Source organism: Leptodactylus fuscus, chromosome 5 (genome assembly GCF_031893055.1).
Source record: "Leptodactylus fuscus isolate aLepFus1 chromosome 5, aLepFus1.hap2, whole genome shotgun sequence".
Taxonomy (NCBI): Eukaryota; Metazoa; Chordata; class Amphibia; order Anura; family Leptodactylidae; genus Leptodactylus; species Leptodactylus fuscus.
In genome coordinates, this window is record NC_134269.1 from 217817239 (window position 1) to 218094695 (window position 277457).

A 277457-nucleotide genomic window follows, 5' to 3' on the forward strand; every position below is an offset into this window, starting at 1 on the left:
TGGAGAACACTTCTGCTATCTGAAGGCATAGGCTTGGGGTGATTGGATGTTCTTGGGTGGGGATTGGTCATGGTTAGAGACATTCTGCCAAGGTGTGCCACTCCCTTCCCATTTCTTAAAAGATGGAAGGCATGGATATGCACACACATAAGCATGAATATCCTTATCTTCTCTGCAGACATAGAATGGACACTTAGAATAATTTCTTCGAGTGGACCTTCGGTACACCAGATCATCTCGGCTCCAATATTGATCCCGTTCCTTTTACGTACATGAAAATTTCAAGACACCACGAGACAATGTTCGTAGTTCCTCAATATAACCTGCGGTGTATTTCAAGTGTAACATCCACCAGGAGGGTTATAGACTGAATCCCCAACTAATAGCGCTTTCTTATCAATAGTGGATCAATGACATGTGCTCATTTACTCCGAGCAGTGGGTGCTGTTTCCGCATGTCCTCAGGATTAGAGCTGTTTGTTCGGGGATTAACGCTCGTTTTAGCGGCGCTGTAGTTACAGAAGAGAAGTATCCCTGCACTGTTTTAATGATCTCCAGAGTCTTCCGTGAAGATTAATTCCGTGTTCGAAGGGATTATGGGCTTTAGATATATTGTTGTTTAGGAATCTGATGGATACAAGATACAGAAGCATTGCTGCCGTAGAGATAGGCCTGTACAAGAAGTGTAAAGATCCCGATAATGACAAAGCATGGACCTCCAGATCTCCAGAGATACCAATACTAAGCCATATGTACACAATATTAATAGGCAACAAGGCCATAATTGGGACTAATTAGACTGTTAAAATCATAAAATATGCAAAAAAAACTGAACGTGCCAAAAACTACATTCAATACAGATAAGACTGGGTTTATACTCGATCGCCATTCGGGAATTCCGTTTCCAATTTGGTTGAAAAAAATTATTTTGGGGGCGGAAAGCTGGCGGACCCCATTATAAGTCAGATAACTGCTTTTTAAGTGGATTGGGTTTCTGTTTTTCTGTCAGGTATGAACCGAACATAATAAGCAGAAGTAGGAGGACTCACCAAACAATGGTCATATAAAATGATGACCTCAAGATCAAGTCCCTCAGTGCTCCAAAAGATCCATGAAACATGAGAAAAGTTCCAGTATGTTTATATTCCGACCACACCAGATATACCTTGTTACACAATAGAACAGAGATCACATATCAGAAGGTGAAAGTTACATAATAGAACATAGATCATATATCAGAAGGTGAACGTTACACAATAGAACATAGATCACATATCAGAAGGTGAAAGTTACAGAATAGAACATAGATCACATATCAGAAGGTGAAAGTTACATAAGAGAACATAGATCACATATCAGAAGGTGAAAGTTACAGAATAGAACATAGATCACATATCAGAAGGTGAAAGTTACAGAATAGAACATAGATCACATATCAGAAGGGGAAAGTTACAGAATAGAACATAGATCACATATCAGAAGGGGAAAGTTACATAAGAGAACATAGATCACATATCAGAAGGTGAAAGTTACATAAGAGAACATAGATCACATATCAGAAGGTGAAAGTTACACAATAGAACATAGATCACATATCAGAAGGTGAAAGTTACATAAGAGAACATAGATCACATATCAGAAGGCGAAAGTTACACAATAGAACATAGATCACATATCAGAAGGTGAAAGTTACACAATAGAACATAGATCACATACCAGAAGGTGAAAGTTACAGAATAGAACATAGATCACATGTCAGAAGGTGAAAGTTACAGAATAGAACATAGATCACATATCAGAAGGGGAAAGTTACACAATAGAACATAGATCACATATCAGAAGGTGAAAGTTACATAATAGATCAGAGATCACATATCAGAAGGTGAAAGTTACATAATAGATCAGAGATCACATATCAGAAGGTGAAAGTTACACAATAGAACATAGATCACATGTCAGAAGGTGAAAGTTACACAATAGAACATAGATCACATATCAGAAGGTGAAAGTTACAGAATAGAACATAGATCACATATCAGAAGGTGAAAGTTACAGAATAGAACATAGATCACATATCAGAAGGTGAAAGTTACAGAATAGTTACATAATAGAATATTGTTCATTAAAAAGTGAATGACTTTTGGTTTTCGAAGAATTTCCCCTCGACGCCTCGGCCAAAAAGTTTTCCGTATAGAGTGAAGGAATATTACTTTATCTTATTTTTCCCTAAAGGGTGTTTATGTTTCTTTTAAGAACCTCTCGGCTGTTTTTTTTTAACCATGTTTTGCAGCACCAAGACAGCAATAGTTTTTCAGCCCACAGTTTACAGTCACGGCAATAAACTCCCGACGCCGTAGCGTCGGCCGCGTGATGAAGTTGTGCTTTGGATTTCGGGCTGTGTCAAGCGAGCGATGCAATTCCTTCATTTATGATGCTTTATTTTAAAGCTCAAGTCTTTCCCCCCTCCCCCACCGTCTCTCCTCCCATGGCCGTACTTTATTTTTATATTCTTAGAAGATATCTTGTTTTTTTTTTAAAGATTTTGGCGGAATGTAAAAACGTCTGCGGTTTGCGGCCGTAAGATATAATAGCTGTCTGAAGTCTATTATACGACTTTTAAGGATTTGAAAAATAAACTATCGGACAACGATCTGTTCTAAGTGTTCTAGAATTTCCCGATTATTTTTTTTTTTTGCGCAGGATTTATTTTGGAGAGAATCAACCTTGAACGCATTGAAAGTGGAGAAATAAGAAAGCGCGCCATATAGAATAATAAATCCATATAAAACATCACCGCTGACACCAGACGTAAAGGTTTAAGAGCTGCGCTTGTCATCCGCGGTGAAGGAACATATGCCGAGGGTGCGGGTGGGGTCAGCGAGGACGCCGCTCACCGGAGGGAACCGGGACAACTAATCCGCAGCAGCACAGGCCGGGGCTCTCGTCTAGTGGAACAGCACAACTGCGCAAGGAAAGGCCTGAACTAACTATATTATACCGTATACGACATACTATAGAGTGTCCGAGCAGCCAACAGGTCACAGGAAACAGAAACATGGGAAATATGGATTATATATGTATCAGCTATAGGAAAGGAAAACCGGAGCGCATTTATACATTACAATCTCCTATCTATCTATCTATCTATCTATCTATCTCCTATCCATCTATCTATCTATCTATCTATCTATCTATCTATCTATCTATCTCCTATCTATCTATCTATCTATCTATCATCTATCTATCTATCTATCTATCTATCTCCTATCTATCTATCTATCTATCTATCTATCTATCTATCTCCTATCTATCTATCTATCTATCTATCTATTTATCTATCTATCTATCTATCTATCTATCTATCTATCTATCTATCTCCTATCTATCTATCTATCTATCTATCTCCTATCTATCTATCTATCTATCTATCTATCTATCTCCTATCTATCTATCTATCTATCTATCTATCTATCTATCTATCTCCTATCTATCTATCTATCTATCTATCTATCTCCTATCTATCTATCTATCTATCTATCTATCTATCATCTATCTATCTATCTATCTATCTTCTATCTATCTCTTATCTATCTATCTATCTATCTATCTATCTATCTATCTATCTCCTATCTATCTATCTATCTATCTATCTCCTATCTATCTATCTATCTATCTATCTATCTATCTATCTATCTATCTCCTATCTATCTATCTATCTATCTATCTATCTATCTCCTATCTATCTATCTATCTATCTATCTATCTATCTCCTATCTATCTATCTATCTATCTATCTATCTATCTATCTCTTATCTATCTATCTATCTATCTATCTCCTATCTATCTATCTATCTATCTATCTATCTATCATCTATCTATCTATCTATCTATCTATCTCCTATCTATCTATCTATCTATCTATCTATCTATCTATCTATCTATCTCCTATCTATCTATCTATCTATCTATCTATCTATCTATCTCCTATCTATCATCTATCTATCATCTATCTATCTATCTATCTATCTATCTATCTATCTATCTATCTATCTATCTTCTATCTATCTATCTATCTATCTATCTCCTATCTATCTATCTCCTATCTATCTATCTATCTATCTATCTATCTATCATCTATCTATCTATCTATCTATCTCTTATCTATCTATCTATCTATCTATCTATCTCCTATCTATCTATCTATCTATCTATCTATCTCCTACCTATCTATCTATCTATCTATCTATCTATCTATCTCTTATCTATCTATCTATCTATCTATCTATCTCCTATCTATCTATCTATCTATCTATCTATCTATCTCTTATCTATCTATCTATCTATCTATCTTCTATCTATCTATCTATCTATCTATCTATCTATCTCCTATCTATCTATCTATCTATCTATCTATCTATCTCCTATCTATCTATCTATCTATCTATCTATCTATCTATCACCTATCTATCTATCTATCTCCTATCTATCTATCTATCTATCTATCTATCTATCTCTTATCTATCTATCTATCTATCTATCTATCTATCTATCTCCTATCTATCTATCTATCTCCTATCTATCTATCTATCTATCTATCTATCTATCTATCTCCTATCTATCTATCTCCTATCTATCTATCTATCTATCTCCTATCTATCTATCTATCTATCTATCTATCTATCTATCTCCTATCTATCTATCTATCTATCTATCTATCTATCTATCTATCTCCTATCTATCTATCTATCTATCTATCTATCTATCTCTTATCTATCTATCTATCTATCTATCTCCTATCTATCTATCTATCTCCTATCTATCTATCTATCTATCTATCTATCTATCTCCTATCTATCTATCTCCTATCTATCTATCTATCTATCTATCTATCTTCTATCTATCTATCTATCTATCTATCTATCTATCTATCTATCTATCTATCTCTTATCTATCTATCTATCTCCTATCTATCTATCTATCTATCTATCTATCTATCTATCTCCTATCTATCTATCTATCTATCTATCTATCTATCTATCTATCTCTTATCTATCTATCTATCTCCTATCTATCTATCTATCTCTTATCTATCTATCTATCTTCTATCTATCTATCTATCTATCTATCTATCTATCTATCTATCTATCTCTTATCTATCTATCTATCTCCTATCTATCTATCTATCTATCTATCTATCTCCTATCTATCTATCTATCTATCTATCTATCTATCTCCTATCTATCTATCTATCTATCTATCTATCTATCTATCTATCTCCTATCTATCTATCTATCTATCTATCTCCTATCTATCTATCTATCTATCTATCTATCTATCTATCTATCTATCTCTTATCTATCTATCTATCTCCTATCTATCTATCTATCTATCTATCTATCTATCTATCTATATCCTATCTATCTATCTATCTATCTATCTATCTATATCCTATCTATCTATCTTCTATCTATCTATCTATCTATCTATCTCCTATCTATCTATCTATCTATCTATCTATCTATCTATCTATCATCTATCTATCTATCTATCTATCTATCTATCTATCTATCTCCTATCTATCTATCTATCTATCTATCTATCTCCTATCTATCTATCTATCTATCTATCTATCTCTTATCTATCTATCTATCTATCTATCTATCTATCTATCTCCTATCTATCTATCTATCTATCTATCTATCTATCTATCTCCTATCTATCTATCTATCTATCTATCTATCTATCTATCTCCTATCTATCTATCTATCTATCTATCTATCTATCTATCTATCTATCTCTCTCTCTCCTATCTATCTATCTATCTATCTATCTATCTATCTATCTACTATTTCCTCATTGTATATACAGACACCATAACCCATTACCATATTCACTTCTCTGTATCTATTGATCCATCCATTCATCCATCTAAGTAATGGGTTATGATCCAAACGTTACAATGCTTCGTGTTTCGATCCTACAGTAGAAGTTACATTTAATGTAATGTAATGCTCATTGTGGCCGGCGACCCCCACATATTATGTGACACACCCATGTGAGTGTATAATGGGTAAACCCAAAATTTTCGGATAATTTGTAACAAACCCAGCTTGCCCGACTGCAGTGGCTACAATCTCTATGGGTCACTATTACGTTCCTGTGCAGAGTATTTGTTGGCTTTTTGCCCCTGTTCTAGAATATTCTGTAGACCCTAAACCATTGGGTTCCCCAAAACCACTTGACTTTCTACCCCAGTGACAACTCCTTCCCGCCACCGAGGCTTCTTATAGATCTCTCATCCCTTTCTATATGAAATTGTATCATTGAGGCAGCAGAACATCGCAACAATCCGGAGCCTTCAGAATATTCATTTCCTCCCATTTCCTGAACGTTTTTGAAACATTTTCTTTGTTTTTTTATTTTTTTTATTTTTTTTTGTTCCCGTCCTCCCGCCTCGAGTTTCTCATCCACTCGTTCCATCGACGCCTCCGGTCGCTGATGACAGGTTGCCGGCGAAGTACGTGCCAGAAATATTTTTAATTGTGTTTTTTTATTTGTCTTTTTCCTCTTTTGCTTCTTTTCCAAGGACACATTATAGCGTTACGGTTTTACATTCTGATCTTCTCGAGCGCGGTTAAGGGGATGACAGACATTAGCGCTTGTGAAGGGAAGAGCTTTGGGGTGAGGGTGTAAATTTCTCAAAAAAAAAAAAAAAAACCTCACCAAATGAATTAGATAAACATCGTTAAAAAACTCATCCGACTGATTTAGTTACCAAGGAAAGCTTAAATGTTTTAAGACATATATCACCACGCTTATACAGACAAGGCTTTAATGATGTTGTTGCCGGCGCCGTCGTTGCGAACGCGCTTCTTAATCTTTATTTTCTGAACTTCGGCGACCTATCAATATAAAGTATCAGAAGTGAGAAGCAAATGTGACATTCGCCACTGCCAGAAGTTCTGTTTGATGTCGATATCATCGCGGTTTGTGCTGGGGATAAGCGGGTCTTCCTAAGAAACAGGGTCATCCTTTTCATCAACTTACAGATGACACTTCTCAGATAGGGGGCGCTATTGTACCCACTAGACTTCTTTATACTTCTAAACCCTTGATCATACAGTAAAGAGTCAAGGGAAGTGTAGAGTAGGGCGCTCCGCCCAAGATTGATTTAGTTTTGGGTTTGGGTGGCCCGGGTCTCCGACGCGTTTCAGGTCAAATAAGTGGAGTATAAAAATAAAAATTATTTATACTCACATTCCCGCACCTTTTTTGAGTCTCCTTGCAGTGTCCGACGCTCTCTGAGTCTCCTCGGTGATGTCATGATGCTCAGCGAGCCCATGAGACCACTGTGGTCCATCACAGGCCTCCGCAGTGACCCCGGGCACATGGCGTCATCAAAGAGCCGAGACAGAGCACCAGATGCCTTGAGGAGTCCCATAAGAGTCTATAAAAAATTTGTTATTTTTGGGCCTCCTTGTGGTGTCCGGCACTCTTTCTCAGTCTACTTGGTGATGTCATGATGCTCAACGTGGCCATGAGACCCCTGTGGCCCATCACAGGCTTCCGCAGTGACCCTGGGCACATGACGACATAGAAAAGCCGAGACAGAACACCAGAGGCCTCGAGGAGTCCCATAAGAGTCTATAATTTTTTTTTTTTTTTTTGTCACCTCTCCTGGGCCTCCTTGTGGTGTCCGGCACTCTCTCTCAGTCTCCTCGGTGATGTCGTGATGCTCAACATGCCCATGAGACCACTGTGGCCCATCACAGGCCTCAACGGTGACCCCGGGAGCATGGCACCACAGGAGAGCACCACCAGGAGGCAGAGACAGAACACCAGGTGCCTCGAGGAGGCCCACAAGAGGTAACATAAGTAGGGTATAAATGGTTTATATTTTTGTCACCTCTCCTGGGCCTCCTTGTGGTGTCCGGCACTCTCTCAGTCTCCTCGGTGATATCATGATGCTCAACGTGCCCATAATATAGTGTTGCCTATCACAGGCCTCAACAGTTACCCCAGGCACTACAGGAGAGCACCACCAGGAGGCAGAGACAGATCACCAGATGCCTCGAGGAGGCCCACAAAAGGTAACGGAAGGATGGTATAAATTATTTTTATTTTTGGTCACCTCTCTTTGGCTTCCTTGTGCTGTCCAGCACTCTCTCTCAGTCTCCTTGGTGATGTCATGATTCTCAGCGACCCCATGAGACCACTGTGGCCCATCACAGGCCTCCACAGTGACCCTGGGCACATGGCGTCATAGAAGAGCCGAGACAGAGCACCAGATGCCTCGAGGAGGCCCACAAGAGGGTATAAATGGTTTTTATATTTGTCACCTCTCCTGGGTCTCCTTGTGGTGTCTGGCACTCTCTCAGTCTCCTCGGTGATGCCATGATGCTAAACGTGCCCATAAGACCACTGTGGCCCATTACTGGCCTCAGTAGTGACCTTGTGTACATGGCGTCATAGAAGAGCCAAGACAGAGTAACAGATGCCTCGAGGAGGCCCACAAGAGGGTATAAATGGTTTTTGTTTTAGTCACCTCTCCTGGCCCTCCTCGTGGTCCGGCACTCTCTCAGTCTCCTCGGTGATGTCATGATGCTCAACATGCCCATGAGACCACTGTGGCCCATCACTGGCCTCCGCAATGACCCCAGGCACATGGCGTCACAGGAGAGCACCACCAAGAGGTAGAGACAGAACACCAGGTGCCTCGAGGAGGCCCACAAGAGTCAGAAGAGACCCCAGAGTAAAATAATTTTAATTCCGCTTCTATCCAAACACGAGTTTCAACCAAGTTTAGCGGTGCCTGTGATAAGAGTTTGTGTGTGTGGAACAGTCTATACAATTTCATCCTATAGGGAATCTCTGGTGCTTGTGATGGTTACCCAGGAGAGAACAGACATGTAACCCCATATGGGTCACCAAGAGAGCATGTGACCCAACTGGAGAGAAGGACCCCATGAATTTCTGAATCACAAGAGTATTGCACAGCGCCATTTTGTAAAATTTGCAAATTTGTTGAAATTTTCATTAAAAAGAAACTATTGTAACGAAAAAAGAAAAGAAAGCGCAACGTTCAATTCCAGGAACCCCCCCCCCCCATAGTAAGTACTTAAGTAGCTTTATAAGAAGAGGGTCGTGTGCGAATCGAGGCCAGAGACCTTGAAACCAGCTCCGAACCCCAGAGAAATGAATTCTGTTTACTAGAAAGGTTAGTAAGAATAATTCCGTTCCGAGCATTTCCTAGAAATCTATAGATTTAGATTAGACGATCAGGCTAAAATTAACCCTTTCATTAAGGGTTATTTAAGAATAACTTTGCAAAAACATCCATAAAAAAAGAGGAATTGTAACGATGTGCATTATGTCTTACCTCGCTGTCGAGCATTGCGTTGCATTCGAGTGCCTGCTATCGATTACTTGGTATCTTGTAGAGCACATATCAACATCCAAACAAACAAGCTAGAAAAATCCGCTTCTAAGTGTTCCAATTAGAGGGGAACGAGCCACTTCAGATTGACCTGGATATGACCTGAGCTTTCCAAAAAAATTCAAGCTCAATCTGAACCCAAAACTTTTGTAGTTTGACACCCACTTCAGACTCCAGAGTATAAGGAGACCCAAGGGAGATGAATCAACACAACAAACTCTTATACTCACCTTGGATGTCACAAGAGAACCTAGAAGAAGTGAGACCTGGGCCTTGGTTTGTGCCGAATAAGATCAGCCTGGGACGAAACTTATGGACAACACCACAAATATTCATCAAAATGAATCTCACGAGTTTCACCCATCTCTAGTTCTAATATGACCATTCACTGTTGGAATGTATTGACCAAACCCAATGACTGGACTGGCCAATTGTATGGGACCTTACACTCAACAACTACCCCGAAATTCAAGATGTCCAACCATTTGTTCCCCTGAGAGTTGAGAAGTCTCCTATACACATTAGAAGATTGTTCGGTCCCTCAGAAGCTGGTCTAATAGTGATTTGTCTCCTCCTTACACATGCACGCTGAGCTCTGCAGAGATTGCACGCCATTAATACGGAGAGAGGGAAGTAAACTACTACTAGATACCTCTGCTAGTGGGTTGTCCATCTTGAGATCAAACCTGCTGGTTCTACTTTATTCCATCATCTGTCATTGTGGACAATTGGGTCACCATCATAAGATGGTTGGTTGGTCTTGTCTGGTTTGGCCAACTTCCTCTACTGTGTTTGGCCACTGGAATTATCTCTTGCCCATTGGATTTATTATGAATTTTAAAAAATTTTGAGTTTAGCAGAACTCAACAGCACAGTTTTCCACTCACGAGTTATTTCTACATTCTGGGGTTTCTTCAGGGAAGGTGGGGAAACAACAAGTTTCCTGGTGGCATCCAATGTTCTTTCCCAGGCATCTTCTGACCTTGGCCACGGTGTCATGATGCCAGTTGATGCCCAAACACACACTTCATTAGTGAACAGGGGCCGATGTCGCCCAGGATGCTGGAAGCCGCTTGAAAAGTACCGCACGACACGAGAAAACAAACAAAAACACAGTGAAAAAGTGGCAAGACCATCAATATTAAAGGAGCTATCTGGTTTCCAACATCAATGGCTTTTCCTTGGCATGGGTCATCATGGGTGGGGTTCCGACACCGGGGACTTTCATAGGTTACCAAGATTGGAGGTATTATTTACATACCGCAAGTCTTGTTGCTCACTTGTGGTGGATATCGGTACTGCAGCGCTGTCCTGTTGAAATCTATACGGCAGGGCTGCAGTACCTAAACGCAACACTACACAAAACAATACCGCAACCCAGGTGTTGGACCACCACAGATCCAAGGATAGGCCTTCAATGTTAGAAACCAGATAACCCCAGATAAATTTTGAGTCTGGCCAGCTACGTTGGGCGTTGTAGTCTTCTATCTCCGAAATATTAGATTTGCCCTTACTAGACACACAAAAGAGAAAAAAAAACATAACCTGTCTTCCCAATCCGGATATCTCCTCCAGCCACGGTTATACAGGGACATCTATTATGGAGGATCTTTTTTATCTCGCTCCCATTGGAAATCTATTAAGACGGAAAGTGTCTTTGGTAATCTGAAATCCCGGCAGTGAACCGTAAAGTCAAAACGTATCGCCTAATAAAGAAGGAGATATTAATATTTGTATGGCAGGTGCTTCCGCTCCTATCAGAATGATTAAGCGGGCGGCGTGACCATGATGACCTAGGACGGCGTCTTATAGCGCATCTATTCTCATCTGACTGCAGGGGACAAACATACGATCGCCTTTCTATCACTTGGCTGGGAATTAGGGTAAAATAGTGGGTCCTATATCATGCCGATGGCCCCCAGGGAGGCCGAGCCGCGAGGTGTAATGTCCATTTAAACAAATTAAACATGGTTGCAAATTACGCCCCCCTTTCCCCGCTGTCAAGGACTGCCCTTTTTCAGCTCCTGAAGTGACAGTAATTTAAAATTCCTTTGGCTGCCCTGACAAGATTCTCCCCGAGAAGACAAATAGCTAATGGCTTGATATGCCACTTTAAAGATATTACACAACTAAAGAGGAACTTCGGCTAATCCATCACTTTTCTGCCTAAATGAAAGAACAGGAGTGGGGGGAGGGGGGTAGCGACGCGATAATAAACACCCAAGAATACACAAGCCGAGCGTTGGAATTTTAGATTATTTTTTTGGACTGTTTCTTTGTACTTTGTTCTCTCTTTAACTCTTCGTGAGTACAGATCTATTGAAGGAGTTGCGATGGGGCTGCATCGTTATAAGACGTTGCCGTGGGCTGGGTTGGGTCACTTCAATTACGGGTTATGGATTCTAGATTATAACCTGTTTTTTATACTGACGGCCAGATTGGAGTCGGGAAGGAATTTTTTCCCCTGGCATGAGCCTCATGGGTTTTTTGCCTTCCCCTGGGTCAACACTATATGGGATTGTAGGGTTATAGGTTGGACTACGATGGACTGATGTCTTCATCCAACCTCATCTACTATGTAACCATGTAACTTGCAATGCCACACAGAATCAATACACTCAATTGTCGGAGGTCCAGGGTTCAGATATTTGGTGAGGGGGCTCCATTGCCTCTCTGAATATTGGACATCTTGATCCTATAGAGTAGACACACAGGGGTGGACATATAGACTTTTTAGAACAGTCGTTAGCAGACACTATTTTGCACCCCTATCCATGCCCCTGTCCAGACTTGCCACACTTGGGGGGCCATCATAAACTATGTTTGGATGCTGACCTCACGTCTTGGTAATGTTTAGCATCTGGGTGTAGTGTGGCGCCCCTAGATGCCAAAGTGGAGGCTACCCTGAACAACAGCGGAGATGGGAGAGTTAATATCGACATTAGCTGTTGGAATAATCCAATAGGTAATGCTCTAATGGGGGGCAATGTACCATGTGGGGGCCAGTAAAGGGGTCAAGGCACTATGTGGGGGCAATGTACCATGTGGGGGTCAGTATAAGGGTCAAGGTACTATGTGGGGGCAATGTACCATGTGGGGGCCAGTAAAGGGGTGAATGTACTATGTGGGGGCAATGTACCATGTGGGGGCCAGTGAAGGGGTGAAGGTACTATGTGGGGGCTATGTACCATGTAGGAGCCAGTAAAGAGGTCAAGGTACTATGTGGGGGCTATGTACCATGTGGGGGCCAGTAAAGGGGTCAAGGTACTAGGTGGGGGCAAGGTAATTTGTGGGGACCATAAAGGGGGCAGTGTACGATATGATGTTATAAAAGAGAACAGTTTACTGTATGGGGACCGTAAAAAGGGACCAATATATAGTGAGGAGAGCAGTAAATGGAGAAGTAAAGGGGGCATTATACTGTCGGCCAATAAAGAGGGATTTTTTTGATCTTCAAATTTTTGGGTAGTTTCAGTAAAGAAGGGAGGTGTGCCTAAGAATTCTAATGGGGGGGCTAGGCATAATTTTACTTAGATAGACAAGCCTTTCAGCTCTGATGTAGAAGGATCAATGAACAGGGCTTAACAGAAGGAGGAGGGGCTACAAGCTTGCCAGGAACATATCAAGGCCGGTCTGCTTCTATTCAATTAATATTGTATCCCCGTCCACTCTATGGCGGTGGCATCTGGGTACTGTGTAGTTGTGCCTATTACAGAACTGTTTCTGAACCTGTAGGTAGGTCATCAGTATAAAAAATTGCTTTTGGGACTGGAAAACCCCAATACACTGCAGTTCCTCCCCCTCACCATATACTTGTTTGGCATGGACCAAGCAGCCTTCTCATACCCCAGAGTGGACTCTCAAGAAATGTGAGTAAAAATAACAGTTATACCCTCCTTGCCCTCGAAGCATATGGTAGCCCCCCAAGGTCTTCTTCATCTTCTTCAGGTCTCTTCTGACCTCTGGCTGACCGTGATGTCATGACACTGGGTCGTGGCCTCAGACACACCCCATGATTGTGATTGGGCCTCAGCGATGTCTTCGAGGTGGGTGACATGAGCCAGAGGGTGGAAGAGGCCTGAAGAGGAGACCAGGTGACCACCAGACACCCAGGAGAGGTGAGGCACGGTGAGAATAACTATTTGTTATTTTAACTTTAGGGTTGAACCGATCTTGACTTTTCAGGATCGATTTTTAAATCCAATTTCCAATCATTTTTCATTCGAACCCGATCTCGATCCCAATTCCGATCTCAATGCAAGTCAATGGGATTTTTTTACTAATCGGAGATCAGATTTTAAAAACAATCCTATTCACTTTACAGCATGGAATCTAACAATTGAACACTTTAATTGTTAGAATCCACGCTGTGTAGTGATTTTTTTTAATCACTAAGTAGCCAGAGGATTTTTTTTAATCCTCTGGCTACTTAGTCCCCCCTGGTGTCCACTTACCTGCAGAGATGGCTGCTCCGGTGCTCGGTGTTCTCGTTCTTCTTTGCCTCGCTGCCCCCTGCCTCCCAGGTTAGGAGAGTGTGGTCGGGTTAGAGCTAGGAAGAAGGCGGGGCTTGTGGCTTAGTAGAGTGTGGGCGGGTACTGGGAGGGGAGACGTGACGTCTCCCCTCTAAGGACCCGCCCACACTCTCCTAAGCCACAAGCCCCGCCTTCTTCCTAGCTCTTTAACACTAACCTGGGTGGCGGGGGCAGCGAAGCAAAGAAGAACGAGAACACCGGGCACCGGAGCAGCCATCTCTGCAGGTAAGTAGCTACTAGAGATGTTAGCTAGTCTCCCATTAGAATGAATGGACGCAGCCGGCGTGCAGGGGGTTAAGGCTGTGTGCCGGCTGCTTCCATTCATTCCTATGGAATCGCAGTGGAGCCTTCACACTAAGTCAGAATGAGCGGAGCGTATACTCAGTGTGAAGGCTAACATTGCTAGCTTTCCCCACAATGCTTGGCCAGTAGCAAAGCATTGTGGGAAATAATCACCGACCTTGATCCCACCTAAAAAGATCGTGTTCGGAATTCCGATCGCGATCGTGAAATTTTCTCGATCGCCGATCGGAATCCGATCTTTTCCGAACACGATCGCACAACCCTATTTAACTTACCTTCCTTTAACCTCCACTTATTATATTCTGGGGTGCAAAATATTACAGTGTTTCATGCGTGATGAACCCCAAAATTTTTGAGACCGAAATTTTTGGAAAATTTGGTTCAATCGGAATCAGTTTGCTCATTAGTGGTGAGGCAAGAAAGGAACTGAGGAAAACAAGGTTGGGCATATTAATATCCATTGTCTGGTGCCCATACACGTAAGATTGTCGAACAGACCCGGAAAACATTTTGGCCGATATTAATCTAATATGGACGGCCAACTTTAACCCCGACTTCTCTGTAGCCTCATGGCAATCTCTGAAACATGATCCACCATATAATTCTTCGCCCCTAATATTTGTTGTCATGTCCAGTTCCATATTTCCCTCTCAGCCTCCTCCGATGACTTTTTTTTTCCCTCCGTCCTCCTCTCGACAAGCGAATATACAGTGAGAAATCAATAACAAAGGACAGGAAGCCGAGGGAGCGTATTATTTTACTAATCTGTCCTTTAATCCATCGGAGGTGAGCGAATCCAGCGGGGGCTTTCGTTCCCACACATTTCTGTCAGGGCTGTAAATCAATCAATATACAAAGATTGCTAATTAACAAGCGAGCGGCGGGAGCCCTGTATTATTAATAAATCGCTCCCTAATACGTCCCAGCATGCTCACCGCTGTCCCCGCACAAGTCCATGCAGATTTATACAGCAGAGGTGAGGGTTTAGATTACCTCCGGTCCCCGAGGGACAGGGACACGCCGTATTATCAAGTTGTCACGCCGAGAGAGGACACCATTCTTCAACCTGAGCTTAGAAAGTCAATGACGATATCAGTATACTATCAAAACAAGCTGTTCCTTGACACGGAGAGAGATTTGATGTATTGTGCGTTCAGAGGAGATGAAGACTTCAGCCAAGATGACCTAAGAGCGGGTTACGAAGCGGGAAACGCCGAGTATTTACTAAAATTAACATTGACTCTAAAACCAAAGCAGGGGATCATTCATCTAGTCAAGTGGCAGGATGGTTGGTTGCACGTTGCTCCACGTTGCAAAAACACCGGGGTTATTTTTATTGCAGATGTTGTTGCGGTTTCTTGAGCCAAAGACAAGAGCGTCTTGAGTAGAAGGGAGAAGTATAAGAAACTTCCTAGATATTTCCCATTCCTTTTGTAGCCATTGGCTTTGGCCAAAAAAAGCTCAGCAAAATCTGCAACAAAAAAGCTGAGTTTCTGCAATGCAGGGCGTTTTTTTGTCGCAGATTTGGTTGTTGTTTTTTGAGCCAAAGCGAAAGATACAAATATAAGAGGCTTCCTACATAGTCCTCTTCCTATTTGTAGCCAGTGGCTTTGGCTCAAGAAACCTCATCAAAATCTGCAACAAAAAAGCTGCAGGTTCTGCAACGTGGGGTCTAAGCCTTAAGCAAATTTTGGGGTGTTTAAATAGGTAGGTAAAAAGATTGTTGCCTTTGGTCAACCCCCCCTAGTCTGGTGAGAACACGTGTGCATCGATGTAAACCAATTTAGGCTAAGGCCCCACGTTGCGAAAACGCAGCTTTTTTTGTTGCAAATTTTGTTGCCATTTTTTAAGCCAAAGCCAGGAGTGTATTGAGCAGAAGGGAGAAGTCTAAGAACGTCCCATACAGTATCCATTCCATTTGTAGACATTCTTGGCTTTGGCTCAAACACCGTAACAAAATCTGCAACAAAAATGGCTACGTTTCTGATACGTTGGGCCTCAGCCTTATAGTAGGTTGCCAAAGGTTGTTCTTAATGGGTGGAGGGTGTTACGATTTTTTTTTAACACCAGTCTTGTAAATAGGGCACATTGGAACATAAGACTGATAGTCACCCACGCCAGGACCAAAAGGTAGAAAAGCTAAATAATTGCCCCCAGATTTCTTCCATGCGTGTTCCAAGCATCGGTCGATGTCCCGGCTCTTAGATATTGCCCACTTACCAAATGATTTATCAGAGTTATTGAGTCAATGGAAAATATTTCAATGTTGGGTATAGGAAGTTGGATGACAACTATTTTGTTCCGACAAATATTCGTGAGGTTTGTTTTGGACCAAATTTTTTGGTTATTATACCCTGGGAACCCATCAGATGTGACAAAATAACAATCAGTTATACTCACCTCTCCGGAGTACCTTGTGTATCCAGCGCTCCCCCGGAATCCTCTCCTGGGCCAATGGATGCTTCAGTTTCGGGAGCACCAAAATTGTGTTTTGTGGGAGAGTTTTGGTTTTGTGTTTAGCCTGAAACGTTTGGAAAACCAGAGACGTTTAGGAATCTAACGCTAGTGCAGAGCGGCCATCTCTCCAGGGAACACATTTCTACCCCTGTGGTCTTCGTGCCGTCCATTAATTCTTGGAAGTAGAATCTTCTCTTTCCTGCCGTCGTCTTTTAGCCACAAAGTATCCGGAATTCACATTATCGTTACTTATACTGAAAGCTGTATTGGTTATCTTGGGAGGAGTCCAGGTTTGGACTGGAGTATATAAGGCATCCATTCAGTAATGCTACGCAGATGGTTCTCTTCATACAATATGGCGATATTAAGGGTGCATACATACATAAGGGGTCATACATAGACACAATATTAAGGGTGCGCTGACTTGAGACTTTATGTCACCACTGTTGGGCCACAAGATGACTTTGATTTATCATTGTAAAGGTTTTCTAGGGTCAGTATAGTGATGGCTATCAATAGTACAGGCCTTCAGAATCAGACCAGAGTCAGCTGTTTATTGTTCCCCTGTCCATCTCCTGAACCTACCAAGTGAATGGGATGGCGCCCCCAAGACAGACTTCACTGAAGTATCAAATTACATCTATTGCACCAATAGAAGTCTATTGTCAGGAAGGGGCGGAGGAAAGTAAAAAGAGACTACAACAGCTACTAGTAAAGCTTCTATCTAACACCAAGTGCTTTAGTCACCTCCTTACTTGTGAGTAGTTCTTTATAATGTCCTATGGGGTGGTGCTAATGCTTTTTTTGATTGAAAGAGAGAATTTGGGGCATGGTCTCCTGTTTTCTATACAGTATGACATCTATGGGAGACATTATAGCATAGCAGCTGGTCTCCACCTAGAGCTATAATATGCAGGATACACCTCATATAATAGAACACAATACTGGTTTTCTCATGCACAAGCTTACTGTGAAAAGTCATTGAATAGTTGGGCAGGCTTTATTTTTCTTTCTGTAGACTTCGCATCATCTTGTCTCCCTCTTCTCGTTGAAAAACATGAAAATGGCCGACCATGCATATGATGGGGCAGGTATAGTATATATTTATTAACCAGATACTTCTTGCTACCTTATGTGCATGACCAGTTTTTGATAGTAAAGCCAGCCATGTCCATCTACCGATACCCATACACATCGTCCAACAATTGGGTGTGGAGGCGCCATGAAGCTGACACCTGTGATTGGCTGATGGCAGACTTTAGTCTTCTGAAAACACATTGGTCGTGCTGATATTTTGGACAGGGTTGAGCGATCGTGAAAGATCAGATCCCGATTGGCGATTGAGCAAATTTCACGATCGGGATCGGCTGGAAAATGATCGGAAATTGGATTTTGAAATCTCAAGATCAGTTCAACCCTGAAAGTGACTTTTTCCATGGAGAAGCATTGACTAGAGAAAGATCAGATCCCGATCGGCGATCGAGCAAATTTCATGATCGGGATCAGCTGGATCGGATTTTAAAATCGATTCTGAAATCTCAAGATTGGCTCAACCCTAATTTTCGGTCACCACCCAGCTGGCGTAGACTCACAACTAAACTGGCCCCTGATCGGACAACTTAGTTGTTAAAGGGGTTGTTTGGTTTGACCCATTGGTGGCCTATCCTTAGAACAGGCCATCGATATTAGATCTATGGGGTCGGCTATGTGGGCAGCTCCCAGTAATGTTTATGGGACCTGAGTGCTGGACCTATCCTAAGGATAGGCCATCAGTAGTAAAAACTGGATAACCCCTTCGTTGTTGATGGTGGAATGCTTCCTAGAAATGGATGACCGCACCATGGCCACAAGTCTATGGCCGGCCTCACACTGGCCAAACCTATCAAAGTTTGGACTCGAAGTTAAATATGTAAGACGATGTTGAAGGACATTTGATTTGGTAGAAGACAAAAAAAACAAACTATAGATAATAGGATAACTTATGGAACATTTCCTTCCATCGCCGTCTCTCTCCATGGGGCTGAGTAAGTTTAAAAAAAAAAAATAGAAAAAACTTGTGACTTTCTTTCAATCAGCTGCCGGAAGAATAATCAGCGGCGGAGGATCGCGCACACAAACACACATCTGTCTGATTGATTCTCATTAGCCGATGAAATGAAAAGACCTCGGGGTTACAGACCCAGGAGAGTTTCTCCTTTCAGGTAAAGAAAGGAGACGGCTCGAGATGTGAGACAAGACATTTTGTATGTAATTTACTGGTAAAGTGCTCGCTGGGTGTTTGCCGGCCCCGAATGTTGATCACTTCTTATGAAGACGCCATTGGATCTCTTAGTAAGTTTGTCTTTACAATTCCGATTTCATATAGTGGACGGATCGGCTCTACGTGTCCCAGGAGAGAGGTGACACTTGTTCCCCCTTCGTTGCCAATATAGGGGGTACAAGCCCATTTGGGTTGGGTCCAGTCAACCTTGTTAGCGAATTTTGCAGGAACTGCAGAAAATATGGGCCTGAAAGAAGGAGCAACTTTGGGTTTGGGACTTTAGAATCTTTGAAAAGCCCAATGAGTCCTCTCGAACATTATGGTGTTTTGTTTATCTGAATCTGTTCGGCTATTCCGAAGATATAAGTCCTTTTTTGTGTTGATGCTAGGGTTGAGCTGATCTTGAGATTTCAGGATCGATTTTAAAATCCGATTTCTGATCATTTTCCAGCCGATCACGATCGTGAAATTTGCTCGATTGCTGATCAGGATCTGAACTTTCCCGATCCCGATCGCTCAACCCTAATTGTATATTATATAGACAGTAGCGTTGAGCCGATCTTGAGATTTCAAAATCCGATTTCCGATCATTCTCCAGCCGATCCCGATCGTGAAATTTGCTCGATCGCCGATCGGGATCCGATCTTTCCCGATTGCTCAACCCTAGTTGATGCAAGTTAGGGTTTACTAGCCAAGTAGCCACCTATTTGGCTAGTAGACCCTAATTTGCATCAACACAATAAAGGGCTTATATCTTTGGAGTAGCCGAACAGATTTGGATAAACAAAAAATGACAGGGACCATGCCGCAAACCACAGTGTTACCTCCTGCCAGTCTAGTATACCTAAATTTCCAGTTTTAGGCCAGAGGTAGGGGATATTTTAGAACATCTCAGGTCATTGATTGGTCATATGTTGCACTAAATCCTGGTCAGCCAACACCAACGGGGATCAGCCTACACCGGAGCGGGGAGGGAATCAGAAGGTAAGTACTGATTATCTATCTGTGTCCCATTTTTAGCGAAAATTGGAAAATTCCAAGCTAAAATTAATGATGACCTGTGGATGTCAATATAAAATCTATGAGGTTAGAACACTGGGCACCCCCGCTGATCAGCTGTTCTCAATACACAGAGAATGGAGCAGTAAGCAGACAGTGCTGTTCTATGAGTAGTGGCTGACCTAAGGGATCTCATTCGCTCGCTCGCATTCAGTGAAGGGGTCACAGCAGTCACTCCTGATATGGGGATTGATCATATATCATCAAATATTGATCACATTTCCTGTAGCAATTTTTCTTGCAAATCTACAATCTTCAATGTCAGTATTTTAGCAAGATGACAAAACAGAGATCTGCAATACCCTGGTCTGGCCACTACACAGAGAACGGCGCTGTCTGCTTCCTGCTCCATTCTCTGTGTCTATTGAAAGCAGCTGATCTATGGGGTTGCCTGGTGTCAGACCCTATGTGATCCTATACTTGGGATAGGTCATCCATATTCTTAGCCTATAGAACCCCTTTAAGTTGACCACGTCAGCCATGATAACATATTGTGGAATCATAGGATGGGATTGTTTGCATGTTTGACCCTACATAGACTCCATTATGGTTAGTAGATAAGACCATGGTGTTTAATTCTTTAATCCTAATAATATTTGGATTCTTATTACAAAGTCATATATTATAGGACAAGCCTCCATTGTTCTATAGACAGAACCTTGTTCCTATGATTGACAGCTCCAGCGATCCAATGCCCTCCATGGCTTATACAAAGACCACGTCCTCCTCGCCTACCGATGCCGTACCCCAGCCTTCCTCCTCCTACACAAGCTTTAGTGTTAATGTAACAAATTACTTTTGTAAATTCCGCAAGAAAAGTTCCTTTTTGTTCTTTGTTTTCCGAGGACAGAATCTTTCGGTAACATATGAGCCTATGTCAGATCAGATGAGACTGGCCAGGAGCGATGTTACTTCATTCCCTGTCTGTACAAATCTACTCATCGCCTCTCCATGGAAAAAAAACGGATCTGAGACAATGAGATCAATGAGAACAATGGTCATATATGGGTGGTCTTGGTTCTTGACCTGAAACCTAAACCATGAGATACAATGAACCTTCCACCCAAATAACTGGAGGATTTATCAATCTTTACAACCAAATTTTGCAGAGATTCAATAGCACAAAGTCTTGATAGAAATATCCAATTGTTTAGTGTCTCCTCTACCAGCGTATGTCCCCATGGTTGCAGACTACATACAAATCTGTGTGTCGTCTGATCCACGAGCCACGTGTGCTCTGTCCCATCTGTTTTGTCATCTTGCTAAAATACTGACATTGAGGCTTGTAGATTTGCAAGAAAAATTGCTACAGGAATGTGATCAATATTTGATGATATATGATCAATCCCCATATCAGGGGTGACTGCTGTGACCCCTTCACTGAATGCCAAGCACAGAGCCATACATATCATACAGGTTGTGTTTGGTATTGTAGATCAGCCCCATTCACTTGAATGGGACTGAGCTGGTAGTGCAACATGTGACTCCTGAATGGCCATGACCTCTTCAAATAGCTGATCAGCAGGGGTCCTGGGCGTCACCATAGCACATATTAATGACATTTCTCATGAATATAAGTCCCCGATGACTACAGATTGGGTTGGCAGCTCATAGCGGTTAACAATCCTGATTTAGACAATGCTAGAAAATATTTATTAGCACTGTTGCCTTGCAGCGTTGGAGCCCAGGGTTCGATTTTGCATTGGCAATCAGGAGCATTAAGTTATTCTTTTGCACACCCCTGATTTTTTGCATGACATGCTCTCCTTCTATTGCTGCCACTCACAACTCATTACAGTATTTTTGCAGGCCTTGTACTGCACAAGCTGTCAGCGCGCGCCTTGTCCTCTCCTTGTTCAGTTCCTTACATATTATTTTCCTGACCGATAACCTTCTTCATGTCACGGCGGTCACAGGACAAAGCTCAGTGACTATTCCTTTCTATATCTTTCCCTGTAACAGTCTTGTTAGAGTTCTGCTCGGGGACGCGCATGCACCGGACCCCTGCTGAGCGCCATGGTAGATCAATACCGCCATTGTGTTTACTTCCACCTGGATACAATCCCGCTACAGGGGGAATCTCATTTTTGTTGCATATTTCTAACAGCTCAGCAATAATGAATGGAAATTGCTTACTCCAAAAAAAAAACACTACAGCTCGAAGAAAAGCGAATAAATTGCGGATGGCAAAGGTGAACGTGTTACAGTATATAGGAGGATACAAGTGAATGCAAACTCTGAACGTAGGGAGATGTTCTGGTGCAATTGGACAGGTAGGAATGATCTAAAATGTAATTGATGGATAGATAATAGATGGATACAGTAAATAGATTCCAGGGCGCCAAAGGGCAAAGGTCACTCTGAATATCGATGGGATTTACATTTCTCTTTTACTCATTGACATAACCTATTAACACTTCTATTTTTCAATGCATTCTTGCAAGGCATCAGTGCAGCATTTATTTCCATCTCTGTCTAAAACTTTTGCACAGCACTGTATCTGCCTCAATGCTAATGATTGTAATATCTCTTGCTTGCACCTCTGACGCTCGCCGCTTTCTTCCCCTGTTCTGCTGCTCCGTTTGCAGTTTCCTTGACATGGAAAATTAAAAACAAAACTCCATTAATCTGTGAAGTGTCTGATTCTGAATATATTGGCCGGCAGCCACACGTCACCGGCCCTGGCTACTGCTCCTGTTGCCACCTACTGGCTGTAGAGGTAATAGCAGAGGGCAGTGCATGGGAAACATGTGACAGCGAGGTGCACTGCAAATGTGAACAGGTCCTGACTGCAAGAAGGTGCTTTATTCCAGGAGACTGCAGTCATGTATAGCACATTATATACAGAGGGGAGGTAGAGTATAGAGCAATACCCTATACACTCTGTACATGCTGTCATTCTAAGCTCCTGATCATGAATAGAAGAGCAAAAGCCATCCCTACACAACAGCGGAGATAGTGAGTGCAAGAACTGAGAGGTACTAAGGGGGCATTATACCTTGTAGGGGGTACTAAGGGGGTATTATACCCTGTAGGAGGTACTAAGGGGGCATTATACCTTGTAGGGGGTACTAAGGGGGTATTATACCCTGTAGGAGGTACTAAGGGGGCATTATACCCTGTAGGAGCTACTAAGGGGGTATTATACCCTGTAGGAGGTACTAAGGGGGTATTATACCTTGTAGGGGGTACTAAGGGGGCATTATACCCTGTAGGAGCTACTAAGGGGGTATTATACCCTGTAGGAGGTACTAAGGGGGTATTATACCCTGTAGGAGGTACTAAGAGGACATTATACCCTGTAGGAGGTACTAAGGGGGTATTATACCTTGTAGGGGGTACTAAGGGGGTATTATACCTTGTAGGGGGTACTAAGGGGGTATTATACCTTGTAGGGGGTACTAAGGGGGTATTATACCTTGTAGGAGGTACTAAGGGGACATTATACCCTGTAGGAGGTACTAAGGGGGTATTATACCTTGTAGGGGGTACTAAGGGGGTATTATACCTTGTAGGAGGTACTAAGGGGACATTATACCCTGTAGGAGGTACTAAGGGGGTATTATACCTTGTAGGGGGTACTAAGGGGGTATTATACCTTGTAGGAGGTACTAAGGGGACATTATACCCTGTAGGAGGTACTAAGGGGGTATTATACCCTGTAGGAGGTACTAAGGGGACATTATACCCTGTAGGAGGTACTAAGGGGGCATTATACCCTGTAGGAGGTACTAAGAGGACATTATACCCTGTAGGAGGTACTAAGGGGGTATTATACCCTGTAGGAGGTACTAAGGGGACATTATACCCTGTAGGAGGTACTAAGGGGGCATTATACCCTGTAGGAGGTACTAAGGGGGTATTATACCCTGTAGGAGGTACTAAGGGGGCATTATACCCTGTAGGAGGTAGTAAGGGGGCATTTTACCCTGTAGGAGGTAGTAAGGGGGCATTATACCCTGTAGGAGGTACTAAGGGGACATTATACCCTGTAGGAGGTACTAAGGGGACATTATACCCTGTAGGAGGTACTAAGGGGGCATTATACCCTGTAGGAGGTACTAAGGGGACATTATACACTGTAGGAGGTACTAAGGGGGCATTATACCCTGTAGGAGGTACTAAGGGGACATTATACCCTGTAGGAGGTACTAAGAGGGCATTATACCCTGTAGGAGGTACTAAGGGGACATTATACCCTGTAGGAGGTACTAAGGGGGCATTATACCCTGTAGGAGGTACTAAGGGGGCATTATACCCTGTAGGAGGTACTAAGGGGGCATTATACCCTGTAGGAGGTACTAAGGGGGCATTATACCCTGTAGGAGGTACTAAGGAGACATTATACCCTGTAGGAGGTACTAAGGGGGCATTATACCCTGTAGGAGGTACTAAGGGGGCATTATACCCTGTAGGAGGTACTAAGGGGGAATTATACCCTGTAGGAGGTACTAAGGGGGCATTATACCCTGTAGGAGGTACTAAGGGGGCATAATACCCTGTAGGAGGTACTAAGGGGGCATTATACCCTGTAGGAGGTAATAAGGGGGCATTATACCCTGTAGGAGGTACTAAGGGGGCATTATACCCTGTAGGAGGTAATAAGGGGGCATTATACCCTGTAGGAGGTAATAAGGGGGCATTATACCCTGTAGGAGGTAATAAGGGGGCATTATACCCTGTAGGAGGTACTAAGGGGGCATTATACTCTGTAGGAGGTACTAAGGGGGCATTATACCCTGTAGGAGGTACTAAGGGGGCATTATACTCTGTAGGAGGTACTAAGGGGGCATTATACCCTGTAGGAGGTACTAAGGGGGCATTATACCCTGTAGGAGGTACTAAGGGGACATTATACCCTGTAGGAGGTACTAAGGGGGCATTATACCCTGTAGGAGGTACTAAGGGGGCATTATACCCTGTAGGAGGTACTAAGGGGGCATTATACCCTGTAGGAGGTACTAAGGGGGCATTATACCCTGTAGGAGGTAATAAGGGGGCATTATACCCTGTAGGAGGTAATAAGGGGGCATTATACCCTGTAGGAGGTAATAAGGGGGCATTATACCCTGTAGGAGGTACTAAGGGGGCATTATACTCTGTAGGAGGTACTAAGGGGGCATTATACCCTGTAGGAGGTACTAAGGGGGCATTATACTCTGTAGGAGGTACTAAGGGGGCATTATACCCTGTAGGAGGTACTAAGGGGGCATTATACCCTGTAGGAGGTACTAAGGGGACATTATACCCTGTAGGAGGTACTAAGGGGGCATTATACCCTGTAGGAGGTACTAAGGGGGCATTATACCCTGTAGGAGGTACTAAGGGGGCATTATACTCTGTAGGAGGTACTAAGGGGGCATTATACCCTGTAGGAGGTACTAAGGGGACATTATACTCTGTAGGAGGTACTAAGGGGACATTATACCCTGTAGGAGGTACTAAGGGGGCATTATACCCTGGAGGACATACTAAGGGGGCAGTTTTCAGTTGATGAACAATCCTAAGAATAGGTCATCAAATAAAATCTGCTGGAACACCCCATTACACACTATGGTGGTATACGAGGCTCGGAGCTCCGTATTACACAAAAATAACTTTAACCCTTTCATTACAATCATCAATGCAAACATTTGTATCCTAGTTTGAGTCCAAATACAATCAGGTCTCCTGCCTTTATCATTGCATGTCACCCAGCATCATCCGTTACTTGTCTTCCCAGCTCTATATATTATACAATATACACTATATGACATATACAGGTTACAGGGCTGCAGGGTGGCACATGACTTCAGGTAATACAACCTTCAGTGTTGCTTACCAAGCATTGTTGTAGCGTCCAGCTGCCCGATTCAGCAGGACAGCAGAAAAGGCGAATGCCACCTGCTGATTTAACTCTTTAGGAACATGATATAGATGCGACCGTCTCCTGACACGTACACAATAAAACCTTACAGGATACATAAGGACAATGGAAACCTTGGAATAGTGATTGACAGAGAGCGTATCTATAATCCTGGAGCGGGAATGTAGACTAATATCTAATGAATAAATGGGGCAGGGGGTGTTACTGCATCTCCTAAGTATGGGGTGGGAATAAAGCAGCTGTAGGAGCAGGAGCCATGAAATGTATTTTCTGCACAGCTTTAGGTTATCCGGGCACGTGGCAGATTACAAGGCGCAAGCCCAGCTATTCTATGTCACTAATGCTATATGTATGGAGAATGGGGTTTGTGAGTGACCCTGACAGTCATACGTATAGGTAACAGTCACTGGATACTGCTATATACATATACCATAGCATAGGCAACAATCATTGGATACTGCTATATACATAGACTAGACACATACTAGGAATGAAGGAACAGTCTCAATACGGTGGCTTTTTTGGAAGAGCTTGCCATTCCCTCTCCAATTCCTCCCACTTTCCAGCCCTCCGGTTTTCCGTCACAGCTTTCACTCGCCTATTAGACTCAGATGAATGGGGCTGATCATTCGAGTGTCCAGTGGCACCACTAGGAATGGCTGAGCCCCAAGGCGTCCATTTGACATGGGTCCCTCCCCCATGACCCTGACAGCCCCTACCCTCATCCCCGCACAAACTGCATTTCTGCACACACTAATATGAGCCATAAAGGACCCCTCAACACACTATTATGCCCCATGATGACCCCTTTACACAGTATTATGCCCTATTGTAGACCACCCATGAACAATGACTGGAGACCCGGGGGAGGATACAAACATAAAAAACACTGTTACTTACCTCTCCTGGGCTCCGGCGCGCTCCCGCTGATTTCGGCCATCCTCAAGGTTGGTACAAATAACGTAAGCCGGGCCATCGTCGTGAGGCATAATGATGCAGACCCGGCCCATAAAAAAAAAAACATCAAGAGCCCCCAGGCCCCCTAATGTCCTGGGCCCTGTGAGAGCCACTACCAGTAGTTACGTCACTGCGAGTGTCTCTTGCTGTGGGTTATGTGGCCAAAACAGCCGTCGAATGCGCATCTAGATCGAGTAGGAAACATATTTGTTCTTGCATCCACCAATGAACACAACAGAGGAGAGATTCAGGGCTGATTCTAAGGCGGAATGTGCCTCAAAGTGTCAAATTCTTCCTTTCAAACTTAGGTGAGGAGAAGAGAAGCAAAACGGCTACTATATGAGATGCATGTGGTTTGTTTCTTATATTTGTGCCCCCTTCCATGATGGTATAGCTACAAGTGATGAACACGTTGCCATAGTTTGTCTCGGATACATGAAGGTCCCCACTGGGGCCATCAATCCCGTACACAGCATGTAATAGATACAACATCTAATAGATAAAGCCTTTGCACTGGGGCCCCGAAGCTTGGGGGTCTTTGCAGATCCTTGTGATGTGAAGCCGGGTGCCACGTGTCATCAGAAATGGAGCGCGTGTCTAATTCAGATGACAAACGATAAAGACAAAAGATTTAATGGACAAGGAACGCGAGCTTGGCAGCCGGCACGAAATCTGCCAGCAGGATCACAGCTTGGGGCTTCACACACAAAATTATCATGGGTGTAGTGAGAATGGGCTACCACCCAAAAACATCTAACTAACAACAGTCCTGTGGTGCGGAACAGACTGTCGATGAAAGAGGCCAACGGAGCCTGACGCGTCTCGTAACAAGCGAGTAGTGGTGACCAGAGATGTACGAAAACAGGACAAGTGCCCCATCTATATGGAGGTGGGGGATTCAGGGAGATCCTGGCCAAGGCACCAAAATATTCTGTTATAGTAACTTCTGCAAGAACTGGGTGACAACCAATATGGCAGCTTTTACATCTCTAAAGGACTGGTCACCCATCTCTACCAGGGTACTGAATGATAGATGCTCCTTGTTAGGTAGTGATTAATCTATGACTGTTAGGGTTGAGCGATCTGGATCGGAAAAGATCGGATTCCGAGTAAATTTCACGATCGCGATCGGAATTCCGACCCGATCTTTTCCAGCGGGATCAAGGTTGGAGATTAATTCAAGATCAGCTCAACCCTCAAGTGACTTTTCCCACAGAGAAGCATTGACTAGGGTTGAACGATCGGGATCGGAAAAGATCGGATCCCGATCGGCGATCGAGCAAATTTCATGATCAGGATCAACTGGAAAATGATCGGAAATCGGATTTTGAAATCGATCCTGAAATCTCAAGATCGGCTCAACCCTAATGACTGTATATTTACAAGGATTTGCCATCCAAGTTTATGGGAAAGATCCAATGGACCCAATGGACACGTTACATCTCCTAGGGAGTTATCACCCATCTCTTGCAGAGTACTGAATGGTAGACCTACCTGGCTATGTAGTGATAGATCCCTTGCTGTATATCTAGTCGAATTTGTCATCAGGAAGCTGGGAAAGATGGCTGACAAACCGTACAGCCGCTCTTTAGTCTCGAACAGGGTTGTCACCCATTTCTTTCCAGATACTGAACGATATACTGTATCTACCTGGTCATGTAATGATACATCTCTAGCTGTAAGTAGACTTGTTAACCAGGAAATATGGAAAGATGGGTGACAACCAAAGGCACCCCCTATAGCTATGCCCCTGGTGACAACCTATATGGTCATTCTTATATCTCCTAGGGGGTTGTCACTCACCTCTACGAGAGCACTGAATGATGGATATAAGGTTGTCAAGACTTCTGACCGACAGATTGTATGACCTCACCTTGCTACGTATCAAGATGGATTTTCCATTTAGGAATCAGGGAAAGATGAATAACCTCAAGGACAATCCTCAGGACCACAACTATCTCCAGCTCTTGTAGCTTAGTGATCCGTTCACACCTACACCATTGTCTCCATTCTTCTGGTCTGTTGTAGGGTCAGAAGGACGGAAAAACAGCCCATCTAATGGTGGCAACAACGTATCCCGGGGAACTCTATTGGCTAGAATGGGGTTTGTCGGGTATCTGTAAAAAAAAGCCAGGCAGAAGTTATAACATATGCAGTACATACCTAAATATTATATATATTTCTATGGAAATGCTGTTCAGCGTCCCCTGCCCCCTCCGAAGTCCCGCTACATTATATTTAACGGTAAAAACAAATGCTATGGAATTTGGGCTCCTGCCAGCTGCATTGTCCACAGCTACAAACACAGGATTCATTTGCTTGCAGAACTGAATATGCGGAAAATGCTGATTCCCAGGTGGTGATGTATGTGCAAATATGTTAAATTTAGTCTGAAAACAAAAAAAATTGCCAACGCAGAAACATTAGAGGACTTGCAATAACAAAGGGGGAAAGGCACAATTGGATTTGCTGTGTTTAGTACCTGCTATTATATTGATCCAGCAGAATGGTAACGTTTATTTCATATTGTATTAACAACATACACACTGTCAAGGTAACAGGCTGACACATCCTTAAAGGGGTTAATACATGTTACTAACTATGGGCTGTATAACATTGCAGCGGAAATGTTACTTTTTTTTTAGTTAGAAATATAGATGGCCGAACTTTTCAGGATTTGCTGTTTTGGGTTCAGGTGGCTAAGGTCCAAGATTAGTTTCAGAGTAGAGTAAGTTTGGTAGAAACACACCTAAAATGGCTTAAAACATAGTGTATAACACTGTCAGGGCTCCTAGGAACCTATCTATAATACATAGTGTATGACACTGTCAGGGCTCCTAGGAACCTATCTATAATACATAGTGTATGACACAGTCAGGGCTTTTAGGAACCTATCTATAATACATGGTGTATAACACTGTCAGGGCTCCTAGGAACCTATCTATAATACATAGTGTATGACACTGTCAGGGCTCCTAGGAACCTATCTATAATATATAGTGTATGACACTGTCAGGGCTCCTAGGAACCTATCTATAATATATAGTGTATGACACTGTCAGGGCTCCTAGGAACCTATCTATAATACATAGTGTATGACACTGTCAGGGATCCTAGGAACCTATCTATACAACATAGTGTATGACACTGTCAGGGCTCCTAGGAACCTATCTATAATACATAGTGTATGACACTGTCAGGACTCCTAGGAACCTATCTATAATACATAGTGTATGACACTGTCAGGGCTCCTAGGAACCTATCTATAATACATAGTGTATGACACTGTCAGGGCTCCTAGGAACCTATCTATAATACATAGTGTATGACACTGTCAGGGATCCTAGGAACCTATCTATACAACATAGTGTATGACACTGTCAGGGCTCCTAGGAACCGATCTATAATACATAGTGTATGACACTGTCAGGGCTCCTAGGAGCCTATCTATAATACATAGTGTATGACACTGTCAGGGCTCCTAGGAACCTATCTATAATACATAGTGTATGACACTGTCAGGGCTCCTAGGAACCTATCTATAATACATAGTGTATGACACTGTCAGGGCTCCTAGGAGCCTATCTATAATACATAGTGTATGACACTGTCAGGGCTCCTAGGAACCTATCTATAATACATAGTGTATGACACTGCCAGGGCTCCTAGAAACCTATCTATAAGATATCTTATCTATCTATGGATGGAGTAAAATTGCTGCAAATCTGAATTTTGTCTCCATCCATGGTGGATACATGATGGAAATGCTCCAAATGCAGACCTGCAATGTTTTAAACAACCTGTTCTTATCAGTTTTTATGATCTTTCAATGGATGACCTCAAGGCAGATGTGAACCCAGTCTAAAGAAACCAGTAGTAGTAATAATGGATGGGGAGGAGGAGACTGTTCTGTATTGTGCCTGCCCCCTGCCACAGAGAGAAATGCCAGTTCAAGTGGTAGCAGAAAATCTGATAGGACGCCTTGTACGATTATGTATACAGCCAGAGAACAGGTTGCCTTGCAAGACCCTGCAGATCTGATGAAGACTCATCCTTAAAGGCATCCTTTAAGAAATAATTATCAGACACAATGATTATTTTGGCTATTTTAGGAGGTACGACTGGGGATACAATGTAACGTGGATAGAAGCACAAGGGCAGTGTAACATCATAGGTAGGCGACGTGACTTTAACCCTACGTCTATGTTATTTCATAAGATAATGGGACTTGTGGGGAGGGAAAGGTAACGAAGCTCATGCAATGAATGGTTGTCTGAGCAGATGTTTAGATTCATCTTTGCGGCTTCATGAATGGAAATTGGCTGCCAGTCAGATTTTTTTCCTCTCATACAATTTTCAGCCCCATTTTGCTTCTGAAGATGGGTGAGTGCTTCTCCTGCAGCTGGATCTTAAGGCAGCCACTTTAGATAATGTGAGGGTTTTATATGCTAGTGAATGGGAAAATGGTCATGAATTTGTCACAATGCTAATTATCTCAAGTCATTTGATGTTGTCATAGGCTTAGTTAAAGCCTTTCCCAAACACAAAGGAGAATGAAAATTCTTCTGTAATAACTTTATGCGAAAATCGGCTATTCTTGCATCTCAGAGTGGTCACAAATAGAAGCGGGAGATTTCCTGTCCTGACTGTAGGTATAAACACTGTGTTCTGTGGATAGGTAACATCATGGGGTGCAGGTGTAGGAGACGTCTATGCATAGAGGACTCTATAAAGATGGATTTTCAACACAACGGTAAAATATAATCTGGATGAACTCCTCAGGGGCGGGGCATCATGACTCAGCCCTGACTCATGCTGCCCCGCCCCTGAGGAGTTCATCCAGGTTATATTTTACGCTTAACTTGCCTTGTGTTGAAGGTTAGAAGTCTTTGACAGCAAAAATGTCCCAAATGGTCCTAACATTTATGAGATCCCCATCAATCACATGAACAGGGATGCCCTCATACTTCCATGTGAATTGGGCAATGGTCTTGGGGGCACAGTTCTGCTTTATTTCTCAATTGGGACTGCCAAAATGAAGTTGGGTGACAATGTAAAGAGTGAAAACGAGCTTGTGTGACCCCTGGTCCATTCAGTTGTGGAGATAAGAGACCCCCATGGCTCTTATTCCTCCATTCCGATAACTGTTGGGAGTCTCAGCAGATCCGACCCTACTATTTAGACAATACTTATCCTCTGGACAACCCTTTTAAGAAGGGCATAGACATTCATAACTTGTCAACTGTCCGTTTAGTGACCGGTGACCACCAGGAAAGGGGTCGTTTCACGTGTCCTGGTCTTAAGATGGCAGTATGGCTTATTACATTTACAGATCAGAGTTGTATTAAGGTGTGCACTCATGTATCCACCTAGGGGTAGAACCACCGTCATAGCAAGTGTAATGGCTGCTAAGGGGGCCCGTAACATTAGAGGGTCAGGCTTCCCCTCTGCTTTCTTATTATGTCCTGGGAGCAATATAATGTATGTAGGCTAATAAAGGTTCAATACATTGTGTGTGGTGAGTAATGGGGGAGCTATACTATGTGGGGGTCAGTAAAAGGGGCAGTAAACCATTTGAGCTCAGTAAAGGGAGTGTTATACCATGTGTGAGTCAGCAAAGGGGCAATATACTTTGAGGGGACAGTAAAGGGGCCATTATAGCATCTTGGGGACCAGGAAAGAAAGAGTTATACCGTGTGAGGGGGACAGTCAAAATCTTGCTATTCCTAGTTACGCTCCATGTCACGTGACCAAGACTGATGTATATCTACTGGAAGCAGAGATAGGAGAGCCTTGTAAAATAAAATTTTGCAAATATTCAGGAAGTTCACCCAACAGTTTTATTTTGGACCAACATCCTCGATCCAAACCAAAAATGCTATTATTATACTCTGGGGTCTCGTCAGATCCTAGAGGACCCAGGAGAGGTGCAAAAAATTAAAAAAAAAAACACTGATACTCCCCTATACTCACCCCTCCTGGTCTTCTTTCCTGGTTTCTAACTTTTGCGGCCTCTTCCAGTGTCTTCTCCGCTGCTTCAGACCCTAGGGTCCCTTTTGTAATGTATCTTATTAAAGAAATAAGCTTCTTTCTCCATTTATAAGCCTTGGGCACTGTTTATATAGAGGTCTACGGAGAGGGGAGGGGGATGAGGAGGCTGCTAGAAAAGACAGACTGTGCTACACTAAGTGAGATGTCTCTTCGGACACTGTTATCTTTCAAGATACGACTCTACAGGACAGAATGAAGAAATAAATCACTTAACAGCCTCCTTCTCCCCCTGCCCTCTCCATAGAGCTGAATATAGAGATTTCTATATAAATAACCCATCTGAGTGAGGATCAGGAAGAGGGGAGAAGCTTCATAGTGGTGTTGTTGTACTGAGGATAGAAGGGGCGCTGTTTTTGGAAAATGACAGCCATGTTCTTGTAATCCTGTACAGGGCGGTGGAATTGTGCTGCTCATACGGTTACGGAGTAGGATGACGGAGATGGGTCATCTCGGGTAACCGAAAACAGATCTTGTGTCTGTCATTCGGAGGTATCACAGGTCTTCGGGATTAGAGGAGTCATTATGTAATTGACATCATTTTCTCATTATGACATATCCTCCAGATTTTGTGTATAATTAGCAGACGTGAAGCTGTTTCGGGGAGAATGTAGAAGACGTAGACATGTTTAGCTCATTTACCGCTCGTTTTTGGCATTTGTTTGCACAGACTAAAGATGTGTCAAGATGTTGCTGATGTGTTCAGCGCATCCATGTTGTTAACTATTGTTTGTAATGAAATGAAGATATCGCTGCAAAGTAACAATGTAGAACGATGCGGACAGATACATGTATATTATTAGCTACATGCAGAGTGGGCCCATGTTAGGACACAAGAGTAGGCACCAAGTAGGGTTGAGCCGATCTTGAGATTTCAGGATTGATTTTAAAATCTGATTTCTGATCATTTTCAGCTGATCCCGATCGCTCAATGCTTCTCTATGGGAGAAGTCACTTTTAGGGTTGAGCCGATCTTGAGATAATCTCTGACCTCGATTCTGCTGGAAAAGATCGTGACTGGAATTCCGATCCCGATTGTGAAATTTACTCGATCGCCGATCGGAATCCGATCTTTTCCGATCCCGATCGCTCAACCCTAGCACCAAGCAAAGTCGCTAAAATTCAGAAGACAATGTGTAGCTAACACGGGCTCTGGCGCTGGTCTTCGGGCCTCTTCAATGACATCACTGAAGACCAGGGCCGAAGCACAGGAGAGGTGAGTAACACTGTTTATGATGTTCTCTCACCTTCCCTGGGTCTCTGGTCATTATATTCTGGAATCTGAAGAGACCCCCAAGTATAATTTTGGTTTGGATGTCTTTGGGTCGATCAAAACCATCAGGCAAACCTCATGAGACATAACTGGTGAGGTTCACCCAACAAACACCAAGTATCATGGTCCTACTTACCAATCCACGCTTTCTGTCGGCAATGTCCTGACACTGTTCTCCATCAGCAACGTGACATGGGATGCACAGGGCCCCCTGGAGGGCTGAAGAGAAAGCAGAGGCAGCCGTGGACAGGAGCAGGGATCGGTAAGTAAATAGGGCCCATTGCCTGCTGGAGTAACTCCAACAGGTAACAACCGGGCCCCCTTAAGGTCGCGGACCCCGAAGTAGCTGTACAAATAACTTCTCTCTTCCCTTAGTGTTTGCACCATTCTTGGGTAATTTGAGATCTCTGATACATGATTGATGTGATCCTACCACGAAGCATGGAGTTGGAGTTGGGGCCAGTTGTGGGTGGAGTCAGAGTCGGAAAAAAGTTACAGACTCCGGCTTCAAACTAAAATAATGAATTCTTTAATTATACTATACAATGATTAGTATCATAAGGAGCAGGTTTGTAGCAGGAGTTGGGATCACAATCGGACTGTGGAAAAATCGAGGAGTCAGAGTTGGGACTATGGCGCTACATGAGCTCCCGGACTTTATGGCTGTCTTGTTTGCAAGTGACAACTCAATATTAGCAATATTGCAACCAGCAGATCCTAATACAATCACCCGCCGCGAGGGGTGCTCATGAGAACGGTGGGTCATGTCCTCTGCTCAAATCAGACACTTCTCCAAATTGTGGGGCATCTACTTGAATCACAGGAAACTGAAAGGTTATTGTGCAAATTATAAAAATTCTGATAATATTCTCGGAGCTGGTTTTGGGCCTCGTGCACATGGTAGATCTAGGTGCATAGAGTGGGCCCCCCAGAAGAAGGAGTCCCTGCACAGCTGTGGGCTCTGTATGGTGTCTTTGTAGGCACCATAGTAAGGAAGTATCCGAATATCTACACAATGTAACACCCATTGGCTCATGGATGTCGGATTATATTGGATTACGCCTCTCCGACATAAAGAAATAAAAATTCAGCGGCATATAAAAGAGCGTTCTGATCCCCTAGACCACACTGAATGCCATATTGTGATTCCGAGGTCGTACCGAGCCGTAATACTGAAGCCTGACTTAAATGTCAGCTCCTCCGATGACAATATTTTGTTTGCCGACAACTTCCTTTTGTCGCCTGACACCGTGACCTGAACATATGCTCCTAATTATATTCCAACAGCTCCAGTCACATTGAGCAAGCCCCGAAGACCGTTGCTTGTTTTTGCATCATAGTCACCGCCGCAACAACCCGGGGAGGTCATCTTGTTTTCCCTCTTGTCCCTTGAGTTGTTGAGCCCTAGAGGTGACCAGATCTTCTCACCGTAAAACCCCTGAGTCATGGGCCTGAACAAAACAGGCTATTAATTGTTGTCCTAACACCTGAGCTGCTTTATTCTACAGGGGATATAATATCTGTCCTTTTATGCTATCCTTTATCTGCACAATGGAGAGAAGTGTATACTAGGAAACGGGCTTTGTGCTGCCATTGTTCGCCATCTGAAGGCCTTCTGCTTCCGATCCTCACAATACACCTTTTAACTGCTCATAAAACCAGTCCATAAATCACACGATCCGGCCGCCCTCCATCTTCTGGGTCCCCAACAGCTTTATTTTACCTTATATCACAGTCTCTTTGACCAAATTGGACGCTCCATTGTCTTTGGTAAGTAAAATGAGCAACGCGTTTTCAGCAATTTTAGTTTTTTTTTTATTCACAATGGTTACAATAAAACAGATCAGAAGTAGAAATAACAGATTCTATAGAGCTCGGGTTGGAACGTATAAAGCCGGGAGAAGCGCCAGGTCCATGTGGACCATTAGGCAATACCATTTAATCCAAGGAGGTAGGAGTGACCCAGCCCTTGTTGCCTATGGTCTTGTACTATCCATCTGCACTCCCTGCCATGTTAGTTGTCCCTTTTTGGTTCTACACTGGGTCTCTGTCTGTGGCTCGAGCCACTGAAGAAGCCAGGGCTGGGGGGAATGGTGGGGTTAGACGCCATCGCTGGGAGCACCTTGTGCCATGATATCAATGACTTTTTGATGTAGAGGAGCAGAAGAGAACTGTCCCCAATGGCAAACGTTGGAAAACAGAATTATCCATGGTGATTAGGGTTGAGCCGATCTTGAGATTGCAGGATCGCCATCATGAAATTTGCTCGTTTGCCAATCGGGATCCGATCTTTCCCGAACCTGATTGCTCAACCCTAGTTTATTTATTTTTATGGACTAGGGTTGAGACGATCTTGAGATTTCAGGATCATTTTTAAAATCCAATTTTCTATAATTTCCGACCGCGATCGTGAAATTTGCTCGATCGCCGACTGGGAACCGATCTTTCCCGATCCCAATCGCTCAACCCCAATGGTGATGCAATAGGGATGGCAGGAGCCCCAAGCCTGTATGCGGCTTTCAACACTTGTAGAGAGGCCATATAACAAGATGAGTGGGTACAGTGGACCCAGCATCTTTCCAGGCCTGCATAATGCTTTTAGTTTAGGGCACACCTAGAGGGAACACAGGAACCAAGCACCTGGTCACTTCAGGAGAAAACATTGACTTAAGGGGTCCATTGGGCCTGCATCTATACATATGGCGGTTTAGATGTCTGCAGTATTCCTCTGTTGGTGGCAGACGCCTTGCAAACCAAGAACAGTGAACTCTGAACCCTGTAACCAATTCAGGACTGATTGAGATGAAATAAAGTTAACCAAAATGTAGTTTCCTGCCCCAGACCCCGAACAATCCCTTCACTATCCTAAACTGTGTAATAGGGATGGCAGGCGCCCCAAGCCCATATCTAGACACATAAACGACAACCGGGTTGCAGATGGAATTTTCTTTTCTGAACGTTTGGTAACGTAAGACAAGTCAGGATTGTTTGCAAACTGATTATTGTAACCTTTGGGTGTCTCGCCTGTGCAAAGGGAGCCTCCTTCTCCATTATGGGACACCATTGTCTATGCTCCCTCTGTAGGCTTTGCCATTTGTGTATTGGGTACCAAGATCCTGTTGGGCACCCTTCCCATCTGGGATTTCCTCCTGGGGTCTCCTCTTGATCTACCTGCAATGAACTGTGTGACACCAAAGAAAAGTTCTTAAAGCCCCTCAAGGCTCTGCCTCCAGACTCCAGACCTGATCCTTGAACCTTAATGCAATAGAGGGGTTGCATCCAATGTTGGAGGAGTTCCGGGGCTATCCCCGTTTGTCCATTGCAAACTGTCATATAACATTATCTATATTGGATTCTCTCATCTCTACTCATTCTCAACCTAACACAAGGGAATCTTTGTTAAATTGTTCTTCATTACAAGATTGTAATTAAGTCGTCACTGTCAGATAATATAGAAGTTATCATCATTAATTACTAATTACATTCATTAACTACCACAAGCTCATCTTAAAGGGGAAGTCACCAGGGTCATACTCCATAGGGTCATTGTGCAAATTGGCAGCACTGGATTTGGTTATGTAAATGGCCCAAGCACATGTGTCTAGAGCTCAAGTCAGGGCAAAAACTTAGGGGGGTGTTTAGATTCTCAGAGACTACACTGAGCTCGTAAGAATTCTGTCCACAGTTTCCGCCCAGATTCTCCCACCTATTGTTGGAGATCGCACCAGGACATGGCAAAAATAAGCGCCCGGCTCGATCGTGCCCCGGAGTCCAGGGATCAAGACTCTCCGCAGATTGGGCCCATTGGACGGAATGCCAATGGAGTGGAATCCAAGGGTAATTCCTCTTCATTTTCCACCATGTGACTCCCTGGTGGTCTTCACAAGGTGGTCTCCAGACCATTGAGATCAAAGAGGTCGTCCAAGCTTCTCAAACCAAAGCCTCAGAATGAAGATCTTACTATTTATTTTTTTTCATTTCCTTTCCCTTTGCTGGATTTGTCTTCATGAAACCTTCCAGCTGTATTATATTTAGCATATAAATTATGAGGCTTTATCATGTTGTCAACTTTTATCTAAAATTGTTCCTAATAGTGTAATTATTTTTTTGTGGATGAATTTTTATTCATAATTTACTAAATTCCGCTCGATGTTACTAAAAGCATTTGTCTTAGACAAAACGAGGAGCAGAAAATGGAACGAAAAAGAAAAAAAAGGGTAATTTTTTTCCTTCCATGGTCACTGGTTGGGCAATGATGAGGCCACTAAGGGCAAGGCGTGACCACTGAGGCCGGTGACTAGTCAAAGCAGTGATGAGGCCAATAAGTTCAGGGCGTGACCATTGAGGCCGGTAACTAGTCATAGGAGTGATGAGGCCAATGAGTGCAAGGCATGACCACTGAGGCCGGTGACTAGTCATAGCAGTGATGAGGCCAAAAAGTGCAAGGCTTGATCACTGAGGCCGGTGACTAGTCTTAGGATTGATGAGGCCAATAAGTGCAAGGCATGACCACTGAGGCTGGTGACTAGTCGTGGCAGTAATGAGGCCACTAAGGGCAAGGCATGACCACTGAGGCCGGTGACTAGTCAAAGCAGTGATGAGGCCAATAAGTTCAGGGCGTGATCATTGAGGCCGGTGACTAGTCTTAGGATTGATGAGGCCAATAAGTGCAAGGCATGACCACTGAGGCTGGTGACTAGTCGTAGCAGTAATGAGGCCAATAAGTGCAGGTTATGACCACTGAGGCCGGTGACTATTCATAGCAGTGATGAGGCCACTAAGTGCAAGGCATGACCACTGAGGCCAGTGATTAGTCATAGCAGTGATGAGGCCACTAAGGGCAAGGCATGACCACTGAGGCTGGTGACTAGTCATAGCAGTGATAGGCCTGTAAGCCACATTGCAGCTCATGATATGCAAACAGAGACCATTGGTGAAGCAATGGAGCATTGGTGCTGGAATGATAGGGGATTTACATACTGGCAGAAACAGCACCACACCTGTCCATAGGTCGGGTCTGGTACTGCACATCGGTTCCTTTAATTATTTCATTACATTACTACTACTATTTTATTCTCCTAGACAACCTTTTTCCCAATCAGTGGTCAACCCAGTTGAGCAGTCTTAACCTGTAGCAAAAACATAGTGATATTTAAAGGATACTCTCCACTATAGGTAATCACTGTTAGAAATGGATTCCATAAAGTGTTCTCCTGATACCAATCGACGTCATAATCTATGGTAAAACCTAATAAGTGGCAGCGCCTCCGCAGGAGAAATCATGTATTACATTGTAACAAATCAGTGGAGTCCTCCAGATCAAGAGAGGCGTGTGTTCACTATGATCATGACTATAGGACCCCGTCTATTACGTAAATGGGTGCATATTGTTTTTCTGCTGTGTTTTTTGGGTTTCGACCTTGTATTCCGACGCGGCGGTGACTTGGCTTCCTCTTGGATGCTCATAGTTAGGACCATTACCGCAAGTACTAATTGACCATTGGATGAATGCCAGAGGAGACCTCGTTCCCCGGGACCCCCGTCCCTCATGACCCTTCCTACGTACATCGATTTACATAACAGAACGGTGTCTACAAGGAACCAGCGCTTGCCATAATTATCCTCTATAATTATCGAGTGGGCATCGCCACTGGCCACGCGCCAATCCTCACGTGGGTGTCTTCCGAAACGGGAAACCCTCTATAATCTGTCTTCTTGTCATCTCTGGAGAGTTTCCATGCGAGTTGGCACAAAATGCCAATTATGATATTATTAGACCGGGCATTTTCTCCTCCGGGCTGGGCTGGACAACAAAGATCGCCGTCTCGCTGTTCTGCCTCCTTTATACCAAATGTCAGCCTTCCCGATAGAGTCCGCGCCGGCCACCGGCATAGAACGAGAGGAACAAATCAACGGGGGAAAAAAAAAAACACCTTTCATTATTTTCCATAAAATTACGGCTCTAATGGTGGTTCCTGTAAAGTTGACCTTCTCGGCGGCGACAAATCGCGTTTCCGTATTTCATCTCAAAGCATGTTAAAGAAAAGCCTATAACATAAAAGCAAATGCAAAGCTGCTTATTATTAAAATGTCAGGGTTTGGCGGTTGTGCAGTTGTGCGGTTTCGTCACCTTTAATGCTCTGTTGTAACATGGTAATCTCCTCGCGATTCCCCCGCGGGCGCCAGGCGGCCATACACAAACAAATAAATAAAATCCTGTTTATTTCCATGACCGCCCGGGGCCTGTGAAGGGTTTACATACAATCTGCCCAAAAAAAAAAAAAAAATTTGAAATAAAATTGAAAAAAAATTAAGCTTTTTTTTTGTTGTTGTTTCGATAAGATACTTCAGCGACGTCGAACATTATATCTGGTTGCTATGGCAGCTGTGACTGGGTTTAGTTATTGTGAGAAATATACAAAAAAAAAAATTAGTCACTGAAGGGAAAACGCGTTGTGCGGAGGAAAAAATTATAAAAACAAGAGGGATGGGAGGCAATGAGGGAGCCGGTACCCCCCCATGGCTCGAGGCACTCTTGGAAAAAATTGGGCCAATACAAGAGGGATGGGGGGATGGCAATGAGGGAGACAGTACCCCTCCCCCCTTTACGGCTCGAGGCTCTCATAGAAAAGTTTGGGCCAATACAGGAGGGATGGGGGGATGGCAATGGGGGACTGATACCCCCCCCTTATTTGGCTCGAAGCTCTCATAGAAAAGATTGGGCCAATACAAGAGGGATGGGGGGATGGCAATGAGGGAGACAGTACCCCTCCCCCCACAGCTCGAGGCTCTTGTAGAAAAGATTGGGCCAATACAAGAGGGATGGGGGATGGCAATGAAGGAACCAGTACCCTCCCCCCCTCCATGGCTCGAGTCTCTCGTAGAATAGATTGGGCCAATACAAGAGGGATGGGGGGATGGCAATGAGGGAACCAGTACCCCCCCCCCTTCATGGGTCGAGGCTCTCATAGAAAAGATTGGGCCAATACAAGAGGGATGGGGGGATGGCAATGAGGGAGCCGGTACCCCACCCCCCCTTCACGGCTCGAGGCTCTCGTAGAAAAGATTGGGCCAACACAAGAGGGATGGGGGGATGGCAATGAGGGAGACAGTACCCCCCCCCCCCTTCACAGCTCGAGGCTCTTGTAGAATAGATTGGGCCAATACAAGAGGGATGGGGGATGGCAATGAAGGAGCCGGTACCTCCCCCCCCCCTCCACGGCTTGAGACTCTTGTGGAAAGGATTGGGCCAATACAAGAGGGATGGGGGGATGTCAATGAGGGAACCAGTACCCTCCCCCCCACACACACGGCTCGAGGCACTCATAGAAAAGATTGGGCCAATACAAGAGGGATGGAGGGATGGCAATGAGGGGGCCGGTACCCCCCTTCCCCCCCACGGCTTGAGGCTCTCGTAGAGAAGATTGGGCCAATACAAGAGGGATGGGGGGATGGCAATGAGGGGGCCGGTACCCCCCCCCCACACACACACACACACAGTTCGAGGCTCTCGTAGAAAAGATTGGGCCAATACAGGAGGTATGGGGGGATGTCAATGAGGGAGCCAGTAACCCCCCTTCCCCCCCACGGCTTGAGGCTCTCGTAGAGAAGATTGGGCCAATACAAGAGGTATGGGGGGATGTCAATGAGGGAGCCAGTAACCCCCCTCCCCCCCACGGCTCGAGGATCTCGTAGAGAAGATTGGGCCAATACAAGAGGGATGGAGGGATGGCAATGAGGGAGCCAGTAACCCCCCTCCCTCCCCCACACATACACGGCTCGAGGCTCTCGTAGAAAAGATTGGGCCAATACAAGAGGGATGGGGGGATGGCAATGAGGGAGCCAGTACCCCCCCCCCACACACACGGCTCGAGGCTCTCATAGAAAAGATTGGGCCAATACAAGAGGGATCGGGGATGTCAATGAGGGAGCCAGTATTCCCCACCACCACCACCACGGCTCTTGGCTCTCGGAGAATAGATTGGGCCAATACAGGAGGGATGGGGGGTGGTAATGAAGGAACCAGTACCCCCCACACACACACACACACACACACACACACGGCTCGAGGCTCTCGTAGAAAAGATTGGGCCAGTACAAGAGGGATGGAGGGATGGCAATGAGGGGGCCAGTAACACCCCCCCCTCCACAGCTCGAGACTCTTGTGGAAAAGATTGGACCAATACGGTTTTCCTTAGGAAAGAGTCGCCTCAATCGTCAGACAAAGAACAGGCTTCAGACTGCGAGGTCGTGACACTAGGCCGGACTGTCCTATAATCCTTCTGCTGTGTTTAATAGGGCTTTCTATGAAACACGAAGGGGAGGGGGATTATTCGGGCCTGAGATCCCCTCTGTGCTCGCGCCGAGCTCTGAGAGGAAGTCTCAGCGGGTTACAGGCCTGCTCTGTGTTACTTACATTCCCTCAGGGACTCCGGGACAAAGTCAATGAATGTTATTCATCACCGAAATAGTGCAGGGTGTAATTTATCACTTCCTCGTAGGTCCACCGTGCAGGGGGCAGGGGACGTGAAGGAATGAAGCTGGAGCTGACGGACCTTGATGTATATACCTCTTCATTGCAAGTGACGACAGCAGGGAAACCCATTGGAGCCGCCATCCAGGACAATTGAGAGAAAAAAAAAGTTGTGTTAGGGTTAACACAACTGGTTGGTCGAAATTGCAGATATTGAGCTAGGCCTCGGGGTACGCTAGACATCAGGATGTACGTCCATTATAGGGGAAATAGAAAAAGTTGGATTGGTTATGATAAGGAACGCCATATAACGGTGGTAAGACGAGCAGCGGGTTCAGTTTTCGGGGAATCAGTTGAGTCACTTTGCGTCTTGTTTTATTGCAAAGTGTGTAAGGTCAAATGTTTACAATGGAAAAAATTTATTGATTTTGGAATGCTGAATACTATGGCCAGCGACTGCAGGGAGGGAAGGGTTAAAATATGAGGGGACAGAGGGAACGGTCTCTGTGATGTCCAGTGGTTGTAGGAGGGATCTAGGGAGGGGTTTAAAAATCAAAGTAGGGACACCCACCCTTCTCCCCCTTTTAGGGTGCAGAGTAGTTTGGCAACTTTTTTCATATTTTTCCTCCCGTCTTCCAAAATTCATAACTTTTTAATTTTTTGGCGACATACCTATGTGAGGTCTTATTTTTTGCCTGACGGGTTGTACTTTCCTTTGCCAACATTTTGGAGGTACCTATAATGTTTTGATTTCTTTATATTTTTTGGGGGGGCCATGTGAAGTAACACACAATCCTCTGATTATTTTTTGCATTTTGTTTTTACGGCGTTCACTCTGCCTTATAAATGACCTGGCGGTTTTGTCCAGGGGGGTCGTTACAATTAAGGCGGTACCAGATTTTTATTGGCTTTTACAAACAAAGCGACTTTCCTGGGGTCACCATATTCTGACACCTACAACATTTTTACTGTACTGTTGATGGAGATAGGTCAGGACTTTTTATTTGCGGGACAAGTTGTATTTTCTATTGGTACCAGTGTTCGGTAGGGATGACTTTTTGATCACTTTTTATTGTTGCACCAACCTGTGCCATTGCTTGAACTCATATACCCAGTCCTATAAGGGGTCACTCGCACGGGCACAAAGGGGGCAGATTATGGCGCGTAATCCATGTCATAATCTGCCCCCTCACAATGGTGGTCTATGGAAACCGCCTGAAGAAGCGGGCTGCCCTCATTGAGCCCTGGCGTCCGCCTGGCGGAAGCAACCTCCGAAGTCCGTCCTTTCATTTGAGCCTACTCTGGAGGGGGAAGCCGCGACTGTCGTGGTAGGCGGGTTTTGGCCCAAGAGTGACTCAGGGAGCCAAAATCCGCCATTACGCTCCCCGTGTGAACTTAGCCTAAAAGATGTTCCTCTTCGCGTTGACCTTGACATAGGAAGGAGACACAAACAAGAGTCAAGCCAACAAGTTTTGTTTTTGGAAGGGTTGTTGAACAATGTCTGTCCTACAGTAAGTCAAGTGATATTGACCAGAAGGGGGCACTATTTTCATTATTGTTTTGGGATCTTCTCCTCCACCCGTTGCTATTAATGACATCAATGCACAGGTTAAGCCTATAGCTGAGCACAATACACTGCCATGAAATATCATTACTCTATCTCCCAAATGGAGAAGGAAAGTATTTTGATCATAGTTGTCCTATGAATCATTCGGAAAACTGGGCCCCGTGTGATAATGACATCTGTTTCACAGGCAGAACAGTCTGTCACATTTCCGCTACTTGAAGATTGATCATAGCATTCATGAAACAGAACAGTGAATGAACTCCCTGGTCTTTACCGGCAAGGTTGTAGCAAACAATGCAGGTTCTCGAGTAGTTCATGTATTGATGGAGACCACGGAGCCGGCTCATTGGCCAATACCTACAGATATAATGAAGCCATAGAATAGCAGCTATAGGATTCTCAGCGGAACGTTGGCGTTCATTACAGGAGGTTTAGGGCTGGCCATGAACGTTCAGATTTAATTGGTGGACTTGTACAATTTCGGTGGGTATACAGACAAGTTGGGGTCCCTACGAAGAGGTCAGTCTACGAAAATCTTCTGTCTTATGTCTGATTTCTTGCACCCAGAGATAAGAGGCAGTAGGGGATCTAAAAGCTTCGTGACTACTTATTTAAAGAACATGTAGCTGTGAAGATATATATTGTGATGGGGCAGAAAGTAGAGACAAAGGTCTATGACCAGTAGGGTTGAGCGATCGGGATCGGGAAAGATCGGATCCTGATCGGCAATCGAGCAAATTTCATGATCGGGATTGGCTGGAAAATGATCAGATTTGACAAACGATCCTGAAATCTCAAGATCGGCTCAACCCTACTCCTTAAACATAAAGTAACTAGGGTTGAGCGATCGGGAAAGATCAGATCCCGATCGGAGAGCGATCAAGTTTCACAATCAGGATCGGCTGGAAAATGATCGAAAATCAGATTTTAAAATTGATCCTGAAATCTAAAGATGGGCTCAACCCGAATGACCAATTCTTTTCTTCCACCACATCTGCCAAGTCCAACCTTGCATCAGTGCAGCTGCTCTCCTGATTCTGGCACAGTTGGGATTTTTTCTCTAGCCCCCACCATTCCTGAGCAATAAGTGCTGTGAGTTTTGGTGCAGGGACTGTATTTGTGAGTTGTCTCCTCCCTTCCGGTCCTCAGTTGCGTTTACTGATTTGTACCGAATGTGTCTTTTTTGTTAATGTGAGGTTGTGTGACCGCGCCATAGTCAAGGACCATAAATTATGAAGAGTGTCCTATTTTTGGCTACAGTCCACTGCGGGGGATCATAATAGATCTGGGCAGATGACAAGCTCATATGATGCAGATGTGATTTTTTGTGGATTGCGGAAAGTAAATCCACTATGGTCATGTGCAGGAGGGCTTATTTCTAGTCACATGACACTACTGAAAACCATAAGCAAGTGGATAAATATGGCATGGGATAGAAGATAAATCGTGATCATGGGGATTCTGACCACCAAGACCCCCATCGATCCTGAGAATGGGGGATGTTTTACTACCATTGTGAATTAAAGTGAATGGGAGCAGGGGGCCGACCCGTCCGACAGGGGAACGCTTACAATCAGCCCACCTGCATTCAGGATAAATTGGACATTATAGCCGGGGCCCCACGTCGTGAAAACACCAGAATTTGGCAAAAACTGCGGCATTTTACAGTATCTGCGAAGTGGATGAGACTGTGGCTAATCCCCTCCACAACTGCAGAAAAAAATTCTGAGATTTCAAAAAAACGTTGCGTTTTTGTAACTCTCAGCATGTCAATTATATCTAGCCTACTGGTAATACCCTCCATTCTCAGGATTGGTGTGCACAACCCTGCCGATCAGCTATTTATCCTCTGTCCTAGGGATAGTCAATAAATATGCTTCGAGGCATACACCTTCAGGCTGAGGCCACTGGGGTTGAGCCAAACTTGAGATTTCAGGATCGATTTTAAAATCTGATTTCCGATCACTTTCCAGCCGATCCCGATCGTGAAATTTGCTCGATCGACGATTGGAATCCGATCTTTTCTGATCCCGATCGCTCAACCCTAATTGTATATTATATATACAGTAGCATTGAGCCGATCTTGAGATTTCAGAATCCGATTTTGATCATTTTCCAGCCAATCTGATCGTGATATTTGCTGGATCCGGTCTTTCCCCATCCCGATCGCTCAACTCTGCGGAAAAGCTGCTTTTTTGTTGCAGATTTTGCAACATTTTTTCTTAGCCAAAACCAGGAGTGGATTCAGCATTGAGTTCTATAAACACTTCCATTCCTTGTGATGTCACTCTTGGCTTTGACTCAAAAAAAACAAGAAACCCAGCTTTTCCGCACCGTGTGGCCTCATCCTTCAGGCTATATAAACGTATCCCTCCCCCAATAACTCGATAGCGGCAGCTCCGAGTGAAATCATTACAATAAATTGTAGCTCTCTTCCTCCGCGCAACAAATCGCGAGCTCCTTTAGAACTCTGTGCCGACCCCTTGCAAATTGTCATCTGCTTGCGCCCCCGGTCCATCTGTTCCACTCCGGTGACGCAATGGCATCCAGAATCCTAAAAAACCTTCTCTCTCTCTTTTTTTTTTCTGTGTTTCGACTTTGTTCCCGAGCTCCTCTGATACAGCACATTTTGCAGACAACAAAAATAATAATTGCTGATTGTTTCATATGCTGCTCCTTTGCAGTTTTTTTTTTTCTTTATTCCTTGCTAATTGTACGAGAATAAAAAGAAAGAAGTCGCAACATCTGCTTCATTTGCATTTCCTGCGCAAGGCAGAGTTAGCTCTGACTCCTATAGAGCGCGGCTTGGATGATGAGAGAGGAGACAGAACAGAGAAGTCTTTGAACCGCTGACTTCAGAGAGGAGGCAGGTTTGTCTTACGTGAAGCGGAGGAAGGCAGGGGGAGCCGAGGCAGAGTGTTGGGGGCTCCGAGGTGTTTATTGTATCCTTGTAAGGTTCATTCGCTTCTCACATTTCCTCTTCGTCTTAGTTTAGCTGCTCGCCGTCCTTTCTTCTTCTAAGGGAGCTTTGCAGGCGCGAAACAGCTGCCTATGATAGAAAAAAAAATTGCCGGCACAAAGCTACGTCTGATCTGCGCCGCCACACCCTGCCTTCTGGCGTTCTGCTAAACACGGCTGTCTGTATGAGTTACACTGGTACCATTCACAGCGCCGAGATGCAGCACGGATTTCATTGTCGCCGGGCCCGGTGCTGGAGATGGCAACCTTTCAGGTCTTTGTCTCTGTAACAAGTCATGGCAGAAAGGTCAGCTTACCTTTGTAGTCCATTCACAAGGTGGACGAGTCCGTTACAGGGTGACCTTTTACACTTCGCACCGATCGAGTCTATAGACATGAAGGTCACTGGAGGATACAGGCGAGGCGTGAAAGTCGCCGTGCAGGTGTAGCAGTGCGGAGATACAATGGAGCAGAGCTCTTAAGACTGGCGTATCGTATTCCGGTCTCTGAATAAATCAGGCTCATGCACCAGAATGGAGAGTAATTTCCTGATGAAGGTTAAAGCCCCACGTTGCGGAAATGCAGCTTTTTTTGCTGCCGTTTTTGAGCCAAAGCCAGGAGTGGATTGAGCAGAAGGGAGAAGTATGAGAGTGACCTACGTATTTCCCATTCCTTTTGTATCCATCCTTGGCTTTGGCTCAAAAAAATGCAACAAAAAAAAGGCTAAGGCCCCACGTTGCGGAAACGCGACTTATTTTGTTGCCGATTGTTGAGTCAAAACCAAGAATGGCTACCAATGGAATCGGAAATATACTACTAACTTCTGCCTTTGGCTCAAAAATCTGCAAAAATCTGTCCCGATTAGAAAAGGGGTGTAACATACAAAGTCCCAACCCAAAATGGACAAACCCTTGGATTTAAGGAATGGGTCACCTACTGGGCAGCCCATGGGGTATGACCAGGGTGGGGCTTCTCCCTGTTATTTACCTCCCTACTGTCTATTTTACCAACTTCAAAATTGGTAAGTATAATCTATGTGAACGGGAAGCCAATTTCTCTATTCATGGACACAAATCCCATCCCAACTGTGGGCCTAATGACCCAACTTTCCCCAGTGACAAAGGATGCTGACCAGAGTTTCCAGGAGCAGTTTGCCCCCCAAAGAGGGCTGTCCGCCATTAAAGACACTGCAAGTAACCCTACTAAATATAGAATGTAATATAGTAAAAATTTTGTAAAAATTAATGTTCAATTTCAAGCCGATCCTATGACATTTTCCCTTTAAGAAACTCTCTCCACTGTCTCGTCCAATATCTGATGTGCCCGCACTTTGTTAAAGTTTCTTCCTTTTTTTTTCTGACTTTACAAGCAGTAAAATTTGACAAAAAACTATGTAAGTTATGGAGAACACGCATACTTACCGCCTGCAGACACCGGGAATCAATATCTTGTCAGTCGTGCTTTCCGTACATCAAGAAAAAAAGTATTTTTGGAATATTCAGTAACATTCCTCAACTTGTCAAAACACTTTGCACAAAAAATTTGTCAAGCATCGTTGTACAAAATAAGATGTAATTCACAAAATTATTCTTTTATTCCAACACGGGCCGAAAATTGGGGTCAATTGGGGACAAAAAGTGGGGAGCGAAACCCCATTTATGGCTTGGTGCGATGGGACAGTCTTCCCCAACAATGTAACAATTTTATAGAACTTCTTAGAACTCTGTGTCGATTCGAACGGCTAGAAATGTATCAATTAATTAACAACTGGGTGTGACCAAAAGGTGTGGCCTCTTCGCTTTGTCTAAAATTTATATCATACTGTAGGAAACAATTCCGGTCTTCACTCTCTGGTGTTCCCAAGATATGTTGGCTCTCCCTTGTAACGTCGGTGGGCCCCCATGCACATGATGTCATGGCTCTTTGGTGATGACTTGGAGATGCCGACATCACAAAGGAGGACAGGAGGCACACAAGACAGATATCAGATTCGGCAAGGGAGCCCAGGAAAGTTGACGTAACCCGTGCCTCCCCGGGACCTTTGAATATTATACTCTGTGCTAGCTCTAGTATATTAAACAGTTTGTACCACTTGATCTGGGCACAGCTTTTCCTCCTATAACATTCTTATCCAGTTTGGGCCAAGTGTGCGTGTGTAGCCAGAGCGAAGTAAGTCACTATTGTATTTCCCCTGGGAACACAAGGATCGGGTGGGTTGGAATCCAAAATTTCTGTGTCCAACATCAGCCATTGGGGGAGAATTTGTACACTCATGGGTTGAGCGATCGGGATGCCGATCGGTGATCGAGCAAATTTAACGATCCCGATCGGGATCGGCTGGAAAAATGATCAAAAATCGGATTTTAAAAATGATCCTGAAATCTCAAGATCGGCTTGACCCTGTTCATGTAGATATCATTAATAGGGTTGAACGATCGGGATCGGGAAAGATCAGATCCCGATCGGGGATTGAGCAAATTTCATGATCGGGATCGGCTGGAAAATGATCTAAAATCGTCTCAACCCTAGTACACTCCCCTACATGCTAGATTATCGGTCAGTCTAGTCATAGTTGGGATGGCTCGGCCTACCTAAATCTAATATGTAGGGTCAGCTATAGGATATGTCGTGAGATCAATTAGTATACAAAAAAATTGCAGAGCATTGCAGAGAAGAGGGGAAGTATTCCGAAACATTTCCTTAGAGAATGTTTTGTCTTCTCTTTTGCTTTGGTCAATACTGAAAGCCTGGAGAATGGAGGTCCCGGTGTGAATCCAGCCCTATACCTTCTTCTGAGCTCTTCCTTAGCTTCTGTGGGACTTAGTATGCCAGAAACACGGCCAACTTCACTTTCCTCCTGATATAATTTCCCAGTCAATGTTCTCTGATAATGTGTCTCCATCGCTGATAACCTTATTGATTTTCTTATCTTCTATCTGTGTTTATAGCTGTAGAAGTTCTACTGTGCTTTTTTTCTCTCTAGTCGAGCGAATACGTTGTTACACTGCAAATAAATCATAGCGAGCGGGAATATTTGAGGCCACCTGTCACCGTAAGCACACACGGGGGGCCGCCATCTTGTCGAGTCCAAGATAGCAAACTCTATCGATCCGCCAGGCAACGACTTGATGTTACTAGTTCCCGGAGAGGTAATAGGGTCTTCAATGGCTGATCCTGCGGGAAGGCAAAAAAATTCTCAAAAATGAGGTTTTGGTTCGGAATCTTTTTTTTGCATATACAAAGGAAAGTATCGATCGAGATCTACTTTTATGCCTACTTTAAAGGGAGTCTCTCAGCAGAAAAATTGGTATCAAACCAATGACACTATCTTGTAGGGCGACTTCTACACTTTCCGAAGATACCTTTCTTATTCTGCACTGTGGTTCCATTTTCTTGAAAATCAGAATTTTAATCTTAAGCAAATCAATTAAAGGGGCTTTAGGGAGATTTCTCCTCCTGCTGGGGCTTTTCAAACCCCTGACTGCTGACACAATATGACAAAGTGGGCAACGTCACTTGAGCAATGGAGGAAGGAGTTTGGGGTGATTATCTAGAGAAGAGAACGTAAAGCTTATATAGTGCCCCAAAGCCCTTATCAGATCAGAAAATCCTCATTTTAATGAACGTGGAGCTGCAATGCTGAATAACATAGGCATCTTTGGAAAGTGTAGAATCCACCCTACAAGGTATTGTCATTAACTTAATATTGGGTTCCCTTTATAAAGTCTATAGCCCTTTAGGTTTATGAGTCTCCATCACTGTCTTATCTTATCCCAATAACATTTTTTGACATTTTGGAAATTTTTGAATTTCTTGGAATTTTTCTCAGCAAATTTTATGGAGAGCCTTGAAATTTTGGATGTACTATGAACACCTCACTCATATTCCTGCCATTTGGATTACTGAGCCGCATACATATTCTTTTTGGAGTAGTATGGACTGTTCCCTGCGCCCTTGAACCATCTTCAATGACATCTTATGCTGGAGCATAACCCAGATCCCCAGTGACGATATCTGGAATCACGCTGAGCCACGGTGTTCCAGCTCTAGTTTCGAGCACCTTTTTCGGCTGCTACATAACATTAAGATTCTGGTTGACTCTCTGGTTCTGTTATCTAGCTTCAATTTGTCTTCTCATTACTCCTGACTACATTCATTGATTTGTCTTGTGTTAATCTTTGACCTCATATCCCAACGGTGCTCTAGTCTACTGATTCCAATATGTTCCATCTCTCCAATACGTTGTATCTCTACGGACTTGTGGTCACTACTTGTGGCTAAAGGAAGGGCAATATCATCTCAAGCTGTAAAGATAGGACACATGTTATGACCCTGTCGGTTAGATATCAACCTACAGGGTCATTGGTCTGGAAGGGGTTTTCCATGGTCATATTATCGATAGCCTATTGTTAAAATAGGCGATTGATATTAGATCGGTGGGGTCCAAGTCTTGGTCATCGGTCATGGTCATGTCGGTGACTGTGCCAAGAATTAGATCCTAAACTTAGACCATTAATATTCTGATCCCGAAGGACTCGTTGAAGCATATTGGTGATCCAAGGGTCCGAGGATCTCCCGAATTTCCACTAAGAATTATGGAGGATCTCATCGCATAGAAGGTTCTTCTGCTCTTCTCTGGATCAAACATGGTGGAAAGGGTTGACCTAGATCTTGGCAACAATGCAATAATGACAGTGTTGTCAATTTCTTAAACTTTTTTTTATATATCCACTCAAGCCAGTTTTTTGTGCCATTTTGCTTTCAGAAATAACCCTGGTACGCCATGGCAGGAAGCAGTAGGCCGCATTGGGACTTGGCACCTGATGTGATTATAGCTCTAAATAGAGAAAGCTCCTTTGTAGAGAGTTTAATAGCTAACTGAATGACAATACCTATCCATCATCTACAGTGGACAGAAAGTAGCCAGGAGGTCTACAGCATCAACAGTATCATCTGGTCAACAGCTTTTCCTTCTGACCCTTCCCCCTTTGCTACACATGTACAATGGGCTGTGCATGGGGAAAGTAGAGTAAACAATTCACTAGAGGTGCAAAATGTATATGTGAAATACCTGGTGCCCATTGCCATGCTTCTGGAACGGTTCCTTAAATTCTGAGTTCCAATTTCACTTCTGCAAAATGGCCACTGAGATTTTAGACTAATCTATACACGTTGTGTTTAGGTAACCCAAGACACTTCTTCCTGATGTTGACTTGTCCATCCAAGATGAGGAGGCAATATATTTTATGTTTTGGTAGTCTGAGACATTTCCCTTTCTGTTGAGTGATCCATCCAAGAGCAAAAGACAACGTCTTAGACTAACCTCTATACACCGTGCTCCAATAATCTGAGATATTCTCCTTGCTGTTGAATGGTCCTTCAAAGACCAGGAAGCAACATCTTAGACTACCCTATACATGCTATGCTTTGGTAATCTAAAACACTCCCTTTGATCTTGAGTCGTCCCTTCAAGAGAAGGAGATTAGGTCTTAGACTACTCTCTGTACACTGTGGTTTGGTAGTCTGAGACTTCCCCTTGCTGTTGAATGGTCCATCCATGAGCAGGAAACAACATCTCCACAATATGCTTTGGTAGTCCGAGACACACTCCTTTTTCTTGAGTGTTCACGTCAAGAGAAGGGGGCAATGTTTTAGACTACCCTATGTGAACCATGCTTTGGTAATCTGAGATTTTCCCCATGATCCTGAGTGACCCCTTTAAGAGTAGGAGACAAGGTCTTAGACTACACTATGTACGCCATGCTTTGGTAATATGAGACTTTCCCCTTGCTGTGGAATGGGCCATCCAAGAGCAGGAAGCAACATCTCCACGATATGCTTTGGTAGTCCAAGACACTCTCCGTGCTTTTGGGTCGTCCCTTCAAGAGAAGGGGAGTATGTCTTAGACTACCCTATGTACACTGTGGTTTGGTAGTCCGAGACTTTCCCCTTTCTATTGAATGGTCCATCCAACAGCAGGAAGCAACGTCTCCACAATATGCTTTGGTAGTCCGAGACACTCTCCATGCTTTTGGGTCATCCCTTCAAGAGAAGGGGAGTATGTCTTAGACTACCCTATGTACACTGTGTTTTGGTAGTCTGAGACATTCCCCTTGCTGTTGAATGGTCTATCCATGAGCAGGAAACAACATCTCCACAATATGCTTTGGTAGTCTGAGACACTCTCCTTTTTCTTGAGTGTTCACGTCAAGAGAAGGAGGCAATGTTTTAGACTACTCTATGTGAACCATGCTTTGGTAGTCTGAGATTTTCCCCATGACCCTGAGCGATCCCTTTAAGAGTAGGAGACAATGTCTTATACTACACTGCATACACCATGCTTTGGTAATCTGAGACTTTCTCCTTGCCATTGAATGGTCCTTGGTAATCTAAGACACTCCCTTTGATCTTGAGTCATCCCTTCAAGAGTAGGAGATTAGGTCTTAGACTACTCCATGTACACTTTGGTTTGGTAGTCTGAGACTTCCCCTTTTTGTTGAATGGTCCATCCAAGAGCAGGAAGCAACGTCTCCACGACATGCTTTGGTAGTCCAAGACACTCTCTGTGCTCTTGAGTAGTCCCTCCAAGAAAAGGGGGCAATGTCTTAGACTACCCTATGTACACTGTGGTTTGGCAATTGAGGACACTCCTCCTGATTTCAGGTGCTTCATCCAAGAGCAGGGAAGAGGAATAAGGGGTTAGTTGGAGTCGTATTTTAAAATGGGCTTTCCAGAACCTACATTTTTGCTTATTTCCTGCGTTCTTTAGGTGTTTAACCTTGGGCTTCGGCGCCGGGTGCGACTCCAGATCATCAGCACTTGACTTCCTTCTCCACCATGTTCAATGATATTACCTGAACGATAGGGGCCGGTGGACACCATCACTATAGTAATAAAGCCAGTCCCGATATACGTGAAGGGGCTGGGAGCCGGGTCCTGGTTCTGATCATGTGACCTGGTGTTGGCCCCGGGCGTCCAATACATCTGTGCAGGAATTAAGTGAAACAAAGCCCCTATAGTCTAAATTTATTGCAATTTTTTTTTTTATTGTGAACTGGCGGTCGCTTTAATTAAAATGGCTTCTAAAAAAAATCAGGCATTGTGGAAACGACTGACATGGAATACGTGTCCCTTCCCTACAGGTTTTCCCACCGGGTGGCTTTAAGACTGACACAGATTGACACACAGAATCAATTTGCTAACAAAGCACTGACTTAAAGTTTATAAGGAAGGTATCCAGTCAGTTCTTAGCTTAAATCACATATCCCTGTATATTTCCCACGAGCCTCGGATGCAGGGCAAATAATGCAGGACGTGCTGACTTTTGGAAGCTCGGTGCGGATAGCAATGACCATCTGATTGTAATTGGCGCTGACAGTCCTTTGCAGCACTTACTTGCTTCACTTATCCTACACAAGTCGACTGATGTTTATAGCACAATAGAGAATCCATCCAGAAGGGATTAGCAAAATTAAGGCCGTCTACACATTGCTATTCTGTGTCACTGTTATTAGACATTAGAGGAAAATCTCGGGACGTTTTAGGGCAAATTAAAGCAGAAATACAGACCAAAGGATTTGCAAATGTCATCTCTCAGCTAGACCAGGAAAGCAGAATCGGGGTTAGCTGAGCCGTTGGGCAGTGCCCTGGGGCTTAGCTTGTTTTGGACCTTACACCCACGTCATTGAAAGAGCTGGTGGTCTCCCGGAGCTGTCAGTGGAAAGATAATCACCAGCTTTATGTCCGTATAGTCCTCGCCACATCATACCCTGCTAACATAGTATAGACAGTGCCCAAATATCAGCGCCATGCAATGGATGCACCACAATACGGTGCCCAAATAATACCAGTATAAAGTAATCTAACAACAGGGACAATATGGTGGACACAACCTTATGTAACTGTAACAAGCCGACATCGATACAAAATTGATACAGAAAGTATATTGGAAATTTGTACAAATTTTTATCCTACAAACAATAACATTGGCCTCTAAATATTGGTGTGAAAGTGGATGACTACGGTTGAGCGATCGGGTCCGAATCGGCGATCGAGCAAATTTCACGATCAGGATCGGCTGGAAAATGATCGGAAATTGGATTTTAAAATCGATCCTGAAATCTCAAGATCGGCTCAACCCTAAAAGTGACTTTTCCCATAGAGAAGCATTGACTAGGGTGGAGCGATCGGGACTGGGAAAGATCGGGTCCCGATCGGCGATCGAGCAAATTTCACGATCAGGATCGGCTGGAAAATGATCGGAAATTGGATTTTAAAATCGATCCTGTAATCTCAAGATCGGCTCAACCCCATGGATGACTACAGCCAGCTATACACATTAGATTTCCTTTGGCCAAAATATTCGACTCATCCATTTTGGTCGTCCAATGGCCAGAAATATGACATAGAGATGTCACAAAGTAACAGTCTGCTGAAAATAGATCAGCCATGTTGGAAATTTTTTCATCTGCCGTTGGCTGAAAATACCAAATAAAAAGTCACCCATCAGACCACCATCAGGATGGATGTCCAAAATCAAATGGGCATGGTTGGCTTTAGTCTTTGGTATTCATAGTATCCAATGAACCTTGTGATTCTGTGGGCATAACCGAATCTACCTTGTAAAATCATGTGCCCACTGTTTGGACAACGCTTCGTCCATTTGTGGTTGCCATCCTATCTGGCCTTACCCTTATACTGCTCATATGTTGATAGTATAGAGAGTCAAGGAACATCTCCTACTTGGGTTAAGCTATAATGTACTTTGCACAAACCCCGAGCAGGAGATGTTCATGGGGTAAAGAAGGTTATAGGTTTGAGAGCCCTAATGCAAAATCTGTAACAGGGCTCCCTCATCCATTACTGGTTTCTTCCCATGTTGCCGAAAGGACCTTGCCCGCTTAGGGTTTGGGTGCCACTGCTACCTCTGGACCTCTTATTTTATGAGCCCCATCACCCGTGAGGACATTTACTACGACGCCTGCTCCAATAAATGGTAAAAATTCCATCGTCATATCGTCTTAGGTCACGGTGCCATTTTTGTAGCCTCACGTCCATGCCCCCACTGAATCTTTCATGAGTGTCCTCCAGAAGGGGTGAAGTCTAATGGCCTTCCAGCCTTGGCAGGTACTATCAGCTTTCGTTCTGTATCCACACTGCACAGAGATATTCATTTTCTAGCCAAACCTGACATACAGATCTTATCAGTCATGAAATTTTGATTAGGTATGACAAGCGGCTGAGAAAGGATAACGATGAAGCATCAGACACCTGCCTTATGGTGTCACCCGGCCTCCAGGGAGACGTATAAATTTTCCCTTAACAGTTACTAGGCTAATTCTCATTTCCAATGCATGATTTAATACCATTTCTTCACCTTGCAATGTATATGTTTGCTGCGGCGCAAGCAAGGGAAGTCTTCAGCCAGAGAAAACACCTGCTCTGTCACTTATGGTTTAGAGTTCGCTCTCGCCGCCGTTGCGATTTTACGGCCCCATGTGTACAGCTTGCCGAATAGCAACATTTTAAATTTTTAAGTAGGATGACATATGAAAGAGGCGATAACTCTCTCGGATGTGCGGAGACCAGATGTATGGACAGCCACTAAGGGAACGGCATGCGAGACTGATAATACTCTACAAACAGACCGGAACAGTGGCGGGAAAATCCAGGGACCGGACAACCGGAATCAAGAGACAAACATAGGGGGAATTTACTATTAATCTGGCCTTAAAGGGGTCGTCCTATTTCAGACACATTACAAAGTCAGGATTAGGGTTGAGCATTCCGATGCCGATCTTTTCCGGCGGCATCAAGGTTGGAAGTTATATCCTACAATGCTTGGCTACTAGCCCATCATTGTGGGAAAAGCTAACACTAGGTTTGAGCTATCGGGATCGGGAAAGATTGGATTCCAATGGGCGATCGAGTAAATTTCATGACCACAAACGGAATTCCGATCCCGATCTTTTCCGGCGGGATCAAGGTCGGAGGTTATGTCCTACAATGCTTGGCTACTAGCCCATCATTGTGGGAAAAGCTAACACTAGGGTTGAGCGATCGGGATCGGAAAAGGTCGGAATCCGATCGGCGATCGAGTAAATTCCACGATCGGATCGGAATTCCGATCCCGATCTTTTCCGGCGGGATCAAGGTCGGAGGTTATGTCCTACAATGTTTTGGCTACTAGCCCTTCATTGTGGGAAAAGCGAACACTAGGGTTGAGCGATCGGGATCGGGAAAGATTGGATTCTGATTGGCGATCGAGTAAATTTCACGATCGCGATCGGAATTCCGATCCCGATCTTTTCCGGCGGCATCGAGGTCGGAGGTTATGTCCTACAATGCTTGGCTACTAGCCAATCATTGTGGGAAAAGCTAACACTAGGGTTGAGCTATCGGGATTGGGAAAGATCAGATTCCGATCGGCGATCGAGTAAATTTCACGATCGCGATCGTAAGTCCGATCCCGATCTTTTCCGGTGGGATCGAGGTTGGAGGTTATGTTCTACAATGCTTGGCTACTGGCCAATCATTGTGGGAAAAGCTAACATTAGGGTTGAACGATCGGGATGGGAAAAGATCGGATTCCGATCGGCGATCGAGTAAATTTCACGATCGCGATCGTAATTCCGATCCCGATCTTTTCCGGCGGGATCAAGGTCGGAGGTTATGTCCTACAATGTTTTGGCTACTAGCCCTTCATTGTGGGAAAAGCGAACACTAGGGTTGAGCGATCGGGATCGGGAAAGATTGGATTCCGATCGGCGATCGAGTAAATTTCATGACCGCGATCGGAATTCCGATCCCGATCTTTTCCGGCGGGATCGAGGTCGGATGTTATGTCCTACAATGCTTGGCTACTAGCCAATCATTGTGGGAAAAGCTAACACTAGGGTTGAGCAATCGGGATTGGGAAAGATTGAATTCCGATCGGCGATCGAGTAAATTTTACAATCGGGATCGGACTTTAAAAACGATCCTGAAATCTCAAGATCGGCTCAACTCTAGTCAGGATACAACCACCAGGTCCTCCAGCGATCAAGACAATAGGAATGAGTCCCCAATGTCTCCTCCATGTGAATGAAGAGCATGAAGCTTTTGACCATTTTTTAAGACTACGTCATCGATGGGGCGTGGCTTAGATTTAAAAAGTACTTGTGGCTTAAGATGCAACAGCGGCCCAAATTTACTACTGGCTTTGACTGGACACAGGCGTTAACATGCTGACTCTTTGGCACAGTATGGCGCATCTTTACTACAATGTTGTGCTCTTTGGTAACTCTAGGTCGGGCTCAAGTTCTCCAACATGTTCAGTAATTGAGTGTGAAATTAGTAAATCTGGGCCAATGGGTCTCAGTTGCTCTAAAATTTGCTACAAAATTCTGACTCAAAGTAAATCAATGAACAGGTGGGATAAAGAGAAATCACAAGTATCATCCGGCTTCAGCACTGTGATAAATTTGGCAAATTTTCAGCCTTTCTAGGCTGACTGAGGTGCAAATCGGCCTTGAAAAACATCAATTTTGCACGGCCGTCTTGCACGTGAAGGGCACTTGTTTTCACGGATTCCCCCCATACATTACAGTCACAGCAAAGTGACTCTTTGCAGAAAAATTGACGCATTATTTCAAAAACTGTGTCACTTATACCTATGGTACAGTCGGTGGTTTCCCTATAGCAAACAGAAAGTCCATAAGTCAACAGAGGAAACCTGAAATGCGCTGTGTTGCCACCATGGTGGTAGAGGTGGTCGCAGTAGCTCCATGTAAGCAGAGGGAGGTTCCCGTTGTACAGGCCCGAGAGCACAAGTGGAATTTTTTGGGTTATTTATCCCAGTAAACCTGGTCGGAGCCTCTGTGTCCATCATGCACATTACCGCCCTACGACTTGAACAGAGCTCCGTTGCAATACCAACTACACCCTGTGAGTATTAGTGGCGCTATAGCATATAGCCTCTTTTTAGTTCGTAAGTAGGTCTTTGGACTATGGGAGGAAATCCACGCAGACACGGGGAGAACATACAAACTCCTTGCAGATGTTGTTCGAACCCAGGACTCCAGCACTGCAGTGCTAACCACTGAGCCACCATGTTGCCCCTAGCCTTGTTTGATTCTATGCTGTTTATACAATGTATCCAGTGATACAGTCACATAAGGATACATGACTATCAGACAACGAACGCTACATCCCGCTTACGGAGTATACGGGACATTTTCTACCACAGTCCTATAAATAAATAAAGGAGGTCCATCATGTTACGGCCTTAATTGGAGATCAAACAAACAATATCCTAACCTTGACACCGGAAGTCACGTTAAAGTCTGATACATTACAGTCTCGCAGCTGGAGAGCAAAGGCCATGTTATCTAGCAGACTGCACAAATGTTTATTTGTATGAGGGCCAAGGGACAAGGGCATAGGGCCGGCTCCGAGCTCCCTGCCAGCGAGGAGGGATATTACAGCTCACTGCCATCGCATCCAACTTTCCCCTGATAGAGGTGAACTGGCTTTGTGTTGATCCTCGCTCGCACCATACTTGGTATTGAAGTGTTTTTTATCTGCTTCAGAGTTGCTTTTCTATATATTCCTAATAATAGGTTTGTGCAATGTTTATGTTTTCGAATCGATTTTTTCTCGTATATGACATCTGAGATCTCGGCTCCGCACTGCACAGCACAGGCTCACAATACAAGGGGCTGGTCGCCTTGTTATTCCTTGACAATGGGCTTTCACCTGAGGCCGAGGTTCAGCAGACAAATTAAGTTTTAGGTCTTATTCACGCCTCCGCTTGTCACACGCTGCCTTGTTTTGGGGTTGTCTGCTGCCTGTGTTTGATCCATTACTCACGTTATATAAGAATTGCCACCAATTCTAGTTCTTAGTGTTCGTGAATAGGTTTCGTTTCACCAATTCCAGCACAGTTGGAATTTTCTCTCTAGCCCCCGCCATTCCTGAGCAACAAGGGTAGTAAGTTTTGGTGTCAGGTGGGCGGTGACAGATAGGAGGCCGCCGGCGTTTCCATAGACATGCTACGATTTCCAAAATTGCAATAGTTTTGGAAATCGTAGCATGTCTATGGAAACGCCGGCGGCCTCCTACCTGTCACTGCCCACCTGACACCAAACGTTTCTACCCTTGTTGCTCAGGAATGGCGGGGGCTACAGAGAAAGTCAATTAGGTCTACGGAAATGCCTGCCGCCTCCTACCTGACACCGCCCACCTAACATTACTACGATTTCCAAAAACGCAGTGGTTTTGGCAATCGCAGTGTGTCCACTGCACATATTTTTTGGCAAGGACGCTGCGTTTTTTGCAAAAATGTTGCAACCTTTTTATGCCTCATATTCCAGAACGCTGACATACAAGATATGACAAATCCACCGAAATAGTTTATAAAGAAGGATCCGCTTGTATCCTTTTTTCCGTCTACGCTTGCCGTACTGTTTTACGTCATGGAAAATTTTTGTCCTGCCACAATACGCCAATGACACATTATTCGTCGTAGATCTGATTCATCCAGATTTGTACAAACATGGCTTTACTAGCAGGGTATTGAAGTGCGCACCATATAGATTCCCATCCCGATGTCTGATTCATTCCTGACACTTCTCCTCGCTATGCCGGGGCTGATACATATATATATGTATAAAGATATATATAGCGTCATCTGTCATAGACGCCGTTAGCCACAGAGCTGTTAAAAGCCCTGATTTCTTTGGAATCTGTGAGTTTCGCACATTTTTCTTACACTCGCGGACACCTTTGCAATCTATCAGCTAAATGTATATAATAAGTAAGGTTCAAGGGCAAGAAAACATATAAAAGAGTAGATTCATTAATCAAAACACAGCGATACATGACAGCGGCGGTATAGAGCTCGCCACGTGTGCAGAGATGACGGGGTGTGTTACCTGCGATATACCGCAGCATGAGGCTATGAACACATGTATGCCATTCCTAGGTGTTACCTATATACAGTATATGTTTTTATCAACTAAAGCAACTCCTGTGCGGACATTCTGTTTCCATCAAACCTATAGGGAAACCTCCATGTTGCCATTGACATGCCAAAATCAGTGGCATAAGGAAACAGGAGCTTAAAGGATTCTGCTATTAAAGCAACTTTTTTTCTAATTACCACGTCGGAATAGCCTTAAGAAAGGCTATTCCTCTCCTACCTTTAGATGTGGTCTCCTTAGAAATACCGGTACTTACCGGTATGCTAATGAGGTCTCAGCAGCAATGAGGGCGTCCTTCTTCTTTTCTGCCTCCTCCCCTTGTCTGTCGTCTCCTTTCTTCGTCATATCTGATGCCTGCGTAGTTGGCTCTGACAGCAAGACCCTGTTAGAGCCAACTGCGCATGCCGGCCGGCGACCATATTTCCAAGGCTGCAATTGCGCGCATGTGCAGTACGCTCCTCACGTCTTCGCCAAACAGAGTGTACTGCGCATGCTCAGTAAGATCTGTACAGCCCTCCGACACCTGGATGAGTTCACTCGCGCATCGGAGGGCTGTACGGACCTTACTTAACATGCGCAGTACACTCTGTTCAGAGCGTACTGCGCATGCGCGCAATTGCAGCCTTGGAAACATGGCCACCGGCCGGCATGCGCATTCGGCTCTAACAGGGTCTCACCGTCAGAGCCGACTGCGCAGGCGTCAAACATTACGAAGAAAGAAGACGACAGACAAGGAGAGGAGGCAGATGAAGAAGAAGGACGCCCTCATTGCTGCCGAGACCTCATTAGCATACCGGTAAGTACCGGTATTTCTAAGGAACGGCGCGACGGAGACCACATCTAAAGATAGGAGACGAATAGCCTTTCTTACGGCTATTCCGATGTGGTAATTAGAAAAAAAGTTGCTTTAATGGTAGAATCCCTTTAAGGAAAGGACACTGGACTGCTCGTGCCCTTTACAGAGGCCGCCGATTTACTTCTGTGGTTACGAGTGGCAGGGATTTCTCCCGGAAGAAAACAGCAAAACAGCAGGACTAGACCACCTCGGGAGACACCGGAGCACCGCGGACGGTAGGTTTTTTTTTTTTTTCACCTTCCCTATTAAAAATAAGAAATGTATCCCGGACAACTCCGTTACAGTGTAACAATATAAGTTAAGTTCCATTCCAATTCATTGCAACTCTGTAGCTATTTCTCGGCTTTGTCCCACGTGTAGCTAATGAAATCTTCCGCACAGGCACACCTACGTGTCACTTGCATATATTTTGCCCTCCGTCTATTTGCAGACAAGTCGGAATTAATTGCTTAATTGTACAATAAGCAAACCTGCCATTTTCACCCACACAATAACCCTCAGCCATGATTCTGGAAACATAGCGAAGAGGGAGCGATCGTCGCCCGTAATCAGGTCAGGTTTCCAAAAAGTATCTATACCCTCGATTACAGGGTAAGTGCCTACTATATTTCCTTCGTGTTGGCGGAAACCATCGACTGCTGCTGTCATAGAAGTCTATGAACAAGGGAAACACACGGGAGGACGCGGAGACAAGGCGCAGGTTGGGGCAAGGCTCAGATCTCTTTGAGCTTGTCACTGTTAATAGGGAACTGAAGGCATCTAAAAGGCGAGCGGGGCCCATGGACAAAAATAAACCGGCCCCTGGCGAGTGTCCATGCCAACTGTCCATGCATCTATGGTAACACAGACATGGTTTCCATGATGTACATCTGTTCCATCATTTGGAAGAATGAAGAAGTTCTTTGCATTTGATTACATTAGTTATACCTTGACTTCTAGCTTTCATTTAACCCTTTGTTATGTTTGTCACGCAGATTACAGGGCCCGTGGTCAGGTGGGCCTTCACCGTTCAATGTCCATTTATAAACTGGGTTCTCCAATCTGTAATTCTTGTCCGTGTATTTATATCCATTGTAGTCAGTGCATGTAACCGGCACTATCCAGAGTGCTAGGGAGGGGGTAGGGGGCCCCGGACAAAAGTTCTGCCACTGACTACCTGTATTCCCCATACTTACTTATAACTGTGTGTTGTCCCTCTGTTATTCCTCCTGGAAAATAATGATTAAATTAGAACTATGTGTTACCAGGTGGGGGCGGAGTCTTACAACCTGTCCAATCAGTGCTGCCTGTGCAAAACACACCCTGATAACAAGGGAAGAGATAACACCCAACTGGCAATGTATTCATAAATATCCCGTAGGAACAACAGAGGAAGGGATTTATGGAAACACTAGCAGTTACCCGCGACTACGTCCGGGGGTTGGCGGTGGCGCTGAACCGCTTATATTTCTTGTTCTCCCATGTTTGCCCCCAGATTCATGTCCCCCATCTCTGCCCCCAGTTTCTTGTCCCCCCATGTCTGCCCCTAGTTTCTTGTCCCTCCCTTAATCTGACCCCAGTTTCTTGTCCCCCCATCTCTGCCCCCAGTTTCTTGTCCCCCCATCTGTGGCCCCAGTTTCTTGTCCCCCTTTCATCGGCCCCCAGTTTCTTGTCCCCCTATCTCTGCCCCCAGTTTCTTGTCCCCCTATCTCTGCCCCTAGTTTCTTGTCCCCCCTTTCATCGGCCCCCAGTTTCTTGTCCCCCCATCTCTGCCCCCAGTTTCTTGTCCCCCCATCTGTGGCCCCAGTTTCTTGTCCCCCCATCTCTGCCCCCAGTTTCTTGTCCCCCCATCTGTGGCCCCAGTTTCTTGTCCCCCTTTCATCGGCCCCCAGTTTCTTGTCCCCCTATCTCTGCCCCCAGTTTCTTGTCCCCCTATCTCTGCCCCTAGTTTCTTGTCCCCCCTTTCATCGGCCCCCAGTTTCTTGTCCCCCCATCTCTGCCCCCAGTTTCTTGTCCCTCCCTTCATCTGACCCCAGTTTCTTGTTCCCCTATCTCTGCCCCCAGTTTCTTGTCCCCCCTTTCATCAGTCCCCAGTTTCTTGTCCCCCCATCTCTGCTCCCAGTTTGTTGTCCCCCATCTCTGCCCCCAGTTTCTTGTCCCCCTTTCATCTGACCCCAGTTTCTTGTTCCCCCTCATCTCTGCCCCATTTGTTGCCCCCCCTATCTCTGCCTCCAGCTTGTTGTCCCCCCTATCTCTGCCTCCAGTTGCTTGTCCCCCCTTCATCTGCCCCCAGCCTCATGCCCCCCCCCCACATCACCACCAGTGTAGTTGGACTCACCTTGCCGCGCTCCACCGCTGCTCTCTCCGCTCGCTTGCTGCACATCAGTGTCGGGCGGCTGGCTGCGTTGGCGTATAGGAGGCAGAGCGAGGGAGTTAGGTTGCTATGACAGCCGGAGCCTCGCTCTGCCTCCCTGACCTGTCAGGCGTGCACTTGCATTGCAGTCTAGGCAGGTAGACTGCAATCCAGGTGCCGGTATCATACAGTGCATTGCCGAATACCGGCACCTGTATTGCAGGGTACCTGCCATACGCAGCCAGCCGCCGGACACCTATGTGCAGCGAGTGAGTGGAGAGAGCGTCGGGTGAGCGTGGCAAGGTGAGTCCAACTAAACTGGGGCCAATGAAGGGGGGGAGACATGAAGCTGGGGAATGTGGTTGCCCCCGCCCGGGACACCCCCTCCCCGGGACACCCCAACCCCCTGTACCCGCTGCACTTACCTGTGGTATGTCGGGTGCAGCGGTCTCCTTCGTCCGAGAGCTGTGTAGGTGGGCTGGGACAGCTGCGGCGCCAGGACCATGTGGGCTGCCGCCATCTTCCTCAGTGTTTCCCTGCCCCAACCTATGGTGCCACAGTTGTGGCTCCAGAGCCCGCCCACAGCCTGCCATGCACCAATAGGAGGTGCGTGCACAGACCAGCGCTGGCAGAATGCCAGCTGCTGCAGCCGAGCCGGAGGATTGTTTGGAGGGTCACGGTGGTGATTTGGGGTGAGTGACCCACATTTAAAGTAGCCTACTACCGTGTGTGTGTGTGTGTGTGTGTGTGTGTTCGTGTGTGTGTGTGTGTGTGTGTGTGTGTGTGTGTGTGTGTGTGTGTTCGTGTGTGTGTTCGTGTTCGTTCCCCAAAATCCATTCAGCCGTTTGGCTGTGATTGAAGAACAAACATCCAAACTCACAAACTTTCACCTTTATAATATTAATAGGATATTAATAATTAGAATAATGAAACCAATCTTACAGATATTGGCGATTCCTGTGACTTATCTCATGTTTGTGGCCTCACTTATGTCCTAGTGTCCGTGCCCGGAGATATTTCTGGTGAGACCCCCACAGGTGATGTCACTGTCAGGTCGGACCCCGGAGATGACAGGCCGGCTCTGCCCAGTTCCCCGTCTCCGTCTGGTCATCTTACAATTTATGATTTTCCAAATTACCGAGGACTGAAATGCAATTAATAAATGACTGAGCAATTGATTCATTACTTGGAAGGTCATTGGGATCCTGTTCACATTTGTATTTTTGGCACATGTGCCACTTGTCTGATCTGGGGGGGAGCAGGACAAGGATCGAGGCCGGTCGGAGCAGGAATCCTCAGTCTGACGGATTTACTGTAACTCATGCTGAGATCTGTGCGAGTCTCTGACTGGTGTAAATTTCGATTCTGCTGCAGAGGACCTTCCGAGGTGCCCCAAAATTCTTAAGAAGCAGGAGCCATCATCACATTGATCTGGAGTCGCATCTGAACTGGTTGGATTAATGGGACAATCCTTGGTTTATCCTTTACTTTTCGATCCTCCAGGCCACTTGTGCATTGTCAGTGGTTTCCACCCTAGAACGTTGACCCATTCATCTCTATGGCTCCATTCACACCACCCTGCCTGGGGCAAAGCTCAGGACGAGTCCTTTTCCTGTCCATTTTATGGCCCGTGCTCATTGACCTAAGTGAATGTGGCCGCGGAGGTCATCCATGTGTCGTCCATACTATTACAACACAGCCTGGTGACTTTCAGGCTGGGTTCACTCTTGTGACGGGCTCTCTGTTGTTTGGGTCAATCAGGAGACCCCAAAGACGAAGAGCCCGTCTGGTAAAACAATAGTTACCCACAGTCTCTCTACAACGCAGAATCTACGGCAGAGTCTCCATATATAGACCGATATATGTCGCCTTACACCCCCCAAACCCCCAAAAACTACCTTACAGAGATACAATGGAAAACTCTCAAGCCAGAACGTGACGTTTATCATTGGACAAAGCCAGAGCACCCTAAAGGGGAAGAGGTCATCACCCCTATAGCATTACCCACCCCTAACCATGACCCAAAAATTGAAACAAAAAGTATCCCTGCAGGGTGGCATTGTGACCCCTTAAGCCTGGATGTGACCTGTATCAATGCTCACGACTTGGACTTGTTGTTCAGGAAGAAGATTAGGAGGACGTCATCTATGTACCCTCACCCTCCAGCAGTCCCATCTCTGCAGGGTTACTTGTCCTCCTCATCCCCCCAAAAATGTAATAAAACAGTGAAATGAATGGTTGCCGCCCATGAAAAATGCAGAAGACATACCTATGGAAATTTCGGACGTGTGAATAAGGCCTTAAAATTAGGCCTCCTACACAAAGTATGGACACATGAATTTCTATGGGCCCATACACACAGCCGCAGTTGTGTCCAACAAGCTGGAAAAATGGTGCAAGTCCTATACTCGTCCGTAGTTGCGACCTTGGTGTTGGTCCTACACTGTCCATTCAATTCAATGCACGGGATAGTGAAAAGCAGGCATGACATAGGAACACCAAAAAGTTCTGTTTTCAGCCCCACATTGCAGAATTGCAACATTATTACCAACTACACAAACAGAAGAAACAAAAAGAAACAGCGGGAAAAAAATGTAACGTTTTACAGTAACAATCCACACACTGCGAAAAAACCGAAGCCTGTCAATGTAAGCTGTAGAAACGCGAGCATTTTTTTCGGCGGTGCCCTAGGTGAGACCTTAGGTTTAGAAGGGTTCAGTAACACCAATGTCACTTTTTTTGTTTTAGGAATAGAATTCAAAAAACGGCAGTGAGGACTGACACTTCAGTAGAAGAGAAGTGGCGATCATAACGCCTTTGTATCCATGTAGGTCACTATCCTATAAGCCGGGGGCACGGTAAACCCTAAATTTTATTAAATATGTGCAGGTAAGATTAGCAAAGGGCCCGAATAAAATAGATGATATAGATGACAAAAAATTCAGACACTTGAGACCCGTCCCTTCCTGTTCTGCATATGAAAGCAGCCTAATATACAAGTGTTAATATAAAGTCCTAACACAATCAACCAGTCTAAATTCTAATACAAAAGGAACAGTAGGGAACGGCGGGGGAAGAAAGGCCCTGGGTTGCCGGTGAGAGCGCATTATCCAACTCTATTATAGGGTGTTTTTTCTTTCATTTAAAGTTTCAAAAGAGCTTCAAAGCAAAGTAATATTTATAATGTATCCAAGAATGTCTGATGTAACAAGAAAAAAACATCATTTGTCGGCCCGGAGAAGAAAGCCGAGATCTAAATCTGCCCTTGTCCTGAGACGTGCCATCCCACACGGAGTTAAAGTTACCGGATTTTGCTAATTAAAAAAAGTTAATAAAAGTCATTTGAGTCGTTTTCTATGGAAATGTCCAAAATAATCTTCAGATGTTACCAAGATATGTCTTAGAATATTAAGAATAGCAGCCGATATGGTGACCCCTAGGGTTGAGCGATCGGGATCGGAAAAAATCGGATCCTGATCAGCGATCGAGTATATTTCATGATCGCGTTCCGATCCAGCCTAGAAATAGATTGGGAACGGAATTCCACCTCACCCCCCGATCTTCATCGGCTGCTCCCCTCTGCCAGTCCCTCCACTGGCTACCTATAGCCCAGCGAATTGAGTTCAAGCTACTAACACTAACATACAAAGCCAACCACAACCTGGCCCCTCCATATATCTCTGACCTCATCCTCACCTGTCCCCTCCATATATCTCTGACCTCATCCTCACCTGGCCCCTCCATATATCTCTGACCTCATCCTCACCTGTCCCCTCCATATATCTCTGACCTCATCCACAACCTGTCCCCTCCATATATCTCTGACCTCATCTCCCGCTACCTGCCCACACGTAACCTCAGATCCTCCAATGACCTCCTACTCCGCTCTACTCTCATCCGCTCCTCACACAACCGTCTCCAAGATTTCTCTCCTGCATCCCCCATACTCTGAAACTCCTTACCACGACACATAAGACTGACCCCCACAATCACAGGCTTCAAGAAGGCCCTGAAGACTCACCTATTCAGGAAGGCCTACACCCCCCAATAACACTATCACCGCACCGCCATCTGTACAGTCTCCCCCTCTCCTTCTGTCTCTACCCCCTTCACTCATAGATTGTAAGCCCTCGCGGGCCAGGCCCTCTACCCCACTGTGCCAGTCAGTCATTCTTAGTATTATATCTACCTGTATATTCTGTGTATTGTATGTAACCCCCAAATGTAAAGCACCATGGAATTAATGGTGCTATATAAATAATAATAATAATAATAATAATAATAATAATAATAATAATAATTCCAATCCCGATCGCTCAACTTACCTGCACAGATCCGCTGCCGCTGTCACTCCCCGTTCTTCTCGGTCCAGTTTGCTCTCATTCCTTCAGAGCGCCGCGCACGCCCGTGCCTCCCAGGTTAGTGTTACAGACCTAGGAAGAAGGCGGGGCTTGTGGCTTAGGAGAGTGTGGGCGGGTACTGGGAGGGGAGACGTGAGTGATGCACTCACATCTCCCTGCCCACACTCTCCTAAGCCACAACAAGCCCCGCCTACTCCCAGCATCTCTAACACTAGCCTAGGGAGGCACAGCGCTCTGAAGGCGTGGGAATGAGAGAGAAGAGGAGCGAGAAGAACGGACGGGGAGCGGCAGCTGAGTATAATGATTGGAGGCCCAAGAGTGGTTAGAGAACGTAAAAAACACTGTTACTTACCTCTTCTGTGCTCCAGGCTTCGGGTCTGCTTGGTGACGTCACGCAGGCCAGGCCAGCGTTCTTAAGTGTTACAACACAGGTCTGACTCATGTGACATCTGTACCAACATGATGATAAGATGGCTGAAGATAGTGCGGAGTGCACCGGAGTCAGGGAGAGGTAAGTAACAGTGTTTTTTATGCTTGTATTCTCCCCTGGGTCGCCAATCATTATGCTTCCCAGAGTATTAGACCCCAGAGTATGATATTTGTTCATGGGTGGTCCACAATGGGGCATAATAGTATGTGCAAGGGCCACTATGGTGCATAATAGTGTGTGCAAGGGCCACTATGGTGCATAATAGTGTGTGCTGGAAAGTGGTTTGTACAGGGGAAGGGGGAGGTCAGGGTTGGGAGGGGGCCCCATGTGAAATGTGCGTCAGGTCCATTCCTGTGATATCTCATGTGGTGAAGACTTCCACTAGAACAAGCTACCAGATGTCGTTTAACCGGACAGTGGTGGGGGATACTGGATTGGTGAGTATACCCACCACCGTAATTCCTGGACAACCCCTTTAAGCCAAGATCTATTACCAGTTCTCTAAAATTCTCAAAGGAATCTTCTGCTGAGAAAAACTGGTTCAGAATATATGCCAAAAAAAGTTTCCTGCTGCTCCTGTTCCACAGCTTATTGGGTCTTCCATGGTCTCTACTTCCAAAAACTGGTATAGATACGAGCTGATCACTGGTTGCAGACATTTCCTGTGGGTTGAGACGGGACCAGAAAGTAGAGACCTTTGGGACCCTGATAAGCATTGGAATGGAATCTTTTAGGAAATACCAATAGTATCTCCTACAATGGAGGACTCCACACAAAAAATTTTTTGCATGGTCACCCATGTTTTGGTATGATGCCCCATGGTCGCTTCCAGTGTAGCTAACATTGTCTGTTTGGAAAGACTGGAGGTTTATCACGATGTTCTTAGGTATTTTAGGGTTCATATGGTTTGATAACCAACAGTCTATTCCTTCACACCAAAAATAGGAACAACAGAGGTGTCTGTCGAGAATAAAGGATGGCTTGTGGATGGTCCTCCATGACTGATCAGTGATCTGCAAGTCCCCTCTGGCTATCTTAGATATTTATGATCTCCTTAAAGATAAAGAACCATTTGTAACTCAACAAGGACCAGATGTATCGAGTCACCAATGTATCTCTAGTGTTGTGGCTTTAGATACGGCTTCATGTTAGGTCTCTGGCTTTCTCTAGATTACTAGTGAATTGTGTAATTACCCTTCCTGTATTCCAAAGCTGGGACAGGGAGACTCGCGGGGCTATTCTGTCCTAAGGCTGCAACAAATTACCTATTGATTTGAGGAATCTCTAATTTCTCCATAATAAGACTCTAATACAACAAGAATAACCCAAAAGGGATCACTTATTGCATTTTACGCCAATTTTCTGGAGCAATTTTTGGTGCATTCCTTTGGAATTTTTCACGTTGCTCACGACTCTTTTCTAAAAATTGGACAGAAGCTGGAATGGACCAGGGACGGGGCAGAAAATTGGTGTCAATTATATCAGAAATCTGCACCAGCTCCTAGGTGGCTTTGGTCTCAGTTCTGGCAAAGGGAAGGTTCCAAGATTTGCAAAGGGGATGGAATAGAAACCGACATCTAAGACGAGAGTCCAAATAACTTCACCCAAGTTTCAAAGGTTCATTCCTGCCTAAAGAAATTTTCTTAAAATGGTCACACATAGTCTACGAATTTGGTCAAGTGTCTAATTTGTATGGGATGTCCCAACTCCCTCACCAAGGGTCTGGATGTCAAAATGTTTGACCCTTGGTTCTCAAGGAAGATAAGATGCTACTGGAGGTATTTGACGGTGACTTAAAGGGAGGTATCATCTAATCTGCGTTTAATTTTTTGTTTGCAATTTTCCCAGAGCTTCTCCTCTGCACCGAGGTGTTATCTTCTGTTGTAATCCTGTCTTGTCTATGACGTAAATGAGGTGACTGCTGCAAAGAAAAACTGCTGGAGAATCCAATCGGAAGTTCATCTAGGATTAGGATGCAAATTATTGTAAGGATTTTTGACTAATACAACCGATGATAATTCATTCAAGCCAGTAAGTGATCTTACAACTCTACGGCTATCCTCCGAGGATGGCAATACAAGGTAATGACCTGTGCATCAATAGCCCACTTTAATCATTCATTAGGGAGTCCTTTAGCCTTCCCAATAAATAATTTTTGTGGCTACACTTAAGACGTTGCTTAGCAGCAGTCAGTTCTGGCAGATCTCCATGCTTCCATTGGATTTGTCTTCTAGAGATCTTCCATAACTCCTTTAATATCCATTCATTCAAGAAGGTTCTCGCTTCATGGACCATCGTAGGGTGCCACTTTGAGGCAATCCTTTAAGAGGGGACTACTGGCCCATTTTCAGCCCCGTGACTGTGCGTTGGTCTGGTTAGGCCCATCACAGTCTTTGGATGTTGTGCATAGGCCCTAATGAGAGAACCTACCAACTGGTTTGCCTATATGTTCCCCATACTGATAAAGAAGACAGTGTTCCTTGACGTCTCTGGCAGTGGATTATCTTCCCAAGAAAAAAAGATCGGGCATGTTGAAACCCAACAGCCCAATCCTTTATCCTTCGACGTCTGTCATCATGGAAGAGTCAGTAGGCTCAATGGCAAAGTGGTTTTGTAAGATGATTGACTTGATACGTCTTAAAGGTGTTGTACGGCCCCCACAGGTCTCCATGGGTCAATGAGTGGCCCCAGGGTGCCCTATGTGGCTGATCATAATGGTTTCTCCCCATATGTTCCCCATACTGATAAAGAAGACAGTGTTTCTAGACGTCTCTGGCAGTGGATTATCTTCCTGAGAAGAAAAGATTGGGCATGTTGAAACCCAACAGCCCAATCCTTTATCCTTCGATGTCTGTCATCATGGAAGAGTCAGTAGGCTCAATGGCAAAGTGGTTTTGTAAGATGATTGGCTTGATACGTCTTAAAGGTGTTGTACGTCCCCCACAGGTCTCCATGGGTCAATGAGTGGCTGATCATAGTGGTTTCTCCCTATATGTTCCCCATACCGATAAAGAAGACAGTGTTCCTTGACGTCTCTGGCAGTGGATTATCTTCCCAAGAAAAAAAGATCGGGCATGTTGAAACCCAACAGCCCAATCCTTTATCCTTCGACTTCTATCATTATGGAATAGTCAATGGCAAAATGGTTTTGTAAGATGGTTGAATTGATATGGCCCCCCACAGGTCTCCATGGGTCAATGAGTGGCCCCATGTGGCTGATCATAGTGGTTTCACCCTATGTGTGCTGTGACCGTCTACATAGTATACAACAGTCATTGTCGTAGCTTCTATCCACTCCCCTCCATTACAGTGAAAAACTCATTTGCCCAAAGCCGAAAAAAAAAAATTGCAAGTTTGCAAATCATCTTGACTGAGTGTGAAGTGTAAGCCCCGGGATAGGAACGCCCGTCTTTAATTATATCTCCACGACTGGCAAACGTTCCAGCGATTTATAGAGATGACTTTGTAAACACGACGCTTGCATTGGGGGTGCTGGGATTCCATCTGCTGGCACAGACTCCTTGGCACCCGGACTATTGTGGGCAAGGCTCTCGTGCTGTGAGAGCTCTGGTGTGAATCAATATAGATATACGGCAAAATAGTATTCGGAAAATGGGAACGGGGGTGAGTTATAGGATGAAACACTGGAGAAGAGGAACAGATGGGAGATGACGTCTGAGAGGAGGACGGGGTGGGGTGGTAGGGATGAATACGAGGAGCCTCGTAGTGGCGCTTTTCATTAGACTGGTGGGAATGCTTGTAGGAAGACAGGAGTAAATGAGGGATAATCTCCATAGATGTCAAAGGAACAAACACGACCAAAAATAGTGCTGTGATGTCATAGTCCTTCAATGGACGCCCCTACACCCACCTTCTTCCAAGAAAATATGGGATATTGTTTCATACATTCACACATCACAGGCATCTTAAAATCATATAGGGGATATACTAAGGAATCCCAATACTCAGTTGCTACCATATATATATACTATACAGGTGCTATCACGTGGGCTCTTTTGACTTGCTTTAATGTACCAATACCAATGAAAATGATCAAAAATGTAGATATTCCGCCATCGCCTGTGACTGGAAACATTTAGGCACTAGGGCCCCTTGCAGATGACCACGGTTTGGTTCAGTGTGCCATATTCATTTCTGTCGGGCCACGCACATGACCGTGAATTGCACAGTCCGACAAGTAAGGTCTCTGGGAAAGGAGTATGCAAAGTGCTCTAGTTCCACCTTGGTAAGGTAGCACCCTATAGATCAATGCCTGGTGTCCTAAATCCTAGTGATATAATCTGGGAATAAAGCCAATCCAGAATATCTCCTCCTATAGGAAGAGGAGCCCATCTGCAGCTGTTTAGTAGGTGTATGAGCATTGATCTATAAGGAGCTTCCGTCCAAGAGCCGGTGCTAGAGCTAGTTCCTCTTTTCCACCAAGGAGAACTTATTTACATTTTCCCAGACTCCTTAGCAGGGTATGCATGGAGTAACATGGTGATGTCTCCTTGAGGAGATGGCATGTCTTCTTACCATGGCGGTAAGGACTGAAGACATTGGTGACCTTACCATGAGAATGGATAGACTTGGTGACGAGAGTTGTGTGGGTAGAGACATTGGGCTAGAGCATTTATACTAAAGAGGCAGCCAATGAAGCTTCGTCTGCCCAAGGAGAACGGGGTCACAGTTTTTGGAAATCTTACCAAGCTATACCCTCTCTATAGATCCTGCCAACCAAACACTAGGATCTTCCTTGTTATTAGAGACAAAAAGTTGGCAGACCACTTAACCCTTGGATGTCAGCTTCTGCTGCAATGACTAGTAGTGGATCTAGTAGAGGGGCTCATTAGTCACATGGCTCCTTCCTAGGGCTATGATTGGCTGCGCTAATTAATATTGACTTGGACACAAACCGGTTGTCACCTACTCAGCGTGGCTTATGACAGCTCCATACACGATATCCTGTAATTAACAAGGTATCCTATATAGTGTTACGTGCGGGATTTACAACCAGCCGGGACTGTCAACTGGTATCAGCGGCTATTACATGCAACACACCGGGCTACCAACTATTCACAATCATTACAATCTATACCCCACGTTGCCTCGTTGGCATTTACTAGCTCATTTATATGGGCAACATGGACCCAACGGGGCAAATTTATCAATAGAAGGCCGGCAATTTTCTGTCTACATTTGCACCAAAATTTATGGTGCATGGTATACTCGACATTTTTGAAAAAATTGCCCCAGAATGGAAATGTGCCCCAATATGTTCATCCAAGATAAGATAAGATAAGATAAGATAATCCATTGACCCTTTAGCCATTGACCTTTACTACTTGGGAGTCCACACTATTCCTGCTCCTGAATTCGATCATGTCGGTCTTCACTCTTGGTTGTGTACATGAGGCTTTAGAGATGTCGCCCTTCATATTCGGTACCGCCCTGGCTACTGTGGCCATCTACCTTTTCATTGAACTCCTTATGTGGTTGAGTCCCTTTCTAATATTTGCCCTACTACACATTCTAGGCAGAATCGGGGTGGCATCTGCTCCCGAATCCGTGGCCTGAATGTGGTTCTATTTTCAGTATGATATAATTGACATGCCGCGATTTGCAAAGATGCAATGGCTTTGCAAATCGCAACGTGTCCACGCTGCGATTTCTTCCACAAAGTGGGCATGGGATTTGCATGAATCCCATCCCCTTTGCTTGCACTGTGTCTCCACCGTGGGCAAATCGTGGCATTTACGTCCTGTGGCTAAGGCCCCACGTTGTTGCAAATTGTTGCAGATTTTGCAACATTTTTTTCAGCCAAAGCCAAGAATGGCTACAAAAATAACAGGAAATATCTAGGAAGTTCTTATCCTTCTTCCTCATGCTCAATCCAGTCCTCTCTTTGGCTCAATTTTTTTTTTTTTAAATGCAACAAAAAATGCTGCATTTCTGCAACGTGGGGCCTTAGCCTTAATTGACATGCCGTGATATGCAATAAGATTACATTTTTGCAATTGCAATGTTTCCACCTGCAGATTTTTCCCTGCCATGTGTGGATGGAATTAGCCAGAATTCAGGTAATGTAAAATGCAGCAGTTTTGCAACGTGGGGCCTTGATCTGTTGGTCCAGGATAGTCTTTCAGGGGTGGATCCCATAGGATTATCTTTGTCAAGGCTCCATTCAAACGACCAAGGTGCAGAATGCATTCTCTGACACTGAATTCAATGCAGCCGTCTCAAAAGAAATCCCTGTTGTGTGAAGGTAGATGAAGGGTTAATGAGTCCTCGGCGCCCGTCTGCAGCGTTACGGCCTCATTGTACAGAATTCACATCACATCCCATCTAGCATACGCCGGCAGCATCGCCACCGAATGTTTACGGTTTGGTCGGCCTGGCAGGGGGACGTCTGACCAAATGCTCGCACGTTGGTCGCGGTGACAGCTCGGTGTTCCCTGACAATGAAATCCAGCAAGTAGTGGCAGGCGGCGCGATGTCAGGGAAACGCAGGCAGCAGCTCCCTCTTCTATCAGCCGGTGGAAGTGCACGGGGCTCCGTCTATCCCTCCAGCGCTCATCGCCGCACCGGCTTCCCTCTCGTACAGTCTTCGCCTTTCCCATTTGCTTATTTTACGAGACGGTGGAATCCTCAAAGCCAGATCTCCATTGTGTTATTTATCCGCATCCTCTGAAACAATACGGATTTAAAAAAAAGCTGCTTTAACCCCTCGGCTGCTGTGAGTACACGTCGCTTTTCTTTACCGTCCACAGAACATTGGGCGCAGCGGCTCCCCCCGAAGCAGAGGATTTCTTTTCCTGCTTTTCAGACAGATGTAGCAGAGCCGGAGATGCCTTGTCTGTGCCTTGTGATAAAGCAGCAGAATAACCCGCAGCCCGATAGCAAACCACAGAGAGCCTGCACTAGAGTCAGCTGACAATCTCAGCTCTCCTGCACCGCACAGACTCGGCACTGCTACATCTAAACTTACTGTAGGCAGCAATGGATTCCAATAACATTAGACATAGTAGACCCTGGGCACCGGTGTACACACATAGGGGAGAAGGAACCTGCACCGGATGGCTGAGGGGGGCCAGAGGGGGCAGAGGGGGAAGGGCTGTGTCCAAATAGGGAATGCACTGAGCCAAAGGGATCTTAGACAGGACCCTACACAAGCAGATGGCAAGCTAGGTCTTTCCATACACATATGGAAGTTTCAACACAAACCCAGTGGACCCCCATTACAATCCAGGGGTTTCCACATGTAACCCCTATTTAAGTGGCCAGGGCTCCTCTCTCCTCTCCAGCTTTCTGTTTGCTGCTTGTTCCCATCCCATGACTCTGGATTCTGCATTGTCATCTCCAGCCTTGTGCCCTGCACTACATGTGGATGACGTTTTCTAAACTCCAACATTTGCACAAGATCTGCAGCCCATTGTTCCTGAACTTACCCCACGTTGCAGAAACGCAGCTTTATTGGTTGCAGATTTTGCTGCGTTTTGGATTGGAGTGGATTGAGCAGAAGGGAGAAGTATAAGAACGTCTTAGATATTTCCAATTCCTTTTGTAGCCATTCTTGGCTTTGGCTTAACAAAATTGCAACAAAATCTGCGTTTCGGCAACGTGGGGCGTTCCGTAGTATAAATCTCTGTCCTGTTTATTAGCTGGCTACAATGGTCAATGTATATAACAGATCAGTCTGTTTAGCTCACAGAGCATTGTCTAGACTGGTTACCTTTGTATCTGCCAGGACTGGGCCAGAACGGATTTTTGGATGGCTTCCATTCACTCCCATCAAGCAGAGATGTCTGCCTTCTATTCAGACTACCATCTCTATGCTTTGTCTGCATAAAATTGGAAAAACCCTTTAAGTTGGCAGCAAAATATTGGGAAATTTTAGCCCCTCCCATGGCCCCACCCACGAACCCCATGAATTTGATTCAAATCCCGTCCCTTTATGGTTGTCCATATTATAGTATTGACTCCTATGATTTAGATGACATCATGTATGCGTGCAGCTTACACAATACATGGGGTCCACTTACTCCCATTCACTTCAATGGGTTCCGTTTTCCACCTGGAACCCTTTTAAATCAATGGGAAAAAAAGGTCCTCCCATTGATTTCAATGGGTTCCGTGCGGAAAAAGGAACCCATTGAAGTCAATGGGAGTCTTTTTTTCCAGCGCTAATTCTTAAGCGAGTTATCATGCCAGAATCGGCGCCACTTTCCTCCGTGCGAACGGACCCTAAAAACAAAATTGCTATCAGTGTCGAGATGGTGCTAAAATGCCCGATACGTTGTCCCTTTCTAATATTTGCCCTAACTACACATTCTAGGCAGAATCGGGGTGGCATCTTCTCCCGAATCCGTGGCCTGAGGGTGGTTCTATTTTCGGTATGGCGGCGTTTCCGCCGATATAATTGACATGCTGCAATTTGCAAAGCTGCAATGGCAATGTGATTTCTTCCGCAAAGTGGGCATGGGATTCGCATGAATCCCATCCCCTTTGCTTGCACTGTAAAATGCCGCAATTTTCCCCGCAGTGTCTCCGCTGTGGGCAAATCAAGGCGCCATGTTGTTGCAAATTGTTGCAGATTTTGCAACATTTTTTTCAGCCAAAGCCAAGAATGGCTACAAAAGTAACGGGAAATATCTAGGAAGTTCTTATCCTTCTACCTCATGCTCAATCCAGTCCTGTTTTTGGCTCAAAAAAAAAAAAAAAAAAAAGCAACAAAAAATGCTGCATTTCTGCAACGTGGGGCCTTAGCCTTAATTGACATGCCGTGATATGCAATAAGATTACATTTTTGCAATTGCAATGTTTCCACTGCAGATTTTTCCCTGCCATGTGTGGATGGAATTAGCCAGAATTCAGGTAATGTAAAATGCAACATTTTTGCAACGTGGGGCCTTGATCTGTTGGTCCAGTATAGTCTTTCAGGGGTGGATCCCATAGGATTATCTTTGTCAAGGCTCCATTCAGACGTCCAAGGTGCAGAATGCATGCCCATACACATGCCTATATAATAGAAGTCAGTAAGTCTACAATGTATCGTTCATAATGTTGGCCACCCCCTACGGCTTCTAGGCCACCATGCACAGTCGCTCTGCTGTTCTTGCAACGCCCATGGAGCATGCTGGGAGTTGTAGTTCCGCAGCAGCTGCAGAGACGAAGTTTGCTGACCCCTGTCCTAGACAAAGTAGCCATCACGGGCACGAGGATTTTCCCTAAGCCTAGTCCTAAATGGCTGACAACAGAGAACAAGATTGCCACCAAGTGCAGGGGCGATGCAGATGAGACCGTCTTAAAGCTTTCCGTGCTCGAATCCCTGCAGCAAACGGTCTCTGAATAATGTATCTAAGTGTTGGCGGCGAGGAGGGTTGTTGCACTAATGGAAGTATAATCACAGCCGCCTCCTCCGCAGCCAATCGCCTCGCGTTCCGTATTGGGTCAGGACGCGAGATCCCAGGGCTCGCCTCTGTAGGGTTAACCTGGCTGCAGAGAAGCGGTCCTACGCCTGCCATGTTAGTGGAGGCGTCTCGGGATACTTCCAGGCCTTCGTCTATACCTCGCACATGTATAAGGTAACCAGACTTCCCAATGCTGGAGGCTTATAAATGATGCATGTCAGGGATCTCTATTGATGCCGAAGCAGGTCTACGGAATAAAAATTTCATGAGTGCCCTGCTTAAAATCGAGGTCTGGTCACCTAATACCAAGTGAGTATGGATATGTGCGGCCTCTCCGTCTGACCTTATGTCTAGGTCGGACATATTGGGGCCGCCTGCCCGCTGTCACGTCGCCCTGTCCCGGCCATCAACGACTTTCACACGTTCACAGGATAGATAGGAGAACTAAAAACAACTTCCCCGGCCCCGTCTCCTCGCAGGCTGAATATTTTGGGAAGTGAATTTGTACTGAGAGTCAGAGAAAAAGGGATGTGAAGCCTGTGAGCTATCTTATCTGCCCGGGGTGAGCGGTGAGCGGGTAGATGGGGGGAGGGGAGCGCAGAAAGTTCCATGAACGCTCTGAAGATATCAAAGGGTTTCTCTGGTGTGAAAATATCAGCAAATAAGGTCACATGTGAAATGTGGAGGGAAAAAATCATCTAGAGATGATTCAGGGCTGGGTGTTGGGATTCAGTCATTGAGTATATATTTTATGTCAGTCTTCACTGTATGTCGCATTCTATTCATAAACTAGGTATTATAGATAGATGATAGATAGATAGATAGATAGATAGATAGATAGATAGATAGATAGATAGATAGATAGATAGGAGATAGATAGGAGATAGATAGATAGATAGATAGGAGATAGATAGATAGATAGATAGATAGATAGATAGATAGATAGATAGATAGATAGATAGGAGATAGATAGATAGATAGATAGATAGATAGATAGGAGATAGATAGATAGATAGATAGATAGATAGGAGATAGATAGATAGATAGATAGATAGATAGATAGATAGATAGATAGGAGATAGATAGATAGATAGATAGATAGATAGATAGATAGGAGATAGATAGATAGATAGATAGATAGATAGATAGATAGATAGGAGATAGATAGATAGATAGACAGATAGGAGATAGATAGATAGATAGATAGATAGATAGGAGATAGATAGATAGATAGATAGATAGATAGATAGATAGATAGATAGGAGATAGATAGATAGGAGATAGATAGATAGATAGATAGATAGATAGATAGATAGATAGGAGATAGATAGAAGATAGATAGATAGATAGATAGATAGATAGATAGATAGATAGGAGATAGATAGATAGATAGATAGATAGGAGATAGATAGATAGATAGATAGATAGATAGATAGATAGGAGATAGATAGATAGATAGATAGATAGATAGATGTATAGATAGGAGATAGATAGATAGATAGATAGATAGATGATAGATAGATAGATAGATAGATAGATAGATAGATGATAGATAGATAGATAGATAGATAGATAGATAGGAGATAGATAGATAGATAGATAGATAGATAGGAGATAGATAGATAGATAGATAGATAGATAGATAGGAGATAGATAGATAGATAGATAGATAGATAGATAGATAGGAGATAGATAGATAGGAGATAGATAGATAGATAGATAGATAGATAGATGTATAGATAGGAGATAGATAGATAGATAGATAGATAGATAGATAGATAGATAGATAGATAGGAGATAGATAGATAGATAGATAGGAGATAGATAGATAGATAGATAGATAGATAGATAGGAGATAGATAGATAGATAGATAGATAGATAGATAGGAGAGATAGATAGATAGATAGATAGATAGATAGATAGATAGATAGATAGATAGATAGATAGATAGGAGATAGATAGATAGATAGGAGATAGATAGATAGATAGATAGATAGATAGGAGATAGCTAGATAGATTGATAGATAGATAGATAGATAGATAGATAGATAGGAGATAGATAGATAGATAGATAGATAGATAGATAGATAGGAAATAGATAGATAGATAGATAGATAGATAGGAGATAGATAGATAGATAAATAGATAGATAGATAGATAGATAGATAGATAGATAAATAGATAGATAGATAGATAGGAAATAGATAGATAGATAGATAGATAGATAGGAGATAGATAGATAGATAAATAGATAGATAGATAGATAGATAGATAGATAAATAGATAGATAGATAGATAGATAGGAAATAGATAGATAGATAGATAGATAGATAGATAGGAGATAGATAGATAGATAGATAGATAGATTAGATAGATAGGAGATAGATAGATAGGAGATAGATAGATAGATAGATAGATAGATAGATAGGAGATAGATAGATAGGAGATAGATAGATAGATAGATAGATAGATAGATAGGAGATAGATAGATAGATAGATAGATAGATAGATAGATAGATAGATAGATAGGAGATAGATAGATAGATAGATAGATAGATAGGAGATAGATAGATAGATAGATAGATAGATAGAAGATAGATAGATAGATAGATAGATAGATAGATAGATAGGAGATAGATAGATAGGAGATAGATAGATATATAGATAGATAGATAGATAGATAGATAGATAGATAGATAGATAGATAGGAGATAGATAGATAGATAGGAGATAGATAGATAGATAGGAGATAGATAGATAGATAGATAGATAGATAGATAGATGTATAGATAGGAGATAGATAGATAGATAGATAGATAGATAGATAGAAGATAGATAGATAGATAGATAGATAGATAGATAGATAGGAGATAGATAGATAGATAGATAGATAGATAGGAGATAGATAGATAGATAGATAGATAGATAGGAGATAGATAGATAGATAGATAGATAGATAGATAGATAGATAGGAGATAGATAGATAGATAGATAGATAGATAGATAGGAGATAGATAGATAGATAGGAGATAGATAGATAGATAGATAGATAGATAGATAGATAGATAGGAGATAGCTAGATAGATTGATAGATAGATAGATAGATAGATAGATAGATAGATAGGAGATAGATAGATAGATAGATAGATAGATAGATAGATAGATAGATAGGAAATAGATAGATAGATAGATAGATAGATAGATAGATAGATAGATAGGAGATAGATAGATAGATAGATAGATAGATAGATAGGAAATAGATAGATAGATAGATAGATAGATAGATAGGAAATAGATAGATAGATAGATAGATAGATAGATAGATAGGAGATAGATAGATAGATAGATGATAGATAGATAGATAGATAGATAGATAGATAGATAGGAGATAGATAGATAGATAGATAGATAGATAGGAGATAGATAGATAAATAGATAGATAGATAGATAGATAGATAGATAGATAGGAAATAGATAGATAGATAGATAGATAGATAGATAGATAGGAGATAGATAGATAGATAGATAGATAGATTAGATAGATAGGAGATAGATAGATAGGAGATAGATAGATAGATAGATAGATAGGAGATAGATAGATAGATAGATAGATAGATAGATAGGAAATAGATAGATAGATAGATAGATAGGAAATAGATAGATAGATAGATAGATAGATAGATAGATAGATGTATAGATAGGAGATAGATAGATAGATAGATAGATAGGAGATAGATAGATAGATAGATAGATGATAGATAGATAGATAGATAGATAGATAGATAGGAGATAGATAGATAGATAGATAGATAGGAGATATATAGATATATAGATAGATAGATAGATAGATAGATAGATAGATAGATAGGAGATAGATAGATAGATAGATAGATAGATAGATAGGAGATAGATAGATAGGAGATAGATAGATAGATAGATAGATAGATAGATGTATAGATAGGAGATAGATAGATAGATAGATAGATAGATAGGAGATAGATAGATAGATAGATAGATAGAAGATAGATAGATAGATAGATAGATAGATAGGAGATAGATAGATAGATAGATAGATAGATAGATAGATAGATAGGAGATAGATAGATAGATAGGAGAGATAGATAGATAGATAGATAGATAGATAGATAGATAGATAGATAGATAGGAGATAGATAGATAGATAGATAGATAGATAGGAGATAGCTAGATAGATTGATAGATAGATAGATAGATAGGAGATAGATAGATAGATAGATAGATAGATAGATAGGAAATAGATAGATAGATAGATAGATAGATAGGAGATAGATAGATAGATAGATAGATAGATAGATAGATAGATAGGAAATAGATAGATAGATAGATAGATAGATAGATAGATAGGAAATAGATAGATAGATAGATAGATAGATAGATAGATGATAGATAGATAGATAGATAGATAGATAGGAGATAGATAGATAGATAGATAGATAGATAGGAGATAGATAGATAGATAAATAGATAGATAGATAGATAGATAGATAGAAGATAGATAGATAGATAGATAGATAGATAGATAGGAGATAGATAGATAGATAGATAGATAGATAGAAGATAGATAGATAGATAGATAGATAGATAGATAGATAGGAGATAGATAGATAGATAGATAGATAGATAGATAGATAGATAGATAGGAGATAGATAGATAGATAGGAGAGATAGATAGATAGATAGATAGATAGATAGATAGATAGATAGATAGGAGATAGATAGATAGATAGGAGATAGATAGATAGATAGATAGATAGATAGGAGATAGCTAGATAGATTGATAGATAGATAGATAGATAGATAGATAGGAAATAGATAGATAGATAGATAGATAGATAGATAGATAGATAGATAGGAAATAGATAGATAGATAGATAGATAGATAGATGATAGATAGATAGATAGATAGATAGATAGGAGATAGATAGATAGATAGATAGATAGATAGATAGATAGGAGATAGATAGATAGATAAATAGATAGATAGATAGATAGATAGATAGATAGATAGAAGATAGATAGATAGATAGATAGGAGATAGATAGATAGATAGATAGATAGATAGAAGATAGATAGATAGATAGATAGATAGATAGATAGATAGATAGGAGATAGATAGATAGATAGATAGATAGATAGATAGGAGATAGATAGATAGATAGATAGATAGATAGATAGATAGATAGGAGATAGATAGATAGATAGGAGAGATAGATAGATAGATAGATAGATAGATAGATAGATAGATAGATAGGAGATAGATAGATAGATAGGAGATAGATAGATAGATAGATAGATAGGAGATAGCTAGATAGATTGATAGATAGATAGATAGATAGATAGATAGATAGATAGGAGATAGATAGATAGATAGATAGATAGATAGGAAATAGATAGATAGATAGATAGATAGATAGATAGGAGATAGATAGATAGATAGATAGATAGATAGATAGATAGATAGGAAATAGATAGATAGATAGATAGATAGATAGGAAATAGATAGATAGATAGATAGATAGATGATAGATAGATAGATAGATAGATAGATAGATAGATAGATAGATAGGAGATAGATAGATAGATAGATAGATAGATGATAGATAGATAGATAGATAGATAGGAGATAGATAGATAGATAAATAGATAGATAGATAGATAGATAGATAAATAGATAGATAGATAGATAGGAAATAGATAGATAGATAGATAGATAGATAGATAGGAGATAGATAGATAGATAGATAGATAGATAGATAGATAGATTAGATAGATAGGAGATAGATAGATAGGAGATAGATAGATAGATAGATAGATAGATAGATAGATAGAAGATAGATAGATAGATAGATAGATAGATAGATAGGAGATAGATAGATAGGAGATAGATAGATAGATAGATAGATAGATAGATAGGAGATAGATAGATAGATAGATAGATAGATAGATAGATAGATAGATAGGAGATAGATAGATAGATAGATAGATAGATAGATAGGAGATAGATAGATAGATAGATAGATAGATAGATAGATAGAAGATAGATAGATAGATAGATAGATAGATAGATAGGAGATAGATAGATAGGAGATAGATAGATATATAGATAGATAGATAGATAGATAGGAGATAGATAGATAGATAGATAGATAGATAGATAGGAGATAGATAGATAGGAGATAGATAGATAGATAGATAGATAGATAGATGTATAGATAGGAGATAGATAGATAGATAGATAGATAGATAGAAGATAGATAGATAGATAGATAGATAGGAGATAGATAGATAGATAGATAGATAGATAGATAGATAGATAGATAGGAGATAGATAGATAGATAGATAGATAGATAGATAGATAGGAGATAGATAGATAGATAGATAGATAGATAGATAGATAGGAGATAGATAGATAGATAGATAGATAGATAGATAGATAGATAGGAGATAGATAGATAGATAGATAGATAGATAGATAGATAGGAGATAGCTAGATAGATTGATAGATAGGAGATAGATAGATAGATAGATAGATAGGAAATAGATAGATAGATAGATAGGAGATAGATAGATAGATAGATAGATAGATAGATAGATAGATAGGAGATAGATAGATAGATAGATAGATAGATAGATAGATAGGAAATAGATAGATTGATAGATAGATAGATAGGAAATAGATAGATAGATAGATAGATAGATAGATAGGAGATAGATAGATAGATGATAGATAGATAGATAGATAGATAGATAGATAGATAGATAGGAGATAGATAGATAGATAGATAGATAGATAGATAGATAGGAGATAGATAGATAAATAGATAGATAGATAGATAGATAGATAGGAAATAGATAGATAGATAGATAGATAGATAGATAGATAGGAGATAGATAGATAGATAGATAGATAGATAGATTAGATAGATAGGAGATAGATAGATAGGAGATAGATAGATAGATGATAGATAGATAGATAGATAGATAGATAGATAGATAGATAGGGTTGGAATACAGCTCCAAACGTGCTGCATGGGTAAGAATAAAGATAAAACTTTAGCTATTGCCACTAGAATGCAATTGTATGCAGTGTGCTCCTGAGCTCCCCCTAGTGGTGACTGTAGGCAGCCAGAATAATATTGTTTCATGCTATGGGTATGGTGAGGATTTGGAGCTCTGGTAACCACTTAAAGACGACCTTCATGTCCTTTCACATTATATTCCACTAGAAGCTGACAGCTATTGACCAGCTTTGCCTGTATGTGCCCCGATGGCAGAGATATCTGTGCTTTTAGTTTCGGCACCAATATCCGTGCATTGTCAGAGGGGGCTGTGGGGTCATTGTATTGCGGTAGGGTCATTGTATTGCAGTGGGGTCATTGTATTGTATTAGGGTCATTGTTGGACGCCATATTGCGGTAGGGTCATTGTATCGCTGTAGATCATTTTCGGACGCCACACTGCGGTGTTATTCTATATACTCCACCGCTCTGTACATTCACACTGAGCCACAGAATCTCATTTACATTGTCATGAATATAAAATCTGGGGACAAGGAGGTTTATAGTGAAAGCTATCCTCTGGATAACGTGGAATTAGATGTGAAATGTCACATGAATTATTAGCCAGATGTTCCTAGAGTCAGGTAGGCAGCGAGCGCGGCGCCCGAGTACGCGGCATCGGGTCTCTTCTCATAGGCAACCACAAAGAGGAGGGAAAACATCAGCCAGGCCCTTCTCCCTATGCCTCATATTTTATAGGATTATCATAAAAAAGACCCTTTTGGCCTTTGTAGGATACGGACGGCGCGGTGCGACCTGGGCGGCGTAGTGCGGCATCTGCAACCTGCCATGACATTCACATTTTGTAGAGCTCAATCCCCAGATTATAGAAAGTGATTAAATTGTGAAGAACTTCTCTTATTCGATATTCCAGCCCCTGTTCGCGAGACGGTCACGCCTTTAAGAACCTCAAGGGTTAAGTTAAAGGAACATGGAGAAGGAATAACGTCGCCCTCGCTGTGCTCGGTCTGTAGAATGTTCTGTACGATCGCGATGCAAACAGAGAAAAAGGTGCTAAGGTCCTGCTGATCCATCTTGGGATCTAGACTGACAAAGGGGGCGTGGCTTTGTTAAAAAGGGAGGGGCTGAAAGAGCCTTTTGGTTTACTGCAGGCATGGTGGTGGGGGGGAGGTTCCTGCTGCAGACACTTGTGTTATATATAGGGCTGAGCTCTTGAGATGCAGAGAGGGCATAGAGAAGACAAGATAGAATGAAGAGAAGGAAGATTCATGGAGGATGAGCGGGAGATTTTATTGTTTAGACCGGTTTAGTATCTACTTGATTGACCCAAGATAAAGGGGGACTCTGACTGCAGAGACTTCCACCAATTGCTGACCACACCCACAGAGCCTTCATTCGATGATAATGGTGACAACTTGATTCTCCCGAGAGATTTGGGCATCAGTAGACTCCTCCTTGTACCTTCTACAAATGGATTGGCCCACCAGGGATTTCTATGCGACCGTTCCCGCCCCAGACACCCCTTACTAGCCATGTCCCTGTAGACTGCTGCATTAAATGCTGGATTAAGAGAACTGTCTTGGTTGGAATGTCTTGAGATCACCTGAATTATGTATTACACATGATGCAGGGCATAAGATGGCGGCCTATGGTAATTGGGATGGTGTATATAAGGGCAGGTGGGTATAAGGGATGGTGGGTATAAGGGATGGGGTATAATGGATGGTGGGTATAAGGGATGGTATATAAGGGATGGTGTATAAGGGATGGTATATATAAGGGATGGTGGGTATAAGGGATGGGGTATAAGGGATAGTGGATATAAGGGATGGTGTATAAGGGATGGTGTATAAGGAATGGTGGGTATAAGGGATGGTGTATAAGGGATAGTGGATATAAGGGATGGTGGGTATAAGGGATGGTGGGTATAAGGGATGGTGGGTATAATGGATGGTGGATATAAGGGATGGTGTATAAGGAATGGTGGGTATAAGGGATGGTGGATATAAGCGATGGTGTATAAGGGATGGTGTATTAGGGATGGTGTATAAGGGATAGTGGATATAAGGGCTGGTGGGTATAAGGGATGGTGTATAAGGGCTGGTGTATATAAGGGCTGGTGTATATAAGGGCTGGTGGTTATAAGGGATGGTGTATATAAGGGCTGGTGGGTATAAAGGATGGTGTATAAGGGCTGGTGTATATAAGAGCTGGTGGGTATAAGGGATGGTGTATAAGGGCTGGTGTATATAAGGGATGGCGGGTATAAGGGATGGTGTATAAGCGATGGTATATAAGGGATGGTGGGTATAAGGGATGGTGTATAAGGGATGGTGTATAAGGGCTGGTGTATATAAGGGCTGGTGGGTATAAGGGCTGGTGTATATAAGGGCTGGTGGGTATAAGGGATGGTATAGAAGGGCTGGTGGGTATAAGGGCTGGTGGGTATAAGGGATGGTGTATAAGGGCTGGTGTATATAAGGGCTGGTGGATATAAGGGATGGTGTATAAGGGCTGGTGTATATAAGGGCTGGTGGGTATAAGGGATGGTATATAAGGGCTGGTGGGTATAAGGGATGGTATAGAAGGGCTGGTGGGTATAAGGGATGGTGTATAAGGGCTGGTGTATAGAAGGGCTGGTGGGTATAAGGGATGGTGTATAAGGGCTGGTGTATATAAGAGCTGGTGGGTATAAGGGATGGTGTATAAGGGCTGGTGTATATAAGGGATGGCGGGTATAAGGGATGGTGTATAAGCGATGGTATATAAGGGATGGTGGGTATAAGGGATGGTGTATAAGGGATGGTGTATAAGGGCTGGTGTATATAAGGGCTGGTGGGTATAAGGGCTGGTGTATATAAGGGCTGGTGGGTATAAGGGATGGTATAGAAGGGCTGGTGGGTATAAGGGCTGGTGGGTATAAGGGATGGTGTATAAGGGCTGGTGTATATAAGGGCTGGTGGATATAAGGGATGGTGTATAAGGGCTGGTGTATATAAGGGCTGGTGGGTATAAGGGATGGTATATAAGGGCTGGTGGGTATAAGGGATGGTATAGAAGGGCTGGTGGGTATAAGGGATGGTGTATAAGGGCTGGTGTATATAAGGGCTGGTGGGTATAAGGGTTGGTGTATAAGGGCTGGTGTATATAAGAGCTGGTGGGTATAAGGGATGGTATAGAAGGGCTGGTGGGTATAAGGGCTGGTGGGTATAAGGGATGGTGTATAAGGGCTGGTGTATATAAGGGCTGGTGGGTATAAGGGATGGTGTATAAGGGCTGGTGTATATAAGGGCTGGTGGGTATAAGGGATGGTGTATAAGGGCTGGTGTATATAAGGGCTGGTGGGTATAAGGGATGGTATAGAAGGGCTGGTGGGTATAAGGGATGGTGTATAAGGGATGGTGTATAAGGGCTGGTGTATATAAGGGCTGGTGGGTATAAGGGATGGTATAGAAGGGCTGGTGGGTATAAGGGATGGTGTATAAGGGCTGGTGTATATAAGGGCTGGTGTATATAAGGGCTGGTGGGTATAAGGGATGGTGTATAAGGGCTGGTGTATATAAGGGCTGGTGGATATAAGGGATGGTGTATAAAGGATGGTGTATATAAGGGATGGCGGGTATAGCTGTCACCTACTCTGGGCACCGCCATTCCTTCATGTATATATTGGGCTGCCAGGGGCGCTCCTGACCCATCGAGGTGTTCTGCGCAGGAAACATCACCACTACCTACGGCATCGACTCCATAGCCAAAGAAACCTCCCTGAGGTATGAGGCACGTAACGCCTCCGCGTCCAGCACCGCTTCATCTCGCACCAGCACAGCCTACGCTGTATATAAGGAGATGGCCTGACTTGGAAGGATCCTCCAGTATGCGGCACCAGGACTCCTCTCGCTGTTGTTTACAATCCATAAACGTATAGGTGAAAGCCATTTACTTCAGTTTCCGAGATTAAGAACGCCGAATTATGAGAGAGGAATTGCATTACGGATGATTTATACAAGAGGGAGGGGAGTTTTATTTATTTGTGATGCTATTACAGGAGGCGATTTTTCACCGGGACCCGCTCGCTTGCAGAGACTTGCATCCATTTGGCCAAGTGGCTGTTGTTTTAACCCCCTCTGCGGTTCCTGCAATGTAATCATTGGCGGGGCGAACGGGGCGAGCGACTGGAGCCTCCTCTCCGGCTGAACTGGAGAGATAATTAACGCTCTCAGCACCAAATTGAGTCGAATGCGCAGCGCACATCAGTCTCATCTGGCAGGGGAAGGGTAATGCACAATCTCTGCTCGCTCCAGAGCCATTAGAAGATCACAGCCCACAGCCATTAAGAAACCGCTCCCCGTTCTGCATGAATGTAGAAACGTTGTAACCGAATATCGAGCGACGAGGAGATCTTAATTCTAGGCATTGAAATCCTCAAGACGGCATGTTTACTGTTTTTATGGCCTCTGGGCTCATATTATACTACAGGCCGGATTATGCTCAGGAGCTTCTCTGCTTCCCTCTGGGGACCTACAAAAACTGCGGATTAGCTGGGTCCAGATTTTGTCACCCTAGTAAGAGATCTTACCAAAAACACCAGGTTGGGAAGATGAAAAGGAACCCTGTTGTCTATCACTACCAGTAGAACGTCAATAGACGTTGGTCGATAGCTCGTTCCTCAAGAAATGGTCAGAAGAACCAGAGACCATTGGGTCCAGTGCAAAGGTTTCATGAGTGGCCCCCATGGATTAGGGTGGGGGTGCACATACAATAATAGTGCCCCTACTCATGGTGCGGCTTGTAGACTCCGGCTCTCGAGATGTCCGTAGCTTGATGCTCCTTGAGGTGTCTCCTTGCCTCAAACAGAAATAGTTGAGGCCTTAAAGGTGGACATCACCACTGTCCTACTGAGAGAGGGCCCAGAAGGTGGTGAGAGGGGAATAAGTCACCGTCAGACATCTCTGGTGGCTTGGCTGTTGTGAGAACAAAACAATTGCCAATTCTTCTTCCCAAAATGGTGGCATTCTCAGAAGTAGTTGGCCAGATTTAGTAGCTTGGGTTCACGTTGCTTCTTTAACTTGGCCTTCACCGTAACCTCAAAGAACCTTGCGCTCCCTTACGAAGCCGTTCTTAGGCCTTCACGTGGGTCTGAGAAGACACAGGTCCAAAACTCCAGTGAGGTCCATTTCAGAAGAACATAATACAAGTGTACCAATGTCCAAGCCCACCAAAGGTTCTGGTGGCCCAATCTGACCGCATCATAGAGATCTACTTAGACCCACAGGTGTACCGATGTTCAAGCTGTGAGTCCAAGCCCACCAGAGGGTCTGGTGGCCCAATCTGACCACATCATAGAGATCTACTTACACCCACAGGTGTACCGATGTTCAAGCTGTGAGTCCGAGCCCACCAGAAGGTCTGGTGACCCAATCTGACCACATCATAGAAATCTACTTAGACCCACAGGTGTACCGATGTTCAAGCTGTGAGTCCAAGCCCACTAGAGGATCTGGTGACCTTATCTGACCCAATCATAGAGATCTACTTACACCCACAGGTGTACCAATGTTCAAGCTGTGAGTCCAAGCCCATCAGAGGGTCTGGTGACCCAATCTGACCACATCATAGAGATCTACTTACACCCACAGGTGTACCGATGTTCAAGCTGTGAGTCCGAGCCCACCAGAAGGTCTGGTGACCCAATCTGACCACATCATAGAAATCTACTTAGACCCACAGGTGTACCGATGTTCAAGCTGTGAGTCCAAGCCCACCAGAGGATCTGGTGACCTTATCTGACCACATCATAGAGATCTACTTAGACCCACAGGAGTACCGATGTTCAAGCTGTGAGTCCAAGCCCATCAGAGGGTCTGGTGACCCAATCTGACCACATCATAGAGATCTACTTACACCCACAGGTGTACCTATGTTCAAGCTGTGAGTCCAAGCCCACCAGAAGGTCTGGTGACCTTATCTGACCAAATCACTGAGATCTACTTAGACCCACAGGTGTACCGATGTTCAAGCTGTGAGTCCAAGCCCACTAGAGGGTCTGGTGACCCAATCTGACCGCATCATAGAGATCTACTTAGACCCACAGGTGTACCGATGTTCAAGCTGTGAGTCCAAGCCCATCAGAGGGTCTGGTGACCCAATCTGTCCGCATCATAGGGATCTACTTAGACCCACAGGTGTACCGATGTTCAAGCTGCGAGTCCAATCACACCAGAGGGTCTTGTGACCCAATCTGACCACATCATAGAGATCTACTTAGACCCACAGTCATGCTTGTGGCCATAGTCCTATCGCACCAATGTGCCCATGTTACAGTCTTATCCATTTTTATTGGTTCCTCTTCTCTTCCAGTTGGGTGTTCTTCTTGCCCCGTTACAATTTATCACATACTATCGAAGGAATACGACGTGCGAATAACGATAAACAAGGAGCCGATTCCTGTCCTTGGACATCACTGTCCGTGCCACCACTTCGGGTGACGTTAGGTCGAATCCCCCTAAGGCAAGCCTTGCCCGACCCGACCTTCGGATCACCACCTTGAGATGTTTTCTTAGTCAATTCACTCATTATACGAAAGTAACTTTATTTTTCTACAAGAAAGGGACACGCGGTTCTTCTGACTCTGTCACTCACGGAAGATTTTGATGGTGAGTGAGAAAGACGCCGTCTAAATTTGGAATTCCAAATTGTTTATTTTTACATCCGTTCGCTCGTTTTTTTTTTTTTTTTAATGAAGGCGGCTGGAGGAAGAGAGGAGGAAAAACAAAAAAAAAAACATCTCGGCTGTCAATCTCCCCGGCGAGAGGAGAAGATGAGGAACTGGCCTGAAGAAATGGTTGAAGGCTGAATGGGTAATGTATGTGGAGATGCTGCAGAACCTGAAGATGCCGAGAGATCTCCGTCCTACGTGGACTTCATCATCGGCCTCGATACTTTGTAATCATCGCGTCTTCGGAGGAGAACATGACATCTTTATGGCCGTCTAACCGGGTTATATATAAATCAATAGAGAGGACAGAGGATGTGGCTTCAGATGTCTAATGCTCCACATACTGTATCCATCACAAGCTTTGTGGCATCTTGAAGAACAAGGTCCAAGGTGTTGCAGACTATAAGGAAAATGTATCAATGTCCTGGAGTCACGACCAACCACAAGACCTGCCCTTCAACTTGTCCTGCTGGTCCTCTCACTTGGTCTACCAATTTAGTTGATCATTGTGTCCCAAGAGATTAGCAAACAGCGCCCCTGCTGTGCACAGGCTAGGTCTGGTATTGCAATTAAAAAAATAGATGGCAAAGTCCAGCCCGTCTGATATTCTAGGATAGGTCACTTCACTAACAGTACATGCACTCTCGGCCATGCATGTGTATGGCGGGGTCAGGGGGAATAGCTGATGGGCAAACAAGTGTCCGGTTTCCAGAACCAGATCTAGTCCCATCTATGAGCTGTGTCTGACAATGACCAAATGCTGCGATACCAGACTCTGCCTGTATACAGAGGTGGCGCTAACACAGATCTGGATTCTGATAAAAGGGGTTTATATAGAGAGTCTGCTGAATTTCCATATCTGGGGCATATCTGGTAATGAGGTTGTACTGCAGTACCAGACTCTGCCTGTATACAGTAGTGGCGCCGACACAGATCTGAAGGGAATTATATAACATGTAAAAACAGACTGATGATTTTTCAAAAACAGCCAGTCCCGTCTTTGGGCTGTATGTGGTAATAGGGTTGGGCTGCAATACCACATACGGCCTATATACAGTAGTGGCGCTGTTTTCTATACTCATCCAGTCCTATTTGTTACTATGGAATAGAATGCCAGCCTGTAAGTGACAAGTGACAAAATCACAGGCGCAAAATAACGCGGCGTATACGATCCAGGCTCCAAATGAAATCAATGGGAGCGTTTACAGCGCACAAACTCTCACACGCCGTATACGTGCCATATCACGCGGGACGTTACATCGTGTAAACGCACCCTTAGGTGTACGGTCACTTTCGGGGTACAGTGTGTCTCAGGTGTACGGTCACTTTCAGGGTACGGTGTGTCAGGTGTACGGTCACTTTCGGGGTACGGTGTGTGTCAGGTGCACGGTCACTTTCGGGGTACGGTGTGTGTCAGGTGTATGGTCACTTTCGGAGTACAGTGTATCAGGTGTACGGTCACTTTCGGGGTGCGGTGTGTGTCAGGTGTACGGTCACTTTCGGGGTACGGTGTCTCAGTTTCGATGTGTGTCAGGTGTATGGTCACTTTCGGGGTACAGTATGTGTCAGGTGTACGGTCACTTTTGGGGTACGGTGTGTGTCAGGTGTATGGTCACTTTCGGGGTACGGTGTGTGTCAGGTGTACGGTCACTTTCGGAGTACAGTGTGTGTCAGGTGTACGGTCACTTTTGGGGTACGGTGTGTGTCAGGTGTACGGTTACTGTCAGGGTACGGTGTGTGTCAGGTGTACGGTCACTTTCGGGGTACGGTGTCTCAATTTCGATGTGTGTCAGGTGTACGGTCACTTTCGGAGTACAGTGTGTGTCAGGTGTACGGTTACTGTCAGGGTACGGTGTGTGTCAGGTGTACGGTCACTTTCGGGGTACGGTGTGTGTCAGGTGCACGGTCACTTTTGGGGTACGGTCTGTAGGGTGTACGGTCACTTTCAGGGTACGGTATGTGTCAGGTGTACGGTCACTGTCGGGGTACGGTGTGTGTCAGGTGTACGGTCACTTTCGGGGTACGGTGTCACTTTCGGGGTACGGTGTGTCAGGTGTACGGTCACTGTCGGGGTACAGTGTGTCAGGTGTACGGTCACATTCGGGGTACGGTGTGTCAGTTTCGGTGTGTGTCAGGTGTACGGTCACATTCGGGGTACGGTGTGTCAGTTTCGGTGTGTGTCAGGTGTACGGTCACATTCGGGGTACGGTGTGTCAGTTTCGGTGTGTGTCAGGTGTACGGTCACATTCGGGGTACGGTGTGTCAGTTTCGGTGTGTGTCAGGTGTACGGTCACTTCCGGGGTACGGTGTGTGTCAGGTGTACGGTCACATTCCCAGTACTTGGCTTCTCCTTCACCCCCACCACGTCCGTCCTTTGATGTCTCCCTCCGCCATGATGTTCCTCACCCGCCCCTATTATATTACCACAATCCCACCAGCCCAACCAGTTTTGCCACCAGGCGGCCATCTTACCGGTACGTTGCTCCCTCACAGACACCATTGTTCTGGCCTGAATTTCCAGTTTGGTGAGGGGGCCCTAAATAAACTGACTGTCATGTCTCTTTATGGCTGCCATGAGTTGTGTTTGTTCCCTCGGCCTGTTATCGGCGGCGGCCATGTGCAGGTGTGAGGGAATCTGTGGCCTAGTACACCCGGAGCCGCACCCTGTCAGTGACAACAGACCGGTATATACTGGGAGCGTAGCCGGGGGCCGTCATGGCGGGAGATGGAAGGAGGCAACAAAATGTTGTGATCAACTGAAAGACTAATAGTGTCAGCAAATGGCGGCCATAATGTGAGGCGTCTGAGGGACAACAGCCATAACATTACCTCAGATACACCTCATGTCACTGACACATGAACCAAAGTCACCAAGAAAGATGGGTGACAACAAGTATGGCAGCCAATGTACCTAGGACTGTCACCCAGCGTTTCTGAATGGAAATCGTACCGAGGCCATGTGTGGACGTCAAGGGTCGTACAATTCATGTCATTATACATACATAAGGCGTCACACGATTAGGGTTTATTCACTCGCCCACATTATACATACATATGGCGTCACATTATTACGGTTTATTCACTCGCCCAGGTTATACATACATATGGCGTCATACGATTACGGTTTATTCCCTCGCCCACATTATACATACATATGGCGTCACAGGATTAGGGTTTATTCACTCGCCCACATTATACATACATATGGCGTCATACGATTACGGTTTATTCCCTCGCCCACATTATACATACATATGGCGTCACAGGATTAGGGTTTATTCACTCGCCCACATTATACATACATATGGCGTCACATTATTACGGTTTATTCACTCGCCCACGTTATACATACATATGGCGTCATACGATTACGGTTTATTCACTCGCCCACATTATACATACATATGGCGTCATACGATTACGGTTTATTCATGCGACCACATTATACATACATATGGCGTCACATTATTACGGTTTATTCACTCGCCCACATTATACATACATATGGCGTCATACGAATACGGTTTATTCACTCGCCCACATTATATATACATATGGCGTCATACGATTACGGTTTATTCCCTCGCCCACATTATACATACATATGGCGTCACATTATTACGGTTTATTCACTCGCCCACATTATACATACATATGGCGTCACACGATTAGGGTTTATTCACTCGCCCACATTATACATACATATGGCGTCACACGATTAGGGATTATTCACTCGCCCACATTATACATACATATGGCGTCACATTATTACGGTTTATTCACTCGCCCACGTTATACATACATATGGCGTCATACGATTACGGTTTATTCCCTCGCCCACATTATACATACATATGGCGTCACAGGATTACGGTTTATTCCCTCGCCCACATTATACATACATATGGCGTCACATTATTACGGTTTATTCACTCGTCCACATTATACATACATATGGCGTCATATGATTACGGTTTATTCCCTCGCCCACATTATACATACATATGGCGTCACCATATTACGGTTTAGTCACTCGTCCACATTATACATACATATGGCGTCACATTATTACGGTTTATTCACTCGCCCACATTATACATACATATGGCGTCACACGATTACGGTTTATTCACTCGCCCACATTATACACACATATGGCGTCACACGATTACGGTTTATTTACTCGCCCACATTATACACACATATGGCGTCACACGATTACGGTTTATTCACTCGCCCACATTATACATACATATGGCGTCATACGATTACGGATTATTCACTCGCCCACATTATACATACATATGGCGTCATACGATTACGGTTTATTCACTCGCCCACATTATACATACATATGGCGTCACATTATTACGGTTTATTCACTCGCCCACGTTATACATACATATGGCGTCATACGATTAGGGTTTATTCACTCGCCCATATTATACATACATATGGCGTCACATTATTACGGTTTATTCACTCTCCCACATTATACATACATATGGCGTCATATGATTACAGTTTATTCCCTCGCCCACATTATACATACATATGGCGTCACCATATTACGGTTTAGTCACTCGCCCACATTATACATACATATGGCGTCACACGATTAGGGTTTATTCACTCGTCCACATTATACATACATATGGCGTCACATTATTACGGTTTATTCACTCTCCCACGTTATACATACATATGGCGTCATACGATTACGGTTTATTCACTCGCCCACATTATACATACATATGGCGTCATACGATTACGGTTTATTCACTCGCCCACATTATACATACATATGGCGTCATACGATTACGGTTTATTCACTCGCACACATTATACATACATATGGCGTCATACGATTGCAGTTTATTCACTCTCCCACATTATACATACATATGGCGTCATACGAATACGGTTTATTTACTCGCCCACATTATACATACATATGGCGTCACACGATTACGGTTTAGTCACTCGCCCACATTATACATACATATGGCGTCACAGTATTACGGTTTAGTCACTCGCCCACATTATACATACATATGGCGTCATACGATTACAGTTTAGTCACTCGCCCACATTATACATACATATGACGTCACAGTATTACGGTTTATTCACTCGCCCACGTTATACATACATATGGCGTCACCATATTACGGTTTAGTCACTCGCTTACATTATACATACATATGGCGTCACACGATTACGGTTTATTCCCTCGCCCACATTATACATACATATGGCGTCATACGATTACGGTTTATTCCCTCGCCCACATTATACATACATATGGCGTCACACGATTACGGTTTATTCAATCGCCCACATTATACATACATATGGCGTCATACGATTACGGTTTATTCCCTCGCCCACATTATACATACATATGGCGTCACACGATTACGGTTTATTCAATCGCCCACATTATACATACATATGGCGTCACATTATTACAGTTTATTCCCTCGCCCACATTATACATACATATGGCGTCACACGATTACGGTTTATTCCCTCGCCCACATTATACATACATATGGCGTCATACGATTACGGTTTATTCCCTCGCCCACATTATACATACATATGGCGTCACACGATTACGGTTTATTCAATCGCCCACATTATACATACATATGGCGTCATACGATTACGGATTAGTCACTCGCCCACATTATACATACATATGGCGTCACCATATTACGGTTTATTCCCTCGCCCACATTATACATACATATGGCGTCACATTATTATGGTTTATTCACTCGCCCACATTATACATACATATGGCGTCACATTATTACGGTTTATTCCCTCGCCCACATTATACATACATATGGCGTCACATTATTACGGTTTATTCCCTCGCCCACATTATACATACATATGGCGTCACATTATTACGGTTTATTCACTCGCCCACATTATACATACATATGGCGTCATACGATTATGGTTTATTCACTCGCCCACATTATACATACATATGGCGTCACACGATTACGGTTTATTCACTCGCCCACATTATACATACATATGGCGTCACATTATTACGGTTTAGTCACTCGTCCACATTATACATACATATGGCGTCATACGATTACGGTTTAGTCACTCGCCCACATTATACATACATATGGCGTCACATTATTACGGTTTAGTCACTCGTCCACATTATACATACATATGGCGTCATACGATTAGGGTTTATTCACTCTCCCACATTATACATACATATGGCGTCATACGAATACGGTTTATTCACTCGCCCACATTATACATACATATGGCGTCACACGATTACGGTTTAGTCACTCGCCCACATTATACATACATATGGCGTCATACGATTACGGTTTAGTCACTCGCCCACATTATACATACATATGGCGTTACATTATTACGGTTTATTCCCTCACCCACATTATACATACATATGGCGTCACACGATTACGGTTTAGTCACTCGCCCACATTATACATACATATGGCGTCATACGATTACGGTTTATTCACTCGCCCACATTATACATACATATGGCGTCACATTATTACGGTTTATTCACTCGTCCACATTATACATACATATGGCGTCACATTATTACGGTTTATTCACTCGTTAACATTATACATACATATGGCGTCACATTATTACAGTTTATTCACTCGCCCACATTATACATACATATGGCGTCACCATATTACGGTTTAGTCACTCGCACACATTATACATACATATGGCGTCAAATGATTATAGTTTATTCACTCGCCCACATTATACATACATATGGCGTCATACGATTAGGGTTTATTCACTCGCCCACATTATACATACATATGGCGTCATACGATTACGGTTTATTCACTCGCCCACATTATACATACATATGGCGTCATACGATTACGGTTTATTCATGCGCCCACATTATACATACATATGGCGTCACACGATTACGGATTATTCACTCGCCCACATTATACATACATATGGCGTCATACGATTAGGGTTTATTCACTCGCCCACATTATACATACATATGGCGTCACATTATTACGGTTTATTCACTCGCCCACGTTATACATACATATGGCGTCATACGATTAGGGTTTATTCACTCGCCCATATTATACATACATATGGCGTCACATTATTACGGTTTATTCACTCTCCCACATTATACATACATATGGCGTCATATGATTACAGTTTATTCCCTCGCCCACATTATACATACATATGGCGTCACCATATTACGGTTTAGTCACTCGCCCACATTATACATACATATGGCGTCACACGATTAGGGTTTATTCACTCGTCCACATTATACATACATATGGCGTCACATTATTACGGTTTATTCACTCTCCCACGTTATACATACATATGGCGTCATACGATTACGGTTTATTCACTCGCCCACATTATACATACATATGGCGTCATACAAATACGGTTTATTTACTCGCCACCATTATACATATATATGGCGTCACAGGATTACGGTTTAGTCACTCGCCCACATTATACATACATATGGCGTCATACGATTACAGTTTAGTCACTCGCCCACATTATACATACATATGACGTCACAGTATTACGGTTTATTCACTCGCCCACGTTATACATACATATGGTGTCACCATATTACGGTTTAGTCACTCGCTTACATTATACATACATATGGCGTCACACGATTACGGTTTATTCCCTCGCCCACATTATACATACATATGGCGTCACACGATTACGGTTTATTCCCTCGCCCACATTATACATACATATGGCGTCACACGATTACGGTTTATTCAATCGCCCACATTATACATACATATGGCGTCATACGATTACGGATTAGTCACTCGCCCACATTATACATACATATGGCGTCACCATATTACGGTTTATTCCCTCGCCCACATTATACATACATATGGCGTCACATTATTATGGTTTATTCACTCGCCCACATTATACATACATATGGCGTCACATTATTACGGTTTATTCCCTCGCCCACATTATACATACATATGGCGTCACATTATTACGGTTTATTCACTCGCCCACATTATACATACATATGGCGTCATACGATTATGGTTTATTCACTCGCCCACATTATACATACATATGACGTCACACGATTACGGTTTATTCACTCGCACACATTATACATACATATGGCGTCACAGGATTACGGTTTATTCACTCGCACACATTATACATACATATGGCGTCACAGGATTACGGTTTATTCATGCGCCCACATTATACATACATATGGCGTCATACGATTACGGTTTATTCCCTCGCCCACATTATATATACATATGGCGTCACACGATTACGGTTTAGTCACTCGCCCACATTATACATACATATGGCGTCACATTATTACGGTTTAGTCACTCGTCCACATTATACATACATATGGCGTCATACGATTACGGTTTAGTCACTCGCCCACATTATACATACATATGGCGTCACATTATTACGGTTTATTCACTCGCCCACATTATACATACATATGGCGTCATACGAATACGGTTTATTCACTCGCCCACATTATACATACATATGGCGTCACACGATTACGGTTTAGTCACTCGCCCACATTATACATACATATGGCGTCATACGATTACGGTTTAGTCACTCGCCCACATTATACATACATATGGCGTTACATTATTACGGTTTATTCCCTCGCCCACATTATACATACATATGGCGTCACACGATTACGGTTTAGTCACTCGCCCACATTATACATACATATGGCGTCATACGATTACGGTTTATTCACTCGCCCACATTATACATACATATGGCGTCACATTATTACGGTTTATTCACTCGTCCACATTATACATACATATGGCGTCACATTATTACGGTTTATTCACTCGCCCACATTATACATACATATGGCGTCACATTATTACGGTTTATTCACTCGCTCACATTATACATACATATGGCGTCACATTATTACGGTTTATTCCCTCGCTCACATTATACATACATATGGCGTCACATTATTACGGTTTATTCCCTCGCCCACATTATACATACATATGGCGTCACATTATTACGGTTTATTCCCTCGCTCACATTATACATACATATGGCGTCACATTATTACGGTTTATTCACTCGCTCACATTATACATACATATGGCGTCACATTATTACGGTTTATTCACTCGTCCACATTATACATACATATGGCGTCACATTATTACGGTTTATTCCCTCGCCCACATTATACATACATATGGCGTCACATTATTACGGTTTATTCCCTCGCTCACATTATACATACATATGGCGTCACATTATTACGGTTTATTCACTCGTCCACATTATACATACATATGGCGTCACATTATTACAGTTTATTCACTCGCCCACATTATACATACATATGGCGTCACATGATTACGGTTTATTCCCTCGCCCACATTATACATACATATGGCGTCATACGATTACGGTTTATTCCCTCGCCCACATTATACATACATATGGCGTCATATGATTACGGTTTATTCCCTCGCCCACATTATACATACATATGGCGTCATATGATTACGGTTTATTCACTCGCCCACATTATACATACATATGGCGTCATACGATTACGGTTTATTCCCTCGCCCACATTATACATATATATGGCGTCATACGATTACGGTTCATTCCCTCTCCCACATTATACATACATATGGCGTCACATTATTACGGTTTATTCCCTCGCCCACATTATACATACATATGGCGTCATACGATTACGGTTCATTCCCTCGCCCACATTATACATACATATGGCGTCACAGGATTACGGTTTAGTCACTTGCTCACATTATACATACATATGGCGTCATACGATTACGGTTTAGTCACTCGCCCACATTATACATACATATGGCGTTACATTATTACGGTGTATTCCCTCGCCCACATTATACATACATATGGCGTCACACGATTACGGTTTAGTCACTCGCCCACATTATACATACATATGGCGTCATACGATTACGGTTTAGTCACTCGCCCACATTATACATACATATGGCGTCATACGATTACGGTTTATTCACTCGCCCACATTATACATACATATGGCGTCACATTATTACGGTTTATTCACTCGCCCACATTATACATACATATGGCGTCACATTATTACAGTTTATTCACTCGCCCACATTATACATACATATGGCGTCACCATATTACGGTTTAGTCACTCGCACACATTATACATACATATGGCGTCAAATGATTACGGTTTATTCCCTCGCCCACATTATACATACATATGGCGTCATACGATTACGGTTTATTCCCTCGCCCACATTATACATACATATGGCGTCACACGATTACGGTTTATTCCCTCGCCCACATTATACATACATATGGCGTCACATTATTACGGTTTATTCACTCGCCCACATTATACATACATATGGCGTCATACGATTACGGTTTATTCCCTCGCCCACATTATACATACATATGGCGTCATACGATTACGGTTCATTCCCTCTCCCACATTATACATACATATGGCGTCACATTATTACGGTTTATTCCCTCGCCCACATTATACATACATATGGCGTCATACGATTACGGTTCATTCCCTCGCCCACATTATACATACATATGGCGTCACAGGATTACGGTTTAGTCACTTGCTCACATTATACATACATATGGCGTCATACGATTACGGTTTATTCCCTCGCCCACATTATATATACATATGGCGTCATACGATTACGGTTTATTCCCTCGCCCACATTATACATACATATGGCGTCACATTATTACGGTTTATTCACTCGCCCACATTATACATACATATGGCGTCACAATATTACGGTTTATTCACTCGTTCACATTATACATACATATGGCGTCACATTATTACGGTTTATTCACTCGCCCACATTATACATACATATGGCCTCACACAATTACGGTTTATTCAATCGCCCACATTATACATACATATGGCGTCACATTATTACGGATTATTTCCTCGCCCACATTATACATACATATGGCGTCACATTATTACGGTTTATTCCCTCGCCCACATTATACATACATATGGCGTCACACGATTACGGTTTATTCACTCGCTCACATTATACATACATATGGCGTCACACGATTACAGTTTATTCACTCGCCCACATTATACATACATATGGCGTCACAGGATTACGGTTTAGTCACTCGCCCACATTATACATACATATGGCGTCACATTATTACGGTTTATTCACTCGCTCACATTATACATACATATGGCGTCACACGATTACAGTTTATTCACTCGCCCACATTATACATACATATGGCGTCACAGGATTACGGTTTAGTCACTCGCCCACATTATACATACATATGGCGTCACATTATTACGGTTTATTCACTCGCTCACATTATACATACATATGGCGTCACAGGATTACGGTTTAGTCACTCGCCCACATTATACATACATATGGCGTCACATTATTACGGATTATTTTTTCGCCCACATTATACATACATATGGCGTCACATTATTACGGTTTATTCCCTCGCCCACATTATACATACATATGGCGTCACACGTTTGCGGATTATTCACTTGCCCACATTATACATACATATGGCGTCATACGATTGCGGATTATTCACTTGCCCACATTATACATACATATGGCGTCACGAGATTACAGTTTATTCACTCGCCCACATTATACATACATATGGCGTCATACAGTTACGGTTTATTCACTCGCCCACATTATACATACATATGGCGTCACACGATTACGGTTTAGTCACTCGCCCACATTATACATACATATGGCGTCATACGATTACGGTTCATTCCCTCGCCCACATTATACATACATATGGCGTCACATTATTACGGATTATTTACTCGCTTACATTATACATACATATGGTGTCACACGATTACAGTTTAGTCACTTGCCCACATTATACATACATATGGCGTCACATTATTACGGTTTATTCCCTCGCCCATATTATACATACATATGGCGTCATACGATTACGGTTTAGTCACTCGTCCACATTATACATACATATGGCGTCACATGACTACGGTTTACTCACTCGCCCACATTATACATACATATGGCGTCACAGGATTAGGGTTTATTCACTCGCCCACATTATACATACATATGGCGTCACACGATTGCGGATTATTCTCTTGCCCACATTATACATACATATGGCGTCACATTATTACGGATTATTTACTCGCTTACATTATACATACATATGGCGTCACATTATTACGGATTATTCACTCGCTTACATTATACATACATATGGCGTCACATTATTACGGATTATTCACTCGCTTACATTATACATACATATGGCGTCACATTATTACGGTTTATTCCCTCGCTCACATTATACATACATATGGCGTCACAGGATTACGGTTTATTCACTCGCCCACATTATACATACATATGGCGTCACATTATTACGGTTTATTCACCCTCTCACATTATACATACATATGGCGTCACATTATTACGGTTTATTCCCTCGCTCACATTATACATACATATGGCGTCACAGGATTACGGTTTATTCACTCGCCCACATTATACATACATATGGCGTCATACAATTGTGGTTTATTCACTCGTCCACATTATACATACATATGGCGTCATACGATTACGGTTTATTCACTCGTCCACATTATACATACATATGGCGTCACATTATTACGGTTTATTCACCCTCTCACATTATACATACATATGGCGTCACATTATTACGGTTTAGTCACTCGCCCACATTATACATACATTGGCGTCATACAATTACGGTTTATTCACTCGCCCACATTAAACATACATATGGCGTCATACAGTTACGGTTTATTCACTTGCCCACATTATACATACATATGGCGTCACATGATTACAGTTTATTCACTCGCTCACATTATACATACATATGGCGTCATACAGTTACGGTTTATTCACTCGCCCACATTATACATACATATGGCGTCACATTATTATGGTTTATTCACTCGCCCACATTATACATACATATGGCGTCATACGATTACGGTTTATTCCCTCGCCCACATTATACATACATATGGCGTCACATTATTACAGTTTATTCACTCGCCCACATTATACATACATATGGCGTCACATTATTACGGTTTATTCACTCGCCCACATTATACATACATATGGCGTCATACGATTACGGTTTAGTCACTCGCCCACATTATACATACATATGGCGTCACACGATTACGGTTTAGTCACTCGCCCACATTATACATACATATGGCGTCACAGGATTACGGTTTATTCACTCGCCCACATTATACATACATATGGCGTCATACGATTACGGTTTATTCCCTTGCCCACATTATACATACATATGCGTCACGAGATTACAGTTTATTCACTCGCCCACATTATACATACATATGGCGTCACACGATTACGGTTTATTCACTCGCCCACATTATACATACATATGGCGTCACAGGATTACGGTTTATTCACTCGCCCACATTATACATACATATGGCGTCATACAGTTACGGTTTATTCCCTTGCCCACATTATACATACATATGGCGTCACAGGATTACGGTTTATTCACTCGCCCACATTATACACACATATGGCGTCATACAATTACGGTTTATTCCCTTGCCCACATTATACATACATATGGCGTCACAGGATTACGGTTTATTCACTCGCCCACATTATACATACATATGGCGTCATACGATTACGGTTTATTCACTCGCCCACATTATACATACATATGGCGTCACATTATTACGGTTTATTCACTCGCCCACATTATACATACATATGGCGTCATACGATTACGGTTTATTCCCTTGCCCACATTATACATATATATGGCGTCACATTATTACGGTTTATTCACTCGCCCACATTATACATACATATGGCGTCACAGGATTACGGTTTATTCACTCGCCCACATTATACACACATATGGCGTCATACAATTACGGTTTATTCACTCGCCCACATTATACATACATATGGCGTCACAGGATTACGGTTTATTCACTCGCCCACATTATACATACATATGGCGTCATACGATTACGGTTTATTCCCTCTCTCACATTATACATACATATGGCGTCACACGATTACGGTTTATTCACTCGCCCACATTATACATACATATGGCGTCACACGATTGCGGATTATTCACTTGCCCACATTATACATACATATGGCGTCATACGATTACGGTTTATTCCCTTGCCCACATTATACATACATATGGCGTCACACGATTTCGGATTATTCACTGGCCCACATTCTACATACATATGGCGTCACATTATTACGGATTATTCACTCGCTTACATTATACATACATATGGCGTCACATTATTACGGATTATTCACTCGCTTACATTATACATACATATGGCGTCACATTATTACGGATTATTCACTCGCTTACATTCTACATACATATGGCGTCACATTATTACGGATTATTTACTCGCTTACATTATACATACATATGGCGTCATACTTTCACTCTCTCTCCTTATTGGATCCATAGTGGCTTCAAAAACAGGCATCAAAAAACCTGATGAAATCTGCCTGTGTGCACGGTCTCTAAGCCCTAGGGTCGGGGGATGTGTTTGTATTTCAGGAGACCTGTGACATAGAGTGGTGGCCCGGGGTGGGGGCAGGGATGGAAATGCCTTCCTGGCAGAAATCCCATTGAAGTTTACTGCAGGCTGCTCACAGAGAACAATAGAAGTCATTCAATACAACAAATGGAGAACATCTTTATGTGCTGTGTGAACAGGACACTATAGCTACGTGATGGTGAGCCCTGCTCATTGGAAACAACATGGCGGCAGAGCTGAACTTACTGCAACAAAAAAGTGAGGGAACCCAGGGGCAAAACCAAATCTCTCCAAGGCTCAAAACGTGAGGGAACCCAAGGGGCAGAACCAAATCTTTCCAAGGCTCAAAAAGTGAGGGAAACCAGGGGGTAAAACCAAATCTTTCCAAGGCTCAAAAAGTGAGGGAAACCAAGGGGCAAAACCAAATCTTTCCAAGGCTCAAACCGTGAGGGAACCCAAGGGGCCAAACTGAATCTTTCCAAGGCTCTGACTACATAATGAGGGTTAGTGTTGGATTCTCCGTCTTGCAGACCCTGTCGCTGACCAGACACATACGATAGTTTTTAGGTGAACGCTTGCTCATTGACGTATACATGCGCTCATAGAACAGGTAATCCTTCTCTCCCAGGGGATCCGTGTAGGGCCACCACAGTAGCCACATATCCAAAAATTGTAACTAATTTTGTTCTGCAATTCCCTTGAGCGTGACGCTCAGTTGCAAGTTTTTGGCCCCCGATAGCAGCAAAATTCAAAGCAGGGTCACAAGTGTTAGGACTTCCGATGACTGTTGGGACTTAGTTGCCTAAAGCACTGGGCACATTGCAGGGTACAGCCTGCGGTCTCATCCCCCGCCCTATATCTAAGGCTATCAGTAGGAGGTCGCATCAAGGCTCTTACATGCAAGATTTTAGGGTCCATGATCCTGGATCGGGTCACCAATGAATGCAGGATTATACTGTAGACATGGATTCAGCCATATGGGACTATTGCTTGGCCCGGTGTTCCTGGACAGAGATTTAGGGGAGGGTGACCCGGCGACTTTGGCCATGTGCATTTTGACCCCGAAGGGTTAATGTGGCTCTCTCCCTTTAAGACACATAGTAGCATGGATGACCCCTGACCCCTGCCTGGATGATCATTCCTGAATAGGGCTGAGATTTCAGGATCCATTTTAAAATCTGATTTCCGATCATTTTCCAGCCAATCCCGATCGTGAAATTTGCTGGATCGCCGATCGGGATCTGATCTTTCCCGATCCCGATCGTTCAACCCTAATTGTATATTATATAGACAGTGGGATTGAGCCGATCTTGAGATTTCAAAATCCGATTTCCGATCATTTTCCAGCCAATCCCCATCACGAAATTTGCTGGATCGCCGATCGGGATCCGATCTTACCCTATTCCTGAATCCTCATGCCTATAGGTGATCCCTATCCATAGTATCGCTGCCATACACGGCTCCGGGTGTAACCTATCAGCAGCCCCAGTATTTTCTACTCATGAGATCACAGAACTGTGACACCCTTAAATATTGCAATGAGTGATTTTTCTTCTATGAGAATCACAGTGTGTCTGCCCCCTCTCAACAAAGTAGCGGTAAAGGAGGGTTTGCACCCCCCACCCGTTTGCAGAGTTGAGGCATGCAACAAGCACAGCACACAGCAGCAGCAGCAGCTTTGCATTGGAGAGACACAAGGACTGGATGCTGAGTGCTGGATGTGATAAGAATCAGGAGCTCCTCCCCCAGTATAGAGAGAGTGGAGGGAGAGAGGCTGAGATCTCAGCTCATACACATACAGACACACACCGGGACGGTGCTCTGCTCTGCCAGGGCTCCGGCTATCTCTGCTGCGCTGAATTCCAGGGAGCTCCCTGCACCCGACTGCGGAACTACCAAGGGGAGCAGCGTTGTCGGGGAGGGGGTCGGCTGCACACAACTTCTCAGCCCCGATTCTTCTTCTATTTCTGGGGAGGGCTGCTGTGATTTCTATCGATCATTTCTCTGGGACTTGCCCGTGTGGATGTGACAGAGACCTGGGAAGAGCAGAGATGAGGAGTCGGGAAGAAGAAGGTGGAGGAGGCTGGAGCAAAGCTGGGGTGCCAGGTAAGGAGCCTTGAGACTACTGGGGAGCCCCAGCTGACTTGGGATGGGTTCAGGTACCCCAATATCTGTTTGGGAAAGGGGGGGGTGGGGGCTGAATCTCCTGTTTAATGACTGATACAATGTATCCAGATTGATACAAACAGCTGACTGGGAAATGCAAACCCAGCAGCACCCTAAGCTGTTTTAGGGCGTCAACCCCCATGAATGTGGGGGGGCTTATAGGTAGGGTGTATAGTGGGGTACACATGCCACATTAATGGGATGTAATGGGATCCAGGTTGTTCTAATGGGGGGTGGAAGTGCCCAAGATTTGATGCTTTCACATAAAATCCTGTGAAATCCAAGTGCAGATGGGGAGATGTGCAAGCAACACCGAGCCCTGACTGACTGTGACATGTAACCCTTTCACTGCTGGAGACTATGTAGATTATGGGGGGGGGGGGGGGGTCTTCATGAAGGAAGCAGCTTCCCCAGATCTCCATACTTTAGGAACTGTGATGTTGGGGGGGTCAGTAATGGGGGAAACCCTGTTACTTCCAGTCTGCAGAGCTGGTGGATGGAGAGACTATTAGCTAGAATACATCAGTGCATGGAGATTCCCTGTACTGAGGAATCTGTAGAGTAGACTACACCCTGGTAAGTAATGGGGGGGGGGGGGGTGCTCTATTAGCTGTTATTTATGTGGGGGGAACCTATTCTGCAGCGCAGTACAGAGATGGGATTAAGTCCCCAGGCGCCTAGGGCCAATCTATAAAGGAACTGGGGGGACCACAAATCTGGGGTAGATCATACAAACTCCATGTAGATAGTCATATTGGAAGCAATGCATACATGTCAATGGGTATATCCTGTTGTGTAAGATTCTGGGGAGATCCTATTGAGGTGACCATTGCCTGTCTATAAATGCATACATTATAGGGAGACCTATAGGTGAAATAAGCATTCCCAGTCATGTAGCCTGTATATAGGAATGAATAGACATAGCTGAGGATGGATTTTTTTGCGTACAGAGAGGTTGCTTGTGTCAGTCGTGTCCCTTGCACAAGTCGGTGTATGGATGGGCAGTATGTATTGGGTAGCTGGGGGGTATTTGGCGTGACTATACGGCTCTTTGCACTCTATGTAAGGGGCTATAGTTATGGGGTATTGCATATTTGAGTCTTGCACATTGAGTGGGTTTATATGTGCCATCCAGGCTTTGCACTCCCGGTGGTGGTGAGTGCAACTGCAAGATACTTTCCAGAGAAGCCTGCAGGTGTCCTGTGAGCCCTGAGCCAGCTGGTCTCATCTGAGTGGGACCCTGTAATATATATGTATAGGCAGACCTGCAAGCCCACCAACACCACTATCCCAACCCTTCACTCTTTGCAATGCACCCTTTTTTTTTTCCTTCCCTCCCCCCTCCTTTTGGTCCATTTAATGGACAAGCTACTGTGTAATATCAGATGTTTTATGCCTTTCTCTCTGTATTTAAAACAATCCTTACATTACCCACCGGCAACTTGGCCAAGAGACTTATTTAATCAGCGAACGCCATTAAAATAAGCCAGTCTGGCTGTCATAAACAGTTCCTATGACTTGGCACTTAAGAAGAGGCATCCGATCTTCTATAAAAGGTAATGAATCCGTGGAAAGGAACACAAATGTGCAAATTAAAGGGTCACTAAAGCGGATGGACAATGAGCGGCTCCCATAAAAAAAAGTGGTTGATCACAGGGCGCCGCTTGGTGATTTACGGCCATTTTTTTTCTATATGTATTACCCCCCCCCCCCCCCCCCAATCTGATCAATCCCTGGCAGGAATATAACCCGTTCTATCCCATACTAATACTGCAGTCCTGTCACTAGACTCAGGATTTTTTAATTTTTTTTGCTGACCTGCACTAATCCGCCAACCCTCTGTTCTGCACCTATATTGTGGTATATTTTTCTTTTTTGTGTAGCTTATGGGAAATCTTTGCTCTTTAACCCCGAGTCTTGCTGAGGAGTGCAATACACAACACCTGTTCTTACTGCCAGATCACACTGCTTGCTCATGAAGACTCGCTGCCCCTTGCTGTTTTTTTTTTTTTTTTTTTTAAATTTACCCTTTCCCATCTTGCATTGTAGCCCCTGGTTATACCCTACCATTGCCCTTTTGCAAATTTGTGTTTGCATTTTTTTCACATTGCAGCTCCTGGTTATACCCGACAATGGCCCTTTTGCAAATTTGCATTTGCACTCTTTACACATTGCAGCCCCTGGTTATACCTGACCATGGCCCTTTTGCAAATTTGCACTTTTTTCAGATTTCAGCCCCTGGTTATACCCGACCATGGCCCTTTTGCAAATTTGCGTTTGCACTTTTTTCACATTGCAGCTCCTGGTTATACCCGACAATGGCCCTTTTGCAAATTTGCATTTGCACTTTTTACACATTGCAGCCCCTGGTTATACCCGACCATGGCCCTTTTGCAAATTTGCATTTGCACTTTTTACACATTGCAGCCCCTGGTTATACCCGACCATGGCCCTTTTGCAAATTTGCACTTTTTTCACATTGCAGCCCCTGGTTATACCCGACCATGGCCCTTTTGCAAATTTGCATTTGCACTTTTTTCACATTGCAGCCTCTGGTTATACCTTACCATGGCCCTTTTGCAAATTTGCATTTGCACTTTTTTTTTTTCGTAACTTCTCCAGTGCGCCATTGCTGTTGAAGTGTTGGCTGGCACAGCAGCCGGTGCCATAGGTCGCACCTTGTTGTGTACGTACACAATACCATACATCTTCTCTGGGCACGGTGTCACAATTCCTCTTGGTTTTAATGAATGTCTGGCTCAGCTGCAGACTCTGTAGACCTGGCAATCCTCTCCACCTATCGCCCAATCTCCTGCGCTCGTCCTAGGAAATTAGATGCTGAGGATGAGGCTCGCTGTGTTTTTCTAGCCATGCCAGGGCGATGGAGACTGAATGTTTTATCATGGTAATATTTGGCATTGGTGTTGTGTATGTAGATGTTTACTGACTACAATGCAGGAGAGAACTGCGCAGCACAGCAACTATCGATTTGAGTAGATCTTCTCTTTTTCCCTAAATGAACCACAGATTTAACACTTAAGGTGCTTAACGCCGAGCCCAGGCAAGTGCCATAAGATTGTATAAGCCTTTTATTGCTCTTTTATTTTTGGGTCTTCCCCCTCTTAAGCCCCAGCTCATGCAGCTGACTATATGGAGGGTGGGTGGGGGGGACCGAATTCTCAATGCCGGCAGATAATGACTGTCCATTGGTCTTGCAGTTAGTCACTGACTACACCATTGTGCTCGGCGGCAGTAAAAGTCAGACCGTATTAGAGAGGCGAGCTAATCGGGACATGCCAATTGTAGGGTCTGTCTGCCGGGAGAATAAAGCAAAGAGGATTATTTGCAATGAAGATGCTGTAGGGATAGAGGTCCTTGTTCGTATAGGTTAATGCACTTGTAGCATGATATACTATAGGGGTAACGGTGGGCAGGGGATGAGAAGGAAAGCAGCGACGGATACTAATGTGAGTGGGAGAGACTCTCAGCCAGCTCGGTGATGGAGACCCACTTAACACTTGTGTCAGAGTAAACCTCAACATAGGTGAATATAATGCAGTATAGAGTGTCACTTTAACCCCATATCGTCCACCTCCCTGCAACAGTCTATCTACGACGCAATCTATAGGTCTCTATCTATGCATCTCCTAAGAGCGGCTGCTGCATTGATGGCTGCCAGGGCATATAGCCTCGTATACGTCTTTCTCCCCTCCGTCCTATATACTATTTGTTGATGCCAGAAGGCAGTCAGCAGCACAGTATGGAGAATCTCATAAAGCCAGGCGTGATTATGGATGTCATTGAACAGTATGCACGCTCTTAATGTACTCCTACAATGGATGACTTCCTATAATGCCGTTATGTGCAAGCTGGGGATATTTTTTTTTTTTCTTCTTCTTCGCGTTCGGCTTTGAATCCTACAGATTTATAGAGCGCTCCTTCAATAGACTGGGAGAGGCGAGCCCCATAAAAATGGTATAAAAATTGCATTGGTGTGTATGGCCGGGGCTGTCATGTCTCCTGGGTTGGTTTTGTTATATTCAGCCCATTGTATGGCAATTTATGGGGAGCGTTATTCGCCGTGCCCTATAGGTAGCCCTGTTCCCCATACATCTGTGGGTGCACCATATTGTCTCACTGACAGATACAATGTATCCTCATCATCGTCGTCAGCTGTTCCATAATATTACAAAGTATCTTTCCGTATTGTTACCCAGGACCTGGCTGATGTATCCGAGCTGTATCTGAGCGCATTTTCTAACGCTTTACCCAATAGCCTTTTGTATTCTTGGTAGTTTTTTTGCTCCTATCTGACGTTACGTCTTATGTCGATGGTCGCTGATGCTTATTACAATGTGGCTGACAACAGAGAGAAACAGCCTGCGGATCAATGTACTCTAATCGTGCATGGCTATACACATATATATATATATATATATATATATATATATATATATATATATATATATATATAATCTCTTAACCCTTATTGCCCCTTGTTTTCCCGCTTCGAGTGACTTGTAAATTTGCCATTACAAGATGAATATTTTTTATTTTTCCCCCTTTCCTGACTTGCTTTTTATCCTTGTGTTTGGGGTACCGTGCATTCTCCCTAACGGCCACTAGAGGCAGTGTGGAGTCGTTGAACAGGTGGCCGGCAGCCTTGTCAGATCTGTATATACTGTACCCGATAATACACCTATATATCGTTTCCCCGATATCTCACGTCCGTAGACGATTGTAACGTACGTGCCGTCAGAGGCGCGTTAAAGGTGCAATAAGCCTTTCCAGATCTGTCTCGAAATCCTATTCCGTTTGCGTGCGATCGACCTTTTATTTCTTGCATCGATGGGAATAAGCGTCAGGCGTTGTAAAGCCGTCGCCGTTTGACCATTTTCGAAACAGATGTTTGCTGAGAGCGGAGCGTAAAGGAGAGGAGAGGAATCCCATAAAACCTGCATTGCCAATAAGCCACGATTTAACTCTCCCCTCCCCGCAAGCGACAGGTTTGTGTTGTCTATGTAGATCCTCCGCCAGCACAGAAACCTGTAATAGAAGAAGGAACATGCAATGGCGTCATAGCAAATGCAGAAGGCTGGGTGTTCTCTCCGAGGTGTTGAATGTGTCACGAGACTCTGTGCCAATGTGTCGCCTCCGTACAAATGGATCCTTCCTTTTGTCTCTCCAAGGGCAGTGGCCAAAAGGTATGGATGTCATAAATGACAGATGGGCTCGATTTTTAGGGGCTCTTACACGCACACGACATCTCCAACTGTTTGATGATGATGGTCCACGGTGGTGCCAAAGTAAATGTTATCGGAGCTTCACTTGGTGAAACCTTGTCACGTTGATATTGTCTTAATGAGAATTATGTTGACGGGTTTTTAGCACCTTGTCCGTGTTTTCCCGCAGGGAATTGTGTGAGCAGAAATGTAGCTTGCGATGTCTTGAAGAATTTAGACTCTTTCTGGTGGCTTTGTAGACTTGAGGATCTTCTCGGTGGCCATGTTGTGTTTCTTCTAAGGTCTTGAGATATCAGTTTAATCTTTGGTTCTTCTCGTAATGTTTCCAAGCTTGACTGGGGTCAGTTCTGGCCATATTTGTTGGACCCTTTGGTGTACACCAGACGTAACATGTTTTGGTAGGTAATTCGATGAGTGTTGAGCTTTGCTATACCTGGACTTGAGCGATTTGTTTTGCCCCCCGGCCAATGTGTGACCACCCTCCTAGTTCATAGCGTACGTGTAATGCTTGGTATCAGACCACACGTAGATACAAGCTGTGACCTGCAAGTTCTTCTGTTGCGATGCCTTTAGGCGGCCTAGGCGCGTGAAGTCTCAGGTGTAAGAGGTCGAGTTAACACTTTGATGACTGCCTGTAAAAAAAAAACAATCGGAACGACGTGGACTTTCACTCTCCGTATTACGACACTCTACTTGTACGTATTCTTATTTCTTCCACTTATTATAGAAGAACATCTTGACACTCCAGTGAACGAGGTGGGAAGACTACGTTCTCCATTGCCTGAGTACTTGGTACGTCGGCCCTCTTCTTGGTGGTTTAGCGTCAAGGACTTGACCGTTTTCCATGGCTTCCTGCCATTATCTGGTATGGCTTTAGGGAAGGATGGACAATGGTGAATTGTGACTGTGCAACAATGTAACGTCATGAACCGTGGTGAGATGGTTGGGGAATTAAACTCCTCTTGTTTGGCGATAATCTCGCTACTCTTGAGGCTACGACATCTTTACCCCACCTAGTCATCCATAGTGTGAAAACATTAGGATTGTATCGAGCTCCTTGTAAAATGAAGTACCTGACAAACATCGAAGTGGCGCGCGGCGCAGTCCATTAGCTTCCCTGTACCCCTATGTCTTCAAGCTTGGGTAGTCCTTTCACTGTCGACAAGGTAAAAGGCTCATGTTGCAGTTTATGCCGCACGCTCCTTGTATCCATTGCTTGCTTTGCAGACGTGAGCGTCTCTCTTCTGTATAGGTCGTCCATATCTGCAACCAGATATGGGTTGGTTGCTTTTTGCAACCTTTCCCTTGCATCGTGCATGTATGATAGCCCCCTATTCTCACACCCCCCCCCCTTGACGTGACTGCATTAGTTAACCTATACCACAGAACGACTTCTTTACAAATGCAGCCGTTCTGTGACTAAGATCCATTCTATATACGTTCACCGAGAAATGGGAGACCGCGGCGTATTGATCAGGGTCGTATAGAAGCTGGTCACTGCAAAACAGTGGTCTCTGGGGCTATACAGCGAGAGAGACTTTGCAAGACGTTGCCATAGAAACAGAGCCTTGCTTTGACGCTAGGTGGAGAGCCTGTCAACATATTGGCATCAAAGTGGTTAACCCGTCTTAGACAGAAACGCCGCTCTTGTAGGCTGCGTTACCGAGAGGGGGGGGGGGCAGAATATCGAAAAACGCAATTGCACCATTGATATTTTGTTGCAATTTCACTTCCTGTTGGTTTATTTGTTCCGTCACTTCCCTCTTTCGTCGTAAAAATATCAGTCTTTGCAACGTGGCCTTGACGGCGTCCTGGTGACAGGAGAGAGAAGTTATGTCCCCGGAGTCGGATAAGACTGATAAAACCAGTTCGGGTTACTTTGTGACCATTTTTAGAAAAGTGAAAGTTTTCGGCAGTAAAACGTCTGGACGGATTTTACGATTTTAGGTTTCTGCTCTTCTTTTATGTCTTTAAATCTGTAATGATCAATACTTCTACTTCCTTCAGCAAAGTATTTTTAGAAGGTGTTGGAAGACGTTGGTCGCGGTCAGCGGCTATAACTTTATCCGTACGTGCTTCCAATTGAGAACGAAAACCTTCAATTGCTGGGTATTAACTCTTGTGGTGATCTTTTTCGTGATGGCCGCGGCAGACTAGGTTAGAGGGTCTCCTTTGACCTCCTCAAATTGTTCTTACTTTCTTTAGGTTGCAGTTGCCCAATTTCATCGTGGTCGTAGACTGTCGGAGAGATGGAATGATCCCACCGTCCGCATGTACTATTAGATTGTAGGAAGCTTCTAAATCTGTGTGGCCAAACATGGCTATTTTTGGTTGACACCCTGCCAAAAATATCCGGCGTGACCAATCTGCTTTTGAGAGATTAAAGTGGTTTGTGGCATTGACCAAAATTGCCCAATTTGTCCAACAAAATAGTTTGGGCCACTTGACCGTTTCGTAGTACTTGACTGATCCTGACTTGGGTTGCCCATCATGTTTAGGATGATACTTTGTCCCATGTACTTAACCCATTGGGACAGATGTACTAAGCTAAACGTGCCAGACTTCTAGCTCCGTTGGTCAAGCACTTGTATTGTGTGTTAGTCTTTATACCTAGGTAGGTCGTTTTGAGTATAAAAGGTTAAAATGTAGCAAAATTGCTCCAAAATTTTGGTGTCTAGCAAACCTAGCCTGATGCACCACATCTGTCACACCACTGGGTCCCCTGTGTTAATAACAAGTTTCCATCATTGTCTAATAGAGATTAGTATTCAAAATTCTAGTTTCGAAGACCTTGCTCCCATAGGAAGGCATGGAAGCGGCCGAACACCAAGGGGTTAAGCGCTGGCCGCTTCCATTCATTCCTATGGGAGCGAGGTATTTGAAACTAGAATTTCAAATACTATTTGCTCATCTCTATTGTCTAACAATCCTGGACCAAATTGCAAGTCCGTGATGGGGATTGTGACGTTCCTTGTAGTGCATGAGTGGTTGACCGGTTGTTTCATCAGTCTTGACCCTTACAACAAAGTTGTCTTCTCCAAAAACTGCCACAAATGTCCCTGGGTCGTTTGGTATTGCCACTGTATTCAACTGCAAACTAAACAAGGCCCTTCGACATGACCTGGTTTTTGGAAAGTGCTGGATATTTTTTTTAATTCTATGCTACAGTGTTCGGAGACCGTTGTTATTGGTTTTAGTCGAAGATGTTTAGAGACCTTGCTTAGATCTAGTGATCTCCTCCTGTAGATGGTTCTGTATGTCTATAGCCAACCCAAGTCTTACATTGTCTCACATTGCTTTCTCTGAATACCTGGCGTCTCTGGTTCAGGATCTGATTCAGCGATGATGAAACCATTCTAGGAATCTTTACAAAGCGACTGTATGTATCCATTGTCTCCTTCTTCTCTGTAACCTTTGGGACCTGTGTTTTTCTTGGCCTCTCTCTTATCTGTTAATGGGCCTGTAGCCCAGATCCTTGAATAGACAGTTACTAAAACAGTCCTCTATTCCGGGAGCTGTGGGGTGGACCTGTGACTCCTGGAATTAACACCGAGACAGTCCAGCTTGCAGGCGAGAGCGGTGACTGATCTTTTAATCTCAGACTCCTGTTTTTATTGTCATGTCCTGAAGATCAGACCTTTCACCCTCACCAGTCCATGACATGGATCTAAGGTCAGGCCATTCAGCCCGGGCGTCTGTTACTTCCCAAGAATGTAATCCTCTGTTGAGTAAACTTCTGATGAGTGGAAATACAGGAGCCGTCTTCATCCAAAAGCCTCATGGTTATTCACGTCCATTCCAGTCTAATACTTTATTGGTTTGCTCCCACTTTTTGCATTTTTTTTTTTCAGGGATACACAACATTTGATACTCGTTGTTGTAGATTCCTGGTTACAAGTTGTCCAGACCCCGTTTTTGCTAGAAGCTCTGCAGTAGGTTGGATATCTCATAACCTTACATAGCAAGATGACTTTGCAGTTCTTACATTTGCACCCGCCATTGTTAATGGATAAGTATTTTATAGTCAGTGAAATGGGTTAATCTCCTTGTGTTATGGAAATGGTGAATTCGTTCGTCCATTACGTCCTAAAGCTGCTGTTAGTAGATTGATTCCCTTGTAATCTGCCTACGGATCATCACGGGACCGTGAGTTTATTTAGTAGAATTGTTTAGACGTTGCTCGAAGGCATTGGTGAGGGTGTCCTGGATCCCTGGGATATGCAATATGTTCGGGAACCTGCAGCACTCTTACATGAAGTAGTGTCATAGGGTTCGAACAAGCTAAATCAGGGGTAGGGAATCTTTGGCTCTCCAGCTGCTGAGAAACTACAACTCCCATCATGCTCCATTCACTTCCATGGGAGTTCCTAGAACAGCAGAGCCAGTATGCATGCTGGGAGTTGTAGTTTTGCAACAGCTGGAGAGCCGTACGTTCCCTACCCCTGAGCTAAATCCTCCAATTCTCAAAAAGCCCCAATTTTTTTTAAAAAAAAAAAATTGTCCAAACCCACTCGCCATTGTCATTCCTTTTTAATGGCTATCTCTCGTCCATCTCTAACATACAGATGCCCATTTGGGTTAGACTAACAAATGGCTGCAGAACATCAGGGGGTTGTAAATCCGTCACCATAGATGTGAGAATGTTGTTGCTTTAGACTCAACTTTCCAATAAACATGCATGCTAGGCTCCCAGGAACATTTGCTGTCTTGTTAGGGCAGAGGCGTAGCTAGGACCTCCTTAATCTGGGGCAAAAGGTTCAATTCACTGACCTCTAAAAACCAAGGCGCAGACAGAGCGGCTTGTTGGTGCCTCCTGGAAACCAGTATATGGGGCAATGCCCCAGTTGCCCAAGCAGAAACCCCTCTGCTATAGGTAATGTGGGGCAATGCCATCAGCTGCCAACCCGTACTGGCTACAGGAATTAACAGGTCATGTCCTATGTATTGGCACCTTAAAGGGAGCCTCACTGAGCCCAAATATCACCCCAGCCCTGCAGATAGATAGGTTAAGATCACCTGACTCAGTGACTCTGTTGCCACAATGGATTCAGGGATACAGCAGATATTCTATTTTGTGGAGATAGGGTCCCACCCCGTCTTACAGGTTGCCACAATATTGCAGTTTTGTCTATATACAAAGTATCAATTTGGCGCAGTAAGGGCGTGTCCATTGCTCCATAGAGATAATCAACAACGCTTTTGTTGCTCCAAAGTACTCATTTGCCTATTGACAACCTATAATGTCTTGACCATGGAGGACCCGATTCACAAAAGGAAAAAAAAACAGGATTGGCCAAATCAAATGCTCTATCTGCAGGGCTGGTTTCCGGCAACCCTCCCTTTAAGTGTCGGGCACGTAGTCTCACCGTTCCAGCGCTGACTATTAGTAGTTGTAGAAGTAAAACAGTTTGTCCACAACATTAGTTAGAAGATTGTCAAACTCTCTGCAGCGTTGGATCTTCTGGCTCCATTAAGTTTTCCTAAAATGACGAAAGTGAAGTGGAGAGTGAAGACTGGCAAGAGCGCAAAAAGCCGAGATGGGAAACAGAACCAACTTTCCTGTCAACCTTCTCTAAGCAAGTTCTGACTACGTTGCCAAAGGTCAGCGCTGTCAGCCAGATATGCGATTCCCCTGCCTGTCATCAGACATTACCAATGCCCTGGCCGGCTCTGACAGTTGAAAGGCTCGCTCCCGGCTGTTGGTCCTGGAGTGGTGTTTTTGTTTGAGCATTTGTTCCACCGGTCTCTTAGTCGCCCTGGAATGTTCCTTAGTTATTGTGTTGCCTTCCTGCAGTTCCTTTGTGAGTCAGTAGTAGTGGGTTAGGCTGATGTGGTGGCAAAAACTCTCCACACATAGACCCCAAAAACTGTCTTATGGAGACCTGTGCCAACAAAAAGTTACCCTGAGAAATGGACACCCTTGTTTTCATCTTATACAAGTTGGCCAAAACCATTAGGGAAGTGCCAATTTCACGAAGACTGTCATGATGGGTGGGAAATATAAGTGGCGGGGTAAAAAAGCGGGTTGGGTTTAACGTGTCCATCCTTCTGTTCTTGGACAAGACAACGCTAGATTGACCTCTACGATGGAGACTCCACTGGCAGAGCAAAAAGTCGATCACTGATGGTCTTCTCTGCTGGTATCGGTATAAAATGGCGGAAACCCGACGAACACCTGGCAGACCTGATTAGTCAATTGCGTCTGTGGCTGACCACTGTTATAGCAGACGGGGTCTCCGTTATTTGGGAACTCAGCAGATCCAAACAACAAAGATCCCAGCTCAAGAGGTGTCCACCAGTCACTATTCGTCTCCATCCTCACTTAGGCTATGTTCCCGTGGAGTAACGCGCCGCTCATTCTGCCATGTAAACACGTGTCAGAGGGAGCGCTATAAAACAGAATCCCATTGACTTCAGTGGGTGCCATCTTACACATTGAAATCAATGGGTTACAAAGCCACTCATTGAAGTCAATGGGATCTGTTTTGAAGTGCCTCGCTCTGACACGTGTTTACATGGCAGAATGAGCGGCGCGTTACTCCACGGGAATGGAGCCTTAGGCTGTCAAGCATATTAAATAGTATAAAGTGGTTGTTCGACTACAGAATGCAAATATACACCATTGTTTATTTCTTACCGGAATCCTGGGTAGACTTATAACCTCTGTGCAAATGTGTGGTTTCGAGTTCAAGACCCCAATCTTGCAGCGCTAACCACTGACCTGCTGCGCTGTATACCGTATATGCTCGAGTATAAGCCGACCTGAATATAAGCCAAGGCTCCTAATTTTACCACAAAAAAATGGGAAACCTTATTGACTAGAGTATAAGCCGAGGGGGGAAAATGCAGCAGCTACTGGAAAATTTCAAAAATTAAAATGGTTGAAGTTTTTGGGTGCAGTAGTTGCTGGGGAAGGGGAGGGTGTGTTTTGGTTGTCTGTCCCTTCCCTGAGCTTGAGGACTGAGTGTGTGTTTTTTTTTTTTTTTTTTTTTTTTTTTTTTTTCCCCCCCCCACTTGAAATTCAGCCTGGCTGACTATAGGGTATCTGCAGTGCTCCTATTAACCCCTTCCCGACGGAACAGGAGCACTGCAGATCCCCTATATACAGTAGACCGGGCACTTTCAGACACAGGGAGACCTAATGTGTTTGTTTTACAGTCAATTTTTTTTTTTTTTAATTGACTCGAGTATAAGCCGAGCTGTGCTGAAAAATTCGGCTTTTACTTGAGTATATAAGGTAATCTATAATGTGTATTTATCTTATAACTTTGTATCTTGTTCTCTTGTACATTTGTATGTTTTTAGCCTTATTTGCTTCCCCCCCTTTAAGTCTTGCTCCACATATTTGCTAAGTAAATCCCACCTGCCGTTCACACCAGGATCAGGAACTACAGAGAGACCGAGCCCTGTAATTGTTTCTGCCTAACATTCTGGGAATTGGTTCAGCTGTTTCGGAAACGTGAATTATAGAAATACCTGGTAGAATTTTTTTCCCTCCCTACCCCCATAGTAATTTAGAAATGCCTAAGTCCCCGTACTAAAGTCTACTTTTACAACCAAGGTCACATTGAGGGCTCTGCTACAAGTTTTATCCAAGGGTATTTCACTTAAACTCTGTCAAAGCCCTTTCTAAATCCTGGGGATTTTGTTGTGACCACATCGTTTGGTGCGGGAGACTGCTGCCACTGATTTAAAGTGGACTTTGGTCAGACTGAAACTTATCTGCAGAAGTAACTGGCTGCAACGTTCTGTTAAATTACTCTTGGAACATTAACAACGCGGGCGAGGGGCCAAGATGTTTGGAGCGAGTTAAACTCTTGCATTGTGGGTTTCTTTGTATGGAACGTCCTCGGAAGGTGCAAATTGAAGCCCTTAATTCAGTCTTAAAAATTTGTCCAATATTTGAATCTCTTATTTATACCTGTCGTGTTCCAGATCAGCGATTTTGTTCTCTACGGCACAATGTTTAATTTTTTGAGCTGTGGATTCTGAATTGGTTCCTGAAGGGGTTATCAATGGCTTAGAAGGAAAGGGGACGGGGCTTAGCAAAAGCAAAAAGTTGCAATAAAAATTGGTCAATCGGAACCAATTTTGGGTGCAATCATTTGGAAACAAGTTACTCTTGTTATACCATAACTAATATTGTAGAACTGGATAATTTGTTACATATTTACAAGGAAAGGGGACGGGGCTTGGCAAAAGCAAAAAAGGCACAATAAAAATTGGTCAATCGGAGCCAATTTTGGGTGGAAACAAGTTATAGTATAATGTTTTGGAATTCAATAATTTGTTACATATTTACAAGGAAAGGGGACGGGGCTTAGCAAAAACAAAAAGTTGCAATAAAAATTGGTCAAATGGAACCAATTTTGGGTGCAATCATTTGGAAACAGGTTACTCTTGTTATACCGTAATTAATGTAGAATTCGATAAATTGTTACATATTTACAAGGAAAGGGGACGGGGCTTAGCAAAAACAAAAAGGTGCAATAAAAATTGGTCAAATGGAACCAATTTTGGGTGCAATCATTCGGAAACAGGTTACTCTTGTTATACCGTAATTAATATTGTAGAATTCGATAATTTGTTACCAATTTTGGGTGGAAACAAGTTATACTATAATTGTTTTGGAATTCAATAATTTGTTACATAGTTACAAGGAAAGGGGATGGGGCTTAGCAAAAACAAAAAGGTGCAATACAAAAGCCAATTTTGGGTGGAAACAAGTTATACTATAATTGATATTGTAGAATTAGATTTGTTACATAGTTACTACCTCCTTTTGTAAATTCGAGGAACGCTACAGTGTCTGACTGACCCCAGATCTAGGATCCTTGACGTCTTATTTGCATATTCCTAGCAGGGATTGTTCCGTTGCTTTCCGAGACCTTGATACATTTCCATAGAATTATCTCTCTCAAACCAAGGCCCGGCTACATAAACAGCCTTTTGTTTTCCACTCTTGGCCATTAACCTGTCATGCTGACATCTTGAATTGCTCCTCAGGCTTGGCGTTTTATTTGCGGTAGAAGAGACTTAGTCACATGGCCGCCGCCCGAACAATGTAATCTGTGGACACTATTGAGAAGGAAACATCATTCACTCCTAAATCCCGTTAATTAGCTTTTTTATTGTGTGCCTTGTAGGTTTTGACCTCTCTGCGTTGGCTTTTATATCAGCCGGTGCTTAGGAGAGCCGGGCCTTTACCCACATGGTCTGCCACGTATTGTACGGTAGTAATCACGTCTTTTGTATGGCGGTGGCTTCAGGTCTGCTCGAATTTTGTACCTGGTTCGTTGGGAAAAGGTGTTCAATGAAGGGGAAAAAGAAAGTCTTTTGTAACGTTTCCAACCGTCTCTCGAACAAGGCTGAATTCCTTCTAGGGTAACGTTACTTTGTAGCGCGACGGGCTTCTTGTATGACATTTAGAGGGAGTCTGGAGGGGGGAAGAACGGAGGTGAGGATATGTCTAACGTCTATGATGTGTCGGCTTGCATATTGTGTTGATAGTTGTATACTCCATTCAATCGGTCTTCCGTAACCCAACGTAATCTCTACCAAAGTTCATGGACGCTATGGCCAGTTGCATAGGATTCCGAGTGTTGGATACAATTTTTGGGGTATATAGTAAAGGTGTGGGGAGTTCATACAACCATCATACGGTGATTACTGTCCAGTGTATTGGCGGGACATGTTGACTGTAAGTCACCAACCATGCTATGAATTCCTTCACAAGGTCATGATTGGGAAGGGTTATCGGGCACAATATATAGGGCTCACAAGGGACATTCTTTTCCCCCCTATCTGTATATCTTTGGAGTATCGGAGGAAATCAACCCAATGGCTGCTTTCACACGGAGTAACGTACCGCTCATTCTGACACGTAAACACGTGCTGTAAAACAGAATCCCATTGGCTTCAATGGGTGCCGTCACTCACGATACACATTGAAATCAATGGGTTAAAAAGCCTCCCATTGACTGCAATGTGTAGCGCGCATGTAAGATAGCACCCATCAAAGTCAATGGGATTCTGTGCATGCCCACCCATAACCCAAAAATATATGATGGGATTAAGTGCGCACTTAAGATGGCACCCATCGAAGTCAATGGGATTCTGTTGTACAACGTGTCAGAATGAGCGGAGTGTTACTTATGTGAAAGCAGCCAAACGTGAGGAGAACTCCTTGCCGATGTTGCTCCTGGTGGGATTCGAACCCAGGACTCCAGTGCTGCAAGGCTGCAGTGCTAACCACTGAGCCACCGTGTTACCCCATAGTGGCTGTTCTTGGTATTTCACCTCGGCCTCATTTATTTGAACGGAACTGAGTTTTAACATGGCCTCGTGACCTATGGATAGATGTCATGTCCTCAGTGAGGCCCATTCTGATACCCTCATGCATGTAGGGTCAATAAAACTCTTAATCCCATCATATATTTTTGGCTTATGGGAGGAAACAATGGCGTTCCATACAAATGCAACAAAGTTGCAAATTTTTATGTCAAGGCAACAATTTGCATTCTATGAACATTAGCTATTAATCTCTAATGACGTATGTCGTTGGGTGGCCTGCTAATCCTGAACATGACTAGCTCTATATTGGTTTGTTTTTGTTCCCTCTCTTTCCCTTCCGTGTCTTGACTCCTCGGCAGTAAATCTGGAATGTGTACGGAGACTTAAGAATAAATGGGGTTTGGTTGCATAGAGGGAGCAATGCATCAGGAAGTCAGGCGTCCCAAAGTGACTGGCTGAAGTGCAAAACCACTTGATCAAATGCCCCATCAGCTCCATCTCTCCACTGCTCACAAGGCCCGTGGAGCGTTGCCGTTCTATCTTCAAGAAAGAGAAGTTCATAGACGGTGACACAGCGATGCGGAATGAATCTGGAGCCTGTGTACCGCTCGCTGCCGCCGCATGATGTATAGGCTGACACCTCGCTCTGCTGTGCTGAGACTTCACCTTTTTACCCTGACCGAAAAAAAAATCCCTCCTACAGGTTTCGCCGGTTGGTTCCCTCTCCGAAGGCTAAGAGGCTAGTTTTATGATTTTTGGGGCTGTAAAGTGTAATCTCTTGCACATTGTGCCAAATTCGTTTTTTATTTTACATATCACTTGCCGTTTCGAGCAGCGTTTTAGAACCGTGATCTAGCGAACCCCCCGGAGACTTCCCTCTGTAATTTGTAGCACCTGAGATCAGGAGAAATTGTGATATTCACGAAACAGCGGGAATCCGACACGAAATCCCATACATCTGCTGGCTGGGGAACATTGCTTTTACGGGATATAAATTGGGCAGATTGGGCCATTTTGACTGGAGACGTGACTTGATGTGAACAAAAGCAGGCACCACATCTGTTACGATGACGCGCTTACTTCGGCTGGGTGCGAGCTACAAATACCTCTCTAGATAACCATTTATCTGCGGTAGAGAACGTTCCGGAAGCCGGTGTTCTTTGACACCATATTTGTGGAGAGGAAAACAATGGGCGACAAAACAAGTAGCTTTATCTTTAAAGGGATCTTGTCTTTCAAAAATTTTTTTTTTCTAACTAAGACATCGGAATAGCCTTAAGAAAGGCTATTCTTCTCCTACCTTTCGTTGTCTTCTCCCTGCCGCCGTTCCGTGGGATTCCTAGTTTTTCTCTGTATGTAAATGAGTTCTTTCGCAGCACTAGTTGCGGGCCCCAGCGCTCAAACAGCACTGGGGGCGTCCTCAATGCTGCGAGAGAACTCTCCAGTGCCGCCTCCATCTTCTTCTGGATCGAGGTCTTCATCGCGTTTTCTTCCAGTGGTGTCTTCTAATTTCTAGGCCTAGGGCAAGCCGACTGTGCATGCATGGGGCCACAAGAAATATGGCCGCTTACACAGTATTGGAAGCGGCCATTTTCTTGTGGCTGCTGGGTATGTGCAGTTGGCTTGCCTTAGGCCCGAGGCCTAGAAGTTAGAAGATGCAATGAAGACCTTGATCTAGAAGAAGATGCCCCCAGTGCTGTTTGAGCGCTGAGGACCGCCCCCAGTGCTGTGAGAGAACTCATTTACATACCGAGAAAAAACGGAATTTCAAGAGAACTGCGGCCCGGAGAAGACAACGAAAGGTAGGAGAAAAGTAGCCTTTCTTAAGGCTATTCCGACGTGTTAGGAAAAAAAAGTGTTTGAAAGATAGGATCCCTTTTAACGGTATATAGAAGGGCGCCAACATTTGAAGGTCATCGCTTTTCTGCTGTGATGATATCTAGGTTACGTCAAAACATAACTCGTAATGGGTGGTCGCACTCTTGGGGCTGGTTATGTCCACTGCCATAGCCACATGGTTTCTCCAACCCTTGCCAAGGTTGCATTATGGTCCAGATCTGTTATGACGGATGTCAAAGGTCCCGGGCAGACACCATTGACTTATCTTGAGTTTGTTGGGTTCTAACCAAGAAAGATGGTGGTACAAGCAATTCTATATGTCTTATCAAATATGGTGGAGTTTTTGTTGGAGGCCTCCAATAGAAATAGAAAGCCTTACCCTTGTTGGTGCCATCTTGGGCTCATTGGGTCTCCTAGAGGCCATGACATGGGTGGAAGTAAATGAAAGCACAGACCATTTGTGATAGTTATAGGTCTAGTTGACCATTCCTATTTTTATTCATGGTCGACCTAACTCATGATGTGTTCATGATACCAATGGCTCCTGAGATGATTTTATAAAACAGACTCAACACTGTAGGGGATTATAGGGTTTTAGGTTGGACTTGATGGACTGATGTCTTCATCCAACCTCATCTACTATGTAACCCACAGGTTATTGCTTCGGCTGACCTTTTTCCGATTGGCCATATAATGCTGTCGTCAAGACATGTCGGCCAAATTTTTCATCTTGACTGTAACCAGCGTTCTCCTTCATTAGCAATTCCTAATCTTTTTGTTTTTCTTCTGTAGGTTTCTGACTGTACGTTGCAGCCTTAAGCTCTAATTCTTATTGAAATGAGCCTGTGTGCTAAGACGGCAGCCATAATAGGGGAATTAAGATATAATTATGCCTGAAATGGACTTTACACCAGTTAAACAATCGGCCTCATTTCCATAGATGTTCCTTGTCCCCTCTGCTGCATTGTAATACTAAGTGGCCCCTGCCGGGTCCTGTGTGTATTGAGCCCTTCCCATGGTGCTTGTGTGTTGTTGGTCCTTCCAGTTGCAAAATATGTACATTACATTAGTGATTGTGAATGGAGCCCCCGGGGGATTCCACCATTCACAGATACATCACTAGATTTCACACCTCTCCTAGGCTTAATGAAATGCTATGTGCCCCACCGATTATTGAGAGCCAATGACTTCGGCCTTTTGTGTATCCTCTTCATTCCCTTTGTGTCCTCTATGGCACTCTCATTCACAGTTCTACGATGCCGGGACTAATGGATGGGGCAGAAGGGCCAACGTATATGGCAACTAAAACGGTTCTGTTTAGCTCTTCACTCAAGTGGGTGCAAATTTTTTCAAAAGTTTCCAAACTCAAAATTTATGCGAGATTATTAATGTTCTACTGTTCTAGTTCAACTTGCCTATAGAGTTTAGGGTTTGGTTTATTGTAAGAGAGTTGATGATCAGCACCCAGCAGATCAACCCAACCCGGAAGGTGGTTGGGTTTGGGCCACCTGAATCTAATGGTGGTTCCCCTTGTAAATTGGTGCCTAGGTTGCCAAGATATTGGTGTTTTTGTCAATATACCATTGACCTTAGGGTTTGGTTTATTGTAAGAGTCGATCATCAGCACCCAGCATATCAACCCAACCCAGAAGATAGTTGGGTTTTGGCCACCTGAATCGGCACCCAGCAGATCAACCCAACCCAGAAGATAGTTGGGTTTTGGCCACCTGAATCAGTACCCAGCAGATCAACCCAACTCGAAAGATAGTTTGGTTTGGGCCACCTGAATCTAATGGTGGTTTCCCCTTGTAAATTGGTGCCTAGGTTGCCAAGATATTGATGTTTTTGCCACTCTACCATTGCACTCTTAGGAGCCATGAGCGTGTTACACCTCACCCCCATTGCTCCAAAGAGTTCATGTGCGTAGCAATTTAAAAAAATTGCAACGTCTCAAAAATGGAGACTCTGATTCACAAGTTGGGGGTCACCTGGTTCAAGCTATCCGGAGGGGGGGGGGGGGGGGTTGTTTTCATGACACTCGCTTTTATATGCAAGTGTGGCTTTATGTAGGAGTTGTCCATCATGGGCTACAGGTTTTGCGTATTTGTCTACAAGGGGTGCCACAACGCTCCTCCATATTAAAGTCAAAAAGGGCTACAGTATCCCTCATGGCCTATTAACTTCCAGGGAGAGAAATGCGTTGGGTCACTGAGTACTGAAACATTGGAGCAGAGCTGAGTGCTTTGGATCAGTGGAAGTGATTGCAGTTTTTGAAAAACTTTTTTGTGCCCCCCTCAAAAAAATTAAATAAATAAATTCCAAATTCCAGTCCATTTTTAGAATTGTCCGAGCCAGTCTCCCCTGCCTGAGGAGTGAACGCTCTATTCCTGTAGCAAGAGTCAAAGGTTGTGTTGCACAATAAAGCTCCGGATCTCCTCTGAGGTCCCGTGTAGGGTCACGGCATTGTCAGGTCATTAATGATTTAGCTTTTATTGACCTCTCTTCCACCATGACTGGTACATCCAGCCGCACCTTGCAAGTCAATAAGCTGAAAACACGCCAACGCACGATGGGGGATACGTACTGATGAGTCACCCCTTATAAAATCATGCAAATGTGTGAAAACTTAAAGGGGAGGTCACATTCCTCTTGCCCTTTGCCCTTTTGGGGTGCTGCTTTGATAATAATGGACTACTCAGACCCTGGACCCCCCGATGACCCCTATTGTAGAAGAACATGTTTGAGGTTCTGCCATCTTGACGTCTTGGGAGTGAATTGTTGCAACTTTTTGTTCCCGTGTCCTACTCTACTAATGATTGGCTTGACCTTTAATGGAGACCGTTTAATGGTGTGCACCCTATGTTGGGGTGTTCTGTGACCTTTTGAAGACTGAGGAGCTCAGGTTGACCTAGAAAATTTTTCATTTTGACCTACATCGTACCTATAAATCTTCAAAAATTCATATTCTACAATTTTTGCTTACTGTAACTTTTTGTGCATTGGATTCCAGTTTTTTAAGCTTGCATTTATCCAGTAGCAAGAGTGTTTTTTGATTTTCGGTCGCCCCCACTGTACAAGCCACCTTGCTGACTGCCTCCATTGGCGGCCCGTTAAACTCCATGACCCTGGGGGAGTCTCCTTAATCCATCTCTCCTGGCACAAAACATCCTGTTCTTCTGGCTGAGGACTATAGAAGACACTTGTCAGGCGCAGGTAGTTATGGAATGAAAGGAGCTTTTGATAAACGGCGGCTTAGTTGGGAATGACAGACTCATTTTTAACGTGAAGGAGAAAGGTCTGTTGATATTTAGTAGGAAGGGGAGATGTTTGAGGAGGAGGGGGAGCGGGAGAAGAGGCGATGGGGGAAGGTATAAAAGCTTCGGTGTGTCCTATAGCTTGTGTGCAAACAATAGGACCATTAAGGACCCCGAACCCACTCCATTCTGTGATTGTGTAAACTTCCCATCTTTGTCCTTTTTACTTGTCTCCAAGATGCCTTCCAAATTTATTTTTCTAAAATACTAAACAATTTTAGACCAGTTTTTGGAATTTTTTTTATGCTTACAATTAAGAAAAAAATATAATACAATTGTTTCTTTATTTTTTTATTAGCATTTCCTGTGACTTTGTCCGTGGCACCCCCACCTGCTCTTGCGCGACCCACCTCCAGCATGGCACCCGGCCTCCTCCTTTCCTTGTGCCCCCTGTGCGCTCCATCCCCCTGCACACTCGCCCCCCCCCCCCCCCCCCCCGTGCACCTAATTTAGATGTGGGGATACTGTGCTGCACAGCAGCTTTTTCCATGCATGGTGACATCTATCAATGTGGCCATTGGCCGCTGTATCCAGCACCCGTTGCGGGCGTCATGAGCACATGGACATCTGACAAAGTTTGGCCTAGTTACACCTCCCCCCCTGTGCACTCGGCGCACTCACTGCTCCACGCCACAAGCAGCCCCAAAGGATGGCGGCATGTTTGGCACTCACCTGCTCGCACATGCGACGCCATGTTCTTTATCTCGCTCTGTGCCCAGCTGCAGCCTGTATAGCTCCACCCCCTCTGTCATGCGCTCCAATCAGGGAACGGCTGAAGGACCTGAGATGACGTCATCTCAGGTCCTTCAGCCCAGACCGAGCGTAATTTCAGTGCTCGTAGGCGGCAAGCCCTGTAATATACGGGGATAGAAAGGCGCTTATGTTAGACTCCGGGTGACATTCTAGGTATTGGGCGTGATTGAGGAACAAACATCCAAACTTTCACATTTATAATATTAGTAGGATTCCTATTTTTTTCTCCTGTATAATTTGTCCCAGTTATACCTTTCATGGTTGCCATAATAGAGAAGAGCCCTCCATGAATATCTTATATAAAGGGTCTTTGTAGGACGCACTTTCCAATCCTACGCCAGGTTTTTCGAAGTCGCGCACGTCTCCTTGTAGGTCTCATCATTGAGGTTGTTGTGATGCGTCTCCAAGGAGCCCATTCAGAGAGCGATCCCCTTTGATGTAATTATCCATATGATTATGGCACCTGCACGGCTCCTCCGTAATCTGCATTGGTAATATGAAGACATTCAAGGCCATTTTTTCTGAAATGCAACTTATTTTCTCCGAGGCTTCAATAGCGACAGACTGAATAGTTTTAGATTGCGGAAGGTGTTTACAAGACACTTTGTATCACATTATTTTATATGGTTTATGGGTCCGAGCTATCCTGATATACCCGGGCAACTAGAGTTACCTGCAGCCAAGAGTCAATGTTTTTGTGTCTATCACTTGGCTCGGCCAAATGGCGCATGCATAGGGAACGTGAGAAGATAGAAACCTGCCCAACTTGTCTCCGCTAGAACAAAAGGGATTACAATTCAACTACAGATACTGATCTATCCCACCATCTGCTGTCAGGAGCCCTGAGACGACCCAGACACCTAAGATGGTAGATGGAGTCAGCAAGCAATTGGGAGAGGTGGGCAAAGATGGTCATAAGAGATCAAAGCCAACATGCATGTGTATAGGGGACTCGAGAGGAATAACTAAACTTGCCAAGGTGCTGGAGATGGTGCAATGGAAATATTTAGCCATGCACGCACCTCTTGGGATAAGCCCTAACCCTTCTTCTGGTTTCCATGAGATGAGCAAACAATGGCCCCATGACCGTACCGAAAATGCCCAGAGCGAGCCTGGTGGCTATGGGAACTTTCTGATTTTTCTCCTTCTTGGAGTCCAGGTCATCTCTTGTTTGGTGAGTTACGGCAAGAGTTTGATTTTTCGATGTTGGTGCATGACCAGATTCCATAGGCGAAGCCCTGACGGACACCTATATGGTCGGCAGTAACTATATTCAGTAAGATGGAAAGTAAATATGTAAAAAAAGATGTATGCAATTCATTATAACTTCCAGTGCAGTTGACCACGGGCTCGACTCGGACTCCATAGCCCTGTGCATAACACAAATTCAGGGTAGCAGTTAATTCTTGACATGTGGCGCCCCCTCTGGCCATGCACTAAACTTATGTAATGGTCAGATCTATGGGATCAGGCTGCATTACTACTTATGTAACCGTCAACTCCATGTATCGGTATGTGCAACCTTCTATCAGGGCTTCATGCACCCGGCCCATATTTATACAGCATGTCGGATCCAAGCTATCCATTGAATCAAACCATAAGATACTCGGATTGCACGCTCTGCTGTGTGCATGAAGCCTAATGCTGATGGAGGAATGCAGGAAGGCAGCCATGTTATTGTGTTTGTCATACCCCTACGTTGCAAGCGCTACCCTGCAGCCTTGTGGAACAGTTTATACATTTTCTTGCTCTGCAACGCTGTCACCTGTAATATTCTCCCTGGACATGTAGGTGGTAGGCTGACTCTGCCCGTGCCGTTGTTCTCCTTTCTATTTGTTTGTTTCTTCCTTGGCGCTTGTTGCCCCCTCTGTTGCAGCCGTGGGAGCCTCTAGGGTTCCTATTATATAGCACAAAGCCCTGGATTTCAGGCTGTCACACAGACGAGGGAGGCACAAGCTCCAGGGGAGGGGACTGGCAAGGAACACTTCAGGAACTGCCGGCTCGCTCGCTCCTTATTGTCAGAGGTATTGCTTTGGCTTTTTTGAAAAAAAATTTCCTTTAAAGTCTCTGATTTTTGAAGCAAACTTCTCAGATAAGACAGAAGGTGTCTGCCGTCCCCTCCTTGTCCCCTGGGTAATAGGAGCAGAGTGGGAATACGGTGTAAGTTGCCTGGGATTCCAGCGCTCGCACCTGTCGCCCAGGCACTTTGCTGATCTCGCTGTTAGCAGGTGAAACCTGTTGGGGCGGTGAGAGAGTGCAGCGACATTCGGGTTGTGCTGAGGGTTGTAGTTCTACGATTGCTAGAAAACAAGGTCACCTTAGAGTTTTGCATTGAAGACGAAACAAACTTTTAGCAAAAACTATTAAATTCCTGTTCTTTCTGCAACAAAATTGCACGTGACCTCTCACCCAGGTGTGTGGGTTTTTTCCACCGACTCTCACGTTGCAGGTGACAGCGGGCTGCGGCAGGGCAGAGGTCGTGTATGTGCTGCGGCAGGTACGCCGGCTCCATACTCCAGTGCTTGCTGAAAGCGATAACCTCATTACGCCATGTAATGTGCTGGGGAAGAAAGATCTAAGATGGCTCCAGCGGGCAGAGAAGGAATTAGCACAGGGTGGCGATCCATTAGTGTTCGCCTGCAGGTGATCGGGAATGTAGGTGAAGGTGGCCATGCATGTAACGACTCTGAGATTTGTGGTTACTGTCACGACCTTGCTAGAGACTCCGCATTTTTTTAAAGGCGTTTTCCAACACCAAACTATTGATCTAACTTTTAGATTAGTCATCCGTATTAAGACTTCGGGGTCCGACACCCCAATTCCAACGACTTAAAGTGGCAACGACACTCTAGTAAATTCCATTTCACAGTCACATGGATAATATGTAGCTCAGTCCCATTCAAGCGAATGGGGCTGAGCTGCAGTACCGAGCACAGCCACTGAACAATATAAGGTGCTGTGCTCGGTATGGCTTGACGAAGCCGATGCACGTGAATGGCGATTGGTTTGGTTTCGTTCCCATAATCCTATCTCAGTCTGAGTCATTATTGATCCTGTTCTCGGCATGGCACCTATTAAGCGAGTTCTCTAATCTCACAGGTGTGTCTGTACTTTGTCATATCAGGGACACAATTACTTAGGTGTATGTGACAAACATTGCAAAGGGGTGTGTACTTTTTTTCCTTGTCCGGTGTGACTAGTCAGACAAAGCATTTCAATTGGGAACCAACACCTGCGTTCTGCATTCCTCGGCAGGGTGTCCGACGTGCTTTGCAGATTTGCATATGAAACAGTTTTCTGATTGGTTTCCTTGTTGCTCCGACCTTAACCTTGTTTCCCTCTTTCTCTGGCTTTCCTTGCAGAGTGGCAGTACCTGCTGAGACTAAGGATGAAGAGAGTCTTCTCCTGTTTTTACTTATGGCTTCTCCTCCAGCTTCCGCTTATTGGATCTTCCACCCAGGTGAAATACAGAGTCGAGGAAGAACAGCCACCCAACGTATTGATCGGAAGCTTAGCCGCCGACTATGGCTATCCAGATTCCAAACATCTTTATAAGCTGGAGCTGGGGCAGCCATACCTACGTGTGGATGGAAAGACTGGGGATATCTATACCACAGAGGCGGCCATTGATCGAGAGAGTATCCGCGAGTGCCTGAACTTGTTCCCTGGCCAGCCATGCATCTTGGAGTTTGAGGTGTCGATAACTGACTTAATGTCCCCCGGTACCCGACTTCTCGATGGACAAATCGAGGTTTTGGACATTAACGATAACACGCCAAACTTTGCCTCTCCGGTTCTTACGATCTCCATTCCGGAAAACACCAACATCGGAATGCTTTTCCCCATCCCCGCTGCTACCGATCGTGACTCTGGAGAGAACGGGGTGGCCTCTTACGAGTTAATCGTGGGGCCCGAAGCACACGAACTTTTTGGACTGCAAGTCGCCGAAGACCAGGACGAAAAGCAACCTCAGCTCATCGTGATGGGGAGCCTTGACCGCGAACAGAGGGATTCCTACGATCTCACCATTAAAGTTCAAGATGGCGGACAGAACCCAAGAGCCAGCAGCGCTTTGTTGCGCATCTCGATCATTGACACCAACGACAACGCTCCAAAGTTCGAGAAGATGGCTTACGAAGCGGTGTTGCCTGAAAACAGCCCAATGGGGCACTCTGTACTCCAGGTAAGCGGAACGTCTTTAAGTTGACTCTTTTTCTAGATAAAGTTCGAGAGCCAAAGCCCCTTTGTCAGCACGTCTACCTGTTTTCAATCAGATAAGTAATTAAAGTAGGTACTGTGTGTCTAATGGAGTGTTTCTTCCATTCTGTTCGGGATTACCGCCTGAAGGGATGAAGCCGTGCTCGGATGAGAGTGGTTAATGTAATACGTACAATCTGGGGACCGGCCTCTCTTCGTAGACTTCGCTTCAATGTAACATTTAGGATTCCTTCTCTTCCTGTCTCTTATTATCGCCTTATTACGTTAAACAGGTAAACGAGGATCACGGAGCCCCCAAAAAACCCCACATCTCCAATTATCGAATTACTACTAATTGTGGAAATTTCCCCAGGCCGGGTTTAATTTTGTGTTTATGGTTCAGTTATGCAGATAATTTACAACCAATAGATGAAATCGCGTCGAAATGACCTTTTTGGAGACGGTTGCCCGTGTAGCCACGGTAGGGCAGTATCCGGGCAAGTTGCCAGCTTCTCGGCCAATTTGAATTTAGTGCGCTCGATTTTTCTCCCCGTTTTTAGGTGCCCGCGGGGACCAGGTCATCAGTAACGGTAGAGCTTTTTGTCCTTTTTAAACTTTTTAATCCTCGTTGGGTAGAAGCCGTTCACGTCACTACGATTTGGTTTGTCTAACTCGACTCACTATCGTAAACACCCCCATGTATACATGTGTCTAGAGAACGTATACTTATACAAGTTGATACTATCTTGCCCTTTAGAATCCAAGCCCCGGGCTGAATCTTCTAGTTTTTCCTGGTGGGGGGGAAAACCAGTTTTGTGTATCGTTGTCTAATTTCGGCATGGACCTTGTCTCTTCCATTTAGCTTTAAGCAGTTCCAGGTGACTGCATTGCAGGATTTTTTACATTCCTCCTGTATGCGCTGACTTGGGAAGTTGCCCGACTGGGAACAGGTTGGGTGAGTTTTTGTGACGGTAGTTTATTCACAGACTAATATCGGAGAAATGACTCCAACCTTAACTATGAGCGAGATTATTATTATTTTTTCTCTTTCTCGTCTCTTCCTCCATGTGACCTTTTTTGGGTTGTTTTATCATGTTGAAACAAATAGTTCCTGGCAGGATGGCCTGCGTTCCAGGAGCTTTTCACATTCACGCTCCAGGTCAAAGGTCTTGTAACCTTTGCACAATCCTTACTTCAAAGCAAAACTTCCAAGGTTCTCAGCCTGGCTCCATACAGTTATTTCGCCAACGTAGATCATTTCCAGTTTGTATGGGAGACGGGGCTGCCTCATAGATCTGGTGAGGCTTTGCATCTGGGAACATGAAAGATTAGAGGGGTTAATGGGGGATTTACCAGATTAGAAAAACATGACTGTTTCAGAAACCACCAAAAGCCCATCCATGGGTTGTGATACATTGGAAGCCAATGGCGGTCAACTATATATACTACTGTGCCATCTATGAAACTGTATCACTGAAATTTCCCCATTGTGGGACTATTAAAGGATTATCTTATAATAATATACATACCTGGTGGACGGTTGTTACATTGGGACCAGCCATGTTCTTCTAATATTGGACAGCCCTTTATAAAATCAACCAGTTTGACCATTATATGATCCAATTGGAGACGTTGGGTGACAGTAATGCCGGCCATATATACATTTAATGTGTTGAATGATTGAAGGATCCGTCAGTCTATGGATGGAACAGACTTGGGTCACTTGTATACAGTCATAGTTTCACCGGATTCGGATTCCATGTTGTATCTGTATGTCACCCGATCACTTGTATGATCCCATGTGCTTGTTTCTCAGATATGGACACAAATGGGATCGGCTCCATATTTTATGGATAGTTTGTACGATACTGATCTGTATAAACATGGACATTGGTATGGTCCATATATTATTGGAACGACAGGTCTGTTTTAGGGGGAAACTCTGTATGTGCATGGGGCATAACTGGTTTAGAACAATGGAAAACGTTCTAATATTTCTTATACCTTTTAGAATTATCGTATAAGTATCGCGAAGAATAATTTATTCACTATCGAATGTTCTATGCCAATTTTTCCATCTGATCTAGGTTACAGGTTGGTACGGTTCCACCTAATTCCCTTGCGCTTGGTGTGACCTACCCCCTTCACCCTCTTGCCCTTGGTTGAGCGTGTCTGAAAATGAGGACTTTGCAGTTCAGTAGCCCATTGATCTCGGCTCTGTCCCACATTTTAATTGTAGTAGCATTCTTTGAGCTAGTTCAGGATCACGCCTGTCATGGTAGACTGACTCTGACACCATCAATACGTGATCAAAGCAAATCATGGCTGCATTGACCTCTCTGCCACATATTCATTTCTTGGAATTGATTCTGGGTTATCAAATCTGCAAAACATAGCATTGCCTTGCTTCTATTTGCAGACCATCGCGAAACCGGGCGGAATATATCATCCCTCTGTATGTTTGTTTCGTTGTGTTTAACAGAAGCCAAACACCTTATTAGTCATTTAATCCATTATTCACGCTACTTTTTAACTGAACCGTCTTCTCGTTTTTGTTTTTATTTTTCAGGTTAAAGCCAACGATTCTGACCAGGGCGTCAACGCAGAGATCGACTATGCCTTCCACCAGGTCTCCGATACTGTCCGAAGGTTGCTCCACCTAGACCGGTCCACAGGCCTGATAACCGTTCAGGGTCCCATAGATCGTGAAGATGTTGGAACACTAAGATTCTCCATTGTGGCCAAAGACAAGGGGTCCAATCCAAAATCTGCGCGCACCCAAGTCACCATTACCGTCCGTGATACAAATGACAACAAGCCGGTCATTGACATCAGAGGGTTTGGTCTGGTTACCCATCAGGATGGTGTGGCAAATATTTCCGAAGATGTGCCAGTGGAGACGCCGGTGGCCTTGGTACAAGTTTCCGATATCGATGAAGGTGAAAATGCTGCTGTGACCTGTGTCGTCGCTCGGGACGTCCCCTTCCAGCTGAAGCAGGTCAGCGATACTGGAACGGATAGCAAAAAGAAGTACTTTCTGCAGACCACCACACCGCTGGACTATGAGTCTGTGAAGGAATACACCATCGAAATCGTGGCCGTTGACTCCGGTAATCCACCTCTTTCCAGCACCAACTCTCTCAAGGTGCAGGTGACTGATGTGAATGACAACGCTCCGATCTTCACGCAAAGCTTGATGGAAGTGACCTTCAAAGAGAATAACTCGCCTGAAGATCTTGTGATGGAAGTTACCGCCAATGATGCTGACAGTGGCTCCAATGCTCAGATCTCCTACTCCATACTGGCTGACCCCTCTACTCGGGGCATCTTTTCAATCAACCCTGACTCTGGGCAGATTAAGGTCAACACCGTGTTGGATCGGGAGTCAACAGAACAGTACAATTTCCAAGTGGTAGCTGCAGACAAAGGCACCCCAAGCCTAAAAGGCACCGCCTCGGTCGTAATTACTGTCTTGGACTGCAATGACAATGATCCAAAGTTTATGCTGAATGGCTACAATTTTTCAGTCATGGAGAATATGCCAAGACTGAGTCCTGTTGGTATGGTCACTGTCATAGATGCAGACAAAGGTGAAAATGCTCGTGTCCATCTCTCAGTAGAACCTGACAGTGGAGAATTTGTCATCCAGAATGGGACAGGCACTATCCTTTCCAGCATCTCCTTTGACCGGGAGCATCAAAGCACATACACCTTCCGGTTGAAGGCGGTGGACGGAGGGGACCCGCCCCGTTCGTCCTATGTTGGAGTGACTATTAATGTCCTTGATGAGAATGATAATGCACCAGTCATTGTGGTACCATCCAATATTTCATACGCTTATCTAACACCGTCAACTCATCCAGGTACACAAGTCAACAAGGTACGGGCTGAGGATATGGACACAGGCATAAATGCAGAACTTCAATACAGTATTGCAAGCGGTAACCCTTTTGAGCTATTCCAAATACATCCTGCTGGAGGTGAGGTTACCCTAGAGAAACAAATTTTAAGAAAGCATCACGGTCTGCATCGTCTAGTCGTAAGGGTCAACGATCGAGGAAAGCCTTCCCGACACGGCACCGCTCTAGTCCATTTCTTCATAAACGAAACTTTAACAAACCAGACCTATGTAGAAACTTTACTCGGTCACAGCCAGGATACACCGTTGGACATTGATATCGCTGGAGATCCGGAGTATGAACGTAACAAACAGCAGAGAAACATTGTATTTGGTGTCATTGCTGGCATCATGGCGGTTATCCTTGTCATCGTGGTGGTCGTCTTGGTCCGATATTGTCGACAGAAAGAAGCGAAGAGTGGTTATCAAGCCGGAAAGAAGGAGACTAAAGATCTTTATGCCCCGAAACAGAGTAATAAAAACAACAAAAATAAAATCAAAGCAAAGAAAAGCAAGTCTCCAAAACCACCCAAGCCCGTGGAAGAGGATGAGGAAACCGGGCTACAAAAGTCCCTCAAATTTAACCTGATGAGCGATTCTGTTGGAGACAGTCCACGAATCCATCTACCTTTGAATTACCCACCAGGTAGTCCAGACTTGGGCCGTCACTACCGGTCAAACTCCCCTTTGCCATCTATCCAGCTTCAACCGCAATCCCCATCTGCCTCCAAGAAGCACCAGGTCGTGCAAGACCTGCCAGCGGCCAACACCTTTGTTGGCACTGGGGACAACAATTCCACTGGCTCTGATCAGTACTCGGATTACAGCTATCGGACCAATCCCCAGAAATACAACCATAAGCAGGTAGGCGATTACTTCCTACGTGAAGCGTCCCAGGATGGCACTCTAGCATGGACTGACGTATGGTGATGCCTGTCTACCAGTGAGGGGTTGGAGTAATTGGGGGGATGGTGGGCACCGTAATAAAACCTGCTCCTGTTTTCCCGTTTGCTCTGCAGGTGGGGTAGTTTTTATTGATTGTATTGTTGCTGTATTCAACCAAAGATATTGCAATGTACTTTCGGCAGCACTTCTATATGGGCCCTCTGTATTTGTACAAGTCTAGGAGCCCGTTGATGTACTTTAAAGGTAAATTATTCCTAGAATAGTCAGATGGGCTGGAGTTCCACTGCTAGCTGACACTTGCTAAAGATTAATTGAATTCTATTCAATGTACTAGGTTAATGTTGTGAGCTGGCTCTCACTCGATCCTCATAGGATAAGGGTTAATTGTGCTTGAGTTGTTACAGTGTTTCATTCTGTTCTAATGAAGGGGAGGAATGTAGGAGTTGGACATACGTTGCAATTAATCATTCTGTAACTCCACTAAACTTTACTTGGGTGACTTGTGTATCGTTGCGACTGCATGTGGCAAAGATGGCGCCTTTGCTTTGGCTTGTTGAGTGGAGGTCTTGTTGCGAGCTAAGAACGTCTACTTGCCATGTTATGGGGCTCTTGGCAGAGAGTCCTTTTTTTTCTTACAGTGCCTTGTGCGCTTAACGCTGCTAACTTGAATGTTTTTGGGTTTTTTGTTGGTGCTTTTACTGTTTGCATGGTTTGTCTTCCTCTTTCCAGTCTACTCTATCCACCATGGTTTCCTAACCCAATGCTTCATGTGCCGGCTACTCGTTCACGCAACAGTCTTGATACAAAGTAAAGACTTTTACGATCTCTAGGATTCATCCAAATCTACTTTACGAGGGTCAACTTTATGAGCATGAAAGGGTATTGAGGGCTAGTTCACACGGGCAGATAAAGGTGCATAATCCACGTCATAATCTGCTCCATCACAATGGTGGTCAATGGAGACCACCAGGCTACCCTGGAGACCAATCGGGCTGCCCTTTCTTCAGGCAGATTCCGAGGCCCTCCAGAGTCGGCCCATTTATTTGAGCCTGCTCCGGAGGCGGAAGCTGCGACCGTCGTGGCAGGCGGGTTTTGACCCCGCGTCACTCTCGGTGCCAAAATCCGCCTATACGCTCCCCGTGTCAACTTACCCTAAGACTAATGGCTTGGGGTGGGATATTGTAGCGTTCTTAAGATGGTGACGTATATTAGACCTACGTAACGTGCATGACGCCACTAACCCTCTCTAGCTACGTTGTCCTCTCTATCACGGCACGTGACTGCAACGTTTTCGAACACTTAGCCAAGAAAGATACTTTGGTATCCTAAGTGACTCCATAAAATCGCCAAAGAATTGAAATTCTAATGAAGTTTTAGTTTCTATACAAAGTTTCTCCGAAGTGCAAAGTTTCCTTCGCGCTAGAGACTAAGTGTCGTAAAACTTTTCAAGGAGAGCGATAAAAGGGCTCTTTGTTACCTTCTCGGGGCATTATAGGGTGCGGAGGAAAAAAACAAAAAAAAGCACAATTAAATTGTATCTTAACATACCCTATAAACCCTCTTACCGGTGCCAAGGTGCCCTAATGTTTAATGGTGTCGCGAATGGGAAAACTTTGTAAGTTTGGAGGCCGGTGCCAGTAAATATTCTGGATATTATAGCTTTGTTTACTAAAGCAAACCTTTTATGTATGTTAATAAAAATGAAGGATTATAGCCATGTCTAAAACCAACACAATTTATTTAAGGTGCAGCGGTTTATAGGCACCGGATTCTGCTTTGTCTTCATAGATGAGGGCCCACTAGGGCACCCACTTGAAATGTATATTTTTGAAAATTCTATATTTTAATATTACAGATTTCTTTACTTGTGTTGTGTTTATGTAGAGCCCATCAGGTACAAAATGGAAGCCAGAACGTTCTTAGAGCTGAGTCTAAATTTTAGCACTGATCCTTAGGCCTCCCGACACCATACTTGTCGAGGGCTTTCGATGATCCAGCCAAGTGTCAGAAGTGGGACGCTTACGTGTACCAGTAGCTCACTGATGCCCAATGTGGTTGCCAATCTCTAGTGAAGCCACTACTTGCATTGGAGATCACCCATCTAGAAGGAGTCCAGGACTCTTGAATTTTTGGTAAATTAGGACCTCAAATGAGCAACCATTTAGGGTGGGGTTGGAGAGTTCTCAGGTTTAGGGGGTGTTTTGTTTAGGGATAGGATCCTGGGTCTCCTTCCAGTCCTTCTCGGCACAAATACCTACTGGTTGGAGTGGGTCACCATGGCGGTCACTAACAAAAAAGGGCCGGACCGGCAGGAGACCTGGGATGGGTCAGAACCAACATTGGCAGGGAGTTTGGAGAATTTAGAGGCTTCATTTTATTTTTACACTCTGCAAGCTTAATATAGTGTGGAATTTTTTGGATTTTTTTTTTCTCCTTTAAATTGCACAAATTTTTTAAGAGTCTAAAATAAGAGTTTTAAAAATCACAGTATTATAGGAAAAATTAATCAAAGGACTGCCTGTTAGACCTACATCATTACTGTACGGTTGGCCAATCGCTCGAAGGACGTGCACACACAAAAAAAATCAGATTTCTAATTCACTGGAATGTACATAAAGGAAACGTAACGTCTTTGCACAACAAGTAATCCAATCGTCTTACACTTTCCGTAAGCAGCGTCACTTGTGTTTTTATATTTATGCTATTGACAAATAGCGTCCGTTGTCTATCCTCAATCTGTACACTGAACACTGTGAATATCGTTTGTTTGTGAATAAAGTTTTTGTGCTTTTTTACTATACGTTTCAGTTGTTTTTCGTTTTTGTCCTGTTGTTTGGTTTTTATTTCATTATTTTTGTGTTTTATTTGCTTTTGATTTTCTGTGTGCGCGGTGATTCAGATGGGAAGAGCTAGGGCTATTAGATGTGGACTGTGAATATGGAACGGAAACTCCCCCGAGGCTTCGCTGAGTGCCTGGTGAAGCAGACACAGCTTTCCTGAGTGTCCAACGGCTGCAATTAAGGACGGGGGAAGGCACACTTAGAAGGATATTAGCGGGGATTATAGGGCCGTGCACGTGTAATGGAAGCCATCCTAATGGACAAATTGCTAATTTATGGAACGCATTTTGGTTTCTATAAAACTCGAGACTTTTTGTTTTATAAGGAAATGGGTTCGTTTTATTGGTAGATGGAAGGGAACATTACACTGAGCGGTAAGGCGTACAAGACACGAACGATAGAACCGAAAAATTCTGTTCTAAAATACAATTTTTTAAAAAAAATTGCAAAATTTGGAAAGATTGTAGAATTTGAGACCCAAATATTTTACAAGAATTTATGGGTCTAGCGATACCAGTGATGGCCTACACCGATGGTACCAAAATAGGGTCACCTATTAGATCTAAAAAAATTACAAAGGGGAGAGTCACCAAGCGCCAATATAGTGTAGTAAGATTGGAAAAATTTGGAAATTTGACTGAACCTTTAAGTTGCCTCTTACCGCTTGGGGTTGGGATGAGTCCCAACGCCATAAACACATATATATATTGAACGTGGCAGCAGCAGCTTATCCCAGAAATCCCTCAGGGTCTTAGACTAATTGAGTGGGGAGGAATGGGGTGAAGCGCGCACAAATCGACCAGCTGGTAAGTAATCTGCAACATTTTATTAGTACCAAGCACAACGCGTTTCGGGTGGAGAGTCTTTTCAAGTGCAAATACAACTGGCTTGTCGCCTCTCTAGAGTATCTCCGATATGTTCCTGATATTGGAGATACTCCCGAGAGGCGACACACCAGTTGTATTTGCACTTGAGAGCCCTCTGCTCGAAACGCGTTGTGCTTGCTACTAATAAAACTTTGCAGATTACTTACCATGTGGTCGTTTTGTTGCACGTTGCACCCCATTCCTCCCCCACCCAATTAGTCCAAGAGGGACGACTTTTCACTTATTAGATCCTCAGGAGTCTATAAACTAATGTTCTGGTTTCCTAATTCTGTGAATGAATATTATTTAGTGGGTTGCAAGAATAGGCCCAGTTTACATCCTCACACGGGTTTCCATTCGGGGAGAGCGCTTGGGGAACTACTAAATGGAAACCTAATCCACATAAAAAGTGGTTACCTAAGGAAACCCGCGGACCCCATAGACTGAGATCCATGTGGTTTTCACGTGAAAAGTGCTGCTTGCATTCATGCAAAGAGGGGAATGGAATGGCCCAAACGCAGATGGGAACTGGGCCTTAGATGGTCATAGACCTTGGGATGGAGCCACTTGGTCATGAGAGGGGGGGACCATCCAGTGCAAAAACTGGTAATTGTGTGCAAAAATTTTTGAGATGAGGAAAGATAAGGAAGGACCCATGTGTCTAATGATCATGGCGGACTCCATCCCAACGTTGCACGTCCATCGTGCTGTTGAAAGCTACAGTCAACCTGAAATGGCTAGTTAAAGGGAACCATAAATAATTTTTGTCTGCACAGTGAGCGGAGAGAAGACAACCAGCTGAATCCCACCAGAGTCAGAAGAGGGAAGACCTTCTCCTAAGGAAACCTTTTCCTACTTCCTCCCGCTGATCTCTTATAATTGGGCCCCGAATACCGCCATGTAAGCAAGCCTTCAGGTAGAACGGTATTCTAATTTGTCTCATTTGCATAGAGCTTCAAAAACCCCAAATAGAGACAATAACGGAACGCCGCTCTGTATTATTGCCGTCGCTTTAGGCGGTGGTATGGCGCGGCCCACTGATTAATATCACTCGCGGTGACATAAAGCGCAGCTGACAGCTTTGTCATAGTTTCTGGGTATGAACATCACTGGGGACTCTCCTTCCCACACCACACTGGAGTGATTCGCTGCCCGAGGCGTCCTCGCTTTGCAGATCCTACAGACAGAGGTAATAACAGGTTTAGGTTTTTGTGTTTTTTTTTTTTTTCCTCCCCATGTATGATTTATTTAGGATTTTGTGCCTCCTTGACATGGTTGTCAGCCTCGGACTCTTCATTGACCGTTCTATAAATCTCTGATGTGGCCATATACAGCTTTAGACGTGAAAAAGAGACTTTGAAGTCCGTTTCGGAATTGGCAACTGGAGACATATTTCGCGAATAATTATCATGGTTTGTTTGGCAGCCAAATCCAGTACAGGAACCTAGAATACATGAAACCCACTTGCAATATATCTGTTGTGACATTTAATGGGGTCCCCAGGACCCACCATCTTATAACAATAGTTAGTCAGGGACAATCCCGGGGGCCATAGCGCTCAATTGCTGCAGCTGCTCTTTGTCCATTACTGGACGCTGCCATTATATGATGATTGGTGCAATGTCCATTATACGATACATGGGCTACCTCATTCTCCCCAACACCCTGGGCCTTGTTATATGGATATTTTGGGGTTGATGGTGGTTGGTTCACACAATCTGCTACTGATGAAACTCTTTAGGTTATCAATATTTTAATCCCTAGAAACCCCTTTAAATTGACTTGATACATAAATTAAGTTTTACGTGTAACCAATTTTTAATGTAGTTTTTGCAACTTTATTGTAAGCGTACAGGGGTCTAATGGGGTTTCCATAAGTTTATCATCTTATGGCCTCTCCGTATAGCTGATCTGTGTGGGGACCAGTTGTTGGATTATGTGGTCTCGTCTCCAACATGTTGAGCAAGACTTCTCTGTTAAAGGAGTGTTCCAAGGAATTTTTTGGCCTCCCCTTCCTTGCAGAGGTTTCCAATGAGATCTGAATATTCCTCTAGAAGTCAGGACTCCGGTGGAGAGTGGTGGGTCGTTTGGAAAGAGCAGTGATTCCCAAAGTGGTCCAGGTGGACCCCAGGGGTCTCGGCCGTGACACAAATTTCCATCGTTAGATCTAATCACCATTTTTTTGACTAGTATTGGGAATATGGTAGAAATATAGCAGCAGGGGGTCCACCGAAACCAGTAACATTTTGAAAGTGGTCTACGAGAATAAAAAGTTCGGGAACCTCTGGAATAGAGCGTCACTGGCTGCATGGGCTGAAGGTCAGGAAGGCCGGGTACTAGAGATGAGCGAATAGTTTTCGAAGCTATACCTCGCTCCATAGGAATGAATGGAAGCGAACGGTGCTTAACCCCTTGCTGTTCGGCCACTTCCATTCATTCCTACGGGAGCGAGGTATTAGATACTATTCGAATCAACTCTACTGGGTATCCTAATGGAGACTCTTCACTGGCTTCTCCGAATGAAGAGGCCAATATGCATTCATTTTAATATTAAGCCTCTACAGAGGGACAAAAATACTTGGAACACCCCTTTAACTTGGGATGCTTAAAAATAGCCATATACGTGTGCTCTCTTCCCTGTAGCCAACAAAAAGGTTTGCCTTTACTGATGTTCAATGGACGTCCAGTGGCCTCGTGACCACAACTTGCATGTCTCTACGTAAATGTCCCTTTAAGTAGTGGACCGTCCTAATATTCCAGGTTATTCTTCCCTCCCTATTCAGATCAGTAGCCGTACAATCTACGTTATCCCCGGGATCTTCAGGATTATATTGCCGCAATGTCTTCTGATGACTCCATCCATCTTCATTCCATAAGTGGTTAATTAATTTGTCATTGCTCCATCAGAGGAAACAGATTCTCCGATGTCCTTGTGATTTATTTAATCCCTTAGAGACCTTGCTGTGTACATTGACATTGCCGTCCGGGGTCAGAGGTTAAGTGGAATTCGGAGAAGCTTAATCAAGGGGTCGAGAGTTTCTGTGGGATTGGGTGGTGCAGGACTAGACTTGACGAAGACTTCTTGGTAGAACCGGCCACAGATATAGACCATGAGATGGGCCATTGTGGAGTTGATGTATTTGGCGTTACCGCCGGTATGTTTGGCCGTAGACTATAGGGATTATTTCCCCAGCCGTGAAGTAATTATGACTTGTCACTCTTGACTCTTACTCTTCGCAGCCTCCCTCCTCCCCGTTCCCCACCCTCCTGAAATGACTAATTGGACTTTTAACGTTTCGCGTTTTAATCAATTGTTCCGTGCCCGTCTCTCGGCTTTCTCCGATTATTAAAGATAAAGGAGCGCAGAGGCCTCCGCCGCCACCGGTTGAACTCGGAGTGTGTAGACTGAAGGGAACGGCTCCCTCCCAAGTTTTATTTAAAATTAATTAAAATATACTTTAGTTGTCATGTTTGTTTAAAAACGGCATCCATCATCCGAACGGCTGCTGAAAATATTACTGGTACTAATCTGTGGCCATGGAATAATATTTGTGAGAGGAGGCGGCCTGGTGTAGAAGAGGTTGTATCGGTTAATTTGGTGGCGGTATAATATAGAGGTTTTTTAAAAAAAAAAAAAAAAAAAAAAAAAAAATTCTAGTAGATAATATGGACCATACCAATGTGATTAAGAACAATCCACTCTCTATTGTATAAAGAGAGAGCTATAACCCATCGGGAGTGTGTTATCGAGACCAGCAACGGCACCACCATGGTTGATGTCCACCGTGTCGCCAGAGGGTGCCCTTATAAATTAAGCTCATCCACCGGCAGTACCAAGTTCTTACCTGACGTAGATGTCAATTATCATTGATGGAATATTGATATGGGGATCAAGTTGCCAAGGTCGGTGACCGCACCATGCCACCTTTTCCAAAAGTTCTCAGGTTGGCGTAAACCCGATTTGATAAAATAGAAAAAATTGCAACTTTTTTAAAATTTTTGAATGATCTGTAAGCTTTTATTTACTTGGTCGTGTACTTATTGGATCGGTGTTAAAGGGATTCTATCATTGGATACTTTTTTGTTCTCCCTAACTTGTAGGAATAGCGTTAAGGCTATTCTTCTCCTAACTTTAGATGTCTTCTCCGCGCCGCCGTTCGGTAGAAATCCGGATTTTCTTCCATACACAAATGAGTTCTCTCGCAGCACTGGGGGCGGTCCCAGGAGCTCAAACTGCACTGGGGGCGTCCCCAATGCTGCAAGAGAACTCTCCAACGACACCTCCATCTTCTTCTGGAATGGCCTTCCTGCACGTCGTCTTCTATCCTGGATTTTAATCTTCTTCTAGGCCTTGGGCAGAGCCAACTGCACATGCCCGGGCTGCAAGAAAGTGGCCTCTTACCACAGCTTACTGTGTAAGGGTCCACAAGAAAATGGCCGCTTACACCAGCTTACTGTATGAACGGCCATTTTCTTATGGCCCCGGCATGTGGAGTCTGCTCTGCCTTAAGGCCTAGAAGAAAGAAGACACAGGGAGAGGTCATTCCAGAAGAACATAGAGATTTCTCTCGTAGCATTGGGGACGCCCCCATTGATTTTCCTCTAATCCCATATTACTATAGCTGACTTGGTCACACTGTCCACGTTAGTTGTTCTGACCAGCAGATCTTTTACATTGGTCAGCCATAAAACTTACCTGAGCACTTAAAATGTTGCACAAGAGGTTAAAATGCCACCGTGGATTACGATGTCCATACGCTTTCACCCTTATTGGCCAGGCACTATGGGATTTTATTGCTCACTTACTGATGCATTTAGTCTGTCTTGGGTATATAGGTGGTACTTGTGTTTTATAGATGGCGGTTGATGGTGTGGACACCAGGAGGTGTATGTAGATCCAGGCACTTGTGCTGGACGGCCTGGGGTTATGTATCTGGTTATTGTTGGGCTATGGATCTAGTAGTTGTAGGTTTAGAGTATATTTTTTGATAATCCAATAATTTGTCTATGTATATGTCAGGTCTGGCCCCAATTTCACGCATGAGAAGAGAATGGGTCAATAGTTTACTGAAAAACAGGATAGGACCCCCATAACACAATGGGATGGGCCAACGCGACCAAATGCCTGGAAATGAGAAGCTCTACATAAGTGGCAATATGTATCACTCTGATAGAAAGTTACAATGTTGCCTACTGGATGGGGAAGTTTTTGATCTGGTCATGCATAAATTAATGGGCTTTTCCAGAATTGCGTAAAATTTGCCAAAGGTGAGGAAGTGGCTAAAATTTTACTTGCCTTCAAATCCTTAAATTTTGTCCAATCCTAGAAACCCCTTCAAAGCTGAATCCACACAGTGTAGAGTTGCATTGTTATTGGCAGAAGGGCGGCTTCTAAGGACAGCGCCCTCCTGGTTGTTGGCTTAGTCTGGTATTGCAGGGAAGAAATATCAAGGATTGGGGAGCCTTTAATGTGGGCCAGACCCTTGGTGTGTGAATATACGGAATATAATAATTTTATTTTTGAGTATAAATTTTCTTGGCTGGTTTCTGTCGTCCTCGCTGCAGAGTAATGCGGCTTCTCAGCGTTCTGGTCGATCCTATGCGAAATTCCCTCTCTCCTTCCTCTCTTTCCTTCTGGGACATATAAATAATACCGGTATAGGAGGAGAAAATGCTCCGCCATTCGACATCCTAATGGCTCCTAATGCGACAGATCTTTGTTTAATAGACTTCCAGAGCTGCCCCTGTGTCTGCACAATGAAGACTTCAAGGTTGCTCACAGAACAGAAGCCACAAAATATGTGTTTGAAGGGCCAGACTATTAACGGGTGACCCTGATTAACCCCATCGAGACTTAATGGGGCCTTACATGAAGAATTTATAGGTTTATGCGCCCATAATGGAACGATCCAACTTATGATGTTAATAGGAAAGTAGAAGAAATCGCTCAGCCATGTAACATGGACGACGCTGCCTAGGAGCGACCCTGATATTCCGGCCAGTTGTTCGTGTTACGTGGAATGATGGACATGATTAGATTTACATTTGTATCCAAATTGTTCGTGAAGGCTTCATTATATTCTAGGCAGGATCGCGTGCGCTGTCTCGTAGGATTTATGTAGCCTGAGGTTTAACCATTGTCTTAGGTTCTATGCGTTGCGTCTGTATCAAAGGGGAAATATCTCGTTTTACGATAGGATATCGAATTAAAGATGTGTCGGAACAAAATAGGTTACCCTACACCGAAGAATGCATTAAAAAAAGTGGTTTAAAGGGACCCTGAACCTATAGGAACCTGATATAAAACCCCTATAGAGAGGGGTTAATCTGCTGATCTCACCCCATCTTTGACCGGAGACTGTATTGGGATTGGCCAAGGAGACTGGGTATAGCAATCTTTTGTCCTACACAGCAGGGAGGCTCCACCCAGTTGTCTTAGTCCAGTATGGGTCAGCGGAGTGGCGGTGGGTTGAGGTGTGTTGTTTGGCTAGTAAGGGAGATGGTTGTGCAAAATGGCCGTGAAAAATGGACATCTTGCACCCAAAGGGTACCTGTGTTCACTTTGTGTATGGATGGATCCACGAAAAGAGCCAAAAATAGGACATGACCTACAACCAACTGTCCAAATAAGTCATGTGAATAGCCCCCAATCCCTGACTGTGAAATTAGTGCTGCCATATGACATCCCTGAAAAAAACGGACGTCACACAGCCAGTTCTCATGGTCATGTAAGGGCTCGTTCACACGGGGCAAGAGGGGGCGGATTTTGGTGCTGAATCTACATCCTAATCTGCCCCCTCACAATGGAGGTCTATGTCCCTTCGGACAGGGAGTCAAGAAAAGGGATCAACTGTAAGTGTGCCAATATGGCCCTAAAGTATGGGTACCCCTGTTTTTATAAAGCAAACTTCCCAATGGTGTCAAAACCACAGCAAGTCAACTCAAGTGCCTACTGATCGGCCAGGACTAAAGGCCTATGTGAGGTTTTTGGGCCCTGTTAAGGAGCATTTAGTCTTCCCAACTATCACAGCTGGGTGGGATTCCAGCTTACCGCCAGCTTACTTTTTTTCCATGAGCGGCATGTTGCTGCTTCTCACGGAAGCGAGCTGCCCTTTCTTCAGGTGGATTCCGCGGCTGATTCAGCCCCGGTGTCCGCCACGTGGCAGCATCCTCCGGACTAGGCCCATTCATTTGAGCCTACTCTGGAGGGGGAAGACGCGACTGTTATAAGCCGCGACAGTCGTGGCGGGCGCATTTTGGCCCTATTATGACGTGGCTTCCCACGTCACTCTCAGGACCAGAATCCGTCAATCTGCTCCCCATGTGAACGGGGCGTGTCTGCCAGGCTTCAGGTCATCTCGCTTGAGAACCAAAGGATTCAGAATATTGATTCAACCTGCCTGACTCTTCTTTTCCCCCATATTTTCCATTGGGATTATGGAGACCCTTCGTGCACATCTGATGGTCAGCCAGCATTTTGGGTGGGCTTTAACATACATACAGGTAACCATACACATTAGATAAAGATGGCCTTTACAACCCCCCCCAAAAAAAACCTACCCAATGAGTCTTTTCCCCAAGGGGACTATCCGCAGTGAGTAGGGGAATAATAATGTCACAAGCGCTTACAAAAACTGAACCCTGTACCAATGGGCCGATGAGAGCTCCTTAATTCCATGTAAAATAAGAGTTTAGCATAAGACTACATTATTTCTTGGGTTATGCAGTTACTCCACCATAAAGGGAGTGTACCCTTAAATTCTGGTTTATAATTTTTTTTTTTTTTTTTTTTTTTTTACACTTTTCCCGATTTCGTCCTCTTCACTCTTTCAGGATGCTTTTATTGCTAACCAACTGAAACGCATTAGCAGATGCCTAAAGAAGGTCGTAAACCACAGGCAGAGAGCGAGCCGCATCCTGTCCTCTTACTGAGCAATAAACATGCAAACATTAGGCCTTTAAGGGTTTTTTTTTTTTTCCGCTTACCGATAAGTTCTGTCTCGTAGGTAGAGGCAAATTTTCTCGTGCAAGTAAAAGAAGGCTGAGAACCATTCCCATCAGTCCTTTGGGGTTGTGCAAATGGAATCCCACCCAGCTGTGATACTTGGGAAGACTAAATTCTCCTTAACAGGGCCCAAGAACATGACATAGGCCTTTAGTCATGGCCGATCAGTCGGCACTTGTGAATTGACTTGCTGTGGTCTTGACACCATTGGGAAATTTGCTTTGTAAAAACAGGGGTACCTGTTCTTTAGAGCCATATTGGCACACTTACAGTTGCTCCCTTTTCTTGACTCCCTGTCCAAAGAGACAAGATTATTTAAAAAAAAAATTGGAAAACTGCAAATTTTTGGGAAGGACTGCATCAGACGTTAAGTTTGGCACCCCATCATAGATTCTGTTAAAAATCATGGGCACTCTTCGTCTAGAAAATAGACACGCAACAGACTCCATTATCATTAATGATATTTGGTTACATTGTTACAATCCATACGTGTGTTCTTTTTTTAATGTTTCCATGTCGAAACTGATGGGAACGTTCACCTAACCGAAGGCCGATTTTCCAAGTTTAGAACGGGAAGTTCAGTTTGTGAGTCAAGTCAACTTAGTAGATAAATCAGGTCGATCTACAGACTAAGGATAAGTCCACGCAGAGATTTTGAGGCCGTATCCGCCTCGCAATCCTGACCAAAAAGATGGCTCCCATTGAAATCAATGGGAGCTGCTTAGGAGTTTTTTCCGGAAGAAGCGAGGTGCTCCTTCTTCAGGCTCTTGCCTCGCGATTCAGCCTGAAGTACCATCCTTCTCCGAACTAGGCCCATTCACTGGGCTTAATCCGGAGCAAAGTGCCCGGCTGGATGCCGGTGCAGTGACGATTTTTGGACAAGAACCTAAGGCGGCCTCCGCCTCATGTTCCGGTCCAAAAAACCCTGTCTCAACTTACCCTAAGAGTTCCAGCCCCAACATGACCATGCAAAGCCACACCTAAGGTCTAAGGAGTAATCTCATCATTACAACCCCTTGCCATAGGACTTATTAAAGCTTATCTATGTCCTAACGCGTTTGCCCCTGTATGGGATGAAGTTGAAAGATGGCACACAGTAGGAGCTATAGGAAACCACCAGCAGATTGAAAAAGTCGTCCTCGTGGTTGGCGACTGCGTCAATACTAATAATACACGGAATACCAGGAAGACTAATGTCCAACGTCTGATAATCCCCCACCGTGTCCCAAAGATCATTAACAACATGGGATGGTTTAACTACAATTTCAATCGCGTTAATAAAATCTCCAGCCCCATCAAACCTTAGAACGGCCCGACATAAATCAGGTAACTTTACATACGCAAGACTTTATGTCTCCGGATAAATAAGTACCAAGATAAATAAGTCACCTTGACGGATGGGTTTCATAAAGATTGTAAATGAGAGTGTAACACGAAGGGGTAGAAAGGTGGAAGGAATCTCAGGTATCGATTCGTTAATGTAAGATCGTCAAACTAACTAGCCGCTGGTTACCGGGAATCGAGGAGATTTCTCAGATTTGAAGCCATTCCTATCCAAGAGGAGACCACCTAGGGTCTTGTTAAATGGCTTCTTGAAGTGATGGAGCCCGTGTGTTATGTATCCTATGAGATGGCTTAGCAGAGAAGGAATTTCTCACTTATGGCCACCTTTCTAGTGCGAAGATTGGAGATTTAAAGGGATTTGTCGGAGAGTGGTTAGGATCTTCTGCAGTGCTAGTGGTACGTCGGTGACGGGGATTGCAAGCACAACTGAAGTGTAGAAGGTGACTGTGTTGCTCGCCAAGAGTATAGATATTCTGTGCGGTCACCTCTGGGGACCGTCTGTTGCTAGGAAACTGTCGTAAGTTCTTCTGGGGCCGGCTAACGAGCTAAACCCTTGCATAGGTCAATGGGGAGTCTGAGGATTCTTATAGACGGCGAGATGCAAGAAGACCTCCCTTGGGGCATCCTATACCGTTACCTCCATACTTTCATAGTACTTGGACCAACACTTCTACTGTACGAACATGGAGTAGTCGCCAAGATCGTAGAACGTGTTGTCCAATACCCTACATTTTGGGACTAACTGGGCCATAGGGAAAAAAAACTAGGTTTTGGAAGCTCAATGGACTTAAGAAATTAACCCAAAAATTTAGATGCTGTTGGTTGTCTTCTGGTTGAGTCAGAGACAGATGAAGACTTTGATTGCTTTTGTCAACTTTTATGATCTTTTGAGGTTGTTTTTGAATTTGCAACCCTGCCGTAGCTTTAGATACTGGGCGGTTGTGTCTCCATCTCTAGAGCCATCTCTAGAGCCATCCATCCTACCCCCTACTCTGTAAATACAGTTGCACACGATGTATAGACGCGTGCAGGGCTAAAGATTTACAGTATATTGCTATACATCGTGGCCTCATGTCATGGAGCAGTTTGGTTTGCTAGGAAAGACAAATAAAGGGATTGTATGCTGGATATTGGTGCGCCAGGTCTCCATGCAAATATGATGATCACATGCAAAGCTCGGGAGATATTTGCTTTGCATGATACCGTTATTAACTATTTCTTTCCCAAATGTATAATCCAAGGTCTAGCTCTTGTTGTTGCATGTATTCCAGAAGGTTCCTCCATTTTCTTCCCCGGTAAATATTTTCGCCTGGGATGACACCACCTTTGCCGGGGCACCATATGGGGAAGAGCCCGGAGTACCTTTATCTACCCTTGGTAACACATTCACACGCGTCAAACCTTATTTGGGGTGACGGTCGTGCCAAGCTACGTTCCTCTTGTCCCTTGTGTTGCTGTCGGAACAGAGCATGTCTAGAAGTTTCCTATTCTTTCTAATGGGCTGTTCCGGGTACATGTTGTACAAATACTTTGCTATTCTGTATTTAATGTTAGCAGGTTTTTTTAAAGTTTTTATTTTAGTTGTCAAAAGTTCAAAGCGACTTGAGTCCAAGGTTCTCTCTCTAACCTGTAATTGAGTCAAAGCATTGCTGTTTGTAAACCACAAGAAAGTACTTTTATAGGATGTAATGGCCGTGTTTGTGCTTTTCGGAGACAGACTCGGAAACCGTAATAATTCTGTAACTGGAAACAAATAACCAACAAATGTCATCCCAGAAGCTTTAACATCTGCATGTCCAGGAGGAAACTGGTATTTCTCACGGCCGGTATACTGACCCATTATTTTGTGTTGCCTCATTCTCACACTCGTGTATTATCATTGTCCGTGTAGGGGGTCGACACCATGGAGGCAGGGGTGGCACATCGATGACGTCTGTGCCTTTTTACCATGGACCAGTTCCTGTGCTTGTGGGCTCAATTTAAGAGGAAATTGCCAATTCAACATCCGATCCTGTCTGTGACCCATTCGATGTGTAGGCTAAAAATTTCAGTATAACTTGTGATATATCTAAACCTCTGCTTATTCAATGTCCGAGAGTCCAGTGGGTGGTCCTATTTGGTTAGACAGCTATTCCTATACACATATGTTATGAGGAAGGCTGTCCGTTACGGAGTAGGACCACCCACTGGACTCCTAAGGATAGAATAAGTAGAGGGTTAAATAAATAAAATACATGTTCCACTAGGAATTGTCTCACAACACTGTATATAGTATCAATCTAGCATTGCTACAAGAGGCGGATAGTGTCCCCGTAGCATGGCCACAAGAGGTGGATAGTGTCCCCCATAGAATGGCCACAAGAGGTGGATAGTGTCCCCATAGAATGGCCACGAGAGGCTGAGATATATATATATATATATATATAATATATATATATATATATATATATATATATATATATATATATAAAATTTTTTTTTTTTTTTTTTCTTATGGTAGAGTTGGAAGGGACCTCAAGGGCCATCAGGTCCAACCCCCTGCGAGTGCAGGTTTTCCTAAATCATCCCAGCTATATGTTTATCCAGATTCCGCTTGAAGATTTCCATTGATGGAGCGCCCACCACCTCCCGTGGCAGCCTATTCCACTCTCTCACTACCCTCACTGTCAGAAAGTTTGCCCCTGTACCATGGCCACAAGAGGCGGACAATGCCCCTGTACCATGGCCACAAGAGGCAGACAATGCCCCCGTAGCATGGCCACGAGAGGCGGACAGTGCCCCCGTAGTATGGCCACGAGAGGCGGACAGTGCCCCCGTAGCATGGCCATGAGAGGCGGGCAGTGCCCCCCGTAGCATGGCCACGAGAGGCGGACAGTGTCCCTGTAGCATGGCCACGAGAGGCGGACAATGCCCCCTTAGCATGGCCACAAGAGGAGGACAGTATCCCCATAGCATGGCCACAAGAGGCGGACAATGCCCCCTTAGCATGGCCACAAGAGGTGGACAATGTCCCTGTAGCATGGCCACGAGAGATGGACAGTGCCCCCATAGCATGGCCATGAGAGGAGGACAGTATCCCCATAGCATGGCCACAAGAGGCGGACACTACCCCCGTAGCATGGCACCTGTACTGTATCTAATGGTTATAAATTTAAGAGCTTTCAGAGAGTGTAAGGAAACACTTGGTGTAACATTTTCAACCTCAGTCAATTCCCGAACTTGTTTCTATGTCTATTACAGCAGGCCGGAAGCATAAAGCATATCATAGGGTGTTTTTAATAAACCCACTGTATTTATCGCATTACTGGATAAGGTCTCGACACAGGCTGCCTTTTGGCATACAAATTGATTTTCTGCAGGAAGTTTTCAGGAAAATCAAAGTAGTTGTGCACATTATGGAGAACATCTATATTTAGGTATACATGGAAAGCTTAATTTCTACTTTTTCTAAGAGAAAACAGGAAGCAATTTATTGTGGGAGGTTTACAGAGTTTTCATGTTATAAAATTTTCCATCACCGCAGGAATTGGCAATTCCAAAAGAAATTGGTTTTAAGTAATTTTCGGAAAGGGCGTTCTATTGTGCACGCTCATTAAAGGTGTCGTATCCCCCAGTTCTCCCATAGAGTAGCAGCCTAAATGATCAACGTGGGGCAGAAAGTCATTGAAGGCTCTACCGAGAAAAAAAATCTAGATATTATGTCCTAATGAAGACACCTCAAGCATTCTGGCCAGCTTGGACTGACTCTAAAGGTGGCCATACACCTTCTAGAACTTTAGGCCCACAGCTGTTCCTCCAGTCTTGGCTCTCCCCAAAACATGCAATTTGGCTCTGTCAAGACTTTGTGTATTTGCTATAGGAATCGAAGAGGTCATGTTGGCCAGCATAGACCTTTTAAAGGTGTCCATACATGTTTTATAGCCCTAAGCCAACAACTGTTCCTCCCAAGTCCTCCAGAATCGTGCCAGTTTGGCTCAGTAGGAAGAGGCACAAATCTGTCTTCCACATCAGATTGTTGGCCTACCGGCCAACCGATGAATGTGTAGGAGGACCTCAACTTGAGAAGGTTCAAGAAACGATATGAACATGCCCAAAGGTGTCTCAAAGTCACTTGCACTATCGATTCAGAGCTCTTAAATGCTCAAGAAAGTTGGAGGAGATCTATCCTGTGTGTACAGGTCACCACTCAAGGTAGCTCTCCTGTAGGAGCTGGAAGACATGATTTTTTGGAAGAGTTGGAAAGCCCTCCACGCACAAGATGGCTGGCTAGTCCAGATCGGCAAGTTTAGTGCAGTTCTTCTTTAACGTCTAGGGACCTTAGATGTATGTTTGCTTGAAACCTACTCATTGAATACAATAACTGGAGTGTCCAAAGGAGTTTTTTTGGCCTTTTGAAGAGATGTTAATTTTTTGTGGTTGGAAGTGTAGCTGGAGGTTGGGTGGTGGTTTTGTTGTGGACCATGAGCGGGTTTGTAAGTTTTGATGTCCCAGTTATCTCAGTAAGGAATCTTTATTGAATGTGACCATAGGGATTAAGAACTGTTAAAGAGGGTTATAGAATATTAAGATATCATGTACCCAAGACCATCGGGAAGAATGGCAACCTTGTACTTGAAGATGGATCATGTTCTAAGCCAAGACACATTGTACAAGCTTCCATAACAGATTTATGTACACCAATCATGGGGCCTACTTGATCTGTCCATGTCTCCTGGGAGCAGCACCCTACAAGATTGTCATTCTTCTTGATGGCCTTGGGTACAGTAATTTGATCAATACACCTTTCAGAAAATTCTGCCTTGTTTTGTGACATAGATTAAATTTATTCATCTTATACTACTAAAACTATCGTCCTTGTCTACATGGTGGCTGTGTGCCCTACCCTGTCTGTGGGTTGTGTAGGGTTTTACATTTCCGCTTGATTTGACTTGTATGCGCTGATCTGCAGTACCACACACGACCTGTGGACAGGGGTGGTGCTGTTTTGTAGAAGAAAGAGTCTTCCCTGGTTTCTGAAAACTGGACAGCTAAGGATCATTGATCGTATTAATCGAGCCAGACGAGAATCCTATCCTATGTGCCATGTGTTTAGTCTGCCACCAGACCTGTAGCTTAGGAGTTAAAGGTAGAGCCCTCGGCTTGGCTCTTGAGGTATCTGGTATACAAGGTCGTCTCTCACACTGAGCTGTTCAAGTCTTTAGTAACAGCTGGCTTGGTTCATTGGTACTTCTTTCTGAGGAATTCACGGCTTTCTGTCCTCATGGAAACCAAGCGACAAAAGGCCTTTATTGTTGTGCCCTCTTCCCTCCCTCCGTGACCTCATACACTAAAGATATCATAAAGCGGCTCTCAGCTGTACGCTAATATATTTACTGTGTGGCGGTCTTCATGTGCACCTGCGTGGCGTCCACTGATAAGGTGTCTCGGATGTTTCTAGCACCTAGTAGCCCCCGCCGAGGCTGTTTGCTCCGTAGCTTTGCAGCATTGACTTGCCATTGACTATATTATCTTTATCTGGTTTGTTCACTTTATGGCCTACATGAATAAACCATCTTCGTATATTTAGTCAGTGACATGAAGACCATCTTGTTCCTTCTACCTCTTTAATATCCTCTGTGTTTTTGCGGTTGTAGGCTGCTCTGGTACACGTGATGGTTGCTTTTGTGTAGTGTTTTTGTAGAATATTACGGTATGTTGCGCTACATGGGGGTTATTTTTCATTAAAGGGAACAGAATTTATTACCTATACACGAGGTTGATGAAAAACATGGCCAACCACTGGGAACCCCCTTATAAAAATAACAAACCCCAAGTGCCCCATGTTGATCGCAGAATAATCCATATGGCCACTGCTCCATTCTGCTATGGCAGAGGTAGGGAACGTACGGCTCTCCAGCTGTTGCAGAACTACATTTCCCAGCATGCATACTTGCTCTGCTCTTCTTGGAACTACCATGGAAGTGAATGGAGAAAGTTGAAAAGTTGGAAGGTTCCCTACCCCTTTTCTACGGGATTGAAATGGCCAATCCTATTGCTGCTTCAATCCCCACATAGGGCACATGGAGACCCCCAATACTCCTAATCGTGAGGGGATATCACCAGTTGTTTACAATCAATCACAACATTATCACCGATCTATAACTGTTTAGGAATAACCCTTACATAGGACTTGCACGGTCTTGGCAACCGTTTCGTTGTTCCGATGCTCAGACATGAGCGTCCATCCATGTTATAAATTGTCAAGTTGAGCTTGCCATAGTCGCTACTTAGTAATACTCTGTCCTTGTGCATTGAGTGGGAAATCCCAAGCAGTCGATCACCTAGCTTTCATTTTTTCGTCCACGTGGGGCATATGGAATGGGGTGTCCAAATTGGGCAATCCATTTTGAGGTCAATGGGTCTCTAGACTGGTACCCTATACAAGTAGTTATGTAAAATGAAGACCATGTTCTGGAACTCAGAAGAGCCTTGTTACAAAAAGACCTTACCTCCTTACTCGTGACAACTGCATCTATACCAAAGTGTTAAATATTCTACTATTTGCCTCCTGGCTGTTGTGTCGCTGTCTTTAATGCCCTTGACAGGTTCGTACTCTTACTCCACCCCGTGTCTGTTTACAGGCAGAATTGGGTGAGCTGTCACAACTCCCCTCAGGTACATATTTCTAGTGATTATTTATGGTGACATTTCTGTCTTTTGCTTATTTTTATCTTTTTCTAGTGAAGACCTCGGTAGTGAACTAGTAGATGGAGACCAAAGGACCCTGTTGGGATCCAACATGGACTCTCAATCTTCTCCATTTTGGTCCAACTATATTTCACCTTTTTCCTTTTATCTTGAAATTCACTTAATTGCCTGACAACCTTCTTTATAGAATCCTTACACTTAGCTGGTAAACATTGCAGAACGCTTAAGAAGTTTTATTACAGCCTTTGGGCAAATACTTGCGTAGACCTGGTACGGTCTGACATAGCTAAGTGACAGTCCAGTGAGCTGAAATGTGCTTTAGCTTTTTTCTCAACATAAATCTGCATATAAAGTGTTCTTCAACATCTAAGGCAAGGCCTCGGGGGCAGCCGGTGGTGGTTCCTTATGGAGTAGACTGATGAGCGATTGGATGGCATGGAAGTTGGCAGCTAGGACAAGTGGACTCGTAGACAGTTGAAAGGGACACTATTGATGATTGACGTACGACCATGGTCCTCAGTTCTAGATCCAGAGAGGTGGGGTTATGTCCGTATCAAATTAAGATCCATAATACGATATTTTAATACAGCCCAAGTCCAGATCTAAGCCAGTGTCTTGTACGTGTTACGCTAATCCAGTGATTTACCTGATCCACTTCCGATATTTGTCACCTCCTGGTATCTACCCACATGTTATGGTTACTGGTGGGTAACAATATAGAGGAATTACTGCAAAAAATTCGAGTTATGAAGGAATACCAGATTGGATTAGATATTTTAAGACTAGTAAAGTTGTGCATGAGTTGCGGTAAAATAAGTCAGGACTTCAGGTCTTAACTATGGAGACAAAAAAAGCCATAGAATTTCAGAATTTTTGCTTTTGGGTGCCTAAACGCAGACTAAAATTGCTAACCATTGACAATCCTCAACGGAACAAATAGTTGACCAACAACAAGAAATCAGGAGTCAACCAACTTATCTGGAAAAATGTTCATTGTTAGAAATTTTCACCCAATAGTTGACCAATCTTTCATCCTTCCGAAATCTATTTTGCCCACTATCTATTATTCTTTGAAAGATTGATCGCTCTTGACCCAGTAACATTGATGATAAATAAGGCCAGGTTGACTGTAATGGCCATTGTAGGGCTAAAATGTGTGTGTGGTATCGTCTAAGAATCTTGTGGTTGAACCAATGTCCACCTATACTAGGAAGGTAACTTTCCAAATTTCTTTCCGTTGTCGAATTCTAACTTGATTCTTAAATGGCTTCGTGCAGGACTTCGGTGTCTGAGTTGGACCAGTTTTGGCTTGAGTTGGAAAAGTTATTGACTCATGTCCTCTTCACTAATGATCAAGAATCTAAGAAGCTTCAAGATCATTGTCCAATGTTTTTGAATTTTTCTAATCTTTCTTGGACCGGTAGTGTCTAGATGAGCTTTTAATTCTTATACAATTGATACATTAAAGGGATTCTACCATTAAAACATTTTTTTTGTGGATAAGACGTTGGAGTAGCCTTTAGAAAGGCTATTCGTTTCTTACCTTTAGACGTGATCTCCGCCGCGCCGTTCCTTAGAAATACAGTTTTTTTTTACTGGTATGCAAATGAGTTCTCCCGCAGTGATGAGGGCGTCCCCACCGCTGCCAGAGAAGTGTCTCCAAGCGCCGCCGCCTCCTTCGTCCACTGCGTCATGTTCAATGTCTTCTGGTGCAGGCTTGTAACTTCTAGCAGAGCAGACTGCGCAGGCGCACAGGTCACGGGAAAATGGCCGCTTGCACAGTATTGTTAGCGGCCATTTTCCCGTGGCCTGTGCGCCTGCATAGTCTCTCTGCTAGGTTACGACATTGAACATGATGCGGCGGACGAAGGAGGAGGCGGCACTTGGAGACACTTCTCTGGTAGCGGTGGGGACGCCCTCATCGCTGCGAGAGAACTCATTTGCATACCGGTAAAAACTGGTATTTCTGAGGAACGGCGCAGCGGAGACCATGTCTAAAGGTAAGAGATGAATAGCCTTTCTAATGGTAGATCCCTTTTAATTATTGCATATTTTTATTTCCAAAGCAATTCATTCACAAGCTTCTTTGTCAATTGGAGATTTCCAACATCCGCCTGTCTCTGACCATGACGGTTACCCATTTCTGAAGGTGTTGGGGTCGGTGCTTTGTCCTACCAACTCCCCAGTGACTTGATGTCTCCATCTAGATTGCAACACTTGACTCCTATATTATAAGTTTGTTTCCCCGACTTCCTTACTTATCTATTCTTTTCCCCTCGGTCTTACACAACTTCGGGGAAACTCACGAGTAATTCCCACGTCACCGTCCTTTCCTCGTTCATCTATACACAGAGTAGTGTGACAGCATATCCTGAACACACAGTTGCTCCTTTGTTGTCTTTTGTAGGTGTGTATTACCAGACAGGTGACGGCTATTACAGGTTTCATATTCAACTTTCTGCTTCGTTGCTTCCGCAGTAGTAATTGTAATTTTCTTTCTTCTCGGCCAGATGAGTCACAGTTCTCGTCTTACACCACTTCGAGACCCTCTCGCTTCATGTCGTTACAATCCGACAATCTCCAATTTATTATTCCACATTGTATCTTTTTTTTCCATTGTGTTACTTTGTATGTTCTTTAATTTTTGATTCTTTTAATGTCCTCCTTCTTCGCCGGTCTTCTCTTCTCGCTCTCCTTGTACGCACGTCTTCTCCTCCATATGCCAGTGAATCCTGGGAGAGGTTGGTTGTGTCTGTGTGTGCACTTGATGTAACTGATTTATCTTAACACAGGCGAGACCAGAGAGAATCTAGAGCCAGTTAAGGATTGCCAATCGTCTGTAAAATTGTATCCTGGGTTTTTCCATTTAGTAGTCTGTGTAGTGCTTTTTAATAACGGTTCTTTAGCCGCCAGAATTTTCCCACAGTAAAGAAGAAGGAAAAAAAATATCCTTGTCCTGTTAAGAGATTTCTAATAATCGAGTTCTTTTCGAAGGAGAAAGACTCCATTTATTTCTTTATCCCGACGATTGGGAAGTGGCCACCAAATTGGACTCTTTTTTTTTTTGCAAATGTGTAATTTAAATTGGATTTTTATCGTTTAATCTACTTTTGTAAGCAACTTGAACAGTGTAAGAGAATACCGGAGGAAGAGAGCATGGTGTTATAGCCTAAAGTGGATATGTCAACGTGAATTAACTTATGATGAAATATGGCAGTAGAGTTCTACGTTGATCGGCTCGTTTGTCTTTGGGAAATGTTTCATCCCTTCGAACTTCACCTACACGGTTTTAATTCTGGGTCTGCTCTTAGATTTATTGAGCGTTGTGATGGTGGCCAAAAATTTGGGGTCAGCGGTGACCATGGGCATGAAATAATGGAATGTCCCAAGAATCTAGGAAGCTTTAAGACCATTGCCCAAAGTTTTTGAATTTTTCTAATCTTCCTTAGACCAGTAGTGTCTAGAACCACTCGAACTTGAACTTTTATGCCCATTAATGGGCACATTGGCACTTTAGTTGGCCAAAGGACCTTTTGGATATCTGGTTGGGTTTAATGTTTAGGAAGCCCCCTCTTTATAATATGATGGCATCTCATCCCAACTCCCAGCATACACAGGAAACTACAGCAAGATTTTTTTTTTTTTTTGATCTAGCTCGTGGCCATTGAATAGATCCCAACTACCCACTCTTCGAGCTTGGTAAGTGGGCAAAATGTATGAAGGTTTTGTTAAGAAGTGAATTTCATCTGAGGCCTGGTTCACATCTGCGTTCGGGCCATTCCGTTCCCCTCTCCTATAAGCAGCGCTTTTCTCGCCATGTTTTTTGTGCGGAAACCACACGGACCCCATTATAGTATATGGCGAAGCTATGGCACGGGTGCCAGACGTGGCACTCAATCTGTACAACAGATTATACTGTGTGGGGACCACTGTGGAGTAGATTGTACTGTGTGCGGGCCACTGTGGAGCAAATTGTACTGTCTGGGGACCACTGTGGTGCAGATTATACAGTGTGTGGACCACTGTGGAGCAGATTATACTGTGTGAGGAGTACTGTGGAGTAGATTGTACTGTGTGGGGAGTACTGTGGAGCTGATTGTACTGTGTGTGGGGGGCCACTTTGGAGCTGATTGTACTGTGTGTGGGCCCCTGTAGAGCAAATTGTACTGTGTGGGGGGAACTGTGGTACAGATTATACTGTGTGGGGCCACTGTGGAACAGATTGTACTGTGTGGGGACCACTGTAGAGAAAATTGTACTGTGTGGGGACCACTGTGGAGCAAAATGTACTCGTAAGGTTAAATTGCCATGTTGGCACGTTCTAATAAATTAGTGGGTTTTGGGTTGCAGTTTGGCCACTCAGTCTCTAAAAGGTTTGCATTCACTGGTCTATGGAGTCCTCTGATTTCCTAAGATGGATCCTATGGTAACCACTTTTTTATGCAGATGAGATACCACCATATTATAAAGAGGAGGCTTTCTAAAGATTAAACCCAACCAGATATCCCAAAGCTCCTTAGGCCAACTAAAGTGCCAAATTTGCCCATTGATGGGCATAAAAGTTCAAGTATATTCCCGGAAGACGAGTGGAGCTTGACACTACTGGCCTATGGAAGACTAGAAAAATTCAAAAAACATTGGGCAATGGTCTTGAAGCTTCCTAGATTCATGATCAACAGCGGATAGAACCTTCCATTATTTCATGCCCACAGTCATTGCTGACCCCAAATTTCCAAGTGGACTCTCCAATCGGAAACCCATGTGCAAATATGAACCGGGCCTGCCAAAGTAAAAGGAAGATGTTCTCTAGTTGTCTTGTACTCCATTGATCAGATGATTGTGCGCCCCAAATGCACATCCCTCCACTTGTATGTGACCCAAGGCTTCCCAGGAAGGCCAGTGCATTACCCATAATTCATGGCTGCTGTGAAAATACCATAACCGATCTGTAAATATCACATTGTAGAGACCTCTTACGACAGGCAAGGTAAACTGTGAGTCTGTTTGCTGGAGGTGCGCTGAATTATTTATCAGCCCCTATATATTACAGTAACATGTCTATTTTAGTTACCACTTGACCAAGCACATTTCTAGAAAGTAGAAAGTGGAGTCTGGAGCTGGCCGTGGATTTTCACACGTTGGTGATTTAGCACTTGTCCGTTTCTTTGTGTCTCTGAAACATTGTTGCTGTTTTATTCATGTATGTATTCATTAGAAAAGATTAAATGTTGACTTTTATTGCTTTTTGGTGACTTGCGCCTGGTTGGTACAGGACACCGGTGATCCTAAACCAATGGCGTGGCCATCACTTTGGGAACACTATGGATTCCAGGAGCCCTATACACATGTCTATGGGGTCTGTGCAGTCTACTGTAACAAGCAGCATTGTAGACTTCTATACATTGGTATTCAGCATGTTTTGGTTTAAGGGAACCTATTGCACCATTTCAATGTGGAGGCGACATTTTCTATTTTTGTATTTTATTGCCAAATTTGGGTTTCCTACCAGTTGCCGGGCCTATTTAGTGATGGCCAGCTACTTCTGACACAAGGAAGACAGACCATCACTGAATAGGACTGCCTACAAAGTTGTAAAATATACAGAGACCGGTCATCAATATTGGATGAGTGGGGATCTGACACTCGGTGCCCTCACTGATCAGCTGAAACTCAGAGAATGCAGATCCTATTTGAGACCAAAACTGCAGTGCCTTGTTTCCACCACTACATCGAGAATGGTGCTGTCTGCTTCCTGCTCCTTTTCTCTGTGTATCAGCTGGTTGGTAGGGGTGCCAAGTGTCAAACCCCCACCAATTCAATATTGGTGACCTATCTTTAGGATAGGTTATCTGTATTTTTTAACGACATGAAGAAATCCATCATGTTTTTCTATCTGACGTAGAAATCCTCCCCTGTATTACTGCTGTGCCAGAAGTGCGCTACGGTGTTGTCTCGAGTGGCTTCTATAGAGTGGGATTTGTTGTGGGTGTGAATTGAGCCTGAGACCTCTTACAAAGAGGTTTCTACAAGAGTCATTGGTTTGGGGTCACGGAGAGGTTTTTTTTTATTCCTCTCCTCTGCTAGGCTACGGTATATTGTGGCCAATTTTGCACGTCGTTGCTGCAGACTCCATTGTGTGGCTTTGATGCATTGCAGGAGAAGAATTAGTTGAACTTGCTATTGTGTGATAAGAGAGATCTTCACGTATGGAAGTGAGAGAGAAAAATCCGAGTTTTCTGCCTTGCCGAGCCCCAGGAGAGGGAAACACAATTAACCTGTTCATCGAACACAGCCTTTCTACTTTCATGTCCGCTATCGCTATCTCCTCTCCTACCGTCTTATCTCTTCTCCCACAAACTTATCACCGCCATGTCGTCTTGTGTCAGTCGCGCCCACTTTCCTGTTGCTTTGTATTCCATGCCTCCTCTTCCTAGACGCCCCCTCTTTCCCAGCTAATATTTGTAATTCTTCACGTTGCGGCTTGTGCCAACATGTCCACCATGGTCGCCTCCTTCTTCGCTCTCCTCGATGTATGGCCGGGCTCGGCAGCGACTGTCAAAATCTCACTTTGATAGAAATTGCCCTGCCAATGACTCTTTCTGCGGAATCTAATGATCCTTATCTGACGCTACATTTTAATTACATTGGAAATTGCATGGAGGGAAGCGGTGAATGAAACGCCAAGAGGTCAGCTTGAGTCGGGGCTGGATTTGGCAGGTTCTAGGGGGAACAAAATAGCGTGTCTTAGGATTTTCTTGCCTTTGGATTCTAGGTTAACTGTTTATTGGCTTTGATGGTATAGTATAAGCAAAATCATGAAGGGCCGTGTTATAATGGGCATAGGCACACAGTGTTAACTCTTTAATACTGGAATTCGACAAAACCTTGTTGCTTTGGCCTTGGTTGTGATCTGGTCATTTTGACTTTTTTTTTACTGAATTTGACAAAATTGCTATTCATGCCACTTTTTTATAGAATCTGTTTCTAAATATTACGTGTTGTTGTTGTTGTTGGTCTTCTTCTTGGTCTTCTTCTTGGTCTTCTTCTTGGTCTTCTTCTTGGTCTTCTTCTTGGTCTTCTTCTTGGTCTTCTTCTTGGTCTTCTTCTTGGTCTTCTTCTTGGTCTTCTTCTTGGTCTTCTTCTTGGTCTTCTTCTTGGTCTTCTTCTTGGTCTTCTTCTTGGTCTTCTTCTTGGTCTTCTTCTTGGTCTTCTTCTTGGTCTTCTTCTTGGTCTTCTTCTTGGTCTTCTTCTTGGTCTTCTTCTTGGTCTTCTTCTTGGTCTTCTTCTTGGTCTTCTTCTTGGTCTTCTTCTTGGTCTTCTTCTTGGTCTTCTTCTTGGTCTTCTTCTTGGTCTTCTTCTTGGTCTTCTTCTTGGTCTTCTTCTTGGTCTTCTTCTTGGTCTTCTTCTTCGTCATCTTCTTCGTCATCTTCTTCGTCATCTTCTTCGTCATCTTCTTCGTCATCTTCATCTTCTTCATCTTCATGCAATACTATGCGGCAAGTATTGTAACATGTTGACACATTGTGATACTCTTTACATACGAGGAGTCAGCTGGTTTTTGGTGGAATCTGCCAACTACCTTGTATATATGCCCTCGCAGCTCTTCCAGGACAGATGACGATGTTGACATAAGGATTGGGCATGTTGATTTTCCAGTGTCCTCCAGGAAGATAAGTCGCCAGGGTCTTCTAGCTGTTTAATCGCCTTTGCCTATTGGCAGGTCATGCATGGGTGACTAAACATTGTTATGGTGAGTCCTTTGGCCAACAGCTATTGTCCGGTCATCTTTGAGTAATTGTTAAGCCCATACATAAGGTCAAACCCTAGTAATAGAAGTCTACATGTTGGTTACTCCAAGCTTAAGTTGACTTCTATAGAAGTGTCACGCTTGTGGTTGGCATCTTCTTTCCAGAGAGGTCATCACACTTGATCCTTCTGTTCCCAGGAGATCCCCATATACATAAGTCATCCAACAAGTGGTTTTGCCCAATGTCTTTACTTTGACATCTACGACATTATGGATCACTTCAACACCGTTGGTGGTGCGAAGGCTAGTTGTAATAACTGTTTGCTAAAAAGGCTCACTTGACCTATGATCACTCATTGTGTGAAGTTTGAGGGTTTTTTTTTTTTTTTGTAAAACTGGGTTCCTTGACAAGTACCAGTTTTGATCAACCTGTGTTGACTCCTGTTCTACAGACTGATCAATCCAACCCAACTTTCTATGAAACCTCTTTTTCCATCCTTTGAGAAATTATCGGACGTCTTCTAGAGCGGTGGTCTACTCAAAGTTGGTTCACATGGAAGACTGAAAATGTGGTATAGGGATGGGTCATTTGAGGAGGTTTCATTGTACCTTGATTGACTGAGATATATGTAAATTTAAGGCTTTGCTGTGGAATAGATTTCTACCGTTCGAAGGACTGGAGTGAACGAAAGATGTGAAATATTTCAGAAGTGGGTTAAATATGGTGAGCGTGTGTAGCGTATTCTATCGGTTGCGTGAGCATATATGCATGTGATAGTTATTTTTTCGTACTTGGCACTAGGTTTCCGCTCTTCGTGATGGTAGGTGGTTTGGTTCTGTGGGAGTTTGACCCTTCCGGTAATGAAGTAATCAATACAAGGGAGCAGAGTATAAATATCCAGGCTGTTTAATCATCTCGCCCTGCTAAGCACCATGCTGAGAGTTCACCGGCTCCTGCCTGGCACAGCGAGCATCCTACATTCTCAATTATAGAAGAAAATCAGGGCCTCAAAGAAAATTGATAGAAGGGGTGAAGATTTGCTCCTGCTGCTTTCCGGGCTCCTTCTCTGCCTCGGCCCAGCACTTATGAATTCTATTCTACTTTGTCTTGTAATTTTTCTTCCATGTAGTCATTGATTTGTATTCCTTTAGCCCTCCTCGTTTTATCGTCATTTATTTTACTCTGCGTATTTAGAATAGGCCCGTTGACTAAGACAATAGTTGGCGACAAGTTTTGGTTGTGTTCACGCGCCTGTATAAGTTTAGGCTCTATCCACAGCCAGTTGGGTTTCCACGCACAATTGGCAGTGGTTAGGTTTGAGCCGATCTTGAGATTTCAGGATCGATTTTAAAATCCGATTTCCGATCATTTTCCAGCCGATCCCGATCGTGAAATTTGCTCGATCGGGATCCGATATTCCTAGATGGCTCAGCCCTAGTCAATGCTTCTCTATGGGAAAAGTCATTTTTAAGGTTGAGCCGATCTTGAGATTTCAAAATCCGATTTCTGATCATTTTCCAGCCGATCCCGATCATGAAATTTGCTCGATCCCCGATCGGGATCCGATCTTTCCCGAACCCGATCGCTCAACCCTACCGATGGTCTAATCCACGTAAAGATCTGGAAGTCAGATCATGACCGAAATTCAGGATGGGGCCGTTTTGTGTTTGACTGCCCACCATGGTTTGAGAGGTCTCCAAACTCAATGGAAAGCCCTGATTTTTGCACTGGAGTATATTTTTCATGTACTGGGGAGTATGAAGCTCTGCATTGGCTATAAAGATATAATAAGAGATCCTGTACAGGATACTAGACCTAAAAACAAGATGGTGTTCAAAGGTGGCCATTCACTTTAAAGAGGAACTTTGACCATCTCCACCAAATCCAGTTTTTGAGCCACTTCACGAATTTTGGCGCGATTGTAATTTTTTCTCTAGTGAACACCAATCCAGAGCGGAGTGGAGTTAGTTCTGGTACCCGATATAATTAGATTCTCTGTAATGGTGGTGGTGTCAGGAAAGAGCCGTCAAGGGGGTGGGGTTTTAGAGATGACACTGTCCAATCCGTGTCAGCGCTTAGAATAACGCCTCATTGCCTGTTACGAAACAGTAGAAACCTAGTTAGTATATCTGACATCGAAAGGAAAAGCACTTATTGCGCAGGAACGGTGGGGTCTAGAGAAAGTCCAACTGCATCGGAATCAGTAGCAGCATTGCCATATGGTTGAGCGTCCCTGGTTTTGGATTTGATTCTAATCTTGGACCGTCCCTTTAAGCAGCCGGTTTGCAGTTCATCTTCTATGGCCAATCTTCATTTTTCCTGACTCCACATATTTTGGTATATTTCGATCTATCCTTCATCCTCCCATCCGGCCGCCATTCATAGTCGCACACATCGCTAATGACTAATTACACGCAATTGTTATATAAATAAATATCGCCAAGCGGCAGCGATCTTCTGTAAGCGCTTGGCCTGTGACCCTTGGATTGCAGCCTGTGACCCGCTGGTGGCTACAAGCTGATTTGCGATTCACTCTGGGAAGACATCCAGTCTAGCGTAACCAATCACAGGTATCTTCCTCCAGCAAGTCAAAAGCTTAATAGTATTTGGTTACCAGTGATGCGTGCAGAATTTCATCAGTCTCTCACAGCTGGCAGGCTCGCTCTTCATAAAGGATTTTTTTTTTTTTTTCTTGAAACACTTTTTTGTTTTTCCCTTTTTTCGTGCCTAGATGGTCATGGAGCCTTCTGCAGGGCAAACGTGCGCAATCGTTTTAGTTTGAGTTCACCCTCCGGGGCCGTAACCTTCTAATACCGACCGAACTCAAGGTCAGACTTAAAAATGTCAGAGCCGGCCCTGCCCGTGTCGTCCAGGGGACACCACAACGTCCTCCAGCAATAATAATTGGAACGTAAGACTTTCCAAATTCGCGGGAATCGGATGAGCACCACTTCAGAGAGCGGATATGATATGGTGGCGTCAGCGTGTACCAATGGCTGTGGATGAAACGTTGCCTACGATATGGCTACAAATGTGACCGAGCAACACTTGGACGTCACGTTATTCTATGCACTTACTATATACTCGCGTATTCTATGTACTCTAGTAAGTAACTGGTACCAGCATATGGCTATGGCGGTAAAATTTTGTAGAATAGTGATTTTTGGGGTCTCGAATATTGAGGACCTGTCAATATCGGACCCCTTTTGCATCTACAAGGTAGTGATTTGAAGGGGCTTTGGTGCTCCCGTACAGACACGGCTCCAAGAAAAAAAAATAATTTTTCACTCAAATTCTGCTATAGCTGTCTTGAGACTGACTTAATCTCTACAGACAAGGGGACGAGGAGGAGTTGTCGTACCTCCAACTTCATAAATGAATAGTAAATGTAACTACAAGAAACTTTTGTTTTCCTTCAGCACTTCTTAAGCTGTACTCTTGCTTCTTATCTTCAATCTGACTGCATGTTCACATTATATCCATCTCTGTAGTCAACTCCTACATGCAACTCTATGGAGAAGGGAGGGGTGGAGTAGAATTCGCCTGCCAGCTGTTTAATTGATTTATTGCTTCATTCTGTGCACTAGCAGCCTCTTATCTGCAACCTAGCATTGTTAAAAAAAAAATCTAGTAGTATAACAGTAGTAACTATTTGAGTTTTTCTTTATCCTCCTGCCCGTTGACCAATATGAAGAAAATAACTGCCTGAAAAGTGCAGATCTTTTTTATTATATTAAAGTTATATTAACCTAATTCTATTAGGTTTGCTTTAATAAAAGCAGAGACAGCTGTAGGGACACAGGCAGAAGCTTAATAACTTTGTAATACCTCGGGATTACTTTATCCACGTCAGCCCAGTTCAACATCTCAATATGTCTTACATAAACCTTAGACTGTTTCTGAGAAAGATGATTAAGAAGCAGATTCTCCTCTACTCACTGTGTGCACTGTATGACTGCTAATGTCTGCCCACCAGCTCAGGGAGAACGGCAAACTAAAGGTAGAGCCTGCAGAGGGGAAAACTGCCAAAAAATATCAGATTGTGGTCAGATTGGTGTTCTCCATATACACCCCTTGTACTGTCTATGAAAATCTGTACGGACCTAACATTCAACACAGCTGAGAATTTGTAGTTGTATCCAGTCTTGTGAATTCTCTGATCGAAACATCTTAAAGTCTTCTTTACTCTTTTAGTCTAGTCTTGATAGATTTTTCATATAATGATACATTGTAGCAACTAGGGTTGAGCCGATCTTGTGATTTCAGGATCGATTTTAAAATCCGATTTCCGATCATTTTCCAGCCGATCGTGAAATTTGCTTGATCGCCAATTGGGATCCGATCTTTCCCGATTGCTCAACCCTAATTGTATATTCTATATACAGTAGGGTTCAGCCAATCTTGAGATTTCAAAATCCGATTTTCGATCATTTTCCTCGCGATCGTGAAATTTGCTTGATTGCTGATTGGGATCTGATCTTTCTTGATCGCTCAATCCTACCTATAAGGACTGGAATTTGTACAGGCGCATTCAGATACACCTGATCTGCCGCTGGATTCCACAACCTTGTCCAATAATCCAGATGTTTCTACAACACCCTTTACATTTTGTAACCATGCCATGCAAGTTGTACGTTTCCAATGTTAACATAACCTGTTCCTATTCACTAACAGCAAGCATAGGTCCTTAGAATGGCGAGGGACCGAGACACAAGGTAGAAATTTTGAGATCTTCACATAATAATAGAAATCCACTTTAATCCCTTTGAAGGTCCATGCCTACGCCAGGTCCGTGTCTACGCCAGCTCCGTGTTGTGCTAAGAATAGAAGGGACCGGCGAGTCCATTTGTTGTGAGATTTGCATTTGACTCATTTTTATTCATGTATGTAAAGCTTGTCTAAACACACGTCCGTGCTGTTTGTCGGTGGACTATATATTAGGCAGGGGTAATGGCCTTGGAGGTGCAGCGGTGTCAGGTTCTGCATTATATATGTTGCTGGGATCTAATTATCGTCTTGTGCGTTCCTTGCACATATTGTCAGGGCCTCGCTGCGGTAGAGCTGCCAGATTAAAGGCTACACCAGCAAATCTATGAAAAAGCAGAACAACAATTATATTTGTTCTCTATTGGGTCTTAAAGTGACCCTTAAGAAGCTGGAGCCTTTACCTGGAGGGAGATAAAGGACAGACCTCAACCCATCGAAGAAAATGCCCGACAGACTTAAAGGGGTTTTCCCACAAACGTAACCAGAAATAGTTTTGTAGACGATTAAAATTGTAACTTTTTTGCTTTTTTTTCTTAATGGATTTTCTCAATCCAACTTCCTGGTGAAGTCCGTTGTCCTGATCAGTTGCTTATGGATGCAACCACGAATACAGGACCTCCCATAGGTCTGGGACTGGTCACAAACCCAGCCATGGTTTCCTTTTTGTGTCTGGGTTATCGGTAATGCACAAGAGGACCCGGGCACAATAAGGAAATCCCAACTGGGTGTGAGTATAGAAAGTTCTTGCATGCATGGTCAAATCCATTGGCAACCAATCAATGGGTTAGAGAAAAATCTGCAACATGTGCATTTCATTGTATTTGCTAGTTTCATTTGTTTAAAGATCTAAATAGGATTGTGGGCTATTCCTTTAAAGGGGGTGTGACACATAATGTGTCCTCTATCTATAGGGCAGAATAAATTGCTGCTCAGTGGTGGTGTGACTACTGAAACCCTCACCAGTCCTGAGAATGGGGCAGTATTACCCCTGATGCAAGTGCAGACAACAGCTGAACCCTTGATGGGCACCGACACCCCCCCCCCCCCCCCAACTTCGTGGCATAAACCCCTTAAACTGTAATAATCCTTCAAGGAGGTGTTCGCACGCTCAACATCCCTTTTGTAGACTCATTGGACAAGGGGCTCTTTTTTTTGGCGGGGTGACCACTCTTTGCCATGCTTTGTTTCAGCTCTTGCTTTTCTTAAGACCCCACCATGGCGCTGACCAATGTTGGGACCTCCAGTGTCCGGCCACCATGTCTTTTCAGCATTCACACTTGTTCTATTGCTGGTTTATATCCAACCTTCCTGGTCATCCCAATTCTTCCACCCTTCTCCTGTAGCTTGAGATGAATTGAGAAGGAGATCTGGAGCACTTGTTGGCTTGGGACAACCTCTGTTGCACTTGCAGGCAGGTTTGCGTTTCAGTTAAGAATATCAGTATTGCTTGATCAGTTTGGGGTCACGTCAGGTGTATGTCTGTTCCTATTAAAGGCATGGTTATTGATTTAGTAGGTGGTTTGCACTGGATTAGGCCCCTTTAAGATGTTAATACGTTTTATAGACAATAGAATGTTGATCAAACACACATCCATGTACGACAACCTCAAGAACCTATAGATGATACAATGTAACTGAACGTCATTGTATCATCTATACATTGTATCACACACTCGGCTAGTCCATTCGAGTAGTCGTAGGTTCGTGGTGCTCCCCTTTAAGAACCTCTCCTAGCCACAGATGATCACGTTGTTGAGGATATAGATGTGTGAACCTCCTCTAGTGTCGCTTGTTTACGCCATTGATGTGTAAATGGCCATGCGCTATTTTACATGCGAGAAGGGGCTTTTCATACACTGCGACGGCTGACGGATGATATACTGTAAGACTCATTAAAGATGCACAATTAATAGCGTTTCATGGCAATAAACCTGTCTTACATAGGTTAAGTAATTATATATGCATGCGTATACGTAAAATGCGTCTAATCCGCTTATAAAGAAGGGGGGGTACAACGCGGAAGAACCTTCTTAATTAGGGAGGAAGTAGGTAATTGCCCTTCACGGAGAAAGCTTCAAACAAATAATTTTTAATCAACAAAACAAAATTAATTAGAATCCGAGCCTCACTCCCTGCTCATTAGGATTCCGAGCAGCCGCGGCCCAGGAACATATCAAAGGCTGTTTGTTCTGCAGCTTGTTTTGGCTGCAGCGCTGATTTGCATGGGGATCATGACCCGCTCTGCTCGACGCCAGCTTTTGGCCGGTGGGTGCTGTGTGCGCAGACCTGGCCTCCCCCCTCCATTTCCGTACACGTTGCACCTTTGCAGTGCTTTGCTGTTCTTTCCTGATCAGCATCTTCTTCCTGCGGTGGATCTGACCCTGGAGCCTCCATCCTACAATGTGTGGTCATTTATATACACAGGTTATTGGCCGTGGTTAACTCCTGCCTGGTTCATACAGTCTGCGGCTGAATGTAGCTTGGCTACTGTGATGGAACGGTTCTGCATTAACAAATGCTTCTATTATACTGTATATATGTAATATATACTGTACACAGATGCGTTAAACATGTTGGGTTGCAATGACAGCCAACCCACTATTGGTCTTCGTGAACCTTCATGAGTTGTTGTATTTGTACTTGGAGAGGTCTTATCCGTGTCAGAAGCTTTGGGTGGATGTTGAGGTTCTGAGACCCCATAAATCACTGAAATGAAGGGAGAGGTCCTTGGCGAAGAGTTGCCTGAGGTTGGTGGTTCATTGGAACAAACACCTAAAACATGTAGTAAGATATGGGAAGGGGATATTGTTCAGCAAGTGCCATTGTGAGCACTCTGCAGCTATGGAAGACCAGTCAGGAAGAAGAGTGAGCCCCCTCCGCCAGGTCTAAACACTTCGGTGGTGCAAGATTGACAAAGGGTATAACCATGATATGATGTATAATAGGTGCACTGAGCAAATTAATATTAGATTGGTCCAAATTTCAGTATGGAGTCTCCAACTGAGACCACCAACCTTTCGCTGAGTCGGGATTGGTGATCCGCAGTGGTAATCTGTACACTTCCAGGCTAGGGAGGAAGAAATAGACCAATAATTGACCAACTGGACGTCCCTAATTGGTAGGGGTATGTCCTATAGTAGGCACTGCACTAGAGCCGACTGATGTAAATGCAGGGTTCTTATTGAAGAAACGTGCCAACACCAAAGGTTATAACCAAACCGTGTAGACCAACTGAACCCCATTATAGTCAATGAGGCTCTTCAGGATCCACTGTTGTCCATCCCTAGAGAGATCCATTTTAATGTTTAGTCTGGTTTTCTGTTCCTACCATAAAACAGGAGACTGATGAAGAAAAAAGTATGAAGGCACCCTAACTCAATAGATGGCAAAAACCTGGCTCCTGTGCCCAAACGATCACCATGTAACACACTATTATATTTATGGGGATACCAGTAATGATATAGGGGATTAAACCATTCTCTGCTCAGTTTCTTGCCATATGACCTATTGGGGCATTTCAGTAGAAGAATCCATGGGAAAAATCCTTACAAGGTGAATTGAAGGTCTAGACTCAACTCTATGAATTGGCCACCAACAGACCAACTCTCACCCTATCCGTCTGGTCTGACCTTATAGTGTATGATCATCTAAGTGATACAAGTGTATGTTTAGAGATCATCGTGGCCTTCACGTGCCTTGGACACCCATGATCTGGCGGGTACAAGACAGAAGAACCATGGTAAATCGGAAAGATGCTCATTCGGTCAACCGGTAATGAAATATGGCGGACACATGGATCTCCTCTCTAGGCCTGAACACGTTTGTCATAAGGGCTCGTTTTGAGAGATCCAAGGAAGGACCCAGTAAAGTCACGTTGATGCCGATCCTCACGATGGGTTCTAAATGGTCTTAAAGAGTCCTAACTGTCACCACAGTGTGCGCGTTGTAGGACGGATTGATGGCGGATTTGATGGATTGGCACTTGGAGCGCCGTGCCACCCAGGCGTGCGCCCCTTGCTGTATACACTTGAACATACACATGTATAAATCTTCTTTTTTTGCGCATTTTCTTCTATTCTTTCCCCAGCTCGGTGGTTGCAATACATTATGTCTGGCAGCGGCGGTGATTAAATGTTATAATTTACTTTAGTGCTGTGTAGGGTTATACATTTCAAGAGAGATCATTAAATCTGAAAGGAAGAGAAACAAGCAGGTATCTTGGAAATTGGGTCGTTTTTCTGCATATTTATGGCCCCGTTCTATTCTGTTTGAATGTAAACTAAGGCGAAGTTTTGGGTCCAATTTGAAATTATTATTCCGCTTTTTAATATTACAGGACTCGGCTGTAGACGTCGAGATAGTGTCAAACTTTTCATCCCAAAGTCTATTAAGGCGTGTTGCCATAAAGCGGCGGTAATTTATATGCACAGATGTAGTCTATAAATATTAACGATGTTACCGCAAAGTCGGGAAATCTGGAGAAGTCGCGAGACGCCGCTTTTTTTTTTTTTCAACCATTCCGCTTTATTGTTCCACTTCGGCATAACAATGCCGGGGCGTAATCCGCCATTAACTGTTTGTAGGCCCCGCCGTTCCTCAGCCTGACAAAGTCATCTCCGCGCTAATGGAAGTGACAGTTGATACGTCTTAATTGAGACTCTAAGCAATGAATTAAAGAACATCTGCTTCATGCCTTAAAGGAGGTTTTTAGTTTTGTTTTTTTTCTTTCTCTCCAACGTAAAATTTTTGAATGGCTTCTGTTCACGGTCGGGTGTGTGACGGCGGTCGTTCCTCCCCAAGGCAGACAATTGTAATGCAAGACGGCCTATGGGGTGATGGGTGTTTGTAGGGAGGACCTGGTCGAGCTGGAATTGTCACTTAGTGGCTTTAGATACGTGCAGGAAGAGTCTGCTCTCTTAAAGGTGGTTTCCAAGCCAATGACATTGATGAGCTATCCTTAAGAGGGAACATAAAAAGGGTTAGAACATCGAGCGTGCTTATATTGTAGATGAGTTTGCAATGGATGTTGGAACTAAAATTGTACAGAGAAATGGACCAGTTGGTCCCTCACCTTCAGGTGTTGTGACTGAGTCATAAGCATGGAAGCATGGAGGTTGAGATGGCTGCAGAATCCACAGACTGGTCACCGAGAACCGGACGGTAATGGAAGAAGGAGGCCAGCGGCAAGAGATGAATGACTGCACTCTGGTCCACAGATTGGAGTGTCGACACTCCAAGGTATTCACCTTGTCGACACTCCAATCTGTGGACCAGAGAGCGCAGACGTCCATCTCTAGCCGCTGGCCTCCTTCCTAACCTTGAGAGAGTTTGTCATTATCGGATTGGCTGGGGTTCGACATTTCTTCTCACCAGCCGCCATATGGGGAACAGGTTTGGAAGTAGATGGTTCTGTTTTCCATATAGTGAATGTTCGGAGTTACTGCAGCTCTGCTCCGAAATCATTGTTGAGTTACTGCAGCCCAGTCCCCATTCAGTGTCACTACATGGAACCATCTACTTCCAAACGTGTTACGTAAGAACAGGTGAATGTCAGGGGTCCTAGGTTTCAGAATCCCACCCATCTAATATTGATGACCTATCCTTAGGAAAACCCATTTGAAGTTGAGCATTGACTGGTCAGAGAACCCATACTGACCACTGCTTACACCAAAAGTGGTGGTCAGAACTAGGTAATGGAGCAATGGTAGAAGGTTGGTGATGGATATTTCTCTGTGAACATAATTTGGGTGGTTTAGTACATGTGCATGGCTTAGATGGAGAAGAAATGATATGGAGATGTACTACAGGAAGTTGGCAAGCTGGTGAAGGTAGCGTGATACTTTAGGCTTGGATGTTCTGCTGGAAAACCTTGGCTGCTGGTCTTCATGTGGATATCACGTTGACCCTTATACCTAAACATTTCCGAAATCCATATATTCCTCTTTGTGACGGCAATATACCTAGAGCCTTTTTTACATCCAGATTGCTCTGTAGAAATTGTTCACATGACAAATGTTCATGGTGTTGGACTTTGGCCTCCAAGTTCTGCAAATCTGATCATTTGTGGGATATGTTGGTCATGTGGGATGGATCTAATTTGTGGAGAACCCACCTGGAAACTTCAGGTCTACATAAATCTGGCTGTTTTGTGTGGGTGCGATGGGGCACCTGGCCATCGGTCTCCAGAAGAAGTGCTTATCTGGTGGACCCAATGAACTGTCCAACCATCCAACACTGGAGCTCCGCTATTCCATTCACTCGTCTTACTTCTATGGGAGAGGAACATTATAGTCCTTGTTCTCCTCCGCTTTTAGGGTAGCTACAGGTGACATGGTTGTGTACAGTCTTTTTTAACATCGAATACAACCCACCAATAGAACATCTAATGTAACTGCAGATGGAAATGAGTGTTTATAGAAAATAATAGTGACTTAATGCTATTAATCCCTCGCTGTGCTCTGTTGTCGCCCCGGATTAGGTCTGTAAAGAGTTACGTTGGGGTCGTGGAAACAGAACATATCGGTGAGTTTTGGATGGTGGGGGTGGCAGGCTCGGCCTGCTGCTGCTGCTTCATTCCAAATCCATTAATTGCTGGGATTTATTGAGCTGAAAGCTCGGCCTTAAACACTGAGAACAAGTGCTGCTATTTTAAGCACGCTGATAGAGAACCTCCAAGAGCTTGGGACGCTAACACCCCATAATCCCCTGCAACAAAAGCTGCCCTGTTTTTTTTTTTTTGGAAACGACACTATGGGAAGAGACTAAGGTGCAAGGCGAGCCTCTCTACTTCTTCTTCTAACAAGCCCACATACTGACAGCACACTGAAGTAGAGATTAGTCATGGCGGGGACCGTGTTAATCATTCCTATGTCAGGCAGTTTATTAACATAAGGTGTAGGAAGCTGCAAATATTACGTACACGGACTACCCACTGCTTACAAGTGTTGTGTGCCCCCTTTCATCCTCCAGATTACAGCGACATCTCGTTCTGACATCCTCCTAATCCACTGTTGCAAAATCCCACTTGCTATCAGAGAACGAGGAGGTGAAGCCTTTGCTGCCTCCCACTGACACAGCTTCACGAACACTCATTGCGTTCCTACCAGGATGCTGCAACGGAGCTCAATTCCTTGGATACAGAGAGTCCTACCATGGACAGCTACAGAACGACACGAGATGTAACTTTGTCAACGCCATGATAGTTCTAAGTCGTGTCATCCCTGCCAGTCACAAATGTATCAAGTGCAAATCCAACTCCCATCCGTTGCTACAGCCAAACATGGTTCCCATCCGCCATTTTCTCGTGATCTAAGCCGTATCTTTCGCGTTTGCCTCTGCTTCATCTAGTTAAATGATTAACGTCTGACCTGTGAGTGAACCGTGCCAGTCAATTTACAGGAAATGGCTCATAGGAAAGCAACCTGAGCGTGCGAGCCCATAATGTCGTGAGCAAAAACAAACAAGGTCTTTAGTGATGCATCAACGCAGGAGATAAGGGTGACGGGCTCAGCCGCTAAATGGAACTTGTTAATGTAGGTTGGTCCACATGGATAAGCTCTTGAGATACTATAACAGCTACCTAAGTGTCTTCTTATCCGTTTCTTACCTATTTGCCAGACAGTCATATCTTGGGTTTTTCGTGGATGGATGAGTTGGTCAATAGAAATGTCCTGAGTCAAGAGTAACTCCTGGTAAACACTGTAGAGTCCTAATCTGACGCCGCTAAAAGGGTATTTGACGTTTATAGTCTATAACCCAACAATACAGCAGTGTTGTCTATTTGGTATCATCTACTTGGGGTTTTGAGATGGGCTTTCGTCTCAAATTACTCAACAATCGGGGGAAAATTCCAGACAGGTTTTTGTAATCAACCAGACGCAGAGGTGGCCACTTGTTTTCTTCAGCTTGCTGGATGGCTTGTTGCTATTTCTGCAGCTGAATCACCATGGAACCCATGACATGAGTCGTAGGCATCATTAGCCCTCTCTTATATAAGGGTAGTCGGTATCTAAGTCCACAATGGAAAGCCAAGTACCTCTGACTTTTTACCACTGGTTCCAAGGGGGAATGTGAGGTGGAAGACGGTCTCCAATTACTCTCCAAATTCTTTCATGTGAACCCTAAAGCCCAATCCCAACCGCAATCCATACATTTCAGGTAGTACATGGCACCAGTTGTCAATCTTGACTTCCTCATACATATGTCTTGAATAGGGAGGGGAAGAAAAACCCTGCCAAACATTTTGAGGCGGTTTATCTCCAGGAAGAAAAGGAGGAGGCATCTTGAAGTGTCTTCCTCAGTATCTGATGTTATGGCAGGTTTCAGAGGAGCCCAATAGGCACGAGATGGTCTACGGGGCTGTCGTCCGCTGTTTTAGTGGTTTGGGTACTCTGGTGTATCTAAACGATGGAGAGCCGTGCACAATGTGAACCTAGCCTAAGCTAACCCTGGTTGTATAGTGACTGAATTCCCTTTCACCATTGAGAACCCACCCATATTTGGCCATACCAAGTGTATGGAGAAGTTAGGATGAATAGCTGTTGGATGACTTGGCATTCTACCACCAATATCATTGACCATTTATGGGCACATTAAGGGGTTACTGGTGAGTGTCTGATCTCAGATGAATACTGGTGGCAAATCGGCATTGGCGTCTTCAACACCTTTTACTGTCCGTTCTGATTTAAGCAAACTCAAAATTTCCGGCAGAGTCACCAACCTATTTGCTCATGGTGAGTCGTAAACCTAACGTAACCATATATTGATGCCGTTTCTTTAATATTTCCTAATTTTTTGGGTTCCGCTTTTTGACATCTGCGTCCTCCCTTCTTCTCGAGTACAGATCAGTCGCCGTGGCCATTTGTGATAACACAAACCAATCTGTCCTTCAGTGCTCTCTTTCACATGGGTATTATTTTTGCAGTGCGTAGCCCTCAGTCTTCTCTACATTGTACACCGGTCTCGCAGTCAGCTGGTGCGTTACTAATTAGCAATCTGACATTTTCGTGACAATCTGTTAAACCTTCGTTTAAAAATAGGCCGTGAGTGTCCAACTCGGCAGGTGCAGCGCCAATTACCTATGCAGAGGAAGGAAAGTCTTCATGTTGCTTCGGCATGCTGTATTGTGACATTATGAGCCGGAGCACAAAAACAAAAGGTCCTGCTAATCATTACTTTAATGATGTGATATACAGCTTATTTGTCTCCAGCATCGGATTCTCCTGCCATTTCCAGACAGACCGTGAAGCTCTCGACGTGCAACTCCAAGGCCACGTGTAGACCTTGCTGGAGGCAGAGCAAGGGATGCTGCACATGGCTGTATTACAGCTCCGTGCTAAGGATGGAAGATCCTGTCTGGGGATCTGGAAAGGGTTTCCAAAAACAAGCATTGGGAAAGGTTTGGTAGGATGCCATGCCTTCATTGGCTGTACTATGCTGAATATAGTAATATAGTAGTTGAATATTGAAGACAGAGGCTTAGGATAGGTCAACAAAATCTGATTATGGGGGTACCACATCAAGCACCCTCACAGATCAACTGTGTAGCAACAGTGCTGGAGTGAATGACTCAAATTCCAGCAAATCGCAAGATGGCAAATCGCTAGGATATGCAATGACCATGTGGTCCGTCTTCTGCAATCTCTACCAATCCTGAGTATTAAGGGACTACACCCAACCCCCCCCATGGGTTCATCCATTCCTTTACAAGATAAATCCTATAAATGGGGTCAGAAACAGTCAACTCATGCACGTTGGCTTCAACATCTTAATGGGAGATCTCGGTGTACAACTAGATGTTTCCCCATAAACTAGATTTTTAGCAGATCAAAAATTTCAAAAACATCCGGTTTTTAGTTATTTTCTTTAGTCATTTCACTAATCTACCTAAATCTAGACATAAGTTAATATCTATCGAATATGTATTTCTGTAACGGTACAGTCTGGTTTCGGAGCCCTTGGTCTCCCCCGTTGGGATGATCTGATGTCACCGCTTCCTCTTCCATGGAACTTGGGCGGTCACTTATTGAAACTTTTTTATTGTTGTGCGCCCTGGCCTCCAGCGCTCTACCCTGGCACTGGATACCATGGGTAGGTTGGCACTTGCTATGCTCTGTGCCTGTAAGCGAGATTTGCCAAATTGTTCATCAGCGACTGTCAAATTCAGAACTTCAGGGCAAAAGCAAAATGCCATTTGTTCTTCTAACCAAGCAGAAATGAGGTGCCCCGCTCCCGAGTGTTGTCTCTGCCAAGAGTCGGACGAGCTCGAATCCATGTAGATAGATTAGACATGGCTTCTTTCTTTAAGAGGATAACACAATGGTTTTATGATTACTGAGCAAGTAATCAATCGCCCTTACTAAGCAATTTCCCCATCTGCTCCGCCATGTCGTGTATCTCCTCATCGCTGGGACTTGCCAGCTGAGTCAGTTCACAGGATTCTGTTGTTACCATGGGCATGTTGGACAATAAATTGTTGCTTATAGCTCATCTGGCACGCACCCTCTATCTCGGTCATCTGGCGCTCTGTCTGTCGTTTTCTAGCTGCCATCCCTTTCTCTTTCGACTCCTCCATCACTTTTTCATTTTCTCTCGTTCTGCTTTTAATGGTTATCTCTTCTCTAGTCTGATGACGGCTTTTTTTCCCCCCCTGTCCTTCCCCCTCCTCCTTCTCTTTTCCATTTCAGCCGCATTACAATTTAGTGAACCCTCCTGCTCATCTCTTCTAGATTAGAGAGTCGCTGAACGCAACGTTTGTTTTAACCCTTTGCCATCCACTCTGTGCTGGATGGTGCGTCGGTGGAGCCCCGGCTGTCAGATCCATCTCCATCTTCTGCTATGCCATGGCTTGGGTTATATAACGCTGCCGAGTTCTTGCTCCTCCTGCTTTACTTACAGTTTGTGCCGGATCCCGCTGTTTCTTTTGCTAGTTTACATTGCCAGATTGTAAATGGGGGCACCGAAATGTGCAGCGGAGGCAGTTCTGTGTTCGGAGGCGACGAGGGCCATGTTGTATAGGATTCTTGTTGATGGACGTGTTGCTGTTCATTGCCAAAGATGATGTCCTTCAACAATACATATATACAATTGAGAACTCTAGATGTATTGGGATATTTTTGGCCACTGTAGCTCCAGTATGACCACTGGAGGACCCTCTGGCACGTTGGTTGGCCAGTGTAACACGCTTCGCCAGCAGAAGATGCCTAACTATGTAAGGCATTGGGTCTAGTGGACCCAAGGAACTTCAGTCCTACAGTGCAGGATAGGAAAAGATTATTCTTGTATGTGTTGTCAGTCCTCCCTTAAGGATTGTCCCCTTTAATCTTGTTTTGGGGACAATGTGGACCCAAGGGGCTATAAAATGTTGTCAAGAAGCTCGATGGTAATTGACCTCATCAATATGGAAAACCTTGTTCAGTAACTATGTATAGATTGCCAGAAGAGGTTTATTATTAATTGAAATGGCTACTCATTCTGGGCTTAGAAGTCCGGTGGGTGGTCCTACCATAGTAGGACCGCCTACTGGACTCCTAAGCCCAGAATGAGCAGAAATGTATACAAATAAAGGACAAGTGGTACCGGAACCTTTCTAGCAGAACAGTATATCCATCTCTTTACCGCTGGCTCTATAACATGATACCAACAGGTTGGAACGTCATACGGGTCAATGGCATCACTTTAATCCGTCACATGACCTGTACAATGTATGGGGCTTGGCAAGCAATAAAATGACTACAGTGTTAAGTGATCATCTTCATACAGCTGATCAGTGGGGGTGCTGGGTTCCGATACCCTTTTTATCAGAACTGTGCCACGGAAAGTGTTCAATATTTCAATCCTACGAAACCTCTCTGTGAACTTGACCTGTGAATATCCAATATCCATACAGAGGTCTATTACTTGTACCCTAATAAAATGTACAATTTTGCTTTTTTTCATCAAATATAAGACGGTTCTTCAAAGTTACCGAAATCCATAGTGGTTCCTCTTATTACACGTAATTGTCTGATGTATGTGTTACGTTATTTATGGTGGTTCGTGTCTCCCAGACCTATTGACAACGTCTTGTATGGTGGTAGAAGTCAACTGTCCGCTGTTGGTCGTACATCTCGATACAATGTATTTACAAACTTACAAATCTAATTTCGATGACGTTACTTGATCCTTTTGATAGGCTTACTGTCCCCATTATAGATGCACACTCCGATGTTCCTACTTGGGTACACCGGTGTCAAGACGAATTAGCCAAATAAACCTCACACGGTCCCCGTGATGGTGAGACTGTATAGGCTGCACCGTCAAACCAGCTTAGAGCGTTTCCATTAGCTGATAATTCGGGAGCGCACGGTCACACAACCGCCTGCGCCTTCTCTTCCTCTGTGTCTGATATTAGCATGTGTGTGTCGGAGCCTCCAGCCGCTTGTGCTCGACAAGACTTCTCTCGGGGAGATTTTTAGTTTTATATGTTTTTTTTTTTTTTTTTTGCCTGACCTGGTTTTATGTCGGGGGACCTGGAGGCTAATAGTGTTCTTGGATTGGGAGACGCCGAGCGCTCCCTAGGCTCATTGAAATCATGACACCAATGAGATGACACAGAAAAAAATTTGGGATCAGATGGAGATGCGTTACGGAGGAATGTGTAAATTGGATGTAAAATATGTATGATGGCTGCTGGCGAGTGCCCACCGTAAGGGTTTGTGCTAAGTCCCCCCTCATTTATCTGGATTATGTGCTCTGGTTAAACATCACTTGTCTTTTATCTATAGATTTACGCAGGATTGTCCAACGCTATCTTTAGAATGAGTAGTCGGAAATGGAGAATGCGTTCCTAGGATGCCTCGTGCAGCTGCTTGTTCGATTCTCTACACTATGGCTCGGAGATGGAGCCCTCTATTCGGGACGTAGAGCACATCTAGACGTCCCAATTGGGAATGTGTGTTTCCTAATGGGACAACCAGTTAACTCTTGTTTCCCCTTGAATGCTCATCCAACGATCTTGTCTAAGGCCTTATTCACATGTAAATCAAAAACTTCCATTTGATGGCTAATTTTTTTTTTAGAACATACTGCCTCAGTTTTTCTAAGCGACAATGTGAACCTGGGCGGTCTGGAAATGGATTATCCAAGGTGGGCCATAAGTATGGATGCACCCAGGTGGGCCATAAGTATGGATGCACCCAGGTGGGGCCATAAGTATGGATGCACCCAGGTGGGCCATGAGTATGGATGCACCCAGGTGGGCCATGAGTATGGATGCACCCAGGTGGGCCATGAGTATGGATGCACCCAGGTGGGCCATGAGTATGGATGCACCCAGGTGGGCCATGAGTATGGATGCACCCAGGTGGGCCATGAGTATGGATGCACCCAGGTGGGCCATGAGTATGGATGCACCCAGGTGGGCCATGAGTATGGATGCACCCAGGTGGGCCATGAGTATGGATGCACCCAGGTGGGCCATGAGTATGGATGCACCCAGGTGGGCCATAAGCATGGATGCACCCAAGTATGGACATACCCAAGGTCTCACAGATCTCACTCCCTTGGACTTCTATCTCTGGGGCCATTTGAAGGCTATAGTTTAGTCCATGGAGATCCAGGAGGTGGGGCACCTGAAACAACGGATACAGGATACAACGATAATGAATAAAGCTACGTTAAAAATGAGCACATCATTGTTTTTCTAGTGCAATTCTCCATGCGTTTGTCATATGACCCCCTTCCCATTGAAAAAGTAAAGTTGATTCCAAAATGGCAGCTTTGCAGATGGCCAACCAGCCTCAAATGTTTCCCCCTCCCCCAAACGGTAAGGTGATATCCACAACCACTTCCATTTTATCTGGGTGTATCCATACTTATGGCCCACCTTGTACAATGCCAACAACTGTGTAATATTCCCAATAATCATAGCTTGGCGTGGCATCGGCAACTTTTCATTCCTGGCCCCAAGTTTAACTTCACATACCCGATATCCATGACTGTCACCTATTTCATCCCTTCACCATTGGGTTTTTGTATTGTGATTGAGGCTGGGCAGAGTCCCGTATCTTGACCGATGTAATCTTAGGCCATGTCTCAATGACCTGTTGTAACATAGAACTCGGTAGAATGGTTATTTATACATTGCAAGAGGGTTAATATCTGAAGACTCGGTCGCCATGTTCTCGGCAGCTTCAAAAATTAAAGATACGTTACCTCATCTCCCGAGACTTCAGATTTAATTTATAGTAGGCACTCCGGTGCCTGAGAGTTATTGTTTTTGTGCTTGTCCACCACTCAGATTTATTTGCCGTACATCCTCGTCTTGTTGCTGATGCGGAAGCGCAGAGAAGGCCTTAATTCACTTTTAGCCGCGCTTGGCACCTCATCCCTCAGCCGAACCCGGTAAATTAGTTTACTAAACTTTAGATATTTTAAGTGTTCTTCTTATGAATCACCTGGCTGTTAAAGCCAATGGCCGGATTAGGCGCCTTAGAAGGGTGAAGACAAGAAAACGCGTTTCATGTGCGAATAAAAGATCTCACCGCCGTTCCAGTTCTAATCCAAAGAAGAAAATGTGACGAGGGATTTCTCCTTTCTTTGTGATCCTCATGCACATTCCTTCTCGTAGTAAAAAATTCATGTCTCACACGTCATCGCTGCATCGGCCGTAAATTTATAGCCTGTAGAACAAACACTCGTATTGTTCCTCCATGGGGCCGGCTACGCTGTGGGTCAGAATAGTAGCGCTGCATGCAAAGGGCCGAACGGTACGAAATCAATGGTCTTTTATCATTTATAGGACAGATTTTTGAAGGCCAAAGCTTAAGAGAAGTTGATTCTTTTTGCTCCGTGGGTTTAACATTGACCAGTTGAATTTTTAGTCTAGAACGCTCCAATTTTTTGACACTTTCCTTTCCATCCTAGACCTAGACCTCAAACATGACTTGCAAGTGACAAATGACTTGATCATTGAGTAAATGTATCCATAAAAAGTCATAAATTTTTTGTTCCTCCATAGTGTCGGCCACGCTGTGGGTCAGAATAGCAACATGGCATGCGAAGGGCCAAATGGTACGAAATCAATGGTCTCTTATCATTTATAGGACAGATTTTTGAAGACCAAATCTTGAGAAGTTGATTGTTTTTGCTCCTTGGATTTAACATTGACCAGTTGACTTTTTAGTCGAGAACTCTCCAATCGAATTTTTTTTTACGTGTTCCATTCCATCCTAGACCTCAAACATAACTTGCAAGTGACAAATCACTCAATCGTTGAGTAAATGTATCCACAAAAAGTCATACATTTTTTGTTCTTTTTTGTTCCTCCATAGTGTCAGCTATGCTGTGGCTCAGAATAGGAACACTGCATGCGAAGGGCCAAACTGTACGGAATCAATGGTCTCATCATTTATAGGACAGATTTTTGAAGGCCAAAGCTTAAGAGAAGTTGATTTTTTTTTGCTCCATGGGTTTAACATTGACCAGCTAAACTTTTAGTCTAGAATAGAGATGAGCAAGTAGGTATTCAATTGAATACTACGGTATTCGAAATACTCGTACTGGATCAAGTACCACTCGCTATTCGAATGGAAAAGTTTGATGCAGAACCAGCATTGATTGGCCGAATGCTATACAGTCGGCCAATCAACGCTGGTTCTTCTCCTACCTTTAGAAGTCTTCTCCGTGAAGCTTCCCCGCGGCGTCTTCCGGCTCTGAATTCACTCTGCCAGACATCGGGCCTGGGTAGAGCCGACTGCGCATGTCCGCTTGTAGTGCAGACATGCGCAGTCGGCTCTGCCCAGGCCTGATGTCTGGCAGAGTGAATTCAGAGCCGGAAGATGCCGCGGGGACGCTGCAAGGAGAAGACTGCACAGAGGATCCAGCCCGACCCTCAATCGTGGACTTGGTAAGTATAATTTGATCAAATGTTGCCTACCCCTGAAACGAGCATTTTCCCCCCATAGACTATAATAGGGTTCGATATTCGAGTAGTCTAATATTGAGGGGCTACTCGAAACGAATATCGAACCTCGGACATTTTACTGTTCGCTCATCTCTAGTCTAGAACTCTCCAATTTTTTTTACATGTTCTGTTCCATCCTAGACCTCAAACATGTCTTGTAAGTGGTACATGACTTGATCGTTGAGTAAATGTAGCCACAAAAAAGTCAAATTTTTCATTGTTGGTTGCTCGATGTATCAAGTCTCGGCTGCGTTCTCTTTCGCTGTTTTTACTTTCCAGCTGTTCGCCGCCACTTTCTAGCATTGAGCCAAAAATCTGCTAGCGTCAAAAGCTTGACCCATGAAGCCATTGACGTTGATTTCAAAGGAATGTTGTGCTAGGGAAAAAAAAATTGCAATAGAACTCGGAATGCGAGAGTATCCCAATTAAAATGGGCGACACAAAATTGCAGATCTCGGAACATAGCGACGAACGCGATCTGTTAAAGAGGTAAAACGGACAGCACGAAAAAAACTCAACGTAGTGAAGATTTATCTGGCAGCCAAAGGGTTTGTAGGGAAAAGCCTAGTGAGACATTAGTGTGGGTAACAACGGCTTCTGGAGAGTCTTGTCAGAAAGTGAAAAATGGAAGGGAATTTAAGGGATGCTCCTGGACACACTCTAAGTCTAACATGGTTACAGGACGATAAGATTTATGATCATGGACCAGCATCCCTAACAGCTGGCACCATAAATAATTAAGGCCAATGGAATTGTATCCCTTTATCACCCACAACCTTTCCTCCTCCCTTGTCGCGGCTCGCTGGCTAAAAAAATACCGTATTGAAATGCAATTGTAAAGATGGGCACTGAGGAGCTGTCAGTCCTTTAAAGGCAGCCTCTGCTAAGTGCCGGTAATTACCAAGGCTACCGTAATATTTACTAACCTCATGGGCCTCTACAGAGAGTAATAATGAGCAGCCGGCCACCGGGGTCAGCTTGCATCATTCATTTTCCAGTCTGTTTGATGCAAGGCCCACTCGGAAAACCAGAAGAAAAAAAAAAAAATAAACCACTTTAATACATGAGATTTTTTTTAATGTAAACCATAGATAGAAAGGTTAAAGTGTAAAGCAGTCAGATATAGTCTTGGCCGGGGAATGATCGCGTCGATGGAGTCCCGACGGGCCCGGAAAAAAAATAATGCCATGTGATACATTACTGGTAAATATGATGGAGGACATGATGCAAATGGCAACGTGGCCTAAGGCGATGGTCACACTGGCGGTTTTTACAAATGTGGTGACTGATATGAAGGATCTGTGATGTTCTTTCTCAGCAGTTACCCGTTTTGATGGATCATTTATTTTCATTGTTGACCTGCGGGGTCAGTCTGTTTTTTTTTGTTTGTTTGTTTTTGGTTATTTTCCAATTTTTCTTTTTTGTTAGATATAATTGAGCAGAACGAAGCCAATTTGGATTAGGGATCCTATGTGCACCTCTGCATTGTTGGCCCCTTTATGAGCTTGCCTCTACAAATGTTTGTAGGAATGAATAGTGTCATAATGGACACCATGGCGTACCCAACTGACCCCATTACAAGTTGGGGTCCATCCATTGCTACCGGAATCCATAGTGTGATCCATTCTTGTGTCATGGTCTTTGTCAGTCTATCGGAAACCACTGTGGAGAGTACTTGTTAAGCTATGTCCATTGATGACTGGGGTGGCGCATATGGCCAGACCCAAGTTCTCGAGATCCGTTGAGGTCCCAGCACACCTATGGATAGGGGGTAACTTGCTATGACTAGGCAACCCCTTTTAAGGTCCCGAACACAGGACCATGAGATCCATTTGTGTCCATGGAAAACTGAACGAGTGACCTTCAAATTGTTTGTTGCAAATTGGACCTGCCTTACAGTTTGAGTCATGGGTTCATGGCACCCACGATGGTGTTCATGGGACTCCCATGAATGAGGCCATTTACTATCTGGATGGTAAATGGAAATAAATGGTTGTATGCATGGCAGCCTTCATGCTTCTGGGACATAAACTGCTCTGGTTTACCATGTACCATACGTGCACAAAGAACCCTACAGAACTCTTGTACCATGGGATATTAAACATTTTTTAGTCTCTCCGCCTTTGTCTAGACCGAAAATGTCCATCGTAAGCATTAAGAAAAAAAAAATTCTGGTAGTTTTCCTCGTTGACCATTTGACAACTTCTCCATTGCCTTGTGTCGTAGCGGAAACCGTTCTGGCCTCTCAGTGTATAACTCTATTGTGTTAGTGGCTAAGAACAAAAACACACAAAGACCAGTGGAAGGAGAAGCTCTTGAACCCTTCAACTTGCTGTTAAGGGTTCTTCTATTGCTGAATGATGAAGTAGAATATTCTAGGTAAGAGGAGAAGATCAATCCTAGTTTCTCGAGTGTTTGTTCATGCTCGGTGGTACTTTGTTAGGCATTTCACATAAAACAAAAGCAGAGGCTGACGATTCTGCCGTCTTTGATATGACTATGAGATTAAAGGGCTTTTCCGGCTCCGTAGGAGGTTTTTTTTTATACTTATGATCTCAGGGTTTTGGTGTCGAATTGGGGACAGTTAGGCGGAGTCAAAAAAACAAAAGGTTCCAGACTCAAAATATAATAGTATAATCTAGTTCTAATAATTCATGTTGTATACTTTGTTACAGATTTATTTTCATTGGAATTTAGTCTTTTCGTAAGTTGGGGGAGCCGTACAGCTTTGGTCTGACCATGGCTGTTGGCCATGTTATGGCAAAATAGTTGGTTTGGGCACAAACCGATTCCAATGGGCTCCAATGGTTGTAATGGGGTTCACTGTGTATCCATTAGAAGTCCGGCATGGAATCTGTCTTCGACACAATGTCAACTTGAAGCCATCCAAGAACAATAGTCTTCTCCAACCTCATATATGTACTTGCTGAGCATAGCGGAGTGTTTTCAGTAGAGTGAGGGAAGTATTTTCCTTTCCATCAACCTAGGGAAGAGTCAAGATACCCCCCCAAAAAACAGTCTTCCTGCCTTGGTAAAATTAGTCTCTTTGGACAATGTTACTCTACAGTTGGTTTATTCTACTCCACCCATGATGACTTAGTTTCTTGCCTAGTGTGTAATCTGTGTGTATATTCATACATGTGGTGTATCGGTGACTAGGACTACAACGTAATATCGGTTTGCTTTTGTGGCAGAATGACTTGTCGCTGTCACTGGTGACTGTATAAGTGTCAATAATCATTACAGTGTAGCAGTATGGATGTGAGCGTTATGTATCCCGGGATATTGATTCTACATGTAGAGGATCAGGCCGCCTGTTCTTCTCGGTGACCTGTTTTTTAGTGGATGTAATGGAGAAAAGGCAGTCGCTGTAAAAAAAAAAAAAAAAAAAAAAAAAAAAAAAAAAAAAAATGCCGGGCTGAAAATCTGTCATCTTATGTGTCATGGCTTATTTTCTGAACGTGTAGGCTAACGGGGGGCATAAAAGGGACTGTTTTGTGTGTGTGTGTGTGGTGGTGGTGGTGGTTGTTTTTTTTTTGGTGGTTTTTTGTTTTATTTTTATTTTTTTAAATAATAAATTATTATTATTATTATTATTATTATTATTATTATTATTATTATTATTATTATTATTATTTATTATTATTTATTTATTTTATTTTTTATTTTTTTTATATTTTATTTTTTCTATTGGGTTGTTTCTCCTCAATAAGATGACATCACACTCTCTCTGACCAAACAAAATCTACAGCAGTTAAAAGTGTCTTCCTATCTCCCGATCTCGGCAGATTTGCCTGCTGACTTGTCACTTCCTGTATTCCTGCAAGCTGGGGGGAGGCGGCTTTGACTACCTCTTACCATGAGATTTATTATAATTACTAGAAATCCAATATTACAGATTCTTCACAGGAGGAGAAAGAAACCTCGAAGTACTTCACAGACCAGTTCTGTCACATGGCTCTCAGCACAGCCCCCCTAACTATATATACTTATAGTCTTAGATTATATAAGAGAATATAGAGGGCTGGATAACCGCACTGCCTCACAGCAGGTAGATATAGCACTGTCTCTAGCTGCCTGTGTAATGTGGTGATGCATCATGGGATTGATAGAGGAATGATACATATGATCTGGAGTGTAGGAGAATCTGGATTTCAGGGATTGGACTGTTGTGTATATATATATATGAAGTCTGGAGAATCGGATGAGGGGAGTCCTAGCATGGAGCACATCCTGCAGATTCCACACCGCTCAGGACGGAACACATTTTTGTGTTATATTGTGTCTATTTTTTCCTTCCTACTCCGATTTGTGTTGGCCGCTCCATACAGTCCCAGGTCTCTACCTTGTTCATGACGCGTTGTATTAACCATCAATTAATCACTGTCTTGACATCTAATCTTTGCCAAGAGCTGATGCAGCAGCTGCAGGAATGTCTGAGCAAATATTTGCTAAGGATCCTGCTGAAATAGCTACAACGTTATCTATCTGGATGGCGTCCATGTCAGGCCACCTTTGCCAACAGGACGAGGCAGGTGTCCGACGAAATTTGGCAGCTGTCACTTTGCCTCTCTCGTCACGTTATCATTCTGCGTTCTTACAGTGGACACAATGGACGATTCTTTCTTTCTATAGATTGCAGCAGATATGTGACTTGTGTTTTCTGTATGTAGAATTGTATCCTGATCCTGTTATTCACACTTATTCACATGAGGCTCGTTCTTTAGTAATGTGTTTGTTACCAGCTGGTAAGATAATGTCACGTTGAAGAACATTCGGCAATACAGTGGTGAAAATCTTAACTGGATTCTTAAAGGGATCCCATCACATTGAAAGGTTGATCTAGTTCTATACATATATCTGTATATGATACTTTATACACTAGGGCATGTCAATCAAAGAGTAAAACCGCCCACTGGACTCCTAAGCAAAGTGCAAGTAAACGTTACATTGAATCTTTCACAAATATGTATCAATCTGCTCCATTTCTCCATCACGAGCAGCTCGTACCTTATGTTTGTGGTAAAGCAGTCTACGGACTCTTCAAAATGGGGTTCTTTGTTGACCTTGGCCAACGAAATGCCATAAGATCCTTGGCGTCGCTGGTCGTCTTCACCCAATAGTCAGAATAGTTGTCTGAAATTGACCATTATAAAATCTTGAACAAAGAAAATTCTCGGGTCTTTTTGTATGGTACGTCTTTGGTGGAGAGGTTCACGTGAAAGGGGATTTCTGAGACCCAAGTAGGTCCCCAGTATGTGATAGGTGGAGGTCTGAGACCTGACGCCGCATCTGTGATCGGTATTTGTGCCGTAGACAAAATTTTAGTAAATCTATGGCTTGTCACTCCAGTTTTGGTTGACCTATGGCACGTAGATTGTAGGACATGGAAGGAGAGGCTTTGGGTGGTCTTACCTTTATTATAACTTTGTCACGCTACTAGGTTAGTCCTATAATCCAGACAACTTTATGTCCATTGGGCTCTACTGAGCTGATGGCATTAAGGCGGTCTAAAACTCCTCCGTCCTCGCGGTCTGTTACCATGGTGACCCAAGGAAAGCCCCTCGTTACGGATGACACGTCAGGGACATGTAATGCCTTTGTCTTTTCTGTTGTTGTTCACATTGCACAGCAGAGAACATCCAGACAATGCCTCGGCTCCCGTCGCCTCCTAACCTCATTGACTCTCTTCATTCAAGTCGAAACTTGTCGAAACTTTTGTATTTGGAATTTATAACAATGAAGGTGACCGGATGACACCTAGAAACTAATTCACACACAACTGGGAGATTAAGAATGACTGAATATATAATATATAGAGAAGGGGAGATGTCTTGTACTCCACTTTGAAAGCAACTTTTTTTTGGTTTCTACCTAGGATTTCTATCTAGTAAGAAATATCAATTGAAAAGTTCTGGAAACCACTTTTTAGGATGTTGGTATGTTCCTCCTTGGCTTAGAAGTATTTTTATGTAACATCTTGCATCTAGTTTTATGGAATTTTGACACTAGGCAAGAGGATATGTTACAATTGAGCCAATATGGCGGCAAAAAATATGGATGGTTACATAGTGTCAAGCATCCTACATCTTACCCACATCCAGAACATACAATGGGACATGTTGCAATTTTTTTTTCTCCATGGATTCATACAGAAGTCTCCATTGGAGTCCTAAAAAGAATGAGTATACTATATGGCCTTGGGCAGGGACAGACTAAGGGTACCATGGCCCTTGGTCTGCTCAAAGTGTGGAACCCATGTGACTTCCAAGCCCTAATTGCAGTCCTCCGTGGCCAGTGATGTCGTCCAGGAGGTCCAAAGATAATCGAAGGGTATGGGGACCACCATAGACTCCACAATAAGGAATATAGCCATAGGGGTTCAATGGTAGAAGTCTATACCGGTCCCTCTGCCACATTTCAATAGGCCACTATTCTAAATGGTTAATGTTAGATGGGGGGCCCATTACAAATTTAGCAAATTTAGCCTTAAGACCCAGGAACTTCAAGTTCCACCTATGACCACAATGGAGACCAGGAGAGACTGTGAAGAAAGTACTAAGCGAACCGTGCAAGGTTCAACACGAATATTTTCCTCCGTCCCGTGACTCGTGCCAATGATCCCGCTCCCGCGAAGGCTACAGGCCTAAAGTGAGTAAAATGGTGGAAACAATAGACTTCTATACCCCTGAGATACCGATCATTATATAGTCTGGTATAGTGGTGGTCAATGGGGCAAATTACTATCGGGACCCCCTTGCGTTGCCCCTAGTCTTGAGCCAGAGGGTGCAATAACCTGTAACCGTCTCCGATCGTTCTTCATTTATGGGATATTTTTGCACTTTCATAACCAAATTGCATTAAAAGTTTGTGCTGAGTTTTTACTAAAATCCGACTTTCCAGCCTCCCTATCTGGACAATAAGTCAAATCCTTCTCCTTGCGTCTCCGATCCCTCCCTGAGACATTCGGCGCTGTTTACGGGATCCAGTTTCTTAATTTTATTAGTCGGTTATTAAGTCAGTGAAATTAAATACTTTAAATATTACAATAATATTAAATTTCTCAATTATATTTCACATTAAGCTTTATCAAAACGCCGGCGTCATTCTAATGCAATAGATTTTACATGTCATTTCTTCCTATAAAGCACAAAGCTCTGAAATAACTCTCTAAATGAACGCCGTAATTAGTTTTTCCCTTTGGATCTCTCCTGATGTAGTCGTTTGGAGCGCGGCTCCCCCCATTAACCCTTTCGGTTCCTGCTTTTGCTTGTGCCGGTACGATTTTTTTTTTCGGTGTCAGTCTTGGCTTATGAAATAATTATATTCTCAGTCTTATTGGAACTTAAGTTTGGCACGATTTGCTTTGTGGACTCTGTTTGCTACAATTGCTTTTGATATTGTGTCGCCTTGGTGCAGACTCCGTAGGTAGGAATTGGCATGTGGACTCTCAAAGTTGGACAATAATTTTACCCGATGTAATGTATGGCCGAAGTCACCAGTTCCACCATCCATGTAATGTGGCATCCTCTAGGCAGCAGATCTTGGAGTTCACCATGCCGGTTCCTCTTTCCTAGTACATAAGCGGGTTCTTCCTTCCCAATCAGAATACACAGTGCCAAGGTGTTGTCGAATATCCATTGACCAACCGTTATCGAATGTGTATGGCCAGTCTAAGCTGATTTGTATTCAGATCAGCTGTGCCACGTAACAATGACTTTGCATTTCATTCTTCAAACCATAAGATAAGAGCTGGACTATTAGGGCTAGTTCAGACGGGGGGCAAGGAGGCGGATTTTGGCAGTGGATTTCGCCTCAGAATCCGCCTCCATACAATGGTGGTCTATGAAGACCACTAGTGAGCTGCCCTTTCTTCAGGCGGACTTGGTGGCTCGCCAAGCCGTGGCTTCCGCCTGGCAGCAGCAACCTCCGGAGTCAACCCATTCATTTGAGTCGACTCCGGAGGGGGAAACCGTGACTGTCGTGGCAGGCGGGTTTTGACCCGAGATGACGTGGCTCCCGGCGTCACTCTCTGTTCCAAAAACCGCCCCCCATGTGAACAAGTCCTTAAAAAGAAAAAAAAATATCCATAGTCGAATAATTAAGACCTGGTTTTGATGCCACGTAGCTGCCTGTACAGCCATCATAATCTTGTAGTGGAGTTTAGTGAATTTCTCACATTGCAACGTCAAAAAAACAATGCTGACTGCAATATTTTTGTTGGTGGTCAACCTGTTCATATCGTAGCAAATTTAATCCAATGCTGCTGTAAAACAGAAGGCTGAGACCCCACGTTGTGGAAACGCACCTTGTTTTTGTTGCAGCTTTTGCTGCGGTTATTTGAACCAAAGCCAAGAGTGGACTGAGCAGAAGTTAGAAGTATAAGTTACCATTCTTTTTGCAAACATTCTTGGCTTTGGCTCAAAAAAATGCAGAAAAAAAAATTGCAACAAAAAATATTTTCTGCAACCTGGGGCCTGAGATTAAAATTTATTGTGAGAAGAATTTACCAAAATTTTTCTCTGAGCTTGTCAAACCATTTGGCTATGCATGGTTAATAGGCTGGCCTTTTAAAGGGGTTGTACTATCTTTCAAAATCCATCATGGTTGTCCACTGTGGTTGGATGAAACTTTTATGGGGAAATCTGGTATTACATGACCACCAAGCTAAATACTAATCCTAGTAGCACTGTGTAAATGGGGAACTCTTCTATGACCACAAGGGTTGAGCGATCGGGATCGGAAAAAAGATCGGATTCCGATCGGCGATTGAGTAAATGTCACAATGGCGATCGAAATTCCAATCCCAATCTTTTCTGACATGATTGATGTCAGAGGTTATCTCAAGATTGGCTCAACCCCATTCATATATATATATATATATATATATATATATATATATATATATATATATATATATATATATATATATATATATAATCATCATTGGTGATCGGGATCAGCTGGAAATTGATCGGAAATCTGATTTTTAAAATCGATCCTGAAATCTCAAGATCGGCTCAACCCTAGTCACTAATCCTACCTTAAAATTGTAAGGGAGAAGGTAGAGGATCCAGATCAGACCAGAGTTTAGTCGATACACCCGTGACCACCAGTGGATTCGTGGCACGTGGCTCATTTGAGTCCAGTCTTACAACCATGAGTTTAGACATAGTATATTTTTTTTACCTGTCTGTACACTCAGGATTGCTGTTCCGAGGACTGTCGTCCATAACTCCGTCATAAATGATGGCCCGTCTCCAAGCTTGTATATTAGAGCCCATCCCTCCTCCACTCTCCACGGCCACACTTAGGATGCGCCCGGCAGCTTCTTCTGGACTGCCTTGTATTTACATAGCTATTTTTTATTTTAATGGCCTAGTCCTAGATTCGAGGCCGCCTTGAAACGACACATTCACTAGTCATCCTGTTCATTATCTTGGTCAATTTAGTCCATCAGCCGCCGGTGCATTGATAATCTCCACTCTCGTTACTACATAAAGTCTAATCATGGACGCAGTGTGTCTTCTGTCGATGTTTTGGCTCTTTCTTCGACTTTCCTTTTTACCTTTCAGCATCTCTTCATCTCTCTTCTTTATTGTGTAATTGCTATTGTTTTATTTGCGACACGTCTTCTATTCTGCCGGGATCTCGAGGAATTAAATTCATAATTAATTGACCTGTATGACTCTGTTCATACCTCTACTGTGAGAGGAGGAAAATCTCTTGGTGAACCGGTGACATTCACCCCAGGGAATGTTAGTGGAGGAATGATTAGGTGAGATATACAGGTCACACACCAGCGATCCCATAGTCTGGCGGTATATATAGCAGTGAGAGCATTTCTTCTTGCTTGCAGTCATATAATCTTCCCACGTCTTGTACACTTCCATTCCCCAAGGCTTCTGCTCCTTGGAGGGAATCTAACCGCTGCCGAAGATTACCGGTGTTCAATACTGCGTGTTGTGCAGGTGGGACTCTTCTATGGGAATGGTGGAAGATGATTATTTAGGACACTACTCTTTGACTCTAAAACTTTTGGATACTTTTTAGGCTTTTTGTCTAGCTTGCTCCACCAGAAAGCCTCAAACAACCTGCTAAGTCTAATTTGTAACCATTTTTGGTTACAACTGGACAGAACCCAAAATCCCAGATGCCCATTCCAGTATTTGTAGTTACTTGGTTCATCCATCATGTGATTTACCATCAACAGTGTTGGTTTGGTTTTGGTCAACAGGGTGAAGAGGTCTATACCCATTTTCAGCGATCTTTTGTGTATGGGGGTATGGAACGCTCTCATGACACTGTGTCAGGGGAGAAAGAGGTTTGGGGATGTTGAATTTTGGAGGCGTCTAATAGAAAAATACATGCACACTTGCAGAAGAAACACTTAGTCATGTATTGGGTTTGTGAGGTCTAGTGGTACCGCCAACTGTTGATGTCTAGCCACCACCTTGTCGATGGAGTCTTGGGCCAGGTAACAACACAACGTGTAAGGGACATTATATCTTTTCAATTTGTCCAAAAGATACCCAATTTCCTTGAAAAAGCCTTGTTATAAATATGCAAACGAGGCTGAAGTGCAATGAAAGATCTACCCGAGTCTCCAAAGGCTGTATACTCAAGCTTGACTACCTGAGGTTCTGCATATTTCTAAGAATTATCTAAAAACATGATGATAGACTCCCATTAAGTAACTGTCAGAAACGTCTTGGGAATTGAAGGTGTCAAAATGACTGCTCTAGATATCCTTAGAGAATATATGTCTGAACGTGTCTGGTAGGCCACGATGGAACGTGCTTGGTTCATCCCCTTGTTATCAGGACTTACGACTCGGATGACATGAACAACGTTCATAGTGGAAACATTTTTTCCATTATTTTTCTACAGGATGAACCAACAGAGGGGATTTGTCACTCACTAGTCAACTAAGATGAGCAAAGCGGACAGTAGATTGACTTATCCTATGAAGTCGTTATTTCCTATGAAGTCAACAACCTCACGTACAGTCGTGTGAAATCCAGTAGCCTACGGCCTCCAAGTTTGCCATGTCGTCCGATAGACTAGGTTGAATGAATTTGGGGTTGTCTTCTCTTGGCTGATGACTTGGTGGCACCGTTCTCATATCTCTTATATTCCATGTTGCTAATTGAGTCTATAGTTACCTGTGTAGCGAACTGCCTACGTAGAATCTATTTTCTCAGTTCGCCTACGTGGAAAGATTAGACTGTAAGCGCTACAGGTCAGGAACTTGTATGACAATTGTGGTGTTGAGAAAATAATCATGTACGATGAATTGGAACGTCTTGACTGGGGGATGTAGGCACCGTCTATAATTATGGCATAGGACAATATGGGGCATCTTGGCGCACCTTTCTTGATTTTTCTCTCTCATTACCCATCCCAGACTTGGTCTCAGAGGGGCTGAGCTCCTAGACCGAAAGTAAAGCTGTTTACATAAGAAAAGAGAGATTCTGTTCTGGGTCACAGGGTTCCATTAAATCCATGTCAGTAGCTGTGGCAGAGTCTGTTAGCATGCGGGAGCCCGAGCCTCGCTTTATAGACGCAAGAATCGAATGGGAAAGCTGCCATTGTCGAAGTAGCTAACCTCGAGTAGGCAGAACGATTATCCTCCTGCTTTATCATAAAATGGGTGTTTTATACGGTGTTATTTTACTGCGTAAAGGGTTGGGACTGTAATTCCACGTTGTACAATTACATGCTTCCACTTTATGGTATACAATGTATCCATTGGAATGTATTTTAACATTCTGTTTCCATGATGTCATCGCTTTCTGGATGTAGATTGTGCTTTAGATTTTATGTAACTTGATGAACGAGCTTAATGTAATCAACTTAATTATTATCTTGGTGTCCTCTCTCGGTCTACGGGTTATCTTGGTTTTATAAAGTCGTAAAAAAACACCTGGCTGAGGACTCGCAAATGTTGTCTGGAATTTAAAAAATAAAAATTTGCTAAGCACAGGGACTGTGGGGAAAAATGGCACTGCCACTCAGTTTCATAATAGTCTTGTGACCTGGAGTAAAGCCGCGCTATACAGGGTTGTGCCAAAACAATTCGGAGTTTTAATAGTTTATTTTTTTCAATTTAAAAAAATGCAAATTGAGTGAAAGAGAAACTCAAATTGTATCAATATTCGGTGTGACCACCAGCATCGCTTCTTCTAGGTACGTTTTCACAGAGTGAAGGTACTCCTGCAGCGAGATTGTTCCCACCATCTTGGAGAACTTTTCCCAGAACTTAAGTGGATATAGGCTTGTTCCAATCGGTCTATCACTTCGTCATCCCAGACAGACTGGATGATGAGATCAGAGCTCTGCAGGGAACATGATGTCTCTTTCTGGACTCCTCCTCTTCTTTTTCCTCCTCTTCTTTTTCCTCCTCTTCTTTTTCCTCCTCTTCTTTTTCCTCCTCTTCTTTTTCCTCCTCTTCTTTTTCCTCCTCTTCTTTTTCCTCCTCTTCTTTTTCCTCCTCTTCTTTTTCCTCCTCCTCTTTCTTTCTCCCCCTCTTCTTTCTCCTCCTCCTCCCCCTCCTCCTCCTTTTTCCTCCTCCTTTTTCCTCCTCCTTTTTCCTCCTCCTTTTTCCTCCTCCTTTTTCCTCCTCCTTTTTCCTCCTCCTTTTTCCTCCTCCTTTTTCCTCCTCCTTTTTCCTCCTCCTTTTTCCTCCTCCTTTCTCTTCCCCCTCTTTCTCCTCCCCCTCTTCTTTTTCCTCCTCCTCTTTTTTTCCTCCTTCTCTTCTTTTTCCTCCTCCTCTTCCTTCTCCTCCTCCTTCTTTTAAATCCTTCTCCTCCTCCTCTTCCTCTTTCTCCTCCTCCTCTTCCTCTTTCTCCTCCTCCTCTTCCTCTTTCTCCTCCTCCTCTTCCTCTTTTTCCTCCTCCTCTTCCTCTTTTTCCTCCTCCTCTTCCTCTTTTTCCTCCTCTTTCTCTTCCTCCTCCTGTTTTTCTTCCGCTTCTTTCATCTCCTCCTCCTCCTCTTTTTCCTCCTCTTTCTCCTCCTCCTCCTCCTCCTCCTCTTTTTCCTCCCCTTCTTTCTCCTCCTCCTCTTCCTCTTTTTCCTCCTCTTTTTCCTCCTTCTCCTCCTCCTCCTCCTCCTCCTCCTCAGGGTGGTTGAACCTAAAATAACCCTTTTTTTATGAATGTGATACATTGACAATTTATGACCCATCTCTGTTTATTCTGAGGCTCTTCTAGATTGCTATTTTATGTAATTTTTTTGTTCCTTTCCATATAAACAGGGCAATTATTTTCATGTCTCAGTCTGTTCCTTAAGATTCTAAATTTGACGTCTCCTGTATATAGGACATTGTGCATTAGCATAAGTATAACCACTTGTTTGTTCCTTTTATGAGTTACGTTAATAAGCCATTATTATTCTAAAAAAGACATGTTCTATTTCTTCTAATCCTGGCCTCGGAATAGAACGCTCTCTCCAGATTTCCTGATTTTGTAATTGCAGCACAGAAATGGTTACGCCGAGCAGATAAGCCCCCTCGCCCCCTCGCTCTCGCTCCTTTGTACTGCTCAGTGTAGCAGCGCCTTGCAGGCCCCTGTGGCAGGGAATGGATTTAAAGTGTGGTTTCACATACTTGGTCCAATAAATCTCTTTGAACAAATTGCCCTGACTTTGCCATTTTCATCCTGATCACATACTTCATCATCAAAGCCCCCAGGAGCCCTCAAATAAAAATTGATGCACATACAGTCACTTATGAGTGAATTTTTCTAGCAACTGCATAATATCTCAGCTCTGATCACGACAACTTTGCAGATGATTAACAAAGCAGCGTGCAATGAAGAAAACATAGCGGCGTCTTCTGTGTTCACACCAGCCTTCTTATGACTGAGACTGATAATGACATTGACAAATGAAAATTCATCTCTCTCCTCCTGCGGGAAAATCTGATGGCTACAGCTTAAATCTACCTGTTACTATCTCTGGTCTTGATCTTCCGTGAACTCCAGTATTTCTACAGTCCATTTATGGACACATAAGATCAGGATTTTATAGATAATACACGGTGTTCAGAAAATGCTGACATCGATCGCAGAATTGTCTAGAGTTGTTGCTTTGTGCTAAATGCTAACCCAGTTGGCGCAGTCTGCTTTACTTTTTTGCATACACGTCCAGGGCCACTTGTCACTGACCCTTTTATAAATGTTTTTTTTTTTTTTTTATGTAGATTGTTAGCCCCATATAGGGATCACAATGTATTTTTTTTTCTTCCTATCAGTATGTCTTTGTAGAGTGGGAGGAAATCCACACAAACATGGGGAGAACATACAAACTCCTTGCAGATGTTGTTCCTGGTGGGATTTGAACCCAGGACTTCAGTGCTGCAAGGCTTCAGTGCTATCCACTGAGTCACTGTGTTTGGATTTATAAAGTGCGGTGGAATGTGTTGAACATATATAAATAAAGATTATATAAAATATAGAATATATTATTATTTTATTGTAAAATAAATTTCTTTATATAGGTTTTTAATTATAAGAACAGGCTAGCGTTTGTATAAATATTTAGATAAAATGTAATGAGATTATATATATTTATTATTATTATTATTATTATTATTATTATTATTATTATTATTATTATTATTATTATTATTATTATTATTATTATTATTATTATTATTATTATTTAGTAGTAGTAATAAAAATAAAATTCTCATTTATATAGGTTTTTAATTATGATTAGAAGGCTAGAGTTTGTATAAATATTTAGATAAAATTTATATAAATGTAATGTTTATTTATTAATATTAATAATTATTAGTATTAGTATTTTTCCTATTTATATAGGTTTTCAATTATAAGACTAGCATTTGTATAAGTATTTAGCTAACATTTACTGAGATATATAAATAAAATATTATTATTATTATTATTATTATTATTATTATTATTATTATTATTATTATTATTATTATTATTATTATTATTATTATTATATTTATTATTATTATTTTTTATATAAAAGTGATGTAGTAATTTTGACTCCTTCATGGCTCTAGATTTAGAAGAGCGAGGACAGGATTGGTTGTAGGTTGGTTCGTTCTATGTAGGATGAGTATATCTATTTGGGCAGGCTTTACCCATCATCCTGGCATTGAGTATACCTCCAGTCTACCACCACGATAATGGCTTCTAAACCTTATTGAGTGTGATCTACCATTGAATCCTCGGAGACTCCATTGTCAATGACTCCATGACATGGCCTCCTGTTATAGGCTGGACTCGCCATTCACTGGTCTGAACGCATCCTTAAACTATGAAGCATTTACATATCTCATGTCATTGTCTCTTGTTGTGACCTTTTTGAATTCCAAAAACTCACGTTCAGCCGTAGCGTCCTGGTCTTGATCAGCCGTTACATTTTGGACTTGACGACCTCTAGTATTGTATCTTTATGGGGTAACCTATAAGGAACTTTTTAGATTCGTGTTAACCCTTTTACAAGCCACGCAGTCCTTTGTGGGGTTCATTAACATTTCTCCCAGTTCATATCACTCCATTATTTTTACACGTGAAGCCAAAAAAAACTTTAGAGAAAAATACAACCATTCGGAATGTGTGAGAACTTGTGCTCCTTTGTTAATGGACTACAAAGCCCAAATGGGCAATGTTTAGCGAGCGAGTGACCCGTTACTGAGGATCACTGACCTGAAGAAAGTAATTTCCCATCCCTCAAACCTAAAGTAACTAACGTTCCACACTCTGGACTCCTCTTCTTCTCTCCAGTTTACCAGTTTACGACCCTTGTGTTTGCCCACCGTAGGGCGAGGCCGGAGCGTTGTACTTAGTTCTATCGCTATGAAGGTGATCTTGGAGGAAATTAAATTATACACAGTTGATAGAATTTTATTTGCTACTTTGTTTCCCTTTTGTGATGACGAACGCCTGCACCTGACTCCGCTCATCAATCCCGCCAATGTGATGGAATGCCAACTTTTTGTAATGTAATTTTTGCCCAATGTGGCGGAAGTAAAGTGATTAGTAAATATAGACCATCAAAGAGAAGAAGGAAATCAGGGTGGTTTAGAATGCGATGGATTAATATAGCTATTTTAATTCTGCGTTCCGCCGATGCATCTCGGAGAAGGGGTTTACCGTAAGTATAAGAAAATATTCCTTCGATGTTCCACCTCGATGAACAGAGTTAATTTACTCGCGGATTCACCTCTTCGCGGGCTTACTTTTTATTAATCCAAACGTTGCTACTTGAAAAATAGCTAGGCATAAATCTTGTCATGGGGAAAAGATGCAGCATTTTGGGCATTCTTTTAATCAAAGGGAAATATTTTCGAAAGTCGTATTGCGAGAAGATATATTGAGCCGGTGAAATATTATGAACTAGTGATTTGCCGATTGGAAATTGCATTTTCAATGTCCCAATGGAACTTAACAGCTACATCGTAATGGTTCTAAGACCGAGTGTATCTCCTAATCTTGTCTCTATTATCAGGTTAACTAGAGGATATTTAGATTTAATTTTCTATAAATTTTTTGGGAGACACTTGTTGATTGTGGGCCCTTTTCAGGCAAGTAGACGTCACTATGGAACGTTCCTAGTTTGGTGGCCACCTACTGAGGTCTATAGTCAGATACATTTACAAGAGGTTCGCAAGGGATAGATGTATGGAAAAATTGTGTGTGTGGGGGGGGACCTGGTCCCATATATATTGTTTAGTTTATAGAGAGAAATCGGAGACTCTAACACAGTGATGGCGAAACTTTTAGAGACGGAGTGCCCAAACTGCAACCCAAAACCCACTAATTTATCACAAAATGCCAACACAGAAATTTAACCTTAATAATGTGCGGATCCACAAGTGTAGACGTCTACGGACCTGCAAAATACGGTCATGTGAATGGGGCTTTGTAGAGCTTTCTGCTCCACTGTGACCCCCCACACACACACAGTTCAAATTGCTTCCCAGTGACCCCCACATAGTATAATCTGCTGCACAGTGGTCCGCTACACAGTATAATCTGCTGCACAGTGGTCCCCTACACGGTATAATCTGCTGCACAGTGGTCCCCCACACAGTATAATCTGCTGCACAGTGGTCCCCCACACAGTATAATCTGCTGCACGGTGGTCCCCCACACAGTATAATCTGCTGCACAGTGGTCCCCACACAGTATAATCTGCTGCACAGTGGTCCCCACACAGTATAATCTGCTGCACAGTGGTCCCCTACACAGTATAGTCTGCTGCACAGTGGTCCCCACACAGTATAATCTGCTCCACAGTGCCCTGCACACAGTATAATCTGCTGCACAGTGGTCCCCACACAGTATAATCTGCTGCACAGTGGTCCCCACACAGTATAATCTGCAGCACAGTGGTCCCCACACAGTATAATCTGCTGCACAGTGGTCCCCACACAGTATAATCTGCTGCACAGTGGTCCCCACACAGTACAATCTGCAGCACAGTGGTCCCCACACAGTATAATCTGCTGCACAGTGGTCCCCACACAGTACAATCTGCAGCACAGTGGCCCCCACACAGTATAATCTGCTGCACAGTGGTCCCCACACAGTACAATCTGCAGCACAGTGGTCCCCACACAGTATAATCTGCTGCACAGTGGTCCCCACACAGTATAATCTGCTGCACAGTGGTCCACACACAGTATAATCTGCAGCACAGTGGTCCCCTACACAGTGTAATCTGTTCCAAAGATGGGTGCCCAAAGAGAGGACTCTGAGTGCCACCTCTGACACCCGTGCCATAGGTTCGCCGCCACTTCTATAACCCATGGAACTTCATAATGGAGTACATGGGAAACTTTCGATTTGAAAGAAGCTTTGTATTAACACCAGGACGTAACCTCTCTAGATAGACTTCTCAAAAATTCTTCCAGAACTATTCTTCAAAAAAAGTAGCGTAGCCAGGTGGAATTTTGCAGTTCTCTTTGCCATAGATACAGGAACGTGAAGAACTTTGGGCCGGTTTCCCGTCTCTAGCGCTGAACAATTTATCTATCTTATCTTAGTATTGTGAAAAAAAAATAAAAAATCCTGCAATTTCCAGTAGTGGTTTCCTTGAGGCGGTATACTGTTGTACTGTTCCTCCTGGGTTGTCTGCCTTGATCTTGTTTTTCCTGCTCACATCCAATCTTGTCAGGGCTCCTCAGAGTTTTTGAGATAAATTTGAAAATGGTTACGCCATAGATCCTGTACAAGAACTCTTTAAGCTTGAAGAGAATCTCTCTAGGAAATTCTAGAGCCGGGATCTCTAAAGAGAATCCTGACGCTCGGATCGGACTCATTAAATATTTTTTTGCAACCCGTCAACTGCTTGGGGGGAGAATGAATACTAAAGTTCTATAAAGGTCTTATGTAATATGCTCTTCGAATCTTCTAGATAAGATAAGACAATCCTTTATATAAGATGTCTACAAAGGTTAAATGTTTTGTTGCTAAAATATTGATACAGTTGTGTCTTAATCTTTCGGATCCATTAATTTTTTACATAGATTTCTGCATCTTTGTAACAATTCTGAATTAAAGGGATCCTATCATTTCTCGATCACACGTAGGAATAGCCTTAAGAAAGGCTCTTCTTCTCCTACCTTTAGATGTCTTCTCCGCACCGCCATTTGGTAGAAATCCCGGTTTTCGTCTGTATGTAAATGAGTTCTCTCGCAGCACTGGGGGCGTCCCCAATGCTGCGAGAGAAATCTCTAGCGCCGCCTCCATCTTCTCCAGGAACGGCCTCGCTACGCGTCTTCTCCTGGAGCTGGGTTCAAACTTTTACGCATGCACAGTCGGCTTTGCCATCGGGCCTCAGGCAGAGCCAACTGCGCATGCTCACATGCCACAAAAAAATGGCCGCTTACTGTTTAAGCGGCCATTTTTCTTGTGACTGCGGGCATGCCCAGTCTGCTCTACCCGAAGCTCGAGGAGTAGAAGATTGAAATCCAGGTCGGAAGAAGACACAGGCAGAGGGCGTTCCAGAAGAATATAGAGGCGTCGCTGGTGATTTCTCTCGCAGCATTGGGGGCCGCCCCCAGTGCTGCAAGAGAATTCTTTTGCATACAAATGAAAACCCGGATTTCTATGGAACGGTGTCGCGGAGAAGACATCGAAAGGTAGCAGAAGAATTGCCTTTCTTAAGACTATTCCTACGTGTGATTGAGAAAAAATGTGATTTAATGATAGAATCCAGGACATGGTATCGTGCACTGTGGCTCAGTGGTTAGCACCGGGGTCCTGGGTTCGAATCTGACCAAGGGTAATGTCTGTATGGATTTAGTATGTTCTTCCCGTGTTTGCATGGGTTTCCTCTGGGTACTCCAGTTTTCTCCCACATGCCAAAAATACACGAATGGGTAAATTGGCTCCCCCATTCAATCAACTGGCCCCTGTGGGTGTTGGGGGTGAGCACCTATATGAAAGCCGCTAACATCTACTCCACCTGGTGTCCTTGAGAAAAGCACATAAGATCTTTGTTAATCCTTGTGGTTGGTTGTCTATAAGAGTTGGAGTGGTGTTCCTTTTCCTAGGGAAGAATAATATAGCACATTATACAGTCCTATGAAAAAGTTTGGGCACCCCTATTAATCTTAATCATTTTTAGTTCTAAATATTTTGGTGTTTGCAGCAGCCATTTCAGTTTGATATATCTAATAACTGATGGACACAGTAATATTTCAGGATTGAAATGAGGTTTATTGTACTAACAGAAAATGTGCAATATGCATTAAACCAAAATTTGACCGGTGCAAAAGTATGGGCACCTCAACAGAAAAGTGACATTAATATTTAGTACATCCTCCTTTTGCAAAGATAACAGCCTCTAGTCGCTTCCTGTAGCTTTTAATCAGTTCCTGGATCCTGGATAAAGGTATTTTGGACCATTTCTTTCTACAAAACAATTCAAGTTCAGTTAAGTTTGATGGTCGCCGAACATGGACAGCCCGCTCTCAAATGATCTGAAAACAAAGATTGTTCAACATAGTTGTTCAGGGGAAGGATACAAAACGTTGTCTCAGAGATTTAACCTGTCAGTTTCCACTGTGAGGAACATAGTAAGAAAATGGAAGACCACAGGGACAGTTCTTGTTAAGCCCAGAAGTGGCAGGCCAAGAAAAATATCAGAAAGGCAGAGAAGAAGAATGGTGAGAACAGTCAAGGACAATCCACAGACACCTCCAAAGAGCTGCAGCATCATCTTGCTGCAGATGGTGTCACTGTGCATCAGTCAGTAATACAGCGCACTTTGCACAAATAGAAGCTGTATGGGAGAGTGATGAGAAAGAAGCCGTTTCTGCACGTACGCCACAAATAGAGTTGCCTGAGGTATGAAAAAGCACATTTGGACAAGGCAGCTTCATTTTGGAAACAAAAATTGAGTTGTTTGGTTATAAAAAAAAGGCGTTATGCATGGCGTCCAAAAAGAAACAGCATTCCAAGAAAAACACATGCTACCCACTGTAAAATTTGGTGGAGGTTCCATCATGCTTTGGGGCTGTGTGGCCAATGCCGGCATCGGGAATCTTGTTAAAGTTGAGGGTCGCATGGATTCCACTCAGTATCAGCAGATTCTTGAGAATAATGTTCAAGAATCAGTGACGAAGTTGAAGTTACGCCGGGGATGGATATTTCAGCAAGACAATGATCCAAAACACCGCTCCAAATCCTCAGGCATTCATGCAGAGGAACAATTACAATGTTCTGGAATGGCCATCCCAGTCCCCAGACCTGAATATCATTGAACATCTGTGGGATGATTTGAAGCGGGCTGTCCATGCTCGGCCACCATCTAACTTAACTGAACTTGAATTGTTTGTCCAAAATACCTTTATCCAGGATCCAGGAACTGATTAAAAGCTACAGGAAGCGACTAGAGGCTGTTATCTTTGCAAAAGGAGGATCTACTAAATATTAATGTCACTTTTCTGTTGAGGTGCCCATACTTTTGCACCGGTCAAATTTTGGTTTAATGCATATTGCACATTTTCTGTTAGTACAATAAACCTCATTTCAATCCTGAAATATTACTGTGTCCATCGGTTATTAGATATATCAGACTGACATGGCTGTTGCAAATACCAAAATATTTAGAACTAAAAATGATTAAGATTAATAGGGGTGCCCAAACCTTTTCATAGGACTGTATATACTTTGCCTGTCCATTTGGCTAGAGATCCAATGGAGACTCTCAATTCGGGTCCCCCCAATTTTTTTTTTTTTTTTTTTTTGAGAACCTGGTTCTCTGGAATCCAGATATAAGATGATGAAATTCCATTGAAGTAAAACCTATTCTTGGCTATAGATTTAGTTCAGGCGTCATTGGTGGCCGGAGTAGATTGGACTTATCTGTGTTACACATGTCTCAATCTCTATTGATTCACAGATGTGTAACCCTCTAGACACACACACACACCTATTGACACTTGGTAAATTAACACCAGGTTATCAGTTGCTTGTGTGACCAGATCACTATATACCATTATCTGTGCTTACACAAACAGTATACAGAGGTCCTTGTGATGAAGCATTGTCTACTCGCTCAGTATACTGGTTTCTATGGAAGTAATAGGGTGATGGGCCAAGATGGCGGCAGATACAAGTCTTTTTAAACTTGGCTCCCTTGGACAACCAATATGCCCATGCCCTGGTGTATGGTATATAGCAGCAATGTAATGGACGTAGAGCATATAGCTCACAGGACTTATAGGAAAACCATGTAGACGAAAGCAACAAAGGCTGTATTCACACCGGTGCTCAGTTTCCATCTGTCCCCCATTCTGCTATGGACTTTACTCTCTGCATTTTTGAGTGGAGACCCAGTGGACCCATTGGGGTCTGGAGGCTTCTGCTGGGAATCGCTTTGTAAGCAGATTGGGTTTCTGTTTTTTGGGGGGGTTTCTTGGGTTACCAAGTGAACCTGAAGAATGGAAACCCGAGCGAAAGCATGAACCTAGTGTAAGGCTGCAGTTGCGTACCATTTTTCGCTAGAAGTTTAATGTGTACACTGGGAATACTCGGAGGTCTAAAGTGTCCCTTTTTACAAGATACAAACTGGCTTTATTAGCGTAACTGATGAAAAACATTTGGTATTGCCAAAGCAAAGAATGGTAGGGGGTGGGAGAAGGGGGTGGGGTGTGTGGTATGGGATACGTGCATCCTTGGGGTCTCGTTATTCTTGTTTGGGGCATAGAGTGGTTGGGTGGTTTAAAGGTCTTTGGGGTCTGTGGGTGTGTGGGGGGGTAATAGTCTTTGGGGTCTCATCTTCCTCTTGTTTGGTGGCATTTTGTAGTTGAATGACCTTACCACACCCACATCATAGGTTCTAGTCCTGCTCTTGGCAACAACACTGTTGCCAAAAGAGAAAAATTTTGAAAAACCCCAATGGAAAAAAGTTATAGCCCCCCCAAACCCCATGTATGGTCCAAAAAAAAAAAAGGGGGGGGGGGAGTTCTTTTTCTAAACCAGGAAACTTAGCCTGGTCCTGAAGTGGTTAAATGCGGCCATGCACGGTGTCCACATAGCGGGAACAGCCCTTAAACCCAATCTGAGAGATTTTCCGAGCGATGGAGCAGATTTCCATTGTTTGTGATGGTTTTGCCGGGTCAATTGTCACATTATTGACCTGAAAATTATCGGCACTTATATCGCCATCTTTATTAGGAAAAATCCTGCAGGTTTTCACTCCAATTATTTCGACAATGTCTTGTCTTGGATAAAGTTAACCCTGTAGAGTGCAGAGTCCGCCGTTGCGATCACCTCCATCTATCTGCCTGCAGTAGAACATCAATGACAAGACCCGCACACACATATATATTGTTCCTGCGAGCGTTGACCTTTTATTGGCTAACTGATGTTTCTAATATCCAGACTTGCAGAAACACTTATGTCTTGAAAGCTTTTATCTGTAAACATGAGGCAGCCGAGTGCAGAACGCGTCGGAGCCATTGTGAATGCAGGCATCTGTGAATATCCATAAACATCTGTTATTTAATACAGGTATCATCTCCGCCTGAGACAAATGGCCGGAGCCGGAGATTGTGGCCATTCACATACTGAAACTTCAGGGGACTGGGATTTGACTATAATCTCAAAAGTGTTATTGATGTCACGGGGGTTGTTTTTTTTCAGAATCGAAACGCAGCGCGGCATTAGCAGAGAGGCCAGCCGAGGTTGTCGATGTGTTTACGACGAGGCTTTAAGGGAGCGCTTTGAGATGTTTCTTAACTTTGTCTTCAAAAACGCAGAACCTGAGCCGGAGCCTTATCAGCCGCTGCGGTGCGACGTGGCTCAGGATGGGCTGAAATCTATAGATTTTAATAGTGTTGTGTCAAAGGGCCTGATCTGACGATTGTTCAGATGACTAAAATTAAAATCCTGTATATTTTGCATCTGGCCCGACGTGACCTGCACATTTGCACTTGAGAAAGGGCCAGGCCTGAAACGCGTTGTGCTGTTTTATCTACCTCAATAAAAATATTCCATATTGGATATTCTGATTCCTGCATCATTCCATCACCAGTGAGCGCGGAGCCTTCTCCTGTTACGAACCTCTGGTTCTCAATGTATCATTTTTGGCACCCATTTGATAGACTGGAAAGTTGGAGGCCATGGGCCCGGGGACAGCTGCACTCTCTGCATTCCCTCAGTGTGGAGGACGTATATGAAACTCCATACCACCATGAACTGTCTCCCAACTCTATGCAACCTAGGCTTTGTTCACATTTGCTTTTTGACTTTTGCTCATCACCATAGGGCCGATGCCAATGGTGGGCAACAGAAAAAATTACATAATAATGCCCTCCATCTTCTTCTCTGCCTCCGCCTACTGTCCTGTGTCACCGCACGTCTTCATCCAAAAGCGCCGACTGCGCATATGTCGGCCATTTTCCTGTGGCCAAACGAGAGAGGATCTAGAGATCTACAGGAAGGAATTTGGTTGAGTTCTGAATGTTTTATCATCCTCTTAATCTGAATCTGGATGTCCATTATGAGTTGGCAACATGGACTGTTCTATATCAACAGCCCTGAACTGTATTATGGATCTGGTCACATGTAAATCGAATGATTGTAACTTTGTATTCCAAAGAGTCCAACGCTCTTCACAAGGGTTCCATAGCCTCATCACACGGCTTTTTAATTGATGTACATAGGTTGGGTTTGTTACAATGATTATAGTTCACATTGTGTCTGTAAATGGGGGTCCTAAACCAATAACGCTACGAGCATTTATGCTGGGGGGAGTCAAGGCTCTTTATGGTTGTCACCATGTTGGATATGTTCTTGAGGTGGACTTAACTTTGGAAAGAAGAACATGGTTGGGATTTATCTTATTTCTGGATACTCCATCCCTTTATATGTTCTATTATGTGGCTGTTTCTATAGCACCCGGGCTAACGCCATCATCAGGAGCTCTATTATTGACTGCAATGTTATGTATTCCTGGTTGCCAAGGAATGTATCCTTAATATTGGTGTGCATAGATGGATCTTTCATATGTGCAATAGACTAAGGCATCTTATACAATGAACTATTTTACATTATAATATATTTATACTTGTTTCCGTCTTGCTTATAAACTTCCACTTGTAACCGACTCTTCCCTTGCCTTCCGCAGTTACCTCATCGTCGAGTGACGTTTTCCACATCCAATCAGGCGCCTGACATCCAGGACCCTTCTCAGCACAGCTACTATGACAGCGGCCTAGAGGAGTCAGAGACCCCAAGCAGCAAGTCATCTTCTGGTCCAAGAATAGGGCCCCTGGCTCTCCCAGAAGACCACTATGAGCGAACCACCCCTGATGGTAGCATCGGTGAGATGGAACATCCTGAAACTGGTAAGAGAGAGAATCGCAAGGAAGACCCAAGTCACATCGTTTAGTGTTGCCCCATCACCAGACATCATGCTTTCTGGCAGTGTTTGTTGTCTTTCCACATTTGTAGTATATTTTTGCTTTTATCTTTAGGCCAAGTATATAAAACCATTTTCTTTTTTGTTGGGCTTTGGAAATGAGTCGTAAAATACAATCCAATAAGTGGTGGTCAAGTCCAACACTGATCTCATACGTGGGGTAACCTATTCATACAGAGTACCGGAGTATCCTCTGTTGGGCCCAATGATGGCCCAAATTTAATGGTTACTATGGACCATTTCTTTGGGGGTTGTAGGAGGGTGGACTCCTAGAGACCATTTCATCTGGTTGACCCAAGGTCATGTAGTTATAAACATTCTGGATTTGGAATGATGTAAAATATCACTAGTATTCCTAACCTAGTTACTGATGCTACGCTGGTCCCATGCAAGGCAATTTCCTTCCTTCTCCATCAATGACGTCAATACTTAGGACTGTCACGGCCAACCACAGGCTGTAGGGTCAACAAAGTGGAGTTGACTTGTCAGTGATTGGCTTCAAAGGTCGCAGGTCAGGTCAACTCAGGAAGAGTAGAGAACAGTATGGGGCCATGGAAGTATCGGCATCGGAGCGGCAGGGGAAGGGATGGAAGTGATGGGGGTTTTATTTAACTCTATAGGTTTGACAACCCTTGTCCATGATTTGGGTCTGAGAGAGGGATCATAGTTCTCTTTTTAAGGTTAGGCCTTCAAAGCTGTAGGGGTTGTGTATATAGGTTCCAGGTTCCTAGTAATGAGCAGCTATAGGGCCTTCTAGTCTTCAGTCTGACCACGGCTAATGGAAACTTATTTGATGCATCCCGAATTGGTAAGTGTGTTGAGTTAAGCCGGGAAGCAACACCAGTTGTTCTATATAGCACACCTACATCATCCATACTCAATATAGCACAAATACATCATCTATATATCTGCTATCTTCTATGTATAATTCCTTATCAGGATGATCTTCTGAGCTTCCAAATTATACAAAGTGATATTTTTCTGGCTGTATACAATACACCCCATCCTGCATGCTACAAATATAGTAACATTGATTGGATCGGAACACTTTATCATAGGTCAGACCATCCAATCCAATAAATCCTCTAGTTCTTGTGTTCCATAGACCTTCATGGTTCGAACAATCCGTACGGTCAATCTATTGAAACTACTTTCCATGTCCTACACCTAGGCAGTATATAGAAGCATTGCCTACTGCAGCGGTTTTATGAATGGCGCTGACCTCCCACATCTATTGATGTGACTGATGTTTACAAACCTTGTTAGACGAGCTCTGAGATGGAACATTCTATATTCTACGTCGTCGTGAAACATAAACTAGTGGCTTCGGAAAGATGAGATGCAAGGGAGAGGCAATGGACAATTTGGAGACAGTGGATTTTCAAGTTGATGTATGGTAGGCCGTTTGGTGACCTGACCCTTCTAGAATTGCTGTGTGTTCATGAAAAATGTATTCGGAGGAGAAGCATTGGCTCATCTTCAGAAATACCGATTGACTATTTCAAGCCTAAACATCAAAGCACTAGCGTAGAAAATGATGCCGACCGAAAACAGGGATTCCAATGATCTGTGTACCCTTGTAAGTGTCTACAGAGGAGCCTTCACCATCTCCATCAATTCCAACTAATAATGGTCCAAATTTAATGGACCATTTCTTTGGGATTGTAGAAGGGTGGACTGCTAGAGTCATTTTCATCTGGTTGACCCGAGGAACCTCAGTCCAACACTGTATGAGATTCATAGGAGAATGATTAGTTGGTCCATTTGGAGTATACCTATTGGTGCAGATTCTGGCACAGTTGGAGTTTCTTCTCCAGCCCCCACCATGCCTGAGAAATCATTTGTTGTAGAATCCCATCTACCTTGTCTGTCAGGTGGGTGGTCCCATGTGGTCTGCTCTAGTGAAGAACCATCCACCTCTGTATGGGTTACACTGGGACAGAATTTGAAGGCCCCCACCATTCCTGAGCAATTGGTGCTGATGGTATGGCAAATAGGCTTTGCACTGTCCTGGGCTGGATTAGATAGACAAGTACCCGCCCACCTGACTGTGTAGAGAGCTTAACTAGTATATTGGGTGCTGAAACTAATAGAAACGCTTGCTTGGGAACAGAAAAACTTCTAATTGCGCCGGAATCAGTGGAGCAGCGGCTATAGTTGGTGATGGGTCCTGTTTTTAGGAAAGATCAGTATGACCATTTGACCTAGAGGCAAGTTGGGAGGGATTTGTTTAATATTAGTCCATTGTCTCATCACAAGACCTTATGAAAGCAAAGACTTACTTATCAGGTTCTTAAAGGATCACTCCAGTAGTGACCAATAGTGTGATACATAAGGCGGAACCAGACTCGGCCCAATAATGTGTTGCCGTGTAAAGAGGAAATCACGTGATAACCTGGAAAACAAATTGTATCTAAAATGTATCAAACTCCATTAAATAAAATATATCAAAGAAAATTGAAGGGCCAAATTAGACTGGTCACAAAGGAGTCTTATAGAAGCTTCTTCTTGGAAAGCATTGGTGCGATCTTGCACCTGCCACTACCTTCTCCCTCGCAGTCGGGATTTCGGATGGTTATTACTGTTACAGTCTTCTCATCATTTCATTCTTAACCTGGTTTTGCCTAATGAAACCTATTGAATCCCAGGGAAAAGATCTCTAAATACCGTATTACCCAGCCGCGTCTGTCCTTAATGAGGACGTCCCTTTAAGCCGCATCCTTTGGGACTTCCACACCCCAATTATAAATAGGAAACATCAGGCGTAACGCACGGGGGTCCGGCTGTAATCCGAGCTTTATACCTAAAGATTAGTGGGATTTAGCCTTGACTATAGTGATTGTTATCTATGGATTATTTACTTTTACCACAAATCTGATCAAAAGGTAGTCGTATCTGTAGCCATCTGCAAATGTTTAGCAAAATGATAGCAGCGGGTTTAGACGCCATGCCATGTTTATGATTGGATTTGTGTCTGTAGTGGACATTGCATGTATTAAATCTACCAAACCGGCGACGTCCATTACTATCCTCCGAGTAACGCTCGATCAATAGACCCATAATGTGTACGCTGATGCCACCGGAATGTTTAACGTGCCACACCTATCAAGTGATAGTATCAGTATAGAGGAGTGATACATTGTAACCTTCTCTGTGACTGGTTGAAAGAAAATCCCTACGAAATTGGCAAGTGTTTGTCTATTATTAGGCTTGGTGGCCGGTGGATAGGGACCCATAAGATAAAACCTGTTCCATAGTTATTGGGTGGTCCATGGCAAATTGGACTTTCCATGGTGGGTAAAAACCACTATGACTGGAGCCAGGCTGCCATACCAGACTCAGAAGATGGACAGGACTCTTCCGGATTACTGTACGACCTACCAGATGACTCATCCGGGGTGTTGAGTTACAAATCAGGTTTTACTAGAAGTGGTGGCCATAATAATGTGCATTAAAGTGTCTGATATGTTAATTCTCCCAAATCCCGGGTTGTAAAATCTATAAACAGACCGAGCTTTATACCTCGTAACACGGGAGTCCACAAATTACATTTTTTAATAGTCACTTTTTGGTTACGGGAAAGATATATTTTTTGTCAGGTGCTGACAGATTTTATTAGGCGGTGTGTATGTAATGTGTAATATCTCCTATCTGCATGCGGACTTTTCCTTATGTTACCCAATTAAAATTATGATGCCAATTAACATTCCACTTGCTTTAGTACTTGAGCGAAGAGGTTGATGTAATGATTCACACTACTTGGTCTACTGGATTCCGCTCTACTTCTGGTTCAAACATGGCAATGCGCCAAGTAGATGGGTAATGATGGACGTTAAAGGCGTGTTCTTGTGTCCAAAACATCCGGGTCCCACCTCATTCCCAAGATAGGAGTCAGAGTTCCCAATTTTGTATCTGTACTGGAGGGAAAAGGGAATACATGGTGGGTCTCTCCATAAACTTCTATCGGGGTCCTAAACATGTCTGAGACTGCCTGTGGATACGTCATACATGTCCAAGGTAAAAATCCTTTAAGTAATGTGGGGAAAATAATCTAGATATGTCCTAGTGCTCTCCAAAATTCACTGGTGGACCACACCAGCTACTACGGTCCATCAGAGTCTACGTAGCCATATCTGATTGGGTCAATGGTGACAGGTGGCATCTATTGACCCACGATCTCATGACTATTGTGGTCAGGTCGAGCCCTTCACAATATGTCATATATGACCTTGCCAACTATAGCCATACTACAAGAATGTGTTGCCCAGAGGTGAAACCCCTAGGATAGGCTATCCATGTTAGTCTTGGTAACCCCAAGGGGACAGCTCATATTAAGGCTTTACCTACCTTAGACTTATTGACAAAATCTGCTGTAAATATCTAGTAGATGCAAGTCCCCCCTCTAGGATCATCATTGATCTCCATCCTAGGCCAACCTTTGTCCTTCTTTGTGACTCAGTCACTGCACCCAGGGTTCAAACGAAGAGGTGGCTGCATCCATAACGTTCATAGAAGTGCACCCACCTTGCCATTCCTAACTCACTTGGATGTGGCAGCCAGTGACCGAATGACTTGGGCCAAGTTCACCTCTACGCTGAAGACACTGCCAGAAATCAGTGGAGAGAACTTTTCTAGCCACCACTTTCAGTATGAAAATGGCGGCCGACCAGTCGATGGGGTCTGTTGATGTCTGTGGGTAACCATTGTTTTAGAGCCTGGTGCAGATGTGAACCTAACCAATGCTGAATGGGGGGGGGGGGGGTCAGGGGACCCCCGATTTGGACATAGGTGCTTATCTAATGATCCTTTATGGGATATCCTAGCGGGGAATACCTTTTTTATGCGTCATGGTTCTATGATTAATTGTTGCCTCTGTTACCAAGGTATTCTGGTCAATATGCAAATGAGTTCTTTGGAGCAACAGCAGCACCCTCACTGCTCCAAAGATCTCCATTGCCTGTTGACAAAACCACATTTGAGGCACGACGGGAACACAGACTGATTTGGGTGAGGCCAACCCATCTGTTGGGTTTGGTTCTGTTGGCACTCCGTTTTGAAGTTTAGTAGAACCCCAATGATTATACATAGACCTTTATATCAAAGTATACGGCCACGTCCTTTCCTTCTATTGTAAAAATCAGAATGGTAATTTATTTTTTTCGTTACTTCCGTACAATTCTCCAGATATACGAATACCATATTATTGTCCGCAATGAGAAACAATCCATTCCCTCCCTCTCCAGCCCTTGTCCTCAATCTCCTTTTCCTCTCCGGATGTATCTGGGCCGCTGTGTCTATCTGCTCTGAGCTTATTCAATTAGAAGCTTCTAGCCCTTGGGGGTATAATTCCATTTTCGGCTGCTGGATCTCCAATATGTGAGGTTATCCCTTGTTAGTTCCCCAAAGCGCGCGCCCTCCCTGGCTGTAAATGCATTACCTTGCCATCCCATCTAATCATTTCCCGTTAAATGCCGTTAATTGAATCACACCGGCATTAGCCGAAACCTTCCCCCCCCCCCTGCTCCTCGTGTTTTGTTTCTCCTCTTAATGGAGAGATCTTCAGCGGCTTCAGGTGCAAACCTCGCCTCTGCCTTTGTTGTTCGGGCTTCTGGGCATGGGAATGCCATTGTTGTGTCCTCTAGCGTGTTCCTGGGGACTGATGATGAGCATCAGACTGCTGGGTGTGAAAGTGTGAGCCTGGAACAGATCACTGGGCTTATGGAATCAGCACAAATCTGGTTAACACCCTAACCTCACCTCCTTTACACACACGTCGCCCTCTACACCCCCCTCCCCCCACACCTCGTCTCCTGACTTGTCGCTGCTAATCCATCTGTTGCTGGCTGCAGAAACCAGCTTGTTAGCCAGGACATCAACCCAATTAGAGAAGGATTTAGACACTATCCAGACAGAGCAAGTGATGGTCACACACACAAGATGTGCCGCAACTTCAAGACCTAGCCGAAACCAGCCGTCAACATTACCACCATGAGTTTTCTCGACCTTCAAAGTCAGAAACGTTTGTTCTTTAGCTCCATATTAACTTCTTCCTCTCCGATAGGGTCTCGTTTTTTTTTTTCTCTTTCCTTAAGACTCCGAGTTAATCCTGTTCAGAGTCTTATTGTGTATAACACAATTATATCCTCGCGAAGGTTGAGCAGAGACTTTCTTGGGGCCGGTGGTGCGGTCGTCATGTTTTTTTTTTTTTTCTTCATCGTTACATTTCGCTATTTTATTACCTAGAAAGTAAATACTTCTGGGAAATAAAACGGGATTTATAGACTCAAATATATCAACGTTTCAAGTGACAAAATGTCTACAGTTCACATCTGAAGTGCCATTTACCTCCGAACATCAAATGCTGTCACAACCACCAGTGGCGGCTGCTCAGGGTATCTTTCGTGTTGTCATCCTCGGCTTCGTTTCTACCAATAAAATTGTGAAATAATTTGAAAAAAAAAAAAAAAAACCCTCTGGTGTTGTGAGAATTTTCCATCCCTAAGCTGCTCCTTATTGTATACAAGGACCCAGGCATCCTGGTAGGGGCGCTATATTTTAAGGCTAGCCACGCATGTTAGATGGCTACCAGGTAGACTCTCATTCTGCAGACTTCTGTTCTTCCTGATCCATCCCCACCTTCCCCATATACGTACACCCTTGGCTTGGCCAAGTGTGCATATGTTACCAATAGAGAGAAGGAAATCTGCCATCACCAGAAGCCTCCGGCTCATCCCACTTGAGAAGGAAAAGATTGGGAATGTACAATGCATCGCCCCAACCCAACATCTGCCACTTGGGAGATTTCTCCTCCCAATTTGGCTGACATTGACCTAATGTGTGTAGCCTCCTTAACGGTACCTTTTGCAACGTGACCCATGTATTAAAGGGGTCATTCACAGACTGTTTAAACACTTATTTCCCCCAGGTTCTATTTGGGGTTAACCTCAGGTTTCCAGGCTGGTTCGATTCCCTCGGTCACGTGATTAGAACAAACCATTGGTGGCTGTCGGTCTGCCTCCTGCTCTTTCATTACATGGGTCCCATTGAAAAATGTCCTCAACCACATGCCCTGTTTGGAAAAACATGGACAGATATCTTCTTCCGTGGTACAAAGCCTAAGATTCCAAAACACTTCACCTAAATCGTAGACAGTTCTTCCAATGACTGCCCATGCTAAAGATCATCTCTCTCCGGAGTCTCAAATATAAATTTATCATTGAGGAAAGTTCTCTGTGTTAGAAGCGTAACTATCGGGGTAGCAGCGTTGGCACAGGGCTTATTTACTTACCAATCCTCGCTCCTGGTCACGTTCGCCTTCTGTGAAAATGGATTGGTAATTAAGGCCACGGGCCCGCGAACCTCACATACACCGCTGTCCTTATACTCTGGGGTCTTTTCAGACCAAGAATAATGATCGGGGGCCGCAATGTTAAATGTTCACCTTTGGGCCCCACCATTCCGAGTTTCACCACTGCACTGTGTCTTGAACAGATCAGAACAGAATCAGAGTGGAATCCCATGTGAAACAATGTTTCCGTCTTCTAAGATTCTGATAGGTGTCCACTTTTCCGTGGAATGTCTCGGATATCTTGGTACAGTAAGCAAGTGTATCCCATTGGACAAGATTACTATAGATGTTTTACTTGTTAGTAAACCGATACAGAATGACCAATTTTTTACAATAACTTAGAAATTAAAAGGTCAGAAATTTAGAAACTTAACGAAAGAAGGAAATAGGATGAATGTCTTTCATTTTAAGACTATCCTGGCTTAAATGCAATGAAATCCGTCCACTTCTAGCCGAGATAACAATACTGTGTACATGTAAAACCCGATTAAAACACAGTAACGCTAAATTAAATGTAATGATTGCTTCTCCTTAATCAGACCTATCCTCTAAAACCATGTCTATTGGGGTTACTTGAGGACGGCCGCGCAGTGCACGGAAATCTTGGCTCCGGCCATAGAGCTTTGTGGATGAGACTGTAACAGGCGGCGCGGTCTGCCCGCACCAACCAAGTTGGGTTTGTAGTCCTGCAGGCATCTCTTGACCCCTTCAGCCTGAATGTAGTGTCACAAGGGGAGACAAAGATAGAAAACCAGAGGCTCTTTAACACACAAAGGATCCATTTGTTTGGTATTGATTAGTCCGGTGCTTCAAGCCGAGAGCTGTGTAGGTGTGCCTCCAGCAAGCTCTCTTGTTCTTATTCTATGCTTCTCTTATGCGACTTCGATCGAAGCTCTGTAGTTTCCAAGAGTTGTGAACTCTCGTTACTTTGTTTGCCGGAGATTCCTCGCTGATCTGGCCTCATGCCCACCTTTCTCTGTCAACTTTTGTTGTGTGCCTGCATGTGTAATTATGTACTCCGGGGCTTCGAGCCAAGTTTGCTCTCTCCCCTTTGTATTTCTGTATGGAACATCGGTGTCGCTGCTTCAGAGCCCGAGCGGGATGGGATTGTTCTATCCCTTGTCTGTTTACTGATCTTGGTGGCCTTTTCTGCTTAGACCATGTGAAGAAATCCTCTCGTTTCCTGCAAAACTTTGCTTTTCTGGTTTCTACTTTTTATCTTAGATAACAATTTGGGAAATGTAAAATTATAGGGTTTACTGCAACCTTTATAGCATTGGCTTATGTGTAAACATATGAGGATTCGGTACATTGCATCATGCACTACGGTGTTACGACTTTATGGTCACCATCTAGTAAGTGATGACATCTCTTGGTCTACAGAAAGGACCACTTTCAGCTCCAGGGATCTCTTGCATAGGAGACAGCCCTGATGTGAGCAAATCCTTTGCAATGAGGCACGTGTGTATTTTGTAGAATCAATTCCGTCAAGGCTCCTTGTTGCGGAAATGCAACTTTTTTTTATTGTTGCGATTTTTGAGCCAAAGTCGAGAACGCCTTCAAAAGGAATGAGAAATATCCAGGAAGTTCTTACACTTCTACCTTGTCCTTAATCCACTCCTGGCTTTGGCTCAAATGCGAAATCTGCAACAAAAAAGTTGCATTTCCGCAACGTAGGGTTTCTAGGAAAAAGATGTTAACGGCAGCAACTCTCCCTTATTCGTACTATAAGTCAGTGCTGTTCTCTGTGTAGCGCACGTCCTATTTGCTTCTAGTTCCATTTTGCCAAGAATAGCTGATCGGCAGGGGTCCCACCCAAGTGTTGGACCCCAGCAGATTTGATATTGATAGGTCATCAATTTTGTTTGCATAGAGAACCCCTTTAAATAATACACTTTAGCTATTGGCTAAACCTTCTCCCAACCCTCGCTCTGCCAAGCATGCATGTGCTCAGACGGGTAGCGGGGAAGAAGCTGCTGCTGGACACCTGGTGGCTTCTCACCCCCTGAGAACAAAAAGATCATCTATTAGACTCCAATTACCTAATCCTTTCAAGGTGGAGAGCTTTGGTAACCCAACTTGATAGTGAGCTGGTCCTGGATTCTGTCACCCTTGATCTCTTGGGTACGGCCAATTTAAAGATGGAGGTATCGGGGGCCAGAAAGATTAGGCAGCTGGATTTGGACATGCCCAATACTGTTTTTTTTCTAAGAGAGCTAAGCTACCGGCATAGGTGTCTTGGTACGGCTTAACCTCCCCATTTAGAGCACGTGCATGCTCAGTGGAGCAAAATGGCGGACAATGACTTTGACAATGACCAACTTTTATTTCGAAGCTGCGCCTCCAACAAGTTTTGGTATGTTTTTAACCATTTTACGTCCTATAAGGAGAGATTTCTAGGGATATTTTTCTAGATCAATGTCTAGTTGGTGGTCAGCGAGATACTTTGTCATGGATCCAAGCACTTTTTGCAATAATCCTACCGAAATCTTTGAACGGGGCCATCACACCCAATGACAGGGTGCGACCTTTTATTCTTCGGCCATAGATATAATCATCCCAAGTCCAGGTCATGGACTTTTTACCAAAGCCTGGAGATAAGTCTTAAGTTCCTGTGAGATTTAACCCTTTAGTCGTCAAAAATTTTGAATTTTAGGAAATGACTATTTTTTTTTTTTTTTTTAAGGAAACGAGATGTATCCTCTCATGGTTTCCAGCCATGTTTTAACCTCTACTTTGCAGCAGTATCTATTTCTGGCATGACGAAAAAAATCTCCTGTTCTACACCTGCCTCTTCCTTTCTTGCTAAATCTTCTAATAATAAACTTGTTATTCTTCTCTCGGCACTTGCCGCTCATGCGTGTGCTCATTCTTTTGCGCGGCGTCTTGTTTTCATAGACTTAGCACCACAGGATTGGAAAGTCTTTACGGAAGAGAATTGGTGGATTAGTCTGTCCTCCTAAGTATGATTGGGTGGCAGTGGTGGGCGATGGAGGGGGGGAGACCCAAAAGAGTGAAGCCCTAAGAAGTAGTAGAGATCAGTGTGGCAGGTTCTGAAGAGGATCAAGCCATTGCGAGCAGAAGAGGATTACGGGATTAGCGATATCCCGGCGGTATCAGGCACCAGTTGGCCACTCATAAATCCACTGTGTCTGCTGCATTTGATCAGTGTCAGGATTGTAATATTGGAGAACAAGACCGCGGACGAGCTGAATATTGTTCGGGAATGTATACGGCACAATTAGTCAGATGCGGTTACGTTCAGGCCACTCATTTTGAAAGGTTTAGCTGCGTTTCTTAGGCTCTCGGCCTAAATGTCAATTCTCTGGTGTTCGGTAATATAGGGGGCGATATCGTGATTTGTCAAGTCTCTTCGTTTTGATAGATGTGACATATCGTATGTGAAAATTCACAGCTCTTACCTTGAAGGTGTCACTGTAATAACCTTCAGCTAAAGTTACAGTATACAAGACGAAGAGGAGAGATGTGTAATTGGGATGAGTTAACTCTTGGTGAGTTTTTTTGTTACTAGTGGGGTTGGGCCGATCTTCAGATGTTAGGATCGATTCTAAAATCTGATTTCCGATCATTTTCCAGCCGATCGGGATCTGATCTTTCCCGATCACTCAACCCTAGTTACTAATTCTTTGTGCTTATGGTAAAAACATTAACATTTAGCCTAAATTGCCAATGGTAACCTATAGGTCCACACCCAACCGCGTATCTAAAAGCTCTATGAACTTCTGGTGGCAGCTTGTATTGCTTGGAATGACGGTCTTTCCAGTAGGGATGGTTGTGTGGTCCCACCAAAAACTTTGGGTTTACACCAGAGACATAAACTGTCAACAACGATGATTAAGGGTTGCCCAAGAACCATTGAGGTGTTTACCTGCTAAGAACTGATGGACGGCTCCACTAAATGCTTCTAAGCCTATATTTTCTTCTAAGTTATGTAGAGTATGGATGGGCTTCCATTGGTCAACCAGTAGTCAATAGTAATTGAGCGAGTAGTATTCGATCGAATACCTCGCCGGCATTGGAATGCGTGTAATCGGCCAAAAACCAAGGGGTTGTCCTGGAATAGAGGAGACAGCTTGGGACTACCCACCTGAAAGTACTGAGCGAAGTAGTTGATTGGGTGCTGAAATGAACAAATCTATTTTCTTGGTAACAATGTAAGAGCACTCCAATTGTGCCAGAATCGGTGGAATGGTGCCCATGGAGATGGTGAAAGATCCCCTTTATGGAGGCCAGTACATTGTAAGTGAATATCTGGTGACTCCACCAATTTCCTCTATAAATGGGATACAGTGCAGAGCTTCCCCCTATGGCAGATGTCAGGGGAAGGAAGTAGTTTACCCACCTTTCTACTTGGAATCAATGGTGGGTTCACCAGTTGAGCACCCAATTTCGACAGGACCAGTCAACCATCTAATTTAGGATTTCTAGAGTTTTCCCCATTGGTAAATGTCAGGGGGAAAAGGGTCAACCTGTTGGATTTCAACATGTCACATCCTTTAAGTCTGACTAGAGTTAAGCCAACACCCAAGGTGCCTGGTAGCCCGATGGATACTGGAGGAATAGTTGTTACGCATCCCTAAGTTTCTGTCCAGCATGAGTAGTCCTCTAATCCGTTCAATACTAAATGGTTAAATTTGTTTGTCCCTGTTCCCTCCTATAGCCACCACCCATAAATGGTAAATCATAAGCTCCATGTTCTGCCCTCGACATGGGTCCTCATCAAAGTCCTGGCCAATGTTCCACCAATTGGTTGCCTTGAATCCTTTTGTACTTGTTTGGTAGTCAATGTGCGGTCATTTCCTGTGATTTTTGAGCCTTGAATGGAAATCAAACATTTTGATGTCTTTCAGTCGATTCGATATGGATTGTTGGTTCATGTATTCAACCACTTTGTGTCTAAAGACTTTCGGGACCTTGGCATTGAATGCCGTCTATTGTGTAGGAACTTTCAAACCTTCGGTATTTTTCATCTTTATAATACTTTTGTTTCCGGCGGATATGTCCCCCCTCCCGGCTGCTGATCGGTGAGCGCAATGTTGTCGCGTTACCTTTTTCCCAGTCCTTTCCCTCCCACTCCCTAATTGGCACAGAGATGAATGGATAAACATCGGTGTCCTTCTCTGCCCCACCACCCTCTTCCTCCGTCTCTCGGACGCTCTAATTGGCACGGAGATGAACGAAACGACTCTGCTTGTGCATTTCACTTCTATCCCCTCTTGAGTCTTTATCTTTACCTTGTTATATAATTTTTTTTCCTGTGCCTTCATTTGTGCCAGGATAAGCTTTGATTCAGCCTCTTCCTTTCTTTTGACATGTACTGCTTCCAACCCTTGCCTTCAATTGTTAGATTTTACTGTGGGATTAAATGAATCCATTTATTGAAGCTTTGTCCGGCTTCAACTTCTCTCCTTTTACTCTTCGGATACTTTGCTGCTTATTGTCTTTCTCTGCCAGTGTGCATATAATGTAGCAGAGACAGATTTGGCAGGGTGCACTGGAGGTAAACCTACATACAACAATGAAGGTCATATGATATGACGTCCTCCAATATGTGGGTCATCAGGACCCCTACTGATCAGCAGGTTGAAGAGGCCACCGCTTTCGAGAGAGCCCTGCAGTCTCATCTCTGAATAGCCATATCATACATATGGAATCGGCTGTGCTTGGCCCATTCACTGGAACGGAGCTGATGCTGTACTGTGTCGCCAATAATTCCGCCATCATCGGCACAGGGAAGAGACTGCAGTGCTCGTGAGCTCCATAACCACTTCAAATGGATGATCGGTGGTGGTCCAGTATCTAGGACCCCAGCCAATCACATAATCCTAGAAGACAGACCCAACAAACCACTTTCTAACTTCTCTACGATGGGACGAAGTAGCGTGTATACCAAATGTGGACTCTTGACGTTCTTCAAACTTGTAGGGTTCTACTAACACATCTAACATCGTCATTAGGGTTGAGCGATCGGGATTGGAAAAGATCGGATCCCGATCGAGCAAATTTCACGATTGGGAACTGCTGGAAAACTATTAGAAATCGGATTTTAAAATCTCAAGATCAGCTCAACCCTAAAAGTGACACTTCCCATAGAGAAGCATTGCCTAGGGTTGAGCGATCGGGATCAGAAAAGATCGGATTCCAATCGGCGATCGAGCTGATTGGGATCGGATGGAAAACTAACGGAAATCGGATTTTAAAATCGATCCTGAAATCTCAAGATCAGCTCAACCCTAATCTTCATATGTAAAGACCGGCACCACCCTGGTCAGGGGGCCATGTTTGGTACTGCAGCTCAGCTTCATTGACTTAAATAACACACACATAGACAAGGGACTATATTTGAGGTGGAGGGGAGTTCTTCTTTTTTTTTTTTTTTTAGTTCCCTCTATCTCCACTGATCAGTCGACCCTTTTTAAGACAATGCAAAGTTTCTTCTTGAAGAGTTCACGATCCTGACCCCCTCACCCTTCCTGACCCCCGCCGCCGCCCCCATAATCTGTGGCTTCATCTAGGAGACAGTGTTGCGTTTCGTGTGTCTATGCCTGGGTTGCGTTCTCCCCATCCCGCTCCTCTCTAATCCCCTCCATCAGCCCCTTCTTCTTTCTCCCATTTCCAATCGGCTTTCCCTCCATCCCCGTGGCCCCCACCTCCGCTGTATTTGTGTCCCCTTTGATTAGGTGGAGACAGCTCGGATATTCAGAGGTTTTAATTAAATGATAACAGCCTGAGGCTCCCTCCCTTCCGGATGATAACACAGGCCTTTATCGTACACGCGCTCCCAATCCCTTCTCTGCCTCTCTCTCTCTCCCGCTTTCTCCTTTCATGTGTAATTTTTAATTATGTTTTATAATCTCAATTGCAAAATAGCCTTAAAACAAAATGCCAGCCTTTTCTTCCACTGTCACGTATGGCTGTGTTTCTGCTGTTTGTCGGGGGGGTGTATTGTGTATGTGGGTGGTCACTGTCGCTCCTAGAAGTCCAGGAACCAAGAACACATTATCTGCTATGTACGGGGATGTTTGGGCAGCGGCTTGAAGTTTAATCTGACTTATGAGAGTGTAAGATACTTGGAGGGTTGACCGTCTAGGGGGGATGATCGATCTCTGCTCTGGACTCCTCAACGTGTCTTCTATTACGAGGGAACACAAAATTTGGAGGAGCAATGACTTCACACTCATAGGTCAGTGGTGTAATCCATGGTTGCGTATTAAATGGATTCTAGGACTACAAAATTGTGTCCTTTGGATAGGATATTGGCATCAAAATGGTGGAAGTCCCAGATCCAACCCCACCACCGAATGACTGTTTGAGTAGGCCACGTCGTTCAGGCAATTAAGGCATGAGATTTTTTGGACTGGAATTTGATGTGAAGGCCGCCTCAGATTCTGATCCAAAAAACAGCTAGCAGCGGCATCCAGTCGTGGCATTCCGCTCCGGATTCGATAGGAAGGTGGATGTCTCTGGCTGAATCAACCGCGGAATCCGCCTTAAGAAAGAGCATGTACTTCTATTTTTTTCCACGAGCCGGAACAAACTGGAAATGACCGGCGCCCATTAATTTCAAAGGGTGGCGTTTTTTTGAGGCGGAATACACGTCAAATTCCAGACCAAAAAACCCCTAATATTTCCTTTTCTCATGCCAGTGACTTCACGCTCATTGGTCACTTGCAAATGAATGGGATTGAGCTGGAATACCGAGCATAGCCTGTTTCCAATGTGATACTGAAGCTCTTGTCCAACACTGCGTCCCCTTTACCCAGCTCAACAGTGGGGGCGCCGGTGGTCAAACCCCCCACTAGTCTGGTATGAATGACTAGATGCAAATGCAGAGACTGTGTATGTTGAAATGCAATGGCAACTGTAGCGAGGGGAGGTTCTGATGCCTATTATCTAGTAAAGTGGTCGTGCCAAAATTGGTGGCTATGGCCAACACATATACGACAAACTACACGCGACCAAGTTTTGATTGGGAAACTCTAGGCGTTGGATCTGGCCAAACAGCTGACTAGTGGGGATTTCGGAGAGTTACACCCCTGCTGCACTTTGAGGGTCTATCCTAAGGATTGGTAACTAATCTTTGCCATCTACGTGTAGGTGATATTTGGAAGCGTCTAGAGATGCGAACACGCAATTGAACGATGGATTATTTTCCGGTCTGCTAAATCTCTTCCTATAATACAAATGGCTCTCATATTGTCACTTTCTTCTCGTTTATATGGAGCCTTGGAACTAATTTGTCTTCTTGCTTTTTTAGTAGCCCAATTTTTTTTCCGTTCTCCTAAATGTTTAATTAAATCGGGAGAGATTTACGGATCTGATGCCGATATGAATTCCACCTCAATCTCCGAGCCGCGATACAACCTCGTGTGTTAATTTGACAAAAGCAAGCAGCCCCTTGGGGTGGTGTTGGAAATGTGGGAAATATGGCACGATTGCGAACGTGTGAAGGAAAGCCAGGTTGTGACATTGTCATACATCTGCGATCATCCGGATTAACCTAAGCAGTGCGGCCTCCTTCAGAAGTCATTTATCAGTGTTAATGTGGAGCTTCCAGGGCAAGACGGTGACATGTAAAGTAAGCATTGAGACGCATGGCTGCGGGACAGAGCGCGACGCGGCCGACACTCCGGCACTGGAGGCCCACAGCCAGATGCTGACACTTGTAGAAGCCTCTGTTCTGTCACTTGATGTAGTTCCTGCTGGCACATCTCACATGATGTTCTTGGGCGCGAATGTTCGTGTTTTCAGGTCTTTGAACTTTTCTAGATTCTTGTAGGATTCCAGATTGGGCTTACCATAGGTGACGGTGCAAACTTGTATAATATTTGTTTGCCGGTGACTACATACTGTTAAAGGGTAGTACCTGTTGTTATAAAGTAATGGATCGGGGGGGGGGGGATCACTTGCTTTGGACTACTCGTTGGATCAGAGCGGAGGGGCGCCCATCCAGATATTATATGGATGAAGGGGTAACGGCTAATAGACCCTGAAGGATGAGGGTAAGTTCACCTGGGGTTTTTTGGATCGAAACCTGAGGCAGAGGCCAGCTCAGGTTCCGATCCAAAAACAGTGTAGCCGCGACTGAAAGCCGGTGCACTGCACCGGGATCCAGCCGCGCACTCTGCTCCGGATTAGGCCCAATGAATGGGCCTAGTCCGGAGGAGGGAGTGTCTTCTGGCCAAATCGCGAGGCGCCTCGGCCTGAAGAATGAGCACCTCGCTTCCGGAAAAAACACCTCACGCCTCCCATTGATTTCAATGGGAGCCGTCTTTATTGGTCAGGATTTTGCGGCAAATACGGCCTCAAAATCCTGACCAAAAAAACCCTTGAACTTACCCTAAGACCTTCTTCCCAGAGTCTTTTAATTGGGCAGCTTCGTAGCCCCTTATGCAGTAGGGAGTGGGCCGTAACACTGGAGGGAATCAATGGTAGTAGGTCCTACACCAGTCTTACACTAAGATCACACTAGCTTTCGGGCTTCCTTCCTTTAGGTCCACTTGGGGACCCGAAAGATGAAAACCCTATCCGCTCAAACAGTGGTTACCGGTGACATCCCAAAGACCCCATGGACTATAATGGGGTCCACCCAGTTTCCTCCTAGTAGGACTTTTCTCTTTGCTGATTTTAAGCAGAATCGAGGCTTAGTGTGAACCTAGCGTTAATCCATTCCACCATTGGCAGAGCTTCATCATAATTTTGGCACACCTTAAGAGGTCCCATGTTCCAGAATCGAACAACTCATGCCAGTAGTAAATCTGATAAGCCAAGAGGCCCACTGTCTTATTTATGCTAATTTTTTTTAAGCGCCACAAATCGGGGCCATGTGCACAAGATGTGCCGCTTCTCTTGGGTGGGTATCGTAGTAAATTGTCCCGCTATGTCTTGGATTGCTCCGTGCATCTTGTTGGTGTGAATCGGCTCCTTGTTAGCAGACCTCTCCAGACTTGTGCGGTCTCCGATCCTTTCTGACTTGTCCTTGGGTCCCTTAAACATGTGCTAGTAAAAAATTCCTTCCCGCGAGACAGGTGAGCGATCGAGCAGGTGGTTTTCTTGGGCCCCTGCCGACATGCCGCATGCATTAGGAGTAAATTACTGTGGCATTGCCGATAATTTCCGGAGAATTACTGTCAATTGGAAGCTGTTAATTCTGCGGGTACTTTATCACCATCTTACCATATGCTTAATAAAATAAACTTCCAGTAAAACAAAATGCGATCTTCAGTGCAAGCTTAGCAGATATATTTTATTATGCCAGAGAGACACTTGCATGTATTAATCTTTGGTTAATGTGTCTTCCGTAGGCAGCAATTTTGAAGAAAACCCGTTCGGTGGCTCGATCTCATTGATGTCCTCAATGGCAGACGCCATATAGTTATAAAGGTGGCACTAAGGGCGCCCAAATTGAAAAAGCTTCTGATTTTACTGTGCATGCATGTGTCCACTAGAGGGCGTGTAGAGGTTCCAGTCATAAACTTCAGCATCCTTGCTTTGCGTTCTGCTGCAAAATCAGAGAGACCAGGCAGATACTTGGAATTAGTATATGTGGTTGGTCGGAAGCTGTTCAAAATTTGTGTTTAGTGCCCCCAAACCATTGATCGTTGTATGATCTTGTGCTTCATACTCAATTAATTATTATTTAATTATTATTTTTATTATTTTATCATCTTAGTCGTCGTCCTCTTCGTCATCTTCTTCGTTTTCGTCGTCATTGTCGTCTTATTCTACGTCGTCTTTTTTTGTCTTTTTCGTCTTCTTCTTTTTCCTCTTCGTCGTCTTCGTTTTCTTCTTTGTTTTCTTCATCGTCGTCGTCGTCTTTTTTGTCGTCTTCCTCGTTTTCTTCCTTTCCTCGTTTTCTTCCTTTCCTTGTTTTCCTCCTCGTCTTCCTCCTCGTCTTCCTCCTCGTCTTCCTCCTCGTCTTCCTCCTCGTCTTCCTCCTCGTCTTCCTCCTCGTCTTCCTCCTCGTCTTCCTCCTCGTCTTCCTCCTCGTCTTCCTCCTCGTCTTCCTCCTCGTCTTCCTCCTCGTCTTCCTCCTCGTCTTCCTCCTCGTCGTCTTCCTCGTTGTCTTATTCTTCTTCTTCTTTGTTGTCGTCTGTCTTCTTTCTTATTTTTTTCTTTCTTCTTCTTTGTCGTCCTTCTTCTTCTTCTTCTTCTTCTTCTTCTTCTTCTTCATAATTATAAAATAAGAATCTTGTTTTAGCATTTTATTGTCAATATTTATTATAAAATACATTTTATATTTTTTAGATTTTATATTTATGTAAGGCGCCCCCCTATGCTAACATTTTGCATTTCCTCTTTTACATTAAATATGCTCCCCCCCCCCATCTCCCTTACATCCGCTCCATCCAAGCTCTTGCCCCATAACACCCTACAGGCCTCACCTCTAGTCTACGTCCCCGTCTTTACATCATAAACATTTTATAGAGCCCAGTTACTTTGGATTTTCCTCCAACTTAATTTTACGGGGCAGCTCTGTCTACAGCCGGCCATTAACACTCTCCGGCACAATATGTTAATTTCCAAGAAGTCCATTTCCTGCAGAACATCATCTTCAGGTTGTAAAGTTCAACCCCAATTAGCAGCGTATTGCCTAAGAATGGGAGCACTCAGCCATCTAATGCTACTAATCCATAATTTAAGAGCCATGTAATAGCTTCTCACATTTAGGTTTAGAACCATAATGAAAAATCCCATGTAATAACGTTGGCCCTCACACCTATGGAAGGAAAAAAAACTTGGCGGTGGTCCACGTATTATGGTCTAAGCGTTCCTATCCCGTCGCCATCAGATCTCGTCTAGTAAAGGGTTAAGAGTATCCCTATAAAGCGGAGAGTTTTGGAAGGTCGGTAATTGCTCGGCGCTTGGCTCGATCCCATCCCACCACTGGAGATGTTTTGTTGGACGGGTTAATGATGGTGAATTTCCCAGGCCACCCCGCTAACCGCGCACATACGCTCTGCATCTCATCATATTGAGCCCCGGTAATTACACATTCATAGCCGCCTTCAATCTCCCGGCAGGGTCTCCAGAGGAACGCAGCTGCGCACCGAATTCTGGCTCTCCCCAAACTCATCTATTCTCCTCCTGACTTGTCATCTTACGATATCCTTCTCCTCTTTCCCAATCTCTCCCTCTCTCTGTCTCTTTTTTTGATTTTGTGTCAGCATGTCTTTTCCTATAATCTCTTCTCCCTGGTTCTTCATTTCTTGCAAGGATCTCGAGAAATTGACTCCACCGCAGGAGGGAATCTCCATGGGGTACTTGGTGGGATTGGGGTGCTGGTTCTGTTCCTCGGTATGAGTCAGCGTTCCCGAAGGCCTGGCGTCGCTGGCCCGCTGATCCGCCGCGTGCACTGGAATAGACATTTAGCCCTTAGATTAATGACAAGAAAATCAATAGCTTGTGCTGGCAGCCGAGTTGATGGTTCTTATGGCAGCTCGCGATGGCCTTGTAAGTTACCCCGTGCTCGCGAACCGTTAATGCGCATTGATAGCAAACAGCACAGCAGCGGATCCCTGCCAATAGCTGGCTCGCAACTTCTCCATGCCAGGATACCACGACTGGCAGCGACGCGACCGCTGCAGGCTGATCTGCTATCGGATACCCCCGGGAGACCTCCAGCTCTTCACGTTCATAACGTTTCCTCCATAGACAAAGTAACAGCCGCGGAGTGGATAATGGCGTTTCTTTGACAAATTTAATTAGAGCCTTAAGTATTTTTCTGGGAACGGCCAAATTGATCTTCTGGACGTTATTGGAGATTGTAAGCTCTTAGGCCCAATAGTTGCACTTATACTGGATGGGAATCGATACTCCCATGAGTAGAAGCCTTCCAAGTGCAATGGATAATCTGAGACTGGTTTACGGGACTGGTCTTGGGTAGTGCATTATCCTCTAGGGGCGCCATTCTCTTTGGTTCTCCCAGTGCCCAAATTGTCCAATCCTATAGTAGCGTGCCCAATACTATTGCCTAATGTGATTGCACACTTCAGGTTTCCATGCATCCGACGAGTGGTGCCTCCATTAGTAGTCATAGGGGGTCCCATGTAGGAGTTGCACGTGCACTAATTCTATAGGCAGAATGGATGGCACTAGTGATGTAGTCACCTCTCCTTTAAGGAGTCCAGAGAAATGTGTAGGGACTATGGAAGTGTAAAGCAAGGTTGCATTGCTGATCAGCCCCTATAGAGACGATCTATAGGGCCACCATGTAGAATTGTAAGGCACTGCAAAGCAAACTTGTTTGTAGCCAAATACCTGACATATTCATGTGCATATTAAAGGGGTTACCAGTCCCAAATTCAAAGGATACATCACTATGTGATCTGTGGGGGTCCGACGTCTGGACCCATCCCAATCAGCTACTCTAACAGTCTCCATATGCCGTTAATGTGCACAAGTAATAGGCGCGGTGCTGCAATTCCTAAAAGCATGGAGGAGGCTGCTGCTAATACTTGAATCCTATGGATGGGTCAAGAGAATTTAGTCTTGTAAAACCAAGGGACCTCTCCTGACTTCAGTATCAGATTGGTGGGAGTCTTACACTCTGCACCCCTACCAACCAGCTGTTTGAAAAGACTGCAGTCTCTTCACCATTTACCAAGTATAGTGCCATACATTGTATAGTGGCTGTGCTTGGTATTGCAGGTGGGTCCCATTCGCTTGAATGGGACTGCACTGTAAATGGGCCATGTGACCCTGCAAACCGCAGCATAAATCTCACCTTCCTTTACCCCTGTATGACTTGGTGTATAGACAGGAGATGTCAACCCCAATGGATCAAGTTTTCAATCTGATGACCTGTGCACTGGATTGGTCATCCGCATGTGATCTGTCTGGGTCCGCCGCCCAGGGCCTGCACTGATCAGCTGTTCTGCAGCACATGCAATATTCCTGTAATTGGAACGGTGCAACTGCTCTGGGAAACTGCTGCACCCTTCCTATTAATTGAATAGGACTGGAGCTGCACTTGCTGTCCGTCTACTAGCAGCTGATCTGTGCGGGATCCAGGTGCCTGATCCCTCGACAGACCACACACTGACTACGAATCCTATAGACAGGTCATCCGCATGAAACCTCTATTTGGGTTGAGTTGCTGGTACAGTGTGACATTGTAGTATTTGTGACTACATGCTGGACCCCCGTCCCAATCCGTCTTGGTGCAGATGTATTTATAGGGCGCGCAGTGTCTTTTTGGCCGGGCTGTTCGCCATGGCTCGGAGCTCGGCGTCGAGTTCCCCAGAGTTTCCCGCATCACACGTGCAGCTTCATGGAAAATATTATGCCTGCTACTTTTCCTTCTCTACCCTGTTATTTCAGCCAGTATAATTGCGTGGGGTCTCCGAAATCCCTGCGCTGGAATCAGTAAGCATATAATTATAGAGAAGCAACAAGCCGCTGGGAATCGACTGCAATTCTCCTCTCAGATGGTATCAGATCCCGTCCCCCAATCTCAGGACGCGCCGCCGGGTTATTTAGAAAAGAGAAGAATCTCCAGTCTGATATAATCCGGAGCCCCCCGAAATGTCTGGATTACCAGGAGGAGCATCAGAGTGGGGGGGCAATCTAACATGGTGCAAATCTGCAGGGTATAGGAACTAATGCAAACACTTACACCTATACTGTTACTGTATATGTCCCAATGAGCTTCTCTCCTCTATCATATAACCCTATATATCACACAGCTCAGCTTCTCTCCTCTATCCTATAACCCTATATATCACACAGCTCAGCTTCTCTCCACTATCCTATAACCCTATATATCACACAGCTCAGCTTCTCTCCACTATCCTATAACCCTATATATCACACAGCTCAGCTTCTCTCCACTATCCTATAACCCTATATATCACACAGCTCAGCTTCTCTCCTCTATCCTATACCCCTATATATCACACAGCTCAGCTTCTCTCCTCTATCCTATACCCCTATATATCACACAGCTCAGCTTCTCTCCTCTATCCTATAACCCTATATATCACACAGCTCAGCTTCTCTCCTCTATCCTATAACCCTATATATCACACAGCTCAGCTTCTCTCCTCTATCATGTAACCCTATATATCACAGAGCTCAGCTTCTCTCCCCTATCCTATAACCCTATATATCACACAGCTCAGCTTCTCTCCACTATCCTATAACCCTATATATCACACAGCTCAGCTTCTCTCCCCTATCCTATAACCCTATATATCACACAGCTCAGCTTCTCTCCACTATCCTATAACCCTATATATCACACAGCTCAGCTTCTCTCCTCTATCCTGTACCCCTATATATCACACAGCTCAGCTTCTCTCCTCTATCCTATACCCCGATATATCACACAGCTCAGCTTCTCTCCTCTATCATATAACCCTATATATCACACAGCTCAGCTTCTCTCCTCCATAATATAACCCTATATATCACACAGCTCAGCTTCTCTCCTCTATAATATAACCCTATATATCACACAGCTCAGCTTCTCTCCCCTATCCTATAACCCTATATATCACACAGCTCAGCTTCTCTCCTCCATCCTATACCCCTATATATCACACAGCTCAGCTTCTCTCCCCTATCCTATAACCCTATATATCACACAGCTCAGCTTCTCTCCTCTATCATATAACCCTATATATCACACAGCTCAGCTTCTCTCCCCTATCCTATAACCCTATATATCACACAGCTCAGCTTCTCTCCTCCATCCTATACCCCTATATATCACACAGCTCAGCTTCTCTCCTCTATCATATAACCCTATATATCACAGAGTGGGGGTTGCTCCTAGATTCATATCTGGTGGGCCAAATGAACGTTTCCGGCCATGCTTTGATGAAGTGTTCATTGCTCTATACATATTATGATGCCATAGCCTGCTACGTTGAATGTATATCCATGTATGTGGGGGGTCGTATGGACAGGCACCATCTAACACTGGGGTCACTTAGTATAGGCGGCTATATAAACAGAGCTATTGGAAAACTCCATTTAGAGAAGATTCTTTGTTACCATTGTAATGTTTGTGTCTGCTAGGTGTATATACTGTATATCTATATCCTTATAAAAGAATAATGCTTCTAGAACCCGCAGTCTCCGAAAACAATTTCTTGTCCAATTTATGGATTTCACCCCCGTTCCAGCCATAACACCGTCCCCGAGACTCTCGTGTGTTAGGAATGTTTTTCCTCTTTTTGTTTCTTCCTTCTTCGGTGCTTTTTTTTTTTTTTGAAATATGGGATGGAAATCCATGCAAACACGGGGAGAACATACAAACTCCTTGCAGATGGTTTTTTGCCCTTGGCGGGATTTGAACACCAGGGCCCAGCGCTGCAAGGCTGCAGTGCTAACCACTGAGCCACCGTGTGGCCCCCCTTCGGTGCTTTTTATCTCTGCCTATGATGACGTTCTTCTAGATTTCTTTTCTTTTCCACGCTGGTCCACGCTTCTGCTTCTCATTTGCATGCCTGTTTCCATATTCCCCTTTGGCTCCCGCTATGCTTCATGCTACGCCTTAGCTTTTTTCTCCTTTGGGGCTTCACTTGTAATTGTAGATTATTCTAGAAGCCGTGAAAATCCTGCATTGTTTGCCAGTGGCGATGGCAGCAGCAAATTTCGCCAAATGGTCCAGCAAGCTTGTGATGAATTCTATTTTCCCCTTGTTTTAGCATGTTGAGTGTTCAGCTTTTGTATTTGTAGCGCACATGTCCAACGCAGGAACGGTGCTACGTATTAATAGCCATGAAATTGGGCTCCTGTCATTGCATTTGTTACTGTTGCATTAGCAGCTTGGAATTTGTTACTTTCATGGCTTTGGTACGCAGGAGAGAGACTGAGAGCCCGGCCAACTGCTGCAACAAAAATGCAACCAAGTAATCATCCATTCCAATGGACGTGGCAATGGGAGAATCCTATATTGCCTAATTTAAAGGGGATTTTCCATGAACCATATTCTAATTTAGAAACAAAACTTAAACTTTTTTGCAAACCAAAATTAAAATTTTGTAGAGTTTAAAGATTTTCTGTACCCTGGCGGAAACCGGACTGACCTAATTATAGTCAATGGGGTCTGCGTGTTTCTGGGTCTCTGTCTTTGTTGTCCCCATGTGGGCCCAAACTACGGGAACCTTGCATTAGGGAAGGTGCATATGAGAACATAACCCGGCCATGTTAAGGAGATTGACCATAGGATGTCGAAGAACCAGATCAATGGATGTTCCCCTGATCAAGTCTCCGCTCCAATGAAAATCTTTAAAACTTTGCAAAATTTCTAAATGGTTTTTATTCAAAAACTATTTTTTTTGTCTACAGATTTAAATAGGGTTCGGTTCATGGGAAAATCCCTTTTAGGTCAATAGATGGAGAGTGGGATAGGTGGGGAAACCCTGTAGTCTTGAGAACCATCCAACCAACCATCACAAGTATGGTAGGTACTATGTTTTTGGAAATCTAAGTCTATAGATTTGACTTTGGGGACTTCCAGATTTTAGGTGTAGAAGGACAATTGACCCATTTTAGTGCATAGAACATAACCCCATTGCGCCCATTGAGGTGTTTTGAGTCATGGAATTTATACTTGATTTTGGGAAGATTATAACCTGCGTTGACCAATAAAGCTCCATGCACCCAACCAAATTTGCTTAACGCATACTATTCATTGTTGTGGATAGTATACGGACCCAGCCATCTATATAGCTCCATGAACACCATGGGTGAGCAAAAAACACAGATGGCACCTCTGTCTCATCTGTTCCCTTTTTTGTAGACCCATGTGGGCCCTACGGTCATGTGCATGTAGCCACAGGGTTTTACGTTGGGGCAGTTTTAGATGGGTGCACCAGTGTAGACCCGGGACTTCTTTCACACCATGTGATGTTGAATTTGGCAACCATGTCATATCACCAGTCAGTGATCTATTGAGAACCCCAAAAACACTTTCCCTAATTTTTTTAGGATTTACTCTTACTCGTAGCAATGATTCTTAAGTGAAAACCAGGTCAACCATGCTAAGTTGTCATCTCCAACATGCCACAGATTGATCCAGGCGAGGCAAACCCCAACATGGGCACTTTTGGGAATGGATTCCAATGCCTTCTTGGTTGACATGTCTTTCACTTACTTTAAGAAATGAAAGAATCCCGGAAGGGTAAGCAGGACAATTTAGATGTATTCTTCAGTCTTTGGGATCTAAGGGCTGGTGGGAATGGCCTGATGAATGGAGCTCAACAGATTCCAGGGTGGGAGAGGGAGACAATTGGGAATGAATTGTTGAGTTGAGCAGAAGTAATTTTAGCAGCCGAGTGAAGGTAAGAGGGTCAATGTTACCAGTGTATATTAGAGAGTTGGCAGCCATAGGTAGACTTTCTGTATGTCAATGTATACGTACACGTATGTGAGGAACAATGTGTGTGTGATGTACCTTCTCTCCCTGTCTCACTGGCCGTCCTTTCTCTCTCTTTATCTCTCTCTTATACATGTGCACTGCCACAGGGAAGAGCGGTGAAAATTTCGATAGTCCGCTAACCCGGGACGTGCCAAGATTAGGCTGCGGTCTGCCTCATTATAAGGTTCTAAAGTCTGCAGGGCAGGCGACTCTGCAACCCGCGATGTAGAAAGGACTCTGGTAAATGACCTCCTGTTCCTCTTCTACTCACGTTACATTGTTTTAGTGAGGACGGGGGTGTGCAGTCTGTTTTAGTTTAGGTGGGTTTGGGCCCCAAACACTATAGCCGAACACAATAGTGAGTAATAGTGCACACACTGTATCATTGTCACCAATATTGGTTAGGCCATGATGTCATTCCATAACTTGCTGATTGTACTTTTTACTTGACCTTATTCTTTGTTATACCTTGGGGAGAAGAAATTGGCCTTATTGTCATTAGAAAATATTTGCATAATATTTTGGTATCCATTGTGAATTTTTGTGACCTAGAATGAGCCACCTTGACTGCCATGGACCTTATTGAAGTGGCGAACCTTGGCTCACGTCATGGTCCTCCACGTGTCTACATTACTAAGTGTTGGCCCTCAACTCATGTTCTTGATGTCTTTCTGGATAGAATGAATTAAAAGGAGGGTATAAAAAAAACAAAAACCCTTTGAACGTCTGCCCAAGTTGTGGGGTAATCTTATCAACCAGTATCAGTAACGGGAACTTCATTTTGGTTTTTGCTATTAGGACTCCATCTCTAAGTTCACCGCACGTGTTAAGAATATCGGAGATGTTCTTGTATTGAGAAGGAAACCTCGGTACTAGAGTACAAAGGGATGCCATATAGGTCTAGTCGACCTTACACAGAGGCCCCTTTCCATGAGTTGGTAGACTCCGAATTCCAGTGGGAAATTACTGCAGTGGTCTGAGGATCTATAGTCTTGATATTTTGGTATCCGGTCACTACTGGTCTGTATTCCAAGGACACCCATTTTCTTATTATTGGGATTCCATTTCGGTTGAGCAGGGTTCAGCTCATGGTTGACCTTGGCGGTAAGGCTTTCTGGATAATCTTTCACTTAAGAACTGTTCACTTATCCAGGAGAACAATATCCTGGTGTATGTGAGATTGCATTAAGCTGACACTAGGAGGTCAGACCTAGGGTTGAGCGATTGGGTTCGGAAAAGATCGGAACCCGATCGACGATTGAGCAAATTTCACGATCGGGAATGGCTAGAAAATTATCGGAAATTGGATTTTGAAATCTCAAGATCGGTTCAACCCTAAAAGTGACTCTTCCCATAGAGAAGCATTGGCTAGGGTTGAGGGATCAGGAAAGGTCTGATCCTCTGAGGTCTGAGCAAATTTCATGATCGCAATCGGCTGGAAAATGATCAGAAATCAGATTTCAAAATCGATCCTGAAATCTCAAAATCGGCTCAACCCTAGTCAGAACCTAATGAACATGGCAAGAACATACTTTTTGATATACCAATGAACCAGTTATATCTACCAAACCTTTTTCCCCTCTGCCCATGTAAAATTACGAGATTTCCAAGTCCAAACTGCCACCTAATGGTATGAAAGCTTGGTCGACATTTGTTCTGAATATCTTGGGTGGAGAGAACGATCGGCCATGCTTGGTTTCATAGGGAGAGTGGCTCGTTCCCTATTGAAGACTCATGCACACTTTGTTGGACTGGGCATTCATGAATATGAATTCTTTACGACCCTATGTGAACTATTTTTATGTATCTGCCACCTAATGATCTTCTTCCGTGTTGACCTGCGTTTGATACCTTTCGCTATTCGGTTGGAGCAGCCGTAACCCTTAGCATGACGATATAATTTGTATTCTCTTCTCTGCGATTCCCGGGGAAGGTTTTGCTTTATTGTGATTGTAGCCAAATGTATTTTTTTTCTTTCCTAATTGTGAAATATCGCTCTGTGAAGGCATTTGGAGCATTTTACGCGGATTGTGTTTTTTTTGGGGTTGCTAAATATGCTTTTTGTATCTAAAGATCTCAGTATTCTATGTGTAATCTCGTAACTGCCAGGAGAGAGTCTGGGGATGCGTGGTGGAGAGGGGAGGGGTAGGAGGAGGGAGAGATGGGACTCTTAATAGCCCAGGAGAAGGGATGCACCAGCTGTCAAACAGACAGAGGCAAATGCATCGTGAACCTTAAGGGTCCCCAAATCGTCGGCTTTATTGTTCAGCAAGAATAGTAATTAAATGTTTTGTTTTGACATTTTGATGGGGCACCGGGGCCTCCTGTCTGGATCTTGCAAATACTTTGCAAACAGTTACATCAAACTGCAGCTTATTTCACCTTTGTTGCATCACAGGGGGATCGACTTCTGACCAGAATGAAAACGAGGAAAGATAGCAGAATGTACCAATCGTAGGCTTCCATTAAGAAATACAAAAAAATCGGTATATGCTAATAACATACATGCTCTGAGCTTAGAGCTTCCCGCTGGCTCCTAAAACAACACTATCAATCACTGCATATTTTTACATTCATTTTTCGTCTAGAAATTGACTTGCGCTTTTCCCATAGACGGATTTTTTTAATTCTATTTTTTTTTTTTTAACTTTTTGTCAATACATTAGGCAAAACAAATTTTAGCAGCTGTAATTTGCAAAACGCGCACCCGGCCACAATCGCTGCACGAACAGATGTGATGACGACGTCACAATTATTGCAGTAAAATTCTATTCTGGTGATCAGGGACCAAATGTGGGAACTCTGTAGGTTCAAGTCTTCTTTGGGACTTGGGTGTATGTTCAAGTCTTCTTTGGGACTTGGGTGAATGTTCAGTTTTTTGACCCTGAATATGGTCTGTTCTCTGGAATCCTTGATACAGCCAGCAAGGAGCATGTTCCTTTTGGTTTATATGTATTCTGATATTTGATGTATATTTGGAGACGACAAGGTCAGAACGAGGAATCTAGGAAATCCGCACAAGCAGGACACTTCTAAAAATTTTGGGGAGAAGCCATGCCTTGGTTTCCATATCCTTGAAAAACCCTTCACTGCAGAAACTAAGGGTTTGCTATGTACTAAGTGGACCTCAAAAAGGATGACCCTGGAGGTGTGCATTTTTTTGGGAGGGGGGGGGGTGTTTTGGTTGCCTTGATCCAGCTACAGATCTATCTTCTATTGTATAGTTAGTGGTCCTCACTATTTGGTCTGCAGAATTTCTTGCATGAACCTGTAGAAGTCCTGCTGAGATCAAAGGTGTTCATTTTTTTGCTGATGCCCTTGACTGAAGAACTTAGGATCTTATCTATGTCCTACTGAACACAGGATGCAGTCTGGTGGCTTCTTCTACAGCCAGTTGTCTTACAGTGAGACCTAGGACAATAAGGAGGCGGTTAGGGAAGAAATGCTGAGTCTCTAAGAAACATGAACTATTTATGCTAGGTTCACATCTGCGTTGGGGGACCCGAAAACCCAATCTGCTTTAAAAAAAAAAAAAAACTGCTATACATGGACCCCATAGACTCTGTTGGGTTCCTCTGGGTTTCCACCTGAATTCTCTCTGCTTTTTTCAAGAGGAATGGGGGACGGAATCCCAGAACGCAGATGTGAACTCCATACAAGCATAGTAGATAATAAAAAATCAGCACCCCAACTCAATTTTATAGCCTGCTTTCTTGTCTTCCTTGGCCCATTAGTGGAAGACTTTCATTGGATCAGAAGCCATCTGTGATGATTGGGGTTTTGTTCCATTGATCATATGGAAACCAGTGGTCTTTCTGTTACTATACTTGCCTTTCTCGTAGAATATTGATACAATGTCTTGTAATGGATTCTCTTTACCTCTTACGCCATCTTTTCCTGAATGTTTTACAAAAATGTGTTGAAGGCGGCCATTCATATACCATGCTAGTCACACGATAGATGTCAACACCAATGCTGAATATCTGTCCTTTAGGGATATTCCAGTTTTCACCGATTACGCGAGAGTGCCGAGTTCACTGGTCATATTGTTTCCGTCACTTCCATAGTTGGTTCCATTCTAGGACGTGAGGTCCCAGGTCTCCCGATTGTGTATTATCTTATAGCAGAGCTTTTCTGTGGCTGCTGAATTCATACACTGATCTTTAAGTCCCAATTCCACCCTTTTAGCTTTTGAGATGACTCCTATTCACTTCTTATATTATGACTCAGAGCTCAAAGACAACACACTTGTAAGGAGGCAGCTGGAGGGGTAACAGGATAGGTGACATTTGAAGTCATGAATTTTGTTAAGCCATTGAACCACTAACCAAAGTTTCCTTGTTCTTCCCTCTCGTCTTCAGATCTCAGACCACTGCCTGATGTAGCCATGACGGGAAACTGCACGCGGGAATGTACAGAATACGGACACTCTGATACTTGCTGGATGCCCGGCCAGCCATCCCCCAACCGCAGGCCCAAGAATGCCCTAAAGCTCTCCACTTTTGTGCCTTACCAAGACAAGGGGAGTCAGGAGCAGATTGGCAATGGGAACCCCAGAATTCCAGAGGACCGCATTGGAGGCAACAATAACAGCACCACCAAAATGGCCAACATCCAGCTGTTACCGACTTACAGTGCCTTTACCAGTAACAGCCATGAGCCATGTACGGACTCCCCTATGGAGGAAATCCCACTAACCCAAACGGCGGATTTCCAGCACGCCACAACTCCTTCCTCCCAATCTGCCAAGAGGGAGATCTATCTGTGAGATTCACTTTATTATTTTTTTTGGCATGGTTTGAACTTTGACGAAGCGAAGGAAGACATTGGGAGAGACGAACCCTAAACCAAGCTAAACTTTTCAATGAAGGAGACAATTTTCGAGAGGAACTAAGAGACTATTGCTTTATGGTCCATGCAACTGCTTCTAGGCCTATGCCTATTTTAATTTTTAGTGTTTTTTTTTATTTTCATTTTTTGTTTTTAAGTTTTTCCATCTTTATTTTATTATTCCTATGTAAAATTTTGAAACAGCCCTCTACATAGACGATTCATTGTCGTAAAAGGTCAGAACTGGATTTAGAGGAGGGGGGGGGAGGGGGAAGCACATTTTTGCTTAAAAAAAAGAAAAAAAATGTAGTTTTTATATTAAAAAAAAAAAAGGGGAACTTGCGTTACGTTTCTCGGCCAAAAATGAGAAACGGTAAAGCAAAGGTGGACTTTCTAAGCCATTGTGGTTTGTGTCTGAGGATCCTGAAGAAGGGTGTTTTTGGTGCTGTCATCTCTTCTGGTACATAGGTCGAATGTCCTCATTTATAGGAGAATTTATTGTCTTTGTGGTGAATGAATGAGTTGGTAGAGGTTTTTTTGGGGGTTTTTTTCTTTAAACACTTGGCACTAGGCTTAGATTAAGATTCTTCTGCATATACGGTATATATATGTATACATAGGCACATTCAACGACTCACATCTTACCACCGGAAAGGACTCTCTGCTCAGGTACTTAGGTAGTATCTGGCTTTGTAGACCCGTGTGTCAAAAAATGACCCAGATTCCTGTCTCGTACATGGTACTAAGGTTCTTTCGACTTCAATTTCAATAAATTTTTTCAGAATTTCTTTAGAATTTTCTTTTTTTTTTCCTAAAAAAAACCGGCATGCTGACTACTCGGTTTGTCTTCGTAACGTCCATGCATTGATCCATCGGTCCGTTTCGATCGAGGAGGTCACATCGGAGAGATCGTGTAGGTCGACTATTTTTAAAAAAAAATTTGGTTTAGTGCATGCTAGGGCTAAAAACGTAAGAACTGCTCAGCCTTGACCCAATCTGGATGGAGGCAAGGCAACCGCCCGGGGAAGACTCCCTTAGGCAACGGTTCGCAACCACTTTTTATTTTTGGAAGGGGTCCTTAGGTAAAGGAAGGGGGGGGGGGATTATATACCAAAGGTGCCAACTGAATGAGTACGGATGATTGCAAGGGACAGCCTGATGGGGACCAAACTGTAATCTATCTGCATATCCAACTCATCAATAACAGGGTAAGCTGCGAGTTTGACTGGCCGTTTCATGTAGACTTCTGTAAATACAATCCCTTTGAATGAAGATTAAGTCTGCCTGATTTCAGCTTTTATTGTTGCAAGAAACCCTTTTTTTTTTTGTTTTTTTTTTCTTTATTTATTGTAATTTAATTTCGACTACTCTCTGCCAAATGGCCCCGCTACCCATTGGGCGTCTTTGGTGACGAGCACGTAGGCCGGTGTATTCAGTGGCATTACTTCCTTAAAACCAGAGTAGAAAGGTTCAGTTCTGTGTATATTTCTGTAATTTGTACCAATTTGCACATAATCTGCCGAGATTTGCTAAATCAAAGTTGTAAATTGCACCGGGGGGCTCTGAACGGACAATTTTTGGGGTTTTTTTGTTTTTTTTTTCCAGCAGAGCTTAAGATTTTGTGACTCTACAATGTGTTTGTTTGGAGGAAGCCGTAACCACTTTAGTAATAGGAAGGTTTTATATCCTACGGAGGAGGTGGGGGGGCGTATACATGTGGCGACTTTTAAAGGGTTGGGTTCATACGATATTTTTTGTTTTCTATTTTAATACATTAAGTGCATGGAGAAGAGAATTGGGAATGCTTTGTATTTGACTACTGGTATTTAAAGGACGTATAGCCTAATGCTGGTCCATTGTCTGGTGCCACCGGAGCGATTTTTTAAATAAAAATGGAAACTGCCCAGATTCCGACTATTACGGTGTTGTATTCGCGAGTGTAACATAACCGCCACCTCATGCATGCCATCTTTTCTCGTCACCTCTGTTGTGGCTTCTCTTTTCATTACCATTTCATGCGCTTAGAACTTCATACACTACTGTCTTTTATGAGGTTTTTAATAACTGGGTGAGCTTTCGACGGATGGTCCATAGTTATTGGCAAACATTGGCTTACGAGCCGCCATTTTGGTAGAAAATGAATAAATCTGGCTGCCGTGGGCTTCAATGACTGGAATGTCAAGCTTGTAACGCCAGTACAATGTATCGGTTATACGGATACTGAGCCCTAAATTGCCCCTAAGAACCCCCCTAGTGGTAGGTACAGCCAGAAATGTCATGTAAAGACTTGCCCGTTTCCATATAGTCTTTGACAAATTACAATTCCGGAGCATCTTATTTTAGAACTCTCTCTTGTGCCGTTCCTCTGATAGTCCACTTGGGAAAATTGACAACTGGGTGTTACCAGATGTGGGTGTGTCTCTGTGACTTTGTTCAATCGGAGCGGGCAATACCAGACTGTGTAGGGACAAGGGAATGGTAACGTCCAGTTAGTAATTTAATGTATTCTATGGGCAGGGACAAGGCAATGCAAGTATTTACTTAACCCAACTTGTCTGAAGAACTAATTTGCATATTGAGAAAATTGACAATTTCTTGCAAACTGAAACCCCAATTCACAAGGGGGGACACGGCTTTAGGTTACAGTCACCTGAATGAATCTAATGGTGCGTTTCCCTTGTGAATTGGTGTCTGTGTTACTAAGATACATTGTTGTCAATATGTAAATGAGGTCTTTGGAGGATTGAGGAGTTTCTGCACCTCTCTGCACTTCCCTCGTTGCTCCAAAGACCTAATTTGCATATTAGCAAAATAAAAGTAATTTTTGCAACCGAGCCACCGATTTCATGGGCACAAGGGGTAAACCCTTTTAGGGTCCACTGACTCAATCTGCAGGGCTGGGTTCTAGTCACTGACCCCCTTTAAATATTTGGGTTACTGAGAGGTACAGTTGGCCATTTTGACCTTTTCTATGGTTGTACCTCGTATGATTCCACTACAGGTTTCAATATCAGCAGACAATATAAGATACTAAAGTCGCCGGTCCCATTTTTAATGCGGGTTGTTTGGAATTTTTTAAATTTGACCTTTGAGGGGTTGTCCGGGCAAAAAATATATATATTTTTGAAAGGTACCGGTGGAAGATGGAAAAGAAAAAAATCTCCTGTCCCCGTTGCTCCGGTGTCCTCCCGGTACAGTCTGGTCCTGCTGCTCCAGTGTTGTCCTCGCCGGCTGTAACGTCATGGTTCCTCTCTGCGGATGCCACTGATTGACCACAGTAGTCACAACGTGTGGTGGGAACAATGGACAGGCAAGACTGGATCGTGCTGTGTGGCACTGGCGCATCGGGGAACGAGTATGATTTTTTTTATTTTTTTGGCCTGGACAACCCCTTTAAGGCTGGTTACCATTTCAAGGCTCATCCAAGGTAACACAACATGTGGCACTACTGCCTGAATTTTAAGAGTCAGACATCCCTATGATGCCGGACCTCCAAGTCCAGACACCACCATCCTCTCTCTGCTTAGTCATGTTCCCTGATGGCACTTCTACTCTTTGAGTGGCTCCACAAAACCCTCCACCATATTTTGTTATGAATTCCCCACCTCTGCAGCTCAATGTAAGTGAACTGGCCGTGACGGCTCCCGTGGAGCGTAGATTCATGGCCGGCCTCGGTGTGGCCCTTACTGGCACGACTTTGTGCCTTATGCCTCACTGACGTCACCAGTTCCGAGTAAGTTTTCTTGAGCTTTTCCCAGAATGGCTGCTGCCTCTTCTTCTAGACATTTGCACAGAATCAAAATGGTCTGATAGAGATTTGATAGTAATTGAGAATTTATTTTTTTGTTCCTCGCGCTTCCTCGTCTTACGCGGCACAGGGTTACGCTGTCACCGCCATGTCCCAGCAGCCGTCTCTTGAAAGCTAATTTCTCATTAGCGGATCACCAGCCTGGAATGCTTTGCTTCTACCTAATAGAGAGACCTGTAGCGGAATGGAAGATTGACAGATTTTGCTCTGCCAGTGAGGGGTGACTGTGTCAGAGCACATGATCTAATATGACATCTCTAACACGCGTCTCCATCTGGGTAGGTTTTTAATTATCCGCTCCTGTCTCCCATTCTCTTGCCATCTAATCCCTCGCTCACCTCTACACTTCGGGCCACGCGTTGCTCTCGCACGTGTAATGGTTGCTGCATTTTTAATGGGGGTTTGCGGAGAGTCTATTTTTGCGGTTCGATCACTCATGACATTTTATGCACAATGAGTTAGAGCCAGGTTGGACAGCTCGAGTGTCTGACACGTTCAGCAGTCTTAGAATAAAAAATTGCTTGGCCCAATAAGCAGTACACTTGTTATTGTCTTCCTTGAATGGACGGCATGCAGAGCATGATGGGGCGTTTTTCACTTGTAGACACTGCAGTCCTCATCACAAAAGCCCTTGTGTCTCCGTGCCAGAAAAGTACAAGTCAGATTTCCAGTGGGGACGGACGTTTTTTAGGTACAACAATCGCCTATTGTAAGGAAATGGCTATTTATAGGTTTGTCGTCATTTGATCTATGATAGAATATTTTGCCACTGCATGTTCGTCTACGTGAAAGGACTAAAGTAGATTTTGGGCTATAGGGTGATGGGAGGTTAAATATCCACATTCTTGATCCCTCATCGTTTGCATGTCATGAAAAAAGCCATTTTAACCTAGTTCCATGGCACTGGCAAGGTATCTGGGATAGGTTGTTAGCGTTGACTCTACGACTGGGTGAAATCTAAACCCACACTTCACATCCACTCTTAGGGTTCCTTTATTTGGTCTTCTAAGATGGGAGAATTCTGTGCATGGACATTCGTTTTGGGGTGAAAATTACTCTCTATGTGGACTGAAGGTGCGCCGATATATAGACGACGTCTTTTTTTTGGAGGTGCCACAACATACACTGGAAAGGAACTAAGAAATGGTCAGTTGTGTAGCTTACTATATCTGTACAATCTAGCGATGTTACATGAATGCACAGTTCCAATTTGCTCGAAAACGGTGACACCGTGTGTCAAAAATTTAGACAAATCCTAATGGGCATTCCCTATTTTATACGCCATGTTCATTCGGTTTTCTTAAATTGTATGTGCAATAGGAGGGCAGGTCATTGCCCCAATCTAAAAGACTTTCTTGCATTCGAGCCTGCACTAGGACGACACAAGAACATTTTTATTTTTCCGAGGACAAAAACCAAAGTTTCGAATTTGAACGCGACGCAATCTTGGAATCTCCAGTGGCTACATTTGGCAGAGTAGTCTGGTAGGGAATGCTAAGTTGTGGAAAACAAAAAAACACAAAAAAGGTGTATAAAAAGAAAAATAATCAAAAGCCTGTTTTTAGATTTTTAGTGTTGATTCTTTTTGCCTCCCGACCGGTCGACAATGTCCACCCGTGGAAAGGGGCTAACACGAAAAATTTAATTTACCTGCTTGTGATGCTGCCTTGTTTTGTACAGTTTTATGTACATGAAAGTGTTGCTTTTTAATATAAACCTTTAAAGAAATCTATATATATAATGAAAAAAAAATCCCACACAAAAAAAAACCTTGACTGAAAATATTATGGCAAAAAGTATGTAACTATTTTTAAGATGGGTAAATTAATATGTATAATCAGAAGCTATCGTTGAAGTTTTTCTCGATTTCTAAGTATTTGATGTATTTTCCCCAAGTTATTCTGAACCTTGACCTTTCTCTCTGGGAAGTTTATTTTTTTTGTTTTGTTTTTCGATCTTCTTCCTGTTTTAATTTTCAATTTTTAATATTTTTCTCCCGATTTTTTTTTTTTTTTTTTTTTTTTTTTTTTTTTATTAACCCTGTGAGCACAATCATTTTATTTTTTATTTTTAGTTTTTATTTTTGTTGTTTACTGTTTTAATTGTTTCAGCATGGCAAGAATAAAACAAATTTGTGGTCTGTCTATTTACAGTTTTTACTTTTCAGATACATGAAAATCTTTCTGTTCTGTTTGCGGAGCTGTCAAATAAAGAATTCCATTGTAATTATACCCGGAGTGCCTCCGACTTACATAGTGTCTCAATCCTTTGTGTATCCGTATTGATTTTATGTCAATGTATGGTTGCGCTTCTTTAAAAAAATATGTTGTCATGTTTTGTTTTTTAGGGGGTTTTTTTTGTAGCGTTTTTGAACCTTATTTTCACGATTTAAAGTTGCCTAATTCAACCTGTTCAGTCCAATTTCAACAGGATTTTCTAAATGACTAATATTGAGCGAGTAGTATTCGATCAAATACCTCACTGCCATAGGAATGCGTGTAAGCGGCCGAACACCAAGGAGTTAAGCGCAGTGAATATTTGATGTGCTTAACCCGTTGGTGATCGGACGATTACACGCATACCTATGGCAGCGAGGTATTCGATCGAAGACTACTTGCTCATCTCATCAAAAAATTGCATTTGTAGTGTCAATGGGGATTCCAGCCCCAAATTCTTTTCATACGGAGGACCTATTGGGGTCCAACACCAGGACCACGACAGATCAGCTGATGCGTGATATTTAGAGAGGAGCGAACAGCCGCTCCGAACAGCACGCTCCCATAGAAATGAATGGAAGCACCTGGCACGTACGCTTTGCCGGCGGCCGGTCGCTTAACCCCCCCCCCCCGCATGCTGGCCGCTTCCATTCATTTCTATGGGAGCGTACTGTGAGCATGCTGTTCGGAACGGCTGTTCCGAACAGTGTTCGCTCATCTCTAGTGATATTGTGCCGTGTACTGTATAAATTTTAAACCCAGGAATTTTTTTATTTTTTTTTTTTTCCATGTAGGCGTAACAAACCCCCCGTCCCCCTCCCTCCACACACACACACCTTTAGGCTAAGGCCCCATGGGCCAATACGCAGGATGAAGAACATATTGCGCTTTAAACAGAACTTTGTTTCCACTGGTGAAGTCACTGGTGTCTCCGTAGATATAATTGACCGTGCCGGTTTGGCAAATCGCAACATGTCCGTGGGGCCCTGGACTTAAACTCCATAAAGAAAACATGGGTAGGATTGAAGGTTCATCTTATTCCAACCATTACAGCCAGAGCATGGCAGACTATCACCGTATTATACAGGTACAGCTTCAGCACTGTGTGAACATTGACATACGTATTGCTTTGCCCGGTTGTCATTATGTTCCACATGATTGAGCTCTCCATAGACTCCATTTTTGACCAACCTCATACAGTTTATAAGTGAAAATTAAACTGGGCTCCTAAGGAACGTGTCTATTCCTGAAGTGCCTTCTACCAACCCTTTGGCTGTCTTCTCCACATGGCTCCTTGTCTCCAGTACGGTTCCGTTGGGAGGAAAGTCCTACACAGGTTCTCCCCACCATATATCATTTCCAATAAGTCAACCATTGGTCCTATAGCAGCTACACCTTTGTTTACTCCTTACAGTGATCACAGGGCGCTGAATCTACAGAGTTGCATATAAAGACCCCCCCCAAGAAAATGGTTGTGTGTCTGATACATCATGACACGTCTTCTGTCCTCATTACGGGAGTGGATCGGTCGTCTTCTACGAGATCCTTCCAATTACCATAATGGTTAATAAACAGGACTCTCGTACGTGAGTAGACTCCGCATCTCAATGATATACAAGACCTCAAGGCACTTTACAAATAACCCTCCGTGGGCTGTAGCGTTGGGCTATTAATGGTTTTTAAGCTTCTGACCCGTTCTCATGTGAGGCTGCATTTGATGGCCCGGTATCCATTCTCCCACACGCTGGTAGGTCGCCAGGTTGGTGTTCCTTTAATGCATTGAAAACTGCTTCATGTGCATTACACTTGATTCAGTGTGACAAGGTCTGGGGGTGCAGACTCATTAATACTAATTACTGACAACTCCATCTATACACTAATGACCCTTTACCTATTACAGGCGTGAAAATAATCTATGAGAGTAACCACCTGTAACGCCGTTTCTATTCCAGCGCTCTCGTGGCCAGGACTCGTTCATCCCTAGGAAAGTCTTTGGGATACATACTAACAACATCGGAAATATCTATAAATGGATACAAATGAGTTCACCGTTCCTAGAATTCTGCATCTTCTATACACCAGTAGACGTCACCGGCGTCCTATACTAAGAGCCGGTTACCCAGCAGTGCAAACGCCAATTTACCGTTATTGATCGTTCTCCTTTCTGCGAATGTGTTTAAACAATTCCAGAAAGCAGCGAGGCAAGAAATTCTAAAAACAGAAGAAAATCGCACATGAACAATCAGAAGAAAAGGTGGGAGCGACTGAGATCAGAAGAACTGAAGGCTCCTGGGATGAGGCCTCTTCTGTTTGTCACAATTGACCCCTTTTCTGCTCAGGTCCCCCGCAGCCGGGCAGCGCCATTTCACTTGGATATATCTGGAACGCGGTGGAATAAGTGAAATTTTACGCTCGGTGTGGCGCGTGTCTAATAACAAAAGGCGCTGGTGTTCATTCAGTTAAACTTGCTAATACAGGATAATTGTGGATCAGGGGGTCTAAAGACGCACCGATTGGATCAGACTGGCGCAGGATGGGTGATACTTGGGACGGCTGTAGATACTTTGGTTAAACAAAACAGCACATAATATTTCTCTTAATGTCACCAAAACTTGATGCACTTGGGTACATTTCAAAGGGTTTCTGTTCAAGCTATCTGAATCAATCTGTGGGGCTGATTTGATTGATGACACCCCCCCCCCCCATGAGGTTGGGGTCCCATGTGGTGGAAACGTTGCAAAAAAAAATGGTGCAAAGTGTGATGTTTTTGGTGCAAACTGTGTGGTGTCCCACTATAATGGTCATATAAGCTTTAGGGTGAACTCAGATGACTGTAAATATGGTTCAATTTTGGGAACCATAGCTTTAGTGCCAAAACGGTGCCGTAAGTCATCGGGGTAAAGAAGTATGAATAGGAAAGTCGCGGTAACACAAACCTAACCCCAGGTCAACCCAAATAATGCCGCAATGCAATATATGGGTGTGGTTAAGGGCAGCAATAAATAATCTCTAAATTGTATCATCAGCTAATTCATCATAACCGTAACCACGAGCCGATCTTGAGATTTCAGGGTCAATTTTTAAAATCTGATTTCCACTCTTTTACCAGCCGATCCTGATTGCAATTGTGAAATTTTCTCGATCGCCGATTGGGATCTGATCTTTCCCGATCACTCAACTCTAATTGTATATTATATATACAGTAGGGTTGAGCCGCTCTTGAGATTTCAGCATCAATTTTAAAATCTGATTTCCGATCATTTTCCAGCCGATCCCAATCGTGAAATTTGCTCGATCATCGATCGGGATCCGATCTTTTCCAATCCTGATCGCTCAACCCTAGTAACCACTGCAATACATCAGATATTAGAACATGTGCACCCAAAAATGGCTCCCTCCCACGCAGCAATTCCCAACCAGGTGCTGCAAAAATCTGGTGGGGAAATGGCCACATGTAGTGGAATTAGCATGGTGCAGCAGGAAGACTCTAGCTTCCTGCTCTATCACTCAGTCATCAGGTAGTCCTACCTGCAGACCTGGCGTATTGCTCTGCAGAGAAGGAGGAGGACCAGGAGAACCTCAGAGATCCAGGGAATGGGGATGGGTGGTGTTTGTTTTTTTTCTACTGGATATTGGGGGGACATTATTATTTGTCATGGGACCACTAGGAGACATTATGTCCCCCAGTATCCTACAGACAAGTAATTAGTTCTCTGGGGGGCATTATTACCTGCCTGAGGGCCATTGGGTAGCCGTATTAGGTGTCTGAAGGCCACAGAGGAGCATGATGGTAAAAGGATAATTTTTATATGTGCTGGGTGAAAAGTGTAGCATGGTGTAGCGTTGAGTGGTGCATTCACATGGTACCATTGTGATGCAGAAAACAATTGTATCAAAATTGGATTGGAGCAAGCAACACCTATAGAAGATCTGGGCTTAGTTCTAAGTTATGTATGAACCGCGACCGTAGAGAATTCAAGTCCACACTAATGATAAGTGCCCTTAGTTTCCTTTTACAATCCGCCATTTTTTGAGATGGCTACTGAATGTATGGGGCGGGGGGGGATTAACATTTGGCAACTCTAAAACCTCCTGATTTAATGTAGATGTTCTCATAAGCCTAATGTAGCAGAACATGTAGTGCGTCCCCCAGGCCCATCACCCATTATTTATTCCCATGATTGTCTGCAGCTCAACAAACAACCACTGAAAAGGTCATCGACGTCCAAGAAGACATAAACTAACACCATTGATCTCCTGAAGGGGTTAAATGAAGGTGACTGAGGCCTGGTGTCCACATCAAGTCTAGATCTAGATTCCAGCTCAACGTGGTTGACGGACAGTAGGACCATGAAAGAACATAAAGGGTTAAACTTCCTAAATAAGATCCCCGGCAAAGGAGGTTTTTCTTCTATGAAATGAATGAATATTTAGCAGGAGTCTCCTCCATCCAAAGGTAACGTCAATCATCCCGTCCTCGTGGTCCGTAAATGAATCGACAATCTGGTTACTAAATCAAAAGTCAATAAATATTTGGTGAGGATGGATTTCTGTCTCCATTATAAGCGTTGTCAGACATGGGGTTTATTGGGTCTGATGGGAATTTAGGTTGTGTGTTCTTATGTATGTATTTATTGATAGATACAGCAAATATAATAATAATGCCAAGAGCGATTGTCAGACGTTATGGATTGTAAGGCTTGGAGAGGCAACGTGCTGCGGAATTTGGTATTGTAGATTTCTATGGAAGGGAGTCTACCACCTCCTTTAAGGATATTCACCTACTACCTACGTGTTACAGGGCACATGGGAGCATTGCCAAGTAAGAGGATTCCTATCATAGTATTGGGGGGACCTTATACTTTTGGCATGACGTGGACATCCAATGAGCCATTGCCTCTAGTTCACTTATGTCCAAGACGTTTGTTGTAAGAAGGGGGAATGAGCGGGGATCAGAAATTTGGCTGCCACCAAAAGGTGAGTGGCTAAAGATGTTCTCCCTGGGAAAAAGACTGTTAAGTCTCCATAATAGTAAGGCACAGTCTCTTAGAAGCAGTGGTGAACCTAGCCTCTCTGCTGCCTGAGGCGGACGATCAAAAGACGCCCCCCTTTCCGAGTATAATAACAGAGGTATTGGGATCGCGGCCTGTTCACTGTTGCCCTCCACGGCCTATAGTAGAAGGGGAAGTGGAAGGCGGCCATGGGAGGACATGGGGAGGTAGGTAAATAGGCCGACCTCGCTGCTGCTCTCGCTGCCGCCTCTTCCTCCTCCTCTTCACCCGGCAAAAGATTCTGAATCTCAGGGCAGGAAGCATGATGACGCACCCTGCACTGAGACGCGGAGGTCTAAACCAGCGCAGGAGAAGGCCGCTCGGTTTGATTTCAGAATGGCCCCTCTCCTGCGCTAGTTTAGAAAAAAAAAGTTAAATTGCCGGAGGTGCTGCAACCTCCAGGGTGCCACCTGAGGCCGCCGCCTCACCTCTCCTCATTAGAGGTGCGGCCCTGCTTAGAAGAAGCACTAAAAGAGCTCTCTTGAATTCGGCTGCATCTAGGGAAGCTTGAAGATGGTTCAACCTTCGAGATAGTCTAGAGAACCTTGAAGAAGCTTCTCAAGAGAGGTGGAGGTAGATGGAAGAGTCCGCCCCTCGTTTTTCACTACCGACTTGTGTAGCCTCAGGCTTTATCCACATTTGTTTTACTCAAGCATTATTTTTTTTTAATGGCAAAGAAAGCATAGTCTATACTTGTCATCAAAAATACCATGATGGAGCCCATTAAAGATCATGTGGACCATTGGTGACCAATTCCATCAGTTGGAAATTGGGTCTGCCAGCATCACGTAAATGGAAATTACGACATTAGTGTGTACAAAGCCTGACACTGTCGTTTTAAAAATTAGACTTCTTGCAACTTTTAAACCGGGTTCACACTGGGTTTTTTGGGCCGGATTTTGATGCGGAATCCGGCTCAAAAGACCGTCACCCTTTGAATTCAACGGGAACAAACCACTCGCGGAAAAAGAAAAGTGACATGCCTTTTCTTGACGTGGCGCGCCACCTCCCTCCCGACGAAACCCATTCCTTTGGGTCTAATCCGGAGCGGAATGCTGCAACTGGATGCCGGTGCACTGTATGCACTACACCGGCATCGATTCGCGGCTAGCCGTTTTTTGGACCAGATTCTGAGGTGTCCTCCGCCTCCATAAAACCACTGTGTGAACCCGGCATTAGGTTTTTCATTTCAGAAATATTTCACTGCTAAATCCTGACACTCTCTCCAAAGCTTTGATACATCGTTGGATATTTTACACCAATTTTGACAACTTCACACTGCTGAAGAATCTCACTTTTTTATAGAAATGTGCCCCATTGACTTCATTAAAAAATAAAAAGGAGCATCCGGAATATTTGGCTTCATTACCCGCTATCTATTTCATGGCTATTATCTACGCTCGTTCGGAACGCTTTGACACTTTTGCATTTTTCAAGAACTGTTTATTGTTTTTCAGATCTGACTTCCTGACTTTTCCCTTTGTGTACCGGCTGTAAATGAAAGAATGAAATCACAGTCTGGCCTCGCGCCACCAGACCAATCTAATTGTCCTTCTATGAGAAGTGTAAAATTTCTTACGCTCTTATCAGGCAATTAGAATCATATTGATGAAAATTTCTGTGGTTTACCCAACACCTAAAGTAAGATTGCATTTAGATTAACCAATGGTGATTAATAGACAAAACAGTCTTTCAGTGTTCCGACCCTACACTTAGCTACTATATATCATGTTAGGTTGGGAAAGAAAATCGCAGAAAGAATATTTAGAATGAGGGCTGCGGCGGCCTCGTGTAATCTGTTATAGATGAGAAGAATTATCCTGCTTATACGTAGATAAAAAGAACGGAGATAAATGTCATGGAAGAACGTTCTCTGTGACTGTATAGAGAGAGACATGAGAGTTGCGCTATTTTGTCAACTGATTTACTATCAGGGTCCGTAGGTTGTGGATCTGCTTTGCTACCAAACTGTTTTTGACACTGTCTAAGCATCTTCCCTATAACCCCCGTTCAGAGATGTGGCTAGACTGCCAAGTCGCAACCTCCGATGTTGGTAGCCAAACAAGAGAATGCTCAGATCCAGACAGATGTCAGGGCAGATGTATTGGGTTCAGAAGTCAAGAACAAACACATGGTTAGAACAGATGGCAAGGTTAGGTACAACCAAGGATCAGGCTTGAGTATCACACAGGACAGGAATAGCAGAGAGAAATGTAGTCAGGAACAAGCCACAGGTCAGGAACGGTTGGGTAAGAATCCTAGAAGCTTATTGCTAAGATGCAGGGTAAAGGAATGAGCAGACATATTGGTAGGGGTCAGCTGGTCCTCTAAGAAGCATAGACCTGGTAGACACACCCTGAGGACACCATTAGCCGTCTAAGAGGAGGGGCAAATGGGGCAAAGAGGAGCAAGGTGTCAGTACACAGACAAAGGGGTGAGCCAGGATGCACTGGAGCCAGACAAAAGTGTAAGAAGAAGCTCCTGTGCCCCAATGCAAAATCTGTACCAGGCCACTAGCTCTGATCCATTGTTATAGTACTGGTCTCTTCATAATAGAAAGAAGCATCTAATGGACCTCCTATAAGGCTACTGGGCCCAGGTGTCCCCTTGACCCTCTCAAGATACAACCATGGAGCCAGCATAGACAACCATGATGAATATAGATCCCCCAAACGCCATGCTACATTTAGGGCATTCTTGAGTAGTTTATCCTCCTGATATTGTTCCTTAGTAGATAGAAGACATCATAACACAGCTTCATCTATTTTAATAAAGGAGAAGAAACACTTCAAGACACTAATGAGAATAATCTAGATAAGAAAAGATCACTACAGGCAATTTATGCCATTGATATAATGAGGCTTTAGTTGTTTGTTTGCTCAACATGTCAAACACAATTTACAGATCGGTCTGATGTTTCAGATTATGATGGCCAAGAATCAGTCTAGAAACGCGGAGAGTCCTCGGCACGTCCATTCTAGGTTCTGTTCGTTACTATGTTACACTCTCTTATTACAAAGCCTCAATCTACCAGTGATTACTGCGAGAGTTTGGAAGTAACTTTGCTTCCTTGGGAAATAAAGAAAGTTTTGGACAAGAATACTTATGGATCTGTCTAGACTTCCGACGGTACAAGGTTCCAAGAGATTAAAAGGGATTGTTGAGTTTCTGCAAATAAATGTTATTGTTTGTATAATGTAAAGTTGTTCGATGTTCTAGATTTTTTCTGGATTATGTTCATGTGATGTACGGTTCATGTGATATATGGTCCATGGTCATGTGATGAACAGTCCACGTCATGTGATATATGGTCCATGGTCATGTTGTGTACAGTCCATGGTCATGTGATGTATGGTCTATGATCATGTTATGAACAGTCCATGGTCATTTGATATACAGTCTATGGTCATTTGATGAACGGTCCATGGTCATGTGATATTTGGTCCGTGGTCATGTGATGGACACAAAGCTGGAGTAACACCAGCACAGCTCTGTCTAGTAACGTGCGTGATGACGTCATGCGTGACTCGCGGTCATGCGCAGTGGACAGTCTGCCGGATCATGAGAGGGACGCAATGGAACTATTGATGTGCAGGTGAAATTCATTATTACAAAGATTTTGGTTATATATACCGCAATTTGAGTTATAGCTATTAGCCTCCTGACGAAGCCGAGTGCGGGCGAAACGCGCGTCAGGCGTTTCTTACAGTCCCACCGGCCTCAGACCGAGCTCCCCCTATTGCTACCTTCATTTGTTACTTTGGATCATAGGAAACATGTCGGTACCTACGGGTATGTATTAAGGGTGACCTTATTGGGGTACACTTTTTTACCTATTTACCACCTTCTATTTTTATTGATTGTACTATATGGTTAGTGGACATGTGATATCTAGTCCTCTTACCTAGGTTTGGTGTGTAATATTAGGTATTCAGTCTATATTAGGGAATATATTCCCTTTTTGTGATTCTTGTGACTTTTTTCTTAGTATCCTTCTATTATCTTCTATAGTTGGGGGTATACTCTGTGTGATTGCCGGTGGGAGGGTTATGGTACTCCTCTGCGATTTATGGGGAAATTTACCCTTTTTCCCCATGTGTCTCCCCTGTTTGTTTATGTATTGTATTGTCTTATGTGATATTTATTAATAAAATTATATATTTTTTATGTTTTGTGTCTCAAGTAGTTTGAATTATATACTGTCTAGTAACGAGTCATGCCCCTGTGTATACATCACATGACCATGGACTGGTTTTTATCCATTGGAAGTAAACAAAGACAACAAGCAGAGATGTAGAAAATGGTGTGGAATGGATACAGAAAGTGTATTGTAAAATTGTATACACTATCAACATGCAATCAATAGCACTTATCTGCTCAAACTGGACAACCCCTTTAAGGCTACATTCCCTTCTGTTGGAGACTGTGCCTAAAAAGCAGTGGAGGAAAAAGTTATTCCTGTGCTTACCACTAGGGCCCTTCTAAATGCCAACACACGACTCAAGGAAATCGATGACCCCTCTCCAACTGGAAGTGATCTCGGGGTAGCCACCTCCACCATCAGGTTCATTGCAGACCCCCTCAACACTGCCCAATCTGGTAGGTGGGCTGAAAGAATCAGTTGAGTTTTTCTGGCTTACGGTTGACAAGTCCCATTCTCCAGTTGCCTCCTTTGGTTTGGAGCTCGATCACACGACCCAAAGTGGACTCTTTCCCGAAACCCCCTTCCCCTGGCAATGTCCAGTACTTCTACTACAGGCCCATCCCTATCCACCTTTCTATTCTGTACAAACATCACCGACTATGCAAAAAACTAACAAAGCGTTGTTCTCGCGCGGCGCTTCCCCCGTCACATCGGTGCGCTGCCCTTAATTAACGATAACACGGAGGATTTTCAGAAAATAATGATCTAATAGAAGGCAGAATTCTGATTTATCGGGTGTGCTTGTAAATGGGGAGGATCAATAGCAAAATACTTGTTAGCCAGAAGAAAATAATGAACAATGGGTAAGATGAAGGTCAACGACAGGTCAGAGTCATTATCGCCGCGCTTTAGCCATGCTGCAAACGCTAACGCTCCAAGCACTTACTCCGCAGTATCGGCCCACCGGCAAATCCACTCCATCACTAGCAAATGAAACGAAAACAGCAAACATTAGAATAAATACATCTCTCGCGTCAGTCCAGAAGAATAGACCATTAGATGTGTCTCTCCGCGCCGCTCCCCGCGCTCTTCCCCATCCATAGGACTCTCAGCCGAGATTAATCTCTTAAGTCTCCGCTAATGCATTGAGTGAGTGTGTTAGTAAATGACGGGCCATTACTTGTACGTCTCATTTGCTATAAGCTTTCATGATCCCCGTTACTGCGGAGCCGCTAATGAAGCAATATTTTTACATTTTGCCTAAAAAAAACTAAAAAAATGAAACTTTGTGATTATAAATTTACAGAACTTTATTTTTTTTCTCCCGATGTAATGAATAGAATAATATTCTTTGCAGTATCATTAAATCCCCTTTTTTCGAATATTAAACGTATAATTCACACGGAACAGCTGGGGAGATTGTGCAGCCATCGTTACGGCTTAACCCTCCTGGAGAAGGAAGGGTGCGGAACGCAGAGTGCCGAGATAGGTTGCAGGCCCCAGGCGCTAAATGGGTTATTAAGCAGGACGTGCTCGGCTCTGCAGCAAGTGTCTAGAACGAGACCTCTGTGGTATCTAAGAGCCTCATAGTCTAATTTTCTTCTCATTCCTTTAATATACTTTACTGGTTAACACCACTTTCAGGGAAGATTATATTAGGTTTTAGTAGACCCTTATGGTATTCTAAAAAATTCACATGGACGGTTACGTCGAGACAGGTGGAATCTTTGCAACAAGCTATCGATTTGTTCACGCGAGCGTTCGGGTCTCTCGTTCAGTTCCGCCCAAGTCTGCTAAAAAGCGGTTACTACTGGACTCCTGGCTACTCCATAGACTATAACGGGGTCCACTGAATTTCCATCCGGTTATATATGGTAACCAGTAGAGAGAAAAGTCTCCCAACGCAAATGGGAACCTTGTCTTAACCGTTGGCCAAGGACACTTTAATCAATTTTGGTGCCATTTTTATGAATAATTGCTCTTTACAAAGTTTCACGAGTAAGGCGAGATTATAGGCATGACCGGATTGGCTCATTACGGGTCAGGTTTGTTAGGAATCTTGGCAAAAACTTGGCAACGTTCAACAAGCACAAACCATTATGTTCAGACCCCAAGCAGAGGTCCAATGGAACATACCAGTCTTACTCCTCTCCTGAGCTTCATTGTACCATCTGCTGCAGGTACCAGTCTTCTTTGGGCATCTACTGGCCTCCTGAATGATGTCAGGACCCACTAGAGGACTATTAAGGCCTGTGATTGGGCCTCAGTACTCACGTGGGGTGTGCCGACATCATGATGTTTAGAGACAAGCATCATGACCTTGGTGTGCCCAACGTGATTGCTGTGATTCAGTTTCACGCCCCAGAAGTACCAGTTACCACTGATGTCATTCAGAAGGCCCAAAGAGGTTGGGGACCGGCAGCAGGTCCTGTGATGGGTTAACCTTGCAAATATTCACAAGTTTGCTTAATTCTAAAAGTTTGTAAGGGTTTGATGTAGCATTTGTGCTGTATAGTGCCCACCAATACCACCCAAAAAATAAACATGCCAAGCCACGTGACATCTGTACCAACACTAAAGAGATCTGAAATCAGCAGGGAATACACCGGAGCCCAGGAGAGGTAAGTAACAGTGTTTTTTATCTTTGAATCCTCCCCTGGGTCTCCAATCGTTATACTTGGGGTCTGAAAACACCCCAGAGTATAATAATTGTTCATGGGTGGGCCACTATAGGGCATAATAGTGTGTGCAGGGGCCACCATGAGACATAATACTGTGTACAGGGGCCACTATGGGACATAATACTGTGTACAGGGGCCACTATGGGACATAATACTGTGTGCAGGGGTCACTATGGGGCATAATACTGTATGCAGGGGCCACTATAGGGCATAATAGTGTGTGCAGGGGCCACTATGAGACATAATACTGTGTGCAGGGGCCACTATGGGACATAATACTGTGTGCAGGGGCCACTATAGGGCATAATAGTGTGTGCAGGGGCCACTATGAGACATAATACTGTGTGCAGGGGCCACTATGGGGCATAATACTGTGTGCAGGGGCCACTATGGGGCATAATACTGTGTGCAGGGGCCACTATAGGGCATAATAGTGTGTGCAGAGGCCACTATGGGACATAATACTGTGTGCAGGGGCCACTATGGGACATAATACTGTGTACAGGGGCCACTATGGGACATAATACTGTGTGCAGGGGTCACTATGGGGCATAATACTGTGTGCAGGGCCACTATGAGACATAATACTGTGTGCAGGGGCCACTATGGGACATAATACTGTGTGCAGGGGTCACTATGGGACATAATACTGTGTGCAGGGGCCACTATGGGACATAATACTGTGTGCAGGGCCACTATGGGACATAATACTGTGTGCAGGGGCCACTATGGGGCATTATACTGTGTTCAGGGGTCACTATGGGACATAATACTGTCTGCAGGGGCCACTATGGGACATAATACTGTGTGCAGGGGCCACTATGGGGCATAATACTGTGTGCAGGGGCTGCTATGGGGCATAATACTGTGTGCAGGGGCTGCTATGGGGCATAATACTGTGTGCAGGGGCTGCTATGGGGCATAATACTGTGTGCAGGGGCCACTATGGGGTATAATACTGTGTGCAGGGGCCACTATGGGGGATAATACTGTGTGCAGGGGTCACTATGGGGCATAATACTGTGTGCAGGGGCCACTATGGGACATAATACTGTGTGCAGGGGTCTCTATGGGACATAATACTGTGTGCAGGGGCTGCTATGGGACATAATACTGTGTGCAGGGGTCACTATGGGGGATAATACTGTGTGCAGGGGCCACTATGGTGGATAATACTGTGTGCAGGGGTCACTATGGGACATAATACTGTGTGCAGGGGCCACTATGGGACATAATACTGTGTGCAGGGGCCACTATGGGGGATAATACTGTGTGCAGGGGCCACTATGGGACATAATACTGTGTGCAGGGGTCACTATGGGACATAATACTGTGTGCAGGGGCCACTATGGGACATAATACTGTGTGCAGGGGCCACTATGGGGGATAATACTGTGTGCAGGGGCCACTATGGGGCATAATACTGTGTGCAGGGGCCACTATGGGGTATAATACTGTGTGCGGGGGCCACTATGGGGGATAATACTGTGTGCAGGGGCCACTATGGGGGATAATACTGTGTGCAGGGGCCACTATGGGGGATAATACTGTGTGCAGGGGCCACTATGGGGTATAATACTGTGTGCAGGGGCTGCTATGGGACATAATACTGTGTGCAGGGGTCTCTATGGGACATAATACTGTGTGCAGGGGCTGCTATGGGGCATAATACTGTGTGCAGGGGCCACTATGGGACATAATACTGTGTGCAGGGGTCACTATGGGACATAATACTGTGTGCAGGGGTCACTATGGGACATAATACTGTGTGCAGGGGCCACTATGGGGCATAATACTGTGTGCAGGGGCTGCTATGGGGCATAATACTGTGTGCAGGGGCTGCTATGGGGCATAATACTGTGTGCAGGGGCTGCTATGGGGCATAATACTGTGTGCAGGGGCCACTATGGGGTATAATACTGTGTGCAGGGGCCACTATGGGGGATAATACTGTGTGCAGGGGTCACTATGGGGCATAATACTGTGTGCAGGGGCCACTATGGGACATAATACTGTGTGCAGGGGTCTCTATGGGACATAATACTGTGTGCAGGGGCTGCTATGGGACATAATACTGTGTGCAGGGGTCACTATGGGGGATAATACTGTGTGCAGGGGCCACTATGGTGGATAATACTGTGTGCAGGGGTCACTATGGGACATAATACTGTGTGCAGGGGCCACTATGGGACATAATACTGTGTGCAGGGGCCACTATGGGGGATAATACTGTGTGCAGGGGCCACTATGGGACATAATACTGTGTGCAGGGGTCACTATGGGACATAATACTGTGTGCAGGGGCCACTATGGGGGATAATACTGTGTGCAGGGGCCACTATGGGGCATAATACTGTGTGCAGGGGCCACTATGGGGTATAATACTGTGTGCGGGGGCCACTATGGGGGATAATACTGTGTGCAGGGGCCACTATGGGGGATAATACTGTGTGCAGGGGCCACTATGGGACATAATACTGTGTGCAGGGGCCACTATGGGGGATAATACTGTGTGCAGGGGCCACTATGGGGCATAATACTGTGTGCAGGGGCCACTATGGGGTATAATACTGTGTGCGGGGGCCACTATGGGGGATAATACTGTGTGCAGGGGCCACTATGGGGGATAATACTGTGTGCAGGGGCCACTATGGGGGATAATACTGTGTGCAGGGGCCACTATGGGGTATAATACTGTGTGCAGGGGCTGCTATGGGACATAATACTGTGTGCAGGGGTCTCTATGGGACATAATACTGTGTGCAGGGGCTGCTATGGGGCATAATACTGTGTGCAGGGGCCACTATGGGACATAATACTGTGTGCAGGGGTCACTATGGGACATAATACTGTGTGCAGGGGTCACTATGGGACATAATACTGTGTGCAGGGGTCACTATGGGGGATAATACTGTGTGCAGGGGTCACTATGGGACATAATACTGTGTGCAGGGGCCACTATGGGGCATAATACTGTGTGCAGGGGCCACTATGGGACATAATACTGTGTGCAGGGGCCACTATGGGGCATAATACTGTGTGCAGGGGCCACTATGGGGCATAATACTGTGTGCAGGGGCCACTATGGGGCATAATACTGTGTGCAGGGGCCACTATAGGACATTATACTGTGTGCAGGGGCCACTATGGTGGATAATACTGTGTGCAGGGGCCACTATGGGACATAATACTGTGTGCAGGGGCCACTATGGGACATAATATTGTATACAGGAGAAACCATGGGGCATAATACTGTGTGCAGGGGCCACTATGGGGGATAATACTGTGTGCAGGGGCTGCTATGGGGCATACTACTGTGTGCAGGGGCCACTATGGGACATAATACTGTGTGCAGGGGCCACTATGGGACATAATATTGTATACAGGAGAAACCATGGGGCATAATACTGTGTGCAGGGGCTGCTATGGGGCATACTACTGTGTGCAGGGGCCACTATGGGGTATAATACTGTGTGCAGGGGCCACTATGGGACATAATACTGTGTGCAGGGGCCACTATGGGACATAATACTGTGTGCAGGGGCCACTATGGGACATAATACTGTGTGCAGGGGCCACTAGGGGACATAATACTGTGTGCAGGGGCCACTAGGGGTCATAATACTGTGTGGAGGGGCCACTATGGGGCATAATACTGTGTGTAGGGGCCACTATGGGATATAATACTGTGTGCAGGGGCCACTATGGGACATAATACTGTGTGCAGCGGCCACTAAGGGACATAATACTGTGTGCATTGGCCACTATGGGGCATAATACTGTGTGCAGGGGCCACTATGGTGGATAATACTGTGTGCAGGGGCCACTATGGGACATAATACTGTGTGCAGGGACCACTATGGGACATAATACTGTGTGCAGGGGCCACTAGGGGACATAATACTGTGTGCAGGGGCCACTAGGGGTCATAATACTGTGTGGAGGGGCCACTATGGGGCATAATACTGTGTGCATTGGCCACTATGGAGCATAATACTGTGTGCAGGGGCCACTATGGGACATAATACTGTGTGCATTGGCCACTATGGGACATAATACTGTGTGCATTGGCCACTATGGAGCATAATACTGTGTGCAGGGGCCACTATGGGACATAATACTGTGTGCAGGGGCCACTATGGGACATAATACTGTGTACAGGGGCCACTATGGGGCATAATACTGTGTGCAGGGGCCACTATGGGACATAATACTGTGTGCAGGGGCCACTATGGGACATAATACTGTGTGCAGGGGCCACTATGGGACATAATACTGTGTGCATTGGCCACTATGGGACATAATACTGTGTGCATTGGCCACTATGGAGCATAATACTGTGTGCAGGGGCCACTATGGGACATAATACTGTGTGCAGGGGCCACTATGGGACATAATACTGTGTACAGGGGCCACTATGGGGCATAATACTGTGTGCAGGGGCCACTATGGGACATAATACTGTGTGCAGGGGCCACTATGGGACATAATACTGTGTGCAGGGGCCACTATGGGACATAATACTGTGTGCAGGGGCCACTATGGGACATAATACTGTGTGCAGGGGCCACTATGGGACATAATACTGTGTACTGGGGCCACTTTGGGACATAATACTGTGTGCAGGGGCCACTATGGGACATAATACTGTGTGCAGGGGCCACTATGGGGGATAATACTGTGTGCAGGGGCCACTATGGGACATAATACTGTGTGCAGGGGCCACTATGGGGGATAATACTGTGTGCAGGGGCCACTATGGGACATAATACTGTGTGCAGGGCCACTATGGGACATAATACTGTGTGCAGGGGCCACTATGGGGGATAATACTGTGTACTGGGGCCACTTTGGGACATAATACTGTGTGCAGGGGTCACTATGGGACATAATACTGTGTGCAGGGGCCACTATGGGGCATAATACTGTGTGCAGGGGTCACTATGGGACATAATACTGTGTGCAGGGGCCACTATGGGACATAATACTGTGTGCAGGGGCCACTATGGGACATAATACTGTGTGCAGGGGCCACTATGGGGGATAATACTGTGTGCAGGGGCCACTATGGGACATAATACTGTGTGCAGGGGCCACTATGGGACATAATACTGTGTGCAGGGGCCACTATGGGACATAATACTGTGTGCAGGGGCCACTATGGGGCATAATACTGTGTGCAGGGGCCACTATGGGGGATAATACTGTGTGCAGGGGCCACTATGGGACATAATACTGTGTGCAGGGGCCACTATGGGACATAATACTGTGTGCAGGGGCCACTATGGGGGATAATACTGTGTGCAGGGGCCACTATGGGACATAATACTGTGTGCAGGGGCCACTATGGGACATAATACTGTGTGCAGGGGCCACTATGGGACATAATACTGTGTGCAGGGGCCACTATGGGGGATAATACTGTGTGCAGGGGCCACTATGGGACATAATACTGTGTGCAGGGGCCACTATGGGACATAATACTGTGTGCAGGGGCCACTATGGGGGATAATACTGTGTACAGGGGCCACTATGGGACATAATACTGTGTGCAGGGACCACTATGGGACATAATACTGTGTGCAGGGGCCACTATGGGACATAATACTGTGTGCAGGGGCCACTATGGGACATAATACTGTGTACTGGGGCCATTTTGGGACATAATACTGTGTGCAGGGGCCACTATGGGACATAATACTGTGTGCAGGGGCCACTATGGGGGATAATACTGTGTGCAGGGGCCACTATGGGACATAATACTGTGTGCAGGGGCCACTATGGGGGATAATACTGTGTGCAGGGGCCACTATGGGACATAATACTGTGTGCAGGGCCACTATGGGACATAATACTGTGTGCAGGGGCCACTATGGGGGATAATACTGTGTACTGGGGCCACTTTGGGACATAATACTGTGTGCAGGGGTCACTATGGGACATAATACTGTGTGCAGGGGCCACTATGGGACATAATACTGTGTGCAGGGGCCACTATGGGACATAATACTGTGTGCAGGGGCCACTATGGGACATAATACTGTGTGCAGGGGCCACTATGGGGGATAATACTGTGTACTGGGGCCACTTTGGGACATAATACTGTGTGCAGGGGCCACTATGGGACATAATACTGTGTGCAGGGGCCACTATGGGGGATAATACTGTGTGCAGGGGCCACTATGGGACATAATACTGTGTGCAGGGGCCACTATGGGGGATAATACTGTGTGCAGGGGCCACTATGGGACATAATACTGTGTGCAGGGCCACTATGGGACATAATACTGTGTGCAGGGGCCACTATGGGGGATAATACTGTGTGCAGGGGCCACTATGGGGGATAATACTGTGTACTGGGGCCACTTTGGGACATAATACTGTGTGCAGGGGCCACTATGGGACATAATACTGTGTGCAGGGGCCACTATGGGACATAATACTGTGTGCAGGGGCCACTATGGGACATAATACTGTGTGCAGGGGCCACTATGGGACATAATACTGTGTACTGGGGCCACTTTGGGACATAATACTGTGTGCAGGGGCCACTATGGGACATAATACTGTGTGCAGGGGCCACTATGGGGGATAATACTGTGTGCAGGGGCCACTATGGGACATAATACTGTGTGCAGGGGCCACTATGGGGGATAATACTGTGTGCAGGGGCCACTATGGGACATAATACTGTGTGCAGGGCCACTATGGGACATAATACTGTGTGCAGGGGCCACTATGGGGGATAATACTGTGTACTGGGGCCACTTTGGGACATAATACTGTGTGCAGGGGTCACTATGGGACATAATACTGTGTGCAGGGGCCACTATGGGACATAATACTGTGTGCAGGGGACACTATGGGACATAATACTGTGTGCAGGGGCCACTATGGGGGATAATACTGTGTGCAGGGGCCACTATGGGACATAATACTGTGTGCAGGGGCCACTATGGGACATAATACTGTGTGCAGGGGCCACTATGGGACATAATACTGTGTACAGGGGCCACTATGGGGCATAATACTGTGTGCAGGGGCCACTATGGGGGATAATACTGTGTGCAGGGGCCACTATGGGACATAATACTGTGTGCAGGGGCCACTATGGGACATAATACTGTGTGCAGGGGCCACTATGGGGGATAATACTGTGTGCAGGGGCCACTATGGGACATAATACTGTGTGCAGGGGCCACTATGGGGGATAATACTGTGTGCAGGGGCCACTATGGGGTATAATAATGTGTGCAGGGGCCACTATGGAGCGTAATACTGTGTGCAGGGGCCACTATGGGACATAATACTGTATGCAGGGGCCACTATGGGGGATAATACTGTGTGCAGGGGCCACTATGGGACATAATACTGTGTGCAGGGGTCACTATGGGACATAATACTGTATGCAGGGGCCACTATGGGGGATAATACTGTGTGCAGGGGCCACTATGGGGCATAATACTGTGTGCAGGGGTCACTATGGGACATAATACTGTGTGCATTGGCCACTATGGAGCATAATACTGTGTGCAGGGGCCACTATGGGACATAATACTGTGTGCAGGGGCCACTATGGGACATAATACTGTGTGCAGGGGCCACTATGGGACATAATACTGTGTGCAGGGGCCACTATGGGGGATAATACTGTGTGCAGGGGCCACTATGGGACATAATACTGTGTGCAGGGGCCACTATGGGACATAATACTGTGTGCAGGGGCCACTATGGGGGATAATACTGTGTGCAGGGGCCACTATGGGGGATAATACTGTGTGCAGGGGCCACTATGGGACATAATACTGTGTGCAGGGGCCACTATGGGACATAATACTGTGTGCAGGGGCCACTATGGGGGATAATACTGTGTGCAGGGGCCACTATGGGACATAATACTGTGTGCAGGGGCCACTATGGGACATAATACTGTGTGCAGGGGCCACTATGGGACATAATACTGTGTGCAGGGGCCACTATGGGGGATAATACTGTGTGCAGGGGCCACTATGGGACATAATACTGTGTGCAGGGGCCACTATGGGACATAATACTGTGTGCAGGGGCCACTATGGGGGATAATACTGTGTACAGGGGCCACTATGGGACATAATACTGTGTGCAGGGACCACTATGGGACATAATACTGTGTGCAGGGGCCACTATGGGACATAATACTGTGTACAGGGGCCACTATGGGGCATAATACTGTGTGCAGGGGCCACTATGGGACATAATACTGTGTGCAGGGGCCACTATGGGACATAATACTGTGTGCAGGGGCCACTATGGGACATAATACTGTGTGCAGGAGCCACTATGGGGGATAATACTGTGTACTGGGGCCACTTTGGGACATAATACTGTGTGCAGGGGCCACTATGGGACATAATACTGTGTGCAGGGGCCACTATGGGGGATAATACTGTGTGCAGGGGCCACTATGGGACATAATACTGTGTGCAGGGGCCACTATGGGGGATAATACTGTGTGCAGGGGCCACTATGGGACATAATACTGTGTGCAGGGCCACTATGGGACATAATACTGTGTGCAGGGGCCACTATGGGGGATAATACTGTGTGCAGGGGCCACTATGGGGGATAATACTGTGTACTGGGGCCACTTTGGGACATAATACTGTGTGCAGGGGCCACTATGGGACATAATACTGTGTGCAGGGGCCACTATGGGACATAATACTGTGTGCAGGGGCCACTATGGGACATAATACTGTGTGCAGGGGCCACTATGGGACATAATACTGTGTGCAGGGGCCACTATGGGACATAATACTGTGTGCAGGGGCCACTATGGGGCATAATACTGTGTGCAGGGGCCACTATGGGGGATAATACTGTGTGCAGGGGCCACTATGGGACATAATACTGTGTGCAGGGGCCACTATGGGACATAATACTGTGTGCAGGGGCCACTATGGGGGATAATACTGTGTGCAGGGGCCACTATGGGACATAATACTGTGTGCAGGGGCCACTATGGGACATAATACTGTGTGCAGGGGCCACTATGGGACATAATACTGTGTGCAGGGGCCACTATGGGGGATAATACTGTGTGCAGGGGCCACTATGGGACATAATACTGTGTGCAGGGGCCACTATGGGACATAATACTGTGTGCAGGGGCCACTATGGGGGATAATACTGTGTACAGGGGCCACTATGGGACATAATACTGTGTGCAGGGACCACTATGGGACATAATACTGTGTGCAGGGGCCACTATGGGACATAATACTGTGTACAGGGGCCACTATGGGGCATAATACTGTGTGCAGGGGCCACTATGGGACATAATACTGTGTGCAGGGGCCACTATGGGACATAATACTGTGTGCAGGGGCCACTATGGGACATAATACTGTGTGCAGGGGCCACTATGGGGGATAATACTGTGTACTGGGGCCACTTTGGGACATAATACTGTGTGCAGGGGCCACTATGGGACATAATACTGTGTGCAGGGGCCACTATGGGGGATAATACTGTGTGCAGGGGCCACTATGGGACATAATACTGTGTGCAGGGGCCACTATGAGGGATAATACTGTGTGCAGGGGCCACTATGGGACATAATACTGTGTGCAGGGCCACTATGGGACATAATACTGTGTGCAGGGGCCACTATGGGGGATAATACTGTGTGCAGGGGCCACTATGGGGGATAATACTGTGTACTGGGGCCACTTTGGGACATAATACTGTGTGCAGGGGCCACTATGGGACATAATACTGTGTGCAGGGGCCACTATGGGACATAATACTGTGTGCAGGGGCCACTATGGGACATAATACTGTGTGCAGGGGCCACTATGGGACATAATACTGTGTACTGGGGCCACTTTGGGACATAATACTGTGTGCAGGGGCCACTATGGGACATAATACTGTGTGCAGGGGCCACTATGGGGGATAATACTGTGTGCAGGGGCCACTATGGGACATAATACTGTGTGCAGGGGCCACTATGGGGGATAATACTGTGTGCAGGGGCCACTATGGGACATAATACTGTGTGCAGGGCCACTATGGGACATAATACTGTGTGCAGGGGCCACTATGGGGGATAATACTGTGTACTGGGGCCACTTTGGGACATAATACTGTGTGCAGGGGTCACTATGGGACATAATACTGTGTGCAGGGGCCACTATGGGACATAATACTGTGTGCAGGGGCCACTATGGGACATAATACTGTGTGCAGGGGCCACTATGGGGGATAATACTGTGTGCAGGGGCCACTATGGGACATAATACTGTGTGCAGGGGCCACTATGGGACATAATACTGTGTGCAGGGGCCACTATGGGACATAATACTGTGTACAGGGGCCACTATGGGGCATAATACTGTGTGCAGGGGCCACTATGGGGGATAATACTGTGTGCAGGGGCCACTATGGGACATAATACTGTGTGCAGGGGCCACTATGGGACATAATACTGTGTGCAGGGGCCACTATGGGGGATAATACTGTGTGCAGGGGCCACTATGGGACATAATACTGTGTGCAGGGGCCACTATGGGGGATAATACTGTGTGCAGGGGCCACTATGGGGTATAATAATGTGTGCAGGGGCCACTATGGAGCGTAATACTGTGTGCAGGGGCCACTATGGGACATAATACTGTATGCAGGGGCCACTATGGGGGATAATACTGTGTGCAGGGGCCACTATGGGACATAATACTGTGTGCAGGGGCCACTATGGGACATAATACTGTGTGCAGGGGCCACTATGGGACATAATACTGTGTGCAGGGGCCACTATGGGGCATAATACTGTGTGCAGGGGTCACTATGGGACATAATACTGTGTGCATTGGCCACTATGGAGCATAATACTGTGTGCAGGGGCCACTATGGGACATAATACTGTGTGCAGGGGCCACTATGGGACATAATACTGTGTGCAGGGGCCACTATGGGGGATAATACTGTGTGCAGGGGCCACTATGGGACATAATACTGTGTGCAGGGGCCACTATGGGACATAATACTGTGTGCAGGGGCCACTATGGGACATAATACTGTGTACAGGGGCCACTATGGGGCATAATACTGTGTGCAGGGGCCACTATGGGGGATAATACTGTGTGCAGGGGCCACTATGGGACATAATACTGTGTGCAGGGACCACTATGGGCATAATACTGTGTGCAGGGGCCACTATGGGACATAATACTGTGTACAGGGGCCACTATGGGGCATAATACTGTGTGCAGGGGCCACTATGGGACATAATACTGTGTGCAGGGGCCACTATGGGACATAATACTGTGTGCAGGGGCCACTATGGGACATAATACTGTGTGCAGGGGCCACTATGGGACATAATACTGTGTGCAGGGGCCACTATGGGGGATAATACTGTGTACTGGGGCCACTTTGGGACATAATACTGTGTGCAGGGGCCACTATGGGACATAATACTGTGTGCAGGGGCCACTATGGGGGATAATACTGTGTGCAGGGGCCACTATGGGACATAATACTGTGTGCAGGGGCCACTATGGGGGATAATACTGTGTGCAGGGGCCACTATGGGACATAATACTGTGTGCAGGGCCACTATGGGACATAATACTGTGTGCAGGGGCCACTATGGGGGATAATACTGTGTGCAGGGGCCACTATGGGGGATAATACTGTGTACTGGGGCCACTTTGGGACATAATACTGTGTGCAGGGGCCACTATGGGACATAATACTGTGTGCAGGGGCCACTATGGGACATAATACTGTGTGCAGGGGCCACTATGGGACATAATACTGTGTGCAGGGGCCACTATGGGACATAATACTGTGTACTGGGGCCACTTTGGGACATAATACTGTGTGCAGGGGCCACTATGGGACATAATACTGTGTGCAGGGGCCACTATGGGGGATAATACTGTGTGCAGGGGCCACTATGGGACATAATACTGTGTGCAGGGGCCACTATGGGACATAATACTGTGTGCAGGGGCCACTATGGGGGATAATACTGTGTACTGGGGCCACTTTGGGACATAATACTGTGTGCAGGGGTCACTATGGGACATAATACTGTGTGCAGGGGCCACTATGGGACATAATACTGTGTGCAGGGGCCACTATGGGACATAATACTGTGTGCAGGGGCCACTATGGGGGATAATACTGTGTGCAGGGGCCACTATGGGACATAATACTGTGTGCAGGGGCCACTATGGGACATAATACTGTGTGCAGGGGCCACTATGGGACATAATACTGTGTACAGGGGCCACTATGGGGCATAATACTGTGTGCAGGGGCCACTATGGGGGATAATACTGTGTGCAGGGGCCACTATGGGACATAATACTGTGTGCAGGGGCCACTATGGGACATAATACTGTGTGCAGGGGCCACTATGGGGGATAATACTGTGTGCAGGGGCCACTATGGGACATAATACTGTGTGCAGGGGCCACTATGGGACATAATACTGTGTGCAGGGGCCACTATGGACATAATACTGTGTGCAGGGGCCACTATGGGGGATAATACTGTGTGCAGGGGCCACTATGGGACATAATACTGTGTGCAGGGGCCACTATGGGACATAATACTGTGTGCAGGGGCCACTATGGGGATAATACTGTGTACAGGGGCCACTATGGGACATAATACTGTGTGCAGGGGCCACTATGGGGGATAATACTGTGTGCAGGGGCCACTATGGGACATAATACTGTGTGCAGGGACCACTATGGGACATAATACTGTGTGCAGGGGCCACTATGGGACATAATACTGTGTGCAGGGGCCACTATGGGACATAATACTGTGTGCAGGGACCACTATGGGACATAATACTGTGTGCAGGGGCCACTATGGGACATAATACTGTGTACAGGGGCCACTATGGGGCATAATACTGTGTGCAGGAGCCACTATGGGACATAATACTGTGTGCAGGGGCCACTATGGGGGATAATACTGTGTGCAGGGGCCACTATGGGACATAATACTGTGTGCAGGGGCCACTATGGGGGATAATACTGTGTGCAGGGGCCACTATGGGACATAATACTGTGTACAGGGGCCACTTTGGGACATAATACTGTGTGCAGGGGCCACTATGGGACATAATACTGTGTGCAGGGGCCACTATGGGGGATAATACTGTGTGCAGGGGCCACTATGGGACATAATACTGTGTGCAGGGGCCACTATGGGGGATAATACTGTGTGCAGGGGCCACTATGGGGGATAATACTGTGTGCAGGGCCACTATGGGACATAATACTGTGTGCAGGGGCCACTATGGGGATAATACTGTGTGCAGGGGCCACTATGGGGGATAATACTGTGTACTGGGGCCACTTTGGGACATAATACTGTGTGCAGGGGCCACTATGGGACATAATACTGTGTGCAGGGGCCACTATGGGGCATAATACTGTGTGCAGGGGTCACTATGGGACATAATACTGTGTGCAGGGGCCACTATGGGACATAATACTATGTGCAGGGGCCACTATGGGGGATAATACTGTGTGCAGGGGCCACTATGGGACATAATACTGTGTGCAGGGGCCACTATGGGGGATAATACTGTGTGCAGGGGCCACTATGGGACATAATACTGTGTGCAGGGGCCACTATGGGGGATAATACTGTGTGCAGGGGCCACTATGGGACATAATACTGTGTGCAGGGCCACTATGGGACATAATACTGTGTGCAGGGGCCACTATGGGGGATAATACTGTGTGCAGGGGCCACTATGGGGGATAATACTGTGTACTGGGGCCACTTTGGGACATAATACTGTGTGCAGGGGCCACTATGGGACATAATACTGTGTGCAGGGGCCACTATGGGACATAATACTGTGTGCAGGGGCCACTATGGGACATAATACTGTGTGTAGGGGCCACTATGGGACATAATACTGTGTACTGGGGCCACTTTGGGACATAATACTGTGTGCAGGGGCCACTATGGGACATAATACTGTGTGCAGGGGCCACTATGGGGGATAATACTGTGTGCAGGGGCCACTATGGGACATAATACTGTGTGCAGGGCCACTATGGGACATAATACTGTGTGCAGGGGCCACTATGGGGGATAATACTGTGTACTGGGGCCACTTTGGGACATAATACTGTGTGCAGGGGTCACTATGGGACATAATACTGTGTGCAGGGGCCACTATGGGACATAATACTGTGTGCAGGGGCCACTATGGGACATAATACTGTGTGCAGGGGCCACTATGGGGGATAATACTGTGTGCAGGGGCCACTATGGGACATAATACTGTGTGCAGGGGCCACTATGGGACATAATACTGTGTGCAGGGGCCACTATGGGACATAATACTGTGTACAGGGGCCACTATGGGGCATAATACTGTGTGCAGGGGCCACTATGGGGGATAATACTGTGTGCAGGGGCCACTATGGGACATAATACTGTGTGCAGGGGCCACTATGGGACATAATACTGTGTGCAGGGGCCACTATGGGGGATAATACTGTGTGCAGGGGCCACTATGGGACATAATACTGTGTGCAGGGGCCACTATGGGACATAATACTGTGTGCAGGGGCCACTATGGGACATAATACTGTGTGCAGGGGCCACTATGGGGGATAATACTGTGTGCAGGGGCCACTATGGGACATAATACTGTGTGCAGGGGCCACTATGGGACATAATACTGTGTGCAGGGGCCACTATGGGGGATAATACTGTGTACAGGGGCCACTATGGGACATAATACTGTGTGCAGGGGCCACTATGGGGGATAATACTGTGTGCAGGGGCCACTATGGGACATAATACTGTGTGCAGGGACCACTATGGGACATAATACTGTGTGCAGGGGCCACTATGGGACATAATACTGTGTGCAGGGGCCACTATGGGACATAATACTGTGTGCAGGGACCACTATGGGACATAATACTGTGTGCAGGGGCCACTATGGGACATAATACTGTGTACAGGGGCCACTATGGGGCATAATACTGTGTGCAGGAGCCACTATGGGACATAATACTGTGTGCAGGGGCCACTATGGGGCATAATACTGTGTGCAGGAGCCACTATGGGACATAATACTGTGTGCAGGGGCCACTATGGGGGATAATACTGTGTGCAGGGGCCACTATGGGACATAATACTGTGTGCAGGGGCCACTATGGGGGATAATACTGTGTGCAGGGGCCACTATGGGACATAATACTGTGTACAGGGGCCACTTTGGGACATAATACTGTGTGCAGGGGCCACTATGGGACATAATACTGTGTGCAGGGGCCACTATGGGGGATAATACTGTGTGCAGGGGCCACTATGGGACATAATACTGTGTGCAGGGGCCACTATGGGGGATAATACTGTGTGCAGGGGCCACTATGGGGGATAATACTGTGTGCAGGGCCACTATGGGACATAATACTGTGTGCAGGGGCCACTATGGGGGATAATACTGTGTGCAGGGGCCACTATGGGGGATAATACTGTGTACTGGGGCCACTTTGGGACATAATACTGTGTGCAGGGGCCACTATGGGACATAATACTGTGTGCAGGGGCCACTATGGGACATAATACTGTGTGCAGGGGCCACTATGGGACATAATACTGTGTGCAGGGGCCACTATGGGGCATAATACTGTGTGCAGGGGTCACTATGGGACATAATACTGTGTGCAGGGGCCACTATGGGACATAATACTGTGTGCAGGGGTCACTATGGGACATAATACTGTGTGCAGGGGCCACTATGGGACATAATACTGTGTGCAGGGGCCACTATGGGGGATAATACTGTGTACTGGGGCCACTTTGGGACATTATATAAATGGGGCGTTATACTGTTTGGAGGTGCTATGCTGTGGGGAGGGCCCCAAGTCAAAAGTTAGCTGGGGGGCCCAGTCTTTACTAGTTACGCCACTTCCCATATCCACACTTTTTTTTTTAACCTATTTTTGAGACCCTAGGCGGCCCAATCACGAGTACAGTGAAGAACTTCTGTATTACGGTGTATTATACCTCTTACTTAACCGTAACAGGGAACCCATAAAGACCCCCCCCCTCTGGCAGGTCCTAATAGAAGGGGCACGAGGGCAGTCACGAGGACTATTTTTAAGCCCATGGTTGCTATAGCAAGCTATTGACTCCCTGGGAGAGGG

General features: G+C 44.3%; 1 protein-coding gene across 2 annotated transcripts; it reads left to right on the forward strand.

Annotated features, from left to right (window-relative positions):
- Positions 1-108815: 108815 nt before the first annotated feature.
- On the forward strand, positions 108816-243373 carry PCDH1 (protocadherin 1). 2 transcript variants are annotated; one of them, XM_075275426.1, is made up of 6 exons: positions 108816-109183; positions 134048-134868; positions 137452-139644; positions 212508-212727; positions 238648-238780; positions 242902-243040. In XM_075275426.1, the coding sequence occupies exons 1-5, from the start codon at positions 109129-109131 to the stop codon at positions 238767-238769; spliced, it is 3411 nt and encodes a 1136-aa protein (XP_075131527.1). In that variant the 5' UTR covers positions 108816-109128; the 3' UTR covers positions 238770-238780; positions 242902-243040. The 2 variants fall into 2 exon arrangements, with proteins under 2 accessions (XP_075131527.1, XP_075131526.1); XM_075275425.1 differs by lacking the exon at positions 238648-238780 and having other exon boundaries at positions 242902-243373.
- Positions 243374-277457: the final 34084 nt, after the last annotated feature.

Coding starts and splice junctions, on each gene's coding strand:
- PCDH1 (XM_075275425.1), top strand. CDS start 109,129: ATGAGGAGTCGGGAAGAAGAAGGTGGAGGAGGCTGGAGCAAAGCTGGG. Junction 109,184..134,047: donor GAGCAAAGCTGGGGTGCCAG/GTAAGGAGCCTT, acceptor CTTTCCTTGCAG/AGTGGCAGTACCTGCTGAGA. Junction 139,645..212,507: donor AGAAATACAACCATAAGCAG/GTAGGCGATTAC, acceptor TGCCTTCCGCAG/TTACCTCATCGTCGAGTGAC.